Below are 288358 nucleotides of genomic sequence, written 5' to 3'. Positions count from 1 at the left end.
CACCCACTCACTCCCCCCGCCCCGGGAGGGGCTGGGGCTGCGGGGGTGGCGGGGGGGCGAGGGGGGTGTGGGTCCAAGAATTGGGACGCGGGGCGGGGGCTAAAGGACCTCTTCTGGTAGGCAAAAAAGCCTCCAGCACCCGGAATTCCCAGGTGGTCTCCCATCCAAGATACTGAACAGGCCCGACCCTGCTTAGCTTCCGAGATCAGACGAGATCGGGCGCCTTCAGGCCGGTAGGGCCGGAGACGGACGCGGCCGCCGCGGGGCGCCCAAAGAGCCTTGCGCTTCGCCTCCCTTTCGCTCTGACCTGCAGGTCGGGCCAACGGGCCGCCCCTCTCCTCGGGGGGCCGTGCTGTACTTGAGCCGCACGACCCGCGACCGCACTCCAGCCTGCTGACGCCGGCCCGGCCCCCGAACACCGCCAACACCAGACCAGCAACCGCCTGGCCGGGCCCGGGGGCCCGATGGGCTTCCAGGACCCCCCAGTGACCGGGAGGGCGTGCGTGCGTGCGCGCGGGGCCTGGGGGGTGGGCTGAGGGGTGCGGAGGTCTCGGCGCCCTCCCACCCCCGGCCACTCCAGACCCGGCCGCGCTGGCTGAGCGGGGCCTCCCCCCCCATCCCCTTCGCTGCTCAGGGCCGCGCGACCCCGGAGGTGTCGGTCTTCGGGGCCCGCCGCCTCCCGATCCCCGCGGCCCGGGGGCCTCTGAACCTCCTGCGGGCCTAGGCGCAGCGAATCTTGAGCGCCCAACTTGCCCGGCACCTGCCCGCTGCCCAAACCCACCGGGAGCCACGGAGGCGCGGTCGACCGGAGCGCCTCAGCCCCGCCCCTTTGCCCTACCGAGGCGCCCCCCTTGTCCCCACGCCGCCCGCCAAGCACCCGACCTTCCTGAGAGAGCAGACGAACCACAGGCAGGCACACAGACAGACACACACACTCGCACGCACCCACGCCATGGGAGACAGCTGGCCTGCGCGAGCTCCTCAGCCAGAGCCATAGCACCTGGGAGAGGCCTGGGCCAGATCAAAGGCCCGGCGGATGGCTGTCGGGAGAGACAGAGGAAGAAATCCATGAAGCTTCCGAGACAGACTCCAAGACGGCGAGAGGGAGATAAACACACACACACACACACACACACACACGAGTGTGGTCTTTGGAAATTCTTCTGTTCGTAGTTGCTGGGTTGAGCCCAACTTTTATAGGCCCCATGGAGTGCGGCCCATCAGGCTCCTCTGTCCGTGGCATTTCCCAGGCGAGAATACTGGAGTGGGTTGCCATTTCTTTCTCCAGGGGATCTTCCCGACCCAGGGATCAAACCCGAGTCTCCTGCGGGCGGATGCCTTGCCATCTGAACCAGCACATTGCGAATTCCCTAGGCAAAATACAAAGAAAAGAGCTCGTGTGCTACTAAGTGGAAAGATGATTGAAGAAACAGAAGGTGTCCTTTGTTGGTATCTTTGAATCTTTCTTTAGTTTTCGTTGATTTTTACTCTTAAGGCTACTTGAACAAGGCAAGAGAGAAACCCCAGAATTGAAAAGCAATTGACTTTTTTGAAAGAAACCTGTGCAGGTTAAGCACTCTTCGTTTTTGAGAGATGGTGAAATGCAAAATCTTGATTCAACACATATGACTTTGGTGAACTTTATTTCAAATCTCCATGATGAACCCCTAAGGCGTCCAGGAAGAAAGGAGTAGAGCGGGAGACAAAAAGAGCAACCTTTCCCCTTGGCGCCATCCCAACCAGCTGCTTAGTTCCTTCATCTCATGGACTACCATCTGGGCTTATCTGGTTTGTCTGATTCTTGTTTCGGGGCCGTTTCTAGTCACAAGGCTGTCAAGAGTGGGGGGTGGGGTGGGGTGGGGGGGAAGCCCTTCTTTCCATTCCACATGAGACCCAGTGGACAATCCAGGCCCTGGCCACTGCATAGAGCGTGCAGCAACAATATCAACGGTGATGCTGGTTAACAACGCATATTCCTGGAATCCACTCCGTTGGCTACTGAGTGTGTGCGGTGGTGGTCTGGAACCTATACCTGGAAGCTTTCTTGATGATTGCAAATGACACCAAAGTCCGAGGACGATGGAAGATCTTCACGTTTCTGCAAGAGCCACACACCTCCAGAAGGAACCGCAAGACTTGCCTGACATGGTCAAGGTCTAAGTATTGGACTACACGTCGGAAGGTCTCCACCTTTGCTATGGAAGTCAAACGATCTTTCTTGGAAATGAAAATGGATCACACTGAACGTTCACATTCTTCTAGAGCATTTGAAAAGCCCTAAACTGTAGAAATCTGCTGTACGAGTTCCTTGAAAGCAAGAACCCATACTGATGGATATGTCTTAATGCCTTAGATTGTGCCTTGAATATAGCGTACACATGAACCCAGGAAAGGAAAGAATGGAATCGCCAAATATACAAAGAGATCAAAAGTGCCGAGCCAAGTGACACCTTGACGCTTCCAAGAACTTTTCTGTCTTTCACACACTGAGTAAATCCTGAGCACCTACGATGAGCTGGGAGGCATGTAATAAGTTTCTGGAACTAGAAGGCGGAGAGAAGCAGACACAGAGTTCCTGCTTTCACTGAGACGAATCTAATGATACATCACAGGCAGATCCTTTGAGAACTTGTCGAGGGGCCTCTACCCTCACCAAAACCTGGGTGTCAGGGAAGGCTTTTCAGAGTAACCATTGCGTTGAGGTCCATAGGTTGAACCTACGTAAACCAGGGTTGAGATGCAGGAAGAATTTCAGGCAGGGAAAACAGCATCCTGGAAGTCTAGGTGACCAGGGAAACTTAGGACGTTCAAGAAATGAAAATGCCCTATGGGATGGAAGCCAAAGAGTGCAGAGGGCATTCCAGGGAAAAGACATCCGAGAAGAACGTGAGGAGCAGGCATGAAGGGAATTGGTCGTATCTTCAATATGATGGGAAAATACAAGAGCCGTTGGAGCAGGATGGTGACAGAATTGGATCTGCATTTCCAAACGGTCATCTTGCTCCACGTCACTAATGATTGGAGAGACTCAACTCCAAACGCCAAGGAGGGACCACTTCGCCCGAGTCCGACTGGGCCTCATTGCAATGTCTGTCCATAGCAGATGCTGGAGAAGCTGTGGAGCAAAGGGAACTCTCCTCCACGCTGAGTAGGAATGGGAGTTGGTACAGCCGGGATGGAAAAGAGTATGGAGGTTCGCGAAGGAACTAAAAGTAGAAGTAGCCTATGGTTCAGCAGTCCCACTCCCAGGCATAGATCCACCCCCAGTCCAAGCCAACAAGCCAGATGCCCCGTTTGGGCACATCGATCTGTGCGCGCGCTCGCATGCGCATGCGCGATCGCCTGCGAGGCTGGGGGTGGGGCGGGGGCTGGGGCTCTGGCTGGAGTCGGTGCAAGCCCCGGGATTGCCTGAGGCAAGCCAAAGGAGCCCCAGAGGGAGACGGGACGGCCGGTCGTCTGGTTTCCTGAAAGCCGAATGCGAATGCGGAGGGGCTCGCGGGCCGCGGGGAGGCAACCCAGGTCTGCAGCGGGAGTCGGGGCCCCGGCCACCCACTCACTCCCCCCGCCCCGGGAGGGGCTGGGGCTGCGGGGGTGGCGGGGGGGCGAGGGGGGTGTGGGTCCAAGAATTGGGACGCGGGGCGGGGGCTAAAGGACCTCTTCTGGTAGGCAAAAAAGCCTCCAGCACCCGGAATTCCCAGGTGGTCTCCCATCCAAGATACTAAACAGGCCCGACCCTGCTTAGCTTCCGAGATCAGACGAGATCGGGCGCCTTCAGGCCGGTAGGGCCGGAGACGGACGCGGCCGCCGCGGGGCGCCCAAAGAGCCTTGCGCTTCGCCTCCCTTTCGCTCTGACCTGCAGGTCGGGCCAACGGGCCGCCCCTCTCCTCGGGGGGCCGTGCTGTACTTGAGCCGCACGACCCGCGACCGCACTCCAGCCTGCTGACGCCGGCCCGGCCCCCGAACACCGCCAACACCAGACCAGCAACCGCCTGGCCGGGCCCGGGGGCCCGATGGGCTTCCAGGACCCCCCAGTGACCGGGAGGGCGTGCGTGCGTGCGCGCGGGGCCTGGGGGGTGGGCTGAGGGGTGCGGAGGTCTCGGCGCCCTCCCACCCCCGGCCACTCCAGACCCGGCCGCGCTGGCTGAGCGGGGCCTCCCCCCCCATCCCCTTCGCTGCTCAGGGCCGCGCGACCCCGGAGGTGTCGGTCTTCGGGGCCCGCCGCCTCCCGATCCCCGCGGCCCGGGGGCCTCTGAACCTCCTGCGGGCCTAGGCGCAGCGAATCTTGAGCGCCCAACTTGCCCGGCACCTGCCCGCTGCCCAAACCCACCGGGAGCCACGGAGGCGCGGTCGACCGGAGCGCCTCAGCCCCGCCCCTTTGCCCTACCGAGGCGCCCCCCTTGTCCCCACGCCGCCCGCCAAGCACCCGACCTTCCTGAGAGAGCAGACGAACCACAGGCAGGCACACAGACAGACACACACACTCGCACGCACCCACGCCATGGGAGACAGCTGGCCTGCGCGAGCTCCTCAGCCAGAGCCATAGCACCTGGGAGAGGCCGGGGCCAGACCAAAGGCCAGGCGGACGGCTGTCGGGAGAGACAGAGGCAGAAATCCATGAAGCTTCCGAGACAGACTCCAAGAGGGCGAGAGGGAGATACACACACACACACACACACACACACACACACGAGTGTGGTCTTTGGAAATTCTTCTGTTCGTAGTTGCTGGGTTGAGCCCAACTTTTATAGGCCCCATGGAGTGCGGCCCATCAGGCTCCTCTGTCCGTGGCATTTCCCAGGCGAGAATACTGGAGTGGGTTGCCATTACCTTCTCCAGGGGATCTTCCCGACCCAGGGATCAAACCCGAGTCTCCTGCGGGCGGATGCCTTGCCATCTGAACCAGCACATTGCGAATTCCCTAGGCAAAATACAAAGAAAAGAGCTCGTGTGCTACTAAGTGGAAAGATGATTGAAGAAACAGAAGGTGTCCTTTGTTGGTATCTTTGAATCTTTCTTTAGTTTTCGTTGATTTTTACTCTTAAGGCTACTTGAACAAGGCAAGAGAGAAACCCCAGAACTGAAAAGCAATTGACTTTTTTGAAAGAAACCTGTGCAGGTTAAGCACTCTTCGTTTTTGAGAGATGGTGAAACGCAAAATCTTGATTCAACACATATGACTTTGGTGAACTTTATTTCAAATCTCCATGATGAACCCCTAAGGCGTCCAGGAAGAAAGGAGTAGAGCGGGAGACAAAAAGAGCAACCTTTCCCCTTGGCGCCATCCCAACCAGCTGCTTAGTTCCTTCATCTCATGGACTACCATCTTGGCTTATCTGGTTTGTCTGATTCTTGTTTCGGGGCCCGTTTCTAGTCACAAGGCTGTCAAGAGTGGGGTGGATGTTTGGGAGGGGGGGGAAGCCCTTCTTTCCATTCCACATGAGACCCAGTGGACAATCCAGGCCCTTGCTACTGCATTGAGTGTGCACCAGAAATATCAACGGTGATGCTGGTTAACAACGCATATTCCTGGAATCCACTCCTTTGGCTACTGACTGTGTGTGGTGTTGGTCTGGAACCTATATCTGGAAGCTTTCTTGATGATTGCAAATGACACCAAAGTCTGAGGACGATGGAAGATCTTCACATTTCTGCAAGAGCCACACACCTCCAGAAGGAACCACAAGACTTGCTTGAAATGGTCAAGGTATAAGTATTGGACTAAAGGTTGCAAGGTCTCCACCTTTTCTATGGAAATCAAAATATCTTTCTTTGAAGTGAAAATGGATCATACTCAACGTTCACGTTCTTGTAGAGCTTTTGAGAAGCCCTAAATTGTAGAAATCTGCTGTACGAGTTCCTTGAAAGCAAGAACCTAAATTGTAGAAATCTGCTGTACGAGTTCCTTGAAAGCAAGAACCTATATTTATGGATATGTCTTAGTGTCTTAGATTGTGCCTTGATTATAGTGTACACGTCAACCCAGGAAATAAAGAATTGAATCGCCAAATATACAAAGAGATCAAAAGTGCCGAGCCAAGTGACACCTTGACGCTTCCAAGAACTTTTCTGTCTTTCACACACTAAGTAAATCCTGAGCACCTACGATGAGCTGGGAGGCATGTAATAAGTTTCTGGAACTAGAAGGCGGAGAGAAGCAGACACAGAGTTCCTGCTTTCACTGAGACGAATCTAATGATACATCACAGGCAGATCCTTTGAGAACTTATCGAGGGGCCTCTTGTCTCACCAAAACCTGGGTGTCAGGGAAGGCTTTTCAGAGTAACAATTGAGTTGAGGTCCATAGGTTGAACCTACGTAAACCAGGGTTAAGATGCAGGAAGAATTTCAGGCAGGGAAAATAGCATCTTGGAAGGCTATGCGACCAGGGAAACTTAGAACATTCAAGAAATGAAAAATGCCCTATGGGATGGAAGCCAAAGAGTGCAGAGGGCATTCCAGTTAAAAGACATCAGAGACTAACGTGGGGAACAAGCATGAAGGGATGTGATCATATATTCAATATGATGGAAAAATACAAGAGCAGTTGGGGCAGGGAGATGATAGAATTTCTCTGCATTTCCAAAATGTCATCTTGTCGTCTTGCTCCATAACACTAATGTTTGGAGCGACTCAACTCCAAGTTACAAGGAGGGACCACTTCCACGCGTTCGAATAGTCCTCATTGCAAAGTCTGTCAATAACGAATGCTAGAGAAGATGTGGACCAAAGGGAACTCCACTCCACATGCAGATTGTGTGGGTGAATTCTCTAAGAAATTAAGGGAAAGAGTGCTACATCTTGTTTATTGTATTGTGTTTAGGGGGAACTATTTTGGAATTAGAGGAGCCCATTCCTCAGTATATGATTTCCAAACTAGGCAAGTATAATTACAGTCTGATAAGATGTAACTCAAATAACTTCTGAATGTTAATTGATTTTGAAAGAGGAAATAATCTTGCAAGAGAAATATAGACAAACAGGAAAAGCATAGTTGTCAATATATTAACCTAGAGATGCTACAAATATTGTTTAAGAAATATGAAAGTTTCATGGAGTATTTCTCATGAAGGAATTATTTCCTCTTAAAAGTCAAAAGGGCTTCCCTGGTGGCTCAGAGGTTAAAGCATCTGCCTGCAATGCAGAAGACCTGGGTTTGATCCCTGAGTCAGAAAGATCCCCTGGAGAAGGAAATGGCAACCCACTCCAGTATTCTTGCCTGGAGAATCCCATGGATGGAGGAGCCTGGTGGGCTACAGTCCACTGGGTCGCGAAGAGTCAGATACTACTGAGCAACTTAACTAACTTAACAGTCAAAAAGGATCATGAGTCCACTCATAAAAATGATTTGTTCTTCAGTTTTATCATGAATTACCTGACTAAAGGATGATTATGTATTGTATTATTCCTTCAAAATTATAGCACATTGTTCACTTTCCAGATTTTTATTTAATTGATATTTATTTAACATTGACTCTGTGCCAGCACTGCAAAACCCACCCACACACCCTACACCAATTTTGTGACTTCATTAGAAACCACTTAATCAAGCAAATTCTATAGTTGCCTCTATTTTACATCCTAAATCGGCACATTATATGTCGCCCTACTTAACACTATTAAGATTATCTCTTTTTTAAAAACTCTTGATAAATATAATTCCTGGCTTCCTCACAAAATAATTTAAATTATATAAAAACTGGAACTTTGTCTAATTTATCACTGTATTCTTAGCTCTTCGAGGAATATTAGTACTAGATATTCAAAAGACTCGTATTAAATGAAAATGATTTCAGTGGGTCTCAAAATAACTTGTCTTTAAAAGGCATTGGTGTGGGGAGCTGCCCGTCAGAACGGGGTCCTTTGTCCGAAGGACACAGCTCTGGGAGCTGCCTCAGTCCTTGAGGGTTTGCTTGCAAACATAGCTCTCTGTCCCGCCACCCCAGAGATTAGGCGCTTATTTACTGCAGGCACCTGGAGTTCTGTGCAAACTTCTCACGCACAGAGAAATATTATCTGGTGTAAGAAATAATAACAGGGTGCCATTCCCATGCTCTCAAGATTTCTTGTGACTGTTTGTAAGATGTGTAGGTCAAACAAAGAAAATGTTAACTGTCTTGTCTTTCTCACGCTCTTCTGTATAAATGTGAGATGCTGAATAAAGTTGGTGTCAGACTGCGTCCCTTCGTGGAGACGTGTCTGAACCTCTCGACCCCATCTTTGTTGGAGATTTCTCTTGCTTTCGTTTCTTTTCTCAGCCCCGCCGTGCACGTTCTCGGGACATGATCGACTTTGCCGTCTAGCACCGGCACATTGGTGCCATTTAAAGTAGATATTAGGTTTCCATTTTCTCATCAATGATTCGTTTCATTGGTTTTGTCATTTCAGATAACTTTCTTGAACATCAGATCATGGAAGATAGAAATAATGTTACTGAATTTATCCTCTTAGAACTTTCTATGGACAAGAAAGTCCAGATCCTCTGCTTTTTATTTTTCTTATTCTGTTACCTGGCTATTTGGTTGGGGAATTTGATCATTGTGATTTCTATTACATGCAGTCAGCTAATCACCCAGCCCATGTACTTCTTCCTTAACTGCCTTGCACTCTCAGATCTCTTCTACACCTCCACTGTGACACCCAAACTCATGACTGACTTACTGATGGAAAAAAGGCCATTTCCTATAAAAACTGCATGACACAGCTTTTCACCACCTACTTCTTTGGGGAGGGGGGAATGAGGTCTTCACCCTCACAGGGATGGCCTGTGACTGCTATGTGGTCATCAGCAAACCTCTCCACGACGCCATCACCATGAACAGGCAAAAACGTCACTCAATTCTCATAGCGTCGTGTGCAGGGGGACTTCTTCATTCTCTTGGTCTCTTTCTTCTTGCGATTGTTTTACCTTTCTGTGGCCCCAGTGAAATAGACCACTATTTCTGTGATGCATATCTTTTGTTGAAACTAGCCTGCACTGATACACACAAAATTGGCTTTTTTGTCATTGCCAATTCTGGCTTGATGGGACTGGTGCTCTTTGTGGTTTTGATGGCCTCCTACATTTTGATTCTGTATAATGTGTGCACATATTCTGCAGAAAGCCGCCATAAAGCACTTTCCACCTGTAGTTCCCACATCACAGTCCGTGATCCTCTTTTTCACACCTGTCATCTTTGTTTACATTAGACCTGCCACAACATTACCAGAGGATAAAGTGTTTACGCTCTTCTACACAATTATTGTCCCCATGCTCAACCCGCTTATCTACACACTTAGAAACATGGAGATGAAAAATTCCATAAGAAGAGTTTGGTGCAATAAAAGGTTCTGGGAAAGGAGCTTAATGATCTGAAGGTCATTCATCTCTGACGCCAGTGACTGTCTTCTCATCACTCCCTCTGTTGCTGAGTCTCTCCTGCTAATGGGAACATCAGGCAGAATGTGTAAAAGCCAAGCCTCCAACAACAGCTTGCCTTCAGTGTTTCCTTCTTTATTTTCCTCTCAATGCGTTTTCCTTGATTTCACTTTTCACTAATAATCCCCTTTGTTTAAAAAAAAAGAAAAGGAAACTTTTTACAGAGTAAAAACACACTGAAAAATCTGGAGGGAGAGTGATCCTGCCTGTATTGAAGGCTAAACCTGGGGGAGACTTCGCTCTCAAAATACTTGGCCTCAAGGTATAAAAGGTAATAATATGTTACAAGGTAAAAGACAGTTAAAGAATCCACCTGCTAATGCAGGAGACACATGTTCAATCCTTGGGCCAGGAAGATCCTCTGGAGAAGGAAATGGCTACCCACTCCAGTGTTTTTGCCTGGGAAATCCCATGGAGAGAGGAATCTGGTGGGCTACAGCCCATGGGGATGCAAAACAGCTGGACATGATTCAGCGACTAAACAAAAACAAAAAGGCAGTTATAGGAAAATAAGAACAATCACATACTGCAAACTCCTTTCAGAACTATATACCTAGCCTCGTATCCTACAACTCTAGATTTCTTTTAATCAAGTACCTAGAGATTTTTTTGTGTGTATTTGTGAACTGCTATTATTTTACTTAAGTGAAAAGAATATATAGATCTAAATACAACATAGTGTAAAGTCCAGCCTTATAGTCGACATGGCAAGTCTTACAGTCTGAAAAGCAAGTCACTGTGTGATCTGTTTGTGAAGTAACATTGTAAGTATTGGGGGAAATATATGTGTATGTGTGTGTATATATATATATATATATATATATATATATATATATATACAAACTCATGCTATTTGAACTGGGTTTGACATTAAGTATACATGATCAAGGAATAAATAAACTACAACTGACTTTGCTACAAAAAAGAAGAAAATATAAATCCTTTAGTTCCTCAAAACAGATGATTTATCTCAAAGTAAAAGACTTTCACTTACTATCTAAATTCAAGTGTAGAATAATCCTAAAATAATATTTGACAAAATATAGATCAGACTCAGTGATGGGAATATATAAATATATATATATATTCTGCTACTGTGCTTAGGTGTTTCTGACTCTGTGGCCACATGGACTGTAGCCCACCAGGCTTCTCTGTCCATGGGGATTCTCCAGGCACAAATATCGGAGTGGGTTGCCATGTTCTCCTCCAGGGGATCTTCCCAAGCCAGGGACTGAACCCAGGTCTCCCACATTGCAGGCAGACTCGTTACCAACTGAGCCATCAGGGAAGCCCAAGTATACTGGAGTGGGTAGCCTATCTCTTCCCCAGGGGATTTTCCCGACCCAGGAATCAACCAGGGGTCTCCTGCATTGCAGGTGGATTCTTTACCAGTTGAGCTACCAGGGAAGTCTAATGTGTATACATCCATACCTATAGGATTTTCATGATTTTCTAGGGCAAAGTATACATTTTGTTTGAAATACATTTTTAAGATTGCTGCATTTTCTTATGAAAATGTGCATAGTTTTGGATATAAAATGTAACTATTAATAGTATAGATTTGTATTCTATATAATGAGTTAAACTATATTTAATACTATAGATTTATTTTAGGTAATAGGGTATTTTCTAATGTTTCTCTCTCAAATAATGTAATATTTTTTAGAATTAATAGGACAGATGATGGATTTTAAAGAATCATATTATTACTATGTCATAAAAATGTTGTTAACTGTTCTCCACACAAAGATAGGCCATATTAATATTTGGCTATATTATGTGTGTGTCTCCTTCAGAATTTTCCACAGTTTATTGTGACCCACACAGTCAAAGGCTATGGCATAGTCAATAAAGCAGAAATAGACGTTTTTCTGGAACTCTCTTGCTTTTTCAATGATCCAGCAGGTGTTGGCAATTTGATCTCTGGTTCCTCTGCCTTTTCTAAAACCAGCTTGAACATCTGGAAGTTCATGGCGCACGTATTGCTGAAGCCTGGCTTGGAGAATTTTGAGCATTACTTTACGAGCAACAAAGATCTGTCTAGTCAAAGCTATAGTTTTTCCAGCAGTCATGTATGGATGTGAGAGTTGGACTATAAAGAAAGCTGAGGGCCGAAGGATTGATGCTTTTGAACTGTGGTGTTGGAGAAGACTCTTGAGAGTCCCTTGGACTGCAAGGAGATCCAACCAGTCCATCCTAAAGGAGATCAGTCCTGGGTGTTCATTGGAAGGACTGATGTTGAAGCTAAAACTCCAACACTTTGGCCACCTGATGAGAAGAGCTGACGCATTTGAAAAGACCCTGATGCTTGGAAAGGTTGAGGGGAGGAGGAGAAGGGGACAACAGAGGATGAGATGGCTGGATGGCATCACTGACTCAATGGACATGGGTTTGGGTGGACTCCGGGAGTTGGTGACGGGACGGGGAGGCCTGGTGTGCTGCAGTACATGGGGTCTCAAAGAGTCAGACACGACTGAGGGCCTGAACTGAACTGAATATGTATGTGTCTTATTTTTGTACTTGCAAGATACTTTGCAAATATTATTTTGCATATTTTGCTGAATATTTAAATGTCAAAAAAGAATGGTGTTTCAGAATTGTAAATAATAATCTTAAGGAGGCAGAAGTTATCAAAGTAACTGAATGAATATGTTGTAAATAATGTAAATCAACCAAATCTTACTTAATTTCCCAATTGAATTATCTCCTCAAGTGGATCAGTTGTTTGGAGTTACATTTTCATAAAGATCATCCATTCGTCTTCCCAGATAGTTGCGAATATCTGGTAATAACTGATATTTTTCAATATCCCCATCTCTGTGTTTGCTTATAGTGTTTAACAGCCTTCCATAGAGACCTCAGCTCTGCCTTCATGTGTAAATTAAGCAGAAACCATAATCCATGACCTTCAGCCATGAACTACGGAGTTTAATACCAGATATTTTGGGTGAGGAATTTTTAAAAAAGATGCTTACAATATATGCCATTCTTATCTCTCCTGTTAATAAATACAAGTACTAGGAAATAAAGAGGCCAGAATATATTGCTTCATTTCACAGAGACATCATTCATACAAATCTCTCTCTCTCGGAATGAGGCTTAAAATAAGACATTATTCTGCCTGCCTCATTCAGTCTGGATTCATGAGCAGTTCAGGTTGTGGGGTGGTGGTTGCTTTTCGCTAGTAAATCACACTGTATGAGAAAACTCATATATTGAGTTTAATTCCTATTATGTGGGGATTTCTTATGTTATGTCAGTTCAGTTCAGTTCAGTCGCTCAGTCGTGTCCGACTCTTCGTGACCCCATGAATCGCAGCACGCCAGGCCTCCCTCTCCATCACCAACTCCTGGACTTCACTCAGACTCACGTCCATCGAGTCAGTGATGCCATCCAGCCATCTCATCCTCTGTCGTCCCCTTCTCCTCTTGCCCCCAATCCCTCCCAGCATCAGGGTCTTTTCCAAAGAGTCAACTCTTTGCATGAGGTGGCCAAAGTACTGGAGTTTCAGCTTCAGCATCATTCCTTCCAAAGAAATCCCAGGGCTGATCTCCTTCAGAATGGACTGGTTGCATCTCCTTGCAGTCCAAGGGACTCTCAGGAGTCTTCTCCAACACCACAGTTCAAAAGCATCAGTTCTTCGGTGCTCAGCCTTCTTCATGGTCCAACTCTCACATCCATACATGACTACAGGAAAAACCATAGCCTTGACTAGACGGACCTTTGTTGGCAAAGTAATGTCTCTGCTTTTGAATATGCTATCTAGGTTGTTCATAACTTTTCTTCCAAGGAGTAAGCGTCTTTTAATTTCATGGCCGCAGTCACCATCTGCAGTGATTTTGGAGCCCCCCAAAATAAAGTCTGATACTGTTTCCACTATTTCCCCATCTAGTTCCCATGAAGCGATGGGACCAGATGCCGTGATCTTCGTTTTCTGCGTGTCGAGCTTTAAGCCAAGTTTTTCACTCTCCACTTTCACTTTCATCAAGAGGCTTTTGAGTTCCTCTTCACTTTCTGCCATAAGGGTGGTGTCATCTGCATATCTGAGGTTATTGATATTATCCCGGCAATCTTGATTCCAGCTTGTGTTTCTTCCAGTCCAGCGTTTCTCATGATGTATTCTGCATAGAAATTAAATAAGCAGGGTGACAATATACAGCCTTGACGAACTCCTTTTCTTATTTGGACCCAGTCTGTTTTCCCATGTCCAGTTCTAACTGTTGCTTCCTGACCTGCATACAGATTTCTCAAGAGGCAGGTCAGGTGTTCTGGTATTCCCATCTCTTTCAGAATTTTATACAGTTTATTGTGATCCATGCAGTCAAAGGCTTTGGCATCGTCAATAAAGCAGAAATAGATGTTTTTCTGGAACTCTCTTGCTTTTTCCATGATCCAGCAGATGTTGGCAATTTGATCTCTGGTTCCTCTGCCTTTTCTAAAACCAGCTTGAACATCTGGAAGTTCACGGTTCGTGTATCGCTGAAGCCTGGCTTGGAGAATTTTGAGCATTACTTTACTAGCATGTGAGATGAGTGCAATTGTGCGGTAGTCTGAGCATTCTTTGGCATTGCTTTCTTTGGGATTGGAATGAAAACTGACCTTTTCCAGTCCTGTGGCCACTGCTGAGTTTTCCAAATTTGCTGGCATATTGAGTGCAGCACTTTCACAGCATCATCTTTCAGGATTTGAAACAGCTCCTCTGGAATTCCATCACCTCCACTAGCTTTGTTCGTAGTGATGCTTTCTAAGGCCCACTTGACTTCACATTCCAGCATGTCTGGCTCTAGGTCAGTGATCACACCGTCGTGATTATCTGGGTCGTGAAGATCTTTTCTGCACAGTTCTTCTGTGTATTCTTGCCCCCTCTTCTTAATATCTGCTGCTTCTGTTAGGTCCATACCATTTCTGTCCTTTATCGAGCCCATCTTTGCATGAAATGTCCCCTTGGTATCTCTAATTTTCTTGAAGAGATCTCTAGTCTTTCCCATTCTGTTGTTTTCCTCTATTTCTTTGCATTGATCGCTGAGGAAGGCTTGCTTATGAGAGGGTAACAGGCAGGAAGGCCAGGGGTCTCCAAATGGAGGAAATAGCCTGCAAGTGTCAGACATTTTTATCTCTCTTAAGCGGCAGGAAGAAACAAACTAACAATATTTTTTTCCTTCTCTATACAAATTTAAAGAGAGGTTTCTCTTAAAATACTGTGTTGCCATAATGACACCTGGTTTCACCTGAAGTTAGCTATTCTTGAGCCTAGAGATAACCAATGCCTTTTTCTTATGGAAATGTTTGTCTTAAGCTATGCTAATGTACTACGCCTTTACCCCAAACTCTGTCTCCAAGTCGGTTCCGCCTCTTGGCCCAAAACCTACTTGACAAACCAGTATGTTATACTCAGATATTGTTCCCCTAATCTATGTAAATGAAACTATTTGTATGGTGGTCTGTCCTTCTTTAAGATTCAAGTTAATTATTTTATGGCCCAAGATAAACCATTTGGTGCCATTCTAAATTTTAAGACATTCCTTTCTTTCATTAACAGACTGCTAGTGACTATATAACATCCAGCTGAAGACTAGCAGGGGGGTGCTCTTTCTGCCCCCTTCTGATGCCTATGTCAGAAGCTTTCTCTATCTCCTTTATACTTTAATAAAAAACTTTATTACACAAAAGCTCTGAGCAATCAAGCCTTGTCTCTGGCCCCGGATTGAATTCTTCTCCTCCGGGAGCCAAGAATCCTGGTGTATTCGCGTGATTCAACAACAACCTTTCATCTTGGGGGCTTGTCCGGGATCCTTCAGGACAAGGTAAGGATGCTTAGAGCTTTAGTTCTTTGTTCTCTTAGCGAACACGTTTTCTGCTGTGCTTTACTAACTCTACCGTGTGCTTGTGTGAATGAATGACAGGCCCTGCGTGAAGCAAGTAAGGGGCCCTGCTCTGCGGTTCCACAGTGATCTCATAGGGCTTATGGGAAAAACCTGTTGGGGCGTTATACCGACCTGCCAATGCCAAGAGGCACTCAATGTCTCCTTCGGGAACCGACCAGAAATGGGCAAAGCGTGTGGACCGAACTCTCCTTTCTCGGTCAAACTTTTCGGTCTCTTTGACCATTTCATAACTCTTTGAGAATTAGAAGTACTAACCTAATCTATCGGATCATAGACTTTCGAGAGACTTGTGATCTATATTGTTACTGTATACTGTGGCTTAGGTCCCAAACTTAGATTGGTAATTCAAGAAAGCGCCTAGCCTCGCTAGAAATCGAAAGTTCGGAAGCTAGATGGAGCTCTAGCCCCCAGAACATCTCTGAGGTTAAAGGTTACGCAGATTGGGACTGCGATGGGTAACGCCGGCTCTTAGTGGATCAGAGGAGGCTGTTATACTGGTGTGGTGATGCTTGAAAAGAACATCTCAGTTTTATGTTCGCGTCGGTCTTATTGTAGTCAGGAAATGCTCAGGGTCGTGCACAGGCACTCAGGTGACAAATGTTTCCCACAGCGGTCTTAGCTTGGGAGGCATTCCAGAAGGTTACTCTGATTCACCCCGGGTGACATCAGAGACAAGCAAGGTTAAGGGTGAAGAGCTGGACGTCAAATAGGGATGCTATCAAGTCTACCCCTGGTACATCCCCACCCCATCTCGGTGGTAGAACCGGGAGGGACGAGTACGGCGCCTGCGTCGGTAAGGGACAGACTAAGTCCGACCAGGAAGGAAAAGCTTTTGGTGTAACGTCTGTCTACACCCCCATCTAGAGCAGGGAGGGACGCCTCCGGTAGAAAAAATGGCGCTGGTCGCTTTTTTTCTCTCTTACAGATGGGAGCTAACAATTCCAGCCTCACTCCTTTGAACTGTATCCTGAAAAACTGGGATAGATTTGATCCCCAGGGCTTAAAGAAGACACACCTGGTCTTCCTATGTGATACTGCATGGCCACGGTATCCATTGGAGGACGGCGAACGGTGGCCGGTTGGAGGGTCTCTTAAGTATAATACTGTTCTACAATTAGACCGGTTCTGTAAGGAACAAGGGAAATGGGTAGAAGTAGCATATGTGTTGCCCTTTTACTCTCTGCGAAATATGCCAGACTTATGTCCTAAGGGTATAGATTTGGGCGTGAAACCTTCAGCTCCCTCCTGTCCTCTTACTTTGCCCCCGTGCTGGGGACTCCAAACTGGGATTCAAACTGCCCACATGGAGGTCCAAACATCTCCTGTCTCAGTACGACCTCAGACTACTCTGGTTTCAGTAGAAACTCAGACCATCGAAGTAAGAGATGAGATGGAGGACAGGAGACAAAGAGAAGAGGAAAAACAGGTTTCTCCAATCTATCCCTGGGATCATATGCGCAGAACAGCCAGAGAGACTGAGGAACAGCCACAAAAGCTGTTGCCTCTTTATAAAACACCCACCGGGAAAAATAATCAGTCTGTGAGAGTTAATAAGCCTTTCTCTTATCAAGAAATACAAAGAATCAAGGAAGATCTGGGAGACTATTTAGATGACCCAGAAAAATATATTAGAGCTTTCAAAGGTGTTACTCTGCTTTATGACCTCACCTGGAAGGATGTGATGTATATCTTGGGACAAACGCTGACTCCCGAGTCAAAGACTCGAGTTTTGGGAAAAGCGGTTGCTTATGGAGATGAATGGCTTGGTAATGAATCAGTAGAGAAGAGGGAGAACGAGATAGCGGCCCTCCCCACTGAGAATCAGGCGGTCCCAACTATAGAACCAGACTGGGACTACAACACAGCTAAAGGAAGATGGGATCAGAATCATTTTGTTAGATGTATTCCTGAAGGACTTAGACAGGCACGTTCTAAGCCTTTAAACTATGGCAAATTGGCAGATATAGAACAGGAGGAAAAAGAAGCTCCTGGTAAATTCCTAGATAGACTGAGAGAAGGCCTTCGCAGATTCACTGAGATTGATCCCGAAAGTGAAGAGAAAAAAGTGATCTTAAAAGATAGATTTCTCACTCAGTCGGCTCCAGATATCCGCCGTAAGCTATTAAAACAGGCGTATGGACCAAATCAGTCTTTAGATACTCTGTTACAACTGGCTCAGACAGTCTATTACGGTAGAGAATATGAGGAAAAGAAAAAAAGACAAAAAAAGACAAAGGAAAAGGCGGAAGCCTTCGCCATGGCTATGAAAAACGTTCTTAAACAGCCTGAGAAAAGTGCCCAGAGGGGCCCAGGTGAAAACAGATGGGCTTGCTACTACTGTGGAAAGGGGGGACACCTCAAGCGGGATTGCCCTCAGGCATCTAAGCTGCCCCCGGCTCCATGTCCGGTCTGCAAAGGACCACACTGGAAGAGAGACTGCCCCCAGAGGCGTAGGTCTCCCGGGTCGGACTCTCAAGACAATCAGGACTGAAGGTGCCCGGGGGTCGCCACACAAGCTCCCGTCCTAATTACACCTGAGGAACCCTGGGTATTAATAGTTGTGGGGGGCCAATCCGTCGATTTCCTTTTAGATACTGGGGCAACCTATCCTGTGCTCACGGAAGCCCCTGGCCCACTTTCTTCCCGATCCGCTTCCGTAATGGGACTGTCTGGACGAGCCAAAAGGTATTATTTCAGTTATTCTTTATCTTGCAACTGGGATTCTGTGCTGTTTTCACACGAGTTTCTGATTGTGCCAGAATCTCCCTCACCCCTCTTGGGAAGGGATATACTGAGCAAGGTCCATGCCTCTGTTTTCATGAATATGGAGCCCTCCCTTTCTCTCCCTTTAGTTGAACAAAATGTAAATCCTAGAGTATGGGCGGATGGAAAATCTGTGGGTCGAGCTCAAAATGCTATTCCTGTAGTTGTTAAGCTCAAAGACCCGCACGTATTTCCACATAAGAAGCAGTATCCACTGAAACCTGAAGTTAAGGAAGGGTTAAAACCCATCATTGAAAATTTAAAGGAACAGGGACTATTAATTTCCTGTAACAGTCCTTGCAACACTCCTATTTTGGGTATAAAGAAATCGAATGGTAAATGGAGACTAGTTCAAGATTTACGAATAATAAATGAGGCTGTAGTTCCTTTACACCCCGTAGTGCCTAATCCTTATACTCTATTGTCTGAAATTCCTGAACGGGCCAAATATTTCTCAGTAATTGATTTAAAAGATGCCTTCTATTCAGTGCCTTTGGCGGAAGAAAGTCAATTCCTATTTGCCTTTGAAGACCCTACGCAGCCAGCTTCTCAATTAACCTGGACAGTTTTGCCCCAGGGATTTCGTGACAGTCCTCACTTATTCGGACAAAGTTTGTCACGAGATCTACAAAACTTTAATAGCTCTGAAACAGTGGTGTTACAATATGTAGATGATATTTTGCTCTGTGCTGAGACAGAGGAAGCTTGTTCGCGAGCCTCTGAAGATTTCTTAAACTTTCTGGCGGACTGTGGTTACAAGGCATCAAGAGAAAAGGCTCAGCTTTGTCAACAATCGGTTAGATATCTGGGCCTAATCATATCAGAAGGGACTAGGGCCATAGGCCCTGAGAAAATTAAACCTATACTAAATCACCCCCTACCTATGACTTTAAGACAATTGAGAGGATTTTTGGGAATCACAGGTTACTGTCGCATTTGGATTCCAGGTTACGGGGAACTTGCCCGGCCTTTATATAAACTTATAGCTGAAACTCAGCAGGCCCAAACCGACAAACCGGTTTGGTCTCCAGAAACTCAAAAGGCTTTTAAGGTTCTTCAGACTGCTCTCCTGCAAGCTCCAGCTCTGAGCTTGCCCACAGGGTCAGAATTTAATTTGTTTGTCACTGAAAGAAAAGGTGTGGCATTGGGAGTTTTGACACAACCCCGAGGGCCTCACCAGCAACCTGTAGCTTATCTAAGCAGAGAATTAGATGTAGTTTCACGTGGGTGGCCCCACTGCCTAAGAGTAATTGGGGCAGCGGCTTTATTAGCACCTGAAGCTTTAAAAATAATTAATGGACGAAACCTTACTGTCCTGACTTCTCATGATGTGAGTGGAATCTTAAATTCTAAGGTTAATATTTGGATGACAGACAGTAGGCTTCTTAAGTATCAGTCATTGTTGTTAGAAGGACCAGTAACTAAGCTTAAAGTTTGTGAAAATTTAAATCCTGCCACTTTCCTTCCTGAGAAGGAAAATGAAACACCTGATCACGATTGTTCTCAATTCCTAACTTTAAACTATGCAGCTCGAGAGGATCTAAAGGATACCCCATTAGACAATCCTGACATGGAAATATTTACAGATGGCAGTTCTTTTGTTCAGGATGGAAAGCGTAAAGCAGGTTACGCCGTGGTGACTGCTGAACAGGTTTTGGAAGCAAAATCTCTCCCCCAGGGAACCAGTGCTCAGTTAGCGGAGCTTGTGGCCCTGACCCGAGCTCTAGAGTTAAGCAAAGGGCAGCGGGTAAATATCTACACAGATTCTAAGTATGCCTATTTGACTTTACATGCTCATGCTGCAATATGGAAAGAGAGACACTTTAAAACAGCAACAGGAGAACCTATTAAACATTTCAGAGAGATCGAGAGACTTTTAACTGCTATATATTGTCCTAAAGAAGTAGCTGTTATGCACTGCAAAGGGCACAGCAGGGATGGGAGTAAAATAGCCGAAGGTAATCATCTGGCTGACTGCCAAGCCAGAAAAGCGGCACTTTACGAAACCCCTTCACTACAGACGCCTTTGATCTGGACAGGTCCTGTGGAACAGAAAAGACCACAATATACTGAAGAAGAATTAAAAAGATATGAAAAACGAGGAACAAAGATTACTGATAAAAGATGGTTACAGTCTGAGGATGGACAATTAATAATTCCTGAAAATGCTCAGTGAAAAATTCTTAAGGGTTTACATCAGAGTTTTCATTTGGGTGCCGAGAGTACTTACCAAATGGTTTCTCGTTTGTTTGAAGGTAAAAATGTAATGAAAACTTTAAAGAATATTATCAAAAGGTGTGAGATTTGTCAAAAAAATAACCCAAAGACTGAAAAGCTAACAAAATCTGGATTACAACGAAGTGGGAAGTATCCTGGAGAAGATTGGAAAATTGATTTTACTCACATGCCAAAAGCTAATGGATATTCTTGCTTACAAGTTTGGGTAGATACCTTTACTGGATGGATTGAGGCTTTTCCCAGTCGTAGTGAACAGGCTAAGGAGGTTATAAAGATTTTAATCCATGAAATTATCCCCAGGTTTGGGCTGCCACGGAGCCTTCAGAGTGACAATGGCTCCGCCTTTAAAGCTGCTGTAACTCAGGGGGTGTCTAAAGCTCTAGGAATAGAATATCACTTACACTGTTCCTGGAGACCCCAATCCTCCGGAAAAGTTGAAAAAACAAATGACATTATCAAAAGACATCTGCGCAAATTAACTCAAGAGACGCAGGACAAATGGATTAAAGTCCTACCCATAGCTTTAATGAGGGCTCGAACTACACCCCAAAAGAAGGGACTGTCCCCCTTTAAATGTATTTATGGAAGGCCTTTCTTACGCACAGACATTGTTATAGACCCTGAAGCCTTGAAATTAACTAATTATGTAACTCAGCTCTCAGCTTTTCAACAGGCATTAACAGAACTCCGGGAGACAACTCCTGACCCAGCCTCCGAGACAAACAAGCCTCTATTTGAGCCAGGAACCGAGGTCCTCATAAAAACATTGGGATCTGGGGGCCCATCCCTCGAGCCTCTCTGGGAAGGTCCTTACCAGGTTATTCTTTCTTCTCCCACAGCTGTCAAAGTGCCAGAAATTGATTCGTGGGTACATCATACTCGAGTTAAGAGGTGGCACCCTGACCAAAATTAAGTGACTTCATTTTATGTCTTTACTTTCTATGCTCTGACTTTGTACCTTTTAGATGTACCTGATAACCTATGCGAGCTTACTTCTGCTGACTCCAAATATCCTGAGTCTGCCGTTGGATCCTCAAGACAATGTCTTCCTGTCCTGGGCTCACTCCTATGCTGCATTCCACAATCGGTCTAACTGCTGGGTCTGTGGAGCACTCCCCTCTTCGTCAATGGAAGGCTTCCCGTGGTGGACGTCCCCACTTCAAGGAAAAGACTTTCTCCAAGTTTGTGAATACCTTCGACAACAATCACATGCGATGCCTCTTCTTCATCTGATGACATCTACCAACCCTAAAATGGACTGGTGCAACACTTTGCACTTTAACTATGGACATAATGTGACTTTTAATAATTCTGGTTGTTTTGTTCTTGCTGTTTGCTCCCTGCATCTGTAATTGTACAACTGGATTTGTTTCTAGCCGCATGAAAGCTTTTAAGTTACAAATGGTTGCTCAAACTCCTGCTACTGCTGTAGCTTCCTCCGACTACTATTTGGGGCCCCTGGATCAGATATCCTCAATATGAGGATTAGGAGAATATGTTGCCTCACCAATTTAGGGACAACGCCCCTTGTCAACTCGGAAGTAGTTATGGAATGAGAACGACGCCCCTTTTCCCTAGACAACATAATTCTCCTAAAAGAAAAGGGGGGAATGAGAGGGTAACAGGCAGGAAGGCCAGGGGTCTCCAAATGGAGGAAATAGCCTGCAAGTGTCAGACATTTTTATCTCTCTTAAGCGGCAGGAAGAAACAAACTAACAATATTTTTTTCCTTCTCTATACAAATTTAAAGAGAGGTTTCTCTTAAAATACTGTGTTGCCATAATGACACCTGGTTTCACCTGAAGTTAGCTATTCTTGAGCCTAGAGATAACCAATGCCTTTTTCTTATGGAAATGTTTGTCTTAAGCTATGCTAATGTACTACGCCTTTACCCCAAACTCTGTCTCCAAGTCGGTTCCGCCTCTTGGCCCAAAACCTACTTGACAAACCAGTATGTTATACTCAGATATTGTTCCCCTAATCTATGTAAATGAAACTATTTGTATGGTGGTCTGTCCTTCTTTAAGATTCAAGTTAATTATTTTATGGCCCAAGATAAACCATTTGGTGCCATTCTAAATTTTAAGACATTCCTTTCTTTCATTAACAGACTGCTAGTGACTATATAACATCCAGCTGAAGACTAGCAGGGGGGTGCTCTTTCTGCCCCCTTCTGATGCCTATGTCAGAAGCTTTCTCTATCTCCTTTATACTTTAATAAAAAAACTTTATTACACAAAAGCTCTGAGCAATCAAGCCTTGTCTCTGGCCCCGGATTGAATTCTTCTCCTCCGGGAGCCAAGAATCCTGGTGTATTCGCGTGATTCAACAACAACCTTTCACTTATCTCTCCTTGCTGTTCTTTGGAACTCTGCATTCAGATGCTTATATCTTTCCTTATCTCCTTTGCTTTTCACTTCTCTTCTTTTTCCAGCTAAGTCATACAGTGACTCACTTAGTGGCTCAGTCACACACTTGATAATGTAAGGAACAACACTTCTTGAAACAGGCAATATAGAAAACAATAGCAGTAATAGTAGAATCATAAGTAAGAAGTTAGGTCAAGAACTTCTAGTAGGTGTAGCCCAGTGACATCTCCATGTCATCTGACTTAGTTTGCTAAATGACTATAGCTTGCTGTTGATATCCTGGTTGTAGATCCTGAGCATCTGATCTTGATTCAAAGACTGGTTATTGAGATAAGCTTTAGAAACAAACTCAGAATGTCCTTTTTAACAACTTAATTAAACCTCTTAGCAATGTAACATAACCACAAGGAACTATCTAAGGAGTGCGTCTTAGTAAATACAGACCTTAACTTAAAAAACTGGAACTTAATATTCAGTGAAACGTAATAGATGCCATAGGCCTGACATCAGTTAGGTGGATTTTTCTTTTAGAGCTCCCCAGTATACGTTGAGATTTCTGTATATGTCGGGAGACAGTCTTTTTATTTACCTGAGAAGGCTGTTCAGAACCCAAGTGTCTCCAGCTTCTGGAGGGATGAGGCAGAGAGAAAAAAGGTATAATTTTACCCGTAGGAGTAAATCACTAGATTGTTTTAAATGACCAGTAACTCGAGGAGAAGTGCTTCTTTATATCTGAAAACACAGAGTAAAAATCAACAATATGTCAGACAAAAAGTCGTGAAAATTGCGGTCATATTTAGCAGTCTACTCCATCCCATGCAATTGATCCCTTTGTTCTGCTGTCCTTGCCCAATGGCCAAGGACATCAGTGAAAGCAGTAGTCGCGAAGAAACTCATGAAGCTTTTGTGAATGTCTGTATGACCTGTCCAGCAAAGTGGGTGCCCTGATCACTGGAGATTGTGGAAAGCACCTTTTAACCATTTTTTTCTATTCTGAGATATTAATTCTGAAGCCAGGAAAGGCATTATCAAATAAAAATGAGGTTTGTCAGGGAGCCAGGAAAAGCCAAGTGGCCACGTTGGACCTCTCATAGCCCCAACTCTTTGGTTTATGGCCATTTTTAATCCATTTTAAATTCCCTGAAGAGGCGTTAACTTTTGTAGAAGCAGAATGAGCTTTGTTCATATGTGCTGTAGTCTGTTATCAAAAGCCACATTCCAAGAAAACTTTGTTCTTTTAATCAGTGAGAGAAAACCAAATTCCAGTTTGGTAACAGCTTATATTCACTGTGAAACAATAGTTATTCACTTAGTCATAGTCACAATAAGACTTCAAAGGCAGTTTAATGTCTTAACAAACTTGTAGCATGCACAAAACTCTTCTTTCACTTGCAACACACCTTTTTGCACTTTCTGTATTCGTCACTTCATTTGTCCACTTAGAGGACAGCCACCTGTACGTTTAGACTTACTTTGCTTTTCCTTAATAGAATGTAATTCCATTCCTTATTACTTTTTATTAAAAACACACATCTTACTTTTCTTCAGAAACCATGACTTGTACTTTACATCATCATTCTGTCGATTGGTAAGGATAAATCACCCAAAGTTATATCATTTATAAAAGTATCTGCACAATGTCTCTGTTAATTAGATCAATAAACAAACATCAGTATCACGTATCAATACAATAATGATTATTTCCCAGTTCACACAAGCCTCAAATTCATTTACTTTAATTTCCTTGAATTTAGAATTGTTTGATTTGTAAGCACTTACTTCTCTTTAGGCCAATTAATTAGAGCTCATTGAACCACATAGCCTTTAGCAATTTTTTCCAAGGATGGAGACATACACCGAGACACACACAAATCTGGACAGACAGAAACCTCACAGTTTTCCACCTGAAATTTAAATTGTCTCTTTGTCCCTTTTATTTTCTTGGCTTGAGTTCCAGCTCATGGCTGGAGTCCCGGATCGAGTGGGCTGTGTATCTCAAGGACATGATAAGAGTTAACTCAGGTTTTTCCCCAGGCATGTTTCTGTTTCTCAGGCAGGATCAGAGCTCCCCAAAAGAGTATTTTCACAAGTCAAACTTTTAGTAATTACATGTGCAAAAGGAACCAGTTTTGCAATTTCAAAAAGATTCCATTTTACCTAGTTTTCTCCAGAGTCTAAAGAATACACATGGCCATTCAGGGTTCAAAATGTCATTTCTCCTTCATGTAGTCATAGCTTCATAGCTAAAATTTAAACCAGAGAGTGCTCAAATTGGCTCTGATGACAGGGGTAGACTGATCGAGAAGATGTCCCAGCAGGGATTATCTCTCTGGGCAGGTGAGGTCGTCTCTTAAAGCAAAGAAACCCCATATATAAGGGATTTTTAGGCCTTGAGGATCAAAATTATCCCAGTTTTTCAAGATATGATTCAAGGGGGGGAGTGGTTCTGGACTGTTAAGCCCCATCTGTAAGAGAGAAAAAAGCAGTGCCCAGTGCCATGGCTTTTTTCTACCAGAGGTGTCTGCCCCTGCTCTAGACGGGGTTGGAGACTGATTTTCCACCTAAGCTTCCTTCCCTGGCCAGAGCTAACCTGTCTCTTACAGGTGAAGGTGTCCTACTCCCACCCCCCCTCATTCTACCACCCAGGCATGGTGGAGATGCACCAGGGTTAGACCTGATGGCATCCCAGATTGATGTCCAGGTCCTCACCATTAAAACCTTGGTTTGATTTCCCTTTTATTCCGGCACCACCTGGGGTGGAACAGAGTAGTTTTCCGGATGCTCGCCGAGCCAAGACCACTAGGGGAAGCACCCAACTTCTGTGTACCTGCGCACATTCCTCATAACAGTATAGGTGGCAAGTCATAAAGGGATGAACAGAAAACCCAAGACATCCTCCTGAGAGTGGCCACACGAGTCTATTTAATAACAAAGGAGGCGATGGAGGGCCCGCCTGCGAGGAAAAACTAATCCTTCATATGCATGGAGTGCCAACATCATCCTTTTGATTCCTGTCCCTCAGACTGTACAAAAAGAATACCTAAGGAGTTGAGACAAGAGCCACTGGAGGGCTTCGTCTGCTCTGCTAAGAGCTAGCGCTACTAAGGGAAGAAGCCCAATGCGCTTTCAATCTGCCCAAATCTGGGGTGTCCCAATCTGTGTCCTCAGGAATCTCATGCTCACCAGCAATGCCTCAATCCATATAGTCCAGAGGCATAGCCACGACAAGAACTTGCCTGTGTGTCTGTGGGGTCAGGATGGTGATTTCCAGTCTGAGAGATGTCCCTGGAGCTAGAGCTCCAGCTCGCTCCCTAAAGTGCTCCTGTCTGCAGTGTCCTGTAAAACTTGGAATGGGGGCCTTGCTAGAAAAGCACAATAACTGCATGGATTGCAAGTCCCTTGAAAGTCTACAATCCGGCACACGAGGTTAATAACTTTAATTCCCCAAGCAGATATGAAATGGTCAGAGGGACCAGGAAAAGCTGACTGGGGAAAAGAAGTTCAGTCCACATGCTTCTGATTTAGTAAAGTAGCTGCTGCTGCTGCTGCTGCTGCTAAGTTGCTTCAGTCGTGTCCGACTCTGTGAGACCCCAGAGTTGGCAGCCCACCAGGCTCCCCCGCCCCTGGGATTCTCCAGGCAAGAGTACTGTAGTGGATTGCCCTTTCCTTCTCCAATGCAGGAAAGTGAAAAGGGAAAGTGAAGTCACTCAGTCGTGTCCAACTCTTAGCGACCCCATGGACTGCAGCCTACCAGGCTCCTCCGCCCATGGGATTTTCCAGGCAAGAGTACTGGAGTGGGGTGCCATTGCCTTCTCCGTAGTAAAGTAGAGACCACAGTAAACGAGCAAAAGAATCTCAACTCTGAGTGTTCTTACCTTGTCTTGAAGATCTTGGACAAGCCCCCAAGATGATAACCTAGCAGTCAACGGTGACCGATGCCACTGGATTCATGGTGTCTGAAGAAGAAGATATTACTCTGGGGCCAAAGACAGTCTCAGTCACTCAGAGCTTTGTGTATATTTTATTTAAAGTGAAGGTGACAGAAAAAGCTTCTGACACAGACATCAGAAGGGGCTCACTAATTTAAGTGGGGCCATATATACGTCTCAACTAGCCTCTGAGAATAGACAAAAAACATCTCAAGGATGTGAGCGTTTTGCCCAGACCCTTTCCTATAGCATACATCCAAAGCTCAAAAAGAGGAATGTCCTTGAACCTGAGATACTGCTCCCTACAATGCCTACTTGTCTTAGGCCAAAGAATGTGAAAAAGCAAGCAAGCTTGCCTCCTCCTTAAAGGGGCTTTAGGCTTGGACTCTTTATCAACCTGCTGGGACAGGTAAGTATACAGTTAAAATCAGAAAACTCTAATGCTGTAATGGTGGTGAGTAAAGCATTTGTATAACATACCACTGATAACTCATATAAGTATATCACTTATAAATTCAGTATGAAGGTCAAAAGATAAAATATCAAAGTAATGATAACTACAAAATGAAATAATGGAACCATGTTTGAAGAATTAGATGACAGTATGATACTAAGTCAACAAACAGAGAGACCCAATGAAGAGCTACAAATTATTTTTTTTTAAGGAAACTAACATAAATTCTGGATTTGAAAACTAAAATAATTGAAATGAAAAATTGATAGGTTCAATAGCACATATGAGATGCTGGCAGAAATAATCCATAAACTTGAAGATGAATTCATAGAAATCAATGTAAAAACAAAGAGAAAAAAATGTTGAGGGAAAATGATCTAAGTCATCCATTCATTACACCATCGAGTATGGAAGGAGAGAGACTCTCAGAAAGCAGGGAGAGAAAGGGGAGGGAGTAAAATTACTTGTAGACGGAATGGCTGACCGGCAGGTCAGAGCGAAAGGGAGGCACAGCGCAGGGCTCTTAGGGCGCCCCGCGGCAGTCGCGTCCCTCTCCGGCCGTATGGGCCTGAAGGCGCCCGATCTCGTCTGATCTGGGAAGCTAAGCAGGGTCGGGCCTGGTTCTTACTTGGATGGGAGACCGCCTGGGAATACCGGGTGCTGTAGGCTCTTTGCCTTCCCTCTCCTTTAGCCCCCGCCCCCACGTCCCAATTCTTGGGCTCCCGCACCCCAACCCCTCCTGGGGGTGGGTGGCCAGGGCACCGACTCCCGCTGCAGACCTGGGGTGCCTCCGCGCGGCCCGCGAGCCCCTCCGCATTTGGCTTCCAGGAAACCAGACGACCGTCCCGCGGGTCTCCGTCTGGGGCTCCCTTGGCGTGCCTCAGGCAATCCCCGGGAGGCTGCACCAGCTCCAGCCCCAGCCCCAGCCGCAGCCCTACCCCCAGCCCCACCCCCACCCCCCATCCTCGCAGGCGAACGCCCGAGCTCACGCGCATCTGCGTGCACACACAGATATATGTGCACAGACGGTGCATGTATCTTGTTCAGTTATACTTTTGGTGGATATGTGCCTGGGAGTGGGACTGCTGAATCATATGGTACTTCTAGGTTTAGTTCCTTCAGGAACCTCCATACTCTTTTCCATAGTGGCTCTACCAACTCACATTCCTACTAACGGTGGAGCCGAGTTCCCTTTTCTCCACATCTCCAGCATTTGTTATCTACAGACTTTTCCATGAGGATCATTCTGACTAATGTGAAGTGGTACCTCGTTGTAGTTTGGAGTTGAGTCTGTCCAATCATGACTGATGTGGAGCAAGATGACCTTTTTAAAATGCAGATGCAGTTCTATCACCTCCCTGCTCCAACTGCTCTTGTATTTTCCCATCATAGTGAAGATATGACCAAATCCCTTCATTGCTTGGTCCCCACTTTCTTCTCTGATTTCTTTTCACTGGAATGCCCTCTGCACTCTTTTGGTTCCATCCCATAGGGCATTTTTCATTTCTTGAATGTACTAAGGTTCCCTTGTCACGTAGCCTTCCAAGATGCTATTTTACCTGCCTGAAATTCTTCCTGCATCTCAACCCTGGTTTACGTTGGTTCAACCTATGGATCTCAACTCAATTATTAGTCTGAAAAGCCTTCTCTGACACCCAGTTTTTGGTGAGGGAAGAGGCTCCTATAGAAGTTCTCAAAGGATCTGCCTGTTATTTATCATTAGATTAGTCGCAGGGAAAGAAGGAACTGTGTTTCTTCTTCTCTCCGCTTTCTATTTCCAGAAACATATTGCATGCCTACTAGCTCATAGTAGGTGCTCAATATTTATTCAGTGTGTGAAAGACGGAAAAGTTCTGTGAAGCCTCAACTTTTCACTTGGCTCAGCACTTTTGATCTCTTTGTATCTTTGTCGATTCAGTTCTTTTCTTTCTTCTGTTGATGTGCACACTATATTCAAGGCACGATCTAAGGCATGAAGACATATCAATAAATATAGGTTCTTGCTTTCCAGGAACTCGTACATCATATTTCTATAATTCAGGGTTTTTTTTAATGCTCTAGAACAATGTGAACTTTTAGTATTATCCATTTTCATTTCAAAGAAAGATCATTTTACTTACATAGCAAAGGTGGAGACCTTCCAACTTTCAGCCCAATACTTATACCTTTACCATTTCAGGCAAGTCTTGTGGTTCCTTCTGGAGGTGTGTGGCTCTTCCAGAAATGTGAAGATCTTCCATAGTCCTCAGACTTTGGTGTCATTTGGAATCATTAAGAAAGCTTCCAGGTATAGGTTCCAGACCACCACCTCAAAGAGTCAGTATAGAATGGAGTGGATTCCAGGAACATGCATTGTTAACCAACATCACTGGTGATTCTGTTGCTACAGACTCAATGCAGTGGGCAGGGCCTGGACTGCCCACTGGGTCTGATGTGGAATGGAAAGAAGGGCTTACCCCCTCCACTGTTTCTAGCCCTGTGACTAGAAACGGTCCCCAAACAAAAATCAGACAAACAAGATTATCCCAGATCATAGTCCATGAGATGAAGGAACTAAGCAGCTGGTTGAGATGGAGCCAAGGGGAAAGGTTGCTCTTTTTTTCTCCACCTCTACTCCTTTCTTCCTTGATGCCTTAGTGATTCATCGTGGAGATTTGAAATAAAGTTCACAAGAGTCATATTTGTCGAATAAAGATTTTGCATTGAACCAACTCTAAAAAATGAAGAAAGTTTCACCTGCCACATGTTTCTTTTAAAAAGTCAATTGCTTTTCAACTCTGGGGTTTCTCCATTGCCTTGTTCAAGTAGCCTTTTTTTTTTTTTTCGGTGAATTCAAGTAGCCTTAATCGTAAAAATAAAATAAAACTAAATGAAGATTCAAATATACCAACAAAGGAAAGCTTCCGTTTCTTAAATCATCTTTCCACTTAGTAGAACACTAGCTCTTTTCTTTGTATTTTGAGTAGGCAATTAGTTGTGGCTCAGATGGGAAGGCATCCACCTGCAGGAGACTCAGGTTTGATCCCTGGGTCGGGAAGATCCCCTGGAGAAAGAAATGGCAACCCACTCCAGTATTCTTGACTGGGAAATGCCACGGACAGAGGAGCCTGACGGGCCACAGTCCATGGGTAGCATAAAAGTTGGGCACAACTGAGCAACTAAGAGCAGAAGTATTTCCAAGGACCACATTCAAGAGATTTGGAACTCTTGCTTGACTCCCTCATGTTGACCATGTTGACTAGGCAGCAGATAGCAGCTGATTCATCTGTACAATTAAAAAAGAATGTGTCATTCTGTTCTATACTTTTCTGTACTGTAGGCAGAGACTGTACAGAGCAGATGTCTGGACTTGTACAGGACTTTCGGTCCTTTAGAGGATTACAGTGGCACCATCAATGCTTGCCAGAGGTGGCAGGAAGGCGGCCCTGGAAGTTTGAGTCCAGACATGTCCAGTGTTTTAGACTCATATATCAGATGAGTCAGAGTGCATTTACCCTTCACTATGTCTCCATAGAAAGTTGCTTTGGGTTTGGAGGTACACACACACACACACACACACACACCCTGCCGCCGAGACAGGTCAAGAGCTAGAAACCACAGGTAAGGGAGATGGAGAAAGAGGGAGAGAGAGACAGCAAGAGGACACGCAAGCTTCCCAACCCCCGGCCTCCACACCCTCCCCCTCCACTCTGGGTATCCACCCGGTCCCAAGTCGACCCGACCCCACCCTCACCCACCGACACACTCACACACACTCTCACACACTCACCCTCTGGCCTGGGGGTGGGGGCTGGGTCTCGCCTTAGGTAGCCAGGCCGAAGGGGACCTTTGAGACCTCGGCTTCGAGGAAGTCTTGGGGTCCCCACGGGTGACCGCCAGCCCCAGGGCACCGCGTCCAGCCGGGGCCCGGCCCAAGGCTGACGCCCCCTCCCTTGGGGAAGCTGCTTCTTCCGCGTGGCCTTCCTCTGAGGTGCGTCACGGGCTGTGCCAGTGTGTCTGTCTCAGATCTGATGCCATCCTCTCTCCCCTGTCTGTCTCCTGTTTGCTGTCTCTCTGTCACTCGCTCTGTGTCTCCATCTGTCTCTGCCTCCCTGTGTGTGTGTGTGTGTGTGTGTGTGTGTGTGTGTGTGCACGCGCGTGCGCATGCGTCTGTCTGTCTGTCTGTCTGTATCTCCCTCTCGCAGTCTTGGAGTCTGTCTCTGAACTTTCATCTCTTTCTGCCTCTGTCTCTCCTGACACCCGGCGGCCCGTCCGTTCCTCTGGCCCCAGCCTCTCACAGGTGCTATGGCTCTGGCTGACGAGCTTGCGACGGCGGGCTGTCGACTGTCTGTGTGTCTGTCCGTGTGACTGCCTGTCGCTCGTTTGCTCTCTCAGGAAGGTTGTGTGCTTGTCCCGCGGCGTGGGGGAAAGGGGGGGGGGGGGGCTCGGTAGGGCGAAGGGGCGGGACTGAGGCGCTCAGGAGGACTGCGCCTCCGTGGCTCCCGGTGGGTTTGGGCACCGGGCAGGTGTCCGGCAGGATGGGCGCTCAGGGCCCTGGCTGGGCTGCGCCTAGGCCCACAGGAGGCTCAGAGGCCCGCGGGCCGCGGGGGAGCGGGTGGCGGCGGGTCCGAAAGCCAGACACCTCTGGGCCGCACGGCCCTGAGCAGCGAACGGGATCCGGGGAGGCCCGGTTCGCCGAGCGCAGCCGGGCCTGGAGAGGCCCGGGGTGGGAGGGCACCGAGACCTCCGCGCCCCTCAGCCCACCCCCCAGGCCCCGCACGCACGCACGCACGCCCGGCATGCCGCTGGGGGTCCTGGAAGCCCTCCGGGCTGCCGAACCTGGCCAGGCGTTTGCTGGCCACGGGGCGGCGGTGTTCGGGGGCGTGGCGGCATTGGCCGGCCGGAGTCTGGTCGCGGGTCCTTCGGCTCAGGTACAGCGCGCGCCCCCGTGGAGAGGTGCGGCCGGCTGGCCCGACCGGCAGGTCAGAGCGAAAGGGAGGCGCAGCGCAGGGCTCTTAGGGCGCCCGGCGGCAGCCGCCTCCGTCTACGGCCATACCATCCTGAACGCGCCTGATCTCGTCTGATCTCGAGGGCTCCCATTTGATGGTGGGCTTGTCATCTCGTACCTCTTTCTCGTAAAGCTGGCAGCTGAGGGAATGAGGGAAGTGTAAAATTGAATAACAATAGACTATGTGGAATCTGTGAATCTGGAGCTCTGTGAATCCGTAGGTCTAAGGAGAGACTGGCAGCTGCCGATGTGGAGTATCTGTCCCCATGACCACGTTTACGTTATCAAATGTGCCATTGACCGCCCTCCCCCCACCCCGGGGGGCAGGGACCCCCACGTGGCAGCCTCCAGGCTCGCTCTCTCCAGCTCATCCACCCTCTACAAGTTTCCCCAGACCCTCAGTAGGAGTGGGCACTGCTGCGGGTGTGCGTTGTGTGTCCTCGTGCCCCATGTGACGTTGCACGACTAACCGCACTCTGTGTTTGCACCCTTCCTCCCGCGCTCATGGGACCAGGCAGCGTGGCGGGAACGCAGGGGCTGGATTCTGCTACAGTCAGGACTTGCTCCTGATGTGCTTCGGGGTGAGTACAGGCCGGCCTGGTCCTGCGGGGGCACGGAGCCCACGCCCCAGGGAGTGGAGGGTCAGCGGGTCTCCGGAGGTTAGCCTGGGAGAACCCTCACAGCAGAGAACGTGACCTTGGCGCCCCACTGCCGCCGGAGTGGTCAGAGCATGGCCAAGGCCCCTCGCATAGGGACGCGTGGGTATCCCTCCCACAGTGGCAGTGCTGCCGGCCACGCCCTGCGTGCACGTTCTCGGAGGGAACAGGGCCCAGACCGTCAGGGTTCACGAGGCTGCCCTGCCCTGGACCTCTCCGTGCAGAGGCCAGCATTTCACACGGAGGTGCACCGGCATCTGGGGCTCGGCGGCCACTAAGGGGCCACCCTCCCTTGCAGGTGCTGCTCTGGGTGGTCCTCTGGTGGGTCCGGCCCTGGGGCCCAGCCCTGCTCGAGCAACTCTGAGGGCAGGAGGCTGTCTGCTCTGTCCTGTTCACATCTCAGCTAGAAAGCTGGATTGGGCTTTTGAGGGTTTTTTTTTACCAGCAGCTTTTAGCTGTATGTCAGAATCAAGTCAGCCACAGAGTTCTCTCCTTGATCTGCTTGGTCCTCCATGTTTCTCTGAATTCTCAAAGCAGCTGAAGCCCCAAATGGGGTAGGGGGTGGGGGTGTCAGGAGGGGCAGGGGCTGGGGCACCAGCTGCCAACCCAGGACTGACTTTTCTGTGTGTTTGTTTCCAGTTTACCTGCACGAATTCTCCAGATGTTTATACAGCATCCAGTATACAACAAAGACTACATTTTGAACTCGATGTCATCTTTACTCTGTTAATACTTGTTACATGGATCCGAAGATATTACAGGGTTTTTAATTAGTGAAAAATTCATGAAGACCATAGAGAAAAAATATTTTAGAATTTAATGTTTCTGATATTTATGTAAACTTATGACTTCATTTATAGAATTACTTCCTTTTTCTTGTATATTCAGGCTATGAATATCCTTTCAGATCCATTCATGTTCTGATACCTGATTTCAGTCTTTCAAATGAATGTACTGTAGTGCTTGTCTGTATAAATCCTATGAACAAACACAGGGCTTTTGTAAATGATGCATTTATTGTATATTATTCTTGTTTTTCAATGTTAAACCATGAGAGAAGGGGTTTTCCTGAGATTGTAAAATCATCATGACACGGTGTGCATTATTATCCTTCCAGAATGTAACCAAGCTCTCCAACAATCACTCTGAAATAAGCAAACTTAATTTCAACCAATTGTTGGTGGATGTTAACGACTGGCCTAAACTGTACTTTTTCTAGCAAGAAATGGTTTTTGTCCACAGCGTGAAGTGATTTAAAAGTACTGGGTGTTAAATGTGAGCTTCTAATGAAATTTGGGCTGAGAGGATGCCTAGAAGACGACTATGAAGATCTCTCCTGTAACCTAGTCTCTGTGGACCCGGATCCCTCCTCTCCCGTGAGACTCTTTGGGGACCAATCGCGATGCCCTGCACCTGCTGCAGAGCCATCGAGCTGGACAGTGAAGGTGCCACTTCCCAGACAGACAGGGTAGTGCAGCTCTGACAAAGGCCTTATTTTTATGTAAATCATCTTTTTACATGTTTGTAAACGTGTAAAGAATGGACCTAGGCGTACATTTTTAGATTGTGATGACATAGCCATTCTGGATTGTATAAATAGCAAATGTAATCTTTACTTTTTCAGCAGCACATTAAAAAAGCCAGCAAGAGATGCGTTCAGGTCACAGTGTGATATTTATTATGCAGCTGGTATCTTGGTAGACAGAGACAGCATGTCTCTTTACATGTGGGTTCCGCCTTTAATTTACTTGTACAATTCATTGTTATCATTCTATTTTCCTATTAATCTTTTGTGAACTTCCCGAATATGTGACAAAGTATGTACAGTCTACTTTTGAACTATTTTTATCACAGTATTATTTATTGCTTTCTTTCAATCAAGTACTGAAGCAAAATTTCCCAGGGCCAATAAAGAGTGCCGAGGGTAAGCTGTACTCTCACTGAGAACAGACCAGAGCTGGTAAAGGGAGCCCGTGTCATCACACGGACATTCTCTTAAGAGAAACGGACGGATGCAATGGAAAGGCCAGAAGGCGGAAGCATAGGTGTCCCTAGAGGGCGCCCGACGGTGTGTTCATTCCCTTGGCTCCGGAGACAAGAGGCTCCATCACTTCAGCATCTGCGGGGACAGGGCCCCTCTGCTGCTGAGGCGTGGGCAGCGGGCTGAGGGTGGGAACAAAGTGCAGGTGTCGAGGCTCGCCATCGGTCACAGGGCGGGGTGTCCGAGGGCAACCTTGACGGGGACCCGAATGATGCACCCTAGTCCAGCATCAGGTCCTCCCTCAGCATCAGACCCTAGGTCCAGCATCAGACCCCAGTCGAGCATCAGATCCCAGTCCAGCATCAGGCCCTCCCCCACCCTCAGACCCTCCCCCCACCTCCGACCCTTCCCCAGTATCAGGCCCCCCACCTCCAGTATGAGGTGTGGCAGCCCTAACTTGTCTGGTACTCCTGAGCACACTCAGGCAGCCCCAGAGCAGCAGGACAATAGCTCTGGCAGGAGGTGCATCTTTAGGAATCACCTGCAGAGCAGCAGCAGCTGGCGTTTGTTTCAGGTCAAGGAGAGACAAAGAAAAGGCACTTGTGCAGGAGGCAGTGGACGTTGTGTGCACGTTCCCCAGCTCTGCTTCCTCCCCGTAGGGGCTTTGCTCTCCTGCTCTCTCACAGGCCCCAGGGTGGTGTCCTTCCAGATTCACGGTCTCCTTGATATCTCAAGCCCAAGTCCTGAGTTGCGTCCCAGTCCGGTGTGGCAGAGGGCTGGGAACACCCAAGCTCAAGGGCTGAAAGGATCCCAGGGGGACAGCCGGGCCCCAGCAAGTGGCAGGGCAGGGCATGAGGGTGGCCGCCAACAGAGGGCCCCGGAACAGCACTGGAAGGAGAGCGGTGATGCCTGAGCTCACTCGGGGACGCTGCCCGGCCTGGCACTCAGAGATGTTACTGCCAGCAGCTCTGGGGATGCAGGAAGCCCGGTGAGTGACACCACGCCACCCAGGCCGTGTGGTGGGCACTGCTGACCATGGCCTTGGTTTTCATTCTGGTTCCAGCTGTCCCTCCAAGGGCTGACGGGCTCCTCTTCCGAATGGCACAGATATTTCGCTGTTGTCGCTCATCGTGTGTTTTCCTCTTTACAACCTGTGCTTGCTGCTCTTCCAGTTTAACTTAGGAGCGGCCCTTATGTTCTGCGTTTCTAGTTGTCAGCATTCACTGGGGATTTCCAGGTGGCGCTAGGGGTAAAGATCCTGCCTGCCAATGCAATAGATAACGAGAGATGTGGGTTCGATCCCTGGGTTGAGAAGATGCCCTGGAAGAGAGCATGGCAACCCACTCCAGTCTTCTTGCCTGGAGAATCCCATGGACAGAGGAGCTAGCGGGCTACAGTCCCTGGGGTCGCAGAGTCAGACACGACTGAAGCGGGTTAGCACACACTCAGGTTTTAGTTCAGTCGCTCAGTTGTGTCCGACTCTTGTCACTCCTTGGATTGCAGCACTCCAGGCTTTCCTGTCCTTCACTATCTCCTGGAGTTTGCTCCAACTCATGTCCATTGAACCATCATGCCATAGACCCATCTCATTCCTGTTTCATCCACGAGAGAGGTGGCTGGGGCTCGGCAAAGTGCCTGGTCCCACTGGGTGGGTGTGAACCTGCCCTCACCGCTCCCTAACCACGTGACTGTCACTGTGTCCTCCTCTGTGAATCGGGAGGGGGCAGCACCTGCTTGCTAAGAGGCACACACAGCATCTGGTACATAATCAATGCACCATCCATCTCAGCATTGTATTTACTAATAATAGGGATAGCATTTAATAATCTGCTCCTTTTTCTCTCTTGTCACTTAGCTGTGCTCCAGACCACATCTGCTTTACTTACCCCTGTACATCCCACACCCAGCACAAACAAGACTCAACAAATTTGTGGCTGAAGAGGCAGGAACATACGCTGTCTGTCCTCAAGGAGAGGAAGCTGAGTGATATGGGGGCCTGATGATAACCCTGTGTGATGAGGGGACCCCAGGAGGACCTGTGTAGCTGTGGGGTGGGGTGGGGGCATGGGCAGAACCCCTGATGAGCTCCTGGGGATGGGGAAGGTGGCAGGAAGGAGGGCGGGCTGTTCCTTGTGGGGTGTCCACAGATTGTACCTCACCCCTCACTGAGGACCACTTAGGCCGTTTCCAAACACATGTCACTGCTAGGATGAAACAATCATTGCCCAGCTCCTACTCAATCAATTGCGTAGAATATGTTTCTAGCACTGGAGTACAATCATCTGCTTTATTCATTCCATGCTCTATTCATCCACCCATCCAGCCAGCCATCTGTTCATCCATCCACCCCTCACTAATCCATCCATCCATCCATCCACCCAACCATCCACTCATTAACTCAGCCGATCATCTCAGACCCATTGAGAAGACAGACGCCTCCTCCACTCCTGCTCCCAGGAGGACTCCCAGCGTGATTGACAGGAGCCTCGTGGGGACGACGGGGGAGACACAGAAGGGAGATGCCTGCAGGCCCTCCTCCCTCTGAACGGTGAAGCACCCACCTGGTCCTAACGCCTCCTTGCTGGGGTGTTCAGGCCGGTCCTTTTCCTTCTTGCGAAACAAGCGGCTGATGGAGGACTTGATGCCCTTCTTCTTTGGGGCTTTGTGCAGCGAGCCCTGGCTGCTGGTGCTGTTGCTGGGGTTGTTCCCGGGGCTGTCCTGAGAGCCTGTGGAGCTTTGGGGAGAGAAAACGACCTTTAACTGGCACCCTTGTGCAAACACACACCCCTCCACAAGAGCTACTGATAGAAACGGGCACCCAGCAACACCCGCGCCTCAACCTCGCAGCTGACAGTTGGAGTCTCCTTCACCAACCACACTCCACACAAGCAATGCAGGCTCCCGGCGTCAGACAACCACACTGGGAAGCTGAGATTCTCTGCCTCGAGCTCTCCCGCGAGGAGGGCTTGACTCCAGGCCAGCTGGTGCAGAGGGCGCTCTGACCCTCCCTTAGGGTCGCTGCTCGGCAGGTGACGACGCTCCAGGAGAAGACGAGCTCCCCTGCTCTGGGTAGATCCCCCCGCCTCCCACAGGGTAACCATTCCCGGCCGTGGCAGGAGAGCGACGGTCACCGTGCAGGGCCGCTGGTCAGGTGACCACATGTGCCCTCCATCGAGTGCTGCCTGGCTCAGGACGGGAGCTCAGCAAGTGGTGGTCTGAATGAGGACAGTGTCAGTCACAGGAGGGGACAGGGTCTCCTGAGAGGAGACCCCTGCAGGAAAGGGAGGGACCCTCAAGAGCGAACCCGAGAGGCACGGGGCCGTCACCGTCAGGAACGTGCCCCAGGCCGGGCAGACCTCTACCAAGAGCAGGAAGAAAGCTCCCACAGGAGTCAATCTGTAGAGATGGACGTTTTCTAAAATCACTGAGGTCACTGAGCTCTTCTTCCCCAGCACCTGAAGTTCACCACTAAACACAGGCACCGAACTCAGTGGTATTCCTTTAAAATCATCCTTGCAACTCTTTCAAGACAAGAGGCGCAGGGCTCCTGAAACTGACGACGCACACACAGGCCGCTTACTTGTGGGCGTCCCTGAGGTCCTCGTGGGTGGCTGTGCGCAGCGCCCCCGTGTGCAGCCGGCCCAGCCGAAGGGACCGCGGCCAGGCGAGGGTCGAGGGTTCACATCTGATGGCGGTCTTGTCATCTTCTACCTCTTCCCGTAAAGCTGGCAGCTGAGGGAGTGAGCTAAGTGTCAAATTGGCTAACAATAGACTGTTCTGAAAAAGGCAATCACACAGGCTTTACATTATAACCAGAAACTTATTTGAAAATCTATTAGCTATGCTTTCCCCCAAGTACAAAAAAACCCTTGTTATAGCTTAATGCCATCTTAAAGGACTGTCTTGTTCAAAAAAAGTGGGGCTATGGGGCAGCGAGAGCATCTGACTGAGTGCAGAGACCCCGGACGGGAGCCTCCCTGCAGCCGGCCTCGGCCCTCTCTGGAATCCAGCGACCAGATGGCCCTGCGGGGCAGGACAGCAGAGCGATGCTGGCACCGTGGATCCTGTACGGCATGAACTGCCCTGATGACAGGACTGTGCTCATCGCCAGATGCTGCTCAGAAGCACCACAGCTAGAGTACGAAACCTCTCAGCAAAGCCGTCCAGACCTTTCTGTTTGAAGGAGAAAAAGACACAGCTTGTGTCACCATCCAAGATCATTTGTAGTGATGATGCAGGTTACTGGAACCCATGACAACAAGGGAAACACAGAAAAGGTACCTAACCCCTCCACGCGAACACCATGTGCCTGGATCGTATTTCTCGGTAACATACAGACTGGGGACTACCCACTGAAGTACTTACACGCCGTTCAAGTGTCATTTGCTCACAGTGGTTTCCATAAGGCACCCCCAGGTCTTCACTAACAGATGATCTTGTATCACCCTAGAGCGGTGGGAGGTTCAAAAGGGAGGAGATATATGGATACCTATGGCTGATTCATGTTGAGGTTTGACAGAAAAGAAAATTCTGTAAAGCAATTATCTTTCAATTAAAAAATAAACTAATTAAAGAAAAAAAAAAGAAGAAGATGATCTCTCTTGGACTCCCAGCGTTTCCGCTGGTCCTGGGTGTGAGGAAAGGAAAGACAGTGTGGGAACAGATTAACCCTGCAGGGTCCAAACAGGTCTCACTGATACATTTTGGTGTGTGGCTAAACCTGGGGAGGTTTTAGGAAACATGCATGGCATGTATTGTTATAAACAATGAGTGCGTTGTTTTAACCAACTAACCTGTGCCTTTTTGGTGGGATTCTGTAAAGAATACTGATGCCATGCAGCCCCAGAGGAGCTTGGTGACAACAAAGTAACAGTGCAAAATACAGCTGAACTCATTTAACAGCAGCTGGATAAACTGGGCTCCCTCCCCTGAGCTCTGACAAGAACCCTCAGACAACAGAAGGCTACAAAGGCTAGAAATTTTCCACATGGAACTGAACAGGGATCAATCTCAAATTCAAGTTAAAATAAGCATTTATAAAAATCAGAAAACAACAACCAACAGAGCAGGGAAGTGACACACCTGGGTTGACTATGGACTCAGTGGAGACAAACACCTGCCTCGGAGTCAGGGCCCAGGCCAGCCCCTTCCCCCGGGCCTCCTCCTGAGGAAGGCCTCTGGGTCTGCAGCCTGGCTGCCCTCCCCCAGGATGGGAGCTGCCCCACTGGTGCCACATGTGGCTAGGAAGGGCAGTGCTGTGTCCTCCCTGAACAGGAGGGCAAAGCAGGCCACAGAGCGGGCGAGCGGCACGCCCAGGTCACCAACCCCAGGGGGACAGCGCTGCTCTGCTGTGCCCAGCAGAAGGGCTCCTGGGCACTGAGCCGCCTGAACTGGAGCACGGCCACCCCAGTCCTGCGGGAAGGCCCAGGAGTGGTCGGCCAGCGGGCTGGGAGCAGGAGAGGGACAAGGAAGGCCAGCCCTTGGGGCACTGGACTCCAACAACAGGGGCTCATCCAAGTGACCCGAGGGGAGAGGCAGAGAGCTCCCTCCTGATGCTCCCTCCATCAGGGATGCCGTGATGGACACGAGAGCCTCTGGAGGAAAGCGGGCTGGACAGCACCACGGTTAAGTGTCCAGGCTCTGATCAGACCAGTCCACACCACGCTGCTGGGTGTGAGAGCCTGGGCAGGGTGCCCGGCCTCCCTAAGCCTCAGTGTCTATGTCTGCTGAATGGGGATAGCAGTAGACTGGACCTCACCTGGGGATGAGATGACAGACTCGGAAAGCACGTGCCTGGCACACAGAGTCTCCTGCACACTGCTACCCACCATCATTAAATTGGCTTCCCGCAAATCTAACATCTATGGCTCTGATTCAGTCATTTCTTATATGAAAACACTAAGCGGAAATTCCATGGTGGTCCAAAGGTTAAGACTTGGCACTTTCACTGCCGGGACACTGGTCTGATCCCTGGTTGGGGAACTAAGATCCCATAAGCTGTGCAGCACGGCCAAAAACATAAGTACAGAAATTTTTAAAAATAATAAATAATACTATGTCTATTATAAACAAGCATGAGATGATCAGAAGGCCAACAAGTGGGAGAAAGGCACACTGTTACAATTGTCCCAACGAATGACCAATTTCCAACAGAACCATCAGCACATTTTAAGTGGTGGGTGAGTTTCATCACTTCCATTAAACCGTCAATTATTCACCAGGACATAACCACACAGTGTTCATTCACGTTAAACGATAAGGACTCTTCAATACTTCACAGAGAAACAAAGGCCTGCTAAATTACTCAATAGTTTACCTTTCGACGCTGCTTCCTTAAATCACTAGGCTGATAGATGCATGCAAAGAAATGAAGAGAAACCAGATTCATTGCGACTTGGAAGCTAAAATTTCAAGAATCCGTAGAGGCAAATACAGTAAAGCAAAAATGATGGCAAACATGTAAGTGACATGAAGATTTAGAGAAATGTGACTGGAAGCAGAACATTTTTTTGACCACAGAAGTTAAATAAGCTATTCAAGATTTACTAGAGAAACACTATAAATTATTACTCAGGAAGATACCATTCTATTACAACATCATGATTTATTAAAGCACAGCATTCTGTACAACAAAGGGCCTTAACAGGTGTCTATTCTCAGCCAAATCTCTCTATAAGTTAGCTTCTCTTAATCAAAAACGTTACACTTTAAATTAGTAATTTAACTGATGAGGAAGTTACCATAATACCTAGTTTAACATTGAACAAATCTAACCACCTCTTGGACATTCATGTAAAATCCTGACATAGAATTTGATTTAAAACTTCTCAAAATAAATTCATTAAAGCAAGTTCCCTGTGAAAATATGTAAGAATGAAAGCTAGCACAATAGCAGGTGCAGTCTTTACATTTTATTAACCATAGAAGATACTTTTTTAACGAGTCTAATAGAGACATTAACTGTGCAAAAGCTGATGAGATTTACAGTCTTAAATACAAGCACCAACACAGAAAGGATACTGTGTCAGTTCAGTTCAGTTCAGTCGCTCAGTCGTGTCCGACTCTTTGTGACCCCATGAATCGCAGCATGCCAGGACCCCCTGTCCATCACCAACTCTTGGCGTTCACCCAAACTCATGTCCATTGAGTTGGTGATGCCATCCAGCCATCTCATCCTCTGTCGTCCCCTTCTCCTCCTGCCCCCAATTCCTCCCAGCATCAGAGTCTTTTCCAATAAGTCAACTCTTCACTTGAGGGGGCCAAAGTGCTGGAGTTTCAGCTTTAGCATCGGTCCTTCCAATCAACACCCAGGACTGATCTCCTTTAGAATGGACTGGTTGCATCTCCTTGCAGTCCAAGGGACTCACTCTCAAGAGTCTTCTCCAACACCACAGCTCAAAAGCATCAATTCTTTGATGCTCAGCTTTCTTCACAGTCCAACTTTCATATCCATACATGACAACTGGAAGAACCATAGCCTTGACTAGATGGACCTTTGTTGGCAAAGTAATGTCTCTGCTTTTGAATACGCTATCTACGTTGGTCATAACTTTGCTTCCAAGGAGTAAGCGCCTTTTAATTTCATGGCTGCAGTCACCATCTGCAGTGATTTTGGAGCCCCCCAAAATAAAGTCTGACACTGTTTCCCCATCTATTTCCTATGAAGTGATGGGACCAGATACCATGATCTTAGTTTTCTGAATGGTGAGCTTTCAGCCAACTTTTTCACTCTCCTCTTTCACTTTCATCAAGAGGCTTTCTAGTTCCTCTCCCTTTCTGCCTTAAGGGTGATGTTATCTGCATATCTAAAACTCTACTAAGTCTACACTTAAGAGGGTCATTTCTTTATGTAAGCACAATCTCATTTATGAATTATACATGATATGTAGTTTAGGATCCATCTACATACATTATGCTTATAACTGCATGCTGCTGCTGCTAAGTCGCTTCAGTCGTGTCCGACTCTGTGCGACCCCATGGACTGCAGCCTACCAGGTTCCTCCGTCCATGGGATTTTCCAGGCAAGAGTACTGGAGTGGGTTGCCATTGCCTTCTCCTGTAACTGCATAGTGATACACCAATTCAACTTACTGCTATGGGGGAAAAACACCATTTAATGAGACATGAAGACAAAGCACAAACCTGACTAAGGGGACACACGCTGTGGACCACAGCACGGCTATGACCAGAGCAAGTGAGGGGACGGGGGAGGGGAGATGGATGGGTAAACTACAGCCTCGGGGGCTGGGGGGGGATCTGGATTCATGACGACTAAGCAGACAACAGGATGAGAGAGGGAATCAAAACCAATGATGAAAGCAGACACACTGTCAGAGAACTCCAACAGCAAGGAAAACATGCAGAACTGTTCTTTTCCAAATATTCGGAAAGAAATCAAGCATGAAACCACAGAGAAATCATCAAAGAATTTTAAATATCAACTAATTAGCCAATGATGCAAATTATAAAAACAGTGTGTCAAAAGACCACAAAATGGACTAGTTACCACTTCACAGGCCGCTAAAGTGATTCACGGTTAATTTAATTATAAGCTGACTAACAATGCAGCTAACATGCAATGGGTGGTAACAGAAAAAAGAGACAATACAAGTCCAGTTACAAAGCAGGATGTTGTACACGTGATTTCATGGGGTGAACAGCAATGCACTCACAACACCTAAGCTAAACACGCAAGAAAGCTGGAACATGTGCTTTAGAGCCACACACTCTGTCACCAAAAGCCCTAGGTCATCATCCCAGTTTTAGACTCGGAAAAGTGAGGCAGCCCGACGTCTTCCCTGGGGCCCTGGGGCCCTGGGCTTTTAACCTGGTTTCACACGCAGAGCTGGCCTGAGCGCGTGGCCAGGTCCATCAGTAAGCAGACCAATGTAGATTCTTGGTTTTGTTCCCACCGCATGCCCTGCACCCTGTAGCCAGGCATCCCCAGTGGAAAATGTGCTGTACGGCTTTCCCATGTCATGAGAGCTGCCTATGGTTACTTTCACGAAGCTGTCTGCTCCCTGAGAACAGAAACTTCCCTGCAGCTGCTGTGCCCTGCACAAGGCCAGGCCCAACGTTACAGAGGCAGGCTCTGGCTGAGTTCATGATGACGTGCTAAGTGGTGGTCCAAATATCAAGACTAATTTGTCGCTGTGCCATTGTGGAATGATTAAAGACGAGGCAGTTTAAAAACTTTTAGACCTCTGAGCGTAGCAAATGTACCTGATTTTCTTCTGGGTATAAAGAGAAAAAACAAAAAACAAACAAAAAACAGCATGCTGGGGGAGGGATGCGGCAGGGAGGAGGCAGTCACATACCAGAGTCATGATGCCCAGCTGGTCTCCCTCCTGCGCCAGGCTCTGCTGCCTCCTTCTGGCCTTGGGCAGGGGCGGGCAGGAGCCAGCATGCGAGGAGGTGGGAAGCAGGTTGAGGGAGCTCACTGATTTAAAACGACGGAGGCTGCCTAAGCTCCCCCTGCCCTCCCTGCTCTCAGTCTCCTCGGCCCGCTGCTCCGTGTTCTCCTTCTCTTCTTCGATCAACCTAAAATAGAATAAAATGCGTCACCTGCCTTTGTCAGCAGAGGAACCTGTCTGGACAATAAATTTGGGCTGGCATTCTGTGTCATGATTAGCAAATTCCAGAAACAGTTGCTCAATTAACATCTCAGACAAAAGGTTCTACCTTTCCTCTTTGGAATATTCTCAAACTTAGAATAACTTAGCCTTGAGTCTTACAAACTGGCCCTGACCATCCACGCTTGATTTCACTTATTTACTCTAACATTCTGAAGGGGCCCCGGTGGCAACTCTCTTTCCTGTGAAGAGATACCTCAAGTTGACAACCCTTACCTCCCCTGCTCTCAGGGCAGAGATGCACGTCAGTGCCTCAAGTCTTTTCCACTGGGGATCAGGAACTCTGTATAATCAAAACAGCAATTCACAAACAAGCTGCAGTTTCTAAACACAAGTCTCCAGACCAGATGAAGTGCTGAGTTGATCATTTTTTTTTTTTTTTAAGGTTGAATACATACAAACGCATCACTTGATGAAGTTCTCCACCAGCTTTGTGTGAGTTTCTGGATTCATGTCAATGTGCTGCATTAACCTAGAATTCACAGTTTCTGCTCTTCTCCCCTAATGTGTGGTGGATGTTTTTATATAGCAGTTTAAATATACGATTATGCAAATACAATGATTTTCAAATTAAAATACAAGATTCTTACAGGAAGTAAACTCCAGCTTCACTTCAACTCATACATCTGGAAAGTTTTTCACTGTTGATAACAAGTTGATGGACAGAATTGACCGTTTACATCAAGTCAACTTGTCGCATAAGGAAAAATCACTTTTACCTGAAAACTTGCTGTAAAAATAAAAATATTAATCTATAACCGTTCCATATTTCCTGCAGGGATGCAGAAAGACCATCTTTCTGAGCTCGTCTGTGCTCAAACACGGCCCACAAAGCTGTCTGTCTTGGCGTGAAATGGGCAGGTGACACCACCTGCGTTTGCTGGTTGTCCCGTTCACCCCCTGCCTCTCCCCCGGAGCCCCGCGCTCGGCCGACAGGAACGGGCACCTCGGCCTGGGCTGACGTGATGAGACCAGTCTGAGCAGCAGCTCTGCCTGGTCCTGTGCAGGGTCACCGGCCTGCGGCCACTCTGAACGTGGACTCGGGACACGGGCATAGCTGGGCAGGTGTGGCACCAGGCAGGCCTCGGGGCCCCCAGCCACCTGGCTGCACCCAGACCCAAGGCCCCCTGCTCACCACGAGGCAGGCCTTTGGATTCTATCCTGTTTTGAAAATTGTTATAACTGCCAAGATGGTGTCTAAAGAAAACATCTTAAATATACTGAGGAGATGAGAAAAACTCAAACACACGTCCTTGGACCACTGTCTTACAACAAGCCAATCTTCATACTACATTAAGTTAAAAAGGAAAAGGCAGATCTGAGTGGGAATTTGCCAACCCCAAAACCCCAGCTTTCACCAGGTGGCTTTTCACCAAAACGTGGGGGGCTCTGAGGGACACAGGAGGGTCCACGGGCCGCAGGGGACACCGCCTCGGCACCTCACCCACCTTGGGGCTCAGAGCTGAGGGGGGACACCCCACAACGCCGCCCCCACAGAGCGCTGACACCACACCGTGGACAGAACGCCCCGGCTGCCCGAGCTCTGTAATCAAGGGCCATCTCAAAACTGAAAATTCTTGAAGCAGACCTGAGGTCAGGTTTCTTACTATGGAACACTCAGACGTCCCTAGGAGAAGACAGCTCCTCAGAGAAACCGAGTTTCTGGGGAGCTGAGTTCAGGATCACCCACCGGATCTCTTCGTTGATGGCGTCCAGCTGCTCCTGCATCATCACGGTCAGAGTCTTGGCATTGGCCTGCCTGCTGGGCGACAGCTGAGTGGCCGAGCTGAAGAGGGTGACCCTGTCGCCCTCGTCGTCAGACACGCCCTCGTCACTCTCAAACGCCTGGGCCACATCGGCCAGCATGCTGGCTTGCTGCGTGCGCTCCCAGTCCTGCTCCTTCGGGGTCTGCACCTGGGCATGAGAGGACCACGTCACGTCAGCGACATTCAGGGCAGCTCAAGTCTATCAGGAACTGAACCCAATTTTACATGGAAGCCCTGACTGTGGATGAATGGGCCATGCTCATGAGACACTGCCATCTCTTAAGCGAACAGGACTCAAGAAACAGGCAGGGGGAGAATCCAGTTCCTAGATGGCCTGGTGACACCCAGGTCTCAGCGTGGACGGCAGGCAATCCTATGAGGTTATTCACAAGGGTGGGCTGATGGAGTCAGAGACAGAAACCGAAAATTACAAAAATACATCCATGCCTCCATCAGCCAGGCTGGAAGAAAATAAGAAAAAAGAACCCTTCAGCTCGGCAGCCGCTGGGTCCCTATCAGCGGTCATCACTGGTACCAGTTCACCAGAGTGTGCCGTCCTCGCAGGCTCCCAGTCCTCCGTTTCCCAGGCTGGTCTGAACACCCACAGAGAGGCGCGAGCAGGGGCAGCCAGGAGATGGGAGGGCCAGCCCCTCCGCGGCTCTCCTCTCGGGACACAGGCCCTCGGGCTGTTCTGGAGGATGGCTCCTCGCACCGCAAGGCTGGCTCTGTCATCAGAGACACATGGGATTGTGCCTGCGGTGCCCTGTGCCACCCTCCCGCTCTCACACCTCACACCCTTGTCTCTGCAAACGTCCCCCCTGCCACACTGTCACCCAGGTCCTGCCTTCTTTCCCAGACATGACCTCAAAGGAACTGAGGGGCAGCCTCGAGGTGCTGGCTTGCTGGCTCCCTGTCCCCTGTGGCCAGTGCCCTCGCCTCCTGTCTTCGTCACGACCCCGCCCCAGGGCTGGGCTACCCCATTCGCTGGCTCCAGGACCACCTGCCATCATTCCTGCTCTGCTCCAGCGAACCAGCTGCCTATGGGTTCACCCCCATCAGCCCGGTCGGCATGTCCTCTCCCTTCTCTCGCCTTCCAATCGCACAAGGGGAACCAGCAGATTCCTCCTCCAGGGCTCCCTGCAGCGCCCACTGCGGGTCTCTGAAAGCTCCTTGGGAGTGGCCTCTACGGTCCCCCTCCCCGCCCGGTCTCCACTTCTCTGCCAGCAGGCGGTGAGCCCCGCCCTGCAGGGCAACTCCCCGGGGGCTTGAGGAACCCATGTTACCAAGCCCCCTCCCTTCCTTGCCCTCCCCCACGACACCCCCCCCCCAGCATGTCTCTCCCTGGGCTCCAGGCCCTGCCCTCCCTGCGGTTATTCCTCAGTCCCTTGCGCCCCTTCTCAACCTTGGAATGCAGGATGCCCCACAGCTCTACCCTTGCACCCCATCTCTCTCCACGGGCACCTGCCTGGTGACTTTACCATGCTCGTGCCTTTAAATGCCACCTGTATGCCCACGACCCCAAGTCCACCCTGAGCTGAATGAGTCCTCTCCCGGATGCAGGCCGGAACACTCAGCTGTTCTCCTGACACGTCCCTGGGACACCCCATGGGCTTGTCCACCTCAACAGGGCTGAGGCCCGGCTCTTAGCTCCCAGCCCCGGCAGCCCTCCTCACCTCAGGAAACAGGCTCTGGCCTCGAGCTGCTCAGGCCTGAGCCCAGGCTCCTCCCTGATGCGGCCCGCTCTCTCCCTTGTCCCCGCTGGTTGACATGACCCTTTTTCTATCTCCGAGTGGCTACTTCTCTTCCTGCCTCCAGGTCTCTGGTTCAAGGTCACCCTCCTGGTGTCACCTCACTGGCCACCCTGTTTACACACGATCGTCCCCTCCTCCTTGGACAACTCAGGCACTCTGGTCTCCTTTCCCTGCTCATTACTGTTCAACAGGCTGCACGGGTTTAAAAAGGGGTCCACAAATTCTTCCATCCTCCTCCCTTCAAGAGGCAGAAGGGGCAACTCCTGCTCAGCCCCTGAGCGAGGCAGGACTTAGCAGCTCACTCTCGCAAACATAAGTGAAGGTGTGCGGCCTCCAGACCAGGGCGTGAAGGGCCCCGGGCTAAACCCCGCACTCTTGCTCTCAGAGGGTGTTCCGCGGAAAGCCAGGCCATGGGAAAGCCACACGGCAGGGACCTCGGCCTGTCCCCAGCAGCCAGGTGAGTCTGAAAGCCTGCCATCCAGCCCTGGGGTGCCTTCCCGCGTCTGTGCCCTCAGGAGGCCCTGAACCAGGCCCGCTTGCTACAATGCACAGGCACTGAGGACTGTGAGCTGCTCCCTGGGAAGTCACGAAGCTCTGCAATGATTCGTTACGTAGCAGTGGATAAAGAACACACACGGTTTTTAATTCACTGCTGGAGTCCTACTTCTGACCATGTCTGGCCCAAACTAACTGCTCACTGAATGTGGAAGCTCAAAACACAGACATGTATGAACAAATACATGGCATGAATGAGGTGAAAACATAAAGGCACTTAAACTTCCAATGAGAATTCCTCTCACTATAAGCTGATGGGATATGTGTATCCATTTACTCGTAGGACGATTTCAAAACTGTGCTAATTAGTACCATGCTGGGCCTCACAATAGGCCACAAATTATTAAAATTGGTTAAGGAAAAAAAGCATGCCTTAAAAGTAAACTCTTAGCCAGAAAAAGGAAAATGGGAAGACGTAAAGCGACCTATCAGCGCTTTGTTCCAAACCCACCTCAGGACCACAGTGTGAGGGGGCAGGTGCCTCACAAGGTGCCCACCAGGGATGGGAAGGGGGCGGCGGGGTCCTTGCCTCGGATGGCTCATCGTGCAACGCTGCCAGCCGGCCTTTCTGGGGGCACCACAGCACCGCCCCGTTGCCCAAGGAGTCTGCCGGCCGGTCCGCCACAGGGAACCTGAGGTCCGGGGCGCTGCCCAAGTGGGGTCGGCTGAAACACACGGCAAAGAGCAGCACTGTTAGAAGAAAAGAGAGCTCACTCTGTCAGATGGGCCAAAGCCTGTCCATTTGGAAGATCGGCAATTTCACAGCAAAAGGGCCCCCGGGAGGGCACTGCCCTCCTGGCTCCAATAGCAACAGGCCGCCCGCTGCTCCGCAGACACTCAGGGCTCATCCCCAGCAGCTGGAAAACTCCTGTATGTGGGGAAGGCAGTGCTGACGCGAGGGTGTGGAGCTGACCAGGACAGGATCGGCTGTCTGGGGTTGGGGCGTCCAGGGTCCCCCTGGAGCCCGCTCTCAGGTCCCAGGGCAGGGCCTGCACCTGCTCTGCTTTCCCCCTGGCACCCCACCTCCCCTTCGGCCCACGCCTGCTCTGACCTCCCTCTCCCATGGGAAGTCCGTGGATCACAATCACCGGTCTGCCTGGAACACTGTCTGCACGGCTCTCAGTGTTTTTAAAGGCGCCTCAGACAACCCGCAGCAGAAAAGCCTCAGACCCACAGCTCGGAGCTGAGCACCATTGGTGTCTCCCATTAAAGCAGAGGTGAGCGTGTCACCGGACTCTGGGCTGAACAAGGCCCAGTACAGATGCTCAGGCCCTGAGCACTAAGGCCTGGGCCTGCAGGTGCCAGGAGCTCACTCAGCAGGGGCCTGCTGGGAGGCAGGGCGGCCCCACCTTGACTGTGAGCCGCCTGCACTGCAGGACCGCCCGGGCTCTGCTCAGTCTTGTCTCTGGGAAGAGGGGGGTGCCTTCACGTGCAGGAGTCCCTAAACCCAGGAGACAGGGCCTTCCTCCGAGGACAGGACACCCCATACGCTGCAGAGTGGCCAGGGCCGACCACCAGCTCAGCCTGCTCGGGGTCACACGCTGCTCTGCTCGACGGTTTTGCAAGGAACACTGTGCTGCACAGGAGATGGAAGTCTGGAATCTCCCGGAGCCACACCTGTCTTCCCTCCCGTCTCCCCTCCCTCCTGACAGAACTGTTCCCTTCTCTGCTCCACTTCCACCCAAGGGCCTGGGGCTAGAGCACACTTGGGAACTGGGTGGGGGGTACGACACAGTCCCGCTGTGGACTGCGGGCCCTCGAGGGTCCTCTGAGGGCCACAGAGGCCTCCGGGTTGGGTCACCCCCCAACCATCGCCTCCCAGTCCCCTCGCGGGGTGCAGCCTTCATCTCTCTCCCCCTCCTCACCCGAAGCTCTTTCCTCCGGGAGAAGGTCTCAGAGACAAGGTGACCAATTCCTCTGGGAGGTCCCACCAAATACGCCGTGCCTGCCCTGCCTGGGAGCCAGTTTTCAGTCCCCACTCCCTCCCTCCTGAGGCAGCACAGTGCCCCCCACCCAGCCCACACGCCCCACTCCGAGGCCCCACCTGTGCTGCTAAGTCACTGCTGTGACCCCTCCAGAGCTGCCTCCTGGAGACACCCCTCCCTCGCACCAGCCGCTGTGGCCCACTGTCTTCAGAGCACAGCGGCTCCTCCTGCCCCGCGGCTGCTTCCTCTTCTCGTCTCTCACTCTCACTGACACACACGGGACTGGTGACCAGGCCCCAGGCTTCCCCATCTGAAGCCCCCAATTGTGTCAGGCCTCGGGTCCTGGCACCAGGTCCCTCCTCGTTACCCAAAAACCCCCAAGAGGAGGAGGCCGTGTCCACCTCCTCTTCCTCCACTGTCTACGCAGTCCTCCTCACACTCACCTCGTCCACCCTGGGAGCAGGGGTTCCCCACCTCTGACAGCCCCAGCCCCTCACCCTGGAGGAGCTCTGCCACCAAGTCCGGCCACGTCCCCTCCTGTTCTACAGGGCACGTGCTCTGCTTGAACTCCACCCGCCGTGGTTTCAGACACAGGACCAGTTTCTGGCTCTGCCTTTGTCTCAAATGACATCTCCTTTTCTCTAGAAGAAGGCTGGGTGGGGGCTCTGGACTGCGAGGATCCCCTAAGCACACAAACACAGAAATATGCGTGTGGGCTCCAAACTGTCTCCTAAGTCAGGCTGCAAGCAGTAGTCGATTTCCTACAGATGAATGAATGTCACCAGTAAGCACTTAATCACCTTTGCTAGAGTTTCTCTCTCACTTGTGACCGTTTTCCGTGAAGAAGCCAAAGAAACATTTAAATACTCAATAAGAATTACCGCCCCTCTAACAACGAGGAAGAAAAAAGCAGGATGCTCAGTAATCTGCTCGCCTCATTCACAAGCCAGGTGATTCCTCCCACCGCAGTCAAAAGACTACAGGTCATTAACCTTCTGCGACTCTTCAGAAACATCGGTGTCACAGTCTGTCAGGCCCCTCAAATGAATACGCCCAAATATCAACTGGTCGGCCCCCTACTTCCAAACCTCTGCCTGTGGTTTTGAGTGTTGTCAATCCTGTGACTACCACTCCGTGGTACCAAGTTTGACCCTAAGGAACGATGCTTGTCTCTTCCCTCTCGCTGGCCACGAAGCTACAGGCTCCTTGAGGTGTGACCATGAGCAACACCCAGTCATACTGTCCACACACCAGACAGGCCCTTGTCACACTCGACAGCGCTGAGGGGAGCTGCCTGGGGGAGCAGCCTACCTGTGGTGGAAAGGAGCCCCTCGCAGTCTCGTCTGGTCCACTTCGGCTCTCAGGGGTTCCAGGTTTAGAATCAGCTGGTCCTACGAAACAGCAAATGACACAGCCTGCACCGCTTGCTTTCTGGATGTCAAGTGACTTGCACCAAAATGTGCAGAACAGGTTACGTGAGTAGGTATCAACTCCCAACATTTTAATTCTGAGAACATGTTCTCTAAGAGTCCCTAGCAAATAGAAACACTCAGAACAATATTAACCCTTATAAACCATAATGAGGAGGAAGTTCCATCTCAGGTGTAGAAAAGGTTTCTCTGGAGGAAACATGGCAAGCCATTAACAACGATGAAGTCTGTAGAGAGAAGCTGGACTTCAGGCGGGGGGTTCGGGTCAGGGGGACACGACTCACTCTATTGCCCTCCCTCCTCTCACTGCTTTCAATTGTCTCCATGGAGCTCACCTGCATTCCTCACATTCATTCCTCTACAGCCCACTTCACTTGCTCATGGGGTAAAACAAGTCAAACGGGCCAAGTCTGTGAGTCACTCAACTCAACCTGGAAGCTCTGTGCTGTCGGCCATGGCAGTCACTCGCCTCGTGCAGCCCCTGAGCACGTGAGACAGGCTGCTGCAAAGCCCGATGTGGAAATCACACAGAGGATTTCAAGACTCGTGGTGAAAGAAGGACGTCGAGTAGCCCGTTGGTTTTTAGGAAATTTTAGATTGTGTAGGTGGCTCGTATTATCTTTCTGACGCACAGCACAGCCCACGTGAATGGCTCACGCTTTGTCTCAGCTCTTGGGTGAATCCAGAAAGGACTACTCAGAATTCTGAACCACACACAACAGCCACACACTCTAAATCCATCTATAATGCAAACACATTCAGTGTTCAAAACCAGAAGTGCTATACGTGTTACAGCAGTGGATTCGCCATGAGGAGAATGTAACTCGACTTCTGCTAAGCATCTGCTCAAACTCATGTCCACTGAGTTGGTGATGCCGTCCAACCGTCTCATCCTCTGTCATCCACTCTCTTCCTGACTTCAATCTTTCCCAGCATCAGGGTCTTTTCCAATATGAAAATTCATATTAAAAAACTGGAAATAATTACCTCAAACAATTTTTAAATGCAATAACAAAGTTGCCAAGTCTGTGTTTTATAAAATGAGCATCAATTTCAAGGTTTAAAAAGCTGTTTCAGAACCTACTGTATTAAAAAAAAATGGAGAGAAGACAAAAGAATGATCTATTTGAGATTGGCTCTGTATGAGAAATTGCTGAGACGAACTGACGGGACGGGTCATGGGTATTTATTATACTACTCCATCCACTTTTGTGCATGTTTGCAATTTTCCATCGTAATACATTTTAAAAGTTTATTTTCTGTTAAAGCAGAGTCTTCTCCAGCAACACAATTCGAAAGCATCAATTCTTCAGTGCTCAGCCTTCTTTATGGTCCAACTCACACCCATACGTTACTACCGGAAAAACCATAGTTTTGAGTATATGGTTTGTCGGCAAAGTGATGTCCCTACTTTTCAATATGCTGTCTATGTTGGTCATAGCTTTCCAAGGAGCAAGCATTTTTTATTCTCATGGCTGCAGTCACCGTCTGCAGTGATTTTTGAGCCCAAGGAAACAAAACCTGTCACAGCTTCCACAAAAAGGCATCGGCATTCAAAGATTTTTAAAGCAAAACAAAAGTTGACTTTGAATTGGCTTAGTCTAGTCATAAACAGCATCCCGATCTCAACAGCCTCTGAGCAGCAGTTATGAAAGTAAGAAGTGCACCCCTGATCGGGAGATATTGAGCTCTCTGCCAAAGCAGGGAGGGCGCCTCACCGCGGGTCGCATGATGGGAGTCAGAACCACTGCCCCCTGGAAGCCCGCCTGTGAGGCTCTGCAGTCCAAGCCCAAGAACACAGGTATGGTGGGGACAGTACTGACACGTGAGGCTGGACCCGGGATCCCCACTCCATTTCCTGGATGGTCTGTATTGCCGTGTGGCCAACCTTTCCGGGAAACCTCTCTCAGGACTCGGTGACGCGAGCCTCCACCATCACCCTTTCCTGTCGTGATGCACCTTCTGTCGCAGCACAACTGCGGTTCTCCTGTCTAGAGGCAGCCATCCTACACACACACCGTGTCTGGACCAGCAGTTTGGCATGTGGGACTCCAGCGCCACGTCCGAGGCAAGCAGGCTCCACACCTGGGCGCCATGCCTTCAGTTTCATGGGCCTCGGGCTGGCACCCCAGGTTTGTCTGAGGGGCAGTCGTGAGGTCCACCTGTATCCCAAGCAGCTCCCCGGACTGGCTGGTCAGAGCAACAAGCAGCCTCTTTGAATGTGGGGAGGCCCTGGCTCCTGCCCACTGCCTATGGGCGACCACCTCTGGCCCTGCTCCCGAGGAGGTGGGTGCCCGGATCAGCAGATGGGGCCACACAGGCACACACTCGATGCCAGAGACGGGAGTGGTGGAGAAAGGCAGTGCTGGCCCCCGCCCAAGCCACGTCTCCTGCCCAGACGCCGCCTCCCCGTCAGCACAGGCACCCGCTGCAGCTCCTTGTTCTTTTCCTCCAGTTGGGCCTCCATCTGGCGCAGCCTATCCTCCATGCTGCTGTGTCTCTCTCTCCTGCCTGTCGGCCAAGAACAGCGTCAGCTCCGCTCACAACAACCCTGTCCTGACGGCACGCGGGCTGTGATCGCAGGGGCGGCAAGCGGGCCATGCTCTGTGCGAACCACGGGCCCTGGGTTCGCGGGGGGCACGCCCGCATGCCTGCTCACACAGCCTGCGCGGCTTCGTGTGTGACACATGGCTCACGGAGGGGGCTGGTGACCAGCTCATGAGAGGAGACGTGCTCCCCGTGCCCCGGGCCCCACACCCACGGCCGCTGCGCTCCCTCCTCGGACTGCCTGTGGCGAGCCCGGGCGGGCAGCAGACAGCGGCAAATGCGAGGCACACGTTCTACCTTCCTAAGCCGGGAAGGAAGTTCGAACCGTTTAGCCTCCTGAGTGGTAGAGCTTCCGGAAGACAAAAGGTCGGACTACAAGGCCGACTGGGGATGGACAGCAGAGATGCCAGGGGAGAGGAGAAACCAAGCCTGGAGAGGAAGATCACAGCAGAAGGGTGCCCCCTGGCGGCTGTTAGTGACCCTGCTCTGGGAGGGTCGGCGAGCACGGGACACCGGCTGCCTCCCGCGAAGTGATGGCCCCTCGGGCGCTCACTGAGCTCCTGGCAAGGCTTCCGACAGCCGCGTCAGCACAGACCCGGCCCGACTCTCTATGTTCAGCCAGTGCCCACCGGCAGCGCAGGGCAACACCTTTCCCGCCACAAGGACAGGGTGGCTGGCTGGCTGCCAATGGGGTCGATGCCCCCAGCAGCGCCACATCCCACCGACATGGCCTCTCACCCGCGGGCTCCTGGGGACGGCGAGTGGGGAGTGGGGCCTCGGGTCTGCACGTGCCCTGCTGGGACTTCTTTAACAAGTGTATGGATAATGACTTAAAACTGTGTTCATTACAGAGCTATTTTGGCCATCTCTTAAACGAGAATGGGATTTTTCTAGGTCTCTATCCTGCTAGGCTTTGAGTGGCTGACTGAACTCTGAGCAGCAGTGACTTGGAGCTGAAGCGTCCTAGGGACACACACAACTCGGGACAAAACCGGAGGGAAATTAACGTAGGGATGACGCAGAAGTGGGGCCTGCCTGACACTCAGGGAGCGCTCCCATCTCAGACGGGCAGCACGACCCCCGCGTCTGCGCTCCTGTGTGGACTGAGCAGCACGGGCAGGGGCGCGGTGGGAGAGCAGGGGAACAGGCCCTCCCTGCGCCCGCCCCCCAGGGACCCAGAACAGCACCTTGGAGAGCGAGGCCACCCTCTGCGCCTGCTCCGCCTCCACCTCGGGCAGCGTCTCTGCCCTCCGCAGTCTCGGCTGCAGCTTCTCTACCAGCTCCAGGCGCTCCTGCAACTGGCGGTTCTTATCCTCTGTCTACAAAGGGAGAGCACAGGATCAAAACAGGCCGAGAGGTGTAGCCACTGTCGCTTTAAGCAAGCTGAGACAAAACCTAAATGCACGTGTCTAGTGGATTCATTCTGTTTCGGAAGCTCCGTCAGGGTAAATTTTCTCTCAGTGTTCCTGGGCTTGGGCTCAGTGAGCAGAACACCTCCTGCCAGAGTATTTGCTTTTCCTAAACGTTCCCCAAGGACGTCTTAAAAAAAAAAAACAAATTCTTATATATTAAAGAAGATCTGTAGAAGCTTATTCATTCTTATTGACAAGTTAAGGGAAGAAGGGTTCACTACGGACCCTTCTTAAAACATCACCAGAATCATCACTTAGAGGGAACCCTACCGACCGCAGATGGCTACGGGCGTGTAAGCCAAAATATGGCTTTCATCTCCTCTGAAATACAGACCTGATAAGAGCGTGCCTGGTGAAATGCCAGTCAACTAGTATTTGTAAATGCATGATTATTCTTTTAACAGATCTTCTTACTCTGAAAAACTTTCAATGTAGAACAGACAGATTCTTTTTTAAAAAAGAAAAAAATTAAAGTATCTATAAGCTCAGGTTCCTGAGAGGTTAGCATTTGTTTCTAAGCAGCTTTCTTACTTTTTCTGTGTGCGTATTCCTCTATGTACGTACACAAACAATATGCTGTGCTTTAAAACCCTCAGAAAACAATAGCATATGGTACATAGTATTTTCTGATCTGCCTTTTACAGCCATTATTTTGTATATCGTAATGCTTTTAGTTAGCATTCCCCATCATACATTTCAATGGCTTTCTAGTATTTAATTTTTGTGGTGGGGACAATGATACACTTTGGCACACACCAGACTGACTCCCTTTGTTTTGGAGAAGCCAGATTTGGTTTTCCTGGTTAAATCCTGATTATCTGAGACCACTCGGGAACAGGAGCGAGTAAGGCTCACCAAACCACAGGAAGTAGAATCCCTAATCAGACCGGAGCTCTAACCCTGCCTTCTGTCACAGTGACCCCAGTTCCCAACACGCAGCCAGCTGCCGTGAAGTTCCCTGCTGCTCTCGACTCTTTCGGTAAAAACTCTAACAAGCCAACAGATTCACGTTCAAGTAAAACAAAAGAGTCAGGAATGGAATTCCACAAAATGGTTAAACCAAGTCCCAAATAATGCAAACCTGTAAGTTGCAGTCACCCGCAATTTTTTAAAAATGTATTTCCTTCCAGTACAGCTGATTTACCATGATGTACATCCACACTTTTGAACACAGTATTTTAGGGTCATAAGAACTTTACACTGGGACTTGATTTCCAATGTGGGAGTCACATGAAAAGATCTTTACCTTCCTTCCTCAGGAATTCACTACTATAAAAGTCAGACACAGTTCAGAAAGGCCATTACCTGTCGATGCCTAGAATCCTTATTTGCAATTTCATTTTCAAGTTTATCATTGATGTCGTCCTAAGTTTCAAATCAAACATAAAGTTAACGTCCTCAAAATAAAAGTCCTAGACACGGCAGTTTTCTCGGACGTGAGCAAAAATGCGCCTATCCCAAAGGTCACATTTGCCACGATTGGCACCCATCTGTCTTAACGTTCTGTCCAGGCACTTGGTTGACCAAGCTTCTTTTCTACGTAACAAACCCAAACAGCAAACGAAAAGTATACTAAACTACCCTGTTATTGCAAGAATTCCAGGAGGGAAGGTATCTGGCATGAAGTCAGGACCTCTGTCTGCTACACCATACAGGCGGGCTTGACCCAGAACAGGGAGGGACCTTCAACAGATCCAACGGGGAGCTCTGAGGCTCGTTTCCTCGAGTAAAAGTTGGAAAAGTCTCATGCAATTTCCTCAGAATTAAAGTAGCATATTAACGAGTGGAAACAGAAGTCAAATTGTACACAACTGGGAGCAGCCTTCTCAAGCCTAGTTCTTCAAAAGCAGACTTACACCACATGGATGAAACGCTCAAACCAGGACCAGAACTTGCTGCTGGTGCAACTCCTGTCCGCCACCTCAAAATCCACTTCAGGTCCCTCCCTGGTCACTAAGTAGCCAATGTGGGCAAAGTCCTAACTTGAAAAGTGAAAGGTCTTGAAAACGCTTTTTCTAGAATTCTATACGTATTCAACTCGGACACCTAATCTCCTGTTGCCAAAGAGTAGTGTGAATAGCTTATACAAACCTGTGCAAATATTTCTGTTTTGAGTTCTCACACAGAATTACTCACACCAAGCTACTGAACAAGTACACCTGCTGTACCACATGTTGGAGGGGTTCTCTCTGAGACGGTCTCACGGGGGAGGGGTGGGCAGGGTGGGTGCTGTCTGTCTGTGCACAGAGGAGAGGCGAGGCTCACAGGAAGAGGCCTGAGTCCCCAGCACTCTTCTGTTTTCACAGTGACCGCTAGGGAGTTTCTCATAAATCATGACACCTGCAGACACGACCGCCAGAGACATCACGATTCCACATGGTTACACAGCTCGGGCCTGAGGATCTGAGCGTGAGCAAACACCACTCGACTTGTCTGACCGCCGGTATCACTGTCACACATCCCTTCAAGGAGCGGAACCTCAGAAAACTCGAGAAGATGGCCAGGCAAGCTGCCTCAGCAGAGCCCACACAGCATGCTCCCATCTCTCCGAGAGAACAGGCTCCACAGGTGTCACCAGACTCGCCTGAGTGAATCAGAAGCAAATTTCAGCATCATCAGGAACACATTCGACAGGCAGTTGCGGGGGGGCGGGGATGAACCGGGAGACTCGGGTTGACATATATACAGCACTGATACTACACAGGAAGTCAACGAGTGAGGACCTAGTGTACAGCACAGGGAAGTCTACTCAGTGCTCTGTGGTGAAGTAAATGGGCAGGAAATCTAAAAGAGAGACAGATACATAAATAGATAGATAGATAGATGACTGATTCACTTTGCTGTACAGCAGAAATTGACACAGCAGTGTAAAGCAACTATACGCCAATAAATGAATGAATGGATGAATGAATTTTTAGAAAAGGAACACAGTGGGCCCCCTAGAACTTGTGCAAAGGAGGAGTCCACACCCAGGGTGCAGCACAGCGTCAGGGCTGCCCTCGTGTTGCTCCACTGCCAACGGACTGCCTGGACCAGGCCTCTTCTACCCCAGAGACCTCGACGCAGAGGCAGGGAGGCAGCCAGTTGCGGTCTCTCCAGTGCTCTGCTCTTACTCACGCAGCCATCCCAAGGCTGAGATCCCCGGGAGAACAAGAAACCCACATTCCACCTCAGGACAACAGACACAGCTGCAGTCACTCACTTCGCGGACGTCCCGCTCAAGTTTTCTGTTCCTGTCCTTGGACTGGAGGAGGTCCTTCCTGGCCGTGTCCAGGTCCTCCTCCAGATGTTTCACGTGGGCAGAGAGGGCTGCCAGGCGCTCCTCCATCTGCCTCTGCTCCCGCAACTGCCTCTGTATGATTTCCTGGAGCTCTGTCTCCTTCGCCAAGCCGTCCGAGGGTCTCTAAGGGGGAAAGGAAGCCTTACACAGCCTGGTTTTGGGAGGGAGGGAACACAGTACTTCCGGGCAATCTGTGAGGTCAAAACTGCCTTCTGCGCTCTGGGAGCTCACAGGACCCTCACGGCCACTCAGACCTACATGGTGCATTGGTGAGAGGTCCCAACAGCCCCACACAGACTGGATGGTAAGACGAGAACCAGACAGAGAGCGAGACCAAGGACTTGCCTTTCCATTGGCGCTTGGCATGTTTTCTTGCTCATGATGTACATCAAGCACCCTGTCCGTTAGTATCTTTTCCTGGTTATTCTCCTCTGAAAGAATCATCTGCTAAAACCAAAACATTGAATCAGAGTAAAGAAATTAAGTAAAGACAGCAAAACTCCACCTGGAAAACTCAACTCTAAACTGAAAACACAACATAAAAAGAAAATACATGGTGATGCTATCCATCCCGAATACCACCAGGTGATTAGAGTCAGAATTTGTCTTCTGCTGGACAAAGGGGGTACTTAAGAGATCCTGCAGCTCTGAGCCACAAGTCTAGTTTACTAGTCATTAAAGTAACCCTGGTGGGCGGGTCCTCAATCAGAAAGATAAATAACATCTGATGCCCACCACTACAGCCTTCATTCTTTTTTAAAATGAAAGGATTCAAATGACAAACCGTTCACGGAAATTACACAAAGACTGATCAAACTTACCTCTTTATGTGTGGCACCTAATTCTTCTTCGAACAAACTACAGCTCTGGAGTGCTACTCGTAATCACCTCTCAACTCAAATAAAAGGGGCCGAGTCACTGTGTGTTGATGTGTGTATATATGTTAGTACACTTCTTAGTGTATACTCACCCTAATACATGGGTACTGTCACAGAATACCTTTAATGTCTCTCATTGCTTAACGTCAAGAGAATCTGCTTGTTAACAGCTTTAAATTCTAAGTTTGAGAGAACAAAATGTTATCCTAAATTAATTATTACCCAGTTTTTAACTGCAAATTGATATACAGAATATAATAAATCTTGAGACATTCATGCCAACGAATACTTTTTAACTGGGGGCTTCCCAGGTGGCTCAGTGGTAAAGAATCCGCCTGCCAATGCAAGAGGGCAGGTTAGATCCCTGGGTCAGGAAGATTCCCCGGAGTAGAAGATGGCCACGCACTCCAGTATGCATGACTGGGAAGCCCCATGAAGAGAGGAGCGTGGTGGGCTACAGTTCACAGGGTTGCAAAGATTCGGACATGACTGAGCATGTACGCAGGCAACGCTTTTTAACCATATAAAACTCTGACTTCTTACAGAAAAAAATGTATATACAAGAATTCAAGACGCTCAAAACTCAACTAGTTACATAAATATGTGCATCATCCACCTAACAAGGCAGCAAGTGTACAAATTCAGGACGGCCGGATGGCTGGTACCTTCTCGTCCAGGGCCTTGTGGTGTTCAAAGAGCAATTTCAGCGCCCTGAGCACCTCCACCTCACTCGTCATGCCCGCTGGGGACTGCGCCTGCCGCTTGCGCGCTGTCATCCCGACGGGTGGCCTATATCGGGAAACCAGGCGCTCCAGGAGCTCCAGCAGCAGCTGCAGGGCAGGGCCAAAGGAACACCTTCAACCTCATGCTCAAATTCCGGGCGGATAACTCCTCTCAGCCTCACGCTATAGCCGGAAACACGCTAAGGCACGTCGGAATCCCGCCAGTGCAGTCGAAAGTTAGAGTGGACTTCCCCAGGGGTCCAGTAGTTAAGACTCCACACTTTTTCAAGGATCATGGGTTTTAACCCCTGGTCAGGGAACTAAGATCCCACACAAAGTGTAGCGTGGACAAAAATGTAAGTTAAGAGAACTCCCCCCCTCATATGTACTAAAATTACATTAGCTCTCATCAGAAATTTGAAGCAAGGCTATGAGAACCCCGAACTGATCCACCCTGGTCTGCTCAGTGGGAAGATGTGAAAAATGACTTGAAAATCAGACAAAGTTTAAAGACAGCACACGGAGGCCAGCGGTGACCCCCACGGGGCAAATGTCAACACGTGAGAATCCCCCTACTGACCCTGGTGTTGTTTCTTTCAGCTTTTAGCTGAGCGATCTCCTCTTGTCTTTCACGCAGCTGCTGCCTCCATGTGTGTAGTTCTTCAGGAGTTGGAAACGCCTAGAAAACAGTTCAATGAGAAACTAAATGCAAACATAAATTAAAAAGAGAGCGAGACAGTGAAGACTGACCCTGTCAAGTCTCTCCAGGCTCCACACAAAGGATCTCCATGCCCCTCCAGAGAAGAGGGGTCCACTGACCCCAAGACAACACAGGCCACCACAACTCAGACCGGCCTTCGGCCTCCACCTCGACCTGGCAGGCACGTGGCAGGAGAGAACCTGGAATCCAAGCCTGCCTTCTCAAGACCCAGGGACATTTGAGAAACTTTCCAAAACGTAAACCTAACAACAAAGTGGATAAAGAGATTCTTAAACGACACACAGACCAGTGACCTAGAGCCACTGGGGAGAGTGAAGAAAAAAAGGAAGGTCTACAAGGCCACGAGGCTTTGGAGTGTTCCTCTGGGAAAAAGGCGGATGGCACCTCAAAGCCATCTGTTAGCCTGACTCCACAGAAGCCACCCAGTCATTCAATCAACCGGTTAAAATGTTAAATTTATGTTATATGTACTTTACCACAATTTGCGTGCATGCGGGGCCGTCCACGTGGTGAACTTGCTCAAACTGAACCACACGGAGTCTTTCATTCTTCTCTTTTTCTTTGCAGAAATTAGAAAATCCTGGGCTACGTATCCCCTACTACATACTGAGTGTTCAGCACCCAGAACAGTGCCCAGCACTTGTAAGAGGCATGTAGTAGACATGTGTAGCTATGAGGGTGTATGTCATACACGTAAACAGTAGGTACCTGTCATTAAAATACTGGACACACTGGTCTGTGCTTTGTAAGATGGGAGACATTAACGGGCTTAGCCTTTCTGCTTCAAGGACTGACTCTCTAGCTCGATCCTCATGCCCCAGAGATTCCTCCAGCCCGTATATCCTTTCTTTGCAAGAAGGGAGACATTAAGGGGCTTAGCCTTTCTGCTTCAAGGACTGACTCTATAGCTCAGTCCACGTGCCCCAGTGACTTCTCCAGCCAGTGTTTCCCTTCTTGTGGGGCCCCCGCCCATCCTCCACGCAGCAACTGCACAATCTCTTACAAGGTAAACCTGCTGGGGTCGATCCTGCCCGCTACGGCCACAACGCCCTGGCCGGCAGGGCCCACAACCATGCTAACAAAATGAAACACAATCCCAATGCTTCGCCGGGTGAGGGCCAATCTGACGGGCCCAGGCCCCGGCTGCTCTCACCTCAGGCCGCTCTGCTTCCAGGACGTGGGCTGAGGCCAAGTCCTTCCTAGTCTTCGCCTTTGCCTTGGGGTTGCAGCGCTGGAATAACGCCCACAGGCGGGCCCTTCTGCGACCCATCCTCGCGGATGGGGACAGCCCCCCACTCGGGGGCAACTGCTGTTTCACGGTAGGATACCTCGGCTACCGAGCTATCACCACCAATCTCGCACTACGACCACCGCTCTCACACACACACTGCTCTCACACACCACTCTCACACACACTGTTCTCACACTATGACCACTGCTCTCACACTATGTCCACCAAATGGCATGAAGGCTCTGCCTCCAGCACATCTCCCAGGAGCCCAGAACTGGAACCCACTCAGTCACAAGGGGCTCCGTGGCAACAGGGGGGCTGGGCTCAGGCCCACTGTCAAGGGTGCAGAGAGGGGGGAGGGGCAGCCAAAAAGACAACAATTGAGTGTGGAGTGCAGGAGAAGGCAGGCTGTGCCCACGGCTCAGGCCCCCTGTCAAACATGACCCTGCAAGGTACTGGGTCACAGTCGAACCAACCAGTATAAACTCCTTCAGAAACCACCACCCCTGGGAATGAGCACGTCTTCTAAGTGGGCTTCTGCCCCCTCTACCCCCTAAACAAGCCTCCAGTGAGGCTACTGAAAGGGCAGCCCTGAACTCAAGGGCGTCCCCAGAACCCACCCGGCTGAGGAGGACTCACCACGCTAGCTGCCCCTCACCCCCACCCTGAGCTCGGTCCTCCCTGTCGGACTCCCTCACTCGAGCTCAGCAAGGGCTTGACCCACCTCGCTCCAGGCACTTAAAATGAACCCACAGTGCGTGCAGGGGTTCATTCAACCTGCTGCGAACTTGCCCTCTTAACTTCGACCCTTGGCTTCCAGACGACTCTGCCCCGTGGGGGCTGCATGGTGGAGGTTCAGGGGTGTCCCTGCCTCGAGCTGCGACAGCCAGCGCCTCCCACACCCCGCCTGAGTCTCCCACCCCTCTCCTGGCTCCACTCCCACCCTCGCGGCTCTCCACTCGCCAGGGCACAGGCCACTTGCTCCTGGCTCAGCCCGGACCCCTGCTGTCATTTGAGGACCTCGGTCCCCAGGGTGCTTGGGGTCCTATATCCACCCATCTCAGCAATTACACACTCTGGGAGAGACAAGAGTACGGTTTGGGGTCCCGCCCTCAGTTCACCCTGAACACATTCTCTTTTTTTAGCTTTATCTACTGGAGTTCTCTGAGATGTGTTCTTAAAACATCAAGTGTTGCTTTCAAAAAGACTGTAAAGTCACTGTGCTCAACTTTACGAATAAAATCTTCATTTTCCACCTTAAAGTGAAACTGGAGGGAAGACTAAAAGCAGTCATTTTTTCAAACTGAAAAAGAAAACCCACATGTGACCATGTCACAGAATACAGGTCACGTAACCCCTCCCTCCTCAGCCTTGGCCTCCACCACCAGCAGCCTGTCATCGCAAGGCCTGCCCTGGGCCGCCAGGGGCAAGGGCAGAGGGGAGACCGGCTCCTCTGTCTCCAGGCCGCGTGGGCCGCCTGCTCCACCTCCTTCCCAAGTTCACGTGGCACTGAAACAGCCCGGGCAAGCTGGGGATTCTGACCAGAAACACAACCGTGGGTACCAAGCAAGGACCCCTGGTTCTTGTTTTCCCTGGTATCAAATAAACTTGATCAAGACAATTACTGTGGCTGTTACATGTGGCTTCAGATGACAGAAGACCCCCCAGGGTGTCTCCACTTCCAGTGACTGACGCAAGCATCTTGTAGGTCAGCCTACCAAGAGCAAGAAAAGCTTTAGCTTTTAGCTTTTAAGGTTGAAAAGAGGTCCTTAGGCAGCCACAATCCAACATTTCAAACAAAAGCGAAGCCCAGTGAGGGAGCTGGAGACTGAGAGGGCCGCTCCTTCCCTCGGGGCATCTGAGCAAAGCTGACTCTGTGAAGAAAAGGAAGGGAAAAAGTCAAGCAGAGGGGGCTGGCTAACACAGCTCTGGAGGGTTCCTTGGGCTGTGGAGACAAAAAGTCGAGCGCAGGCCTGACGAGTCAGTCCGGATGTCAGAAAACGTACCCAACACTCTGCCCAAACCGGCTGAGGGCTGACTATCAGTCACCTCATGGTGCTCAGGAGAGACGGTGGGCTTCAGGACCTGCCGAGAAGGGGGGGGCCCTGGGAGCCACCCCAGGCTTCCAGACACTGGAGACGCTGGAAAGCTCCTCCCTGGGGTCGGGGGGGGAGGTGGGTGAAGGCTGCTGAGACTGAGCTTAAAAGGACCCCCAAGCCTCAAGTCTCTCAGGCCCTGAGTGAACAGACAGCTCTGTCCCCACTGGAGGTCTGCGTCAGAGGAAACTCTGGAGAAGGCGGCATCACTCAGAACCTCTAGGGTTTTCCAAACATAATGTCCAACATGCAACCAAAAAAGCAAAAGACGGTGTAACAACAAACAGGACCAAGAGGAAAAGAACTGAACCAGATCCAGAGGTATGAGATATGTATCAGGATATCAGAGGTATGCTAGAGGTATCAGATGCAAATGTCACCTGTTCAAAAATATACTTGACAAAAGGGAAAATTTCTGAGAATCAAAACCAATCTAGAACTTTACAATAACAGTGACTGAATTTAAGAACTCAGTCTCTGGGCTTAACATCAGACTGGACGTAGCTGAAGAGAGGATCAGTGAACTGAAGGACGGATCGGTTACAATATATATATACGAGGGAAAAAGGATAGAATGTATTGAAGGAGTCTGCTGTTAAACTATGTTGTTAAAAACTATAAATGGGGGCCCTCATGGTGGAGAAAAGACAGAAAGGGGAATAAGAAATGCCTCCAGGGGTTGAAACTAAAGAGCCTCTTAATGAAAGTGAAAGGCGAGAGTGAAAAAGCTGGCATAAAACTCAACATTCAAAAAATGAAGATCATAGCATCCGGCCCCATCACTTCATGGCAAATAAATGGGGAAACAGTGCAAACAGTGGCACACTTTATTTTCTTGGGCTCCGAAATTACTGCAGATGGTGAAATTAAAAGATGCTTGCTCCTCGCAAGGAAACCTATGACAAACCTAGACAGCATATTAAAAAGCAGAGACATTACTCTGCCAACAAAGGTTCATTTAGTCAAAGCTATGGTTTTTCCAGTAGTCATGTATGGATGTGAGAGTTGGCCCATGAAGAAGGCTGAACGCCAAAGAATCGATGCTTCTGAACTGGGGAGTTGGAGAAGACTCTTGAGAGCCCCGTGGACTGCCAGGAGATCCAACAAGTCACTCCTAAAGCAAATCAGACCTGAATATTCACTGCAAAGACTGATGCCGAAGCTCCAATACTTTGGCCACCTGATGCAAAGAACTGACTCATTGGAAAAGAACCTGATGATGGGGAAGACTGAAGGCAGGAGGAGAAGGGGACGACAGAGGGTGAGCTGGTTGGATGGCATCACTGACTCGATGGACATGAGCTTGAGCAAGCTCCAGGAGTTGGTGATGGACAGGGAAGCCTGGCGTGCTGCAGTCCATGGGGTTGCAACGGGTCAGACGTGGAGCGACTGAACTGACTGACAGGGACAGTGGCAAGAGCTGGTTCAAGAATCAGACCATTGAGTCAAAAATGAAAACCACACATTGGTTTCAGCAGCTCTGTGGGTGCCTAAGGCTAGAAGAAAATGTTCAAGCGCTCAGAGGAAAAAGGGTGTGGCTTTTAACGGCACAACAACACTGAGAGCTGACTTTCCAAGAATAAGGAAGTTAGAAGATAATGGACTGGCATCTGTAAAATGCTGAAAAACAAATAACCACCAACCTGGAATTCTATTTCCAACAAAAACTCTCTTCGAAAGTGAAAGCAAAATAGAGACTTCTAGGGCAAATGGAAATGAGACAACTCATCACCCACACACAGGAACTAAAAAAAAATATTCAGGCAGTGCTTTGGGAAAAAGAAAAGTAGTCTCTGACGGAAATATAAAAAACAAGTAAAGACCAACAATGAGGTAACTGTGAGGGTAAATATTAACTCTACAAAACAATGATGTTAACGCCAAAAATATATCTAACAGTTTAAAGTGTGACAGTGACAAGGAGGAAACAGTCGTGTCAGGGAGGCAGTAAGAGTACTAAGCTAGACTTGAATGTAAAACACACGCTGTGTCTGCGAATGTGCACCCAACAACCTGGCAGAGGAGCACAGAACTAGAGAAACACTTCATACTTCTAAAAGAAGGCAAGAGCAAAGAACACAGACTAGGTGGGACAAACAGAAAACACGCAGCAACATGGTGTCTACACACTGAAATATCAACATTATAAACAGAGCCAATACTCAAACTGATTCCAGTGAAAACTATACACTATTCAGAGGTATGTGTTAAGATGGAAGGTCTTTTAGACAGGTGAAAGTAAAAGATACCCAGGCTAACACGGACAGAACACTGACGTGGCAATATCACTGTCAAATAGTGTCTAAAGAAAGAAGCATTACTAGCAATAAAAAAGAACATCTCATACTGATACAAGTTCAGTCTAGCAAGAAGATGAGGATTCTAAACTTGAATGTACCTAATAACATAACCTCAAAATATCAATACATAAAAACTGACAGAAATAGAAAAGGAGAAACAGCCGAGTTCATAATCCCAGTGGGAGACGTTAAAGACACATCTCTCGTGGAACTGGGCCCCCTGGTATGTAGTCACCTGCAGCCATGAAGTACCTGAAATGCGGCTGGCTCTACAATGAGATGTGCTGCAAGCCTGAAACACACACTGGATTTTAAAGACTCAGCCATTAAAAAGAATACATTTGAATCAGTTCTAATGAGGTGGATGAAACTGGAGCCTATTATACAGAGTGAAGTAAGCCAGAAAGAAAAACACCAATACAGTATACTAATGCATATATATGGAATTTAGAAAGATGGTAACAATAACCCTGTGTACGAGACAGCAAAAGAGACACTGATGTATAGAACAGTCTTAAGGACTCTGTGAGAGAGGGAGAGGGTGGGAAGATTTGGGAGAATGGCATTGAAACATGTAAAATATCATGTATGAAACGAGTTGCCAGTCCAGGTTCGATGCACGATACTGGATGCTTGGGGCTGGTGCACTGGGACGACCCAGAGGGATGGAATGGGGAGGGAGGAGGGAGGAGGGTTCAGGATGGGGAACACATGTATACCTGTGGCGGATTCATTTTGATATTTGGCAAAACTAATACAATTATGTAAAGTTTAAAAATAAAAAAAAAAAAAAAAAAAGACTTAGCATGAAAAAAAGAACGTGAACTACTTCATTAGGTTTTATCATGTTGATTACACACTGAAATGATAATATTTGGGGTGTGTTAAAATAAAATATATTACAGGTAATTTCACCTACTTCTGCTTTTATTCAAGGTGGCTACTGGAATCTCAATTACATGAGTGACAAACCTGATGTAACTGATACACACGGAACACTGCATTCCCACTGATACATATTATTTTCAAGAGCCCAACGAACATAAAACAAAAAGAACATGTACTGGGCTATTAGGAAAGCTCGAATTATTTCAAAAGACGGAAGTAATGCAGAGTATACTTAGGGACTGCAATGGGCTGACAGTTTATGGGCCCTCAAACTTCACCCCGCATGTGGTGATGATCCTAGGAGGCAGGCACTCTGGGAGGGGTCAGGCCAGGAAGGAATGGGCTCCCGTGCTGCGAGGACGGGGAGAAGCAGCAGGCAGTCTAGGAACCAGGAAACATGACTCACCAGACGTGGCACCTGCTGATGATCTTGGGACTCCCCAGCCTCCAGGACTACAAGAAACAACTTTCTGTTGTTTATCAGCTAGTCTACGGGATTTACAACAGTAGCCCAAAAAGACGAAGACAGGGCTCTTTGATGGTGAAGGACAGGGAAGCCTGGCGTGCTGCAGTTCATGGGTCACAAAGAGTCGGACACGACTTAACGAATGACCACCACCACCACCACCACCGGTTGATCTGAGTTAAGACTAAAACGGAACTCATGGCTTAGGCTATTTAGTCTGTTTCACACAGGCCAAAATGACTCGTATATTTTAAAGTATTTATCCAAAAGTGCCCCTTGATAGCATTTTACAGCCTGTACATAAGAGGATGAATACTTTTAAAATACATTTAATAGTCTATACTTTTATAAATATAATATTTCAAAATATTTTCCTATAAGAGACTTTGAATATTTTTTCAGTAACTCTCCCTCTTTCCCTCTATTACAGGCACTGAACAATTTTGAGGAAAAATCAGTTTGGTGCTAGGAAGTCACAGGCAGGATACTTCCCAACTTTAAAGATTAGTAGCAGGAAAAAAAAAAAAAAGATTAGTAGTATATACTATCTATTTATAGAGAATTACTTGCTGTCATTAATGTTGCAAGAGCAAAACATACCCATTTCCTTATGGTCCTTTCATAAACAATGCTTCTCTAGTTTGTCTTTTAAACACATAAACAGTGTTTCTCTAGTTCTGTGCTCCTCTGTCAGGTCCTTCTGTTATTGTCTGGTGAAGGGGAAACACTGTTATCAGAAGATGAAACTAAAATTATGAGTTAGATATGATGTTATTGTTCTATTTTTGTATGTTTCTGAATCAAGATTAGATAAACAACAGATGGGCTGCCTTCTGTGGCTGAAAATAGAAATAATGGGTTGTTTGTTTTCTACACAAATAATTTTTTTTTTTAATTCTACAAATGGCTCTAAGGTGAACTTGACAGTCTTGGCTAAGCTGCTTCTATTACGGTAACACATTTCTATTATTGAAACACAGGTTCTAGTATCAAAATTCCTTGGGACATAGATAATTGGATTAGATGGATGAAAGAGGAAAAAATGAAGGGGGAAACTTTAGGAAAGGAAACATGTTCTTTTGAAAATCAATGTTTAAAAGACAAAATGATGATTCTAATACAGAATATAAGAACAATTCTTTTTTAAACCTCAGGAATTATGTACTTGCCACAACAGAATAATGAAATGTTTCTTTGTGTATGGCATTCTAGTAAGAGGCTTAACTTGATTTTCTCATTTAATCTTCACAGCCACCTATGAGGTAGATATTACTGTATTTAACATACTATTCCCTATATTTACATGAGGAAACTGAGACTCAAAGTGTTACAGATGGGACTGTAAACCCCATGTTTTTAATGAATATGTTACATGTGAATGGCTTTCTAGAAATATCAACAAACTTTGAAATGTGTAACTCTTTCATGAAATGCTTTGAGCCTCTTAGAAGCCCCTAAATAAATAGGAAGATGTGGGAAAACAGAAATGAATATTCTCTGTAAAAACAAAAAAGAATGCCTTAAGAGACATATAAAATACAAAATAATTATGTGTAATAATAAAATGATAAAGACAGGGGTCAGAGGAACACTAATGGAGGAGTGATCATAGTTATTATTTGTATTAGAATACTGTAAGTCAAGAGTACATATCATAATTTCTGGGGTAAGCAATAAAAGAATGCACAACTAACTAGGTAATCAGAGAGAGAAATACAATAATACAAAAGAAGTCAAGACAGGAGAGAGAAAAAGAAAAACAGTTTGGAAAAACTGAAATCGAAGAATAAGATAGCAGATATTAACCCAAGTACATCACCAATCACATTATATATAAATGAACTATCGACGACATAAGAGAGTAAGATTGCTGGACTAGGTACAAAAAAAAATTTGCTGATAGGAATGTAAAATGAGGCAACCACTATGGAGAACAGTCTGGTGACTATTCAAGCAGTTAAACATAAAACTGCCACATGATCCAGAATTCCACTCCTAGGAATATACCCCAAATAATTTTAAATCATGTCTAAGCAAAAATAATCCTGCTTATTTAACTTCTATGCAGAGTACATCATGTGAAATGCCAGACTGGACAAAACACAAGCCGGAATCAAGATTGCTGGGAGAAATATCAATAACTTCAGACGTGCAGATGACACGACCCTTATGGCAGAAAGCAAAGAAGGACCAAAGAGCCTCTGGATGAAAAGTGAAAGAGGAGAGTGAAAAAGTTGGCTTACAACTCAACATTCAGAAAACTAAGATCACCGCATCCAGTCCCATCACTTCATGGCAAATAGACAGGAAAACAATGGAAACAGTGACAGACTATTTTGGGGGCCTCCAAAATCACTGCAGATGCTGACTGCAACCATGATATTAAAAGACACTTGCTCCTTGGAAGAAAAGTTATGATCATCTTAGACGGCTTATTAAAAAGCAGAGACATTACTTACCAACAAAGGTCCGTCTCATCAAAGCTGTAGTTTTTCCAGTAGTCATGTATGGATGTGAGAATTGAACTATAAAGAAAGCTGAGTGCCAAAGAATTGAGGCTTTTGAACTGTGGTGTTGAAGAAGACTCTGGAGAGTCCCTTGGACAGCAAGGAGATCAAACCACTCTATCATAAAGGAAATCAGTCCTGAATATTCATTGGAAGGACTGATGCTGAAGCTGAAACTCCAATACTGTGGCCACCTGATGGGAAGAACTGACTCACTGGGAAAGACCTTGATGCTGGGAAAGAATGAAGACGGGAGGAGAAGGGGACGCCAGAGGATGAGATGGTTGGATGGCATCACCGACTAAATGGACAGAAGTTTCAGCAAGCTCTGGCAGTTGGTGATGGACAGGGAGGCCTGGCATGCTACAGTCCATGGGGTCGCAGAGAGTTGGACACGGCTGAGCGACTGACCTGAACTGAAGCAAAAATGTGCATATGACTGTTCATAACAGAGCAGTGTTATTCATAATAACCATAAAGAGCAAAATAAAGCAAAAGCAAGCAAAGGAAAGGAAATAATAAAGAAGAGAACTCAATGACACTGAAATCAGAAAATCAATTTTTTAAAAAAAATCACACAACCCCAGAGCGGGTTCTTTGAAAACTTTAGTACAATTGATAAGGTTCTAGTACAAATCATTTAAAACGACAGAGAAACACAACTTAACCAATATCAAGAATGAAAAAGAGGGTATCACTAGAGACTGTACCGACATTAATAATATAATAAGGAAGGACTTCCCTAGTGGCCCTGTGGTTAAGAATCTGCCTGCCAATGCAGGGGACATGGGTTCGATCCCTGGTCCAGGAAATTCCCTCATGCTTCAGAGTGACATGCCCATGTGCCACAACTACTGAAGCCCACACACTCTGCAGCCCAGGCTCTGCAACAAGAGAAGCCACCACAATGAAAAGCCTAAAACCAAGAGTAGCCCCCACACTCTGCAACTAGGGAAAGACTGCACGCAGCAATGGAAACCCAGCACAACCAAAACTAACTTTCACTTTCCAATAAAAATGTTAAAAATACCTAAGTAATATTACAAACAACTCTATACATATAAACCAGACAATTTAGATGAAGTAGACCAATTCCTCAGAAGTCAGACTGCCCAAACTCACCCAAGATGAAACTGATAATATGAACAGTCCTGTAACTATTCAACAAATTGAATTTGTAGTTTAAAATCTCCTGAACAAAGATGTTCAGGCCCGATGCTTTCATTGGTAAAATCTAACAATTTTAAAGGAATACCAATTCTACACAATCTCTTCCAGAAAACAGCAGAGAACTAATCCGAACAAATTCTATGAAGTCCAGATTACTTAATATTCAGTTCAATTTAGTTGCTCAGTCGTGTCCAACTCTTTGAGACCCCGTGGATTGCAGCAAGCCACGTATCCCTGTCCATCAGCAACTCCCAGAGTTTACTCAAACTCATGTCCATTGAGTTGCTGATGCCATCCAACCGTCTCATCCTCTGTGGTCCCCATCTCCTGCTGCCCCCCCATCCCTCCCAGCCTCAGAGTCTTTTCCAATGAGTCAACTCTTCACATGAGGTGGCCAAAGTATTGGAGTTACAGCTTTAGCATCATTCCTTCCAAAGAACACCCAGGACTGATCTCCTTTAGAATGGACTGGTTGCATCTCCTTGCAGTCCAAGGGACTCTCAAGAGTCTTCTCCAACAGCACAGTTCAAAAGCATCAATTCTTTGGCGCTCCAAAAATCAAGACACTGTGGTATTGGTGGTGAAAGAGGCACAAAGATCAACAAGACAGAATAGAGAACCCAAATATAAATCTATACAAGGACAGATAACTGATTTCTGAGGAAGAAGCAAAAGCAGTTCAATGGTGGAAGGATAGATAGCCTTTCCAACAAATGGTGCTTAAGCTAGTGGATATTCACAGGCAAAAAAACGAAACTCACTTGATACAAATCAACTCAAAATTGATCATAGATTTAAATGTGAGACATAAAGCTATAAAACTTCAGAGAATTTGCAGACCCACTGAAGAATTCTTAGAAACGACACCAAAAATGCAGTCCCTAAAAGGAAAAAAACTTGGTAAACTGGACAGTGTTAAAATTTAAGACTTCTAGTCTCCTAGACTTTCTTAAAAGGCTGAAAAAGCAAGCTATAGACTAGAATAAACTATTTATAAACTGTATTTCCAACAAAGGATTTGTATCTAGAATCTATAAAGAACTCTCAAAGCTCAAAAGTAAAAAGCAATTCAACTGAAAGTGAACAATAGACATGAACAGACATTTTATCAAAGAAGATACATGAATGGCACATGAAGATGTTCAATACTATTAGTCGTAAGGGAAATGCAAATTGAAATCATGTAAGGTATCAATCACATCATCTGAGAAAAGCTGAATAAAACATAGTGAAAATACCAAACGGCGGTAAGAATGCTGAGAACATACGTCTCTTGTACACTGCTGTTGGAATGTAAAATGGTAGAACTTCTATGGAAAATAGCTGAGTAGTTTCTTAAAAATTCAAATACATGCTTATCCTGCAACCCAGCAATCACACTCCTGGGCATTTATTTACATGAAAGGAAAATTTATGTCTGCACAGAAACCTGTACATGAATGTTCAGAGCAGCTTTATTTGCAATAGCAAAAAGCTGGAAACAACTCAGTATCCTTCAGTGGATGATTAAACAAACTGCAAACCATCTCTGTAACGGAATACTACTCAGCAATTAAAAACAGTCACTACTGGTACATGAAGCAACTTGGATGGGTCTCAAGGTATTATGCTAAACGAAAAAAGTCAATCTCAAAAGATTATACACTGTATGAATCTATTTATACAACATTCTTGACAAAATTAGAGGGACAGAGAACAAATTAGTGGTTGCCTGGGAACAGGAAAGAGTGGTAGGGAGAAAGGAAGCACAAGAAAGATGTGGTGATAAAAACAGTTCTGTATCGTTTTGGTGTTTTGTTTTCTTTTTGCCACGCTGGGCGTCTTGTGGGATCTCAGTTCCCCAACCAGGGATCTGAACTCGTGCCCCCTGCAGTGGAAGCACAGAATCCTAACCACTGGACTGCCAGGGAACTTCCACAGTATCTTAACCAAAGTGATGGCTACATGAACTTATACATGTGATACAAATGCAAAGACAATAAAAATACATGGACATGTGCATATACAGACACAAAAATGAGTACATGTAAAAACGGGTGAAATATGATAAAGGGCTAAAGCGTATACCTATGATAACTTTCCTTTTTTTTTTTTTTAAGATCACCTGTGCCTTTAAAACTTTTTATTTATTTATTTGGCTGTGCTGGGTCTTCACTGCTGAGTGCAGGCTTTCTCCAGCTGCAGTGAGTGGGGGCTACTCTCTAGTTGCGGTGTGCGGGCTTCTCATTGCAGCGGCTTCTCTTGTGGCAGAACACAGACTCTAGGGAATAGAGGCTTCAGTAGTTATGGTACCTGGGCTTAGCTGTCCCGAAGCATGTGGGATCTTCCTGGATCAGGGATCAAACTGGTGCCCCCAGTATCAAACTGGCAGGAGGATTCTTAACCACTTGACCACTAGGGAAGTCCAAGGTCCCAGTTTTGATACTAATGGCTACATAAGAGAGCAAGACACAGTTCCCCAGCCCCCCGCCCCCAGTGAAACTAGCTACAGTATATAGAATTTCTACCCGCCTTTCATTTCCTGAGCTGCTGCTGTTGCTAAGTTGCTTCAGTCGTGTCCGACCCTGTGCGACCCCCATAGATGGCAGCTCACCAGACTCCCCTGTCCCTGGGATTCTCCAGGCAAGAACACTGGAGTGGGTTGCCATTTCCTTCTCCAATGCATGAAAGTGAAAAGTGAAAGTGAAGTCGCTCAGTCGTGTCTGACTCTTAGCCAGCCCATGGCCTGCAGCCTACCAGGCTCCTCCATCCATGGGATTTTCCAGGCAAGAGTACTGGAGTGGGTTGCCATTGCCTTCTCCCTGTGAGTCTATAACTATTTTAAAGTTTAGGGAGTCCCTGGTGGTCCAGTGGTTAAGAATCCACCTTGTAATGCAAGGGACACCAGTTCAATCCCTGGTCTGGGAAGATCCCACATGCCACAGGGCAACTGAGCCAGTGGGCCACAACTAGTGAGCCCGAGCTCTGGAGCCTGCAAGTTGCAACTATTAAGCCCACGCTCCATGACTACTGAAGCCATGGCACTTTCGAGCCTGTGCCCTGGAACAAGAGCAGCCCCTGCAACGGAGAAGCTCTTAAACCACAACTAGAGAAAGACTGTGCACAGCAACAAAGACCCAGTGCCACCAAAAAAAAAAAAAAAAATCAAAGCTTAAAAATGCATTATATTCACATGCTGATGTATGTATAGACTTCACACATACAAGCATATGTATGCCCTAAGTAAGTCTCAAACTTGCTTAGTCCTCAACTACACAATACCAACTATTCTGATATTGATATGTTACCATGTTAGTAAAACCTGCATTTGTGAGCCCCATCATGAATTATAAAACTGACTTGAATCACCATTTTGTGCTGTTTGCACTGAGTATAAGGCTTTAAGTGTACGCTTCTGTCACTCACTAGCTGTAAGTCTCTTGTGCTGTGGCTCAGCTAGCATTGATGGACACTCACTACAGGCTGGGCAGCGCTGTAAGTGCTTCACACACCTAACTTAATCTTCTCAACAATCCCATAAGGCAGGTACTATCATTAGTCATACCATTTGAAAATAAATGTGAAGAAAAGAAGACACAGAAAGCTAAGTAGCTCGCCGAAGATCACATAGCTACAAAGACAGTCCCAAGAGTTAAACCTTGGCATTCTTGTCCAGAGCCCTTGAGCTTATTAACCAGTTTGTTCTCTGTAACCTCTCTCAATTTCAGCTTTTCCTCTATAAAATGGTGTTAATATATATAGAAGTATTAAGGAGATCAAACCAGTCCAGTCAATCCTAAAGGGAATCAACCCTGCATATTCACTGCAAGGACTGATGCTGAAGCTCCAATACTTTGGCCACCTGATGTGAAGAGCCGACTCACTAGAAAAGACCCTGATGCTGGGAAAGACTGAGGGCAGGAGGAGAAGGAGATGACAGAGGATGAGATGACTGGATGGCATCACAGACTCAATGGAGATGAGTTTGAGCAAATTCCAGGAGATGGTGAAGGACAGGGAAGCCTGGCATGCTGCAGTCCATGGGGTTGCAAAGAGTCGGACACAACTTAACGACCGAACAACAACATATACAAAGAAGAATATATAAAATAGGATACAGCTCCTAGTAAATGACAGCTTAAAAACAGATTAGGAACGAGTTACAAATTAATAAAGCTGCAGAAGGCCTATTTGATGGGCACCAGGAACCCTGCTCAATTCCCTGTGCTCAACTACCAAGTGAAAAAGTCAATTGTCAACTGGAATGGTGTTTTTAAAAAGCAAAATAAAACATGCATTAAAATCTAAATCACAATTCTGGGTGAAAGGAACCAGACATAAAAAAGTAGATGCTATATGTACATTCATATAAAACTCTAGAAAATGAACACACTCATCCACAGTGACAGAAAGCAGATCAGTGGTTGCTTCCGCGGGGAGTCAACTCAGAGGGGTGGACTACAACGGGCACAGGGAAGCTTTTGCAGCGTAGTAGTGTTAGTTGCCTGGAGAATCCCAGGGACGGGGAAGCCTGGTGGGCTGCCGCCCATGGGGTCGCAGAGTCGGACATGACTGAAGCGACCTAGCAGCAGCAGTGTTAGTCGCTCAGTTCTGTTGGACTATGTGTGACCCCACGGACTGTGGCCCACCAGGCTCCTCTGTCCGTGGGATTCTCCACGCAACAATACTGGAGTGGATTGCCATTCCCTTCTCCAGAGGATCTTCCCAATCCAGGAATCGAACCTGGGTCTCCTGCATTGCAGGCAGATTCTTTAGTGTCTGAGCCACAGGGAAGATCCCTAGGAAGCTTTGGAGGTGATGGAAATGTATGATATCTTGATAGTGATGATGGTGTCACAGATACATACTTCTGTCAAAACTCAAGCTGAACGCTGTTCAATGGGTACAGTTAACTGTATACAAATCATACCTCAACAGAATTATGTCAAAACAAAAAACATTAATATTTTTCAAATAAGCAAACTGCCCTCATTATAACTCTTAACAAATTTTAACTTCATCAAAGTAAAAATTAAATGTTAGCCAGCATACTGCCAAGTTGAGAATATATATAAGGAACACAGACTATCAAAGCTCTATAAAGGAGGAAAAAAGAATCTTCAGCTGATAAAGTTTTTAGAAGAGTCTTACTGAGTACTCCCCTAAGCAGCAGCACTTTTCTTCACTAAATTGAGACCAGGGTATATGAAGTTTACAAACTGAAAAATAACTTTCTAATATTAAATTTCTGGTTTCTTCAACAAAGGTGCAAGACAGGGAACCTTCTATTTTTTGTTCAAGTTCAAATCAACCAAGCCTTTGTGCTCCTATTCTCTTTCTTCTTTGAAATTTCCATTCCAAGCTTAGCAAGGAGTGTGAAAGGGGAACAGAGTCAAAGGCCAAAATTTGACTCGTGAGATTCAGAATTCCAATCTCTGTCACTCTACAAAGGGTCTGAGAACCACAGAAACTGTATCCTACTGGGTTTGGGAATATTATGACTAAATTTACTAAATGCGAAACCAAATGTGGAATGGCCTTGAAAATTCAAAAATGGTATTCATTCTATTTTAGATCCAAATTAGAGTAAGAAATTATTTTAAACAATTTTTTAGAATAATTTTAAGTGACGTAAAATAAGACCTTTGAAAACGTTTTTGTAAGAAAAAAATTCTAAAGAGATGAGGTCTAAAACTTTAAGAATTACTTTATATAGACTATATAAAAAATTCTACGTTTGTAAAATACCTCTAGTCCCATAGATTTGCTTTTATTTTACAAATGTATTTTGTTAATGTCTTATGACAGCATATTAAATACTTTCCAATATTAGTTCAGTGAGCTAGTTTGCAGAAACATGACTTTATCACAGGAGTATATTTATCTTAAGTCAAAGGGGAGCTCCTGCAGCAGCCCATAAAATCTGACTTTGCTTCAGGAAGTACTTTTAACATTTCAAGTATCATGAATGGTTGTGAATTATAGTCTGACTCAAAAGATAAAACTTTACAAACCAAATTCATCACAATTAATACTTTAAAATAAGCATTTTAAGGCATTCTTTTAAAGTGATCTAAAATGCAAGATAATCAATTAAAATTTTAAAAGCTTATTTCTTCTTAAAGTCAGAAATCACTAAATGCAATTAATTCTCCACTACTTGTGTATTTTCCACACTTTTCGATTTAGAAGTTTCCTAATTCCTGGCTGGTTTCCCTATCACACAATAGGCTCTTCAATCCACTTCACCAGGCTGTTGTTTGCTTAGGGAAAACCATCGTAATAATACTAACCCAAATAGAAGATAATAAGTCAGTCTGCTGGGTCATGCACGTATCCTAAAAATATAAGCCATGAGCTTAAAGAATAAATACAATCAAACAAATTTCATTTCCTCAAATGCCTATCCACAAAATGTTAATCACGGGTACAAAGGGGTATTAAATTCCAGTATCCTCTTAAAAACAAAACAACAGAAAACTCTGTCTTTCAAGGTCAATTCAAACATCATCTGCAACTGATCCTTTCCACACATGATCCTTTTCTCTTTGAATCCTCGCAGCACTATATGCCTATTTATGGCATTTACCAAGTTCTTCCTTAAGTTTCAGTCATTCAGATAAAAACATATTTCATAAAAGTTACTAAGTCTTAGACACTGCAACTGGGAGCTAGACAAAAAAGGACAGCTGGGATTTTTAAAAATAAAGTTTCTGTACTAATATTACTATTTTAAAAATACAATGTGTTTCTTACAAAAAAACCAGAAAACACAAACAGTAAATGAAAACCACAGAAAACACAATAAACTGTGCTAATTCAAGAACACTCACTGTTGGTCTTGACAAAAATCTTTCCAGATCACTTACACTACATGAACATGAATACACTTCTTTTCTTCAACAAAAACAGGATGATACCATATATAGTATTTTATGATCTCTTCCTATTTATTTCCTATTAATTAATGTATCAGATTTGGCTTCCCTGGTGGCTCAGTAGTAAAGAATCCACCTGCCAAGCAGGAGACTCTGGTTCAATCCCTGGGTCACAGAGAGTCCCTGTAGGAGGAAATGGCAAAGCCACTCCCATGTTCTTGCCTGGGAAATCCCACTGACAGAGAAGCCTGGAGGGATCCATCAAGTATAACCATTAGAATTTGACAGGCAAAGATGGAGATAAGATGATTATTTAGGCAGAAAGAGAATGAGAGGTCTAGAGATAACAAAGCGGGTATGTTTTAGTCCTTTACTTTACTATACTACTTACAGGTGTAAACACATACTGTCGAAAGCTTCAAGTCACTTTGACCTCTCCCCGCTCCAAAAAAAAAAAAAAAAAGGGGGGGGGTGCCCAAGTAAAACACTGGTGTTCACAGAAAAGTGGTATCTCTGGTACTCCTGTCAGGACTACCATTACTAACCCCAACAAACCCACAGCTACTTACAATTCCAGGAGATCATGTGCTTGGGTACAGCTCTACAACCTCTACACGACTACCACCACCTCTTCTGGAATTCACAGTTTATGAAGTTCATTAACTCACTCAAACATTTACTTAGCAGTTACCTACGACTGGTTCCAAATACGAAAAGGAGTACGTCAAGGCTGTATATTGTCACCCCGTTTAGTTAACTTATATGCAGAGTACATCATGAGAAACGCTGGACTGGAAACACAAGCTGGAATCAAGATTGCCGGGAGAAATATCAATAACCTCAGATATGCAGATGACACCACCCTTATGGCAGAAAGTGAAGAGGAACTCAAAAGCCTCTTGATGAGAGTGAAAGAGGAGAGTGAAAAAGTTGGCTTAAAGCTCAACATTCAGAAAACGAAGATCATGGCATCCGGTCCCAACACTTCATGGAAATAGATGGGGAAACAGTGTCAGACTTTATTTTTCTGGGCTCCAAAATCACTGCAGATGATGACTGCAGCCATGAAATTAAAAGACACTTACTCCTTAGAAGGAAAGTTATGACCAACCTAGATAGCATATTCAAAAGCAGAGACATTACTTTACCAACAAAGGTTCATCCAGTCAAGGCTATGGTTTTTCCTGTGGTCATGTATGGATGTGAGAGCTGGACTGTGAAGAAAGCTGAGTGCTGAAGAATTGATGCTTTTGAACTGTGGTGTTGGAGAAGATTCTTCAGAGTCCCTTGGACTACAAGGAGATCCAACCAGTCCATTCTAAAGGAGATCAGCCCTGGGATTTCATTTTTTTTTTGTTTTTTAGCACAGAAAGAGTTTTTTGTTTTTTTTTAATTCCAAAAATCATTTACTTTGTTGCAAGTATAGGAGTCAATGCACATTTTGCCATTTAAGAGGAAAGAATGTGTGGATATCTGAGGGAACATATTTGTGGCTTGTTTCCATGATAGTTCAGAGCTCCCTATCCTGCCTGCCTAAAAGAGATCAGCCCTGGGATTTCTTTGGAAGGAATGATGCTAAAGCTGAAACTCCAGTACTTTGGCCACCTCATGCGAAGAGCTGACTCATTGGAAAAGACTCTGATGCTGGGAGGGATTGGGGGCAGGAGGAGAAGGGGATGACAGAGGATGAGATGGCTGGATGGCATCACTGATTCGATGGACATGAGTCTGAGTGAACTCCGGGAGTTGGTGATGGACAGGGAGGCCTGGTGTGCTGCGATTCATGGGGTCGCAAAAAGTCGCACACGACTGAGCGACTGATCTGATCTGATCTGATCTGATGTGTTAGGTACTATGTTACCTGCTGGCCCTACAAAGATGAATAAGGACCTCAATAGCAAGTTCTGCTTTCAAAAGCAAATGTCCTGCAGTAGGACCTGAACTAAAAAATGAGGACGAGTTCGTACCCAATACAATGGCTATTATTCCAAAACAAAAACCCAGAAAATAACTAGTGTTGGTGAGGATACAGAGATACTGGAACCCTTGTGCATCGCTAGCAAAAATGTAGAATGGAGCAGCTGCTATACAAAACAGTTCGGAGGGTCCTCACAAAATTAAACAGAATTATCATGCTATCCTAAAATTTCACTTCTGAGAATAACCAAAAAAAATTTAAAGCAACGTGTGGAACAAATATTTATACATCTGTATTCACAGCAGCTATATTCGTAATAGCCAAAAAGTGGAAGGAACTCAAGTGTCTGATGCATGAATGATTAAACTAAACGTTGGGCATAAATATGCAATGAAATATTATTCAGTCTTAAAAAGGAAGGAAATTCTGACACTTGTTACGATGTACATGAATCTTGAGGACACTGGACAAAGTGAAATAAGCCAATCACAAAAGGACAAATATTTTATGATTTCACTTAGATGAGGTACTGGAGTAGTCACATTCAGAGAGAAAGAAAAAAAGTAGAATGGTGGTTGCCAAAGGTTGAGGGGAGGGGAGAACAGGGAATTAGTGTTTAATAGGTACAGTGTTTCAGTTTCAGAAGCTGAAAAAGTAAAGGATAGTGGTAATGACATACCAAGGTGACTGTACTTAATGCCACTGAACTGCACACTTAAAAATGACTGGAATGGGGGAATTCCTTGGTGGTTTCATGGTTAGGACTCTGAACTTTCACTGCCGGGGACTGGGTTGAATCCCTGGCTGAGGAATTAAGATCCCACAAACTGTATGGCATGCCAAAAAACACACAAGAAAAGATTCAAATGGTAAATTTTATGTTATATATATTTTGTGTACATGCATGCTAAGTCACTTCAGTCATGTCCAACTCTTTGCAACACTATGGATTGTAGCCTGTCACACTCCACTGTCCATTGGATTCTCCAGGCAAGAATACTGGATTGGGAAGCCATGCCCTCCCTCGAGGGGATCTCCCCGACCCTAGGCTCGAACCCACATCTCCTGCATTGGCAGGCAGTTGCTTTACCACTAGTGCAACATGTATATTTTGCCACAATTAAAAAAAAATTCTGAGGAATATTATCTATAAGTGCTACTATGAAATAGCCAGGATATATTGTTAAGTAAAAAAAAAACAAGGTAGAGAAAACAAACAGTATGACACTATACCAAAAGAGCGTGGAAGAATATATAGCTATACACAGATACTATATAGACATTTTCTACAATTACTATAACTTTTAATGGAAGGATAAACAAAAAGCTTTAAAAAAAACCAACTACCCCCAAGGGAAGGAAAGAATAAGGTTAGGATTCAGATGGTAAAGAATCCAGCTGCAGACTCCGGTTCAATTCCTGGGTCGGGAAGATCCCTTGGAGAAAGGATAGGCTATCCACTCCAGTATTCATGGCCTTCCCTGGTGGCTCAGATGGTAAATAATTTGCCTGAAATTCAGGAGACCTGAGTTCAATCCCTGGGTTGGGAAGATCCCCTGAAGGAGGGCATGACTGCCCACTCCAGTATTCTTGCCTGCAGAATCCCCACGGACACAGGAGCCTAACAGGCTCCAGTCCAGTGGGTCTCAAAGAGTCAGACACAAATGAGTGACTAGGCACAAACACAGTCCAGAAACTAGACTCCTCTCAATGTACCTTGTCATAGATCTCAAGTTTTTAAACATGATTATAAAATAAATTTAAACAAAAAAAATTTTTAAGTCGTTCCTCAAAATCAAAATGAAAAACAAACCTACACTGTATATTGAGTTAAACCAAACAGAGGAGTGCTTAACTCTGAAACACAGCAATCTGACTGCACATCCTTGGTGAAATGCATCCTAAGGACATAAGAAATACAAAGAAACCTTACAGTGCTTTCAGTAATGATACTGATATTATGCTGAAATTATGTCATGTCTGTATATCATAAGGTTTTGGTATGAGAAGAAATAAAAATTCTAAAATTTTAAATAAAAACTCTCCAATAATATTTCATTACAAGTTATCAGTATAAACTCATGCTGAACTTTCTTTTTTTAAAAAAGTATTTCCTAGCTCCATCTTTGAAGAGACCTATAAATTACTAACCTAGGATCAATAAGCATAGCACCCAGAGAGCAGTCTGTAAACGTCCGTGACAATTCCTTCCAACTCAAAGGAACCAGCGCTCACAAAAGAAACTGATAATTCAAGTTCTGAGGCAGAATTTTATGAAATGAGGTTGGATCATACCAGAAAGCAAGGAAGCAATCAGAAACCACTAGGGTAGTATCAAAAACACTTAGGAGCTATCTTGAAGAGGTGCTCACTGCCAAAAGCAGAACAGACTGAGCCACAACAAAATAATAACGGCAATGGACTGAAACCCATAAAATATGATAAAAATCCATGACTTCATAATGATACTTGAAAGGAGAATGATGATATTTGAAAGGAGAAAGATCTCATTAGTCACTTTTGAAAGATTCTTATGAATCAATTTATTATCCTAAAAACTAACAAAGGAGAACAGCTGCATATTTACTGTCTTTTTTATATAAACCGAACACAAGAGTAACTCAACAGTCCAATAATCAAAATGAGGAAGTTTCTGTTTATAAAGTATTCTAGCTGAGAAACGAAGAATGACAGAGTATCACCATTTTACAAACCCCTAATAAAATTCTAGACCTAGGGAAAGATTGACGGCTGCTAAAATTATACAGAGTAACAAGCAGATATTACAGGGCCTTGGAACTATTCTTTCAAAACAAAAACAGACAGAGGAACATGGTCAAAAGCATCACAGGGATGCAAACAGCAAAATGAAGTCTGAGACAATCTGCAGGGCAAGTGTGTTACGAGAAAAAAGGAAGATGGGAAACGGAAGGAGAAACTATAAATTAAGAGGCATATCAGTTCAGTTCAGTAGCTCAGTCATGTCCAACTCTTCGTGATCCCATGCACCGCAGCCCGCCAGGCCTCGCTGCCCATCACCAACTCCCAGAGTCTACCCAAATCCATGTCGATCGAGTCAATGATGTCATCCAACCATCTCATCCTTTGCCGTCCCCTTCTCCTCCTGCCCTCAATCTGTCCCAGCACCAGGGTCTTTTCCAATGAGTCAGCTCTTCGCATCAGGTGGCCAAAGTATTGGAGTTTCAACTTCAACATCAGTCCGTCCAATCAACACCTAGGATTGATCTCAGTTAGAATGGACTGGTTGCATCTCCTTGCAGTCCAAGGGACTCTCAAGAGTCTTCTCCAACACCACAGTTCAAAAGCATCAATTCTTCAGCACTCAGCTTTCTTTAGAGGCCAACTCTCACATCTATACATGACCACTGGAAAAACCATAGCCTTCACTAGACGGACCTTTGTTAGCAAAGTAATGTCTCTGCTTTTTAATATGCTATCTAGGTTGGTCATAACTTTCCTTCCAAGGAGTAAGCATCTTTTAATTTCATGGCAGCAATCACTATCTGTAGTGATTCTGGAGCCCCCAAAAATAAAGTCAGCCACTGTTTCCACTCTGTCCCCATCTCTCTGCCATGAAGTGATGGGACCGGATGCCATGATCTTCGTTTTCTACATGTTGACCTTTAAGCCAACTTTTGCACTCTCCTCTTTCACGTTCATCAAGAGGCTCTTTAATTCTTCTTCACGTTCTGCCATAAGGGTGGTGTCATCTGCATATCTGAGGTTATTGATATTTCTCCCGGCAATCTTGATTGCAGCTTGTGCTTCTTCCAGCCCAGCGTTTCTCATGATGTACTCGGCATAGAAGTTAAATAAGCAGGGTAACAATATACAGCCTTGACATACTCCTTTTCCTATGTGGAACCAGTCTGTTGTTCCATGTCCAGTTCTTCCTGACCTGCATACAGGTTTCTCAAGCGGCAGGTGAGGTGGTCTGGTATTCCCATCCCTTTCAGAATTTTCCACAGTTTATTGTGATCCACACAGCCAAAGGCTTTAACATAGTCAATAAAGCAGAAATAGATGTTTTGCTGGAACTCTCTTGCATTTTCCATGATCCAGCGGATGTTGGCCATTTGATCTCTGGTTCTTCTGCCTTGTCTAAAACCAGCTTGAACATCTGGAAGTTCTCTTTCCACGTATTGCTGAAGCCTGGCTTGGAGAATTTTAAGCATTACTTAATTGCCAACATCCGCTGGATCATGGAAAAAGCAAGACAGTTCCAGAAAAACATCTATTTCTGCTTTATTGACGATGCCAAAGCCTTTGACTGTGTCGACCACAATAAACTGTGGAAAATTCTCAAAGAGATGGGAATACCAGACCACCTGACCTGCTTCTTGAGAAATCTGTATGCAGGTCAGGAAGCAACAGTTAGAACTGGACATGGAACAACAGACTGGTTCCAAATAGGAAAAGGAGTACGTCAAGGCTGTATATTGTCACCCTGCTTATTTAACTTCTATGCAGAGTACATCATGAGAATCGTTGGGCTGGAAGAAGTACAAGCTGCAATCAAGATTGCCAGGAGAAATATCAATAACCTCAGATATGCAGATGACACCACCCTTATGGCAGAAAAGTGAAGAAGAACTAAAAAGCCTCTTGATGAAAGTAAAAGAGGAGAGTGCAAAAGTTGGCTTAAAGGTCAACATGTAGAAAACGAAGATCATGGCATCCGGTCCCATCACTTCATGGCAGAGAGATGGGGACATGGTGGAAACAGTGTCAGACTTTATTTTTCTGGGCTCCAAAATCACTGCAGATGGTGACTGCAGCCATGAAATTAAAAAACACTTACTCCGTGGAAGGAAAGTTATGACTAACCTAGATAGCATATTCAAAAGCAGAAATATTACTTTGCCAACAAAGGTCCGTCTATTCAAGGCTATGGTTTTCCCAGTGGTCATGTATGGATGTGAGAGTTGGACTGTGAAGAAAGCTGAGCGCTGAAGAATTGAAGCTTTTGAACTGTGGTGTTGGAGAAGACTCTTGAGAGTCCCTTGGATTGCAAGGAGATGCACCCAGCCCATCCTAAAGGAGATCAGTCCCGGGTGTTCAATGGAGGGACTGATGCTGAAGCTGAAACTCCAATATTTTGGCCACCTCATGCGAAGAGTTGACTCATTGGAAAAGACTCTGATGCTGGGAGGGATTGGGGGCTGGAGGGGAAGGGGACGACAGAGGATGAGATGGCTGGATGGCATCACCGACTCGATGAACCTGAGTTTGAGTGAACTCCGGGAGTTGGTGATGGACAGAGAGGCCTGGCGTGCTGCGATTCATGGGGTTGCAGAGTCGGATGCGACTGAGTGACTGAACTGAACTGAAGTGAACTGGAGTGTGAGATGAGTGCAATTGTGCGGTAGTTTGAGCATTCTTTGCCTTTGTCTTTCTTTGGGATTGGAATGAAAACTGACCTTTTCTGGTCCTGTGGCCACTGCTGAGTGTTCCATATTTGCTGGCATATCGAGTGCTGCACTTTCACAGCGTCATCTTTTAGGATTTGAAATAGCTCAACTGGAATTCCATCACCTCCACTAGCTTTGTTCGTAGTGATGCTTCCGAAGGCCCACTTGACTTGACATTCCAGGATGCCTGGCTCTAGGTGAGTGATCACACCATCGTGATTACCTGGGTCGTGAAGATCTTTTTTGGACAGTTCTGTGTATTCTTGCCACCTCTTAGTATCCTCTGCTTCTGTTAGGTCCCTACTATTTCTGTCCTTTATTGAGCCCATCTTTGCATGAAATGTTCCCTTGGTATCTCTAATTTTCTTGAAGAGATCGCTCGTCTTTCCCATTCTATTGTTTTCCTCTCTCTTTGCACTGATCGCTGAGGAAGGCTTTCTGATCTCTCTTTGCTATTGTTTGGAACTCTGCATTCAAATGAGGATATCTGTCCTTTACTCCTTTGCTTTTCCTTCCCATCTTTACAGCTATTTGTAAGGCCTCCTCAGACAGCCATTTTGCTTTTTTGCATTTCTTTTTCTTGGGGATGGTCTTGATTCCTGTCTCCTGTACAACGTCAATTGTACGTTGGAGACAACTGTACTGTACCGTGTACTTGGCAATTGAGACAGTTCAAAATGGTGTGCCAAACTCAGGAATGAGCAATCTTGTTTCTATCAAAAGCCACAATACTCGGGGAAAAGACAGACATCAAGTTAAGAACTTCAGAAAAATTTAATGTGTGTGTTTGTGTATAAATGCACGTTTTGTAAAGAGAAATAAACATACTAACATACTAACAAGGATCTTTTCTCCAATTTAATAAATGGACATTCACCCCATTTATTTGAACATGTTCCAATTTCAATCGAAGTACTGAGGAGGAATTCTCTATACCCAATGAAAGAACACCCAACTTGTTGATTGTGAACAATAATAAGCAAATTTGAAATAACCCAAATTCTGCAATTTCTCTCCTGGCATCCTTAGCTCAATACCATGTATTATTTCATTCGAAGCACTCATTTTGATTTCACCAAACATCAGTACAGGAATGAACCCAAGGCAGGCTTGAAGCCTGGGTCTGCTGAAAGATGCTTTACCTAGGAAATGTCTTTCGACTCATCCAGTCCCACAAAGAACACTCAAGAATGTGCTAGGGTTACCTGCTCCAATTATTTGCTCCCACTAAAAGCTGGCAAGCTGATCCAAAGTTCCTGGATCAGAGACAGGACGGTGTCATCAGCAGACAAGTCCTTGTAAGGATCTAAGAATCCTTACTTCTATTTGCAAGCGTGCTGTGTTGATTGCTGAATTTCCATATCCTTTGCTATTACAGAAACTTTACACTCTCAGACTGTCAGGAGACTCTGTCAGTGGCATCACTGGCCTGATATGACAACCAAGCCAACTATCCCCGACATCACTTCATATCACCAGAGCTTTCTCTTACACATCTAGGTGCTCTCCCTAGAATGAGTGAAATTCAAAAAGATGCAGTCTCACTGCCAGCAAAATGTCTAGCCTATATGGGCATGTTTGAAGAGAGGACAGAGACAGCTCACCATGCCACCACCATTATGAAAGCCCCAGGAGCCCACAATGAGAGATGCAAATTCATATGAAACAAATACATCGTCTTTCTAGTACTTTCTCTCTAGGGTCACTTAGAAATGAAATCTGGAATAGAATGAACACTTCTGGACCATCTATTCTGCATCATGCATTGTGCTAGCTACTTAAATCTCTCACTTAATCCTAATAGCCATTCAAAGTATTTTTATTATTAGTGCCTTTTCACAAATGATTTTCACAAAGATGTTGAAGTGAAGTGAAGTGACTCAGTCGTGTCTGACTCTTTGCGACCCCATGGACTGTTGCCTACCAGGCTCCTCCGTCCATGGGCTTTTCCAGGCAAGAGGACTGGAGTGGGTTTCCTTCTCCAGATCACAGAGATGTTAGGTGACTTAATTTCAAAGCCAGAGGGATGGTATGGGGAGGGAGGAGGGTTCAGGATGGGGAACACATGTATACCTGTGGCGGATTCATTTTGATATTTGGCAAAACTAATACAATTATGTACAGTTTAAAAATAAAATAAAATTTAAAAAAAAATAAAAAATAAACTAAAAAAAAAAAGTTCAAAGTCTGAAAGCTACTACGTGAAAGAGGCAAAAGTTAAACCCAAATCAGTATATAAATCTTTATGACTTCTTTCTTACAACTCTATTTGCTTTCCAAAGGGATTATACTGACTTAAAATGATACCAGAACCAAAGATAGTCCTCCTGCATTTTTTTGGTGAGAGAACTGGGTAGTTTTAACACCCAACAGGGACTACCATGCAAGGAACCAAATTCCTATATTAAACCAATACCCACAGTCTATACCAAATCTCTCCTTACCAGTTAGACTGTGTGTGGTCAGTGGAAGAGCAGAAATATTTTATTCAACCTCTACAATATTTTCAAGTATTTGGACTATACAAGTTGCCCTCTACGTTTCAAAATCTATCAATAATCATCTTTCTACAAAATTTCCCAGATTTATGCTAGTTTACTTGGAAGTATTAAATCTTTGAATTTTACAATAAAATGAAGATTCCAAAACAAGTAGTATTCGATTTGCTGAAAGCACTGTAACAAAGGATTAAAGACTAAAATTAAGACAACAACAACAACAACTTTAAATTCTAGGTACTATGTAGCTACATTAATATTAGAATATGAGAAAACGGTAAAAGCTATCACTTTCACAGAACTTACTCCAAAAGTACTGTGCCAAATACTTTATAAATGCTTCATTTTGTATAAACGCTTCATTTTGTATCTTCCAAAGTGTTAACTCTATTTTACAAGCAAAGTGACAATGGTAAGAAAGCCCAAGTAACTTGACCAAAGTAATACAGATAGAAAGTGGTAGCTGCTGCTGCAGTTTATACACTTCCAAAGCTTTTACCTCTTGTCGTCACAGTTTACTGCCCCCTAATTCCTATCTGGTAAACATACCTTTGTCCACAATTCTAAAACCACTGTTGAAACACATACACAATTATTTAAACCTATTATTAACTGTATCCATTAATTTGTCATAGCTTCTAAAGTAAGATAATTAAAAAGTGCCTAAAGATGGTAACAACAACCCTGTATGCGAGACAGCAAAAGAGACACAGATGTATAGAACAGTTTTTTGGACTCTGTGGGAGAGGGAGGCGGGGATGATTTGGGAAAATGGCATGAAAACATGCATAATATCATATAAGAAATGAATCGCCAGTCCGGGTTCAATGCGGGATACAGGAAGCTTGGGGCTGGTGCACTGGGATGACCCAGAGGGATGGTATGGGAAGGGAGGTGGGAGGGGGGTTCAGGATGGGGAACACGTGTATACCCGTGATGGATGCATGTTGATGTATGGCAAAACCAATACAATATTGTAAAGTAACAAAAAATAATAATAATAATAATAAATAAATAAATAAAAGTGCCTAAAGAATTATCATTAGAAAAATTCAAGTAAGGCAACCGATTTTCAGGACGTATCGAGAGGTCAAGAACAGATAATTCACACAACAAAACCTCTATCACTGCTTGGGAGTTACTGTTCTTAAATTGATGTAAAGATAGTAAGACCAGGATACCATCTTAAGTATTTAAGACAATGTAAATACTGTAAACCCCAGCCTAAAGGCTGAACCAAAGCACCCATTTTCAAAATCATGTTACCTTCAATATTTACTAAGTGAATTATGAAGAATATTATTATAGTCTGCTCTTTAAAGTCTTATTATCAAATAACAGAAAAGATGTAACCATAACTTGGACAATTTAAACTTCTGAAAAGCTATTACTTCCCCAGTTCCAATGTTTCAAAGTTCTTCATAAAAGAATAATATCTGAAAACTAAGATAAGTAACATCCCCCAAACATGAAATCGTCAATCTATCAGAGTCTGAGCATAAATACATAACTTTTTAATGTACAAGATGCAGTTAAAAATAACATGTTAGTTGTTCCTGTTGTTTATCAAACACATTCATTAGACTGATTAAAAGGGCAATACAAGAATAATTTTCTACAATATGCCAAATAATAGATGAAGTCTTACCTCCATTGCTGAAACTACCATCTGTTGGTCATAGTGATTCAGAAGATTGGGCATGAAGGCAGTGTTATAAGGCAAATCCTGGCACACCCTCAAGGTAATAGGCTCAAAGAAAATAAACTGTGCCTACCTGTATGGCCCACAAACATAGTCAAGGGCCACAGTTAAAAGATGATCCAACTCATAGCCACGCTTTCTCGATTGAATGGGATTCAGATGATCAGGCCTACTCAAGATGTATTTTAGATCTTTGTACACCTACAGGTCTCAGCTTGAAAGTACTTCTTCTATCTTACTGTTAAGTTCTTCAAACAGAATTACTCTGCACCGTCAGAGGTTTGTTAGCTTGGTCTCACAAAAGGCATTTGTTTTTGGTTTCACAATATGGGAAAATGACATCATCTTGCCTCTTCTTTTCATTTTCTTACATCGGGTACCATGTGGCCAACGTGTCAAGTTGATCAACCACATTCCCAAACAACAGATTCCATCTTAGGAGAAGAGCTATTTCTTCCTTTGACTGAAATATCTGAAAAATAATTGAAAAAAAATGGGTGAAATTAGCAATTTCCTCTTAAAATATTACAAGCTTGATATTAAAACTTTGATTAGCTCAGTAAAGTTGCAGGATACAAAATCAGTATACAAAAATCAGTTGCGTTTCTACACACTAACAATCAGCTACTAGAAAGAGAAATTTTAAAATACTGCCTTTGGGACTTTCTGGTGGTCCAGTGATTAAAACTGCACACATCCACTGATGAGCTCCAGTGCACTCCCTGGTGGAGAACTAAAATTCCAAGTGCCAGGCGTGTGGCTAACAACAACAACAACGATCACAAACTTTGACTGCCTTACAGATAAAATACATGGATATTTCAGAAAAGATACGACAGTTTCTCTACCTTCTCATTCTTGCTATAGATATACAAGAGAATCCATAAACAGCATTTAAAGGAAAGCACTATTTCCTCCCTCAGTTGTTTATATAACATATAGTTTAATTTCCCATCTACAGTGGTAGTTTTTCATTTGTCACAAGACATAATTGATCCATTTTGAAAACCTTGCATGCTGCTGTCCTAAATTTTATTTAAATATCTGCCACACTTAATAACAAGTTATTTAAATGTTATTATATACGTTTTAATCATTACATGATTCAGCAGATGGTATCTGTGAAAGGTGTAAACTCTAAAGAAATCAAAAGATATGGATTGAAGCCTCTTTCCAACTATGTGAATCACTTAACTTCTCTGAGCTCAGAATTTTCCTTTCTAAAAACTGCACCTCCCTGTCAAAGATGTATGAGTGAATTATAAAATAATGCCCTCTATAAAAGGTAAAGCAACATCAAACTTTAGGTCGTTTTATTACTGAATGACAGCAGATACAAAGACTTACTTCTATCAACCAATACTGAACTGGCAAACAGAAGATTCTAAAAGTAGCATCAGGACATTTTCCCAACAATGCTTCATCCTTTTAGATAGTACAAAAATTCAGTACATAGATGGAGAAAACGTTTGATCAACAAATGCCTCATTATACACAGTCAGGCTGCAGAGAAGAGTCAACTCTAGAGAGTTACAGCATGGAATAGGAATGATTTCCAGTTAAGAGTTTCTACCAAGTTTCAGAGTTGGATTTGACACTGCCTTTCCTGGGGGCTTCCCTGGTGGCTCAGACGGTAAAGAATCCGCCTGCAATGCTAGAGACATGGGTTCGATCCCTGGGTTGGGAACATTCCCTGGAGGAGGAAATGGCAACCCACTCCAGTATTCTTGCCTGGAGAATGCCATGGACAGAGGAGCCCGGCAGGCTACAGTCCGTGGGGTCGCGGAGAGTTGGATGCAACTTTCACATTCACTTTTTTTCTAGGGACAAAAATATGCATCTCTTTTGGGGCTGGAAGGGTAGGTAGAGCGGAAGGCAGGATTGGTAGGAAAAAAGCATATTCTAAAACTATCATACTTCCATTTGGTTTTGTAATGATGTTAAGTCTGCTTTTACTTTATTTTTGCTTCACAGATGTCAAATATTTCTGTTTGAAGTACACAACCTCAGCTGGGAAAACATGAGAAAGTCAGGTTCAGAAATTCTCAGAGACCCAGGTTAACAGGACAACTCAAATAGATATTAGGGCCTGTGACAGAGAACTTGAACCGTCTTGGCTAAAGCAGAGAAAGAAACTGTCCTTTGCGCACTACCAATGACAGGGACCTCTGCCTCCCAGGCTTTCATTACTGGGCAGAAAAAACTATTTGGAGAAAGTAAAGCCATGGCTGAATCTTGCCAATTTCTCCCCCAAGCATATGGTCTTGAGTAGAAGAAGAGAAAAGTAAAGTCTACAACCTTAGGAATTAGAGACACCGAAGTCACAAGCAACCTCTGCCCCAAACGTTTCATCTCTCTAATACGGAAATCTCTAAATCAGAAATATTTGTTAAAGCTTCTTGGCCTGCCATTTTCTTTCCTCCTTCAAGCTGGGCCCAGAAATGTGATGTCTGGCTATGGAAAAGAGATATTAAACACAGTCATGTATATTTAAGCTTAATTATCATGCAGCACGGTACCAATTATGCATATCATTACATGTGTCAAATAAGCCCTGAAAGCTTTATTTGGCTACAGTATCAAACATCCATAGAAGTTCCATTTTTGTAGTTTGCTCCTTATGCAGCATGTTCATCTGCTTGCAACTTAAAAAAAATTAAAGGGGACATTGCTCCCTACTGAATATGTGTATAACAATGAGAATTTCAAATTTTTCATTTAGACTATTATTCAAGCTGTATGGGTTCTAAATTTACGGTTCAAAGAAGATGACCACACAAAACTTGAGGCAGAAACAAGGTAATATTGAGTTTTTTAAACCAGATGAGAAACCCCCTTATACTTCTGTCTACTCTATTTTACTTGTTTTTCCCTCAGTTATTCCTTTTGCCTCATTTACAAACAATGCTTCTCACAGACTTACAAAAGTGCTTTCCTTTATGCACTTTAACATTCAAATTTCCATATATCCAAACATTTTTGTAAAATTATTGTTAGCCTGGGATAGGATAAAACCTTAATACATTAAGACTGTAGTTTACGATTATTAAGATAAATAAGAAAAAACAGTAGAATGCCATGAGACAAGAAGAAAAACAGGAACAGTAAAAATATTAAGGAATTCATATTTCTTCCAAATTAGAGGTTCCCTCATTTTAATGTGCAGTAGATTCATAGCAACCCCACGGGTCTAAGAAATCCAAACCTCTGGAAAATGAATGATATACATGCATTCTAATGATTATCTCTGTACTGTTACAAGTGATCTATAAGTTATATTTTGAGAAATGCTATCCTAAAATAGAATAACTCAAAACAGTACAGGATATTTGCACATAATTATGTGCTTAGCAAAAGTAATATATAAAATGAATTTTTTTTAAAGCAGATAAAGAATACTACCTTAATAGAAAAATCGAAAAAGGACATAAATTTACAAATGGCCAACAAACATATGAAAAGATACTCAACTTTACTAATAAAAACATACAAACATGATATTTAACATTTTTGCCAATCAGATGAGCAAAGTAAGAATAAGAGAACACAGTATAGGAGAGGGTGCAGAAAAAGGAATATATTCAACATTCCAACACATGGAAGTACTTTTTTTTTTGGCTGTCCCACACGGCTTGCAGAATCTTAGTTCCCCAAACAAGGACTGAACCCGGGCTAGAGTAGTGGAGTGTCTAACCACTAGACCGCCAGGAAATTCTCCATTTTCAAATACTACTGGAGGAAAAGCAAAGTAGTTGGTATTTCAAAAAAATAGCTATGGACATCAAAAGCCCTTAAAATGTATATAATTTGATTCAGCAGACCTATTCTACAATTTATGCTAAGAAAGTAAACACAAGTACACATGATGTATAACTGAAATGTTAGTACAAAAACCCAGAGACAATCTGAAAGTCTGCCAATATGGAATTGGTTAAACTAAGGTACAACCAACCCATAACACACTCACTAAAAATGATGAGCAGGATCTGTATATACTGACTTCAAACGACAGTAACACTACAAAAACTGAAAAATAAAATTTTAAATGGTTTACAAAACAGCATATAGTCTCCCACTTCTGTCAAAAATATACATACACGGAACAGAATAAAACTACCTGAACTGTTTAAAAATACAATATTATAGGGACTTCCCTGGCAATCCAGTGATTAGGACTCCACACTTCTATGTCAGGGAGCTCGAATTTCATCACTGGTCAGGGAATTAAGGGCCCACAAGCTGCACAGCGTGGTCAAAAAACAAAAACAAAACAAAAATTAGTAAAGTATTATAAATGCTGCAATGTTATTTTAAAGTCTGTCGCATGTTATTTATGTATGGGAACATTAAGTGCTAAATCTATGAATGTGTGCTGACAATACTACTACTTGAATCAATGATTTACTGGCTGTTGATTAAATAACAAGCCAAGGGACACAAAAATACCCTCCTACAGGCAGCAAGAAAAGCGCCTTCTCAAGAGGGTCTTAGCAGCCCGGGCAGAAAAGTGAATTCAGAGGGCCTCTGTGCTCCAAAGAAATAGCCTGATAGAGAGAGAAAAAGAAAGACATGGGGATCAGAGCTCTGATGGAGCAAAGGTGTTTTAATTAACATGGTGTGGGCATATAGACTGTCTTACAAGGTAGTTTTTCTCAGCAAAGATAAAGATTAAAATTCCAGACTTACAAAACATAGGTGATCCATATTAAAGAGAGAGAGAGTTGTAAACAATCACTTTTACCGTATGGTTCACAAGAAGGAAGAGGGTACTTAACCTTCATATAGAAAATCTAGTGAAGGAAATGCCTGGATTTCTCAGCCCCCGGGAGACACTTGAGTATTTAGGAATTAGTAAGGAACAGAGAATTTCTGACAGATCCAAAAGAGCACACAGGAAGCCTCCTGTTAAATGCTTCCTGAAAACTAATTACCTTATTTTCCTGACATTTCAAAGCATTTGGGGGGAGGGGGGTAGAGGAGGAATCTCTTATTTCACTAAATAAAAGGCAACACTGTAAGAAGAACTGCATCTTAATTATCTTTTATTTTTAGTGACATCCTTGCAAGCCTGCCCACTTAAACTTTTACATCACTTTCCTATCTTATTACCTCTATGTTGTGGTTTGGTACTTCAAACAAACACTTTTTTTTCCCCTTCTTCTTATGGAGTAAAAAGATGGTATTGATTTGCTTAAAAGCACCGATGAGGGGGAAAAAAAGGATGGAGGGAAATCATTATCTTGAGGAGTAAATGGTTCTTAATAACAGAACTACGGATTTATCCATCCCTTTGACTGTTAGCATGCCACTAAAGGCTAAAAGAAGGCTCAAGAGGGAGGTTAACATCCCCCTCGTCAAGTGTTTGTTTCCTTGCTCCTGCGGTATTGGCTTTGCCAAGTAACCCAATTCCCGTACATAAACGTTACAGGTCTCTCCAAACTACTTCTATAAAATAAGATATTGTTTGACCAATCTTATCGAGCAGTCATTTATTTCTATAGCTGCTGGTCTGCTCTGCTGCTCTGTCTGCCTACATTCAGAAGGGAACAAAAATTCAAAATTTCATTTATTCTGGGCCCAGAACCAGACCTTTTGTCCTTCCTAGATATTTTGCAACTTCGAGTTGACTCCTCTGCCTAAATTAGTGGCATATGCTTTTGTTCTTTTAAGAAAGAAAGAAAGAAAAAACCACCCCTTATTCTCTTATTGAGGAAGGCAACTAATTCTGAAAAAGGCCTCTAGGAAGATGTTAAAATGTCTTGAAATGTTTAACAGAACCTTATTTCAGAGGCTATGGATGAACCTCCCCGAGGTACCCCAGGGCAAACACACGGAGCGTCCAAGGGGGCAGAGGGGAAAGCCTCGAGGAGGAATATGCAGACTTTGCAAAACTGATGGGAGGGAGGAGAGGGGACAACTTTCAGGACTAGAAACAGGAAGCAGTCCAGATGCTGCGATGCCGCCCGCACCCCCGCACCCAGCCCTCCGTGCATCGTCCCCCCGGCAAGCAGCCGCGTGCTCCACCCACAGCCCCCAGTGGCCCGGGAGCGCCACACGCCCCTGCGGCGCCGACCAAGCCCCAGGGCTGGGCCGAGGGCGCGTGCAGGGAGCGCGGGCCACACTCGAACCGGTTGCTCGGCGCAGATTCGGGACCGAGAGGGTTAATCCAGTCCGCGCGCACAGCCCGCCCAGCGCCAAACTCGGGCTCCCCCGCCGGCCCGCCACCCACCCCGAGAAAGCCCGGAGACACCCCTCCACAGCACAGCGCCCAAGGCTTTTGTTTTGTCGGAGACGAGAATAACGATCCTTGAGGAGGAGGTGCCACAGCTGCTCGTGGCTCTTCGGCACAGGCTTAGACCGAGGAGCGGGCAGCCGCCGCGGCACCTCCTCAGTCCCCACTCCCAAGTCCTTTTCCCGCTGAGCAGGACAGGAAGTGGCCTGCACGACCCGGGGCTCACCTCACACATCGGGGCCGGGCTCCCGGGGGGCTGCGGCGCCGGCCGGGGGCAGCCGCAGTTCCCTCAGGTAAACAGAGCCAGCGAGGACCACCAGCGTGCGCCTCCCAGCGACCGAGAGCTTTCGCGATGGCCGCGGCACATGCGCACGCACGTACAGCGCAGGCGCGCTGCGCACACTCGGCCGAGCGCTCCTAGTTTGAGACCGGCTTCTGGATACCCGTCTGCAGGTTTCGTTGCTCTTGACCTCGCGCCGAGGCTGATGCCCGGCCCTGTCCTGCTCCGGCGGAGTCGTTCCGTGCTCTGGAAGCTTTTCTTAAATGCCCTCAGTCCCCTTTGCAAAGCTCTCCCTCCCTTCCCTGCTGAGACAGTGCAGCGACTCGCATCACTCAAGCCTGGAACGCTATTATTGAGAGACCACCAAAACCTGTTTGAGAACCAGCGTGCCCCCTGGGAACCCGGGGATTGGAATTGATTAAGAGGCGGGTGCTGAGAGTGGTACTGGGTGCAGATAGAGGTAGTCAGCTTTCATATTGCAGAGCTCCAGGCTGAAGCAGCAGAGCAGATACCCTCTTTACCAACACCCACTTTAGTGAGCAGGTGGGGCTTGAGGTTATTGGTGACATGCCCCATCTTCTGTTCTTTGAGAAATGTTTCTTCTCTCTTTTTCTTCGTAAGTGATTTTATTTTTTTCTACCTAAGCTATTTCAGAACTTAAAGATTCCTTAGAAATCATCTAAACCTAACCTCTCATTATTCAGACGTGGAAAAGAATGGTCCAGAAAGGTTAAAAAGACTTAGCCAAAGCCAGGCAGCGTTTTAAGGGCTGAGTCTGGATTCACTCATTCCAAGCCAAAGCTGTTACCTTGGCCTCTATCATTTTACCTACCTTCCTTTCTCTTCCTTTCCCTCCCTTTTCAACCTAGACTTCACAGGCATCATTTTGTTCTATGGTAGCACACAGGACTTAAAGAAATACTTTGATCTTGTAGCATAGTATGACTGTACTTAAGGTTCTTCAACTGTACACTTGGTTAAAATGGTGTATTTTAGTATGATCTTCTGTCTGAATCTTTGCCACCCCATGTTAGGAGACTGACCAAAAACAGCTATATAATCTGTGGTTTGTCCAAACCCTTGGGACACATCTCTGTGGCCTCTTTAATTATAGGCAACTATTTTATACAAAGAAAAGTGGAAGTGTTAGTCCCTCAGTCGTGTCCGACTCTTTGTGAGTGATCCAATGGACTGTAGCCCACCAGGTTCCTCTGTCCATGGACTTCTCCAGGCAAGAATACTGAAGTGGGTTGCCATTCCCTTCTCCAGGGGATCTTCCCGACCCAGGGATGGAACCCAGGTCTCCTGCATTGCAGCCAGATTCTTTACTGTTTGAGCCACCAGTGAAACAATCTGTTTTGAAGATGCTCCCTAAATGACAATAAATACTGAGCTTAGACAGTCATAAATATCGTTTAATGTCAGATGAGCTATGCGAATTGCACCATAAAGGGGATCTGAAATGACATTTTCAATTTCGTTAATAAATACTAATGCAGTAATACTTTCTAAAAAAAAAATAACATTGATCCATAGGCTGATTCTTATCAAGTCATTGTGTGTTGTGGAGCCAACACTGCCTCTACTGAAGGTGAGTGAAGCAGCTAAGAGCATTTATGAAAAGCAGTATAGACCTGCTTCGGGTACTTCTAGATCCCTTGTACCTTCAGATCCTCTAGAGATGTGCTGCTCTCGCATTTTTATGCAGTTTACACATGGTCTTGTGAAAACTGTCAGGCATAGAACATATCTTGGCTCCTAGTGGGAGGTGGGAATGATGTAGAAATTATCGTTGAATGTATCAACATGATCACATCTCAGAAATAGACCACTGAGTGAAAGAAGCGAACTACAAAGTATGTAAATTATGATAGCTCTTTAAAACAGTCACACTGTTTACAAGGCCAAACATGTATATATAATAAGCAAAAAAAGTGGACAAGTAGGCAGCACACTAAATTTTATGACAGTGGATGCTTCTAGGCAGGCAGGGTGGGAAATGAGATCTGGGCAGCATGTAAAACAGGCTTCAACTCTTAATCACACACATGAAGCAAAATGTTAACATTTTTAAAAAATCTCTGCAGGGAGAAAAGGGTGTTTCTTAGGCAAGTCTGTAAACTTTTCTTTATGGTTGAAATGTTTCCTTTAAAAATAATGTTGAGGGGCTTCCCTGGTGGTCCAGTAACTAAGATTCCACCCTCCCAATGCAGAGGACCTAGGTTTAATCCCTGGTCTGGGAACTAGTGAAAGACAGGGAAGCCTGGAGTGCTGCAGTTGATGGGGTTTCAGAGTCACACACGACTTAGCGACTGAAGAACAACTGGGAACTAGATTCCACAAACTGCAACTAAAGATCCAAGATCTTGTGTGCTGCAACTAAGATCCAGTGCAGCCAAATAAATATTTTTAAAAGGAATTAAAAAAAAATTAAATGAAAGTAATGTTAAATTTTCAAGGACATTGAGCCAATGTGCTCACCGTGAACACAATGTGAATGGTGGTGTTCACTGGGGGATCAGCAGTCACACTGATGAAGGGCTGAACAAGGAGAGGTCCAGAGAATGCTAGTTAAGAGGATCAATGAAAGGGACCTTATTTTCAGGGATAAAAATATTCAGATCTAACAGGGATAAAGTGTCGGGCTCTCTTTAATCCCATCTTTCTTTCATTCAATGTTATAACCACCAATAGAAAGTCTTTAGGGCTTCCCTGGTAGCTCAGGAACTTCACCGAGACCCAACACTCTCCCAGGGAGTTGTTAAAACTGGTCTCTTTCTGGATGAACCCATTTTGAAACCATCCATGTTAACCGGTAATACATGGTAATTCAGTAATGCATCTACTTACCTCCCCCAGGCCTCCACCCCTGCAAAAGTCTTTGTTTATTCATTTTACGTACAACCTGATCATAAAACATACAACCATACTTAAAACCACTGGGATGGAATTCAGACACCATAAGTTTCAGTTTGGCCACTTACTGAGCCTTTGTCAACTCTAAAGAAGGCAGCAACCTCTATGAGCTTTACTTTTCATTTTTTTTTAAACGGGAGATATACGAATGCTGCCTATTTCAAAACAATGAAACAATATAAACATAGGGTTTACATTTATTTACCTTGGAAGAGAGTACATATTTATGTATTTTAGAGAACGTGAGATAATGAGAAAAGTCTTCTTTTTTGAATTTGGTTAGCTGCTGCCCGTAAGAACTGTTTTACACTTCCCAGATGTCCCTTCTGAAATGTTGTTTTTCTCCAGCATTAGTTTATAGTTCTATACCAGTAGTTATTTCTACATTGTACTTTCAAATCCTCCTCATTAGATTTCTTTTTTTTTATTCTTGCATTCTCACTCTGCCTCTCATTACATGGTAGATGCTTCATAAATTTCATTAATGAAATTAGACCAGATTGAAAAATTCCCCAAATTTGGAGTTATCCTTATTCAGGCATGCCATCTGCTGGTTCCCTGGTGTATCTGTTAGTCGGCCTGAATTCCTTAATCCAATCAAGTACAATTCATGTGGAAGCATTGCTGAGTTTGTGTGTTGGGCAATTTTCCCACGTTCTTTCACTTCCTGTGTGCAGGTGCTATTCTTTCATTGAACCTCTCCATAATTGTTTTTCCTGCAACCTTCTTTTACCTGTTGGCCACTCTAAAAACCCGGAGAAACGGAGTTTACGTTTCAGAACCCCAGTGTGACCAGAACGATATAACTGGGCATGCTCAGTAGGTTGGCCTGATTTGGAACATACTTACAGCTTGAAAGGGGGCATTTAATGCTGTTTGTTTCAGGATTGGCTGCATATTCGTCCTGGCACTCTATTGAGAGATGGCAGCCTTTCCCACCCTCTGGGCCCTCCCACTTTTCCATTTTGTCCCCGTGCCCAAATTTGGAGCCAGCCCTCCAGGATCTCCCAGCCAATCAAGAGACCACACATTGTTGCCTAAGAGACCCCGGATGCCAGCGAAAAGATTTATAGGTAGTGATTGGCCTACTGGAAGGGGTGGGGGCTAGACGGAGTCACAGAAACAGGAGCTATGGCAACACCAGCGCTAGAGGCTTGAGGAGAAAGACTTGAAGAGAAAGCCTTAAAGAGGTGAGAGCAGTGATCGCTGCATGAAAAAGATGGAGACTCTTTTGAGAGCTCTTCTCTCAGGTCCTCCTGGGCTTCTCACGAGGCTTGGCAGTGACCCCGGGAATTACATTTTGCTGTGTATTAGCAGTTAAATGACCAGGTGCATCGTATATATGAAATTAACAACCAACAAATAATTACTTCTGTGCTTATCAAAGCACTAGGTCTTTGCATTGTCTTATAGTTTCTCTTTGTTTCCACCTAGTTGAATATAAGATGAATTCATATTTAAATCTAGATCAGATCAGATCAGATCAGTCGCTCAGTCATGTGCGACTCTTTGCGACCCCATGAATCGCAGCACGCCAGGCCTCCCTGTCCATCTCCAACTCCCGGAGTTCACTGAGACTCACGTCCATCGAGTCAGTGATGCCATCCAGCCATCTCATCCTCTGTCGTCCCCTTCTCCTCTTGCCCCCAATCCCTCCCAGCATCAGAGTCTTTTCCAATGAGTCAACTCTTCGCATGAGGTGGCCAAAGTACTGGAGTTTCAACTTTAGCATCATTCCTTCCAAAGAAATCCCAGGGCTGATCTCCTTCAGAATGGACTGGTTGGATCTCCTTGCAGTCCAAGGGACTCTCAAGAGTCTTCTCCAACACCACAGTTCAAAAGCATCCATTCTTCGGTGCTCAGCCTTCTTCACAGTCCAACTCTCACATCCGTACCCTATTTCCTGATCATTTCCTGGCAATCTCTATTTCCTTCTCTGATGATACTGCAGCTTACAATGGGTGAGCTGTGTGTTAGTGGAGAAACTCAACCGTGTTCTGCTCTGTAAACGCCAAATAAAAACCCGATTATCCTGAGTCTAACCCCAATGTTCGGTTCCTAATGTTGAGTTGTACCTTCTTTGCCACTAGCTTTAATCCTTAAACCACCTCACCTCCACTATTGTGTTCATTCATTCCGCTGATTGAGACAAGGTTTTATTGAGCACCTACTGTGTACTACTGAGTTTAGGATTCAGGTGAGCACATTCAGAAAACCACATTAGCAGAGAAGCACCAGTTTTGTACCACATTCTCTGATCTGAAGTTCAGTGTGTCTGTACAGATAGTGCATGAAGGGAGAGGAAGGAGGATGAACCAAAAAGGTAAATTCATGGTGCACCTAGATCAGCATGCTAAGGATTCTGTAGCCATTACTGAGTCTCTGAAGGTTTTTGAGCTGACAAATGACAAACAGACCTTTAAAAAAATACTTCCCTGAATAGAGTAGTGGTTAGCCAAAGTTGGGGAGGAGGGAAGTGTGGAGATATTGATCAAAGGGTACAAACCTTCAGTTATAAAAGGAATAAGTTCTAGAGACCTTATGTACAGCATGGTGACTATGTGGTGATGGTGGTGGTAGTTTAGTCGCTAAGTTGTGTCCCACTCTTGCAACCCCATGGACTGTAGCCCACCAGGTTCCTCTGTCCATGGGATTCTCCAGGCAAGAACACTGGAGTGGGTTGCCATTAACTTCTTCAGGGGATCTTCCTGCCCAGGGATCATGGTGACTATAGTTAATAATAATATATTATATACTTGAAATGTACTAGAAGAGTAGATCTCAAGGGTAATCACACACACAGAAGCACACACATGCACACACACGCACACATGCACACACACACAGTAACTATGGGAGGTGATGGATATGTTACATAGTTTGATTGTGGTAAGCATCCCACAATGTGTACATATACTAAAACATCACCTTAAATATATACATTTTTTTTGTTAATAAAACCCTCTTGTAGTAGACTGTAATCTCCATTACAGGCAAGACTTGTCTTTATACCTGTAATACAGACCTAAGAAGTCTTTAGTGAAGTTGTGCAATGGTGACAGTGTGAAGAATGGCTTTGAAGATGGGATTGGAGGTGTGTTACCACTGGAACTTGACCAGAGGACCTAGCCTTGCCTTTAAGCATGACACTAGAAGCACACACTGGGGGTAAGGGCCAGAAGCCCTTTTTCTTCCCCTTCATCCAAAGAAAAATTAAAGGGGAACATGCAAGGACAGCCATTAAGGGGGAAAGAGGTCATGAAAAAACAACAGCCAGGTTTGTATGTAGAAGGAGGGAAGGCAACTTGCTTTGTCTTGTAATTTTTTGGTATGTTGTATGAAAGCGTCTGAGTGGTCTATACTGTGAACCAGTGTGGACATGCAGATATGCACACTGCCCATCTTCTAGAGTGGACAGAGGAAAAAAACTGTAAAAGGATAATGACAAAAACCAGGGCAGGATACCTCCATATGCCTGCTTCAGGAAGACTATTACCAAGAGGGCTCTTTTGCTCAGCCAGGCCCATCTCCTGAAAACCAAACTTTACTCAAATTGACTTGAAAAAAAAAAGCCTAATTCAAATGATTTCTAGCTCTGAAGAACCAGGAAGGAAAAAAAAAAAAAAAAACAAAAAAAAAAACAAAAAAAAACCAGCAAAACCTTAGGGAGGACCTGGAAAAACTACTTTGTCTTAATCAGAAATCGTGCTTAGAATCAGTCAGATTGTTTTCTACTCAAACTGGGAAAAGAGAGTTTCTGAGCTTACAACAGAAGGTTTTAACCTGGTATAAGCAAAATGTAATGTTAATATGCGGAGAAGGCAATGGCACCCCACTCCAGTACTTTGCCTGGAAAATCCCATGGATGGAGGAGCTTGGTAGGCTTCAGTCCATGGGGTCACTAAGAGTCGGACATGACTGAGTGACTTCCCTTTCACTTTTCACTTTCATGCATTGGAGAAGGAAATGGCAGCCCACTCCAGTGTTCTTGCCTGGAGAATCCCAGGGACGGGGGAGCCTGCTGGCTGCCGTCTGTAGGATCACACAGAGTTGGACACGACTGAAGTGACTTAGCAGCAGCAGCAGCAATGTTAATATGAATTTTTCTAGGGAGAAGATTCATAGTTTTCATCATATCCTCAAAGAGTTTTATAGGCCTGAAAAAAATAAAATAAAAGATGGAAAACAATTGGTTTAAGGAATTCCCTGGCAGTCCAGAGGTTAGGACTCTGTATGTTCATTGCCGAGGACCAGGGTCAATCCCTGGTTGGGGACTAAGATTTTGCAAGCCGAGTGGCTTAGCCTAAACAGATAAATAAAAATTGTTGTGTACACACAACTTCAATCAATTTAAATAGAAGAAACATCAACCATGAATAAATAGCAATAAAAAAGGAAATATGTGATTTTTAACTGAGCAGATCTAGACTCAGTGACCATGCTTTATATATTTGCCTGTTCATGTGTATTTTTATAGCAGCCAATTAATAATACTGTAATGAAATCATTTCTTACATCTTTGCAACTTAGCTGTTAGGAGCTAAGAATGTGAGGGCTCATCTGAACCTCCTTTATTTCCCCTTATTCCAGTGGAGTGGTATCAGCAGGCAACTGCAGGAAGACATTATCTATGGTTTAAAACCCTGAGGTTTTAAAACTATTGGCTTTCTCTTCAGCTCTAATTTAAACCTGAGAGGGAATATTACATGTCAAGTGAGAGTCACAAAATTTCAGATCTAGCATTTGGGGGAATCCTCTGTAAGTCCAAAACTAACGGTTAATTTAAAAAATATATATTTGTTTTTATTTATTTGGCTGTGCCAGGTCTTCGTTGTGGCATGTGGATCAAAATATTGTCTGGGTGAATTCCCTGGTGGTCCAGGGGACCTGGGTTCTATCCCTGGTCAGGGAACTACATCCCACATGCCCTAACAAAGAGCTGGCTCAGCCAGATAAATAAATAAAAAGAAATCTTTTTTTAAATTGTCTTATATTTGTTGCTATACTTTTTGGAGCCCTGGGTCAGGTAGGCAAATCCTGTGCAGGCTCCAACTCAGCACCACTGCTTTGGATCTGAAACATACCTTCAGAGAGGAAGAAGGCACAAACAAACAGAAACACTGAAGCTATATACTGAAAAATGCCATCCATCTGCTTTAAATATTTTTACCTTAAAATATTTTGTTGTGCCCCCTTCAAGGAGAGGCTTTGAAGAACTCTGGAAATAACAGGAAGTTCTAAGAAAGTCTGTGGTGATGCTATTTTATTTTTTTTTAACTTTTTATTTTGTGTTGGAGTATAACCAATTAACAGTGTTGTGGTAGTTTCACATGAACAATGAAGGGTCTCACCCATACATATACATGTATCCATTCTCCCCCAGCCAGGCTGCCATTGAGCACAGTTCCTTGTGCTATATCATGGGTCCCTGTTGGTTATCCATTTTAAGTATAGCAGTGTGTACCTGCCCAAGTCAATCCTAAAGGAGATCAGTTCTGAATATTCATTGGAAGGACTGATGCTGAAGCTGAAGCTCCAATTCTTTGGCCACTTGATGCGAAGAGCCCACGCATTAGAAAAGACCCTGATGCTGGGAAAGATTGAAGGCAGGAGGAGAAGGGGATGCCAGGGGACGAGATGGTTGGATGGCATAACTGACTCAATGGACATGAGTTTGAGTAACCTCCGGGAGATGGGAAAGGACAGGGAAGCCTGGCATGCTGCAGTCCATGGAGTTAGTCAGACATAACTGAGTGACTACTTGCAAAAAGTTTCAAAGCTAGTAAGTTTTAGAGCCAGGATCCAAACTGTGTAATGTAAAAAGTTTTGGTTGCAAACAACAGAAATAGATTCTAGCTAATGTGTGTGTGCTGTGTGCTTAGTCGCTCAGTTGTTTCCAACTCTTTGTCACCCGCCAGGCTCCTCCGTCCATGGGGATTCTCCAGCCAAGAATGCTGGAGTGGGTTGCCATGCCCTCCTCCAAGGACTCTTCCCAACCCAGGGATCGAATTCAGGTCTCCCGCACTGCAGGCAGATTCCTTACCATCTGAGCCACCAGGGATGCCCCTACAAGAAGGGTCTTCTAGCTAATGTAGGTGAAATTTATTGAAGGCTATCAGGTGGCCCACAAAATGGATAGAAAAGGACATGCATGCATGCTAAGTTGCTTCAGTCGTGTCTGATTCTTTGTGACCCTGTGGACCATAACCCACCAGGGTCCTCTGCCCCAGGGATTCTCCAGGCAAGAATACTGGAGTGGGCTGCCATGGCCTCCTCCAGGGGATCTTCCTGGCCCAGGGATCAAACCTGCATCTCTTCTGTCTCCAGAATTGGCAGGCAGATTCTTTACCACTAGCACCACCAAGGAAGCCCCTCCAAGAAGAGTCTAAGAACAGCTTAACAGTCTACTCAGAGCATCTATGGTACTTTGAATGATCACCTTGGCTGTAAAGCAAGGATAAGCCAGCATCAGTTACCTGGCCTAGCTTAGTCTTATGACTGGGCAAGGGGAGGCCACCTCGATTAACCAACCCAGCAGACCCTAAACACTGAGGGAAAAGTAATCCCTCGTGGAAATTAGAGTGCTTTAATCCAATGAAGACATACATAGGGACTTCCCTGGCTGTCCAATGGTTAGAATTGGATCATAAAGAAGGTTGAGCATTGAAGAATCGATGCCTTTTAATTGTGGTACTGGAGAAGACCTTTGAGACTCCCTTGGACAGCAAGGAGATCAAATGAGTCCATCCTAAAGGAAATCAACCCTGAATATTCATTGGGAGGACTGATGCTGCAGCTGAAGCTCCAGAACTTTGGCCACCTGATGCAAAGAGCCGACTCCTTGGAAAAGACCCCGATGCTGGCAAAGATTGAAGGCAGGAGGAGAAGGGAGGCAAAAGAGGATGAGATGGTTGGATGGCATCACGAACTCAATGGACATGAGTCTGAGCAAACTTGGAGATAGTGAAGGACAGGGAAGCCTGGTGTACTTCAGTCCATGGAGTTGCAAAGAGCTGGGCACAACTTAGTGACTGAACAACAGCAGTCATGGTTAAGACTCAACATTTCCAATACAAGGGATGTGAGTTCATCTCCGGTGGGAGATCCCACATGCCGTGAGGCCACAAAAATGAAGGCAGACATATACAGTACTGGGTGTACTGTATATTTTCCCCAGTGTATTTTTCTCAATAAACCCAAATCTGTCCATATATAAATTCTTGGCCTTGTCCATTGTACTATTCTACTTCTTAAACATGGTAGCAAGCTAGAGCCCTTGTTAGCTAGATGTCAGAAAGTTAACAGAGGAAGAAGGAGGTCACAAGGGACAAAATGGAGTAGATCAGATTGCACAGTGATTTTATAAATACTTCTTTCTGACCAATATGGTATGTTCTTAGCTAAGAGTGATTCTGATTTTTCCCGCTTGGTCCAGTGAAAATCAAACAGAGTTAAACAGACCTGGGTCTGATTCTCTGTTTCACCACCTACTGTCTGTATAACTCTGGGCAAAGCAAAGGGAGCCTCATTTTCTTCATCTGTAAAATAAGCTAAAACCCACCACCTTACCATATTGTTATGGGTTTAACTGAACAAACCTGTTAAGTGCCTGACATATAAAATACTCCCAGTAAATGTCACTCTCCCGCTAGTCCCTGTCCCAGTGTACTGAAAAAGATTATATGGTATTAGTATTTTTAGTATTCTGAAGATTGTATGATTCATTTCTTCTGAAGACATAGTTTTTCTTACAGAAGAATATTCAGTTATTTCATGATGGCATTTCCACCTCCAAAAAACACAAATGGTCCCAAAATGCAGACAAAGATGAGTACCTGGACACCCCTAAACCATCAGCTTTTGAATGACCGGGTGAGTAATAAGAACTATTGTATTAGTTGAAATCATACTTTGAAGGGAAAAAAAGCATTAAAATTTTGGTAATCAAAACATGAACAGGAATTGCTTAGGATTGTATAGTGGATAAAAAAAAAAAACAAAAAAAAAAAACAAAAAAAAAACCCAAAAAACAAAATGAAGGATTTCTTCAAAAATTTTAATTGAAAAAAACTGAAATACATTTAGAACAAAAATAAAGAAAACTTTAATTGAGCCCCAGTTACCTGGCCAGAGTTAGCAAGAGATACAAAGTTCCTGCTTAGAAAGAAAGATCTTAGGGACTTCCCTGGTGGTCCAGTGGCTAAGACTCTTTGCTCCCAGGGCTGGGGCCCAGGTTCTATCACTGGCCAGGAAATTCAATCCCACATACTGCAACTAAAGACCTTGTGTGCTGCAACTAAGACCCAGCACAGTCAAATAAATTAATAAACATTTTTTAAAGATTTAGGAGATGAGAAGGAAGAGTGTCTACCAGCTCCCCTTCACCTCCATATCCAACTGGTTTTCAGGTTCTGTGAGTCTTCCTCCGAGGTCTCTTCATCCAGACCCCTTTTCTCCTTTGACTTGTGCACATCCAGCTCCACGTTCTCAGTTCACACACTCACCCCCCTTTGCCTGGCACATTGCAGTAACCCCTCAGCTGGTTTCACTGTCTCTAATCCATCCTCTATTCTGGTCCCAGAATGATCTTTCTAAAGTACCAAACTAATCCTATGAAGCAAGAGATAACAGACTGTTCCAAAGAATAAATTCCACCCTACCCACCATGCATAGCACTGAGGACCCCTTCATGTGTGTTAGTCACCGAGTCATGTCCGACTCTTGGAGACCCCATGGACTATAGCTGGCCAGGCTCCTCTGTCTGTGGGATTCTCCAGGCAAGAATACTGGAGTAGGTTGCCATGACCTCCTCCAAGGGATCTTCATGACCCACGGATCGAACCCAGTGTCCTTTATATCACCTGCATTAGCAAGTGAGTTTTCTTTTTTTAATTTATTTGGTTGCAATTTTGTTGAAGCATGTGAACCCTTAGTTGAAGCATGTGGGATCTAGTTCCCTGACCAGAAATCAAACCCAGGCCCCCTGCATTGGGAGCATGGAGTCTTAGCCCCTGGACCACCAGGGAAGTCCCAGCAGGTGAGTTCTTTAACACTGGCTCCACCTGGGAAGCCTGAAAAGCTTTTGTCAAATTTTATGAGAATTTCTAGGGAATTCCCTGGTGGCCCAGTGGCTCAGTCTGTGTTCCCAATGCAGGGGGCTGGGTTCCATCTGCGTTCAGGAAACTAGATCCCACATGCCGCAAGAGTTTGCATGCTGCAGCTAAAGAACTCACATGGCACAACTAAGACCCAGTGCAGTCAAATAAATAAAAATGTTTAAAAATTTCATGATTATTTCTAGATGAGCAATGATAAGAGAAATAACAATTTCTATTAGAAATGATATTTATTTTGTTGTTCAGAACTCCCATTTTATCACCCTCCCCCGCCATTTTTAGTTTGGTTTAGTTAGGTTCTAGTTTGGAGTAAAACTATTTTCAAAAATCTTAGCCTGCCATATGTAAAATAGATAGGCAATGGGAATTTGCTGCATGGCTCAGGAAACTCACACAGGGGCACTGTATCAACCTAGAGGGGTGGGGTGGGGAGAGAGAGGGGCTGCCAAGTCACTTCAGTCGTGTCCGACTCTGTGCGACCCCATAGACGGCAGCCCAACAGGCTCCCCGGTCCCTGGGATTCTCCAGGCAAGAACACTGGAGTGGGTTGCCATTTCCTTCTCCAATGCATGCAAGTGAAAAGTGAAAGTGAAGTCGCTCAGTCGTGTTCGACTCTTCGCGACCCCATGGACTGCAGCCTACCAGGCTCCTCCGTCCATGGGATTCTCCAGGCAAGAGTACTGGAGTGGGGTGCCATCGCCTTCTCCAAGAGAGAGGGGAGGGAGGTTCCAAAGGGAGGGGATATATGCATACCTATGGCTGATTCATGTTGAGGTTTGATAGAAAACAACAAAATTCTGTCAAGCAAAATCCTTCAATAAAAAAATAATTAAAATTAAAAAACTGTCAAATCACTATGTTGTACACCTGAAACTAACATTATATTGTATGTCAATTATAATTCAATAAAAATTAAATATAATACAAATTTAAAAAATCTTGGACCGTGTATATACCCATATGTATGTGAATGAATGTATCAGTACTTAAGACACACACATGGAAATTGCATATGTATACAGCAAACTGATAATAGTGAGTGCACAAGTACCCAGTCTTGTCTGACTCTTTGCAACTCCACAGACTGTAGGCCTCCAGGCTCCTCTGTCCGTGGAATTTTCCAGGCAAGAATATTAGAGTGGGTCGCCATGCCCTCCTCCAGGGAATCTTCCCATCCCAGGGATTAAACCCACGTCTCTTTATGTCTCCTGCATCAGCAGGTGGGTTCTTTACCGGTTGAGCCACCAGAGAAGCCCAACTATCAATAGTGGTTTCCCCTAAAATGTTGGACAACATGGAAGAGTGGGAGGGAAGTCTGTTGGAAGAGAGAGTTTTTTTCTTTTTTTTTTACCCTATACACTGCAATATTTAAGCATTTAAAAAACAAATATAAGTAAAAGCGAGCAAAGAACAGTAATGCTGAGAATTAAAAAACACGGATTCCAGATCAGCTATACTAAATAATCTCCAGGGAAAAGACATCCGAGAAGAACGTGAGGAGCAAGCATGAAGGGAATTGGTCGTATCTTCAATATGGTGGGAAAATAGAAGAGCCGTTGGAGCAGGATGGTGACAGAATTGCATCTGCATTTCCAAACGGTCATCTTGCTCCACGTCACTAATGATTGGAGAGACTCAACTCCGAACGCCAAGGAGGGACCACTTCGCCCGAGTCCGACTGGGCCTCATTGCAATGTCTGTCCATAGCAGATGCTGGAGAAGCTGTGGAGCAAAGGGAACTCTCCTCCACGCTGAGTAGGAATGGGAGTTGGTACAGCCGGGATGGAAAAGAGTATGGAGGTTCGCGAAGGAACTAAAAGTAGAAGTAGCCTATGGTTCAGCAGTCCCACTCCCAGGCATAGATCCACCCCCAGTCCAAGCCAACAAGCCAGATGCCCCGTTTGGGCACATCGATCTGTGCGCGCGCTCGCATGCGCATGCGCGATCGCCTGCGAGGCTGGGGGTGGGGCGGGGGCTGGGGCTCTGGCTGGAGTCGGTGCAAGCCCCGGGATTGCCTGAGGCAAGCCAAAGGAGCCCCAGAGGGAGACGGGACGGCCGGTCGTCTGGTTTCCTGAAAGCCGAATGCGAATGCGGAGGGGCTCGCGGGCCGCGGGGAGGCAACCCAGGTCTGCAGCGGGAGTCGGGGCCCCGGCCACCCACTCACTCCCCCCGCCCCGGGAGGGGCTGGGGCTGCGGGGGTGGCGGGGGGGCGAGGGGGGTGTGGGTCCAAGAATTGGGACGCGGGGCGGGGGCTAAAGGACCTCTTCTGGTAGGCAAAAAAGCCTCCAGCACCCGGAATTCCCAGGTGGTCTCCCATCCAAGATACTAAACAGGCCCGACCCTGCTTAGCTTCCGAGATCAGACGAGATCGGGCGCCTTCAGGCCGGTAGGGCCGGAGACGGACGCGGCCGCCGCGGGGCGCCCTAAGAGCCTTGCGCTTCGCCTCCCTTTCGCTCTGACCTGCAGGTCGGGCCAACGGGCCGCCCCTCTCCTCGGGGGGCCGTGCTGTACTTGAGCCGCACGACCCGCGACCGCACTCCAGCCTGCTGACGCCGGCCCGGCCCCCGAACACCGCCAACACCAGACCAGCAACCGCCTGGCCGGGCCCGGGGGCCCGATGGGCTTCCAGGACCCCCCAGTGACCGGGAGGGCGTGCGTGCGCGCGCGCGGGGCCTGGGGGGTGGGCTGAGGGGTGCGGAGGTCTCGGCGCCCTCCCACCCCCGGCCACTCCAGACCCGGCCGCGCTGGCTGAGCGGGGCCTCCCCCCCCATCCCCTTCGCTGCTCAGGGCCGCGCGACCCCGGAGGTGTCGGTCTTCGGGGCCCGCCGCCTCCCGATCCCCGCGGCCCGGGGGCCTCTGAACCTCCTGCGGGCCTAGGCGCAGCGAATCTTGAGCGCCCAACTTGCCCGGCACCTGCCCGCTGCCCAAACCCACCGGGAGCCACGGAGGCGCGGTCGACCGGAGCGCCTCAGCCCCGCCCCTTTGCCCTACCGAGGCGCCCCCCTTGTCCCCACGCCGCCCGCCAAGCACCCGACCTTCCTGAGAGAGCAGACGAACCACAGGCAGGCACACAGACAGACACACACACACACACACACACACACACAAACACACGAGTGTGGTCTTTGGAAATACTTCTGTTCGTAGTTGCTGGGTTGAGCCCAACTCTTATACGACCCATGGAGTGCGGCCCATCAGGCTCCTCTGTCCGTGGCATTTCCCAGGCGAGAATACTGGAGTGGGTTGCCATTACCTTCTCCAGGGGATCTTCCCGACCCAGGGGTCAAACCCGAGTCTCCTGCGGGCGGATGCCTTGCCCTCTGAACCAGCACATTGCGAATTCCCTAGGCAAAATACAAAGAAAAGAGCTCGTGTGCTACTAAGTGGAAAGATGATTGAAGAAACAGAAGGTGTCCTTTGTTGGTATCTTGGAATCTTTCTTTAGTTTTCGTTGATTTTTACTCTTAAGGCTACTTGAACAAGGCAAGAGAGAAACCCCAGAACTGAAAAGCAATTGACTTTTTTGAAAGAAACCTGTGCAGGTTAAGCACTCTTCGTTTTTGAGAGATGGTGAAACGCAAAATCTTGATTCAACACATATGACTTTGGTGAACTTTATTTCAAATCTCCATGATGAACCCCTAAGGCGTCCAGGAAGAAAGGAGTAGAGCGGGAGACAAAAAGAGCAACCTTTCCCCTTGGCGCCATCCCAACCAGCTGCTTAGTTCCTTCATCTCATGGACTACCATCTGGGCTTATCTGGTTTGTCTGATTCTTGTTTCGGGGCCCGTTTCTAGTCACAAGGCTGTCAAGAGTGGGGGGTGGGGTGGGGGGTGGGGGAAGCCCTTCTTTCCATTCCACATGAGACCCAGTGGACAATCCAGGCCCTGGCCACTGCATAGAGCGTGCAGCAACAATATCAACGGTGATGCTGGTTAACAACGCATATTCCTGGAATCCACTCCGTTGGCTACTGAGTGTGTGCGGTGGTGGTCTGGAACCTATACCTGGAAGCTTTCTTGATGATTGCAAATGACACCAAAGTCCGAGGACGATGGAAGATCTTCACGTTTCTGCAAGAGCCACACACCTCCAGAAGGAACCGCAAGACTTGCCTGACATGGTCAAGGTCTAAGTATTGGACTACACGTCGGAAGGTCTCCACCTTTGCTATGGAAGTCAAACGATCTTTCTTGGAAATGAAAATGGATCACACTGAACGTTCACATTCTTCTAGAGCATTTGAAAAGCCCTAAACTGTAGAAATCTGCTGTACGAGTTCCTTGAAAGCAAGAACCCATACTGATGGATATGTCTTAATGCCTTAGATTGTGCCTTGAATATAGCGTACACATGAACCCAGGAAAGGAAAGAATGGAATCGCCAAATATACAAAGAGATCAAAAGTGCCGAGCCAAGTGACACCTGGAGGCTTCCAAGAACTTTTCTGTCTTTCACACGCTAAGTAAATCCTGAGCACCTACGATGAGCTGGGAGGCATGTAATAAGTTTCTGGAACTAGAAGGCGGAGAGAAGCAGACACCGAGTTCCTGCTTTCACTGAGACGAATCTAATGATACATCACAGGCAGATCCTTTGAGAACTTGTCGAGGGGCCTCTACCCTCACCAAAACCTGGGTGTCAGGGAAGGCTTTTCAGAGTAACCATTGCGTTGAGGTCCATAGGTGGAACCTACGTAAACCAGGGTTGAGATGCAGGAAGAATTTCAGGCAGGGAAAACAGCATCCTGGAAGTCTAGGTGACCAGGGAAACTTAGGACGTTCAAGAAATGAAAATGCCCTATGGGATGGAAGCCAAAGAGTGCAGAGGGCATTCCAGGGAAAAGACATCCGAGAAGAACGTGAGGAGCAGGCATGAAGGGAATTGGTCGTATCTTCAATATGATGGGAAAATACAAGAGCCGTTGGAGCAGGATGGTGACAGAATTGCATCTGCATTTCCAAACGGTCATCTTGCTCCACGTCACTAATGATTGGAGAGACTCAACTCCGAACGCCAAGGAGGGACCACTTCGCCCGAGTCCGACTGGGCCTCATTGCAATGTCTGTCCATAGCAGATGCTGGAGAAGCTGTGGAGCAAAGGGAACTCTCCTCCACGCTGAGTAGGAATGGGAGTTGGTACAGCCGGGATGGAAAAGAGTATGGAGGTTCGCGAAGGAACTAAAAGTAGAAGTAGCCTATGGTTCAGCAGTCCCACTCCCAGGCATAGATCCACCCCCAGTCCAAGCCAACAAGCCAGATGCCCCGTTTGGGCACATCGATCTGTGCGCGCGCTCGCATGCGCATGCGCGATCGCCTGCGAGGCTGGGGGTGGGGCGGGGGCTGGGGCTCTGGCTGGAGTCGGTGCAAGCCCCGGGATTGCCTGAGGCAAGCCAAAGGAGCCCCAGAGGGAGACGGGACGGCCGGTCGTCTGGTTTCCTGAAAGCCGAATGCGAAGGCGGAGGGGCTCGCGGGCCGCGGGGAGGCAACCCAGGTCTGCAGCGGGAGTCGGGGCCCCGGCCACCCACTCACTCCCCCCGCCCCGGGAGGGGCTGGGGCTGCGGGGGTGGCGGGGGGGCGAGGGGGGTGTGGGTCCAAGAATTGGGACGCGGGGCGGGGGCTAAAGGACCTCTTCTGGTAGGCAAAAAAGCCTCCAGCACCCGGAATTCCCAGGTGGTCTCCCATCCAAGATACTAAACAGGCCCGACCCTGCTTAGCTTCCGAGATCAGACGAGATCGGGCGCCTTCAGGCCGGTAGGGCCGGAGACGGACGCGGCCGCCGCGGGGCGCCCTAAGAGCCTTGCGCTTCGCCTCCCTTTCGCTCTGACCTGCAGGTCGGGCCAACGGGCCGCCCCTCTCCTCGGGGGGCCGTGCTGTACTTGAGCCGCACGACCCGCGACCGCACTCCAGCCTGCTGACGCCGGCCCGGCCCCCGAACACCGCCAACACCAGACCAGCAACCGCCTGGCCGGGCCCGGGGGCCCGATGGGCTTCCAGGACCCCCCAGTGACCGGGAGGGCGTGCGTGCGCGCGCGCGGGGCCTGGGGGGTGGGCTGAGGGGTGCGGAGGTCTCGGCGCCCTCCCACCCCCGGCCACTCCAGACCCGGCCGCGCTGGCTGAGCGGGGCCTCCCCCCCCATCCCGTTCGCTGCTCAGGGCCGCGCGACCCCGGAGGTGTCGGTCTTCGGGGCCCGCCGCCTCCCGATCCCCGCGGCCCGGGGGCCTCTGAACCTCCTGCGGGCCTAGGCGCAGCGAATCTTGAGCGCCCAACTTGCCCGGCACCTGCCCGCTGCCCAAACCCACCGGGAGCCACGGAGGCGCGGTCGACCGGAGCGCCTCAGCCCCGCCCCTTTGCCCTACCGAGGCGCCCCCCTTGTCCCCACGCCGCCCGCCAAGCACCCGACCTTCCTGAGAGAGCAGACGAACCACAGGCAGGCACACAGACAGACACACACACACACACACACACACACACAAACACACGAGTGTGGTCTTTGGAAATACTTCTGTTCGTAGTTGCTGGGTTGAGCCCAACTCTTATACGACCCATGGAGTGCGGCCCATCAGGCTCCTCTGTCCGTGGCATTTCCCAGGCGAGAATACTGGAGTGGGTTGCCATTACCTTCTCCAGGGGATCTTCCCGACCCAGGGGTCAAACCCGAGTCTCCTGCGGGCGGATGCCTTGCCCTCTGAACCAGCACATTGCGAATTCCCTAGGCAAAATACAAAGAAAAGAGCTCGTGTGCTACTAAGTGGAAAGATGATTGAAGAAACAGAAGGTGTCCTTTGTTGGTATCTTGGAATCTTTCTTTAGTTTTCGTTGATTTTTACTCTTAAGGCTACTTGAACAAGGCAAGAGAGAAACCCCAGAACTGAAAAGCAATTGACTTTTTTGAAAGAAACCTGTGCAGGTTAAGCACTCTTCGTTTTTGAGAGATGGTGAAACGCAAAATCTTGATTCAACACATATGACTTTGGTGAACTTTATTTCAAATCTCCATGATGAACCCCTAAGGCGTCCAGGAAGAAAGGAGTAGAGCGGGAGACAAAAAGAGCAACCTTTCCCCTTGGCGCCATCCCAACCAGCTGCTTAGTTCCTTCATCTCATGGACTACCATCTGGGCTTATCTGGTTTGTCTGATTCTTGTTTCGGGGCCCGTTTCTAGTCACAAGGCTGTCAAGAGTGGGGGGTGGGGTGGGGGGTGGGGGAAGCCCTTCTTTCCATTCCACATGAGACCCAGTGGACAATCCAGGCCCTGGCCACTGCATAGAGCGTGCAGCAACAATATCAACGGTGATGCTGGTTAACAACGCATATTCCTGGAATCCACTCCGTTGGCTACTGAGTGTGTGCGGTGGTGGTCTGGAACCTATACCTGGAAGCTTTCTTGATGATTGCAAATGACACCAAAGTCCGAGGACGATGGAAGATCTTCACGTTTCTGCAAGAGCCACACACCTCCAGAAGGAACCGCAAGACTTGCCTGACATGGTCAAGGTCTAAGTATTGGACTACACGTCGGAAGGTCTCCACCTTTGCTATGGAAGTCAAACGATCTTTCTTGGAAATGAAAATGGATCACACTGAACGTTCACATTCTTCTAGAGCATTTGAAAAGCCCTAAACTGTAGAAATCTGCTGTACGAGTTCCTTGAAAGCAAGAACCCATACTGATGGATATGTCTTAATGCCTTAGATTGTGCCTTGAATATAGCGTACACATGAACCCAGGAAAGGAAAGAATGGAATCGCCAAATATACAAAGAGATCAAAAGTGCCGAGCCAAGTGACACCTGGAGGCTTCCAAGAACTTTTCTGTCTTTCACACGCTAAGTAAATCCTGAGCACCTACGATGAGCTGGGAGGCATGTAATAAGTTTCTGGAACTAGAAGGCGGAGAGAAGCAGACACCGAGTTCCTGCTTTCACTGAGACGAATCTAATGATACATCACAGGCAGATCCTTTGAGAACTTGTCGAGGGGCCTCTACCCTCACCAAAACCTGGGTGTCAGGGAAGGCTTTTCAGAGTAACCATTGCGTTGAGGTCCATAGGTGGAACCTACGTAAACCAGGGTTGAGATGCAGGAAGAATTTCAGGCAGGGAAAACAGCATCCTGGAAGTCTACGTGACCAGGGAAACTTAGGACGTTCAAGAAATGAAAATGCCCTATGGGATGGAAGCCAAAGAGTGCAGAGGGCATTCCAGGGAAAAGACATCCGAGAAGAACGTGAGGAGCAGGCATGAAGGGAATTGGTCGTATCTTCAATATGATGGGAAAATACAAGAGCCGTTGGAGCAGGATGGTGACAGAATTGCATCTGCATTTCCAAACGGTCATCTTGCTCCACGTCACTAATGATTGGAGAGACTCAACTCCGAACGCCAAGGAGGGACCACTTCGCCCGAGTCCGACTGGGCCTCATTGCAATGTCTGTCCATAGCAGATGCTGGAGAAGCTGTGGAGCAAAGGGAACTCTCCTCCACGCTGAGTAGGAATGGGAGTTGGTACAGCCGGGATGGAAAAGAGTATGGAGGTTCGCGAAGGAACTAAAAGTAGAAGTAGCCTATGGTTCAGCAGTCCCACTCCCAGGCATAGATCCACCCCCAGTCCAAGCCAACAAGCCAGATGCCCCGTTTGGGCACATCGATCTGTGCGCGCGCTCGCATGCGCATGCGCGATCGCCTGCGAGGCTGGGGGTGGGGCGGGGGCTGGGGCTCTGGCTGGAGTCGGTGCAAGCCCCGGGATTGCCTGAGGCAAGCCAAAGGAGCCCCAGAGGGAGACGGGACGGCCGGTCGTCTGGTTTCCTGAAAGCCGAATGCGAAGGCGGAGGGGCTCGCGGGCCGCGGGGAGGCAACCCAGGTCTGCAGCGGGAGTCGGGGCCCCGGCCACCCACTCACTCCCCCCGCCCCGGGAGGGGCTGGGGCTGCGGGGGTGGCGGGGGGGCGAGGGGGGTGTGGGTCCAAGAATTGGGACGCGGGGCGGGGGCTAAAGGACCTCTTCTGGTAGGCAAAAAAGCCTCCAGCACCCGGAATTCCCAGGTGGTCTCCCATCCAAGATACTAAACAGGCCCGACCCTGCTTAGCTTCCGAGATCAGACGAGATCGGGCGCCTTCAGGCCGGTAGGGCCGGAGACGGACGCGGCCGCCGCGGGGCGCCCTAAGAGCCTTGCGCTTCGCCTCCCTTTCGCTCTGACCTGCAGGTCGGGCCAACGGGCCGCCCCTCTCCTCGGGGGGCCGTGCTGTACTTGAGCCGCACGACCCGCGACCGCACTCCAGCCTGCTGACGCCGGCCCGGCCCCCGAACACCGCCAACACCAGACCAGCAACCGCCTGGCCGGGCCCGGGGGCCCGATGGGCTTCCAGGACCCCCCAGTGACCGGGAGGGCGTGCGTGCGCGCGCGCGGGGCCTGGGGGGTGGGCTGAGGGGTGCGGAGGTCTCGGCGCCCTCCCACCCCCGGCCACTCCAGACCCGGCCGCGCTGGCTGAGCGGGGCCTCCCCCCCCATCCCGTTCGCTGCTCAGGGCCGCGCGACCCCGGAGGTGTCGGTCTTCGGGGCCCGCCGCCTCCCGATCCCCGCGGCCCGGGGGCCTCTGAACCTCCTGCGGGCCTAGGCGCAGCGAATCTTGAGCGCCCAACTTGCCCGGCACCTGCCCGCTGCCCAAACCCACCGGGAGCCACGGAGGCGCGGTCGACCGGAGCGCCTCAGCCCCGCCCCTTTGCCCTACCGAGGCGCCCCCCTTGTCCCCACGCCGCCCGCCAAGCACCCGACCTTCCTGAGAGAGCAGACGAACCACAGGCAGGCACACAGACAGACACACACACACACACACACACACACACACAAACACACGAGTGTGGTCTTTGGAAATACTTCTGTTCGTAGTTGCTGGGTTGAGCCCAACTCTTATACGACCCATGGAGTGCGGCCCATCAGGCTCCTCTGTCCGTGGCATTTCCCAGGCGAGAATACTGGAGTGGGTTGCCATTACCTTCTCCAGGGGATCTTCCCGACCCAGGGGTCAAACCCGAGTCTCCTGCGGGCGGATGCCTTGCCCTCTGAACCAGCACATTGCGAATTCCCTAGGCAAAATACAAAGAAAAGAGCTCGTGTGCTACTAAGTGGAAAGATGATTGAAGAAACAGAAGGTGTCCTTTGTTGGTATCTTGGAATCTTTCTTTAGTTTTCGTTGATTTTTACTCTTAAGGCTACTTGAACAAGGCAAGAGAGAAACCCCAGAACTGAAAAGCAATTGACTTTTTTGAAAGAAACCTGTGCAGGTTAAGCACTCTTCGTTTTTGAGAGATGGTGAAACGCAAAATCTTGATTCAACACATATGACTTTGGTGAACTTTATTTCAAATCTCCATGATGAACCCCTAAGGCGTCCAGGAAGAAAGGAGTAGAGCGGGAGACAAAAAGAGCAACCTTTCCCCTTGGCGCCATCCCAACCAGCTGCTTAGTTCCTTCATCTCATGGACTACCATCTGGGCTTATCTGGTTTGTCTGATTCTTGTTTCGGGGCCCGTTTCTAGTCACAAGGCTGTCAAGAGTGGGGGGTGGGGTGGGGGGTGGGGGAAGCCCTTCTTTCCATTCCACATGAGACCCAGTGGACAATCCAGGCCCTGGCCACTGCATAGAGCGTGCAGCAACAATATCAACGGTGATGCTGGTTAACAACGCATATTCCTGGAATCCACTCCGTTGGCTACTGAGTGTGTGCGGTGGTGGTCTGGAACCTATACCTGGAAGCTTTCTTGATGATTGCAAATGACACCAAAGTCCGAGGACGATGGAAGATCTTCACGTTTCTGCAAGAGCCACACACCTCCAGAAGGAACCGCAAGACTTGCCTGACATGGTCAAGGTCTAAGTATTGGACTACACGTCGGAAGGTCTCCACCTTTGCTATGGAAGTCAAACGATCTTTCTTGGAAATGAAAATGGATCACACTGAACGTTCACATTCTTCTAGAGCATTTGAAAAGCCCTAAACTGTAGAAATCTGCTGTACGAGTTCCTTGAAAGCAAGAACCCATACTGATGGATATGTCTTAATGCCTTAGATTGTGCCTTGAATATAGCGTACACATGAACCCAGGAAAGGAAAGAATGGAATCGCCAAATATACAAAGAGATCAAAAGTGCCGAGCCAAGTGACACCTGGAGGCTTCCAAGAACTTTTCTGTCTTTCACACGCTAAGTAAATCCTGAGCACCTACGATGAGCTGGGAGGCATGTAATAAGTTTCTGGAACTAGAAGGCGGAGAGAAGCAGACACCGAGTTCCTGCTTTCACTGAGACGAATCTAATGATACATCACAGGCAGATCCTTTGAGAACTTGTCGAGGGGCCTCTACCCTCACCAAAACCTGGGTGTCAGGGAAGGCTTTTCAGAGTAACCATTGCGTTGAGGTCCATAGGTGGAACCTACGTAAACCAGGGTTGAGATGCAGGAAGAATTTCAGGCAGGGAAAACAGCATCCTGGAAGTCTAGGTGACCAGGGAAACTTAGGACGTTCAAGAAATGAAAATGCCCTATGGGATGGAAGCCAAAGAGTGCAGAGGGCATTCCAGGGAAAAGACATCCGAGAAGAACGTGAGGAGCAGGCATGAAGGGAATTGGTCGTATCTTCAATATGATGGGAAAATACAAGAGCCGTTGGAGCAGGATGGTGACAGAATTGCATCTGCATTTCCAAACGGTCATCTTGCTCCACGTCACTAATGATTGGAGAGACTCAACTCCGAACGCCAAGGAGGGACCACTTCGCCCGAGTCCGACTGGGCCTCATTGCAATGTCTGTCCATAGCAGATGCTGGAGAAGCTGTGGAGCAAAGGGAACTCTCCTCCACGCTGAGTAGGAATGGGAGTTGGTACAGCCGGGATGGAAAAGAGTATGGAGGTTCGCGAAGGAACTAAAAGTAGAAGTAGCCTATGGTTCAGCAGTCCCACTCCCAGGCATAGATCCACCCCCAGTCCAAGCCAACAAGCCAGATGCCCCGTTTGGGCACATCGATCTGTGCGCGCGCTCGCATGCGCATGCGCGATCGCCTGCGAGGCTGGGGGTGGGGCGGGGGCTGGGGCTCTGGCTGGAGTCGGTGCAAGCCCCGGGATTGCCTGAGGCAAGCCAAAGGAGCCCCAGAGGGAGACGGGACGGCCGGTCGTCTGGTTTCCTGAAAGCCGAATGCGAAGGCGGAGGGGCTCGCGGGCCGCGGGGAGGCAACCCAGGTCTGCAGCGGGAGTCGGGGCCCCGGCCACCCACTCACTCCCCCCGCCCCGGGAGGGGCTGGGGCTGCGGGGGTGGCGGGGGGGCGAGGGGGGTGTGGGTCCAAGAATTGGGACGCGGGGCGGGGGCTAAAGGACCTCTTCTGGTAGGCAAAAAAGCCTCCAGCACCCGGAATTCCCAGGTGGTCTCCCATCCAAGATACTAAACAGGCCCGACCCTGCTTAGCTTCCGAGATCAGACGAGATCGGGCGCCTTCAGGCCGGTAGGGCCGGAGACGGACGCGGCCGCCGCGGGGCGCCCTAAGAGCCTTGCGCTTCGCCTCCCTTTCGCTCTGACCTGCAGGTCGGGCCAACGGGCCGCCCCTCTCCTCGGGGGGCCGTGCTGTACTTGAGCCGCACGACCCGCGACCGCACTCCAGCCTGCTGACGCCGGCCCGGCCCCCGAACACCGCCAACACCAGACCAGCAACCGCCTGGCCGGGCCCGGGGGCCCGATGGGCTTCCAGGACCCCCCAGTGACCGGGAGGGCGTGCGTGCGCGCGCGCGGGGCCTGGGGGGTGGGCTGAGGGGTGCGGAGGTCTCGGCGCCCTCCCACCCCCGGCCACTCCAGACCCGGCCGCGCTGGCTGAGCGGGGCCTCCCCCCCATCCCGTTCGCTGCTCAGGGCCGCGCGACCCCGGAGGTGTCGGTCTTCGGGGCCCGCCGCCTCCCGATCCCCGCGGCCCGGGGGCCTCTGAACCTCCTGCGGGCCTAGGCGCAGCGAATCTTGAGCGCCCAACTTGCCCGGCACCTGCCCGCTGCCCAAACCCACCGGGAGCCACGGAGGCGCGGTCGACCGGAGCGCCTCAGCCCCGCCCCTTTGCCCTACCGAGGCGCCCCCCTTGTCCCCACGCCGCCCGCCAAGCACCCGACCTTCCTGAGAGAGCAGACGAACCACAGGCAGGCACACAGACAGACAGACACACACACACACACACACACACAAACACACGAGTGTGGTCTTTGGAAATACTTCTGTTCGTAGTTGCTGGGTTGAGCCCAACTCTTATACGACCCATGGAGTGCGGCCCATCAGGCTCCTCTGTCCGTGGCATTTCCCAGGCGAGAATACTGGAGTGGGTTGCCATTACCTTCTCCAGGGGATCTTCCCGACCCAGGGGTCAAACCCGAGTCTCCTGCGGGCGGATGCCTTGCCCTCTGAACCAGCACATTGCGAATTCCCTAGGCAAAATACAAAGAAAAGAGCTCGTGTGCTACTAAGTGGAAAGATGATTGAAGAAACAGAAGGTGTCCTTTGTTGGTATCTTGGAATCTTTCTTTAGTTTTCGTTGATTTTTACTCTTAAGGCTACTTGAACAAGGCAAGAGAGAAACCCCAGAACTGAAAAGCAATTGACTTTTTTGAAAGAAACCTGTGCAGGTTAAGCACTCTTCGTTTTTGAGAGATGGTGAAACGCAAAATCTTGATTCAACACATATGACTTTGGTGAACTTTATTTCAAATCTCCATGATGAACCCCTAAGGCGTCCAGGAAGAAAGGAGTAGAGCGGGAGACAAAAAGAGCAACCTTTCCCCTTGGCGCCATCCCAACCAGCTGCTTAGTTCCTTCATCTCATGGACTACCATCTGGGCTTATCTGGTTTGTCTGATTCTTGTTTCGGGGCCCGTTTCTAGTCACAAGGCTGTCAAGAGTGGGGGGTGGGGTGGGGGGTGGGGGAAGCCCTTCTTTCCATTCCACATGAGACCCAGTGGACAATCCAGGCCCTGGCCACTGCATAGAGCGTGCAGCAACAATATCAACGGTGATGCTGGTTAACAACGCATATTCCTGGAATCCACTCCGTTGGCTACTGAGTGTGTGCGGTGGTGGTCTGGAACCTATACCTGGAAGCTTTCTTGATGATTGCAAATGACACCAAAGTCCGAGGACGATGGAAGATCTTCACGTTTCTGCAAGAGCCACACACCTCCAGAAGGAACCGCAAGACTTGCCTGACATGGTCAAGGTCTAAGTATTGGACTACACGTCGGAAGGTCTCCACCTTTGCTATGGAAGTCAAACGATCTTTCTTGGAAATGAAAATGGATCACACTGAACGTTCACATTCTTCTAGAGCATTTGAAAAGCCCTAAACTGTAGAAATCTGCTGTACGAGTTCCTTGAAAGCAAGAACCCATACTGATGGATATGTCTTAATGCCTTAGATTGTGCCTTGAATATAGCGTACACATGAACCCAGGAAAGGAAAGAATGGAATCGCCAAATATACAAAGAGATCAAAAGTGCCGAGCCAAGTGACACCTGGAGGCTTCCAAGAACTTTTCTGTCTTTCACACGCTAAGTAAATCCTGAGCACCTACGATGAGCTGGGAGGCATGTAATAAGTTTCTGGAACTAGAAGGCGGAGAGAAGCAGACACCGAGTTCCTGCTTTCACTGAGACGAATCTAATGATACATCACAGGCAGATCCTTTGAGAACTTGTCGAGGGGCCTCTACCCTCACCAAAACCTGGGTGTCAGGGAAGGCTTTTCAGAGTAACCATTGCGTTGAGGTCCATAGGTGGAACCTACGTAAACCAGGGTTGAGATGCAGGAAGAATTTCAGGCAGGGAAAACAGCATCCTGGAAGTCTAGGTGACCAGGGAAACTTAGGACGTTCAAGAAATGAAAATGCCCTATGGGATGGAAGCCAAAGAGTGCAGAGGGCATTCCAGGGAAAAGACATCCGAGAAGAACGTGAGGAGCAGGCATGAAGGGAATTGGTCCTATCTTCAATATGATGGGAAAATACAAGAGCCGTTGGAGCAGGATGGTGACAGAATTGCATCTGCATTTCCAAACGGTCATCTTGCTCCACGTCACTAATGATTGGAGAGACTCAACTCCGAACGCCAAGGAGGGACCACTTCGCCCGAGTCCGACTGGGCCTCATTGCAATGTCTGTCCATAGCAGATGCTGGAGAAGCTGTGGAGCAAAGGGAACTCTCCTCCACGCTGAGTAGGAATGGGAGTTGGTACAGCCGGGATGGAAAAGAGTATGGAGGTTCGCGAAGGAACTAAAAGTAGAAGTAGCCTATGGTTCAGCAGTCCCACTCCCAGGCATAGATCCACCCCCAGTCCAAGCCAACAAGCCAGATGCCCCGTTTGGGCACATCGATCTGTGCGCGCGCTCGCATGCGCATGCGCGATCGCCTGCGAGGCTGGGGGTGGGGCGGGGGCTGGGGCTCTGGCTGGAGTCGGTGCAAGCCCCGGGATTGCCTGAGGCAAGCCAAAGGAGCCCCAGAGGGAGACGGGACGGCCGGTCGTCTGGTTTCCTGAAAGCCGAATGCGAAGGCGGAGGGGCTCGCGGGCCGCGGGGAGGCAACCCAGGTCTGCAGCGGGAGTCGGGGCCCCGGCCACCCACTCACTCCCCCCGCCCCGGGAGGGGCTGGGGCTGCGGGGGTGGCGGGGGGGCGAGGGGGGTGTGGGTCCAAGAATTGGGACGCGGGGCGGGGGCTAAAGGACCTCTTCTGGTAGGCAAAAAAGCCTCCAGCACCCGGAATTCCCAGGTGGTCTCCCATCCAAGATACTAAACAGGCCCGACCCTGCTTAGCTTCCGAGATCAGACGAGATCGGGCGCCTTCAGGCCGGTAGGGCCGGAGACGGACGCGGCCGCCGCGGGGCGCCCTAAGAGCCTTGCGCTTCGCCTCCCTTTCGCTCTGACCTGCAGGTCGGGCCAACGGGCCGCCCCTCTCCTCGGGGGGCCGTGCTGTACTTGAGCCGCACGACCCGCGACCGCACTCCAGCCTGCTGACGCCGGCCCGGCCCCCGAACACCGCCAACACCAGACCAGCAACCGCCTGGCCGGGCCCGGGGGCCCGATGGGCTTCCAGGACCCCCCAGTGACCGGGAGGGCGTGCGTGCGCGCGCGCGGGGCCTGGGGGGTGGGCTGAGGGGTGCGGAGGTCTCGGCGCCCTCCCACCCCCGGCCACTCCAGACCCGGCCGCGCTGGCTGAGCGGGGCCTCCCCCCCCATCCCGTTCGCTGCTCAGGGCCGCGCGACCCCGGAGGTGTCGGTCTTCGGGGCCCGCCGCCTCCCGATCCCCGCGGCCCGGGGGCCTCTGAACCTCCTGCGGGCCTAGGCGCAGCGAATCTTGAGCGCCCAACTTGCCCGGCACCTGCCCGCTGCCCAAACCCACCGGGAGCCACGGAGGCGCGGTCGACCGGAGCGCCTCAGCCCCGCCCCTTTGCCCTACCGAGGCGCCCCCCTTGTCCCCACGCCGCCCGCCAAGCACCCGACCTTCCTGAGAGAGCAGACGAACCACAGGCAGGCACACAGACAGACAGACACACACACACACACACACACACAAACACACGAGTGTGGTCTTTGGAAATACTTCTGTTCGTAGTTGCTGGGTTGAGCCCAACTCTTATACGACCCATGGAGTGCGGCCCATCAGGCTCCTCTGTCCGTGGCATTTCCCAGGCGAGAATACTGGAGTGGGTTGCCATTACCTTCTCCAGGGGATCTTCCCGACCCAGGGGTCAAACCCGAGTCTCCTGCGGGCGGATGCCTTGCCCTCTGAACCAGCACATTGCGAATTCCCTAGGCAAAATACAAAGAAAAGAGCTCGTGTGCTACTAAGTGGAAAGATGATTGAAGAAACAGAAGGTGTCCTTTGTTGGTATCTTGGAATCTTTCTTTAGTTTTCGTTGATTTTTACTCTTAAGGCTACTTGAACAAGGCAAGAGAGAAACCCCAGAACTGAAAAGCAATTGACTTTTTTGAAAGAAACCTGTGCAGGTTAAGCACTCTTCGTTTTTGAGAGATGGTGAAACGCAAAATCTTGATTCAACACATATGACTTTGGTGAACTTTATTTCAAATCTCCATGATGAACCCCTAAGGCGTCCAGGAAGAAAGGAGTAGAGCGGGAGACAAAAAGAGCAACCTTTCCCCTTGGCGCCATCCCAACCAGCTGCTTAGTTCCTTCATCTCATGGACTACCATCTGGGCTTATCTGGTTTGTCTGATTCTTGTTTCGGGGCCCGTTTCTAGTCACAAGGCTGTCAAGAGTGGGGGGTGGGGTGGGGGGTGGGGGAAGCCCTTCTTTCCATTCCACATGAGACCCAGTGGACAATCCAGGCCCTGGCCACTGCATAGAGCGTGCAGCAACAATATCAACGGTGATGCTGGTTAACAACGCATATTCCTGGAATCCACTCCGTTGGCTACTGAGTGTGTGCGGTGGTGGTCTGGAACCTATACCTGGAAGCTTTCTTGATGATTGCAAATGACACCAAAGTCCGAGGACGATGGAAGATCTTCACGTTTCTGCAAGAGCCACACACCTCCAGAAGGAACCGCAAGACTTGCCTGACATGGTCAAGGTCTAAGTATTGGACTACACGTCGGAAGGTCTCCACCTTTGCTATGGAAGTCAAACGATCTTTCTTGGAAATGAAAATGGATCACACTGAACGTTCACATTCTTCTAGAGCATTTGAAAAGCCCTAAACTGTAGAAATCTGCTGTACGAGTTCCTTGAAAGCAAGAACCCATACTGATGGATATGTCTTAATGCCTTAGATTGTGCCTTGAATATAGCGTACACATGAACCCAGGAAAGGAAAGAATGGAATCGCCAAATATACAAAGAGATCAAAAGTGCCGAGCCAAGTGACACCTGGAGGCTTCCAAGAACTTTTCTGTCTTTCACACGCTAAGTAAATCCTGAGCACCTACGATGAGCTGGGAGGCATGTAATAAGTTTCTGGAACTAGAAGGCGGAGAGAAGCAGACACCGAGTTCCTGCTTTCACTGAGACGAATCTAATGATACATCACAGGCAGATCCTTTGAGAACTTGTCGAGGGGCCTCTACCCTCACCAAAACCTGGGTGTCAGGGAAGGCTTTTCAGAGTAACCATTGCGTTGAGGTCCATAGGTGGAACCTACGTAAACCAGGGTTGAGATGCAGGAAGAATTTCAGGCAGGGAAAACAGCATCCTGGAAGTCTAGGTGACCAGGGAAACTTAGGACGTTCAAGAAATGAAAATGCCCTATGGGATGGAAGCCAAAGAGTGCAGAGGGCATTCCAGGGAAAAGACATCCGAGAAGAACGTGAGGAGCAGGCATGAAGGGAATTGGTCCTATCTTCAATATGATGGGAAAATACAAGAGCCGTTGGAGCAGGATGGTGACAGAATTGCATCTGCATTTCCAAACGGTCATCTTGCTCCACGTCACTAATGATTGGAGAGACTCAACTCCGAACGCCAAGGAGGGACCACTTCGCCCGAGTCCGACTGGGCCTCATTGCAATGTCTGTCCATAGCAGATGCTGGAGAAGCTGTGGAGCAAAGGGAACTCTCCTCCACGCTGAGTAGGAATGGGAGTTGGTACAGCCGGGATGGAAAAGAGTATGGAGGTTCGCGAAGGAACTAAAAGTAGAAGTAGCCTATGGTTCAGCAGTCCCACTCCCAGGCATAGATCCACCCCCAGTCCAAGCCAACAAGCCAGATGCCCCGTTTGGGCACATCGATCTGTGCGCGCGCTCGCATGCGCATGCGCGATCGCCTGCGAGGCTGGGGGTGGGGCGGGGGCTGGGGCTCTGGCTGGAGTCGGTGCAAGCCCCGGGATTGCCTGAGGCAAGCCAAAGGAGCCCCAGAGGGAGACGGGAGACGGGACGGCCGGTCGTCTGTTTCCTGAAAGCCGAATGCGAAGGCGGAGGGGCTCGGCGGGCCGCGGGGAGGCAACCCAGGTCTGCAGCGGGAGTCGGGGCCCCGGCCACCCACTCACTCCCCCCGCCCCGGGAGGGGCTGGGGCTGCGGGGGTGGGGCGGGGGGGGCGAGGGGGGTGTGGGTCCAAGAATTGGGACGCGGGGCGGGGCTAAAGGACCTCTTCTGGTAGGCAAAAAAGCCTCCAGCACCCGAATTCCCAGGTGTCTCCATCCAAGATACTAAACAGGCCCGACCCTGCTTAGCTTCCGAGATCAGACGAGATCGGGCGCCTTCAGGCCGGTAGGGCCGGAGACGGACGCGGCCGCCCGCGGGGCGCCCTTAAGAGCCTTGCGCTTCGCCTCCTTTCGCTCTGACCTGCAGGTCGGGCCAACGGGCCGCCCCTCTCCTCGGGGGGCCGTGCTGTACTTGAGCCGCACGACCCGCGACCGCACTCCAGCCTGCTGACGCCGGCCCGGCCCCCGAACACCGCCAACACCAGACCAGCAACCGCCTGGCCGGGCCCGGGGGCCCGATGGGCTTCCAGGACCCCCCAGTGACCGGGAGGGCGTGCGTGCGCGCGCGCGGGGCCTGGGGGGTGGGCTGAGGGTGCGGAGGTCTCGGCGCCCTCCCACCCCCGGCCACTCCAGACCCGGCCGCGCTGGCTGAGCGGGGCCTCCCCCCCATCCCGTTCGCTGCTCAGGGCCGCGCGACCCGGAGGTGTCGGTCTTCGGGGCCCGCCGCCTCCCGATCCCCGCGGCCCGGGGGCCTCTGAACCTCCTGCGGGCCTAGGCGCAGCGAATCTTGAGCGCCCAACTTGCCCGGCACCTGCCCGCTGCCCAAACCCACCCGGAGCCACGGAGGCGCGGTCGACCGGAGCGCCTCAGCCCCGCCCCTTTGCCCTACCGAGGCGCCCCCCTTGTCCCCACGCCGCCCGCCAAGCACCCGACCTTCCTGAGAGAGCAGACGAACCACAGGCAGGCACACAGACAGACAGACACACACACACACACACACACACAAACACACGAGTGTGGTCTTTGGAAATACTTCTGTTCGTAGTTGCTGGGTTGAGGCCCAACTCTTATACGACCCATGGAGTGCGGCCCATCAGGCTCCTCTGTCCGTGGCATTTCCCAGGCGAGAATACTGGAGTGGGTTGCCATTACCTTCTCCAGGGGATCTTCCCGACCCAGGGGTCAAACCCGAGTCTCCTGCGGGCGGATGCCTTGCCCTCTGAACCAGCACATTGCGAATTCCCTAGGCAAAATACAAAGAAAGAGCTCGTGTGCTACTAAGTGGAAAGATGATTGAAGAAACAGAAGGTGTCCTTTGTTGGTATCTTGGAATCTTTCTTTAGTTTTCGTTGATTTTTACTCTTAAGGCTACTTGAACAAGGCAAGAGAGAAACCCCAGAACTGAAAAGCAATTGACTTTTTTGAAAGAAACCTGTGCAGGTTAAGCACTCTTCGTTTTTGAGAGATGGTGAAACGCAAAATCTTGATTCAACACATATGACTTTGGTGAACTTTATTTCAAATCTCATGATGAACCCCTAAGGCGTCAGGAAGAAAGGAGTAGAGCGGGAGACAAAAAGAGCAACCTTTCCCCTTGGCGCCATCCCAACCAGCTGCTTAGTTCCTTCATCTCATGGACTACCATCTGGGCTTATCTGGTTTGTCTGATTCTTGTTTCGGGGCCCGTTTCTAGTCACAAGGCTGTCAAGAGTGGGGGGTGGGTGGGGGGTGGGGGAAGCCCTTCTTTCCATTCCACATGAGACCCAGTGGACAATCCAGGCCCTGGCCACTGCATAGAGCGTGCAGCAACAATATCAACGGTGATGCTGGTTAACAACGCATATTCCTGGAATCCACTCCGTTGGCTACTGAGTGTGTGCGGTGGTGGTCTGGAACCTATACCTGGAAGCTTTCTTGATGATTGCAAATGACACCAAAGTCCGAGGACGAGGAAGATCTTCACGTTTCTGCAAGAGCCACACACCTCCAGAAGGAACCGCAAGACTTGCCTGACATGGTCAAGGTCTAAGTATTGGACTACACGTCGGAAGGTCTCCACCTTTGCTATGGAAGTCAAACGATCTTTCTTGGAAATGAAAATGGATCACACTGAACGTTCACATTCTTCTAGAGCATTTGAAAAGCCCTAAACTGTAGAAATCTGCTGTACGAGTTCCTTGAAAGCAAGAACCCATACTGATGGATATGTCTTAATGCCTTAGATTGTGCCTTGAATATAGCGTACACATGAACCCAGGAAAGGAAAGAATGGAATCGCCAAATATACAAAGAGATCAAAAGTGCCGAGCCAAGTGACACCTGGAGGCTTCCAAGAACTTTTCTGTCTTTCACACGCTAAGTAAATCCTGAGCACCTACGATGAGCTGGGAGGCATGTAATAAGTTTCTGGAACTAGAAGGCGGAGAGAAGCAGACACCGAGTTCCTGCTTTCACTGAGACGAATCTAATGATACATCACAGGCAGATCCTTTGAGAACTTGTCGAGGGGCCTCTACCCTCACCAAAACCTGGGTGTCAGGGAAGGCTTTTCAGAGTAACCATTGCGTTGAGGTCCATAGGTGGAACCTACGTAAACCAGGGTTGAGATGCAGGAAGAATTTCAGGCAGGGAAAACAGCATCCTGGAAGTCTAGGTGACCAGGGAAACTTAGGACGTTCAAGAAATGAAAATGCCCTATGGGATGGAAGCCAAAGAGTGCAGAGGGCATTCCAGGGAAAAGACATCCGAGAAGAACGTGAGGAGCAGGCATGAAGGGAATTGGTCCTATCTTCAATATGATGGGAAAATACAAGAGCCGTTGGAGCAGGATGGTGACAGAATTGCATCTGCATTTCCAAACGGTCATCTTGCTCCACGTCACTAATGATTGGAGAGACTCAACTCCGAACGCCAAGGAGGGACCACTTCGCCCGAGTCCGACTGGGCCTCATTGCAATGTCTGTCCATAGCAGATGCTGGAGAAGCTGTGGAGCAAAGGGAACTCTCCTCCACGCTGAGTAGGAATGGGAGTTGGTACAGCCGGGATGGAAAAGAGTATGGAGGTTCGCGAAGGAACTAAAAGTAGAAGTAGCCTATGGTTCAGCAGTCCCACTCCCAGGCATAGATCCACCCCAGTCCAAGCCAACAAGCCAGATGCCCCGTTTGGGCACATCGATCTGTGCGCGCGCTCGCATGCGCATGCGCGATCGCCTGCGAGGCTGGGGGTGGGGCGGGGGCTGGGGCTCTGGCTGGAGTCGGTGCAAGCCCCGGGATTGCCTGAGGCAAGCCAAAGGAGCCCCAGAGGGAGACGGGACGGCCGGTCGTCTGGTTTCCTGAAAGCCGAATGCGAAGGCGGAGGGGCTCGCGGGCCGCGGGGAGGCAACCCAGGTCTGCAGCGGGAGTCGGGGCCCCGGCCACCCACTCACTCCCCCCGCCCCGGGAGGGGCTGGGGCTGCGGGGGTGGCGGGGGGGCGAGGGGGGTGTGGGTCCAAGAATTGGGACGTGGGGCGGGGGCTAAAGGACCTCTTCTGGTAGGCAAAAAAGCCTCCAGCACCCGGAATTCCCAGGTGGTCTCCCATCCAAGATACTAAACAGGCCCGACCCTGCTTAGCTTCCGAGATCAGACGAGATCGGGCGCCTTCAGGCCGGTAGGGCCGGAGACGGACGCGGCCGCCGCGGGGCGCCCTAAGAGCCTTGCGCTTCGCCTCCCTTTCGCTCTGACCTGCAGGTCGGGCCAACGGGCCGCCCCTCTCCTCGGGGGGCCGTGCTGTACTTGAGCCGCACGACCCGCGACCGCACTCCAGCCTGCTGACGCCGGCCCGGCCCCCGAACACCGCCAACACCAGACCAGCAACCGCCTGGCCGGGCCCGGGGGCCCGATGGGCTTCCAGGACCCCCCAGTGACCGGGAGGGCGTGCGTGCGCGCGCGCGGGGCCTGGGGGGTGGGCTGAGGGGTGCGGAGGTCTCGGCGCCCTCCCACCCCCGGCCACTCCAGACCCGGCCGCGCTGGCTGAGCGGGGCCTCCCCCCCCATCCCGTTCGCTGCTCAGGGCCGCGCGACCCCGGAGGTGTCGGTCTTCGGGGCCCGCCGCCTCCCGATCCCCGCGGCCCGGGGGCCTCTGAACCTCCTGCGGGCCTAGGCGCAGCGAATCTTGAGCGCCCAACTTGCCCGGCACCTGCCCGCTGCCCAAACCCACCGGGAGCCACGGAGGCGCGGTCGACCGGAGCGCCTCAGCCCCGCCCCTTTGCCCTACCGAGGCGCCCCCCTTGTCCCCACGCCGCCCGCCAAGCACCCGACCTTCCTGAGAGAGCAGACGAACCACAGGCAGGCACACAGACAGACAGACACACACACACACACACACACACAAACACACGAGTGTGGTCTTTGGAAATACTTCTGTTCGTAGTTGCTGGGTTGAGCCCAACTCTTATACGACCCATGGAGTGCGGCCCATCAGGCTCCTCTGTCCGTGGCATTTCCCAGGCGAGAATACTGGAGTGGGTTGCCATTACCTTCTCCAGGGGATCTTCCCGACCCAGGGGTCAAACCCGAGTCTCCTGCGGGCGGATGCCTTGCCCTCTGAACCAGCACATTGCGAATTCCCTAGGCAAAATACAAAGAAAAGAGCTCGTGTGCTACTAAGTGGAAAGATGATTGAAGAAACAGAAGGTGTCCTTTGTTGGTATCTTGGAATCTTTCTTTAGTTTTCGTTGATTTTTACTCTTAAGGCTACTTGAACAAGGCAAGAGAGAAACCCCAGAACTGAAAAGCAATTGACTTTTTTGAAAGAAACCTGTGCAGGTTAAGCACTCTTCCGTTTTTGAGAGATGGTGAAACGCAAAATCTTGATTCAACACATATGACTTTGGTGAACTTTATTTCAAATCTCCATGATGAACCCTAAGGCGTCCAGGAAGAAAGGAGTAGAGCGGGAGACAAAAAGAGCAACCTTTCCCCTTGGCGCCATCCCAACCAGCTGCTTAGTTCCTTCATCTCATGGACTACCATCTGGGCTTATCTGGTTTGTCTGATTCTTGTTTCGGGGCCCGTTTCTAGTCACAAGGCTGTCAAGAGTGGGGGGTGGGGTGGGGGGTGGGGGAAGCCCTTCTTTCCATTCCACATGAGACCCAGTGGACAATCCAGGCCCTGGCCACTGCATAGAGCGTGCAGCAACAATATCAACGGTGATGCTGGTTAACAACGCATATTCCTGGAATCCACTCCGTTGGCTACTGAGTGTGTGCGGTGGTGGTCTGGAACCTATACCTGGAAGCTTTCTTGATGATTGCAAATGACACCAAAGTCCGAGGACGATGGAAGATCTTCACGTTTCTGCAAGAGCCACACACCTCCAGAAGGAACCGCAAGACTTGCCTGACATGGTCAAGGTCTAAGTATTGGACTACACGTCGGAAGGTCTCCACCTTTGCTATGGAAGTCAAACGATCTTTCTTGGAAATGAAAATGGATCACACTGAACGTTCACATTCTTCTAGAGCATTTGAAAAGCCCTAAACTGTAGAAATCTGCTGTACGAGTTCCTTGAAAGCAAGAACCCATACTGATGGATATGTCTTAATGCCTTAGATTGTGCCTTGAATATAGCGTACACATGAACCCAGGAAAGGAAAGAATGGAATCGCCAAATATACAAAGAGATCAAAAGTGCCGAGCCAAGTGACACCTGGAGGCTTCCAAGAACTTTTCTGTCTTTCACACGCTAAGTAAATCCTGAGCACCTACGATGAGCTGGGAGGCATGTAATAAGTTTCTGGAACTAGAAGGCGGAGAGAAGCAGACACCGAGTTCCTGCTTTCACTGAGACGAATCTAATGATACATCACAGGCAGATCCTTTGAGAACTTGTCGAGGGGCCTCTACCCTCACCAAAACCTGGGTGTCAGGGAAGGCTTTTCAGAGTAACCATTGCGTTGAGGTCCATAGGTGGAACCTACGTAAACCAGGGTTGAGATGCAGGAAGAATTTCAGGCAGGGAAAACAGCATCCTGGAAGTCTAGGTGACCAGGGAAACTTAGGACGTTCAAGAAATGAAAATGCCCTATGGGATGGAAGCCAAAGAGTGCAGAGGGCATTCCAGGGAAAAGACATCCGAGAAGAACGTGAGGAGCAGGCATGAAGGGAATTGGTCCTATCTTCAATATGATGGGAAAATACAAGAGCCGTTGGAGCAGGATGGTGACAGAATTGCATCTGCATTTCCAAACGGTCATCTTGCTCCACGTCACTAATGATTGGAGAGACTCAACTCCGAACGCCAAGGAGGGACCACTTCGCCCGAGTCCGACTGGGCCTCATTGCAATGTCTGTCCATAGCAGATGCTGGAGAAGCTGTGGAGCAAAGGGAACTCTCCTCCACGCTGAGTAGGAATGGGAGTTGGTACAGCCGGGATGGAAAAGAGTATGGAGGTTCGCGAAGGAACTAAAAGTAGAAGTAGCCTATGGTTCAGCAGTCCCACTCCCAGGCATAGATCCACCCCCAGTCCAAGCCAACAAGCCAGATGCCCCGTTTGGGCACATCGATCTGTGCGCGCGCTCGCATGCGCATGCGCGATCGCCTGCGAGGCTGGGGGTGGGGCGGGGGCTGGGGCTCTGGCTGGAGTCGGTGCAAGCCCCGGGATTGCCTGAGGCAAGCCAAAGGAGCCCCAGAGGGAGACGGGACGGCCGGTCGTCTGGTTTCCTGAAAGCCGAATGCGAAGGCGGAGGGGCTCGCGGGCCGCGGGGAGGCAACCCAGGTCTGCAGCGGGAGTCGGGGCCCCGGCCACCCACTCACTCCCCCCGCCCCGGGAGGGGCTGGGGCTGCGGGGGTGGCGGGGGGGCGAGGGGGGTGTGGGTCCAAGAATTGGGACGCGGGGCGGGGGCTAAAGGACCTCTTCTGGTAGGCAAAAAAGCCTCCAGCACCCGGAATTCCCAGGTGGTCTCCCATCCAAGATACTAAACAGGCCCGACCCTGCTTAGCTTCCGAGATCAGACGAGATCGGGCGCCTTCAGGCCGGTAGGGCCGGAGACGGACGCGGCCGCCGCGGGGCGCCCTAAGAGCCTTGCGCTTCGCCTCCCTTTCGCTCTGACCTGCAGGTCGGGCCAACGGGCCGCCCCTCTCCTCGGGGGGCCGTGCTGTACTTGAGCCGCACGACCCGCGACCGCACTCCAGCCTGCTGACGCCGGCCCGGCCCCCGAACACCGCCAACACCAGACCAGCAACCGCCTGGCCGGGCCCGGGGGCCCGATGGGCTTCCAGGACCCCCCAGTGACCGGGAGGGCGTGCGTGCGCGCGCGCGGGGCCTGGGGGGTGGGCTGAGGGGTGCGGAGGTCTCGGCGCCCTCCCACCCCCGGCCACTCCAGACCCGGCCGCGCTGGCTGAGCGGGGCCTCCCCCCCCATCCCGTTCGCTGCTCAGGGCCGCGCGACCCCGGAGGTGTCGGTCTTCGGGGCCCGCCGCCTCCCGATCCCCGCGGCCCGGGGGCCTCTGAACCTCCTGCGGGCCTAGGCGCAGCGAATCTTGAGCGCCCAACTTGCCCGGCACCTGCCCGCTGCCCAAACCCACCGGGAGCCACGGAGGCGCGGTCGACCGGAGCGCCTCAGCCCCGCCCCTTTGCCCTACCGAGGCGCCCCCCTTGTCCCCACGCCGCCCGCCAAGCACCCGACCTTCCTGAGAGAGCAGACGAACCACAGGCAGGCACACAGACAGACAGACACACACACACACACACACACACAAACACACGAGTGTGGTCTTTGGAAATACTTCTGTTCGTAGTTGCTGGGTTGAGCCCAACTCTTATACGACCCATGGAGTGCGGCCCATCAGGCTCCTCTGTCCGTGGCATTTCCCAGGCGAGAATACTGGAGTGGGTTGCCATTACCTTCTCCAGGGGATCTTCCCGACCCAGGGGTCAAACCCGAGTCTCCTGCGGGCGGATGCCTTGCCCTCTGAACCAGCACATTGCGAATTCCCTAGGCAAAATACAAAGAAAAGAGCTCGTGTGCTACTAAGTGGAAAGATGATTGAAGAAACAGAAGGTGTCCTTTGTTGGTATCTTGGAATCTTTCTTTAGTTTTCGTTGATTTTTACTCTTAAGGCTACTTGAACAAGGCAAGAGAGAAACCCCAGAACTGAAAAGCAATTGACTTTTTTGAAAGAAACCTGTGCAGGTTAAGCACTCTTCGTTTTTGAGAGATGGTGAAACGCAAAATCTTGATTCAACACATATGACTTTGGTGAACTTTATTTCAAATCTCCATGATGAACCCCTAAGGCGTCCAGGAAGAAAGGAGTAGAGCGGGAGACAAAAAGAGCAACCTTTCCCCTTGGCGCCATCCCAACCAGCTGCTTAGTTCCTTCATCTCATGGACTACCATCTGGGCTTATCTGGTTTGTCTGATTCTTGTTTCGGGGCCCGTTTCTAGTCACAAGGCTGTCAAGAGTGGGGGGTGGGGTGGGGGGTGGGGGAAGCCCTTCTTTCCATTCCACATGAGACCCAGTGGACAATCCAGGCCCTGGCCACTGCATAGAGCGTGCAGCAACAATATCAACGGTGATGCTGGTTAACAACGCATATTCCTGGAATCCACTCCGTTGGCTACTGAGTGTGTGCGGTGGTGGTCTGGAACCTATACCTGGAAGCTTTCTTGATGATTGCAAATGACACCAAAGTCCGAGGACGATGGAAGATCTTCACGTTTCTGCAAGAGCCACACACCTCCAGAAGGAACCGCAAGACTTGCCTGACATGGTCAAGGTCTAAGTATTGGACTACACGTCGGAAGGTCTCCACCTTTGCTATGGAAGTCAAACGATCTTTCTTGGAAATGAAAATGGATCACACTGAACGTTCACATTCTTCTAGAGCATTTGAAAAGCCCTAAACTGTAGAAATCTGCTGTACGAGTTCCTTGAAAGCAAGAACCCATACTGATGGATATGTCTTAATGCCTTAGATTGTGCCTTGAATATAGCGTACACATGAACCCAGGAAAGGAAAGAATGGAATCGCCAAATATACAAAGAGATCAAAAGTGCCGAGCCAAGTGACACCTGGAGGCTTCCAAGAACTTTTCTGTCTTTCACACGCTAAGTAAATCCTGAGCACCTACGATGAGCTGGGAGGCATGTAATAAGTTTCTGGAACTAGAAGGCGGAGAGAAGCAGACACCGAGTTCCTGCTTTCACTGAGACGAATCTAATGATACATCACAGGCAGATCCTTTGAGAACTTGTCGAGGGGCCTCTACCCTCACCAAAACCTGGGTGTCAGGGAAGGCTTTTCAGAGTAACCATTGCGTTGAGGTCCATAGGTGGAACCTACGTAAACCAGGGTTGAGATGCAGGAAGAATTTCAGGCAGGGAAAACAGCATCCTGGAAGTCTAGGTGACCAGGGAAACTTAGGACGTTCAAGAAATGAAAATGCCCTATGGGATGGAAGCCAAAGAGTGCAGAGGGCATTCCAGGGAAAAGACATCCGAGAAGAACGTGAGGAGCAGGCATGAAGGGAATTGGTCCTATCTTCAATATGATGGGAAAATACAAGAGCCGTTGGAGCAGGATGGTGACAGAATTGCATCTGCATTTCCAAACGGTCATCTTGCTCCACGTCACTAATGATTGGAGAGACTCAACTCCGAACGCCAAGGAGGGACCACTTCGCCCGAGTCCGACTGGGCCTCATTGCAATGTCTGTCCATAGCAGATGCTGGAGAAGCTGTGGAGCAAAGGGAACTCTCCTCCACGCTGAGTAGGAATGGGAGTTGGTACAGCCGGGATGGAAAAGAGTATGGAGGTTCGCGAAGGAACTAAAAGTAGAAGTAGCCTATGGTTCAGCAGTCCCACTCCCAGGCATAGATCCACCCCCAGTCCAAGCCAACAAGCCAGATGCCCCGTTTGGGCACATCGATCTGTGCGCGCGCTCGCATGCGCATGCGCGATCGCCTGCGAGGCTGGGGGTGGGGCGGGGGCTGGGGCTCTGGCTGGAGTCGGTGCAAGCCCCGGGATTGCCTGAGGCAAGCCAAAGGAGCCCCAGAGGGAGACGGGACGGCCGGTCGTCTGGTTTCCTGAAAGCCGAATGCGAAGGCGGAGGGGCTCGCGGGCCGCGGGGAGGCAACCCAGGTCTGCAGCGGGAGTCGGGGCCCCGGCCACCCACTCACTCCCCCCGCCCCGGGAGGGGCTGGGGCTGCGGGGGTGGCGGGGGGGCGAGGGGGGTGTGGGTCCAAGAATTGGGACGCGGGGCGGGGGCTAAAGGACCTCTTCTGGTAGGCAAAAAAGCCTCCAGCACCCGGAATTCCCAGGTGGTCTCCCATCCAAGATACTAAACAGGCCCGACCCTGCTTAGCTTCCGAGATCAGACGAGATCGGGCGCCTTCAGGCCGGTAGGGCCGGAGACGGACGCGGCCGCCGCGGGGCGCCCTAAGAGCCTTGCGCTTCGCCTCCCTTTCGCTCTGACCTGCAGGTCGGGCCAACGGGCCGCCCCTCTCCTCGGGGGGCCGTGCTGTACTTGAGCCGCACGACCCGCGACCGCACTCCAGCCTGCTGACGCCGGCCCGGCCCCCGAACACCGCCAACACCAGACCAGCAACCGCCTGGCCGGGCCCGGGGGCCCGATGGGCTTCCAGGACCCCCCAGTGACCGGGAGGGCGTGCGTGCGCGCGCGCGGGGCCTGGGGGGTGGGCTGAGGGGTGCGGAGGTCTCGGCGCCCTCCCACCCCCGGCCACTCCAGACCCGGCCGCGCTGGCTGAGCGGGGCCTCCCCCCCCATCCCGTTCGCTGCTCAGGGCCGCGCGACCCCGGAGGTGTCGGTCTTCGGGGCCCGCCGCCTCCCGATCCCCGCGGCCCGGGGGCCTCTGAACCTCCTGCGGGCCTAGGCGCAGCGAATCTTGAGCGCCCAACTTGCCCGGCACCTGCCCGCTGCCCAAACCCACCGGGAGCCACGGAGGCGCGGTCGACCGGAGCGCCTCAGCCCCGCCCCTTTGCCCTACCGAGGCGCCCCCCTTGTCCCCACGCCGCCCGCCAAGCACCCGACCTTCCTGAGAGAGCAGACGAACCACAGGCAGGCACACAGACAGACACACACACACACACACACACACACACAAACACACGAGTGTGGTCTTTGGAAATACTTCTGTTCGTAGTTGCTGGGTTGAGCCCAACTCTTATACGACCCATGGAGTGCGGCCCATCAGGCTCCTCTGTCCGTGGCATTTCCCAGGCGAGAATACTGGAGTGGGTTGCCATTACCTTCTCCAGGGGATCTTCCCGACCCAGGGGTCAAACCCGAGTCTCCTGCGGGCGGATGCCTTGCCCTCTGAACCAGCACATTGCGAATTCCCTAGGCAAAATACAAAGAAAAGAGCTCGTGTGCTACTAAGTGGAAAGATGATTGAAGAAACAGAAGGTGTCCTTTGTTGGTATCTTGGAATCTTTCTTTAGTTTTCGTTGATTTTTACTCTTAAGGCTACTTGAACAAGGCAAGAGAGAAACCCCAGAACTGAAAAGCAATTGACTTTTTTGAAAGAAACCTGTGCAGGTTAAGCACTCTTCGTTTTTGAGAGATGGTGAAACGCAAAATCTTGATTCAACACATATGACTTTGGTGAACTTTATTTCAAATCTCCATGATGAACCCCTAAGGCGTCCAGGAAGAAAGGAGTAGAGCGGGAGACAAAAAGAGCAACCTTTCCCCTTGGCGCCATCCCAACCAGCTGCTTAGTTCCTTCATCTCATGGACTACCATCTGGGCTTATCTGGTTTGTCTGATTCTTGTTTCGGGGCCCGTTTCTAGTCACAAGGCTGTCAAGAGTGGGGGGTGGGGTGGGGGGTGGGGGAAGCCCTTCTTTCCATTCCACATGAGACCCAGTGGACAATCCAGGCCCTGGCCACTGCATAGAGCGTGCAGCAACAATATCAACGGTGATGCTGGTTAACAACGCATATTCCTGGAATCCACTCCGTTGGCTACTGAGTGTGTGCGGTGGTGGTCTGGAACCTATACCTGGAAGCTTTCTTGATGATTGCAAATGACACCAAAGTCCGAGGACGATGGAAGATCTTCACGTTTCTGCAAGAGCCACACACCTCCAGAAGGAACCGCAAGACTTGCCTGACATGGTCAAGGTCTAAGTATTGGACTACACGTCGGAAGGTCTCCACCTTTGCTATGGAAGTCAAACGATCTTTCTTGGAAATGAAAATGGATCACACTGAACGTTCACATTCTTCTAGAGCATTTGAAAAGCCCTAAACTGTAGAAATCTGCTGTACGAGTTCCTTGAAAGCAAGAACCCATACTGATGGATATGTCTTAATGCCTTAGATTGTGCCTTGAATATAGCGTACACATGAACCCAGGAAAGGAAAGAATGGAATCGCCAAATATACAAAGAGATCAAAAGTGCCGAGCCAAGTGACACCTGGAGGCTTCCAAGAACTTTTCTGTCTTTCACACGCTAAGTAAATCCTGAGCACCTACGATGAGCTGGGAGGCATGTAATAAGTTTCTGGAACTAGAAGGCGGAGAGAAGCAGACACCGAGTTCCTGCTTTCACTGAGACGAATCTAATGATACATCACAGGCAGATCCTTTGAGAACTTGTCGAGGGGCCTCTACCCTCACCAAAACCTGGGTGTCAGGGAAGGCTTTTCAGAGTAACCATTGCGTTGAGGTCCATAGGTGGAACCTACGTAAACCAGGGTTGAGATGCAGGAAGAATTTCAGGCAGGGAAAACAGCATCCTGGAAGTCTAGGTGACCAGGGAAACTTAGGACGTTCAAGAAATGAAAATGCCCTATGGGATGGAAGCCAAAGAGTGCAGAGGGCATTCCAGGGAAAAGACATCCGAGAAGAACGTGAGGAGCAGGCATGAAGGGAATTGGTCCTATCTTCAATATGATGGGAAAATACAAGAGCCGTTGGAGCAGGATGGTGACAGAATTGCATCTGCATTTCCAAACGGTCATCTTGCTCCACGTCACTAATGATTGGAGAGACTCAACTCCGAACGCCAAGGAGGGACCACTTCGCCCGAGTCCGACTGGGCCTCATTGCAATGTCTGTCCATAGCAGATGCTGGAGAAGCTGTGGAGCAAAGGGAACTCTCCTCCACGCTGAGTAGGAATGGGAGTTGGTACAGCCGGGATGGAAAAGAGTATGGAGGTTCGCGAAGGAACTAAAAGTAGAAGTAGCCTATGGTTCAGCAGTCCCACTCCCAGGCATAGATCCACCCCCAGTCCAAGCCAACAAGCCAGATGCCCCGTTTGGGCACATCGATCTGTGCGCGCGCTCGCATGCGCATGCGCGATCGCCTGCGAGGCTGGGGGTGGGGCGGGGGCTGGGGCTCTGGCTGGAGTCGGTGCAAGCCCCGGGATTGCCTGAGGCAAGCCAAAGGAGCCCCAGAGGGAGACGGGACGGCCGGTCGTCTGGTTTCCTGAAAGCCGAATGCGAAGGCGGAGGGGCTCGCGGGCCGCGGGGAGGCAACCCAGGTCTGCAGCGGGAGTCGGGGCCCCGGCCACCCACTCACTCCCCCCGCCCCGGGAGGGGCTGGGGCTGCGGGGGTGGCGGGGGGGCGAGGGGGGTGTGGGTCCAAGAATTGGGACGCGGGGCGGGGGCTAAAGGACCTCTTCTGGTAGGCAAAAAAGCCTCCAGCACCCGGAATTCCCAGGTGGTCTCCCATCCAAGATACTAAACAGGCCCGACCCTGCTTAGCTTCCGAGATCAGACGAGATCGGGCGCCTTCAGGCCGGTAGGGCCGGAGACGGACGCGGCCGCCGCGGGGCGCCCTAAGAGCCTTGCGCTTCGCCTCCCTTTCGCTCTGACCTGCAGGTCGGGCCAACGGGCCGCCCCTCTCCTCGGGGGGCCGTGCTGTACTTGAGCCGCACGACCCGCGACCGCACTCCAGCCTGCTGACGCCGGCCCGGCCCCCGAACACCGCCAACACCAGACCAGCAACCGCCTGGCCGGGCCCGGGGGCCCGATGGGCTTCCAGGACCCCCCAGTGACCGGGAGGGCGTGCGTGCGCGCGCGCGGGGCCTGGGGGGTGGGCTGAGGGGTGCGGAGGTCTCGGCGCCCTCCCACCCCCGGCCACTCCAGACCCGGCCGCGCTGGCTGAGCGGGGCCTCCCCCCCCATCCCCTTCGCTGCTCAGGGCCGCGCGACCCCGGAGGTGTCGGTCTTCGGGGCCCGCCGCCTCCCGATCCCCGCGGCCCGGGGGCCTCTGAACCTCCTGCGGGCCTAGGCGCAGCGAATCTTGAGCGCCCAACTTGCCCGGCACCTGCCCGCTGCCCAAACCCACCGGGAGCCACGGAGGCGCGGTCGACCGGAGCGCCTCAGCCCCGCCCCTTTGCCCTACCGAGGCGCCCCCCTTGTCCCCACGCCGCCCGCCAAGCACCCGACCTTCCTGAGAGAGCAGACGAACCACAGGCAGGCACACAGACAGACAGACACACACACACACACACACACACAAACACACGAGTGTGGTCTTTGGAAATACTTCTGTTCGTAGTTGCTGGGTTGAGCCCAACTCTTATACGACCCATGGAGTGCGGCCCATCAGGCTCCTCTGTCCGTGGCATTTCCCAGGCGAGAATACTGGAGTGGGTTGCCATTACCTTCTCCAGGGGATCTTCCCGACCCAGGGGTCAAACCCGAGTCTCCTGCGGGCGGATGCCTTGCCCTCTGAACCAGCACATTGCGAATTCCCTAGGCAAAATACAAAGAAAAGAGCTCGTGTGCTACTAAGTGGAAAGATGATTGAAGAAACAGAAGGTGTCCTTTGTTGGTATCTTGGAATCTTTCTTTAGTTTTCGTTGATTTTTACTCTTAAGGCTACTTGAACAAGGCAAGAGAGAAACCCCAGAACTGAAAAGCAATTGACTTTTTTGAAAGAAACCTGTGCAGGTTAAGCACTCTTCGTTTTTGAGAGATGGTGAAACGCAAAATCTTGATTCAACACATATGACTTTGGTGAACTTTATTTCAAATCTCCATGATGAACCCCTAAGGCGTCCAGGAAGAAAGGAGTAGAGCGGGAGACAAAAAGAGCAACCTTTCCCCTTGGCGCCATCCCAACCAGCTGCTTAGTTCCTTCATCTCATGGACTACCATCTGGGCTTATCTGGTTTGTCTGATTCTTGTTTCGGGGCCCGTTTCTAGTCACAAGGCTGTCAAGAGTGGGGGGTGGGGTGGGGGGTGGGGGAAGCCCTTCTTTCCATTCCACATGAGACCCAGTGGACAATCCAGGCCCTGGCCACTGCATAGAGCGTGCAGCAACAATATCAACGGTGATGCTGGTTAACAACGCATATTCCTGGAATCCACTCCGTTGGCTACTGAGTGTGTGCGGTGGTGGTCTGGAACCTATACCTGGAAGCTTTCTTGATGATTGCAAATGACACCAAAGTCCGAGGACGATGGAAGATCTTCACGTTTCTGCAAGAGCCACACACCTCCAGAAGGAACCGCAAGACTTGCCTGACATGGTCAAGGTCTAAGTATTGGACTACACGTCGGAAGGTCTCCACCTTTGCTATGGAAGTCAAACGATCTTTCTTGGAAATGAAAATGGATCACACTGAACGTTCACATTCTTCTAGAGCATTTGAAAAGCCCTAAACTGTAGAAATCTGCTGTACGAGTTCCTTGAAAGCAAGAACCCATACTGATGGATATGTCTTAATGCCTTAGATTGTGCCTTGAATATAGCGTACACATGAACCCAGGAAAGGAAAGAATGGAATCGCCAAATATACAAAGAGATCAAAAGTGCCGAGCCAAGTGACACCTGGAGGCTTCCAAGAACTTTTCTGTCTTTCACACGCTAAGTAAATCCTGAGCACCTACGATGAGCTGGGAGGCATGTAATAAGTTTCTGGAACTAGAAGGCGGAGAGAAGCAGACACCGAGTTCCTGCTTTCACTGAGACGAATCTAATGATACATCACAGGCAGATCCTTTGAGAACTTGTCGAGGGGCCTCTACCCTCACCAAAACCTGGGTGTCAGGGAAGGCTTTTCAGAGTAACCATTGCGTTGAGGTCCATAGGTGGAACCTACGTAAACCAGGGTTGAGATGCAGGAAGAATTTCAGGCAGGGAAAACAGCATCCTGGAAGTCTAGGTGACCAGGGAAACTTAGGACGTTCAAGAAATGAAAATGCCCTATGGGATGGAAGCCAAAGAGTGCAGAGGGCATTCCAGGGAAAAGACATCCGAGAAGAACGTGAGGAGCAGGCATGAAGGGAATTGGTCCTATCTTCAATATGATGGGAAAATACAAGAGCCGTTGGAGCAGGATGGTGACAGAATTGCATCTGCATTTCCAAACGGTCATCTTGCTCCACGTCACTAATGATTGGAGAGACTCAACTCCGAACGCCAAGGAGGGACCACTTCGCCCGAGTCCGACTGGGCCTCATTGCAATGTCTGTCCATAGCAGATGCTGGAGAAGCTGTGGAGCAAAGGGAACTCTCCTCCACGCTGAGTAGGAATGGGAGTTGGTACAGCCGGGATGGAAAAGAGTATGGAGGTTCGCGAAGGAACTAAAAGTAGAAGTAGCCTATGGTTCAGCAGTCCCACTCCCAGGCATAGATCCACCCCCAGTCCAAGCCAACAAGCCAGATGCCCCGTTTGGGCACATCGATCTGTGCGCGCGCTCGCATGCGCATGCGCGATCGCCTGCGAGGCTGGGGGTGGGGCGGGGGCTGGGGCTCTGGCTGGAGTCGGTGCAAGCCCCGGGATTGCCTGAGGCAAGCCAAAGGAGCCCCAGAGGGAGACGGGACGGCCGGTCGTCTGGTTTCCTGAAAGCCGAATGCGAAGGCGGAGGGGCTCGCGGGCCGCGGGGAGGCAACCCAGGTCTGCAGCGGGAGTCGGGGCCCCGGCCACCCACTCACTCCCCCCGCCCCGGGAGGGGCTGGGGCTGCGGGGGTGGCGGGGGGGCGAGGGGGGTGTGGGTCCAAGAATTGGGACGCGGGGCGGGGGCTAAAGGACCTCTTCTGGTAGGCAAAAAAGCCTCCAGCACCCGGAATTCCCAGGTGGTCTCCCATCCAAGATACTAAACAGGCCCGACCCTGCTTAGCTTCCGAGATCAGACGAGATCGGGCGCCTTCAGGCCGGTAGGGCCGGAGACGGACGCGGCCGCCGCGGGGCGCCCTAAGAGCCTTGCGCTTCGCCTCCCTTTCGCTCTGACCTGCAGGTCGGGCCAACGGGCCGCCCCTCTCCTCGGGGGGCCGTGCTGTACTTGAGCCGCACGACCCGCGACCGCACTCCAGCCTGCTGACGCCGGCCCGGCCCCCGAACACCGCCAACACCAGACCAGCAACCGCCTGGCCGGGCCCGGGGGCCCGATGGGCTTCCAGGACCCCCCAGTGACCGGGAGGGCGTGCGTGCGCGCGCGCGGGGCCTGGGGGGTGGGCTGAGGGGTGCGGAGGTCTCGGCACCCTCCCACCCCCGGCCACTCCAGACCCGGCCGCGCTGGCTGAGCGGGGCCTCCCCCCCCATCCCGTTCGCTGCTCAGGGCCGCGCGACCCCGGAGGTGTCGGTCTTCGGGGCCCGCCGCCTCCCGATCCCCGCGGCCCGGGGGCCTCTGAACCTCCTGCGGGCCTAGGCGCAGCGAATCTTGAGCGCCCAACTTGCCCGGCACCTGCCCGCTGCCCAAACCCACCGGGAGCCACGGAGGCGCGGTCGACCGGAGCGCCTCAGCCCCGCCCCTTTGCCCTACCGAGGCGCCCCCCTTGTCCCCACGCCGCCCGCCAAGCACCCGACCTTCCTGAGAGAGCAGACGAACCACAGGCAGGCACACAGACAGACACACACACACACACACACACACACACACAAACACACGAGTGTGGTCTTTGGAAATACTTCTGTTCGTAGTTGCTGGGTTGAGCCCAACTCTTATACGACCCATGGAGTGCGGCCCATCAGGCTCCTCTGTCCGTGGCATTTCCCAGGCGAGAATACTGGAGTGGGTTGCCATTACCTTCTCCAGGGGATCTTCCCGACCCAGGGGTCAAACCCGAGTCTCCTGCGGGCGGATGCCTTGCCCTCTGAACCAGCACATTGCGAATTCCCTAGGCAAAATACAAAGAAAAGAGCTCGTGTGCTACTAAGTGGAAAGATGATTGAAGAAACAGAAGGTGTCCTTTGTTGGTATCTTGGAATCTTTCTTTAGTTTTCGTTGATTTTTACTCTTAAGGCTACTTGAACAAGGCAAGAGAGAAACCCCAGAACTGAAAAGCAATTGACTTTTTTGAAAGAAACCTGTGCAGGTTAAGCACTCTTCGTTTTTGAGAGATGGTGAAACGCAAAATCTTGATTCAACACATATGACTTTGGTGAACTTTATTTCAAATCTCCATGATGAACCCCTAAGGCGTCCAGGAAGAAAGGAGTAGAGCGGGAGACAAAAAGAGCAACCTTTCCCCTTGGCGCCATCCCAACCAGCTGCTTAGTTCCTTCATCTCATGGACTACCATCTGGGCTTATCTGGTTTGTCTGATTCTTGTTTCGGGGCCCGTTTCTAGTCACAAGGCTGTCAAGAGTGGGGGGTGGGGTGGGGGGTGGGGGAAGCCCTTCTTTCCATTCCACATGAGACCCAGTGGACAATCCAGGCCCTGGCCACTGCATAGAGCGTGCAGCAACAATATCAACGGTGATGCTGGTTAACAACGCATATTCCTGGAATCCACTCCGTTGGCTACTGAGTGTGTGCGGTGGTGGTCTGGAACCTATACCTGGAAGCTTTCTTGATGATTGCAAATGACACCAAAGTCCGAGGACGATGGAAGATCTTCACGTTTCTGCAAGAGCCACACACCTCCAGAAGGAACCGCAAGACTTGCCTGACATGGTCAAGGTCTAAGTATTGGACTACACGTCGGAAGGTCTCCACCTTTGCTATGGAAGTCAAACGATCTTTCTTGGAAATGAAAATGGATCACACTGAACGTTCACATTCTTCTAGAGCATTTGAAAAGCCCTAAACTGTAGAAATCTGCTGTACGAGTTCCTTGAAAGCAAGAACCCATACTGATGGATATGTCTTAATGCCTTAGATTGTGCCTTGAATATAGCGTACACATGAACCCAGGAAAGGAAAGAATGGAATCGCCAAATATACAAAGAGATCAAAAGTGCCGAGCCAAGTGACACCTGGAGGCTTCCAAGAACTTTTCTGTCTTTCACACGCTAAGTAAATCCTGAGCACCTACGATGAGCTGGGAGGCATGTAATAAGTTTCTGGAACTAGAAGGCGGAGAGAAGCAGACACCGAGTTCCTGCTTTCACTGAGACGAATCTAATGATACATCACAGGCAGATCCTTTGAGAACTTGTCGAGGGGCCTCTACCCTCACCAAAACCTGGGTGTCAGGGAAGGCTTTTCAGAGTAACCATTGCGTTGAGGTCCATAGGTGGAACCTACGTAAACCAGGGTTGAGATGCAGGAAGAATTTCAGGCAGGGAAAACAGCATCCTGGAAGTCTAGGTGACCAGGGAAACTTAGGACGTTCAAGAAATGAAAATGCCCTATGGGATGGAAGCCAAAGAGTGCAGAGGGCATTCCAGGGAAAAGACATCCGAGAAGAACGTGAGGAGCAGGCATGAAGGGAATTGGTCGTATCTTCAATATGATGGGAAAATACAAGAGCCGTTGGAGCAGGATGGTGACAGAATTGCATCTGCATTTCCAAACGGTCATCTTGCTCCACGTCACTAATGATTGGAGAGACTCAACTCCGAACGCCAAGGAGGGACCACTTCGCCCGAGTCCGACTGGGCCTCATTGCAATGTCTGTCCATAGCAGATGCTGGAGAAGCTGTGGAGCAAAGGGAACTCTCCTCCACGCTGAGTAGGAATGGGAGTTGGTACAGCCGGGATGGAAAAGAGTATGGAGGTTCGCGAAGGAACTAAAAGTAGAAGTAGCCTATGGTTCAGCAGTCCCACTCCCAGGCATAGATCCACCCCCAGTCCAAGCCAACAAGCCAGATGCCCCGTTTGGGCACATCGATCTGTGCGCGCGCTCGCATGCGCATGCGCGATCGCCTGCGAGGCTGGGGGTGGGGCGGGGGCTGGGGCTCTGGCTGGAGTCGGTGCAAGCCCCGGGATTGCCTGAGGCAAGCCAAAGGAGCCCCAGAGGGAGACGGGACGGCCGGTCGTCTGGTTTCCTGAAAGCCGAATGCGAAGGCGGAGGGGCTCGCGGGCCGCGGGGAGGCAACCCAGGTCTGCAGCGGGAGTCGGGGCCCCGGCCACCCACTCACTCCCCCCGCCCCGGGAGGGGCTGGGGCTGCGGGGGTGGCGGGGGGGCGAGGGGGGTGTGGGTCCAAGAATTGGGACGCGGGGCGGGGGCTAAAGGACCTCTTCTGGTAGGCAAAAAAGCCTCCAGCACCCGGAATTCCCAGGTGGTCTCCCATCCAAGATACTAAACAGGCCCGACCCTGCTTAGCTTCCGAGATCAGACGAGATCGGGCGCCTTCAGGCCGGTAGGGCCGGAGACGGACGCGGCCGCCGCGGGGCGCCCTAAGAGCCTTGCGCTTCGCCTCCCTTTCGCTCTGACCTGCAGGTCGGGCCAACGGGCCGCCCCTCTCCTCGGGGGGCCGTGCTGTACTTGAGCCGCACGACCCGCGACCGCACTCCAGCCTGCTGACGCCGGCCCGGCCCCCGAACACCGCCAACACCAGACCAGCAACCGCCTGGCCGGGCCCGGGGGCCCGATGGGCTTCCAGGACCCCCCAGTGACCGGGAGGGCGTGCGTGCGCGCGCGCGGGGCCTGGGGGGTGGGCTGAGGGGTGCGGAGGTCTCGGCGCCCTCCCACCCCCGGCCACTCCAGACCCGGCCGCGCTGGCTGAGCGGGGCCTCCCCCCCCATCCCCTTCGCTGCTCAGGGCCGCGCGACCCCGGAGGTGTCGGTCTTCGGGGCCCGCCGCCTCCCGATCCCCGCGGCCCGGGGGCCTCTGAACCTCCTGCGGGCCTAGGCGCAGCGAATCTTGAGCGCCCAACTTGCCCGGCACCTGCCCGCTGCCCAAACCCACCGGGAGCCACGGAGGCGCGGTCGACCGGAGCGCCTCAGCCCCGCCCCTTTGCCCTACCGAGGCGCCCCCCTTGTCCCCACGCCGCCCGCCAAGCACCCGACCTTCCTGAGAGAGCAGACGAACCACAGGCAGGCACACAGACAGACACACACACACACACACACACACACACAAACACACGAGTGTGGTCTTTGGAAATACTTCTGTTCGTAGTTGCTGGGTTGAGCCCAACTCTTATACGACCCATGGAGTGCGGCCCATCAGGCTCCTCTGTCCGTGGCATTTCCCAGGCGAGAATACTGGAGTGGGTTGCCATTACCTTCTCCAGGGGATCTTCCCGACCCAGGGGTCAAACCCGAGTCTCCTGCGGGCGGATGCCTTGCCCTCTGAACCAGCACATTGCGAATTCCCTAGGCAAAATACAAAGAAAAGAGCTCGTGTGCTACTAAGTGGAAAGATGATTGAAGAAACAGAAGGTGTCCTTTGTTGGTATCTTGGAATCTTTCTTTAGTTTTCGTTGATTTTTACTCTTAAGGCTACTTGAACAAGGCAAGAGAGAAACCCCAGAACTGAAAAGCAATTGACTTTTTTGAAAGAAACCTGTGCAGGTTAAGCACTCTTCGTTTTTGAGAGATGGTGAAACGCAAAATCTTGATTCAACACATATGACTTTGGTGAACTTTATTTCAAATCTCCATGATGAACCCCTAAGGCGTCCAGGAAGAAAGGAGTAGAGCGGGAGACAAAAAGAGCAACCTTTCCCCTTGGCGCCATCCCAACCAGCTGCTTAGTTCCTTCATCTCATGGACTACCATCTGGGCTTATCTGGTTTGTCTGATTCTTGTTTCGGGGCCCGTTTCTAGTCACAAGGCTGTCAAGAGTGGGGGGTGGGGTGGGGGGTGGGGGAAGCCCTTCTTTCCATTCCACATGAGACCCAGTGGACAATCCAGGCCCTGGCCACTGCATAGAGCGTGCAGCAACAATATCAACGGTGATGCTGGTTAACAACGCATATTCCTGGAATCCACTCCGTTGGCTACTGAGTGTGTGCGGTGGTGGTCTGGAACCTATACCTGGAAGCTTTCTTGATGATTGCAAATGACACCAAAGTCCGAGGACGATGGAAGATCTTCACGTTTCTGCAAGAGCCACACACCTCCAGAAGGAACCGCAAGACTTGCCTGACATGGTCAAGGTCTAAGTATTGGACTACACGTCGGAAGGTCTCCACCTTTGCTATGGAAGTCAAACGATCTTTCTTGGAAATGAAAATGGATCACACTGAACGTTCACATTCTTCTAGAGCATTTGAAAAGCCCTAAACTGTAGAAATCTGCTGTACGAGTTCCTTGAAAGCAAGAACCTATACTGATGGATATGTCTTAATGCCTTAGATTGTGCCTTGAATATAGCGTACACATGAACCCAGGAAAGGAAAGAATGGAATCGCCAAATATACAAAGAGATCAAAAGTGCCGAGCCAAGTGACACCTGGAGGCTTCCAAGAACTTTTCTGTCTTTCACACGCTAAGTAAATCCTGAGCACCTACGATGAGCTGGGAGGCATGTAATAAGTTTCTGGAACTAGAAGGCGGAGAGAAGCAGACACCGAGTTCCTGCTTTCACTGAGACGAATCTAATGATACATCACAGGCAGATCCTTGGAGAACTTGTCGAGGGGCCTCTACCCTCACCAAAACCTGGGTGTCAGGGAAGGCTTTTCAGAGTAACCATTGCGTTGAGGTCCATAGGTTGAACCTACGTAAACCAGGGTTGAGATGCAGGAAGAATTTCAGGCAGGGAAAACAGCATCCTGGAAGTCTAGGTGACCAGGGAAACTTAGGACGTTCAAGAAATGAAAATGCCCTATGGGATGGAAGCCAAAGAGTGCAGAGGGCATTCCAGGGAAAAGACATCCGAGAAGAACGTGAGGAGCAGGCATGAAGGGAATTGGTCGTATCTTCAATATGATGGGAAAATACAAGAGCCGTTGGAGCAGGATGGTGACAGAATTGCATCTGCATTTCCAAACGGTCATCTTGCTCCACGTCACTAATGATTGGAGAGACTCAACTCCGAACGCCAAGGAGGGACCACTTCGCCCGAGTCCGACTGGGCCTCATTGCAATGTCTGTCCATAGCAGATGCTGGAGAAGCTGTGGAGCAAAGGGAACTCTCCTCCACGCTGAGTAGGAATGGGAGTTGGTACAGCCGGGATGGAAAAGAGTATGGAGGTTCGCGAAGGAACTAAAAGTAGAAGTAGCCTATGGTTCAGCAGTCCCACTCCCAGGCATAGATCCACCCCCAGTCCAAGCCAACAAGCCAGATGCCCCGTTTGGGCACATCGATCTGTGCGCGCGCTCGCATGCGCATGCGCGATCGCCTGCGAGGCTGGGGGTGGGGCGGGGGCTGGGGCTCTGGCTGGAGTCGGTGCAAGCCCCGGGATTGCCTGAGGCAAGCCAAAGGAGCCCCAGAGGGAGACGGGACGGCCGGTCGTCTGGTTTCCTGAAAGCCGAATGCGAAGGCGGAGGGGCTCGCGGGCCGCGGGGAGGCAACCCAGGTCTGCAGCGGGAGTCGGGGCCCCGGCCACCCACTCACTCCCCCCGCCCCGGGAGGGGCTGGGGCTGCGGGGGTGGCGGGGGGGCGAGGGGGGTGTGGGTCCAAGAATTGGGACGCGGGGCGGGGGCTAAAGGACCTCTTCTGGTAGGCAAAAAAGCCTCCAGCACCCGGAATTCCCAGGTGGTCTCCCATCCAAGATACTGAACAGGCCCGACCCTGCTTAGCTTCCGAGATCAGACGAGATCGGGCGCCTTCAGGCCGGTAGGGCCGGAGACGGACGCGGCCGCCGCGGGGCGCCCTAAGAGCCTTGCGCTTCGCCTCCCTTTCGCTCTGACCTGCAGGTCGGGCCAACGGGCCGCCCCTCTCCTCGGGGGGCCGTGCTGTACTTGAGCCGCACGACCCGCGACCGCACTCCAGCCTGCTGACGCCGGCCCGGCCCCCGAACACCGCCAACACCAGACCAGCAACCGCCTGGCCGGGCCCGGGGGCCCGATGGGCTTCCAGGACCCCCCAGTGACCGGGAGGGCGTGCGTGCGCGCGCGCGGGGCCTGGGGGGTGGGCTGAGGGGTGCGGAGGTCTCGGCGCCCTCCCACCCCCGGCCACTCCAGACCCGGCCGCGCTGGCTGAGCGGGGCCTCCCCCCCCATCCCCTTCGCTGCTCAGGGCCGCGCGACCCCGGAGGTGTCGGTCTTCGGGGCCCGCCGCCTCCCGATCCCCGCGGCCCGGGGGCCTCTGAACCTCCTGCGGGCCTAGGCGCAGCGAATCTTGAGCGCCCAACTTGCCCGGCACCTGCCCGCTGCCCAAACCCACCGGGAGCCACGGAGGCGCGGTCGACCGGAGCGCCTCAGCCCCGCCCCTTTGCCCTACCGAGGCGCCCCCCTTGTCCCCACGCCGCCCGCCAAGCACCCGACCTTCCTGAGAGAGCAGACGAACCACAGGCAGGCACACAGACAGACACACACACTCGCACGCACCCACGCCATGGGAGACAGCTGGCCTGCGCGAGCTCCTCAGCCAGAGCCATAGCACCTGGGAGAGGCCGGGGCCAGACCAAAGGCCCGGCGGACGGCTGTCGGGAGAGACAGAGGCAGAAATCCATGAAGCTTCCGAGACAGACTCCAAGACGGCGAGAGGGAGATACACACACACACACACACACACACACACACACGAGTGTGGTCTTTGGAAATTCTTCTGTTCGTAGTTGCTGGGTTGAGCCCAACTCTTATACGACCCATGGAGTGCGGCCCATCAGGCTCCTCTGTCCGTGGCATTTCCCAGGCGAGAATACTGGAGTGGGTTGCCATTTCCTCCTCCAGGGGATCTTCCCGACCCAGGGATCAAACCCGAGTCTCCTGCGGGCGGATGCCTTGCCATCTCAACCAGCACATTGCGAATTCCCTAGGCAAAATACAAAGAAAAGAGCTCGTGTGCTACTAAGTGGAAAGATGATTGAAGAAACAGAAGGTGTCCTTTGTTGGTATCTTGGAATCTTTCTTTAGTTTTCGTTGATTTTTACTCTTAAGGCTACTTGAACAAGGCAAGAGAGAAACCCCAGAACTGAAAAGCAATTGACTTTTTTGAAAGAAACCTGTGCAGGTTAAGCACTCTTCGTTTTTGAGAGATGGTGAAATGCAAAATCTTGATTCAACACATATGACTTTGGTGAACTTTATTTCAAATCTCCATGATGAACCCCTAAGGCGTCCAGGAAGAAAGGAGTAGAGCGGGAGACAAAAAGAGCAACCTTTCCCCTTGGCGCCATCCCAACCAGCTGCTTAGTTCCTTCATCTCATGGACTACCATCTGGGCTTATCTGGTTTGTCTGATTCTTGTTTCGGGGCCCGTTTCTAGTCACAAGGCTGTCAACAGTGGGGGGTGGGGTGGGGTGGGGGGGAAGCCCTTCTTTCCATTCCACATGAGACCCAGTGGACAATCCAGGCCCTGGCCACTGCATAGAGCGTGCAGCAACAATATCAACGGTGATGCTGGTTAACAACGCATATTCCTGGAATCCACTCCGTTGGCTACTGAGTGTGTGCGGTGGTGGTCTGGAACCTATACCTGGAAGCTTTCTTGATGATTGCAAATGACACCAAAGTCCGAGGACGATGGAAGATCTTCACGTTTCTGCAAGAGCCACACACCTCCAGAAGGAACCGCAAGACTTGCCTGACATGGTCAAGGTCTAAGTATTGGACTACACGTCGGAAGGTCTCCACCTTTGCTATGGAAGTCAAACGATCTTTCTTGGAAATGAAAATGGATCACACTGAACGTTCACATTCTTCTAGAGCATTTGAAAAGCCCTAAACTGTAGAAATCTGCTGTACGAGTTCCTTGAAAGCAAGAACCTATACTGATGGATATGTCTTAATGCCTTAGATTGTGCCTTGAATATAGCGTACACATGAACCCAGGAAAGGAAAGAATGGAATCGCCAAATATACAAAGAGATCAAAAGTGCCGAGCCAAGTGACACCTGGAGGCTTCCAAGAACTTTTCTGTCTTTCACACGCTAAGTAAATCCTGAGCACCTACGATGAGCTGGGAGGCATGTAATAAGTTTCTGGAACTAGAAGGCGGAGAGAAGCAGACACCGAGTTCCTGCTTTCACTGAGACGAATCTAATGATACATCACAGGCAGATCCTTGGAGAACTTGTCGAGGGGCCTCTACCCTCACCAAAACCTGGGTGTCAGGGAAGGCTTTTCAGAGTAACCATTGCGTTGAGGTCCATAGGTTGAACCTACGTAAACCAGGGTTGAGATGCAGGAAGAATTTCAGGCAGGGAAAACAGCATCCTGGAAGTCTACGTGACCAGGGAAACTTAGGACGTTCAAGAAATGAAAATGCCCTATGGGATGGAAGCCAAAGAGTGCAGAGGGCATTCCAGGGAAAAGACATCCGAGAAGAACGTGAGGAGCAGGCATGAAGGGAATTGGTCGTATCTTCAATATGATGGGAAAATACAAGAGCCGTTGGAGCAGGATGGTGACAGAATTGCATCTGCATTTCCAAACGGTCATCTTGCTCCACGTCACTAATGATTGGAGAGACTCAACTCCGAACGCCAAGGAGGGACCACTTCGCCCGAGTCCGACTGGGCCTCATTGCAATGTCTGTCCATAGCAGATGCTGGAGAAGCTGTGGAGCAAAGGGAACTCTCCTCCACGCTGAGTAGGAATGGGAGTTGGTACAGCCGGGATGGAAAAGAGTATGGAGGTTCGCGAAGGAACTAAAAGTAGAAGTAGCCTATGGTTCAGCAGTCCCACTCCCAGGCATAGATCCACCCCCAGTCCAAGCCAACAAGCCAGATGCCCCGTTTGGGCACATCGATCTGTGCGCGCGCTCGCATGCGCATGCGCGATCGCCTGCGAGGCTGGGGGTGGGGCGGGGGCTGGGGCTCTGGCTGGAGTCGGTGCAAGCCCCGGGATTGCCTGAGGCAAGCCAAAGGAGCCCCAGAGGGAGACGGGACGGCCGGTCGTCTGGTTTCCTGAAAGCCGAATGCGAAGGCGGAGGGGCTCGCGGGCCGCGGGGAGGCAACCCAGGTCTGCAGCGGGAGTCGGGGCCCCGGCCACCCACTCACTCCCCCCGCCCCGGGAGGGGCTGGGGCTGCGGGGGTGGCGGGGGGGCGAGGGGGGTGTGGGTCCAAGAATTGGGACGCGGGGCGGGGGCTAAAGGACCTCTTCTGGTAGGCAAAAAAGCCTCCAGCACCCGGAATTCCCAGGTGGTCTCCCATCCAAGATACTGAACAGGCCCGACCCTGCTTAGCTTCCGAGATCAGACGAGATCGGGCGCCTTCAGGCCGGTAGGGCCGGAGACGGACGCGGCCGCCGCGGGGCGCCCTAAGAGCCTTGCGCTTCGCCTCCCTTTCGCTCTGACCTGCAGGTCGGGCCAACGGGCCGCCCCTCTCCTCGGGGGGCCGTGCTGTACTTGAGCCGCACGACCCGCGACCGCACTCCAGCCTGCTGACGCCGGCCCGGCCCCCGAACACCGCCAACACCAGACCAGCAACCGCCTGGCCGGGCCCGGGGGCCCGATGGGCTTCCAGGACCCCCCAGTGACCGGGAGGGCGTGCGTGCGCGCGCGCGGGGCCTGGGGGGTGGGCTGAGGGGTGCGGAGGTCTCGGCGCCCTCCCACCCCCGGCCACTCCAGACCCGGCCGCGCTGGCTGAGCGGGGCCTCCCCCCCCATCCCCTTCGCTGCTCAGGGCCGCGCGACCCCGGAGGTGTCGGTCTTCGGGGCCCGCCGCCTCCCGATCCCCGCGGCCCGGGGGCCTCTGAACCTCCTGCGGGCCTAGGCGCAGCGAATCTTGAGCGCCCAACTTGCCCGGCACCTGCCCGCTGCCCAAACCCACCGGGAGCCACGGAGGCGCGGTCGACCGGAGCGCCTCAGCCCCGCCCCTTTGCCCTACCGAGGCGCCCCCCTTGTCCCCACGCCGCCCGCCAAGCACCCGACCTTCCTGAGAGAGCAGACGAACCACAGGCAGGCACACAGACAGACAGACACACACACACACACACACACACAAACACACGAGTGTGGTCTTTGGAAATACTTCTGTTCGTAGTTGCTGGGTTGAGCCCAACTCTTATACGACCCATGGAGTGCGGCCCATCAGGCTCCTCTGTCCGTGGCATTTCCCAGGCGAGAATACTGGAGTGGGTTGCCATTACCTTCTCCAGGGGATCTTCCCGACCCAGGGGTCAAACCCGAGTCTCCTGCGGGCGGATGCCTTGCCCTCTGAACCAGCACATTGCGAATTCCCTAGGCAAAATACAAAGAAAAGAGCTCGTGTGCTACTAAGTGGAAAGATGATTGAAGAAACAGAAGGTGTCCTTTGTTGGTATCTTGGAATCTTTCTTTAGTTTTCGTTGATTTTTACTCTTAAGGCTACTTGAACAAGGCAAGAGAGAAACCCCAGAACTGAAAAGCAATTGACTTTTTTGAAAGAAACCTGTGCAGGTTAAGCACTCTTCGTTTTTGAGAGATGGTGAAACGCAAAATCTTGATTCAACACATATGACTTTGGTGAACTTTATTTCAAATCTCCATGATGAACCCCTAAGGCGTCCAGGAAGAAAGGAGTAGAGCGGGAGACAAAAAGAGCAACCTTTCCCCTTGGCGCCATCCCAACCAGCTGCTTAGTTCCTTCATCTCATGGACTACCATCTGGGCTTATCTGGTTTGTCTGATTCTTGTTTCGGGGCCCGTTTCTAGTCACAAGGCTGTCAAGAGTGGGGGGTGGGGTGGGGGGTGGGGGAAGCCCTTCTTTCCATTCCACATGAGACCCAGTGGACAATCCAGGCCCTGGCCACTGCATAGAGCGTGCAGCAACAATATCAACGGTGATGCTGGTTAACAACGCATATTCCTGGAATCCACTCCGTTGGCTACTGAGTGTGTGCGGTGGTGGTCTGGAACCTATACCTGGAAGCTTTCTTGATGATTGCAAATGACACCAAAGTCCGAGGACGATGGAAGATCTTCACGTTTCTGCAAGAGCCACACACCTCCAGAAGGAACCGCAAGACTTGCCTGACATGGTCAAGGTCTAAGTATTGGACTACACGTCGGAAGGTCTCCACCTTTGCTATGGAAGTCAAACGATCTTTCTTGGAAATGAAAATGGATCACACTGAACGTTCACATTCTTCTAGAGCATTTGAAAAGCCCTAAACTGTAGAAATCTGCTGTACGAGTTCCTTGAAAGCAAGAACCCATACTGATGGATATGTCTTAATGCCTTAGATTGTGCCTTGAATATAGCGTACACATGAACCCAGGAAAGGAAAGAATGGAATCGCCAAATATACAAAGAGATCAAAAGTGCCGAGCCAAGTGACACCTGGAGGCTTCCAAGAACTTTTCTGTCTTTCACACGCTAAGTAAATCCTGAGCACCTACGATGAGCTGGGAGGCATGTAATAAGTTTCTGGAACTAGAAGGCGGAGAGAAGCAGACACCGAGTTCCTGCTTTCACTGAGACGAATCTAATGATACATCACAGGCAGATCCTTTGAGAACTTGTCGAGGGGCCTCTACCCTCACCAAAACCTGGGTGTCAGGGAAGGCTTTTCAGAGTAACCATTGCGTTGAGGTCCATAGGTGGAACCTACGTAAACCAGGGTTGAGATGCAGGAAGAATTTCAGGCAGGGAAAACAGCATCCTGGAAGTCTAGGTGACCAGGGAAACTTAGGACGTTCAAGAAATGAAAATGCCCTATGGGATGGAAGCCAAAGAGTGCAGAGGGCATTCCAGGGAAAAGACATCCGAGAAGAACGTGAGGAGCAGGCATGAAGGGAATTGGTCCTATCTTCAATATGATGGGAAAATACAAGAGCCGTTGGAGCAGGATGGTGACAGAATTGCATCTGCATTTCCAAACGGTCATCTTGCTCCACGTCACTAATGATTGGAGAGACTCAACTCCGAACGCCAAGGAGGGACCACTTCGCCCGAGTCCGACTGGGCCTCATTGCAATGTCTGTCCATAGCAGATGCTGGAGAAGCTGTGGAGCAAAGGGAACTCTCCTCCACGCTGAGTAGGAATGGGAGTTGGTACAGCCGGGATGGAAAAGAGTATGGAGGTTCGCGAAGGAACTAAAAGTAGAAGTAGCCTATGGTTCAGCAGTCCCACTCCCAGGCATAGATCCACCCCCAGTCCAAGCCAACAAGCCAGATGCCCCGTTTGGGCACATCGATCTGTGCGCGCGCTCGCATGCGCATGCGCGATCGCCTGCGAGGCTGGGGGTGGGGCGGGGGCTGGGGCTCTGGCTGGAGTCGGTGCAAGCCCCGGGATTGCCTGAGGCAAGCCAAAGGAGCCCCAGAGGGAGACGGGACGGCCGGTCGTCTGGTTTCCTGAAAGCCGAATGCGAAGGCGGAGGGGCTCGCGGGCCGCGGGGAGGCAACCCAGGTCTGCAGCGGGAGTCGGGGCCCCGGCCACCCACTCACTCCCCCCGCCCCGGGAGGGGCTGGGGCTGCGGGGGTGGCGGGGGGGCGAGGGGGGTGTGGGTCCAAGAATTGGGACGCGGGGCGGGGGCTAAAGGACCTCTTCTGGTAGGCAAAAAAGCCTCCAGCACCCGGAATTCCCAGGTGGTCTCCCATCCAAGATACTGAACAGGCCCGACCCTGCTTAGCTTCCGAGATCAGACGAGATCGGGCGCCTTCAGGCCGGTAGGGCCGGAGACGGACGCGGCCGCCGCGGGGCGCCCTAAGAGCCTTGCGCTTCGCCTCCCTTTCGCTCTGACCTGCAGGTCGGGCCAACGGGCCGCCCCTCTCCTCGGGGGGCCGTGCTGTACTTGAGCCGCACGACCCGCGACCGCACTCCAGCCTGCTGACGCCGGCCCGGCCCCCGAACACCGCCAACACCAGACCAGCAACCGCCTGGCCGGGCCCGGGGGCCCGATGGGCTTCCAGGACCCCCCAGTGACCGGGAGGGCGTGCGTGCGCGCGCGCGGGGCCTGGGGGGTGGGCTGAGGGGTGCGGAGGTCTCGGCGCCCTCCCACCCCCGGCCACTCCAGACCCGGCCGCGCTGGCTGAGCGGGGCCTCCCCCCCCATCCCCTTCGCTGCTCAGGGCCGCGCGACCCCGGAGGTGTCGGTCTTCGGGGCCCGCCGCCTCCCGATCCCCGCGGCCCGGGGGCCTCTGAACCTCCTGCGGGCCTAGGCGCAGCGAATCTTGAGCGCCCAACTTGCCCGGCACCTGCCCGCTGCCCAAACCCACCGGGAGCCACGGAGGCGCGGTCGACCGGAGCGCCTCAGCCCCGCCCCTTTGCCCTACCGAGGCGCCCCCCTTGTCCCCACGCCGCCCGCCAAGCACCCGACCTTCCTGAGAGAGCAGACGAACCACAGGCAGGCACACAGACAGACACACACACTCGCACGCACCCACGCCATGGGAGACAGCTGGCCTGCGCGAGCTCCTCAGCCAGAGCCATAGCACCTGGGAGAGGCCGGGGCCAGACCAAAGGCCCGGCGGACGGCTGTCGGGAGAGACAGAGGCAGAAATCCATGAAGCTTCCGAGACAGACTCCAAGACGGCGAGAGGGAGATACACACACACACACACACACACACACACACACACGAGTGTGGTCTTTGGAAATACTTCTGTTCGTAGTTGCTGGGTTGAGCCCAACTCTTATACGACCCATGGAGTGCGGCCCATCAGGCTCCTCTGTCCGTGGCATTTCCCAGGCGAGAATACTGGAGTGGGTTGCCATTTCCTCCTCCAGGGGATCTTCCCGACCCAGGGATCAAACCCGAGTCTCCTGCGGGCGGATGCCTTGCCATCTCAACCAGCACATTGCGAATTCCCTAGGCAAAATACAAAGAAAAGAGCTCGTGTGCTACTAAGTGGAAAGATGATTGAAGAAACAGAAGGTGTCCTTTGTTGGTATCTTGGAATCTTTCTTTAGTTTTCGTTGATTTTTACTCTTAAGGCTACTTGAACAAGGCAAGAGAGAAACCCCAGAACTGAAAAGCAATTGACTTTTTTGAAAGAAACCTGTGCAGGTTAAGCACTCTTCGTTTTTGAGAGATGGTGAAATGCAAAATCTTGATTCAACACATATGACTTTGGTGAACTTTATTTCAAATCTCCATGATGAACCCCTAAGGCGTCCAGGAAGAAAGGAGTAGAGCGGGAGACAAAAAGAGCAACCTTTCCCCTTGGCGCCATCCCAACCAGCTGCTTAGTTCCTTCATCTCATGGACTACCATCTGGGCTTATCTGGTTTGTCTGATTCTTGTTTCGGGGCCCGTTTCTAGTCACAAGGCTGTCAACAGTGGGGGGTGGGGTGGGGTGGGGGGGAAGCCCTTCTTTCCATTCCACATGAGACCCAGTGGACAATCCAGGCCCTGGCCACTGCATAGAGCGTGCAGCAACAATATCAACGGTGATGCTGGTTAACAACGCATATTCCTGGAATCCACTCCGTTGGCTACTGAGTGTGTGCGGTGGTGGTCTGGAACCTATACCTGGAAGCTTTCTTGATGATTGCAAATGACACCAAAGTCCGAGGACGATGGAAGATCTTCACGTTTCTGCAAGAGCCACACACCTCCAGAAGGAACCGCAAGACTTGCCTGACATGGTCAAGGTCTAAGTATTGGACTACACGTCGGAAGGTCTCCACCTTTGCTATGGAAGTCAAACGATCTTTCTTGGAAATGAAAATGGATCACACTGAACGTTCACATTCTTCTAGAGCATTTGAAAAGCCCTAAACTGTAGAAATCTGCTGTACGAGTTCCTTGAAAGCAAGAACCCATACTGATGGATATGTCTTAATGCCTTAGATTGTGCCTTGAATATAGCGTACACATGAACCCAGGAAAGGAAAGAATGGAATCGCCAAATATACAAAGAGATCAAAAGTGCCGAGCCAAGTGACACCTGGAGGCTTCCAAGAACTTTTCTGTCTTTCACACGCTAAGTAAATCCTGAGCACCTACGATGAGCTGGGAGGCATGTAATAAGTTTCTGGAACTAGAAGGCGGAGAGAAGCAGACACCGAGTTCCTGCTTTCACTGAGACGAATCTAATGATACATCACAGGCAGATCCTTTGAGAACTTGTCGAGGGGCCTCTACCCTCACCAAAACCTGGGTGTCAGGGAAGGCTTTTCAGAGTAACCATTGCGTTGAGGTCCATAGGTTGAACCTACGTAAACCAGGGTTGAGATGCAGGAAGAATTTCAGGCAGGGAAAACAGCATCCTGGAAGTCTAGGTGACCAGGGAAACTTAGGACGTTCAAGAAATGAAAATGCCCTATGGGATGGAAGCCAAAGAGTGCAGAGGGCATTCCAGGGAAAAGACATCCGAGAAGAACGTGAGGAGCAGGCATGAAGGGAATTGGTCGTATCTTCAATATGATGGGAAAATACAAGAGCCGTTGGAGCAGGATGGTGACAGAATTGCATCTGCATTTCCAAACGGTCATCTTGCTCCACGTCACTAATGATTGGAGAGACTCAACTCCGAACGCCAAGGAGGGACCACTTCGCCCGAGTCCGACTGGGCCTCATTGCAATGTCTGTCCATAGCAGATGCTGGAGAAGCTGTGGAGCAAAGGGAACTCTCCTCCACGCTGAGTAGGAATGGGAGTTGGTACAGCCGGGATGGAAAAGAGTATGGAGGTTCGCGAAGGAACTAAAAGTAGAAGTAGCCTATGGTTCAGCAGTCCCACTCCCAGGCATAGATCCACCCCCAGTCCAAGCCAACAAGCCAGATGCCCCGTTTGGGCACATCGATCTGTGCGCGCGCTCGCATGCGCATGCGCGATCGCCTGCGAGGCTGGGGGTGGGGCGGGGGCTGGGGCTCTGGCTGGAGTCGGTGCAAGCCCCGGGATTGCCTGAGGCAAGCCAAAGGAGCCCCAGAGGGAGACGGGACGGCCGGTCGTCTGGTTTCCTGAAAGCCGAATGCGAAGGCGGAGGGGCTCGCGGGCCGCGGGGAGGCAACCCAGGTCTGCAGCGGGAGTCGGGGCCCCGGCCACCCACTCACTCCCCCCGCCCCGGGAGGGGCTGGGGCTGCGGGGGTGGCGGGGGGGGCGAGGGGGGTGTGGGTCCAAGAATTGGGACGCGGGGCGGGGGCTAAAGGACCTCTTCTGGTAGGCAAAAAAGCCTCCAGCACCCGGAATTCCCAGGTGGTCTCCCATCCAAGATACTAAACAGGCCCGACCCTGCTTAGCTTCCGAGATCAGACGAGATCGGGCGCCTTCAGGCCGGTAGGGCCGGAGACGGACGCGGCCGCCGCGGGGCGCCCTAAGAGCCTTGCGCTTCGCCTCCCTTTCGCTCTGACCTGCAGGTCGGGCCAACGGGCCGCCCCTCTCCTCGGGGGGCCGTGCTGTACTTGAGCCGCACGACCCGCGACCGCACTCCAGCCTGCTGACGCCGGCCCGGCCCCCGAACACCGCCAACACCAGACCAGCAACCGCCTGGCCGGGCCCGGGGGCCCGATGGGCTTCCAGGACCCCCCAGTGACCGGGAGGGCGTGCGTGCGCGCGCGCGGGGCCTGGGGGGTGGGCTGAGGGGTGCGGAGGTCTCGGCGCCCTCCCACCCCCGGCCACTCCAGACCCGGCCGCGCTGGCTGAGCGGGGCCTCCCCCCCCATCCCCTTCGCTGCTCAGGGCCGCGCGACCCCGGAGGTGTCGGTCTTCGGGGCCCGCCGCCTCCCGATCCCCGCGGCCCGGGGGCCTCTGAACCTCCTGCGGGCCTAGGCGCAGCGAATCTTGAGCGCCCAACTTGCCCGGCACCTGCCCGCTGCCCAAACCCACCGGGAGCCACGGAGGCGCGGTCGACCGGAGCGCCTCAGCCCCGCCCCTTTGCCCTACCGAGGCGCCCCCCTTGTCCCCACGCCGCCCGCCAAGCACCCGACCTTCCTGAGAGAGCAGACGAACCACAGGCAGGCACACAGACAGACACACACACACACACACACACACAAACACACGAGTGTGGTCTTTGGAAATACTTCTGTTCGTAGTTGCTGGGTTGAGCCCAACTCTTATACGACCCATGGAGTGCGGCCCATCAGGCTCCTCTGTCCGTGGCATTTCCCAGGCGAGAATACTGGAGTGGGTTGCCATTACCTTCTCCAGGGGATCTTCCCGACCCAGGGGTCAAACCCGAGTCTCCTGTGGGCGGATGCCTTGCCATCTGAACCAGCACATTGCGAATTCCCTAGGCAAAATACAAAGAAAAGAGCTCGTGTGCTACTAAGTGGAAAGATGATTGAAGAAACAGAAGGTGTCCTTTGTTGGTATCTTTGAATCTTTCTTTAGTTTTCGTTGATTTTTACTCTTAAGGCTACTTGAACAAGGCAAGAGAGAAACCCCAGAACTGAAAAGCAATTGACTTTTTTGAAAGAAACCTGTGCAGGTTAAGCACTCTTCGTTTTTGAGAGATGGTGAAACGCAAAATCTTGATTCAACACATATGACTTTGGTGAACTTTATTTCAAATCTCCATGATGAACCCCTAAGGCGTCCAGGAAGAAAGGAGTAGAGCGGGAGACAAAAAGAGCAACCTTTCCCCTTGGCGCCATCCCAACCAGCTGCTTAGTTCCTTCATCTCATGGACTACCATCTGGGCTTATCTGGTTTGTCTGATTCTTGTTTCGGGGCCCGTTTCTAGTCACAAGGCTGTCAAGAGTGGGGGGTGGGGTGGGGGGTGGGGGAAGCCCTTCTTTCCATTCCACATGAGACCCAGTGGACAATCCAGGCCCTGGCCACTGCATAGAGCGTGCAGCAACAATATCAACGGTGATGCTGGTTAACAACGCATATTCCTGGAATCCACTCCGTTGGCTACTGAGTGTGTGCGGTGGTGGTCTGGAACCTATACCTGGAAGCTTTCTTGATGATTGCAAATGACACCAAAGTCCGAGGACGATGGAAGATCTTCACGTTTCTGCAAGAGCCACACACCTCCAGAAGGAACCGCAAGACTTGCCTGACATGGTCAAGGTCTAAGTATTGGACTACACGTCGGAAGGTCTCCACCTTTGCTATGGAAGTCAAACGATCTTTCTTGGAAATGAAAATGGATCACACTGAACGTTCACATTCTTCTAGAGCATTTGAAAAGCCCTAAACTGTAGAAATCTGCTGTACGAGTTCCTTGAAAGCAAGAACCCATACTGATGGATATGTCTTAATGCCTTAGATTGTGCCTTGAATATAGCGTACACATGAACCCAGGAAAGGAAAGAATGGAATCGCCAAATATACAAAGAGATCAAAAGTGCCGAGCCAAGTGACACCTGGAGGCTTCCAAGAACTTTTCTGTCTTTCACACGCTAAGTAAATCCTGAGCACCTACGATGAGCTGGGAGGCATGTAATAAGTTTCTGGAACTAGAAGGCGGAGAGAAGCAGACACCGAGTTCCTGCTTTCACTGAGACGAATCTAATGATACATCACAGGCAGATCCTTGGAGAACTTGTCGAGGGGCCTCTACCCTCACCAAAACCTGGGTGTCAGGGAAGGCTTTTCAGAGTAACCATTGCGTTGAGGTCCATAGGTTGAACCTACGTAAACCAGGGTTGAGATGCAGGAAGAATTTCAGGCAGGGAAAACAGCATCCTGGAAGTCTAGGTGACCAGGGAAACTTAGGACGTTCAAGAAATGAAAATGCCCTATGGGATGGAAGCCAAAGAGTGCAGAGGGCATTCCAGGGAAAAGACATCCGAGAAGAACGTGAGGAGCAGGCATGAAGGGAATTGGTCGTATCTTCAATATGATGGGAAAATACAAGAGCCGTTGGAGCAGGATGGTGACAGAATTGCATCTGCATTTCCAAACGGTCATCTTGCTCCACGTCACTAATGATTGGAGAGACTCAACTCCGAACGCCAAGGAGGGACCACTTCGCCCGAGTCCGACTGGGCCTCATTGCAATGTCTGTCCATAGCAGATGCTGGAGAAGCTGTGGAGCAAAGGGAACTCTCCTCCACGCTGAGTAGGAATGGGAGTTGGTACAGCCGGGATGGAAAAGAGTATGGAGGTTCGCGAAGGAACTAAAAGTAGAAGTAGCCTATGGTTCAGCAGTCCCACTCCCAGGCATAGATCCACCCCCAGTCCAAGCCAACAAGCCAGATGCCCCGTTTGGGCACATCGATCTGTGCGCGCGCTCGCATGCGCATGCGCGATCGCCTGCGAGGCTGGGGGTGGGGCGGGGGCTGGGGCTCTGGCTGGAGTCGGTGCAAGCCCCGGGATTGCCTGAGGCAAGCCAAAGGAGCCCCAGAGGGAGACGGGACGGCCGGTCGTCTGGTTTCCTGAAAGCCGAATGCGAAGGCGGAGGGGCTCGCGGGCCGCGGGGAGGCAACCCAGGTCTGCAGCGGGAGTCGGGGCCCCGGCCACCCACTCACTCCCCCCGCCCCGGGAGGGGCTGGGGCTGCGGGGGTGGCGGGGGGGGCGAGGGGGGTGTGGGTCCAAGAATTGGGACGCGGGGCGGGGGCTAAAGGACCTCTTCTGGTAGGCAAAAAAGCCTCCAGCACCCGGAATTCCCAGGTGGTCTCCCATCCAAGATACTAAACAGGCCCGACCCTGCTTAGCTTCCGAGATCAGACGAGATCGGGCGCCTTCAGGCCGGTAGGGCCGGAGACGGACGCGGCCGCCGCGGGGCGCCCTAAGAGCCTTGCGCTTCGCCTCCCTTTCGCTCTGACCTGCAGGTCGGGCCAACGGGCCGCCCCTCTCCTCGGGGGGCCGTGCTGTACTTGAGCCGCACGACCCGCGACCGCACTCCAGCCTGCTGACGCCGGCCCGGCCCCCGAACACCGCCAACACCAGACCAGCAACCGCCTGGCCGGGCCCGGGGGCCCGATGGGCTTCCAGGACCCCCCAGTGACCGGGAGGGCGTGCGTGCGCGCGCGCGGGGCCTGGGGGGTGGGCTGAGGGGTGCGGAGGTCTCGGCGCCCTCCCACCCCCGGCCACTCCAGACCCGGCCGCGCTGGCTGAGCGGGGCCTCCCCCCCCATCCCCTTCGCTGCTCAGGGCCGCGCGACCCCGGAGGTGTCGGTCTTCGGGGCCCGCCGCCTCCCGATCCCCGCGGCCCGGGGGCCTCTGAACCTCCTGCGGGCCTAGGCGCAGCGAATCTTGAGCGCCCAACTTGCCCGGCACCTGCCCGCTGCCCAAACCCACCGGGAGCCACGGAGGCGCGGTCGACCGGAGCGCCTCAGCCCCGCCCCTTTGCCCTACCGAGGCGCCCCCCTTGTCCCCACGCCGCCCGCCAAGCACCCGACCTTCCTGAGAGAGCAGACGAACCACAGGCAGGCACACAGACAGACACACACACACACACACACACACAAACACACGAGTGTGGTCTTTGGAAATACTTCTGTTCGTAGTTGCTGGGTTGAGCCCAACTCTTATACGACCCATGGAGTGCGGCCCATCAGGCTCCTCTGTCCGTGGCATTTCCCAGGCGAGAATACTGGAGTGGGTTGCCATTACCTTCTCCAGGGGATCTTCCCGACCCAGGGGTCAAACCCGAGTCTCCTGTGGGCGGATGCCTTGCCATCTGAACCAGCACATTGCGAATTCCCTAGGCAAAATACAAAGAAAAGAGCTCGTGTGCTACTAAGTGGAAAGATGATTGAAGAAACAGAAGGTGTCCTTTGTTGGTATCTTTGAATCTTTCTTTAGTTTTCGTTGATTTTTACTCTTAAGGCTACTTGAACAAGGCAAGAGAGAAACCCCAGAACTGAAAAGCAATTGACTTTTTTGAAAGAAACCTGTGCAGGTTAAGCACTCTTCGTTTTTGAGAGATGGTGAAACGCAAAATCTTGATTCAACACATATGACTTTGGTGAACTTTATTTCAAATCTCCATGATGAACCCCTAAGGCGTCCAGGAAGAAAGGAGTAGAGCGGGAGACAAAAAGAGCAACCTTTCCCCTTGGCGCCATCCCAACCAGCTGCTTAGTTCCTTCATCTCATGGACTACCATCTGGGCTTATCTGGTTTGTCTGATTCTTGTTTCGGGGCCCGTTTCTAGTCACAAGGCTGTCAAGAGTGGGGGGTGGGGTGGGGGGTGGGGGAAGCCCTTCTTTCCATTCCACATGAGACCCAGTGGACAATCCAGGCCCTGGCCACTGCATAGAGCGTGCAGCAACAATATCAACGGTGATGCTGGTTAACAACGCATATTCCTGGAATCCACTCCGTTGGCTACTGAGTGTGTGCGGTGGTGGTCTGGAACCTATACCTGGAAGCTTTCTTGATGATTGCAAATGACACCAAAGTCCGAGGACGATGGAAGATCTTCACGTTTCTGCAAGAGCCACACACCTCCAGAAGGAACCGCAAGACTTGCCTGACATGGTCAAGGTCTAAGTATTGGACTACACGTCGGAAGGTCTCCACCTTTGCTATGGAAGTCAAACGATCTTTCTTGGAAATGAAAATGGATCACACTGAACGTTCACATTCTTCTAGAGCATTTGAAAAGCCCTAAACTGTAGAAATCTGCTGTACGAGTTCCTTGAAAGCAAGAACCCATACTGATGGATATGTCTTAATGCCTTAGATTGTGCCTTGAATATAGCGTACACATGAACCCAGGAAAGGAAAGAATGGAATCGCCAAATATACAAAGAGATCAAAAGTGCCGAGCCAAGTGACACCTGGAGGCTTCCAAGAACTTTTCTGTCTTTCACACGCTAAGTAAATCCTGAGCACCTACGATGAGCTGGGAGGCATGTAATAAGTTTCTGGAACTAGAAGGCGGAGAGAAGCAGACACCGAGTTCCTGCTTTCACTGAGACGAATCTAATGATACATCACAGGCAGATCCTTGGAGAACTTGTCGAGGGGCCTCTACCCTCACCAAAACCTGGGTGTCAGGGAAGGCTTTTCAGAGTAACCATTGCGTTGAGGTCCATAGGTTGAACCTACGTAAACCAGGGTTGAGATGCAGGAAGAATTTCAGGCAGGGAAAACAGCATCCTGGAAGTCTAGGTGACCAGGGAAACTTAGGACGTTCAAGAAATGAAAATGCCCTATGGGATGGAAGCCAAAGAGTGCAGAGGGCATTCCAGGGAAAAGACATCCGAGAAGAACGTGAGGAGCAGGCATGAAGGGAATTGGTCGTATCTTCAATATGATGGGAAAATACAAGAGCCGTTGGAGCAGGATGGTGACAGAATTGCATCTGCATTTCCAAACGGTCATCTTGCTCCACGTCACTAATGATTGGAGAGACTCAACTCCGAACGCCAAGGAGGGACCACTTCGCCCGAGTCCGACTGGGCCTCATTGCAATGTCTGTCCATAGCAGATGCTGGAGAAGCTGTGGAGCAAAGGGAACTCTCCTCCACGCTGAGTAGGAATGGGAGTTGGTACAGCCGGGATGGAAAAGAGTATGGAGGTTCGCGAAGGAACTAAAAGTAGAAGTAGCCTATGGTTCAGCAGTCCCACTCCCAGGCATAGATCCACCCCCAGTCCAAGCCAACAAGCCAGATGCCCCGTTTGGGCACATCGATCTGTGCGCGCGCTCGCATGCGCATGCGCGATCGCCTGCGAGGCTGGGGGTGGGGCGGGGGCTGGGGCTCTGGCTGGAGTCGGTGCAAGCCCCGGGATTGCCTGAGGCAAGCCAAAGGAGCCCCAGAGGGAGACGGGACGGCCGGTCGTCTGGTTTCCTGAAAGCCGAATGCGAAGGCGGAGGGGCTCGCGGGCCGCGGGGAGGCAACCCAGGTCTGCAGCGGGAGTCGGGGCCCCGGCCACCCACTCACTCCCCCCGCCCCGGGAGGGGCTGGGGCTGCGGGGGTGGCGGGGGGGGCGAGGGGGGTGTGGGTCCAAGAATTGGGACGCGGGGCGGGGGCTAAAGGACCTCTTCTGGTAGGCAAAAAAGCCTCCAGCACCCGGAATTCCCAGGTGGTCTCCCATCCAAGATACTAAACAGGCCCGACCCTGCTTAGCTTCCGAGATCAGACGAGATCGGGCGCCTTCAGGCCGGTAGGGCCGGAGACGGACGCGGCCGCCGCGGGGCGCCCTAAGAGCCTTGCGCTTCGCCTCCCTTTCGCTCTGACCTGCAGGTCGGGCCAACGGGCCGCCCCTCTCCTCGGGGGGCCGTGCTGTACTTGAGCCGCACGACCCGCGACCGCACTCCAGCCTGCTGACGCCGGCCCGGCCCCCGAACACCGCCAACACCAGACCAGCAACCGCCTGGCCGGGCCCGGGGGCCCGATGGGCTTCCAGGACCCCCCAGTGACCGGGAGGGCGTGCGTGCGCGCGCGCGGGGCCTGGGGGGTGGGCTGAGGGGTGCGGAGGTCTCGGCGCCCTCCCACCCCCGGCCACTCCAGACCCGGCCGCGCTGGCTGAGCGGGGCCTCCCCCCCCATCCCCTTCGCTGCTCAGGGCCGCGCGACCCCGGAGGTGTCGGTCTTCGGGGCCCGCCGCCTCCCGATCCCCGCGGCCCGGGGGCCTCTGAACCTCCTGCGGGCCTAGGCGCAGCGAATCTTGAGCGCCCAACTTGCCCGGCACCTGCCCGCTGCCCAAACCCACCGGGAGCCACGGAGGCGCGGTCGACCGGAGCGCCTCAGCCCCGCCCCTTTGCCCTACCGAGGCGCCCCCCTTGTCCCCACGCCGCCCGCCAAGCACCCGACCTTCCTGAGAGAGCAGACGAACCACAGGCAGGCACACAGACAGACACACACACACACACACACACACAAACACACGAGTGTGGTCTTTGGAAATACTTCTGTTCGTAGTTGCTGGGTTGAGCCCAACTCTTATACGACCCATGGAGTGCGGCCCATCAGGCTCCTCTGTCCGTGGCATTTCCCAGGCGAGAATACTGGAGTGGGTTGCCATTACCTTCTCCAGGGGATCTTCCCGACCCAGGGGTCAAACCCGAGTCTCCTGCGGGCGGATGCCTTGCCATCTGAACCAGCACATTGCGAATTCCCTAGGCAAAATACAAAGAAAAGAGCTCGTGTGCTACTAAGTGGAAAGATGATTGAAGAAACAGAAGGTGTCCTTTGTTGGTATCTTTGAATCTTTCTTTAGTTTTCGTTGATTTTTACTCTTAAGGCTACTTGAACAAGGCAAGAGAGAAACCCCAGAACTGAAAAGCAATTGACTTTTTTGAAAGAAACCTGTGCAGGTTAAGCACTCTTCGTTTTTGAGAGATGGTGAAACGCAAAATCTTGATTCAACACATATGACTTTGGTGAACTTTATTTCAAATCTCCATGATGAACCCCTAAGGCGTCCAGGAAGAAAGGAGTAGAGCGGGAGACAAAAAGAGCAACCTTTCCCCTTGGCGCCATCCCAACCAGCTGCTTAGTTCCTTCATCTCATGGACTACCATCTGGGCTTATCTGGTTTGTCTGATTCTTGTTTCGGGGCCCGTTTCTAGTCACAAGGCTGTCAAGAGTGGGGGGTGGGGTGGGGGGTGGGGGAAGCCCTTCTTTCCATTCCACATGAGACCCAGTGGACAATCCAGGCCCTGGCCACTGCATAGAGCGTGCAGCAACAATATCAACGGTGATGCTGGTTAACAACGCATATTCCTGGAATCCACTCCGTTGGCTACTGAGTGTGTGCGGTGGTGGTCTGGAACCTATACCTGGAAGCTTTCTTGATGATTGCAAATGACACCAAAGTCCGAGGACGATGGAAGATCTTCACGTTTCTGCAAGAGCCACACACCTCCAGAAGGAACCGCAAGACTTGCCTGACATGGTCAAGGTCTAAGTATTGGACTACACGTCGGAAGGTCTCCACCTTTGCTATGGAAGTCAAACGATCTTTCTTGGAAATGAAAATGGATCACACTGAACGTTCACATTCTTCTAGAGCATTTGAAAAGCCCTAAACTGTAGAAATCTGCTGTACGAGTTCCTTGAAAGCAAGAACCCATACTGATGGATATGTCTTAATGCCTTAGATTGTGCCTTGAATATAGCGTACACATGAACCCAGGAAAGGAAAGAATGGAATCGCCAAATATACAAAGAGATCAAAAGTGCCGAGCCAAGTGACACCTGGAGGCTTCCAAGAACTTTTCTGTCTTTCACACGCTAAGTAAATCCTGAGCACCTACGATGAGCTGGGAGGCATGTAATAAGTTTCTGGAACTAGAAGGCGGAGAGAAGCAGACACCGAGTTCCTGCTTTCACTGAGACGAATCTAATGATACATCACAGGCAGATCCTTTGAGAACTTGTCGAGGGGCCTCTACCCTCACCAAAACCTGGGTGTCAGGGAAGGCTTTTCAGAGTAACCATTGCGTTGAGGTCCATAGGTTGAACCTACGTAAACCAGGGTTGAGATGCAGGAAGAATTTCAGGCAGGGAAAACAGCATCCTGGAAGTCTAGGTGACCAGGGAAACTTAGGACGTTCAAGAAATGAAAATGCCCTATGGGATGGAAGCCAAAGAGTGCAGAGGGCATTCCAGGGAAAAGACATCCGAGAAGAACGTGAGGAGCAGGCATGAAGGGAATTGGTCGTATCTTCAATATGATGGGAAAATACAAGAGCCGTTGGAGCAGGATGGTGACAGAATTGCATCTGCATTTCCAAACGGTCATCTTGCTCCACGTCACTAATGATTGGAGAGACTCAACTCCGAACGCCAAGGAGGGACCACTTCGCCCGAGTCCGACTGGGCCTCATTGCAATGTCTGTCCATAGCAGATGCTGGAGAAGCTGTGGAGCAAAGGGAACTCTCCTCCACGCTGAGTAGGAATGGGAGTTGGTACAGCCGGGATGGAAAAGAGTATGGAGGTTCGCGAAGGAACTAAAAGTAGAAGTAGCCTATGGTTCAGCAGTCCCACTCCCAGGCATAGATCCACCCCCAGTCCAAGCCAACAAGCCAGATGCCCCGTTTGGGCACATCGATCTGTGCGCGCGCTCGCATGCGCATGCGCGATCGCCTGCGAGGCTGGGGGTGGGGCGGGGGCTGGGGCTCTGGCTGGAGTCGGTGCAAGCCCCGGGATTGCCTGAGGCAAGCCAAAGGAGCCCCAGAGGGAGACGGGACGGCCGGTCGTCTGGTTTCCTGAAAGCCGAATGCGAAGGCGGAGGGGCTCGCGGGCCGCGGGGAGGCAACCCAGGTCTGCAGCGGGAGTCGGGGCCCCGGCCACCCACTCACTCCCCCCGCCCCGGGAGGGGCTGGGGCTGCGGGGGTGGCGGGGGGGGCGAGGGGGGTGTGGGTCCAAGAATTGGGACGCGGGGCGGGGGCTAAAGGACCTCTTCTGGTAGGCAAAAAAGCCTCCAGCACCCGGAATTCCCAGGTGGTCTCCCATCCAAGATACTAAACAGGCCCGACCCTGCTTAGCTTCCGAGATCAGACGAGATCGGGCGCCTTCAGGCCGGTAGGGCCGGAGACGGACGCGGCCGCCGCGGGGCGCCCTAAGAGCCTTGCGCTTCGCCTCCCTTTCGCTCTGACCTGCAGGTCGGGCCAACGGGCCGCCCCTCTCCTCGGGGGGCCGTGCTGTACTTGAGCCGCACGACCCGCGACCGCACTCCAGCCTGCTGACGCCGGCCCGGCCCCCGAACACCGCCAACACCAGACCAGCAACCGCCTGGCCGGGCCCGGGGGCCCGATGGGCTTCCAGGACCCCCCAGTGACCGGGAGGGCGTGCGTGCGCGCGCGCGGGGCCTGGGGGGTGGGCTGAGGGGTGCGGAGGTCTCGGCGCCCTCCCACCCCCGGCCACTCCAGACCCGGCCGCGCTGGCTGAGCGGGGCCTCCCCCCCCATCCCCTTCGCTGCTCAGGGCCGCGCGACCCCGGAGGTGTCGGTCTTCGGGGCCCGCCGCCTCCCGATCCCCGCGGCCCGGGGGCCTCTGAACCTCCTGCGGGCCTAGGCGCAGCGAATCTTGAGCGCCCAACTTGCCCGGCACCTGCCCGCTGCCCAAACCCACCGGGAGCCACGGAGGCGCGGTCGACCGGAGCGCCTCAGCCCCGCCCCTTTGCCCTACCGAGGCGCCCCCCTTGTCCCCACGCCGCCCGCCAAGCACCCGACCTTCCTGAGAGAGCAGACGAACCACAGGCAGGCACACAGACAGACACACACACACACACACACACACAAACACACGAGTGTGGTCTTTGGAAATACTTCTGTTCGTAGTTGCTGGGTTGAGCCCAACTCTTATACGACCCATGGAGTGCGGCCCATCAGGCTCCTCTGTCCGTGGCATTTCCCAGGCGAGAATACTGGAGTGGGTTGCCATTACCTTCTCCAGGGGATCTTCCCGACCCAGGGGTCAAACCCGAGTCTCCTGCGGGCGGATGCCTTGCCATCTGAACCAGCACATTGCGAATTCCCTAGGCAAAATACAAAGAAAAGAGCTCGTGTGCTACTAAGTGGAAAGATGATTGAAGAAACAGAAGGTGTCCTTTGTTGGTATCTTTGAATCTTTCTTTAGTTTTCGTTGATTTTTACTCTTAAGGCTACTTGAACAAGGCAAGAGAGAAACCCCAGAACTGAAAAGCAATTGACTTTTTTGAAAGAAACCTGTGCAGGTTAAGCACTCTTCGTTTTTGAGAGATGGTGAAACGCAAAATCTTGATTCAACACATATGACTTTGGTGAACTTTATTTCAAATCTCCATGATGAACCCCTAAGGCGTCCAGGAAGAAAGGAGTAGAGCGGGAGACAAAAAGAGCAACCTTTCCCCTTGGCGCCATCCCAACCAGCTGCTTAGTTCCTTCATCTCATGGACTACCATCTGGGCTTATCTGGTTTGTCTGATTCTTGTTTCGGGGCCCGTTTCTAGTCACAAGGCTGTCAAGAGTGGGGGGTGGGGTGGGGGGTGGGGGAAGCCCTTCTTTCCATTCCACATGAGACCCAGTGGACAATCCAGGCCCTGGCCACTGCATAGAGCGTGCAGCAACAATATCAACGGTGATGCTGGTTAACAACGCATATTCCTGGAATCCACTCCGTTGGCTACTGAGTGTGTGCGGTGGTGGTCTGGAACCTATACCTGGAAGCTTTCTTGATGATTGCAAATGACACCAAAGTCCGAGGACGATGGAAGATCTTCACGTTTCTGCAAGAGCCACACACCTCCAGAAGGAACCGCAAGACTTGCCTGACATGGTCAAGGTCTAAGTATTGGACTACACGTCGGAAGGTCTCCACCTTTGCTATGGAAGTCAAACGATCTTTCTTGGAAATGAAAATGGATCACACTGAACGTTCACATTCTTCTAGAGCATTTGAAAAGCCCTAAACTGTAGAAATCTGCTGTACGAGTTCCTTGAAAGCAAGAACCCATACTGATGGATATGTCTTAATGCCTTAGATTGTGCCTTGAATATAGCGTACACATGAACCCAGGAAAGGAAAGAATGGAATCGCCAAATATACAAAGAGATCAAAAGTGCCGAGCCAAGTGACACCTGGAGGCTTCCAAGAACTTTTCTGTCTTTCACACGCTAAGTAAATCCTGAGCACCTACGATGAGCTGGGAGGCATGTAATAAGTTTCTGGAACTAGAAGGCGGAGAGAAGCAGACACCGAGTTCCTGCTTTCACTGAGACGAATCTAATGATACATCACAGGCAGATCCTTTGAGAACTTGTCGAGGGGCCTCTACCCTCACCAAAACCTGGGTGTCAGGGAAGGCTTTTCAGAGTAACCATTGCGTTGAGGTCCATAGGTTGAACCTACGTAAACCAGGGTTGAGATGCAGGAAGAATTTCAGGCAGGGAAAACAGCATCCTGGAAGTCTAGGTGACCAGGGAAACTTAGGACGTTCAAGAAATGAAAATGCCCTATGGGATGGAAGCCAAAGAGTGCAGAGGGCATTCCAGGGAAAAGACATCCGAGAAGAACGTGAGGAGCAGGCATGAAGGGAATTGGTCGTATCTTCAATATGATGGGAAAATACAAGAGCCGTTGGAGCAGGATGGTGACAGAATTGCATCTGCATTTCCAAACGGTCATCTTGCTCCACGTCACTAATGATTGGAGAGACTCAACTCCGAACGCCAAGGAGGGACCACTTCGCCCGAGTCCGACTGGGCCTCATTGCAATGTCTGTCCATAGCAGATGCTGGAGAAGCTGTGGAGCAAAGGGAACTCTCCTCCACGCTGAGTAGGAATGGGAGTTGGTACAGCCGGGATGGAAAAGAGTATGGAGGTTCGCGAAGGAACTAAAAGTAGAAGTAGCCTATGGTTCAGCAGTCCCACTCCCAGGCATAGATCCACCCCCAGTCCAAGCCAACAAGCCAGATGCCCCGTTTGGGCACATCGATCTGTGCGCGCGCTCGCATGCGCATGCGCGATCGCCTGCGAGGCTGGGGGTGGGGCGGGGGCTGGGGCTCTGGCTGGAGTCGGTGCAAGCCCCGGGATTGCCTGAGGCAAGCCAAAGGAGCCCCAGAGGGAGACGGGACGGCCGGTCGTCTGGTTTCCTGAAAGCCGAATGCGAAGGCGGAGGGGCTCGCGGGCCGCGGGGAGGCAACCCAGGTCTGCAGCGGGAGTCGGGGCCCCGGCCACCCACTCACTCCCCCCGCCCCGGGAGGGGCTGGGGCTGCGGGGGTGGCGGGGGGGGCGAGGGGGGTGTGGGTCCAAGAATTGGGACGCGGGGCGGGGGCTAAAGGACCTCTTCTGGTAGGCAAAAAAGCCTCCAGCACCCGGAATTCCCAGGTGGTCTCCCATCCAAGATACTAAACAGGCCCGACCCTGCTTAGCTTCCGAGATCAGACGAGATCGGGCGCCTTCAGGCCGGTAGGGCCGGAGACGGACGCGGCCGCCGCGGGGCGCCCTAAGAGCCTTGCGCTTCGCCTCCCTTTCGCTCTGACCTGCAGGTCGGGCCAACGGGCCGCCCCTCTCCTCGGGGGGCCGTGCTGTACTTGAGCCGCACGACCCGCGACCGCACTCCAGCCTGCTGACGCCGGCCCGGCCCCCGAACACCGCCAACACCAGACCAGCAACCGCCTGGCCGGGCCCGGGGGCCCGATGGGCTTCCAGGACCCCCCAGTGACCGGGAGGGCGTGCGTGCGCGCGCGCGGGGCCTGGGGGGTGGGCTGAGGGGTGCGGAGGTCTCGGCGCCCTCCCACCCCCGGCCACTCCAGACCCGGCCGCGCTGGCTGAGCGGGGCCTCCCCCCCCATCCCCTTCGCTGCTCAGGGCCGCGCGACCCCGGAGGTGTCGGTCTTCGGGGCCCGCCGCCTCCCGATCCCCGCGGCCCGGGGGCCTCTGAACCTCCTGCGGGCCTAGGCGCAGCGAATCTTGAGCGCCCAACTTGCCCGGCACCTGCCCGCTGCCCAAACCCACCGGGAGCCACGGAGGCGCGGTCGACCGGAGCGCCTCAGCCCCGCCCCTTTGCCCTACCGAGGCGCCCCCCTTGTCCCCACGCCGCCCGCCAAGCACCCGACCTTCCTGAGAGAGCAGACGAACCACAGGCAGGCACACAGACAGACACACACACACACACACACACACAAACACACGAGTGTGGTCTTTGGAAATACTTCTGTTCGTAGTTGCTGGGTTGAGCCCAACTCTTATACGACCCATGGAGTGCGGCCCATCAGGCTCCTCTGTCCGTGGCATTTCCCAGGCGAGAATACTGGAGTGGGTTGCCATTACCTTCTCCAGGGGATCTTCCCGACCCAGGGGTCAAACCCGAGTCTCCTGCGGGCGGATGCCTTGCCATCTCAACCAGCACATTGCGAATTCCCTAGGCAAAATACAAAGAAAAGAGCTCGTGTGCTACTAAGTGGAAAGATGATTGAAGAAACAGAAGGTGTCCTTTGTTGGTATCTTTGAATCTTTCTTTAGTTTTCGTTGATTTTTACTCTTAAGGCTACTTGAACAAGGCAAGAGAGAAACCCCAGAACTGAAAAGCAATTGACTTTTTTGAAAGAAACCTGTGCAGGTTAAGCACTCTTCGTTTTTGAGAGATGGTGAAACGCAAAATCTTGATTCAACACATATGACTTTGGTGAACTTTATTTCAAATCTCCATGATGAACCCCTAAGGCGTCCAGGAAGAAAGGAGTAGAGCGGGAGACAAAAAGAGCAACCTTTCCCCTTGGCGCCATCCCAACCAGCTGCTTAGTTCCTTCATCTCATGGACTACCATCTGGGCTTATCTGGTTTGTCTGATTCTTGTTTCGGGGCCCGTTTCTAGTCACAAGGCTGTCAAGAGTGGGGGGTGGGGTGGGGGGTGGGGGAAGCCCTTCTTTCCATTCCACATGAGACCCAGTGGACAATCCAGGCCCTGGCCACTGCATAGAGCGTGCAGCAACAATATCAACGGTGATGCTGGTTAACAACGCATATTCCTGGAATCCACTCCGTTGGCTACTGAGTGTGTGCGGTGGTGGTCTGGAACCTATACCTGGAAGCTTTCTTGATGATTGCAAATGACACCAAAGTCCGAGGACGATGGAAGATCTTCACGTTTCTGCAAGAGCCACACACCTCCAGAAGGAACCGCAAGACTTGCCTGACATGGTCAAGGTCTAAGTATTGGACTACACGTCGGAAGGTCTCCACCTTTGCTATGGAAGTCAAACGATCTTTCTTGGAAATGAAAATGGATCACACTGAACGTTCACATTCTTCTAGAGCATTTGAAAAGCCCTAAACTGTAGAAATCTGCTGTACGAGTTCCTTGAAAGCAAGAACCCATACTGATGGATATGTCTTAATGCCTTAGATTGTGCCTTGAATATAGCGTACACATGAACCCAGGAAAGGAAAGAATGGAATCGCCAAATATACAAAGAGATCAAAAGTGCCGAGCCAAGTGACACCTGGAGGCTTCCAAGAACTTTTCTGTCTTTCACACGCTAAGTAAATCCTGAGCACCTACGATGAGCTGGGAGGCATGTAATAAGTTTCTGGAACTAGAAGGCGGAGAGAAGCAGACACCGAGTTCCTGCTTTCACTGAGACGAATCTAATGATACATCACAGGCAGATCCTTTGAGAACTTGTCGAGGGGCCTCTACCCTCACCAAAACCTGGGTGTCAGGGAAGGCTTTTCAGAGTAACCATTGCGTTGAGGTCCATAGGTTGAACCTACGTAAACCAGGGTTGAGATGCAGGAAGAATTTCAGGCAGGGAAAACAGCATCCTGGAAGTCTAGGTGACCAGGGAAACTTAGGACGTTCAAGAAATGAAAATGCCCTATGGGATGGAAGCCAAAGAGTGCAGAGGGCATTCCAGGGAAAAGACATCCGAGAAGAACGTGAGGAGCAGGCATGAAGGGAATTGGTCGTATCTTCAATATGATGGGAAAATACAAGAGCCGTTGGAGCAGGATGGTGACAGAATTGCATCTGCATTTCCAAACGGTCATCTTGCTCCACGTCACTAATGATTGGAGAGACTCAACTCCGAACGCCAAGGAGGGACCACTTCGCCCGAGTCCGACTGGGCCTCATTGCAATGTCTGTCCATAGCAGATGCTGGAGAAGCTGTGGAGCAAAGGGAACTCTCCTCCACGCTGAGTAGGAATGGGAGTTGGTACAGCCGGGATGGAAAAGAGTATGGAGGTTCGCGAAGGAACTAAAAGTAGAAGTAGCCTATGGTTCAGCAGTCCCACTCCCAGGCATAGATCCACCCCCAGTCCAAGCCAACAAGCCAGATGCCCCGTTTGGGCACATCGATCTGTGCGCGCGCTCGCATGCGCATGCGCGATCGCCTGCGAGGCTGGGGGTGGGGCGGGGGCTGGGGCTCTGGCTGGAGTCGGTGCAAGCCCCGGGATTGCCTGAGGCAAGCCAAAGGAGCCCCAGAGGGAGACGGGACGGCCGGTCGTCTGGTTTCCTGAAAGCCGAATGCGAAGGCGGAGGGGCTCGCGGGCCGCGGGGAGGCAACCCAGGTCTGCAGCGGGAGTCGGGGCCCCGGCCACCCACTCACTCCCCCCGCCCCGGGAGGGGCTGGGGCTGCGGGGGTGGCGGGGGGGGCGAGGGGGGTGTGGGTCCAAGAATTGGGACGCGGGGCGGGGGCTAAAGGACCTCTTCTGGTAGGCAAAAAAGCCTCCAGCACCCGGAATTCCCAGGTGGTCTCCCATCCAAGATACTAAACAGGCCCGACCCTGCTTAGCTTCCGAGATCAGACGAGATCGGGCGCCTTCAGGCCGGTAGGGCCGGAGACGGACGCGGCCGCCGCGGGGCGCCCTAAGAGCCTTGCGCTTCGCCTCCCTTTCGCTCTGACCTGCAGGTCGGGCCAACGGGCCGCCCCTCTCCTCGGGGGGCCGTGCTGTACTTGAGCCGCACGACCCGCGACCGCACTCCAGCCTGCTGACGCCGGCCCGGCCCCCGAACACCGCCAACACCAGACCAGCAACCGCCTGGCCGGGCCCGGGGGCCCGATGGGCTTCCAGGACCCCCCAGTGACCGGGAGGGCGTGCGTGCGCGCGCGCGGGGCCTGGGGGGTGGGCTGAGGGGTGCGGAGGTCTCGGCGCCCTCCCACCCCCGGCCACTCCAGACCCGGCCGCGCTGGCTGAGCGGGGCCTCCCCCCCCATCCCCTTCGCTGCTCAGGGCCGCGCGACCCCGGAGGTGTCGGTCTTCGGGGCCCGCCGCCTCCCGATCCCCGCGGCCCGGGGGCCTCTGAACCTCCTGCGGGCCTAGGCGCAGCGAATCTTGAGCGCCCAACTTGCCCGGCACCTGCCCGCTGCCCAAACCCACCGGGAGCCACGGAGGCGCGGTCGACCGGAGCGCCTCAGCCCCGCCCCTTTGCCCTACCGAGGCGCCCCCCTTGTCCCCACGCCGCCCGCCAAGCACCCGACCTTCCTGAGAGAGCAGACGAACCACAGGCAGGCACACAGACAGACACACACACACACACACACACACAAACACACGAGTGTGGTCTTTGGAAATACTTCTGTTCGTAGTTGCTGGGTTGAGCCCAACTCTTATACGACCCATGGAGTGCGGCCCATCAGGCTCCTCTGTCCGTGGCATTTCCCAGGCGAGAATACTGGAGTGGGTTGCCATTACCTTCTCCAGGGGATCTTCCCGACCCAGGGGTCAAACCCGAGTCTCCTGCGGGCGGATGCCTTGCCATCTGAACCAGCACATTGCGAATTCCCTAGGCAAAATACAAAGAAAAGAGCTCGTGTGCTACTAAGTGGAAAGATGATTGAAGAAACAGAAGGTGTCCTTTGTTGGTATCTTTGAATCTTTCTTTAGTTTTCGTTGATTTTTACTCTTAAGGCTACTTGAACAAGGCAAGAGAGAAACCCCAGAACTGAAAAGCAATTGACTTTTTTGAAAGAAACCTGTGCAGGTTAAGCACTCTTCGTTTTTGAGAGATGGTGAAACGCAAAATCTTGATTCAACACATATGACTTTGGTGAACTTTATTTCAAATCTCCATGATGAACCCCTAAGGCGTCCAGGAAGAAAGGAGTAGAGCGGGAGACAAAAAGAGCAACCTTTCCCCTTGGCGCCATCCCAACCAGCTGCTTAGTTCCTTCATCTCATGGACTACCATCTGGGCTTATCTGGTTTGTCTGATTCTTGTTTCGGGGCCCGTTTCTAGTCACAAGGCTGTCAAGAGTGGGGGGTGGGGTGGGGGGTGGGGGAAGCCCTTCTTTCCATTCCACATGAGACCCAGTGGACAATCCAGGCCCTGGCCACTGCATAGAGCGTGCAGCAACAATATCAACGGTGATGCTGGTTAACAACGCATATTCCTGGAATCCACTCCGTTGGCTACTGAGTGTGTGCGGTGGTGGTCTGGAACCTATACCTGGAAGCTTTCTTGATGATTGCAAATGACACCAAAGTCCGAGGACGATGGAAGATCTTCACGTTTCTGCAAGAGCCACACACCTCCAGAAGGAACCGCAAGACTTGCCTGACATGGTCAAGGTCTAAGTATTGGACTACACGTCGGAAGGTCTCCACCTTTGCTATGGAAGTCAAACGATCTTTCTTGGAAATGAAAATGGATCACACTGAACGTTCACATTCTTCTAGAGCATTTGAAAAGCCCTAAACTGTAGAAATCTGCTGTACGAGTTCCTTGAAAGCAAGAACCCATACTGATGGATATGTCTTAATGCCTTAGATTGTGCCTTGAATATAGCGTACACATGAACCCAGGAAAGGAAAGAATGGAATCGCCAAATATACAAAGAGATCAAAAGTGCCGAGCCAAGTGACACCTGGAGGCTTCCAAGAACTTTTCTGTCTTTCACACGCTAAGTAAATCCTGAGCACCTACGATGAGCTGGGAGGCATGTAATAAGTTTCTGGAACTAGAAGGCGGAGAGAAGCAGACACCGAGTTCCTGCTTTCACTGAGACGAATCTAATGATACATCACAGGCAGATCCTTTGAGAACTTGTCGAGGGGCCTCTACCCTCACCAAAACCTGGGTGTCAGGGAAGGCTTTTCAGAGTAACCATTGCGTTGAGGTCCATAGGTTGAACCTACGTAAACCAGGGTTGAGATGCAGGAAGAATTTCAGGCAGGGAAAACAGCATCCTGGAAGTCTAGGTGACCAGGGAAACTTAGGACGTTCAAGAAATGAAAATGCCCTATGGGATGGAAGCCAAAGAGTGCAGAGGGCATTCCAGGGAAAAGACATCCGAGAAGAACGTGAGGAGCAGGCATGAAGGGAATTGGTCGTATCTTCAATATGATGGGAAAATACAAGAGCCGTTGGAGCAGGATGGTGACAGAATTGCATCTGCATTTCCAAACGGTCATCTTGCTCCACGTCACTAATGATTGGAGAGACTCAACTCCGAACGCCAAGGAGGGACCACTTCGCCCGAGTCCGACTGGGCCTCATTGCAATGTCTGTCCATAGCAGATGCTGGAGAAGCTGTGGAGCAAAGGGAACTCTCCTCCACGCTGAGTAGGAATGGGAGTTGGTACAGCCGGGATGGAAAAGAGTATGGAGGTTCGCGAAGGAACTAAAAGTAGAAGTAGCCTATGGTTCAGCAGTCCCACTCCCAGGCATAGATCCACCCCCAGTCCAAGCCAACAAGCCAGATGCCCCGTTTGGGCACATCGATCTGTGCGCGCGCTCGCATGCGCATGCGCGATCGCCTGCGAGGCTGGGGGTGGGGCGGGGGCTGGGGCTCTGGCTGGAGTCGGTGCAAGCCCCGGGATTGCCTGAGGCAAGCCAAAGGAGCCCCAGAGGGAGACGGGACGGCCGGTCGTCTGGTTTCCTGAAAGCCGAATGCGAAGGCGGAGGGGCTCGCGGGCCGCGGGGAGGCAACCCAGGTCTGCAGCGGGAGTCGGGGCCCCGGCCACCCACTCACTCCCCCCGCCCCGGGAGGGGCTGGGGCTGCGGGGGTGGCGGGGGGGGCGAGGGGGGTGTGGGTCCAAGAATTGGGACGCGGGGCGGGGGCTAAAGGACCTCTTCTGGTAGGCAAAAAAGCCTCCAGCACCCGGAATTCCCAGGTGGTCTCCCATCCAAGATACTAAACAGGCCCGACCCTGCTTAGCTTCCGAGATCAGACGAGATCGGGCGCCTTCAGGCCGGTAGGGCCGGAGACGGACGCGGCCGCCGCGGGGCGCCCTAAGAGCCTTGCGCTTCGCCTCCCTTTCGCTCTGACCTGCAGGTCGGGCCAACGGGCCGCCCCTCTCCTCGGGGGGCCGTGCTGTACTTGAGCCGCACGACCCGCGACCGCACTCCAGCCTGCTGACGCCGGCCCGGCCCCCGAACACCGCCAACACCAGACCAGCAACCGCCTGGCCGGGCCCGGGGGCCCGATGGGCTTCCAGGACCCCCCAGTGACCGGGAGGGCGTGCGTGCGCGCGCGCGGGGCCTGGGGGGTGGGCTGAGGGGTGCGGAGGTCTCGGCGCCCTCCCACCCCCGGCCACTCCAGACCCGGCCGCGCTGGCTGAGCGGGGCCTCCCCCCCCATCCCCTTCGCTGCTCAGGGCCGCGCGACCCCGGAGGTGTCGGTCTTCGGGGCCCGCCGCCTCCCGATCCCCGCGGCCCGGGGGCCTCTGAACCTCCTGCGGGCCTAGGCGCAGCGAATCTTGAGCGCCCAACTTGCCCGGCACCTGCCCGCTGCCCAAACCCACCGGGAGCCACGGAGGCGCGGTCGACCGGAGCGCCTCAGCCCCGCCCCTTTGCCCTACCGAGGCGCCCCCCTTGTCCCCACGCCGCCCGCCAAGCACCCGACCTTCCTGAGAGAGCAGACGAACCACAGGCAGGCACACAGACAGACACACACACACACACACACACACAAACACACGAGTGTGGTCTTTGGAAATACTTCTGTTCGTAGTTGCTGGGTTGAGCCCAACTCTTATACGACCCATGGAGTGCGGCCCATCAGGCTCCTCTGTCCGTGGCATTTCCCAGGCGAGAATACTGGAGTGGGTTGCCATTACCTTCTCCAGGGGATCTTCCCGACCCAGGGGTCAAACCCGAGTCTCCTGCGGGCGGATGCCTTGCCATCTGAACCAGCACATTGCGAATTCCCTAGGCAAAATACAAAGAAAAGAGCTCGTGTGCTACTAAGTGGAAAGATGATTGAAGAAACAGAAGGTGTCCTTTGTTGGTATCTTTGAATCTTTCTTTAGTTTTCGTTGATTTTTACTCTTAAGGCTACTTGAACAAGGCAAGAGAGAAACCCCAGAACTGAAAAGCAATTGACTTTTTTGAAAGAAACCTGTGCAGGTTAAGCACTCTTCGTTTTTGAGAGATGGTGAAACGCAAAATCTTGATTCAACACATATGACTTTGGTGAACTTTATTTCAAATCTCCATGATGAACCCCTAAGGCGTCCAGGAAGAAAGGAGTAGAGCGGGAGACAAAAAGAGCAACCTTTCCCCTTGGCGCCATCCCAACCAGCTGCTTAGTTCCTTCATCTCATGGACTACCATCTGGGCTTATCTGGTTTGTCTGATTCTTGTTTCGGGGCCCGTTTCTAGTCACAAGGCTGTCAAGAGTGGGGGGTGGGGTGGGGGGTGGGGGAAGCCCTTCTTTCCATTCCACATGAGACCCAGTGGACAATCCAGGCCCTGGCCACTGCATAGAGCGTGCAGCAACAATATCAACGGTGATGCTGGTTAACAACGCATATTCCTGGAATCCACTCCGTTGGCTACTGAGTGTGTGCGGTGGTGGTCTGGAACCTATACCTGGAAGCTTTCTTGATGATTGCAAATGACACCAAAGTCCGAGGACGATGGAAGATCTTCACGTTTCTGCAAGAGCCACACACCTCCAGAAGGAACCGCAAGACTTGCCTGACATGGTCAAGGTCTAAGTATTGGACTACACGTCGGAAGGTCTCCACCTTTGCTATGGAAGTCAAACGATCTTTCTTGGAAATGAAAATGGATCACACTGAACGTTCACATTCTTCTAGAGCATTTGAAAAGCCCTAAACTGTAGAAATCTGCTGTACGAGTTCCTTGAAAGCAAGAACCCATACTGATGGATATGTCTTAATGCCTTAGATTGTGCCTTGAATATAGCGTACACATGAACCCAGGAAAGGAAAGAATGGAATCGCCAAATATACAAAGAGATCAAAAGTGCCGAGCCAAGTGACACCTGGAGGCTTCCAAGAACTTTTCTGTCTTTCACACGCTAAGTAAATCCTGAGCACCTACGATGAGCTGGGAGGCATGTAATAAGTTTCTGGAACTAGAAGGCGGAGAGAAGCAGACACCGAGTTCCTGCTTTCACTGAGACGAATCTAATGATACATCACAGGCAGATCCTTTGAGAACTTGTCGAGGGGCCTCTACCCTCACCAAAACCTGGGTGTCAGGGAAGGCTTTTCAGAGTAACCATTGCGTTGAGGTCCATAGGTTGAACCTACGTAAACCAGGGTTGAGATGCAGGAAGAATTTCAGGCAGGGAAAACAGCATCCTGGAAGTCTAGGTGACCAGGGAAACTTAGGACGTTCAAGAAATGAAAATGCCCTATGGGATGGAAGCCAAAGAGTGCAGAGGGCATTCCAGGGAAAAGACATCCGAGAAGAACGTGAGGAGCAGGCATGAAGGGAATTGGTCGTATCTTCAATATGATGGGAAAATACAAGAGCCGTTGGAGCAGGATGGTGACAGAATTGCATCTGCATTTCCAAACGGTCATCTTGCTCCACGTCACTAATGATTGGAGAGACTCAACTCCGAACGCCAAGGAGGGACCACTTCGCCCGAGTCCGACTGGGCCTCATTGCAATGTCTGTCCATAGCAGATGCTGGAGAAGCTGTGGAGCAAAGGGAACTCTCCTCCACGCTGAGTAGGAATGGGAGTTGGTACAGCCGGGATGGAAAAGAGTATGGAGGTTCGCGAAGGAACTAAAAGTAGAAGTAGCCTATGGTTCAGCAGTCCCACTCCCAGGCATAGATCCACCCCCAGTCCAAGCCAACAAGCCAGATGCCCCGTTTGGGCACATCGATCTGTGCGCGCGCTCGCATGCGCATGCGCGATCGCCTGCGAGGCTGGGGGTGGGGCGGGGGCTGGGGCTCTGGCTGGAGTCGGTGCAAGCCCCGGGATTGCCTGAGGCAAGCCAAAGGAGCCCCAGAGGGAGACGGGACGGCCGGTCGTCTGGTTTCCTGAAAGCCGAATGCGAAGGCGGAGGGGCTCGCGGGCCGCGGGGAGGCAACCCAGGTCTGCAGCGGGAGTCGGGGCCCCGGCCACCCACTCACTCCCCCCGCCCCGGGAGGGGCTGGGGCTGCGGGGGTGGCGGGGGGGGCGAGGGGGGTGTGGGTCCAAGAATTGGGACGCGGGGCGGGGGCTAAAGGACCTCTTCTGGTAGGCAAAAAAGCCTCCAGCACCCGGAATTCCCAGGTGGTCTCCCATCCAAGATACTAAACAGGCCCGACCCTGCTTAGCTTCCGAGATCAGACGAGATCGGGCGCCTTCAGGCCGGTAGGGCCGGAGACGGACGCGGCCGCCGCGGGGCGCCCTAAGAGCCTTGCGCTTCGCCTCCCTTTCGCTCTGACCTGCAGGTCGGGCCAACGGGCCGCCCCTCTCCTCGGGGGGCCGTGCTGTACTTGAGCCGCACGACCCGCGACCGCACTCCAGCCTGCTGACGCCGGCCCGGCCCCCGAACACCGCCAACACCAGACCAGCAACCGCCTGGCCGGGCCCGGGGGCCCGATGGGCTTCCAGGACCCCCCAGTGACCGGGAGGGCGTGCGTGCGCGCGCGCGGGGCCTGGGGGGTGGGCTGAGGGGTGCGGAGGTCTCGGCGCCCTCCCACCCCCGGCCACTCCAGACCCGGCCGCGCTGGCTGAGCGGGGCCTCCCCCCCCATCCCCTTCGCTGCTCAGGGCCGCGCGACCCCGGAGGTGTCGGTCTTCGGGGCCCGCCGCCTCCCGATCCCCGCGGCCCGGGGGCCTCTGAACCTCCTGCGGGCCTAGGCGCAGCGAATCTTGAGCGCCCAACTTGCCCGGCACCTGCCCGCTGCCCAAACCCACCGGGAGCCACGGAGGCGCGGTCGACCGGAGCGCCTCAGCCCCGCCCCTTTGCCCTACCGAGGCGCCCCCCTTGTCCCCACGCCGCCCGCCAAGCACCCGACCTTCCTGAGAGAGCAGACGAACCACAGGCAGGCACACAGACAGACACACACACACACACACAAACACACGAGTGTGGTCTTTGGAAATACTTCTGTTCGTAGTTGCTGGGTTGAGCCCAACTCTTATACGACCCATGGAGTGCGGCCCATCAGGCTCCTCTGTCCGTGGCATTTCCCAGGCGAGAATACTGGAGTGGGTTGCCATTACCTTCTCCAGGGGATCTTCCCGACCCAGGGGTCAAACCCGAGTCTCCTGCGGGCGGATGCCTTGCCATCTGAACCAGCACATTGCGAATTCCCTAGGCAAAATACAAAGAAAAGAGCTCGTGTGCTACTAAGTGGAAAGATGATTGAAGAAACAGAAGGTGTCCTTTGTTGGTATCTTTGAATCTTTCTTTAGTTTTCGTTGATTTTTACTCTTAAGGCTACTTGAACAAGGCAAGAGAGAAACCCCAGAACTGAAAAGCAATTGACTTTTTTGAAAGAAACCTGTGCAGGTTAAGCACTCTTCGTTTTTGAGAGATGGTGAAACGCAAAATCTTGATTCAACACATATGACTTTGGTGAACTTTATTTCAAATCTCCATGATGAACCCCTAAGGCGTCCAGGAAGAAAGGAGTAGAGCGGGAGACAAAAAGAGCAACCTTTCCCCTTGGCGCCATCCCAACCAGCTGCTTAGTTCCTTCATCTCATGGACTACCATCTGGGCTTATCTGGTTTGTCTGATTCTTGTTTCGGGGCCCGTTTCTAGTCACAAGGCTGTCAAGAGTGGGGGGTGGGGTGGGGGGTGGGGGAAGCCCTTCTTTCCATTCCACATGAGACCCAGTGGACAATCCAGGCCCTGGCCACTGCATAGAGCGTGCAGCAACAATATCAACGGTGATGCTGGTTAACAACGCATATTCCTGGAATCCACTCCGTTGGCTACTGAGTGTGTGCGGTGGTGGTCTGGAACCTATACCTGGAAGCTTTCTTGATGATTGCAAATGACACCAAAGTCCGAGGACGATGGAAGATCTTCACGTTTCTGCAAGAGCCACACACCTCCAGAAGGAACCGCAAGACTTGCCTGACATGGTCAAGGTCTAAGTATTGGACTACACGTCGGAAGGTCTCCACCTTTGCTATGGAAGTCAAACGATCTTTCTTGGAAATGAAAATGGATCACACTGAACGTTCACATTCTTCTAGAGCATTTGAAAAGCCCTAAACTGTAGAAATCTGCTGTACGAGTTCCTTGAAAGCAAGAACCTAAATTGTAGAAATCTGCTGTACGAGTTCCTTGAAAGCAATAACCTATATTTATGGATATGTCTTAGTGCCTTAGATTGTGCCTTGATTATAGTGTACACGTCAACCCAGGAAATAAAGAATTGAATCGCCAAATATACAAAGAGATCAAAAGTGCCGAGCCAAGTGACACCTTGACGCTTCCAAGAACTTTTCTGTCTTTCACACGCTAAGTAAATCCTGAGCACCTACGATGAGCTGGGAGGCATGTAATAAGTTTCTGGAACTAGAAGGCGGAGAGAAGAAGACACAGAGTTCCTGCTTTCACTGAGACGAATCTAATGATACATCACAGGCAGATCCTTTGAGAACTTATCGAGGGGCCTCTTGTCTCACCAAAACCTGGGTGTCAGGGAAGGCTTTTCAGAGTAACAATTGAGTTGAGGTCCATAGGTTGAACCTACGTAAACCAGGGTTAAGATGCAGGAAGAATTTCAGGCAGGGAAAATAGCATCTTGGAAGGCTATGCGACCAGGGAAACTTAGGACGTTCAAGAAATGAAAATGCCCTATGGGATGGAAGCCAAAGAGTGCAGAGGGCATTCCAGTTAAAAGACATCAGAGACAAACGTGGGGAACAAGCATGAAGGGATGTGATCATATATTCAATATGATGGGAAAATACAAGAGCAGTTGGGGCAGGGAGATGATAGAATTTCTCTGCATTTCCAAAATGTCATCTTGCTCCATAACACTAATGTTTGGAGCGACTCAACTCCAAGTTACAAGGAGGGACCACTTCCACGAGTTCGAATAATCCTCATTGCAAAGTCTGTCAATAACGAATGCTAGAGAAGATGTGGACCAAAGGGAACTCCACTCCACAAGCAGATTGTGTGGGTGAATTCTCTAAGAAATTAAGGGAAGGAGTGCTACATCTTGTTTATTGTATTGTGTTTGGGGGGAACTATTTTGGAATTAGAGGAGCCCATTTCTCAGTATATGATTTCCAAACTAGGCAAGTATAATTACAGTCTGATAAGATGTAACTCAAATAACTTCTGAATGTTAATTGATTTTGAAAGAGGAAATAATCTTGCAAGAGAAATATAGACAAACAGGAAAAGCATAGTTGTCAATATATTAACCTAGAGATGCTACAAATATTGTTTAAGAAATATGAAAGTTTCATGGAGTATTTCACATGAAGGAATTATTTCCTCTTAAAAGTCAAAAGGGCTTCCCTGGTGGCTCAGAGGTTAAAGCATCTGCCTGCAATGCAGAAGACCTGGGTTTGATCCCTGAGTCAGAAAGATCCCCTGGAGAAGGAAATGGCAACCCACTCCAGTATTCTTGCCTGGAGAATCCCATGGATGGAGGAGCCTGGTGGGCTACAGTCCACTGGGTCGCGAAGAGTCAGATACTACTGAGCAACTTAACTAACTTAAAAGTCAAAAAGGATCATGAGTCCACTCATAAAAATGATTTGTTCTTCAGTTTTATCATGAATTACCTGACTAAAGGATGATTCTGTATTGTATTATTCCTTCAAAATTATAGCACATTGTTCACTTTCCAGATTTTTATTTAATTGATATTTATTTAACACTGACTCTGTGCCAGCACTGCAAAACCCACCCACTCACCCTACACCAATTTTGTGACTTCATTAGAAACCACTTAATCAAGCAAATTCTATAGTTACCTCTATTTTACATCCTAAATTGGCACATTATATGTCGCCCTACTTAACACTATTAAGATTATCTCTTTTTTAAAAATTCTTGATAAATATAATTCCTGGCTTCCTCACAAAATAATTTAAATTATATAAAAACTGGAACTTTGTCTAATTTATCACTGTATTCTTAGCTCTTCGAGGAATATTAGTACTAGATATTCAAAAGACTCGTATTAAATGAAAATGATTTCAGTGGGTCTCAAAAGAACTTGTCTTTAAAAGGCATTGGTGCGGGGAGCTGCCCGTCAGAACGGGGTCCTTTGTCCGAAGGACACAGCTCTGGGAGCTGCCTCAGTCCTTGAGGGTTTGCTTGCAAACATAGCTCTCTGTCCCGCCACCCCAGAGATTAGGCGCTTATTTACTGCAGGCACCTGGAGTTCTGTGCAAACTTCTCACTCACAGAGAAATATTATCTGGTGTAAGAAATAATAACAGGGTGCCATTCCCATGCTCTCAAGATTTCTTGTGACTGTTTGTAAGATGTGTAGGTCAAACAAAGAAAATGTTAACTGTCTTGTCTTTCTCACGCTCTTCTGTATAAATGTGAGATGCTGAATAAAGTTGGTGTCAGACTGCGTCCCTTCGTGGAGACGTGTCTGAACCTCTCGACCCCATCTTTGTTGGAGATTTCTCTTGCTTTTGTTTCTTTTCTCAGCCCCGCTGTGCACGTTCTCGGGACCTGATCGACTTTGCCGTCTAGCACCGGCACATTGGTGCCATTTAAAGTAGATATTAGGTTTCCATTTTCTCATCAATGATTCATTTCATTGGTTTTGTCATTTCAGATAACTTTCTTGAACATCAGATCATGGAAGATAGAAATAATGTTACTGAATTTATCCTCTTAGAACTTTCTATGGACAAGAAAGTCCAGATCCTCTGCTTTTTATTTTTCTTATTCTGTTACCTGGCTATTTGGTTGGGGAATTTGATCATTGTGACTTCTATTACATGCAGTCAGCTAATCACCCAGCCCATGTACTTCTTCCTTAACTGCCTTGCACTCTCAGATCTCTTCTACACCTCCACTGTGACACCCAAACTCATGACTGACTTACTGATGGAAAAAAGGCCATTTCCTATAAAAACTGCATGACACAGCTTTTCACCACCTACTTCTTTGGGGAGGGGGGAATGAGGTCTTCACCCTCACAGGGATGGCCTGTGACTGCTATGTGGTCATCAGCAAACCTCTCCACGACGCCATCACCATGAACAGGCAAAAACGTCACTCAATTCTCATAGCGTCGTGTGCAGGGGGACTTCTTCATTCTCTTGGTCTCTTTCTTCTTGCGATTGTTTCACCTTTCTGTGGCCCCAGTGAAATAGACCACTATTTCTGTGATGCATATCTTTTGTTGAAACTAGCCTGCACTGATACACACAAAATTGGCTTTTTTGTCATTGCCAATTCTGGCTTGATGGGACTGGTGCTCTTTGTGGTTTTGATGGCCTCCTACATTTTGATTCTGTATAATGTGTGCACATATTCTGCAGAAAGCCACCATAAAGCACTTTCCACCTGTAGTTCCTACATCACAGTCCGTGATCCTCTTTTTCACACCTGTCATCTTTGTTTACATTAGACCTGCCACAACATTACCAGAGGATAAAGTGTTTATGCTCTTCTACACAATTATTGTCCCCATGCTCAACCCGCTTATCTACACACTTAGAAACATGGAGATGAAAAATTCCATAAGAAGAGTTTGGTGCAATAAAAGGTTCTGGGAAAGGAGCTTAATGATCTGAAGGTCATTCATCTCTGACGCCAGTGACTGTCTTCTCATCACTCCCTCTGTTGCTGAGTCTCTCCTGCTAATGGGAAAATCAGTCAGAATGTGTAAAAGCCAAGCCTCCAACAACAGCTTGCCTTCAGTGTTTCCTTCTTTATTTTCCTCTCAATGCGTTTTCCTTGATTTCACTTTTCACTAATAATCCCCTTTGTTTAAAAAAAAAGAAAAGGAAACTTTTTACAGAGTAAAAACACACTGAAAAATCTGGAGGGAGAGTGATCCTGCCTGTATTGAAGGCTAAACCTGGGGGAGACTTCGCTCTCAAAATACTTGGCCTCAAGGTATAAAAGGTAATAATATGTTACAAGGTAAAAGACAGTTAAAGAATCCACCTGCTAATGCAGGAGACACATGTTCAATCCTTGGGCCAGGAAGATCCTCTGGAGAAGGAAATGGCTACCCACTCCAGTGTTTTTGCCTGGGAAATCCCATGGAGAGAGGAATCTGGTGGGCTACAGCCCATGGGGATGCAAAACAGCTGGACATGATTCAGCGACTAAACAAAAACAAAAAGGCAGTTATAGGAAAATAAGAACAATCACATACTGCAAACTCCTTTCAGAACTATATACCTAGCCTCGTATCCTACAACTCTAGATTTCTTTTAATCAAGTACCTAGAGATTTTTTTGTGTGTATTTGTGAACTGCTATTATTTTACTTAAGTGAAAAGAATATATAGATCTAAATACAACATAGTGTAAAGTCCAGCCTTATAGTCGACATGGCAAGTCTTACAGTCTGAAAAGCAAGTCACTGTGTGATCTGTTTGTGAAGTAACATTGTAAGTATTGGGGGAAATGTATGTGTATGTGTGTGTATATATATATATATATATATATATATATATATATATATACAAACTCATGCTATTTGAACTGGGTTTGACATTAAGTATACATGATCAAGGAATAAATAAACTACAACTGACTTTGCTACAAAAAAGAAGAAAATATAAATCCTTTAGTTCCTCAAAAAAGATGATTAATCTCAAAGTAAAAGACTTTCACTTACTATCTAAATTCAAGTGTAGAATAATCCTAAAATAATATTTGACAAAATATAGATCAGACTCAGTGATGGGAATATATATATATATATATATATATATATATATATATATATATATTCTGCTGCTGTGCTTAGGTGTTTCTGACTCTGTGGCCACATGGACTGTAGCCCACCAGGCTTCTCTGTCCATGGGGATTCTCCAGACACAAATATCGGAGTGGGTTGCCATGTTCTCCTCCAGGGGATCTTCCCAAGCCAGGGACTGAACCCAGGTCTCCCACATTGCAGGCAGACTCTTTACCAACTGAGCCATCAGGGAAGCCCAAGTATACTGGAGTGGGTAGCCTATCTCTTCCCCAGGGGATTTTCCCGACCCAGGAATCAACCAGGGGTCTCCTGCATTGCAGGTGGATTCTTTATCAGTTGAGCTACCAGGGAAGTCTAATGTGTATACATCCATACCTATAGGATTTTCATGATTTTCTAGGGCAAAGTATACATTTTGTTTGAAATACATTTTTAAGATTGCTGCATTTTCTTATGAAAATGTGCATAGTTTTGGATATAAAATGTAACTATTAATAGTATAGATTTGTATTCTATATAATGAGTTAAACTATATTTAATACTATAGATTTATTTTAGGTAATAGGATATTTTCTAATGTTTCTCTCTCAAATAATGTAATATTTTGTAGAATTAATAGGACAGATGATGGATTTTAAAGAATCATATTATTACTATGTCATAAAAATGTTGCTAACTGTTCTCCACACAAAGATAGGCCATATTAATATTTGGCTATATTATGTGTGTGTCTCCTTCAGAATTTTCCACAGTTTATTGTGACTCACACAGTCAAAGGCTATGGCATAGTCAATAAAGCAGAAATAGACGTTTTTCTGGAACTCTCTTGCTTTTTCGATGATCCAGCAGGTGTTGGCAATTTGACCTCTGGTTCCTCTGTCTTTTCTAAAACCAGCTTGAACATCTGGAAGTTCTTGGTGCACGTATTGCTGAAGCCTGGCTTGGAGAATTTTGAGCATTACTTTACGAGCAACAAAGATCTGTCTAGTCAAAGCTATAGTTTTTCCAGCAGTCATGTATGGATGTGAGAGTTGGACTATAAAGAAAGCTGAGGGCCGAAGGATTGATGCTTTTGAACTGTGGTGTTGGAGAAGACTCTTGAGAGTCCCTTGGACTGCAAGGAGATCCAACCAGTCCATCCTAAAGGAGATCAGTCCTGGGTGTCCATTGGAAGGACTGATGTTGAAGCTAAAACTCCAACACTTTGGCCACATGATGAGAAGAGCTGACGCATTTGAAAAGACCCTGATGCTTGGAAAGGTTGAGGGGAGGAGGAGAAGGGGACAACAGAGGATGAGATGGCTGGATGGCATCACGGACTCAATGGACATGGGTTTGGGTGGACTCCGGGAGTTGGTGACGGGACGGGGAGGCCTGGTGTGCTGCAGTACATGGGGTCTCAAAGAGTCAGACACGACTGAGGGCCTGAACTGAACTGAATATGTATGTGTCTTATTTTTGTACTTGCAAGATACTTTGCAAATATTATTTTGCATATTTTGCTGAATATTTAAATGTCAAAAAAGAATGGTGTTTCAGAATTGTAAATAATAATCTTAAGGAGGCAGAAGTTATCAAAGTAACTGAATGAATATGTTGTAAATAATGTAAATCAACCAAATCTTACTTAATTTCCCAATTGAATTATCTCCTCAAGTGGATCAGTTGTTTGGAGTTACATTTTCATAAAGATCATCCATTCGTCTTCCCAGATAGTTGCGAATATCTGGTAATAACTGATATTTTTCAATATCCCCATCTCTGTGTTTGCTTATAGTGTTTAACAGCCTTCCATAGAGACCTCAGCTCTGCCTTCATGTGTAAATTAAGCAGAAACCATAATCCATGACCTTCAGCCATGAACTACAGAGTTTAATACCAGATATTTTGGGTGAGGAATTTTTAAAAAAGATGCTTACAATATATGCCATTCTTATCTCTCCTGTTAATAAATACAAGTACTAGGAAATAAAGAGGCCAGAATATATTGCTTCATTTCACAGAGACATCATTCATACAAATCTCTCTCTCTCGGAATGAGGCTTAAAATAAGACATTATTCTGCCTGCCTCATTCAGTCTGGATTCATGAGCAGTTCAGGTTGTGGGGTGGTGGTTGCTTTTCGCTAGTAAATCACACTGTATGAGAAAACTCATATATTGAGTTTAATTCCTATTATGTGGGGATTTCTTATGTTATGTCAGTTCAGTTCAGTTCAGTCGCTCAGTCGTGTCCGACTCTTCGTGACCCCATGAATCGCAGCACGCCAGGCCTCCCTCTCCATCACCAACTCCTGGACTTCACTCAGACTCACGTCCATCGAGTCAGTGATGCCATCCAGCCATCTCATCCTCTGTCGTCCCCTTCTCCTCTTGCCCCCAATCCCTCCCAGCATCAGGGTCTTTTCCAAAGAGTCAACTCTTTGCATGAGGTGGCCAAAGTACTGGAGTTTCAGCTTCAGCATCATTCCTTCCAAAGAAATCCCAGGGCTGATCTCCTTCAGAATGGACTGGTTGCATCTCCTTGCAGTCCAAGGGACTCTCAGGAGTCTTCTCCAACACCACAGTTCAAAAGCATCAGTTCTTCGGTGCTCAGCCTTCTTCATGGTCCAACTCTCACATCCATACATGACTACAGGAAAAACCATAGCCTTGACTAGACGGACCTTTGTTGGCAAAGTAATGTCTCTGCTTTTGAATATGCTATCTAGGTTGTTCATAACTTTTCTTCCAAGGAGTAAGCGTCTTTTAATTTCATGGCCGCAGTCACCATCTGCAGTGATTTTGGAGCCCCCCAAAATAAAGTCTGATACTGTTTCCACTATTTCCCCATCTAGTTCCCATGAAGCGATGGGACCAGATGCCGTGATCTTCGTTTTCTGCGTGTCGAGCTTTAAGCCGTTTTTCACTCTCCACTTTCACTTTCATCAAGAGGCTTTTGAGTTCCTCTTCACTTTCTGCCATAAGGGTGGTGTCATCTGCATATCTGAGGTTATTGATATTATCCCGGCAATCTTGATTCCAGCTTGTGTTTCTTCCAGTCCAGCGTTTCTCATGATGTATTCTGCATAGAAATTAAATAAGCAGGGTGACAATATACAGCCTTGACGTACTCCTTTTCCTATTTGGACCCAGTCTGTTTTCCCATGTCCAGTTCTAACTGTTGCTTCCTGACCTGCATACAGATTTCTTAAGAGGCAGGTCAGGTGTTCTGGTATTCCCATCTCTTTCAGAATTTTATACAGTTTATTGTGATCCATGCAGTCAAAGGCTTTGGCATCGTCAATAAAGCAGAAATAGATGTTTTTCTGGAACTCTCTTGCTTTTTCCATGATCCAGCAGATGTTGGCAATTTGATCTCTGGTTCCTCTGCCTTTTCTAAAACCAGCTTGAACATCTGGAAGTTCACGGTTCGTGTATTGCTGAAGCCTGGCTTGGAGAATTTTGAGCATTACTTTACTAGCATGTGAGATGAGTGCAATTGTGCGGTAGTCTGAGCATTCTTTCGCATTGCTTTCTTTGGGATTGGAATGAAAACTGACCTTTTCCAGTCCTGTGGCCACTGCTGAGTTTTCCAAATTTGCTGGCATATTGAGTGCAGCACTTTCACAGCATCATCTTTCAGGATTTGAAACAGCTCCTCTGGAATTCCATCACCTCCACTAGCTTTGTTCGTAGTGATGCTTTCTAAGGCCCACTTGACTTCACATTCCAGCATGTCTGGCTCTAGGTCAGTGATCACACCGTCGTGATTATCTGGGTCGTGAAGATCTTTTCTGCACAGTTCTTCTGTGTATTCTTGCCACCTCTTCTTAATATCTGCTGCTTCTGTTAGGTCCATACCATTTCTGTCCTTTACGAGCCCATCTTTGCATGAAATGTCCCCTTGGTATCTCTAATTTTCTTGAAGAGATCTCTAGTCTTTCCCATTCTGTTGTTTTCCTCTATTTCTTTGCATTGATCGCTGAGGAAGGCTTGCTTATCTCTCCTTGCTGTTCTTTGGAACTCTGCATTCAGAGGCTTATATCTTTCCTTATCTCCTTTGCTTTTCACTTCTCTTCTTTTTCCAGCTAAGTCATACAGTGACTCACTTAGTGGCTCAGTCACACACTTGATAATGTAAGGAACAACACTTCTTGAAACAGGCAATATAGAAAACAATAGCAGTAATAGTAGAATCATAAGTAAGAAGTTAAGTCAAGAACTTCTAGTAGGTGTAGCCCAGTGACATCTCCATGTCATCTGACTTAGTTTGCTAAATGACTATAGCTTGCTGTTGATATCCTGGTTGTAGATCCTGAGCATCTGATCTTGATTCAAAGACTGGTTATTGAGATAAGCTTTAGAAACAAACTCAGAATGTCCTTTTTAACAACTTAATTAAACCTCTTAGCAATGTAACATAACCACAAGGAACTATCTAAGGAGTGCGTCTTAGTAAATACAGACCTTAACTTAAAAAACTGGAACTTAATATTCAGTGAAACATAATAGATGCCATAGGCCTGACATCAGTTAGGTGGATTTTTCTTTTAGAGCTCCCCAGTATACGTTGAGATTTCTGTATATGTCGGGAGACAGTCTTTTTATTTACCTGATAAGGCTGTTCAGAACCCAAGTGTCTCCAGCTTCTGGAGGGATGAGGCAGAGAGAAAAAAGGTATAATTTCACCCGTAGGAGTAAATCACTAGATTGTTTTAAATGACCAGTAACTCGAGGAGAAGTGCTTCTTTATATCTGAAAACACAGAGTAAAAATCAACAATATGTCAGACAAAAAGTCGTGAAAATTGCGGTCATATTTAGCAGTCTACTCCATCCCATGCAATTGATCCCTTTGTTCTGCTGTCCTTGCCCAATGGCCAAGGACATCAGTGAAAGCAGTAGTCGCGAAGAAACTCATGAAGCTTTTGTGAATGTCTGTATGACCTGTCCAGCAAAGTGGGTGCCCTGATCACTGGAGATTGTGGAAAGCACCTTTTAACCATTTTTTCTATTCTGAGATATTAATTCTGAAGCCAGGAAAGGCATTATCAAATAAAAATGAGGTTTGTCAGGGAGCCAGGAAAAGCCAAGTGGCCACGTTGGACCTCTCATAGCCCCAACCCTTTGGTTTATGGCCATTTTTAATCCATTTTAAATTCCCTGAAGAGGCGTTAACTTTTGTAGAAGCAGAATGAGCTGTGTTCATATGTGCTGTAGTCTGTTATCAAAAGCCACATTCCAAGAAAACTTTGTTCTTTTAATCAGTGAGAGAAAACCAAATTCCAGTTTGGTAACAGCTTATATTCACTGTGAAACAATAGTTATTCACTTAGTCATAGTCACAATAAGACTTCAAAGGCAGTTTAATGTCTTAACAAACTTGTAGCATGCACAAAACTCTTCTTTCACTTGCAACACACCTTTTTGCACTTTCTGTATTCGTCACTTCATTTGTCCACTTAGAGGACAGCCACCTGTACGTTTAGACTTACTTTGCTTTTCCTTAATAGAATGTAATTCCATTCCTTATTACTTTTTATTAAAAACACACATCTTACTTTTCTTCAGAAACCATAACTTGTACTTTATATCATCATTCTGTCGATTGGTAAGGATAAATCACCCAAAGTTATATCATTTATAAAAGTATCTGCACAATGTCTCTGTTAATTAGATCAATAAACAAACATCAGTATCATGTATCAATACAATAATGATTATTTCCCAGTTCACACAAGCCTCAAATTCATTTACTTTAATTTCCTTGAATTTAGAATTGTTTGATTTGTAAGCACTTACTTCTCTTTAGGCCAATTAATTAGAGCTCATTGAACCACATAGCCTTTAGCAATTTTTTCCAAGGATGGAGACATACACCGAGACACACACAAATCTGGACAGACAGAAACCTCACAGTTTTCCACCTGAAATTTAAATTGTCTCTTTGTCCCTTTTATTTTCTTGGCTTGAGTTCCAGCTCATGGCTGGAGTCCCGGATCGAGTGGGCTGTGTATCTCAAGGACATGATAAGAGTTAACTCAGGTTTTTCCCCAGGCATGTTTCTGTTTCTCAGGCAGGATCAGAGCTCCCCAAAAGAGTATTTTCACAAGTCAAACTTTTAGTAATTACATGTGCAAAAGGAACCAGTTTTGCAATTTCAAAAAGATTCCATTTTACCTAGTTTTCTCCGGAGTCTAAAGAATACACATGGCCATTCAGGGTTCAAAATGTCATTTCTCCTTCATGTAGTCATAGCTTCATAGCTAAAATTTAAACCAGAGAGTGCTCAAATTGGCTCTGATGACAGGGGTAGACTGATCGAGAAGATGTCCCAGCAGGGATTATCTCTCTGGGCAGGTGAGGTCGTCTCTTAAAGCAAAGAAACCCCATATATAAGGGATTTTTAGGCCTTGAGGATCAAAATTATCCCAGTTTTTCAAGATATTATTCAAGGGGGGGTGGTGGTTCTGGACTGTTAGGCCCCATCTGTAAGAGAGAAAAAAGCAGTGCCCAGTGCCATGGCTTTTTTCTACCAGAGGTGTCTGCCCCTGCTCTAGACGGGGTTGGAGACTGATTTTCCACCTAAGCTTCCTTCCCTGGCCAGAGCTAACCTATCTCTTACAGGTGAAGGTGTCCTACTCCCACCCCCCCTCATTCTACCACCCAGGCATGGTGGAGATGCACCAGGGTTAGACCTGATGGCATCCCAGATTGATGTCCAGGTCCTCACCATTAAAACCTTGGTTTGATTTCCCTTTTATTCCGGCACCACCTGGGGTGGAACAGAGTAGTTTTCCGGATGCTCGCCGAGCCAAGACCACTAGGGGAAGCACCCAACTTCTGTGTACCTGCGCACATTCCTCATAACAGTATAAGTGGCAAGTCATAAAGGGATGAACAGAAAACCCAAGACATCCTCCTGAGAGTGGCCACACGAGTCTATTTAATAACAAAGGAGGCGATGGAGGGCCCGCCTGCGAGGAAAAACTAATCCTTCATATGCATGGAGTGCCAACATCATCCTTTTGATTCCTGTCCCTCAGACTGTACAAAAAGAATACCTAAGGAGTTGAGACAAGAGCCACTGGAGGGCTTCGTCTGCTCTGCTAAGAGCTAGCGCTACTAAGGGAAGAAGCCCAATGCACTTTCAATCTGCCCAAATCTGGGGTGTCCCAATCTGTGTCCTCAGGAATCTCATGCTCACCAGCAATGCCTCAATCCATATAGTCCAGAGGCATAGCCACGACAAGAACTTGCCTGTGTGTCTGTGGGGTCAGGATGGTGATTTCCAGTCTGAGAGATGTCCCTGGAGCTAGAGCTCCAGCTAGCTCCCTAAAGTGCTCCTGTCTGCAGTGTCCTGTAAAACTTGGAATGGGGGCCTTGCTAGAAAAGCACAATAACAGCATGGATTGCAAGTCCCTTGAAAGTCTACAATCCGGCACACGAGGTTAATAACTTTAATTCCCCAAGCAGATATGAAATGGTCAGAGGGACCAGGAAAAGCTGACTGGGGAAAAGAAGTTCAGTCCACATGCTTCTGATTTAGTAAAGTAGCTGCTGCTGCTGCTGCTGCTGCTGCTGCTAAGTTGCTTCAGTCGTGTCCGACTCTGTGAGACCCCAGAGTTGGCAGCCCACCAGGCTCCCCCGCCCCTGGGATTCTCCAGGCAAGAGTACTGTAGTGGATTGCCCTTTCCTTCTCCAATGCAGGAAAGTAAAAAGGGAAAGTGAAGTCACTCAGTCGTGTCCAACTCTTAGCGACCCCATGGACTGCAGCCTACCAGGCTCCTCCGCCCATGGGATTTTCCAGGCAAGAGTACTGGAGTGGGGTGCCATTGCCTTCTCCGTAGTAAAGTAGAGACCACAGTAAACGAGCAAAAGAATCTCAACTCCGAGTGTTCTTACCTTGTCTTGAAGATCTTGGACAAGCCCCCAAGATGATAACCTAGCAGTCAACGGTGACCGATGCCACTGGATTCATGGTGTCTGAAGAAGAAGATATTACTCTGGGGCCAAAGACAGTCTCAGTCACTCAGAGCTTTGTGTATATTTTATTTAAAGTGAAGGTGACAGAAAAAGCTTCTGACACAGACATCAGAAGGGGCTCACTAATTTAAGTGGGGCCATATATACGTCTCAACTAGCCTCTGAGAATAGACAAAAAACATCTCAAGGATGTGAGCGTTTTGCCCAGACCCTTTCCTATAGCATACATCCAAAGCTCAAAAAGAGGAATGTCCTTGAACCTGAGATACTGCTCCCTACAATGCCTACTTGTCTTAGGCCAAAGAATGTGAAAAAGCAAGCAAGCTTGCCTCCTCCTTAAAGGGGCTTTAGGCTTGGACTCTTTATCAACCTGCTGGGACAGGTAAGTATACAGTTAAAATCAGAAAACTCTAATGTTGTAATGGTGGTGAGTAAAGCATTTGTATAACATACCACTGATAACTCATATAAGTATATCACTTATAAATTCAGTATGAAGGTCAAAAGATAAAATATCAAAGTAATGATAACTACAAAATGAAATAATGGAACCATGTTTGAAGAATTAGATGACAGTATGATACTAAGTCAACAAACAGAGAGACCCAATGAAGAGCTACAAATTATTTTTTTTTAAGGAAACTAACATAAATTCTGGATTTGAAAACGAAAATAATTGAAATGAAAAATTGATAGGTTCAATAGCACATATGAGATGCTGGCAGAAATAATCCATAAACTTGAAGATGAATTCATAGAAATCAATGTAAAAATAAAGAGAAAAAAATGTTGAGGGAAAATGATCTAAGGCATCCATTCATTACACCATCGAGTATGGAAGGAGAGAGACTCTCAGAAAGCAGGGAGAGAAAGGGGAGGGAGTAAAATTACTTGTAGACGGAATGGCTGACCGGCAGGTCAGAGCGAAAGGGAGGCGCAGTGCAGGGCTCTTAGGGCGCCCCGCGGCAGCCGCGTCCCTCTCCGGCCTTATGGGCCTGAAGGCGCCCGATCTCGTCCGATCTGGGAAGCTAAGCAGGGTCGGGCCTGGTTCTTACTTGGATGGGAGACTGCCTGGGAATACCGGGTGCTGTAGGCTCTTTGCCTTCCCTCTCCTTTAGCCCCCGCCCCCACGTCCCAACTCTTGGGCTCCCGCACCCCAACCCCTCCTGGGGGTGGGTGGCCAGGGCACCGACTCCCGCTGCAGACCTGGGGTGCCTCCGCGCGGCCCGCGAGCCCCTCCACATTTGGCTTCCAGGAAACCAGACGACCGTCCCGCGGGTCTCCGTCTGGGGCTCCCTTGGCGTGCCTCAGGCAATCCCCGGGAGGCTGCACCAGCTCCAGCCCCAGCCCCAGCCCCAGCCCCAGCCCCAGCCCTACCCCCAGCCCCACCCCCACCCCCCATCCTCGCAGGCGAACGCCCGAGCTCGCGCGCATCTGCGTGCACACACAGATATATGTGCACAGACGGTGCATGTATCTTGTTCAGTTATACTTTTGGTGGATATGTGCCTGGGAGTGGGACTGCTGAATCATATGGTACTTCTAGGTTTAGTTCCTTCAGGAACCTCCATACTCTTTTCCATAGTGGCTCTACCAACTCACATTCCTACTAACGGTGGAGGCGAGTTCCCTTTTCTCCACATCCTCTCCAGCATTTGTTATCTACAGACTTTTCCATGAGGATCATTCTGACTAATGTGAAGTGGTACCTCGTTGTAGTTTGGAGTTGAGTCTGTCCAATCATGACTGATGTGGAGCAAGATGACCTTTTTAAAATGCAGATGCAGTTCTATCACCTCCCTGCTCCAACTGCTCTTGTATTTTCCCATCATAGTGAAGATATGACCAAATCCCTTCATTGCTTGGTCCCCACTTTCTTCTCTGATTTCTTTTCACTGGAATGCCCTCTGCACTCTTTTGGTTCCATCCCATAGGGCATTTTTCATTTCTTGAATGTACTAAGGTTCCCTTGTCACGTAGCCTTCCAAGATGCTATTTTACCTGCCTGAAATTCTTCCTGCATCTCAACCCTGGTTTACGTTGGTTCAACCTATGGATCTCAACTGAATTATTAGTCTGAAAAGCCTTCTCTGACATCCAGTTTTTGGTGAGGGAAGAGGCTCCTATAGAAGTTCTCAAAGGATCTGCCTGTTATTTATCATTAGATTAGTCGCAGGGAAAGAAGGAACTGTGTTTCTTCTTCTCTCCGCATTCTATTTCCAGAAACATATTGCATGCCTACTAGCTCATAGTAGGTGCTCAATATTTATTCAGTGTGTGAAAGACGGAAAAGTTCTGTGAAGCCTCAACTTTTCACTTGGCTCAGCGCTTTTGATCTCTTTGTATCTTTGTCGATTCAGTTCTTTTCTTTCTTCTGTTGATGTGCACACTATATTCAAGGCACGATCTAAGGCATGAAGACATATCAATAAATATAGGTTCTTGCTTTCCAGGAACTCGTACATCATATTTCTATAATTCAGGGTTTTTTTTAATGCTCTAGAACAATGTGAACTTTTAGTATTATCCATTTTCATTTCAAAGAAAGATCATTTTACTTACATAGCAAAGGTGGAGACCTTCCAACTTTCAGCCCAATACTTATACCTTTACCATTTCAGGCAAGTCTTGTGGTTCCTTCTGGAGGTGTGTGGCTCTTCCAGAAATGTGAAGATCTTCCATAGTCCTCAGACTTTGGTGTCATTTGGAATCATTAAGAAAGTTTCCAGGTATAGGTTCCAGACCACCACCTCAAAGAGTCAGTAGCGAATGGAGTGGATTCCAGGAACATGCATTGTTAACCAACATCACTGGTGATTCTGTTGCTACAGACTCAATGCAGTGGGCAGGGCCTGGACTGCCCACTGGGTCTGATGTGGAATGGAAAGAAGGGCTTACCCCCTCCACTGTTTCTAGCCCTGTGACTAGAAACGGTCCCCAAACAAAAATCAGACAAACAAGATTATCCCAGATCATAGTCCATGAGATGAAGGAACTAAGCAGCTGGTTGAGATGGAGCCAAGGGGAAAGGTTGCTCTTTTTTTCTCCACCTCTACTCCTTTCTTCCTTGATGCCTTAGTGATTCATCGTGGAGATTTGAAATAAAGTTCACAAGAGTCATATTTGTCGAATAAAGATTTTGCATTGAACCAACTCTAAAAAATGAAGAAAGTTTCACCTGCCACATGTTTCTTTTAAAAAGTCAATTGCCTTTCAACTCTGGGGTTTCTCCATTGCCTTGTTAAAGTAGCCTTTTTTTTTTTTTCGGTGAATTCAAGTAGCCTTAATCGTAAAAATAAAATAAAACTAAATGAAGATTCAAATATACCAACAAAGGAAAGCTTTCGTTTCTTAAATCATCTTTCCACTTAGTAGAACACTAGCTCTTTTCTTTGTATTTTGAGTAGGCAATTAGTTGTGGCTCAGATGGGAAGGCATCCACCTGCAGGAGACTCAGGTTTGATCCCTGGGTCGGGAAGATCCCCTGGAGAAAGAAATGGCAACCCACTCCAGTATTCTTGACTGGGAAATGCCACGGACAGAGGAGCCTGACGGGCCACAGTCCATGGGTAGCATAAAAGTTGGGCACAACTGAGCAACTAAGAGCAGAAGTATTTCCAAGGACCACATTCAAGAGATTTGGAACTCTTGCTTGACTCCCTCATGTTGACCATGTTGACTAGGCAGCAGATAGCAGCTGATTCATCTGTACAATTAAAAAAGAATGTGTCATTCTGTTCTATACTTTTCTGTACTGTAGGCAGAGACTGTACAGAGCAGATGTCTGGACTTGTACAGGACTTTCGGTCCTTTAGAGGATTACAGTGGCACCATCAATGCTTGCCAGAGGTGGCAGGAAGGCGGCCCTGGAAGTTTGAGTCCAGACATGTCCAGTGTTTTAGACTCATATATCAGATGAGTCAGAGTGCATTTACCCTTCACTATGTCTCCATAGAAAGTTGCTTTGGGTTTGGAGGTACACACACACACACACACACACCCTGCCGCCGAGACAGGTCAAGAGCTAGAAACCACAGGTAAGGGAGATGGAGAAAGAGGGAGAGAGAGACAGCAAGAGGACACGCAAGCTTCCCAACCCCCGGCCTCCACACCCTCCCCCTCCACTCTGGGTATCCACCCGGCCCCAAGTCGACCCGACCCCACCCTCACCCACCGACACACTCACACACACTCTCACACACTCACCCTCTGGCCTGGGGGTGGGGGCTGGGTCTCGCCTTAGGTAGCCAGGCCGAAGGGGACCTTTGAGACCTCGGCTTCGAGGAAGTCTTGGGGTCCCCACGGGTGACCGCCAGCCCCAGGGCACCGCGTCCAGCCGGGGCCCGGCCCAAGGCTGACGCCCCCTCCCTTGGGGAAGCTGCTTCTTCCGCGTGGCCTTCCTCTGAGGTGCGTCATGGGCTGTGCCAGTGTGTCTGTCTCAGATCCGATGCCATCCTCTCTCCCCTGTCTCCTGTTTGCTGTCTCTCTGTCACTCGCTCTGTGTCTCCATCTGTCTCTGCCTCCCTGTGTGTGTGTGTGTGTGTGTGTGTGTGTGCACGCGCGTGCGCATGCGTCTGTCTGTCTGTCTGTCTGTATCTCCCTCTCGCAGTCTTGGAGTCTGTCTCTGAACTTTCATCTCTTTCTGCCTCTGTCTCTCCTGACACCCGGCGGCCCGTCCGTTCCTCTGGCCCCAGCCTCTCACAGGTGCTATGGCTCTGGCTGACGAGCTTGCGACGGCGGGCTGTCGACTGTCTGTGTGTCTGTCCGTGTGACTGCCTGTCGCTCGTTTGCTCTCTCAGGAAGGTTGTGTGCTTGTCCCGCGGCGTGGGGGAAAGGGGGGGGGGCTCGGTAGGGCGAAGGGGCGGGACTGAGGCGCTCGGGAGGACTGCGCCTCCGTGGCTCCCGGTGGGTTTGGGCACCCGGCAGGTGTCCAGCAGGATGGGCGCTCAGGGCCCTGGCTGGGCTGCGCCTAGGCCCACAGGAGGCTCAGAGGCCCGCGGGCCGCGGGAGAGCGGGTGGCGGCGGGTCCGAAAGCCAGACACCTCTGGGCCGCACGGCCCTGAGCAGCGAACGGGATCCGGGGAGGCCCGGTTCGCCGAGCGCAGCCGGGCCTGGAGAGGCCCGGGGTGGGAGGGCACCGAGACCTCCGCGCCCCTCAGCCCACCCCCCAGGCCCCGCACGCACGCACGCACGCCCGGCATGCCGCTGGGGGTCCTGGAAGCCCTCCGGGCTGCCGAACCTGGCCAGGCGTTTGCTGGCCACGGGGCGGCGGTGTTCGGGGGCGTGGCGGCATTGGCCGGCCGGAGTCTGGTCGCGGGTCCTTCGGCTCAGGTACAGCGCGCGCCCCCGTGGAGAGGTGCGGCCGGCTGGCCCGACCGGCAGGTCAGAGCGAAAGGGAGGCGCAGCGCAGGGCTCTTAGGGCGCCCGGCGGCAGCCGCCTCCGTCTACGGCCATACCACCCTGAACGCGCCTGATCTCGTCTGATCTCGAGGGCTCCCATTTGATGGTGGGCTTGTCATCTCGTACCTCTTTCTCGTAAAGCTGGCAGCTGAGGGAATGAGGGAAGTGTAAAATTGAATAACAATAGACTATGTGGAATCTGTGAATCTGGAGCTCTGTGAATCCCTAGGTCTAAGGAGAGACTGGCAGCTGCCGATGTGGAGTATCTGTCCCCATGACCACGTTTACGTTATCAAATGTGCCATTGACCGCCCTCCCCCCACCCCGGGGGGCAGGGACCCCCACGTGGCAGCCTCCAGGCTCGCTCTCTCCAGCTCATCCACCCTCTACAAGTTTCCCCAGACCCTCAGTAGGAGTGGGCACTGCTGCGGGTGTGCATTGTGTGTCCTCGTGCCCCATGTGACATTGCACGACTCACCGCACTCTGTGTTTGCACCCTTCCTCCCACGCTCATGGGACCAGGCAGCGTGGTGGGAACGCAGGGGCTGGATTCTGCTACAGTCAGGACTTGCTCCTGATGTGCTTCGGGGTGAGTACAGGCCAGCCTGGTCCTGCGGGGGCACGGAGCCCACGCCCCAGGGAGTGGAGGGTCAGCGGGTCTCCGGAGGTTAGCCTGGGAGAACCCTCACAGCAGAGAACGTGACCTTGGTGCCCCACTGCCGCCGGAGTGGTCAGAGCATGGCCAAGGCCCCTCGCATAGGGACGCGTGGGTATCCCTCCCACAGTGGCAGTGCTGCCGGCCACACCCTGCGTGCACGTTCTCGGAGGGAACAGGGCCCAGACCGTCAGGGTTCACGAGGCTGCCCTGCCCTGGACCTCTCCGTGCAGAGGCCAGCATTTCACACGGAGGTGCACCGGCATCTGGGGCTCGGCGGCCACTAAGGGGCCACCTTCCCTTGCAGGTGCTGCTCTGGGTGGTCCTCTGGTGGGTCCGGCCCTGGGGCCCAGCCCTGCTCGAGCAACTCTGAGGGCAGGAGGCTGTCTGCTCTGTCCTGTTCACATCTCAGCTAGAAAGCTGGATTGGGCTTTTGAGGGGTTTTTTTTTACCAGCAGCTTTTAGCTATATGTCAGAATCAAGTCAGCCACAGAGTTCTCTCCTTGATCTGCTTGGTCCTCCATGTTTCTCTGAATTCTCAAAGCAGCTGAAGCCCCAAATGGGGTAGGGGGTGGGGGTGTCAGGAGGGGCAGGGGCTGGGGCACCAGCTGCCAACCCAGGACTGACTTTTCTGTGTGTTTGTTTCCAGTTTACCTGCACGAATTCTCCAGATGTTTATACAGCATCCAGTATACAACAAAGACTACATTTTGAACTCGATGTCATCTTTACTCTGTTAATACTTGTTACATGGATCCGAAGATATTACAGGGTTTTTAATTAGTGAAAAATTCATGAAGACCATAGAGAAAAAATATTTTAGAATTTAATGTTTCTGATATTTATGTAAACTTATGACTTCATTTATAGAATTACTTCCTTTTTCTTGTATATTCAGGCTATGAATATCCTTTCAGATCCATTCATGTTCTGATACCTGATTTCAGTCTTTCAAATGAATGTACTGTAGTGCTTGTCTGTATAAATCCTATGAACAAACACAGGGCTTTTGTAAATGATGCATTTATTGTCATTATTCTTGTTTTTCAATGTTAAACCATGAGAGAAGGGGTTTTCCTGCGATGATAAAATCATCATGACACGGTGTGCATTATTATCCTTCCAGAATGTAACCAAGCTCTCCAACAATCACTCTGAAATAAGCAAACTTAATTTCAACCAATTGTTGTTGGATGTTAACGACTGGCCTAAACTGTACTTTTTCTAGCAAGAAATGGTTTTTGTCCACAGCGTGAAGTGATTTAAAAGTACTGGGTGTTAAATGTGAGCTTCTAATGAAATTTGGGCTGAAAGGATGCCTAGAAGACGACTATGAAGATCTCTCCTGTAACCTAGTCTCTGTGGACCTGGATCCCTCCTCTCCCGTGAGACTCTTTGGGGACCAATCGTGATGCCCTGCACCTGCTGCAGAGCCATCGAGCTGGACAGTGAAGGTGCCACTTCCCAGACAGACAGGGTAGTGCAGCTCTGACAAAGGCCTTATTTTTATGTAAATCATCTTTTTACATGTTTGTAAACATGTGTAAAGAATGGACCTAGGCGTACATTTTTAGATTGTGATGACATAGCCATTCTGGATTGTATAAATAGCAAATGTAATCTTTACTTTTTCAGCAGCACATTAAAAAAGCCAGCAAGAGATGCGTTCAGGTCACAGTGTGATATTTATTATGCAGCTGGTATCTTGGTAGACAGAGACAGCATGTCTCTTTACATGTGGGTTCCGCCTTTAATTTACTTGTACAATTCATTGTTATCATTCTATTTTCCTATTAATCTTTTGTGAACTTCCCGAATATGTGACAAAGTATGTACAGTCTACTTTTGAACTATTTTTATCACAGTATTATTTATTGCTTTCTTTCAATCAAGTACTGAAGCAAAATTTCCCAGGGCCAATAAAGAGTGCCGAGGGTAAGCTGTACTCTCACTGAGAACAGACCAGAGCTGGTAACGGGAGCCCGTGTCATCCCACGGACATTCTCTTAAGAGAAACGGACGGATGCAATGGAAAGGCCAGAAGGCGGAAGCACAGGTGTCCCTAGAGGGCGCCCGACGGTGTGTTCATTCCCTTGGCTCCGGAGACAAGAGGCTCCATCACTTCAGCATCTGCGGGGACAGGGCCCCTCTGCTGCTGAGGCGTGGGCAGCGGGCTGAGGGTGGGAACAAAGTGCAGGTGTCGAGGCTCGCCATCGGTCACAGGGCGGGGTGTCCGAGGGCAACCTTGACGGGGACCCGAATGATGCACCCTAGTCCAGCATCAGGTCCTCCCACAGCATCAGACCCTAGTCCAGCATCAGACCCCAGTCCAGCATCAGATCCCAGTCCAGCATCAGGCCCTCCCCCACCCTCAGACCCTCCCCCCACCTCCGACCCTTCCCCAGTATCAGGCCCCCCACCTCCAGTATGAGGTGTGGCAGCCCTAACTTGTCTGGTACCCCTGAGCACACTCAGGCAGCCCCAGAGCAGCAGGACAATAGCTCTGGCAGGAGGTGCATCTTTAGGAATCACCTGCAGAGCAGCAGCAGCTGGCGTTTGTTTCAGGTCAAGGAGAGACAAAGAAAAGGCACTTGTGCAGGAGGCAGTGGAGGTTGTGTGCACGTTCCCCAGCTCTGCTTCCTCCCCGTAGGGGCTTTGCTCTCCTGCTCTCTCACAGGCCCCAGGGTGGTGTCCTTCCAGATTCACGGTCTCCTTGATATCTCAAGCCCAAGTCCTGAGTTGCGTCCCAGTCCGGTGTGGCAGAGGGCTGGGAACACCCAAGCTCAAGGGCTGAAAGGATCCCAGGGGGACAGCCGGGCCCCAGCAAGTGGCAGGGCAGGGCATGAGGGTGGCCGCCCACAGAGGGCCCCGGAGCAGCACTGGAAGGAGAGCGGTGATGCCTGAGCTCACTCGGGGATGCTGCCCGGCCTGGCACTCAGAGATGTTACTGCCAGCAGCTCTGGGGATGCAGGAAGCCCGGTGAGTGACACCACGCCACCCAGGCCGTGTGGTGGGCACTGCTGACCATGGCCTCGGTTTTCATTCTGGTTCCAGCTGTCCCTCCAAGGGCTGACGGGCTCCTCTTCCGAATGGCACAGATATTTCGCTGTTGTCGCTCATCGTGTGTTTTCCTCTTTACAACCTGTGCTTGCTGCTCTTCCAGTTTAACTTAGGAGCGGCCCTTATGTTCTGCGTTTCTAGTTGTCAGCACTCACTGGGGCTTTCCAGGTGGCGCTAGGGGTAAAGATCCTGCCTGCCAATGCAATAGATAACGAGAGATGTGGGTTCGATCCCTGGGTTGAGAAGATGCCCTGGAAGAGAGCATGGCAACCCACTCCAGTCTTCTTGCCTGGAGAATCCCATGGACAGAGGAGCTAGCGGGCTACAGTCCCTGGGGTCGCAGAGTCAGACACGACTGAAGCGGGTTAGCACACACTCAGGTTTTAGTTCAGTCGCTCAGTTGTGTCCGACTCTTGTCACTCCTTGGATTGCAGCACTCCAGGCTTTCCTGTCCTTCACTATCTCCTGGAGTTTGCTCCAACTCATGTCCATTGAACCATCATGCCATAGACCCATCTCATTCCTGTTTCATCCACGAGAGAGGTGGCTGGGGCTCGGCAAAGTGCCTGGTCCCACTGGGTGGGTGTGAACCTGCCCTCACCGCTCCCTAACCACGTGACTGTCACTGTGTCCTCCTCTGTGAATCGGGAGGGGGCAGCACCTGCTTGCTAAGAGGCACACACAGCATCTGGTACATAATCAATGCACCATCCATCTCAGCATTGTATTTACTAATAATAGGGATAGCATTTAATAATCTGCTCCTTTTTCTCTCTTGTCACTTAGCTGTGCTCCAGACCACATCTGCTTTACTTACCCCTGTACATCCCACACCCAGCACAAACAAGACTCAACAAATTTGTGGCTGAAGAGGCAGGAACATATGCTGTCTGTCCTCAAGGAGAGGAAGCTGAGTGATATGGGGGCCTGATGATAACCCTGTGTGATGAGGGGACCCCAGGAGGACCTGTGTGGCTGTGGGGTGGGGTGGGGGCATGGGCAGAACCCCTGATGAGCTCCTGGGGATGGGGAAGGTGGCAGGAAGGAGGGCGGGCTGTTCCTGGTGGGGTGTCCACAGATTGTACCTCACCCCTCACTGAGGACCACTTAGGCCGTTTCCAAACACATGTCACTGTTAGGATGAAACAATCATTGCCCAGCGCCTACTCAATCAATTGCGTAGAATATGTTTCTAGCACTGGAGTACAATCATCTGCTTTATTCATTCCATGCTCCATTCATCCACCCATCCAGCCAGCCATCTGTTCATCCATCCACCCCTCACTAATCCATCCATCCATCCACCCAACCATCCACTCATTAACTCAGCCGATCATCTCAGACCCATTGAGAACACAGATGCCTCCTCTACTCCTGCTCCCAGGAGGACCCCCAGCGTGATTGACAGGAGCCTCGTGGGGACGACGGGGGAGACACAGAAGGGAGATGCCTGCAGGCCCTCCTCCCTCTGAACGGTGAAGCACCCACCTGGTCCTAACGCCTCCTTGCTGGGGTGTTCAGGCCGGCCCTTTTCCTTCTTGCGAAACAAGCGGCTGATGGAGGACTTGATGCCCTTCTTCTCTGGGGCTTTGTGCAGCGAGCCCTGGCTGCTGGTGCTGCTGCTGGGGTTGTTCCCGGGGCTGTTCTGAGAGCCTGTGGAGCTTCGGGGAGAGAAAACGACCTTTAACTGGCACCCTTGTGCAAACACACACCCCTCCACAAGAGCTACTGATAGAAACGGGCACCCAGCAACACCCGTGCCTCAACCTCGCAGCTGACAGTTGGAGTCTCCTTCACCAACCACACTCCACACAAGCAATGCAGGCTCCCGGCGTCAGACAACCACACTGGGAAGCTGAGATTCTCTGCCTCGAGCTCTCCCGCGAGGAGGGCTTGACTCCAGGCCAGCTGGTGCAGAGGGCGCTCTGACCCTCCCTTAGGGTCGCTGCTCGGCAGGTGACGACGCTCCAGGAGAAGACGAGCTCCCCTGCTCTGGGTAGATCCCCCCGCCTCCCACAGGGTAACCATCCCCGGCCGTGGCAGGAGAGCGACGGTCACCGTGCAGGGCCGCTGGTCAGGTGACCACATGTGCCCTCCATCGAGTGCTGCCTGGCTCAGGACGGGAGCTCAGCAAGTGGTGGTCTGAATGAGGACAGTGTCAGTCACAGGAGGGGACAGGGTCTCCTGAGAGGAGACCCCTGCAGGAAAGGGAGGGACCCTCAAGAGCAAACCCGAGAGGCACGGGGCCGTCACCGTCAGGAACGTGCCCCAGGCCGGGCAGACCTCTACCAAGAGCAGGAAGAAAGCTCCCACAGGAGTCAATCTGTAGAGATGGACGTTTTCTAAAATCACTGAGGTCACTGAGCTCTTCTTCCCCAGCACCTGAAGTTCACCACTAAACACAGGCACCGAACTCAGTGGTATTCCTTTAAAATCATCCTTGCAACTCTTTCAAGACAAGAGGCGCAGGGCTCCTGAAACTGACGACGCACACACAGGCCGCTTACTTGTGGGCGTCCCTGAGGTCCTCGTGGGTGGCTGTGCGCAGCGCCCCCGTGTGCAGCCGGCCCAGCCGAAGGGACCGCGGCCAGGCGAGGGTCGAGGGTTCACATCTGATGGCGGTCTTGTCATCTTCTACCTCTTCCCGTAAAGCTGGCAGCTGAGGGAGTGAGCTAAGTGTCAAATTGGCTAACAATAGACTGTTCTGAAAAAGGCAATCACACAGGCTTTACATTATAACCAGAAACTTATTTGAAAATCTATTAGCTATGCTTTCCCCCAAGTACAAAAAAACCCTTGTTATAGCTTAATGCCATCTTAAAGGACTGTCTTGTTCAAAAAAAGTGGGGCTATGGGGCAGCGAGAGCATCTGACTGAGTGCAGAGACCCCGGACGGGAGCCTCCCTGCAGCCGGCCTCGGCCCTCCCTGGAATCCAGCGACCAGATGGCCCTGTAGGGCAGGACAGCAGAGCGATGCTGGCACCGTGGATCCTGTACGGCATGAACTGCCCTGATGACAGGACTGTGCTCATCGCCAGATGCTGCTCAGAAGCACCACAGCTAGAGTACAAAACCTCTCAGCAAAGCCGTCCAGACCTTTCTGTTTGAAGGAGAAAAAGACACAGCTTGTGCCACCATCCAAGATCATTTGTAGTGATGATGCAGGTTACTGGAACCCATGACAACAAGGGAAACACAGAAAAGGTACCTAACCCCTCCACGCGAACACCATGTGCCTGGATCGTATTTCTCGGTAACATACAGACTGGGGACTACCCACTGAAGTACTTACACGCAGTTCGAGTGTCATTCGCTCACAGTGGTTTCCATAAGGCACCCCCAGGTCTTCACTAACAGATGATCTTGTATCACCCTAGAGCGGTGGGAGGTTCAAAAGGGAGGAGATATATGGATACCTATGGCTGATTCATGTTGAGGTTTGACAGAAAAGAAAATTCTGTAAAGCAATTATCTTTCAATTAAAAAATAAACTAATTAAAAAAAAAAAAAAAAGAAGATGATTTCTCTTGGACTCCCAGCGTTTCCGCTGGTCCTGGGTGTGAGGAAAGGAAAGACAGTGTGGGAACAGATTAACCCTGCAGGGTCCAAACAGGTCTCACTGATACATTTTGGTGTGTGGCTAAACCTGGGGAGGTTTTAGGAAACATGCATGGCATGTATTGTTATAAACAATGAGTGCGTTGTTTTAACCAACTAACCTGTGCCTTTTTGGTGGGATTCTGTAAAGAATACTGATCCCGTGCAGCCCCAGAGAAGCTTGGTGACAACAAAGTAACTTAGTGCAAAATACAGCTGAACACATTTAACAGCAGCTGGATAAACTGGGCTCCCTCCCCTGAGCTCTGACAAGAACCCTCAGACAACAGAAGGCTACAAAGGCTAGAAATTTTCCACATGGAACTGAACAGGGATCAATCTCAAATTCAAGTTAAAATAAGCATTTATAAAAATCAGAAAACAACAACCAACAGAGCAGGGAAGTGACACACCTGGGTTGACTATGGACTCAGTGGAGACAAACACCTGCCTCGGAGTCAGGGCCCAGGCCAGCCCCTTCCCCTGGGCCTCCTCCTGAGGAAGGCCTCTGGGTCTGCAGCCTGGCTGCCCTCCCCCAGGATGGGAGCTGCCCCACTGGTGCCACATGTGGCTAGGAAGGGCAGTGCCGTGTCCTCGCTGAACAGGAGGGCAAAGCAGGCCACAGAGCGGGCGAGCGGCACGCCCAGGTCACCAACCCCAGGGGGACGGCGCTGCTCTGCTGTGCCCAGCAGAAGGGCTCCTGGGCACTGAGCCGCCTGAACTGGAGCACGGCCACCCCAGTCCTGCGGGAAGGCCCAGGAGTGCTCGGCCAGCGGGCTGGGAGCAGGAGAGGGACAAGGAAGGCCAGCCCTTGGGGCACTGGACTCCAACAACAGGGGCTCATCCAAGTGACCCGAGGGGAGAGGCAGAGAGCTCCCTCCTGATGCTCCCTCCATCAGGGATGCCGTGATGGACACGAGAGCCTCTGGAGGAAAGCGGGCTGGACAGCACCACGGTTAAGTGTCCAGGCTCTGATCAGACCAGTCCACACCACGCTGCTGGGTGTGAGAGCCTGGGCAGGGTGCCCGGCCTCCCTAAGCCTCAGTGTCTATGTCTGCTGAATGGGGATAGCAGTAGACTGGACCTCACCTGGGGATGAGATGACAGACTCAGAAAGCACGTGCCCGGCACACAGAGTCTCCTGCACACTGCTACCCACCATCATTAAATTGGCTTCCCGCAAATCTAACATCTATGGCTCTGATTCAGTCATTTCTTATATGAAAACACTAAGCGGAAATTCCATGGTGGTCCAAAGGTTAAGACTTGGCACTTTCACTGCCGGGGCATTGGTCTGATCCCTGGTTGGGGAACTAAGATCCCATAAGCTGTGCAGCATGGCCAAAAACATAAGTACAGAAATTTTTAAAAATAATAAATAATACTATGTCTATTATAAACAAGCATGAGATGAACAGAAGGCCAACAAGTGGGAGAAAGGCACACTGTTACAATTGTCCCAACGAATGACCAATTTCCAACAGAACCATCAGCACATTTTAAGTGGTGGGTGAGTTTCATCACTTCCATTAAACTGTCAATTATTCACCAGGACATAACCACACACTGTTCATTCACGTTAAACGATAAGGACTCTTCAATACTTCACAGAGAAACAAAGGCCTGCTAAATTACTCAATAGTTTACCTTTCGACGCTGCTTCCTTAAATCACTAGGCTGATAGGTGCATGCAAAGAAATGAAGAGAAACCAGATTCATTGCGACTTTGAAGCTAAAATTTCAAGAATCCGTAGAGGCAAATACAGTAAAGCAAAAATGATGGCAAACATGTAAGTGACATGAAGATTTAGAGAAATGTGACTGGAAACAGAACATTTTTTTGACCACAGAAGTTAAATAAGCTATTCAAGATTTACTAGAGAAACACTATAAATTATTACTCAGGAAGATACCACTCTATTACAACATCATGATTTATTAAAGCACAGCATTCTGTACAACAAAGGGCCTTAACAGGTGTCTATTCTCAGCCAAATCTCTCTATAAGTTAGTTTCTCTTAATCAAAAACATGTTACACTTTAAATTAGTAATTTAACTGATGAGGAAGTTACCATAATACCTAGTTTAACATTGAACAAATCTAACCACCTCTTGGACATTCATGTAAAATCCTGACATAGAATTTGATTTAAAACTTCTCAAAATAAATTCATTAAAGCAAGTTCCCTGTGAAAATATGTAAGAATGAAAGCTAGCACAATAGCAGGTGCAGTCTTTACATTTTATTAACCATAGAAGATACTTTTTTAACGAGTCTAATAGAGACATTAACTGTGCAAAAGCTGATGAGATTTACAGTCTTAAATACAAGCACCAACACAGAAAGGATACTGTGTCAGTTCAGTTCAGTTCAGTCGCTCAGTCGTGTCCGACTCTTTGTGACCCCATGAATCGCAGCATGCCAGGACCCCCTGTCCATCACCAACTCTTGGCGTTCACCCAAACTCATGTCCATTGAGTTGGTGATGCCATCCAGCCATCTCATCCTCTGTCGTCCCCTTCTCCTCCTGCCCCTAATTCCTCCCAGCATCAGAGTCTTTTCCAATAAGTCAACTCTTCACTTGAGGTGGCCAAAGTGCTGGAGTTTCAGCTTTAGCATCGGTCCTTCCAATCAACACCCAGGACTGATCTCCTTTAGAATGGACTGGTTGCATCTCCTTGCAGTCCAAGGGACTCACTCTCAAGAGTCTTCTCCAACACCACAGCTCAAAAGCATCAATTCTTTGATGCTCAGCTTTCTTCACAGTCCAACTTTCATATCCATACATGACAACTGGAAGAACCATAGCCTTGACTAGATGGACCTTTGTTGGCAAAGTAATGTCTCTGTTTTTGAATACGCTATCTATGTTGGTCATAACTTTGCTTCCAAGGAGTAAGCGCCTTTTAATTTCATGGCTGCAGTCACCATCTGCAGTGATTTTGGAGCCCCCCAAAATAGAGTCTGACACTGTTTCCCCATCTATTTCCTATGAAGTGATGGGACCAGATACCATGATCTTAGTTTTCTGAATGGTGAGCTTTCAGCCAACTTTTTCACTCTCCTCTTTCACTTTCATCAAGAGGCTTTCTAGTTCCTCTCCCTTTCTGCCTTAAGGGTGATGTTATCTGCATATCTAAAACTCTACTAAGTCTACACTTAAGAGGGTCATTTCTTTATGTAAGCACAATCTCATTTATGAATTATACATGATATGTAGTTTAGGATCCATCTACATACATTATGCTTATAACTGCATGCTGCTGCTGCTAAGTCGCTTCAGTCGTGTCCGACTCTGTGCAAACCAATGGACTGCAGCCTACCAGGTTCCTCCGTCCATGGGATTTTCCAGGCAAGAGTACTGGAGTGGGTTGCCATTGCCTTCTCCTGTAACTGCATAGTGATACACCAATTCAACTTACTGCTATGGGGGAAAAACACCATTTAATGAGACATGAAGACAAAGCACAAACCTGACTAAGGGGACACACGCTGTGGACCACAGCACGGCTATGACCAGAGCAAGTGAGGGGACGGGGGAGGGGAGATGGATGGGTAAACTACAGCCTCGAGGGCTGGGGGGGGATCTGGATTCATGACGACTAAGCAGACAACAGGATGAGAGAGGGAATCAAAACCAATGATGAAAGCAGACACACTGTCAGAGAACTCCAACAGCAAGGAAAACATGCAGAACTGTTCTTTTCCAAATATTCGGAAAGAAATCAAGCATGAAACCACAGAGAAATCGTCAAAGAATTTTAAATATCAACTAATTAGCCAATGATGCAAATTATAAAAACAGTGTGTCAAAAGACCACAAAATGGACTAGTTACCACTTCACAGGCCGCTAAAATGATTCGCGGTTAATTTAATTATAAGCTGACTAACAATGCAGCTAACATGCAATGGGTGGTAACAGAAAACAGAGACAATACAAGTCCAGTTACAAAGCAGGATGTTGTACACGTGATTTCATGGGGTGAACAGCAATGCACTCACAACACCTAAGCTAAACACGCAAGAAAGCTGGAACATGTGCTTTAGAGCCACACACTCTGTCACCAAAAGCCCTAGGTCGTCATCCCAGTTTTAGACTCGGAAAAGTGAGGCAGCCCGACGTCTTCCCTGGGGCCCTGGGCCCTGGGCTTTTAACCTGGTTTCACACGCAGAGCTGGCCTGAGCGCGTGGCCAGGTCCATCAGTAAGCAGACCAATGTAGATTCTTGGTTTTGTTCCCACCGCATGCCCTGCACCCTGTAGCCAGGCATCCCCAGTGGAAAATCTGCTGCACGGCTTTCCCATGCCATGAGAGCTGCCTATGGTTACTTTCACGAAGCTGTCTGCTCCCTGAGAACAGAAACTTCCCTGCAGCTGCTGTGCCCTGCACAAGGCCAGGCCCAACGTTACAGAGGCAGGCTCTGGCTGAGTTCATGATGACGTGCTAAGTGGTGGTCCAAATATCAAGACTAATTTGTCGCTGTGCCATTGTGGAATGATTAAAGACGAGGCAGTTTAAAAACTTTTAGACCTCTGAGCGTAGCAAATGTACCTGATTTTCTTCTGGGTATAAAGAGAAAAAACAAAAAACAAACAAAAAACAGCATGCTGGGGGAGGGATGCGGCAGGGAGGAGGCAGTCACATACCAGAGTCATGATGCCCAGCTGGTCTCCCTCCTGCGCCAGGCTCTGCTGCCTCCTTCTGGCCTTGGGCAGGGGCGGGCAGGAGCCAGCATGCGAGGAGGTGGGAAGCAGGTTGAGGGAGCTCACTGATTTAAAACGACGGAGGCTGCCTAAGCTCCCCCTGCCCTCCCTGCTCTCAGTCTCCTCGGCCCGCTGCTCCGTGTTCTCCTTCTCTTCTTCGATCAACCTAAAATAGAATAAAAGGCGTCACCTGCCTTTGTCAGCAGAGGAACCTGTCTGGACAATAAATTTGGGCTGGCATTCTGTGTCATGATTAGCAAATTCCAGAAACAGTTGCTCAATTAACATCTCAGACAAAAGGTTCTACCTTTCCTCTTTGGAATATTCTCAAACTTAGAATAACTTAGCCTTGAGTCTTACAAACTGGCCCTGACCATCCACGCTTGATTTCACTTATTTACTCTAACATTCTGAAGGGGCCCTGGTGGCAACTCTCTTTCCTGTGAAGAGATACCTCAAGTTGACAACCCTTGCCTCCCCTGCTCTCAGGACAGAGATGCACGTCAAGTGCCTCAAGTCTTTTCCGCTGGGAATCAGGAACTCTGTATAATCAAAACAGCAATTCACAAACAAGCTGCAGTTTCTAAACACAAGTCTCCAGACCAGATGAAGTGCTGAGTTGATCTTTTTTTTTTTTTTTAAGGTTGTATACATACAAACGCATCACTTGATGAAGTTCTCCACCAGCTTTGTGTGAGTTTCTGGATTCATGTCAATGTGCTGCATTAACCTAGAATTCACAGTTTCTGCTCTTCTCCCCTAATGTGTGGTGGATGTTTTTATACAGCAGTTTAAATATACGATTATGCAAATACAATGATTTTCAAATTAAAATACAAGATTCTTACAGGAAGTAAACTCCAGCTTCACTTCAACTCATACATCTGCAAAGTTTTTCACTGTTGATAACAAGTTGATGGACAGAATTGACCGTTTACATCAAGTCAACTTGTCGCATAAGGAAAAATGACTTTTACCTGAAAACTTGCTGTAAAAATAAAAATATTAATCTATAACCGTTCCATATTTCCTGCAGGGATGCAGAAAGACCATCTTTCTGAGCTCGTCTGTGCTCAAACACGGCCCACAAAGCTGTCTGTCTTGGCGTGAAATGGGCAGGTGACACCACCTGCGTTTGCTGGTTGTCCCGTTCACCCCCTGCCTCTCCCCCGGAGCCCCGCGCTCGGCCGACAGGAACGGGCACCTCGGCCTGGGCTGACGTGATGAGACCAGTCTGAGCAGCAGCTCTGCCTGGTCCTGTGCAGGGTCACCGGCCTGCGGCCACTCTGAACGTGGACTCGGGACACGGGCATAGCTGGGCAGGTGTGGCACCAGGCAGGCCTCGGGGCCCCCAGCCACCTGGCTGCACCCAGACCCAAGGCCCCCTGCTCACCACGAGGCAGGCCTTTGGATTCTATCCTGTTTTGAAAATTGTTATACCTGCCAAGATGGTGTCTAAAGAAAACATCTTAAATATACTGAGGAGATGAGAAAAACTCAAACACATGTCCTTGGACCACTGTCTTACAACAAGCCAATCTTCATACTACATTAAGTTAAAAAGGAAAAGGCAGATCTGAGTGGGAATTTGCCAACCCCAAAACCCCAGCTTTCACCAGGTGGCTTTTCACCAGAACGTGGGGGGCTCTGAGGGACACAGGAGGGTCCACGGGCCGCAGGGGACACCGCCTCGGCACCTCACCCACCTTGGGGCTCAGAGCTGAGGGGGGACACCCCACAACGCCGCCCCCCCCGCCCCCACAGAGCGCTGACACCACACCGTGGACAGAACGCCCCGGCTGCCCGAGCTCTGTAATCAAGGGCCATCTCAAAACTGAAAATTCTTGAAGCAGACCTGAGGTCAGGTTTCTTACTATGGAACACTCAGACGTCCCTAGGAGAAGACAGCTCCTCAGAGAAACCGAGTTTCTGGGGAGCTGAGTTCAGGATCACCCACCGGATCTCTTCGTTGATGGCGTCCAGCTGCTCCTGCATCATCACGGTCAGAGTCTTGGCATTGGCCTGCCTGCTGGGCGACAGCTGAGTGGCCGAGCTGAAGAGGGTGACCCTGTCGCCCTCGTCGTCAGACATGCCCTCGTCACTCTCAAACACCTGGGCCACATCGGCCAGCATGCTGGCTTGCTGCGTGCGCTCCCAGTCCTGCTCCTTCGGGGTCTGTACCTGGGCACGAGAGGACCACGTCTCGTCAGCGACATTCAGGGCAGCTCAAGTCTATCAGGAACTGAACCCAATTTTACATGGAAGCCCTGACTGTGGATAAATGGGCCATGCTCATGAGACACTGCCATCTCTTAAGCGAACAGGACTCAAGAAACAGGCAGGGGGAGAATCCAGTTCCTAGATGGCCTGGTGACACCCAGGTCTCAGCGTGGACGGCAGGCAATCCTATGAGGTTATTCACAAGGGTGGGCTGATGGAGTCAGAGACAGAAACCGAAAATTACAAAAATATATCCATGCCTCCATCAGCCAGGCTGGAAGAAAATAAGAAAAAAGAACCCTTCAGCTCGGCAGCCACTGGGTCCCTATCAGCGGTCATCACTGGTACCAGTTCACCAGAGTGTGCCGTCCTCGCAGGCTCCCAGTCCTCCGTTTCCCAGGCTGGTCTGAACACCCACAGAGAGGCGCAAGCAGGGGCAGCCAGGAGACGGGAGGGCCAGCCCCTCCGCGGCTCTCCTCTCGGGACACAGGCCCTTGGGCTGTTCTGGGGGATGGCTCCTCGCACCGCAAGGCTGGCTCTGTCATCAGAGACACATGGGATTGTGCCTGCGGTGCCCCGTGCCACCCTCCCGCTCTCACACCTCACACCCTTGTCTCTGCAAACGTCCCCCCTGCCACACTGTCACCCAGGTCCTGCCTTCTTTCCCAGACATGACCTCAAAGGAACTGAGGGGCAGCCTCGAGGTGCTGGCTTGCTGGCTCCCTGTCCCCTGTGGCCAGTGCCCTCGCCTCCTGTCTTCGTCACGACCCCGCCCCAGGGCTGGGCTACCCCATTCGCTGGCTCCAGGACCACCTGCCATCATTTCTGCTCTGCTCCAGCGAACCAGCTGCCTATGGGTTCACCCCCATCAAGCCCGGTCGGCATGTCCTCTCCCTTCTCTCGCCTTCCAATCGCACAAGGGGAACCAGCAGATTCCTCCTCCAGGGCTCCCTGCAGCGCCCACTGCGGGTCTCTGAAAGCTCCTTGGGAGTGGCCTCTACGGTCCCCCTCCCCGCCCGGTCTCCACTTCTCTGCCAGCAGGCGGTGAGCCCCGCCCTGCAGGGCAACTCCCCGGGGGCTCGAGGAACCCATGTTACCAAGCCCCCTCCCTTCCTTGCCCTCCCCCACGCCACCCCCCCACCCCCAGCATGTCTCTCCCTGGGCTCCAGGCCCTGCCCTCCCTGTGGTTATTCCTCAGTCCCTTGCGCCCCTTCTCAACCTTGGAATGCAGGATGCCCCACAGCTCTACCCTTGCACCCCATCTCTCTCCACCGGCACCTGCCTGGTGACTTTACCATGCTCGTGCCTTTAAATGCCATCTGTACGCCCATGACCCCAAGTCCACCCTGAGCTGAATGAGTCCTCTCCCGGATGCAGGCCGGAACACTCAGCTGTTCTCCTGACACGTCCCCGGGACACCCCATGGGCTCGTCCACCTCAACAGGGCTGAGGCCCGGCTCTTAGCTCCCCGCCCCGGCAGCCCTCCTCACCTCAGGAAACAGGCTCTGGCCTCGAGCTGCTCAGGCCTGAGCCCAGGCTCCTCCCTGATGCGGCCCGCTCTCTCCCTTGTCCCCGCTGGTTGACATGACCCTTTTTCTATCTCCGAGTGGCTACTTCTCTTCCTGCCTCCGGGTCTCTGGTTCAAGGTCACCCTCCTGGTGTCACCTCACTGGCCACCCTGTTTACACACGATCGTCCCCTCCTCCTTGGACAACTCAGGCACTCTGGTCTCCTTTCCCTGCTCATTACTGTTCAACAGGCTGCGCGGGTTTAAAAAGGGGTCCACAAATTCTTCCATCCTCCTCCCTTCAAGAGGCAGAAGGGGCAACTCCTGCTCAGCCCCTGAGCGAGGCAGGACTTAGCAGCTCACTCTCGCAAACATAAGTGAAGGTGTGCGGCCTCCAGACCAGGGCGTGAAGGGCCCCGGGCTAAACCCCGCACTCTCGCTCTCAGAGGGTGTTCCGAGGAAAGCCAGGCCATGGGAAAGCCACACGGCAGGGACCTCGGCCTGTCCCCAGCAGCCAGGTGAGTCTGAAAGCCTGCCATCCAGCCCTGGGGTGCCTTCCCGCGTCTGTGCCCTCAGGAGGCCCTGAACCAGGCCCGCTTGCTACAATGCACAGGCACTGAGGACTGTGAGCTGCTCCCTGGGAAGTCACTAAGCTTTGCAATGATTCGTTACGTAGCAGTGGATAAAGAACACACACGGTTTTTAATTCACTGCTGGAGTCCTACTTCTGACCATGTCTGGCCCAAACTAACTGCTCACTGAATGTGGAAGCTCAAAACACAGACATGTATGAACAAATACATGGCATGAATGAGGTGAAAACATAAAGGCACTTAAACTTCCAATGAGAATTCCTCTCACTATAAGCTGATGGATATGTGTATCCATTTACTCGTAGGACGATTTCAAAACTGTGCTAATTAGTACCATGCTGGGCCTCACAATAGGCCACAAATTATTAAAATTGGTTAAGGAAAAAAAGCATGCCTTAAAAGTAAACTCTTAGCCAGAAAAAGGAAAATGGGAAGACGTAAAGCGACCTATCAGCGCTTTGTTCCAAACCCACCTCAGGACCACAGTGTGAGGGGACAGGTGCCTCACAAGGTGCCCACCAGGGATGGGAAGGGGGCGGTGGGGTCCTTGCCTCGGATGGCTCATCGTGCAACGCTGCCAGCCGGCCTTTCTGGGGACACCACAGCACCGCCCCGTTGCCCAAGGAGTCTGCCGGCCGGTCCGCCACAGGGAACCTGAGGTCCGGGGAGCTGCCCAAGTGGGGTCGGCTGAAACACACGGCAAAGAGCAGCACTGTTAGAAGAAAAGAGAGCTCACTCTGTCAGACGGGCCAAAGCCTGTCCATTTGGAAGATCGGCAATTTCACAGCAAAAGGGCCCCCGGGAGGGCACTGCCCTCCTGGCTCCAATAGCAACAGGCCGCCCGCTGCTCCGCAGACACTCAGGGCTCATCCCCAGCAGCTGGAAAACTCCTGTATGTGGGGAAGGCAGTGCTGACGCGAGGGTGTGGAGCTGACTAGGACAGGATCGGCTGTCTGGGGTTGGGGCGTCCAGGGTCCCCCTGGAGCCCGCTCTCAGGTCCCAGGGCAGGGCCTGCACCTGTTCTGCTTTCCCCTTGGCACCCCACCTCCCCTTCGGCCCACGCCTGCTCTGACCTCCCTCTCCCACGGGAAGTCCGTGGATCACAATCACCGGTCTGCCTGGAACACTGTCTGCACAGCTCTCAGTGTTTTTAAAGGCGCCTCAGACAACCCGCAGCAGAAAAGCCTCAGACCCACAGCTCGGAGCTGAGCACCATTGGTGTCTCCCATTAAAGCAGAGGTGAGCGTGTCACCGGACTCTGGGCTGAACAAGGCCCAGCACAGATGCTCAGGCCCTGAGCACTAAGGCCTGGGCCTGCAGGTGCCAGGAGCTCACTCAGCAGGGGCCTGCTGGCAGGCAGGGCGGCCCCGCCTTGACTGTGAGCCGCCTGCACTGCAGGACCGCCCGGGCTCTGCTCAGTCTTCTCTCTGGGAAGAGGGGGGTGCCTTCACGTGCAGGAGTCCCTAAACCCAGGAGACAGGGCCTTCCTCCGAGGACAGGACACCCCATACGCTGCAGAGTGGCCAGGGCCGACCACCAGCTCAGCCTGCTCGGGGTCACACGCTGCTCTGCTCGACGGTTTTGCAAGGAACACTGTGCTGCACAGGAGATGGAAGTCTGGAATCTCCCGGAGCCACACCTGTCCTCCCTCCCGTCTCCCCTCCCTCCTGACAGAACTGTTCCCTTCTCTGCTCCACTTCCACCCAAGGGCCTGGGGCTAGAGCACACTTGGGAACTGGGTGGGGGGTACGACACAGTCCCGCTGTGGACTGCGGGCCCTCGAGGGTCCTCTGAGGGCCACAGAGGCCTCCGGGTTGGGTCGCCCCCCAACCATCGCCTCCCAGTCCCCTCGCGGGGTGCAGCCTTCATCTCTCTCCCCCTCCTCACCCGAAGCTCTTTCCTCCGGGAGAAGGTCTCAGAGACAAGGTGACCAATTCCTCTGGGAGGTCCCACCAAATACGCCGTGCCTGCCCTGCCTGGGAGCCAGTTTTCAGTCCCCACTCCCTCCCTCCTGAGGCAGCACAGTGCCCCCCACCCAGCCCACACTGCCCACAAGCCCCACTCCGAGGCCCCACCTGTGCTGCTAAGTCACTGCTGTGACCCCTCCAGAGCTGCCTCCTGGAGACACCCCTCCCTCGCACCAGCCGCTGTGGCCCACTGTCTTCAGAGCACAGCGGCTCCTCCTGCCCCGCGGCTGCTTCCTCTTCTCGTCTCTCACTCTCACTGACACACACGGGACTGGTGACCAGGCCCCAGGCTTCTCCATCTGAAGCCCCCAATTGTGTCAGGCCTCGGGTCCTGGCACCAGGTCCCTCCTCGTTACCCAAAAACCCCCAAGAGGAGGAGGCCGTGTCCACCTCCTCTTCCTCCACTGTCTACGCAGTCCTCCTCACACTCACCTCGTCCACCCTGGGAGCAGGGGTTCCCCACCTCTGACAGCCCCAGCCCCTCACCCTGGAGGAGCTCTGCCACCAAGTCCGGCCACGTCCCCTCCTGTTCTACAGGGCACGTGCTCTGCTTGAACTCCACCCGCCGTGGTTTCAGACACAGGACCAGTTTCTGGCTCTGCCTTTGTCTCAAATGACATCTCCTTTTCTCTAGAAGAAGGCTGGGTGGGGGCTCTGGACTGCGAGGATCCCCTAAGCACACAAACACAGAAATATGCGTATGGGCTCCAAACTGTCTCCTAAGTCAGGCTGCAAGCAGTAGTCGATTTCCTACAGATGAATGAATGTCACCAGTAAGCACTTAATCACCTTTGCTAGAGTTTCTCTCTCACTTGTGACCGTTTTCCGTGAAGAAGCCAAAGAAACATTTAAATACTCAATAAGAATTACCGCCCCTCTAACAACGAGGAAGAAAAAAGCAGGATGCTCAGTAATCTGCTCTCCTCATTCACAAGCCAGGTGATTCCTCCCACCGCAGTCAAAAGACTACAGGTCATTAACCTTCTGCGACTCTTCAGAAACATCGGTGTCACAGTCTGTCAGGCCCCTCAAATGAATACGCCCAAATATCAACTGGTCGGCCCCCTACTTCCAAACCTCTGCCTGTGGTTTTGAGTGTTGTCAATCCTGTGACTACCACTCCGTGGTACCAAGTTTGACCCTAAGGAACGATGCTTGTCTCTTCCCTCTCGCTGGCCACGAAGCTACAGGCTCCTTGAGGTGCGACCATGAGCAACACCCAGTCATACTGTCCACACACCAGACAGGCCCTTGTCACACTCGACAGCGCTGAGGGGAGCTGCCCGGGGGAGCAGCCTACCTGTGGTGGAAGGGAGCCCCTCGCAGTCTCGTCTGGTCCACTTCGGCTCTCAGGGGTTCCAGGTTTAGAATCAGCTGGTCCTACGAAACAGCAAATGACACAGCCTGCACCGCTTGCTTTCTGGATGTCAAGTGACTTGCACCAAAATGTGCAGAACAGGTTACGTGAGTAGGTATCAACTCCCAACATTTTAATTCTGAGAAAATGTTCTCTAAGAGTCCCTAGCAAATGGAAACACTCAGAACAATATTAACCCTTATAAACCATAATGAGGAGGAAGTTCCATCTCAGGTGTAGAAAAGGTTTCTCTGGAGGAAACATGGCAAGCCATTAACAACGATGAAGTCTGTAGAGAGAAGCTGGACTTCAGGCGGGGGGTTCGGGTCAGGGGGACACGACTCACTCTATTGCCCTCCCTTCTCTCACTGCTTTCAATTGTCTCCATGGAGCTCACCTGCATTCCTCACATTCATTCCTCTACAGCCCACTTCACTTGCTCATGGGGTAAAACAAGTCAAACGGGCCAAGTCTGTGAGTCACTCAACTCAACCTGGAAGCTCTGTGCTGTCGGCCATGGCAGTCACTCGCCTCGTGCAGCCCCTGAGCACGTGAGACAGGCTGCTGCAAAGCCCGATGTGGAAATCACACAGAGGATTTCAAGACTCGTGGTGAAAGAAGGACATCGAGTAGCCCGCTGGTTTTTAGGAAATTTTAGATTGTGTAGGTGGCTCGTATTATCTTTCTGACGCACAGCACAGCCCACGTGAATGGCTCACGCTTTGTCTCAGCTCTTGGGTGAATCCAGAAAGGACTACTCAGAATTCTGAACCACACACAACAGCCACACACTCTAAATCCATCTATAATGCAAACACATTCAGTGTTCAAAACCAGAAGTGCTATACGTGTTACAGCAGTGGATTCGCCATAAGGAGAATGTAACTCGACGTCTGCTAAGCATCTGCTCAAACTCATGTCCACTGAGTTGGTGATGCCGTCCAACCGTCTCATCCTCTGTCATCCACTCTCTCCCTGACTTCAATCTTTCCCAGCATCAGGGTCTTTTCCAATATGAAAATTCATATTAAAAAACTGGAAATAATTACCTCAAACAATTTTTAAATGCAATAACAAAGTTGCCAAGTCTGTGTTTTATAAAATGAGCATCAATTTCAAGGTTTATAAAGCTGTTTCAGAACCTACTGTATTAAAAAAAAAAATGGAGAGAAGACAAAAGAATGATCTATTTGAGATTGGCTCTGTATGAGAAATTGCTGAGACGAACTGACGGGACGGGTCATGGGTATTTATTATACTACTCCATCCACTTTTGTGCATGTTTGCAATTTTCCATCGTAATACATTTTAAAAGTTTATTTTCTGTTAAAGCAGAGTCTTCTCCAGCAACACAATTCGAAAGCATCAATTCTTCAGTGCTCAGCCTTCTTTATGGTCCAACTCTCACACCCATACGTTACTACCGGAAAAACCACAGTTTTGAGTATATGGTTTGAGTATATGGTTTGTCGGCAAAGTGATGTCCCTACTTTTCAATATGCTGTCTATGTTTGTCATAGCTTTCCAAGGAGCAAGCATTTTTTAATCTCATGGCTGCAGTCACCGTCTGCAGTGATTTTTGAGCCCAAGGAAACAAAACCTGTCACAGCTTCCACAATAAGGCATCGGCCTTCAAAGATTTTTAAAGCAAAACAAAAGTTGACTTTGAATTGGCTTAGTCTAGTCATAAACAGCATCCCGATCTCAACAGCCTCTGAGCAGCAGTGATGAAAGTAAGAAGTGCACCCCTGATCGGGAGATATTGAGCTCTCCGCCTAAGCGGGGAGGGCGCCTCACCGCGGGTCGCATGATGGGAGTCAGAACCACTGCCCCCTGGAAGCCCGCCTGTGAGGCTCTGCAGTCCAAGCCCAAGAACACAGGTATGGTGGGGACAGTACTGACACGTGAGGCTGGACCCGGGATCCCCACTCCATTTCCTGGATGGTCTGTATTGCCGTGTGGCCAACCTTTCCGGGAAACCTCTCTCAGGACTCGGTGACGCGAGCCTCCACCATCACCCTTTCCTGTCGTGATGCGCCTTCTGTCGCAGCACAACTGCGCTTCTCCTGTCTAGAGGCAGCCATCCTACACACACACCGTGTCTGGACCAGCGGTTTGGCATGTGGGACTCCAGCGCCACGTCCGAGGCAAGCAGGCTCCACACCTGGGCGCCATGCCTTCAGTTTCATGGGCCCTGGGCTGGCACCCCAGGTTTGTCTGAGGGGCAGTCGTGAGGTCCACCTGTATCCCAAGCAGCTCCCCGGACTGGCTGGTCAGAGCAACAAGCAGCCTCTTTGAATGTGGGGAGGCCCTGGCTCCTGCCCACTGCCTATGGGCGACCACCTCTGGCCCTGCTCCCGAGGAGGTGGGTGCCCGGATCAGCAGATGGGGCCACACAGGCACACACTCGATGCCAGAGACGGGAGTGGTAGAGAAAGGCAGTGCTGGCCCCCGCCCAAGCCACGTCTCCTGCCCAGACGCCGCCTCCCCGTCAGCACAGGCACCCGCTGCAGCTCCTTGTTCTTTTCCTCCAGTTGGGCCTCCATCTGGCGCAGCCTATCCTCCATGCTGCTGTGTCTCTCTCTCCTGCCTGTCGGCCAAGAACAGCGTCAGCTCCGCTCACAACAACCCTGTCCTGACGGCACGCGGGCTGTGATCGCAGGGGCGGCAAGCGGGCCATGCTCTGTGCGAACCACGGGCCCTGGGTTCGCGGGGGGCACGCCCGCATGCCTGCTCACACAGCCTGCGCGGCTTCGTGTGTGACACATGGCTCACGGAGGGGGCTGGTGACCAGCTCGTGAGAGGAGACGTGCTCCCCGTGCCCCGGGCCCCACACCCACGGCCGCTGCGCTCCCTCCTCGGACTGCCTGTGGCGAGCCCACGCGGGCAGCAGACAGCGGCAAACGCGAGGCACACGTTCTACCTTCCTAAGCCGGGAAGGAAGTTCGAACCGTTTAGCCTCCTGAGTGGTAGAGCTTCCGGAAGACAAAAGGTCGGACTACAAGGCCGACTGGGGATGGACAGCAGAGATGCCAGGGGAGAGGAGAAACCAAGCCTGGAGAGGAGGATCACAGCAGAAGGGTGCCCCCTGGCGGCTGTTAGTGACCCTGCTCTGGGAGGGTCGGCGAGCACGGGACACCGGCAGCCTCCCGCGACGTGATGGCCCCTCGGGCGCTCACTGAGCTCCTGGCAAGGCTTCCGACAGCCGCGTCAGCACAGACCCGGCCCGACTCTCTATGTTCAGCCAGTGCCCACCGGCAGCGCAGGGCAACACCTTTCCCGCCACAAGGACAGGGTGGCTGGCTGGCTGCCAATGGGGTCGATGCCCCCAGCAGCGCCACATCCCACGGACATGGCCTCTCACCCGCGGGCTCCTGGGGACGGCGAGTGGGGAGTGGGGCCTCGGGTCTGCACGTGCCCTGCTGGGACTTCTTTAACAAGTGTATGGATAATGACTTAAAACTGTGTTCATTACAGAGCTATTTTGGCCATCTCTTAAACGAGAATGGGATTTTTCTAGGTCCCTATCCTGCTAGGCTTTGAGTGGCTGACTGAACTCTGAGCAGCAGTGACTCGGAGCTGAAGCGTCCTAGGGACACACACAACTCGGGACAAAACTGGAGGGAAATTAACGTAGGGATGACGCAGAAGTGGGGCCTGCCTGACACTCAGGGAGCACTCCCATCTCAGACGGGCAGCACGACCCCCGCGTCTGCGCTCCTGTGTGGACTGAGCAGCACCGGCAGGGGCGCGGTGGGAGAGCAGGGGAACAGGCCCTCCCTGCGCCCGCCCCCCAGGGACCCAGAGCAGCACCTTGGAGAGCGAGGCCACCCTCTGCGCCTGCTCCGCCTCCACCTCGGGCAGCGTCTCTGCCCTCCGCAGTCTCGGCTGCAGCTTCTCTACCAGCTCCAGGCGCTCCTGCAACTGGCGGTTCTTATCCTCTGTCTACAAAGGGAGAGCACAGGATCAAAACAGGCCGAGAGGTGTAGCCACTGTCGCTTTAAGCAAGCTGAGACAAAACCTAAATGCACGTGTCTAGTGGATTCATTCTGTTTCGGAAGCTCCGTCAGGGTAAATTTTCTCTCAGTGTTCCTGGGCTTGGGCTCAGTGAGCAGAACACCTCCTGCCAGAGTATTTGCTTTTCCTAAACGTTCCCCAAGGACGTCTTAAAAAAAAACAACAAATTCTTATATATTAAAGAAGATCTGTAGAAGCTTATTCATTCTTATTGACAAGTTAAGGGAAGAAGGGTTCACTACGGACCCTTCTTAAAACATCACCAGAATCATCACTTAGAGGGAACCCTACCGACCGCAGATGGCTACGGGCGTGTAAGCCAAAATATGGCTTTCATCTCCTCTGAAATACAGACCTGATAAGAGCGTGCCTGGTGAAATGCCAGTCAACTAGTATTTGTAAATGCACGATTATTCTTTTAACAGATCTTCTTACTCTGAAAAACTTTCAATGTAGAACAGACAGATTCTTTTTTAAAAAAGAAAAAAATTAAAGTATCTATAAGCTCAGGTTCCTGAGAGGTTAGCATTTGTTTCTAAGCAGCTTTCTTACTTTTTCTGTGTGCGTATTCCTCTATGTACATACACAAACAATATGCTGTGCTTTAAAACCCTCAGAAAACAATAGCATATGGTACATAGTATTTTCTGATCTGCCTTTTACAGCCATTATTTTGTATATCGTAATGCTTTTAGTTAGCATTCCCCATCATACATTTCAATGGCTTTCTAGTATTTAATTTTTGTGGTGGGGACAATGATACACTTTGGCACACACCAGACTGACTCACTTTGTTTTGGAGAAGCCAGATTTGGTTTTCCTGGTTAAATCCTGATTATCTGAGACCACTCGGGAACAGGAGCGAGTAAGGCTCACCAAACCACAGGAAGTAGAATCCCTAATCAGACCGGAGCTCTAACCCTGCCTTCTGTCACAGTGACCCCAGTTCCCAACACGCAGCCAGCTGCCGTGAAGTTCCCTGCTGCTCTCGACTCTTTCGGTAAAAACTCTAACAAGCCAACAGATTCACGTTCAAGTAAAACAAAAGAGTCAGGAATGGAATTCCACAAAATGGTTAAACCAAGTCCCAAATAATGCAAACCTGTAAGTTGCAGTCACCCGCAATTTTTTAAAAATGTATTTCCTTCCAGTACAGCTGATTTACCATGATGTACATCCACACTTTTGAACACAGTATTTTAGGGTCATAAGAACTTTACACTGGGACTTGATTTCCAATGTGGGAGTCACATGAAAAGATCTTTACCTTCCTTCCTCAGGAATTCACTACTATATAAGTCAGACACAGTTCAGAAAGGCCATTACCTGTCGATGCCTAGAATCCTTATTTGCAATTTCATTTTCAAGTTTATCATTGATGTCGTCCTAAGTTTCAAATCAAACATAAAGTTAACGTCCTCAAAATAAAAGTCCTAGACACGGCAGTTTTCTCGGACGTGAGCAAAAATGCGCCTATCCCAAAGGTCACATTTGCCACGATTGGCACCCATCTGTCTTAACGTTCTGTCCAGCCACTTGGTTGACCAAGCTTCTTTTCTACATAACAAACCCAAACAGCAAACGAAAAGTATACTAAACTACCCTGTTATTGCAAGAATTCCAGGAGGGAAGGTATCTGGCATGAAGTCAGGACCTCTGTCTGCTACACCATACAGGCGGGCTTGACCCAGAACAGGGAGGGACCTTCAACAGATCCAACGGGGAGCTCTGAGGCTCGTTTCCTCGAGTAAAAGTTGGAAAAGTCTCATGCAATTTCCTCAGAATTAAAGTAGCATATTAACGAGTGGAAACAGAAGTCAAATTGTACACAACTGGGAGCAGCCTTCTCAAGCCTAGTTCTTCAAAAGCAGACTTACACCACATGGATGAAACGCTCAAACCAGGACCAGAACTTGCTGCTGGTGCAACTCCTGTCCGCCACCTCAAAATCCACTTCAGGTCCCTCCCTGGTCACTAAGTAGCCAATGTGGGCAAAGTCCTAACTTTAAAAGTGTAAGGTCTTGTAAACGCTTTTTCTAGAGATCTATACGTATTAAACTCTGACACCTAATCTCCTGTTGTCAAAGAGTAGTGTGAATAGCTTATACAAACCTGTGCAAATATTTCTGTTTTGAGTTCTCACACAGAATTACTCACACCAAGCTACTAAACAAGTACACCTGCTATACCACATGTTGGAGGGGTTCTCTCTGAGACAGTCTCACAGGGGAGGGTGTAGGCAGGGTGGGTGCTGTCTGTCTGTGCACAGAGGAGAGGCGAGGCTCACAGGAAGAGAGGCCTGAGTCCCCAGCACTCTTCTGTTTTCACAGTGACCGCTAGGGAGCTTCTCATAAATCATGACACCCGCAGACACGACCGCCAGAGACATCACGATTCCACATGGTTACACAGCTCGGGCCTGAGGATCTGAGCGTGAGCAAACACCACTCGACTTGTCTGACCGCCGGTATCACTGTCACACATCCCTTCACGGAGCGGAACCTCAGAAAACTCGAGAAGATGGCCAGGCAAGCTTCTTCAGCAGAGCCCACACAGCATGCTCCCATCTCTCCGAGAGAACGGGCTCCACAGGTGTCACCAGACTCGCCTGAGTGAATCAGAAGCAAATTTCAGCATCATCAGGAACATATTCGACAGGCAGTTGCCGGGGGGGGGGGGGGAGATGAACCGGGAGACTCGGGTTGACATATATACAGCACTGATACTACACAGGAAGTCAACGAGTGAGGACCTAGTGTACAGCACAGGGAAGTCTACTCAGTGCTCTGTGGTGATGTAAATGGGCAGGAAATCTAAAAGAGAGACAGATACATAAATAGATAGATAGATAGATGACTGATTCACTTTGCTGTACAGCAGAAATTGACACAGCAGTGTAAAGCAACTATACGCCAATAAATGAATGAATGGATGAATGAATTTTTAGAAAAGGAACACAGTGGGCCCCGTAGAACTTGTGGAAAGGAGGAGTCCACACCCAGGGTGCAGCACAGCGTCAGGGCTGCCCTCGTGTTGCTCCACTGCCAACAGACTGCCTGGACCAGGCCTCTTCTCCCCCAGAGACCTCGACGCAGAGGCAGGGAGGCAGCCAGTTGCGGTCTCTCCAGTGCTCTGCTCTTACTCACGCAGCCATCCCAAGGCTGAGATCCCCGGGAGAACAAGAAACCCACATTCCACCTCAGGACAACAGACACAGCTGCAGTCACTCACTTCGCGGACGTCCCGCTCAAGTTTTCTCTTCCTGTCCTTGGACTGGAGGAGGTCCTTCCTGGCCGTGTCCAGGTCCTCCTCCAGATGTTTCATGTGGGCAGAGAGGGCTGCCAGGCGCTCCTCCATCTGCCTCTGCTCCCGCAACTGCCTCTGTATGATTTCCTGGAGCTCTGTCTCCTTCGCCAAGCCGTCCGAGGGTCTCTAAGGGGGAAAGGAAGCCTTACACAGCCTGGTTTTGGGAGGGAGGGAACACAGTACTTCCGGGCAATCTGTGAGGTCAAAACTGCCTTCTGCGCTCTGGGAGCTCACAGGACCCTCACGGCCACTCAGACCTACATGGTGCATCGGTGAGAGGTCCCAACAGCCCCGCACAGACTGGATGGTAAGACGAGAACCAGACAGAGAGCGAGACCAAGGACTTGCCTTTCCATTGGCGCTTGGCATGTTTTCTTGCTCATGATGTACATCAAGCACCCTGTCCGTTAGTATCTTTTCCTGGTTATTCTCCTCTGAAAGAATCATCTGCTAAAACCAAAACATTGAATCAGAGTAAAGAAATTAAGTAAAGACAGCAAAACTCCACCTGGAAAACTCAACTCTAAACTGAAAACACAACATAAAAAGAAAATACATGGTGATGCTATCCATCCCGAATACCACCAGGTGATTCGAGTCAGAATTTGTCTTCTACTGGACAAAGGGGTACTTAAGAGATCCTGCAACTCTGAGCCACAAATCTAGTTTACTAGTCATTAAAGTAACCCTGGTGGGCGGGTCCTCAATCAGAAAGATAAATAACATCTGATGCCCACCACTACAGCCTTCATTCTTTTTTAAAATGAAAGGATTCAAATGACAAACCCTTCACGGAAATTACACAAAGACCGATCAAACTTACCTCTTTATGTGTGGCACCTAATTCTTCTTCGAACAAACTACAGCTTTCGAGTGCTACTCGTAATCACACTCTCAACTCAAATAAAAGGGGCCGAGTCACTGTGTGTTGATGTGTGTATATATGTTAGTATACTTCTTAGTGTATACTCACCCTAATACATGGGTACTGTCACAGAATACCTTTAATGTCTCTCATTGATCTTAACGTCAAGAGAATCTGCTTGTTAACAGCTTTAAATTCTAAGTTTGAGAGAACAAAATGTTATCCTAAATTATTACCCAGTTTTTAACTGCAAGTTGATATACAGAATATAATAAATCTTGAGACATTCATGCCAACGAATACTTTTTAACTGGGGGCTTCCCAGGTGGCTCAGTGGTAAAGAATCCGCCTGCCAATGCAAGAGGGCAGGTTCGATCCCTGGGTCAGGAAGATTCCCTGGAGTAGAAGATGGCCACCCACTCCAGTATTCATGACTGGGAAGCCCCATGGAGAGAGGAGCGTGGTGGGCTACAGCCCACAGGGTTGCAAAGATTCGGACATGACTGAGCATGTACGCAGGCAACGCTTTTTAACCATGACTCTGACTTCTTACAGAAAAAAAATGTATATACAAGAATTCAAGACGCTCAAAACTCAACTAGTTACATAAATATGTGCATCATCCACCTAACAAGGCAGCAAGTGTACAAATCCAGGACGGCCGGATGGCTGGTACCTTCTCGTCCAGGGCCTTGTGGTGTTCAAAGAGCAATTTCAGCGCCCTGAGCACCTCCACCTCACTCGTCATGCCGGCTGGGGACTGCGCCTGCCGCTTGCGCGCTGTCATCCCGACGGGTGGCCTACATCGGGAAACCAGGCGCTCCAGGAGCTCCAGCAGCAGCTGCAGGGCAGGGCCAAAGGAACACCTTCAACCTCATGCTCGAATTCCGGGCCGATAACTCCTCTCAGCCTCACGCTATACCCGGAAACATGCTAAGGCACGTCGGAATCCCGCCAGTGCAGTCGAAAGTTAGAGTGGACTTCCCCAGGGGTCCAGTAGTTAAGACTCCACACTTCTTCAAGGATCATGGGTTTTAACCCCTGGTCGGGGAACTAAGATCCCACACAAAGTGTAGCGTGGACAAAAATGTAAGTTAAGAGAACTCCCCCCTCATATGTACTAAAATTACATTAGCTCTCATCAGAAATTTGAAGCAAGGTTATGAGAACCCCGAACTGATCCACCCTGGTCTGCTCAGTGGGAAGAGGTGAAAAATGACTTGAAAATCAGACAGAGTTTAAAGACAGCACACGGAGGCCAGCGGTGACCCCCACGGGGCAAATGTCAACACGTGAGAATCCCCCTACTGACCCTGGTGTTGTTTCTTTCAGCTTTTAGCTGAGCGATCTCCTCTTGTCTTTCACGCAGCTGCTGCCTCCATGTGTGTAGTTCTTCAGGAGCTGGAAACTCCTAGAAAACAGTTCAATGAGAAACTAAATGCAAACATAAATTAAAAAGAGAGCGAGACTGTGAAGACTGACCCTGTCGAGTCTCTCCAGGCTCCACACAAAGGATCTCCATGCCCCTCCAGAGAAGAGGGGTCCACTGACCCCAAGACAACACAGGCCACCACAACTCAGACCGGCCTTCGGCCTCCACCTCGACCTGGCAGGCACGTGGCAGGAGAGAACCTGGAATCCAAGCCTGCCTTCTCAAGACCCAGGGACATTTGAGAAACTTTCCAAAACGTAAACCTAACAACAAAGTGGATAAAGAGATTCTTAAACGACACACAGACCAGTGACCTAGAGCCACTGGGGAGAGTGAAGAAAAAAAGGAAGGTCTACAAGGCCACGAGGCTTTGGAGTGTTCCTCTGGGAAAAAGGCGGATGGCACCTCAAAGCCATCTGTTAGCCTGACTCCACGGAAGCCACCCAGTCATTCACTCAACCGGTTAACATGTTAAATTTATGTTAGATGTACTTTACCACAATTTGCGTGCATGCGGGGCCATCCACGTGGTGAACTTGCTCAAACTGAACCACACGGAGTCTTTCATTCTTCTCTTTTTCTTTGCAGAAATTAAAAAATCCTGGGCTACTATCCCCTACTACATACTGAGTGTTCAGCACCCAGAACAGTGCCCAGCACTTGTAAGAGGCATGTAGTAGACATGTGTAGCTATGAGGGTGTATGTCATACACGTAAGCAGCAGGTACCTGTCATTAAAATACTGGACACACTGGTCTGTGCTTTGTAAGATGGGAGACATTAACGGGCTTAGCCTTTCTGCTTCATGGACTGACTCTCTAGCTCGATCCTCATGCCCCAGAGATTCCTCCAGCCCGTATATCCTTTCTTTGCAAGAAGGGAGACATTAAGGGGCTTAGCCTTTCTGCTTCAAGGACTGACTCTATAGCTCAGTCCACGTGCCCCAGTGACTTCTCCAGCCAGTGTTTCCCTTCTTGTGGGGCCCCCGCCCATCCTCCACACAGCAACTGCACAACCTCTTACAAGGTAAACCTGCTGGGGTCGATCCTGCCCACTAAGGCCAGAACGCCCTGGCCGGCAGGGCCCACAACCATGCTAACAAAATGAAACACAACCCCAATGCTTCGCCGGGTGAGGGCCAATCTGATGGGCCCAGCCCCTGGCTGCTCTCACCTCAGGCCGCTCTGCTTCCAGGACGTGGGCTGAGGCCAAGTCCTTCCTAGTCTTCGCCTTTGCCTTGGGGTTGCAGCGCTGGAATAACGCCCACAGGCGGGCCCTTCTGCGACCCATCCTCACGGATGGGGGAAGCCCCCCACTCGGGGGCAACCGCTGTTTCACAGTAGGATACCTCGGCTACCACCACCAATCTCACACTACAACCACCGCTCTCACACACACACTGCTCTCACACACCACTCTCACACACACCGTTCTCACACTATGACCACTGCTCTCACACTATGACCACCAAATGGCATGAAGGCTCTGCCTCCGGCACGTCTCCCAGGAGCCCAGAACTGGAACCCACTCAGTCACAAGGGGCTCCGTGGCAACAGGGGGGCTGGGCTCAGGCCCACTGTCAAGGGTGCAGAGAGGGGGGAGGGGCTGCCAAAAAGACAACACTTGAGCGTGGAGTGCAGGAGAAGGCAGGCTGTGCCCACGGCTCAGGCCCCCTGTCAAACATGACCCTGCAAGGTACTGGGTCACAGTCGAACCGACCAGTATATACTCCTTCAGAAACCACCACCCCTGGGAATGAGCATGTCTTCTAAGTGGGCTTCTGCCCCCCTTTAAGCCCCAAACAAGCCTCCAGTGGGGCTACTGAAAGGGCAGCCCTGAACTCAAGGGTGTCCCCAGAACCCACCCGGCTGAGGAGGACTCACCATGCTAGCTGCCCCTCACTCCCACCCTGAGCTCGGTCCTCCCTGACTGACTCCCTCACTCGAGCTCAGCAAGGGCTTGACCCACCTCGCTCCAGGCACTTAAAATGAACCCACAGTGGGTACAGGGGTTCATTCAACCTGCTGCGAACTTGCCCTCTTAACTTCGACCCTTGGCTGCCAGACGACTCTGCCCTGTGGGGGCTGCATAGTGGAGGTTCAGGGGTGTCCCTGCCTTGAGCGGCGACAGCCAGCGCCTCCCAGACCCCGCCTGAGTCTCCCACCCCTCTCCTGGCTCCACTCCCACCCTCGCGGCTCTCCACTCGCCAGGGCACAGGCCACTTGCTCCTGGCTCAGCCCGGACCTCTGCTGTCATTTGAGGACCTCGGTCCCCAGGGTGCTTGGGGTCCTACATCCACCCATCTCAGCAATTACACACTCTGGGAGAGACAGAGTACAGTTTGGGGTCCCGCCCGCAGTTCACCCTGAACACGTTCTCTTTTTTTTAGCTTTATCTACTGGAGTTCTCTGAGATGTGTTCTTAAAGCATCAACTGTTGCTTTCAAAAAGACTGTAAGGTCACTGTGCTCAACTTTATGAATAAAGTCTTCATTTTCCACCTTAAAGTGAAACTGGAGGGAAGACTAAAAGCAGTCATTTTTTCAAACTGAAAAAGAAAACCCACATGTGACCATGTCACAGAATACAGGTCACGTAATCCCTCCCTCCTCAGCCTTGGCCTCCACCACCAGCAGCCCGTCATCGCAAGGCCTGCCCTGGGCCGCCAGGGGCAAGGGCAGAGGGGAGACCGGCTCCTCTGTCTCCAGGCCGCGTGGGCTGCCTGCTCCACCTCCTTCCCAAGTTCACATGGCACTGAAACAGCCCGGGCAAGCTGGGGATTCTGACCAGAAACACAACCGTGGGTACCAAGCAAGGACCCCTGGTTCTTGTTTTCCCTGGTATCAAATAAACTTGATCAAGACAATTACTGTGACTGTTGCATGTGGCTTCAGATGACAGAAGACCCCCCAGGGTGTCTCCACTTCCAGTGACAGACGCAAGCATCTTGTAGGTCAGCCTACCAAGAGCAAGAAAAGCTTTAGCTTTTAGCTTTTAAGGTTTAAAAGAGGTCCTTAGGCAGCCACAATCCAAGATTTCAAACAAAAGCGAAGCCCAGTGAGGGAGCTGGAGACTGAGAGGGCCGCTCCTTCCCTCGGGGCATCTGAGCAAAGCCGACTCTGCGAAGAAAAGGAAGGGAAAAAGTCAAGCAGAGGGGGCTGGCTAACACAGCTCTGGAGGGTTCCTTGGGCTGTGGAGACAAAAAGTCGAGCGCAGGCCTGACGAGTCAGTCCGGATGTCAGAAAACGTACCCAACACTCTGCCCAAACCGGCTGAGGGCTGACTATCAGTCACCTCATGGTGCTCAGGAGAGACGGTGGGCTTCAGGACCTGCCGAGAAGGGGGGGCCCTGGGAGCCACCCCAGGCTTCCAGACACTGGAGACGCTGGAAAGCTCCTCCCTGGGGTCGGGGGAGGGGGGGGAGGTGGGTGAAGGCTGCTGAGACTGAGCTTACAAGGACCCCCAAGCCTCAAGTCCCTCAGGCCCTGAGTGAACAGACAGCTCTGTCCCCACTGGAGGTCTGCGTCAGAGGAAACTCTGGAGAAGGCAGCATCACTCAGAACCTCTAGGGTTTTCCAAACATAATGTCCAACATGCAACCAAAAAAGCAAAAGACGGTGTAACAACAAACAGGACCAAGAGGAAAAGAACTGAACCAGATCCAGAGGTATGAGATATGTATCAGCATATCAGAGGCATGCTAGAGGTATCAGATGCAAATGTCACCTGTTCAAAAATATACTTGACAAAAGGGGAAATTTCTGAGAATCAAAACCAATCTAGAACTTTACAATAACAGTGACTGAATTTAAGAACTCAGTCTCTGGGCTTAACATCAGATTGGACGTAGCTGAAGAGAGGATCAGTGAACTGAAGGACGGATCGGTTACAATATATATATATAAGAGGGAAAAAGGATAGAATGTATTGAAGGAGTCTGCTGTTAAACTATGTTGTTAAAAACTATAAATGGGGACCCTCATGGTGGAGAAAAGACAGAAAGGGGAATAAGACATGCCTCCAGGGGTTGAAACTAAAGAGCCTCTTAATGAAAGTGAAAGGGGAGAGTGAAAAAGCTGGCATAAAACTCAACATTCAAAAACTGAAGATCATAGCATCCGGCCCCATCACTTCATGGCAAATAAATGAGGAAACAGTGGAAACAGTGACACACACTTTATCTTCTTGGGCTCCGAAATTACTGCAGATGGTGAAATTAAAAGATGCTTGCTCCTCGGAAGGAAACCTATGACAAACCTAGACAGCATATTAAAAAGCAGAGACATTACTCTGCCAACAAAGGTTCATTTAGTCAAAGCTATGGTTTTTCCAGTAGTCATGTATGGATGTGAGAGTTGGCCCATGAAGAAGGCTGAACGCCAAAGAATCAATGCTTCTGAACTGGGGAGTTGGAGAAGACTCTTGAGAGCCCCATGGGCTACTAGGAGATCCAATCAGTCAGTCAATCCTAATGCAAATCAATCCTGAATATTCATTGGAAAGACTGATGCTGAAGCTCCAATACTTTGGCCACCTGATGCAAAGAACTGACTCATTGGAAAAGAACCTGATGATGGGGAAGACTGAAGGCAGGAGGAGAAGGGGACGACAGAGGGTGAGCTGGTTGGATGGCATCACTGACTCGATGGACATGAGCTTGAGCAAGCTCCAGGAGTTGGTGATGGACAGGGAAGCCTGGCGTGCTGCAGTCCGTGGGGTTGCAACGGGTCAGACGTGGAGCGACTGAACTGACTGACAGGGACAGTGGCAAGAGCTGGTTCAAGAATCAGACCATTGAGTCAAAAATGAAAACCACACATTGGTTTCAGCAGCTCTGCGGGTGCCTAAGGCAAGAAGAAAATGTTCAAGCGCTCAGAGGAAAAAGGGTGTGGCTTTTAACGGCACAACAACACTGAGAGCTGACTTTCCAAGAGCAAGGGAGTCAGAAGATAATGGACTGGCATCTGTAAAATGCTGAAAAACAAATAACCACCAACCTGGAATTCTATATCCAACAAAAACTCTCTTCGAAAGTGAAAGCAAAATAGAGACTTTTAGGGCAAATGGAAATGAGACAACTCATCACCCACACACAGGAACTAAAAAAAAAATATTCAGGCAGTGCTTTGGGAAAAAGAAAAGTAGTCTCTGACGGAAATATAAAAAACAAGTAAAGACCAACAATGAGGTAACTGTGAGGGTAAATACTAACTCTACAAAACAATGATGTTAACGCCAAAAATATATCTAACAGTTTAAAGTGTGACAGTGACAAGGAGGAAACAGTCGTGTCAGGGAGGCAGTAAGAGTACTAAGTTAGACTTGAATGTAAAACACACGCTGTGTCTGCGAATGTACACCCAACAACCTGACAGAGGAGCACAGAACTACAGAAAACACTTCATACTTCTAAAAGAAGGCAAGAGCAAAGAACACAGACTAGGTGGGACAAACAGAAAACACACAGCAACATGGTGTCTACACACTGAATATCAACATTATAAACAGAGCCAATACTCAAACTGATGCCAGTGAAAACTATACACTATTCAGAGGTACATGTTAAGATGGAGGGTCTTTTAGACAGGTGAAAGTAAAAGATACCCAGGCTAACACGGATAGAAAACTGACGTGGCAATATCACTGTCAAATAGTGTCTAAAGAAAGAAGCATTACTAGCGATAAAAAAGAACATCTCATACTGATACAAGTTCAGTCTAGCAAGAAGATGAGGATTCTAAACTTGAATGTACCTAATAACATAACCTCAAAATATCAATACATAAAAACTGACAGAAATAGAAAAGGAGAAACAGTCGAGTTCATAATCCCAGTGGGAGATGTTAAAGACACATCTCTCGTGGAACTGGGCTCCCTGGTACGTAGTCACCTGCAGCCATGAAGTACCTGAAATGTGGCTGCTCTACAGTGAGATGCGCTGCAAGCCTGAAACACACACTGGATTTTAAAGACTTAGCATGAAAAAAAGAATGTGAAATATTTCATTAGGTTTTATCATGTTGATTACACACTGAAATGATAATATTTGGGGTGTGTTAAAATAAAATATATTACAGGTAATTTCACCTACTTCTGCTTTTATTCAAGGTGGCTACTGGAATCTGAATTACATGAGTGACAAACCTGATGTAACTGATACACACGGAACACTGCATTCCCACTGATACATATTATTTTCAAGAGCCCAACGAACATAAAACACAAAGAACATGTATTGGGCTATTAGGAAAGCTCGAATTATTTCAAAAGACGGAAGTAATGCAGAGTATACTTAGGGACTGCAATGGGCTGACAGTTTATGGGCCCTCAAACTTCACCCCGCACGTGGTGATGATCCTAGGAGGCAGGCACTCTGGGAGGGGTCAGGCCAGGAAGGAATGGGCTCCCGTGCTGCGAGGACAGGGAGAAGCAGCAGGCATCTAGGAACCAGGAAACATGACTCACCAGACGTGGCACCTGCTGGTGATCTTGGGACTCCCCAGCCTCCAGGACTACAAGAAACAACTTTCTGTTGTTTATCAGCTAGTCTACGGGATTTACAACAGTAGCCCCAAAAGACGAAGACAGGGCTCTTTGATGGTGAAGGACAGGGAAGCCTGGCGTGCTGCAGTTCATGGGTCACAAAGAGTTGGACACGACTTAACGAATGACCACCACCACCACCACCACCACCACCGGTTGATCTGAATTAAGACTAAAACGGAACTCATGGCTTAGGCTATTTAGTCTGTTTCACACAGGCCAAAATGACTCGTATATTTTAAAGTATTTATCCAAAAGTGCCCCTTGATAGCATTTTACAGCCTGTACATAAGAGGATGAATACTTTTAAAATACATTTAATAGTCTATACTTCTAAAATATATTTCAAAATATTTTCCTATAAGAGACTTTGAATATTTTTTCAGTAACTCTCCCTCTTTCCCTCTATTACAGGCACTGAACAATTTTGAGGAAAAATCAGTTTGGTGCTAGGAAGTCACAGGCAGGATACTTCCCAACTTTAAAGATTAGTAGCAGGAAAAAAAAAGATTAGTAGTATATACTATCTATTTATAGAGAATTACTTGCTGTCATTAATGTTGCAAGAGCAAAACATACCCATTTCCTTATGGTCCTTTCATAAACAATGCTTCTCTAGTTTGTCTTTTAAACACATAAACAGTGTTTCTCTAGTTCTGTGCTCCTCTGTCAGGTCCTTCTGTTATTGTCTGGTGAAGGGGAAACACTGTTATCAGAAAATGAAACTAAAATTATGAGTTAGATATGATGTTATTGTTCTATTTTTGTATGTTTCTGAATCAAGATTAGATAAACAACAGATGGGCTGCCTTCTGTGGCTGAAAATAGAAATAATGGGTTGTTTGTTTTCTACACAAATAATTTTTTTTTTAATTCTACAAATGGCTCTAAGGTGAACTGACAGTCTTGGCTAAGCTGCTTCTATTACGGTAACACATTTCTATTATTGAAACACAGGTTCTAGTATCAAAATTCCTTGGGACATAGATAACTGGATTAGATGGATGAAAGAGAAAAAAATGAAGGGGGAAACTTTAGGAAAGGAAACATGTTCTTTTGAAAATCAATGTTTAAAAGACAAAATGATGATTCTAATACAGAATATAAGAACAATTCTTTTTTAAACCTCAGGAATTATGTACTTGCCACAACAGAATAATGAAATGTTTCTTTGTGTATGGCATTCAAGTAAGAGGCTTAACTTGATTTTCTCATTTAATCTTCACAGCCACCTATGAGGTAGATATTACTGTATTGAACATATTATTCCCTATATTTACATGAGGAAACTGAGACTCAAAGTGTTACAGATGGGACTGTAAACCCCATGTTTTTAATGAATATGTTACATGTGAATGGCTTTCTAGAAATATCAACAAACTTTGAAATGTGTAACTCTTTCATAAAATGCTTTGAGCCTCTTAGAAGCCCCTAAATAAATAGGAAGATGTGGGAAAACAGAAATGAATATTCTCTGTAAAAACAAAAAAGAATGCCTTAAGAGACATATAAAATACAAAATAATTACGTGTAATAATAAAATGATAAAGACAGGGGTCAGAGGAACACTAATGGGGGAGTGATCATAGTTATTATTTGTATTAGAATACTGTAAGTCAAGAGTACATATCATAATTTCTGGGGTAAGCAATAAAAGAATGCACAACTAACTAGGTAATCAGAGAGAGAAATACAATAATACAAAAGAAGTCAAGACAGGAGAGAGAAAAAGAAAAACAGTTTGGAAAAACTGAAATCGAAGAATAAGATGGCAGATATTAACCCAAGTACATCACCAATCGCATTATATATAAATGAACTATCGACGACATAAGAGAGTAAGATTGCTGGACTAGGTACAAAAAAAAATTTGCTGATAGGAATGTAAAATGAGGCAACCACTATGGTGACTATTCAAGCAGTTAAACATAAAACTGCCACATGATCCAGAATTCCACTCCTAGGAATATACCCCAAATAATTTTAAATCATGTCTAAGCAAAAATAATCCTGCTTATTTAACTTCTATGCAGAGTACATCATGTGAAATGCCAGACTGGACAAAACACAAGCCGGAATCAAGATTGCTGGGAGAAATATCAATAACCTCAGACGTGCAGATGACACGACCCTTATGGCAGAAAGCAAAGCAGGACCGAAGAGCCTCTGGATGAAAAGTGAAAGAGGAGAGTGAAAAAGTTGGCTTACAACTCAACATTCAGAAAACTAAGATCACCGCATCCAGTCCCACCACTTCATGGCAAATAGACAGGAAAACAATGGAAACAGTGACAGACTATTTTGGGGGCCTCCAAAATCACTGCAGATGCTGACTGCAACCATGATATTAAAAGACACTTGCTCCTTGGAAGAAAAGTTATGATCATCTTAGACGGCTTATTAAAAAGCAGAGACATTACTTACCAACAAAGGTCCGTCTCATCAAAGCTGTAGTTTTTCCAGTAGTCATGTATGGATGTGAGAATTGAACTATAAAGAAAGCTGAGTGCCAAAGAATTGAGGCTTTTGAACTGTGGTGTTGAAGAAGACTCTGGAGAGTCCCTTGGACAGCAAGGAGATCAAACCACTCCATCATAAAGGAAATCAGTCCTGAATATTCATTGGAAGGACTGATGCTGAAGCTGAAACTCCAATACTGTGGCCACCTGATGGGAAGAACTGACTCACTGGGAAAGACCTTGATGCTGGGAAAGAATGAAGACGGGAGGAGAAGGGGACGCCAGAGGATGAGATGGTTGGATGGCATCACCGACTAAATGGACAGAAGTTTCAGCAAGCTCTGGCAGTTGGTGATGGACAGGGAGGCCTGGCATGCTACAGTCCATGGGGTCGCAGAGAGTCGGACACGGCTGAGCGACTGACCTGAACTGAAGCAAAAATGTGCATATGACTGTTCATAACAGAGCAGTGTTATTCATAATAACCATAAAGAGCAAAATAAAGCAAAAGCAAGCAAAGGAAAGGAAATAATAAAGAAGAGAAGTCAATGACACTGAAATCAGAAAATCAATTTTTTAAAAAAATCACACAACCCCAGAGCGGGTTCTTTGAAAACTTTAGTACAATTGATAAGGTTCTAGTACAAATCATTTAAAACGACAGAGAAACACAACTTAACCAATATCAAGAATGAAAAAGAGGGTATCACTAGAGACTGTACCGACATTAAAAATATAATAAGGAAGGACTTCCCTAGTGGCCCTGTGGTTAAGAATCTGCCTGCCAATGCAGGGGACATGGGTTCGATCCCTGGTCCAGGAAATTCCCTCATGCTTCAGAGTGACATGCCCATGTGCCACAACTACTGAAGCCCACACACTCTGCAGCCCAGGCTCTGCAACAAGAGAAGCCACCACAATGAAAAGCCTAAAACCAAGAGTAGCCCCCACACTCTGCAACTAGGGAAAGACTGCACGCAGCAATGGAAACCCAGCAGAACCAAAACTAACTTTCACTTTCCAATAAAAATGTTAAAAATACCTAAGTACTATTACAAACAACTCTATGCATATAAACCAGACAATTTAGATGAAGTAGACCAATTCCTCAGAAGTCAGACTGCCCAAACTCACCCAAGATGAAACTGATAATATGAACAGTCCTGTAACTATTCAACAAATTGAATTTGTAGTTTAAAATCTCCTGAACAAAGATGTTCAGGCCCGATGCTTTCATTGGTAAAATCTAACAATTTTAAAGGAATACCAATTCTACACAATCTCTTCCAGAAAACAGCAGAGAACTAATCCGAACAAATTCTACGAAGTCCAGATTACTTAATATTCAGTTCAGTTTAGCTGCTCAGTCATGTCCAACTCTTTGAGACCCCGTGGACTGCAGCAAGCCAGGTATCCCTTCCATCAGCAACTCCCAGAGTTTACTCAAACTCATGTCCATTGAGTTGCTGATGCCATCCAACCGTCTCATCCTCTGTGGTCCCCATCTCCTCCTGCCCCCCAATCCCTCCCAGCCTCAGAGTCTTTTCCAATGAGTCAACTCTTCGCATGAGGTGGCCAAAGTATTGGAGTTACAGCTTTAGCATCATTCCTTCCAAAGAACACCCAGGACTGATCTCCTTTAGAATGGACTGGTTGCATCTCCTTGCAGTCCAAGGGACTCTCAAGAGTCTTCTCCAACAGCACAGTTCAAAAGCATCAATTCTTTGGCGCCCCAAAAATCAAGACACTGTGGTAGTGGTGGTGAAAGAGGCACAAAGATCAACAAGACAGAATAGAGAACCCAAATATAAATCTATACAAGGACAGATAACTGATTTCTGAGGAAGAAGCAAAAGCAGTTCAATGGTGGAAGGATAGATAGCCTTTCCAACAAATGGTGCTTAAGCTAGTGGATATTCACAGGCAAAAAAACGAAACTCACTTGATACAAATCAACTCAAAATTGATCATAGATTTAAATGTGAGACATAAAGCTATAAAACTTCAGAGAATTTGCAGACCCACTGAAGAATTCTTAGAAACGACACCAAAAATGCAGTCCCTAAAAGGAAAAACACTTGGTAAACTGGACAGTGTTAAAATTTAAGACTTCTAGTCTCCTAGACTTTCTTAAAAGGCTGAAAAAGCAAGCTATAGACTGGAATAAACTATTTACAAACTATATTTCCAACAAAGGATTTGTATCTAGAATCTATAAAGAACTCTCAAAGCTCAAAAGTAAAAAGCAATTCAACTGAAAGTGAACAATAGACATGAACAGACATTTTATCAAAGAAGATACATGAATGGCACATGAAGATGTTCAATACTATTAGTCGTAAGGGAAATGCAAATTGAAATCATGTAAGGTATCAATCACATCATCTGAGAAAAGCTGAATAAAACATAGTGAAAATACCAAACGGCGGTAAGAATGCTGAGAACATACGTCTCTCATACACTGCTGGTAGAATGTAAAATGGTAGAACTTCTATGGAAAATAGCTGAGTAGTTTCTTAAAAATTCAAATACATGCTTATCCTGCAACCCAGCAATCACACTCCTGGGCATTTATTTACATGAAAGGAAAATTTATGTCTGCACAGAAACCTGTACATGAATGTTCAGAGCAGCTTTATTTGCAATAGCAAAAAGCTGGAAACAACTCAGTATCCTTCAGTGGATGATTAAACAAACTGCAAACCATCTCTGTAACGGAATACTACTCAGCAATTAAAAACAGTCACTACTGGTACATGAAGCAACTTGGATGGGTCTCAAGGTATTATGCTAAACGAAAAAAGTCAATCTCAAAAGATTATACACTGTATGAATCTATTTATACAACATTCTTGACAAAATTAGAGGGACAGAGAACAAATTAGTGGTTGCCTGGGAACAGGAAAGAGTGGTAGGGAGAAAGGAAGCACAAGAAAGATGTGGTGATAAAAACAGTTCTGTATCGTTTTGGTGTTTTGTTTTCTTTTTGCCACGCTGGGCGTCTTGTGGGATCTCAGTTCCCCAACCAGGGATCTGAACTCGTGCCCCCTGCAGTGGAAGCACAGAATCCTAACCACTGGACTGCCAGGGAACTTCCACAGTATCTTAACCAAAGTGATGGCTACATGAACTTATACATGTGATACAAATGCAAAGACAATAAAAATACATGGACATGTGCATATACAGACACAAAAATGAGTACATGTAAAAACGGGTGAAATATGATAAAGGGCTAAAGCGTATACCTATGATAACTTTCCTTTTTTTTTTTTTTTTTTAAGATCACCTGTGCCTTTAAAACTTTTTATTTATTTATTTGGCTGTGCTGGGTCTTCACTGCTGAGTGCAGGCTTTCTCCAGCTGCAGTGAGTGGGGGCTACTCTCTAGTTGCGGTGTGCGGGCTTCTCATTGCAGCGGCTTCTCTTGTGGCAGAACACAGACTCTAGGGAATAGAGGCTTCAGTAGTTATGGTACCTGGGCTTAGCTGTCCCGAAGCATGTGGGATCTTCCTGGATCAGGGATCAAACTGGTGCCCCCAGTATCAAACTGGCAGGAGGATTCTTAACCACTTGACCACTAGGGAAGTCCAAGGTCCCAGTTTTGATACTAATGGCTACATAAGAGAGCAAGACACAGTTCCCCAGCCCCCCGCCCCCAGTGAAACTAGCTACAGTATATAGAATTTCTACCCGCCTTTCATTTCCTGAGCTGCTGCTGTTGCTAAGTTGCTTCAGTCGTGTCCGACCCTGTGCGACCCCCATAGATGGCAGCTCACCAGACTCCCCTGTCCCTGGGATTCTCCAGGCAAGAACACTGGAGTGGGTTGCCATTTCCTTCTCCAATGCATGAAAGTGAAAAGTGAAAGTGAAGTCGCTCAGTCGTGTCTGACTCTTAGCCAGCCCATGGCCTGCAGCCTACCAGGCTCCTCCATCCATGGGATTTTCCAGGCAAGAGTACTGGAGTGGGTTGCCATTGCCTTCTCCCTGTGAGTCTATAACTATTTTAAAGTTTAGGGAGTCCCTGGTGGTCCAGTGGTTAAGAATCCACCTTGTAATGCAAGGGACACCAGTTCAATCCCTGGTCTGGGAAGATCCCACATGCCACAGGGCAACTGAGCCAGTGGGCCACAACTAGTGAGCCCGAGCTCTGGAGCCTGCAAGTTGCAACTATTAAGCCCACGCTCCATGACTACTGAAGCCATGGCACTTTCGAGCCTGTGCCCTGGAACAAGAGCAGCCCCTGCAACGGAGAAGCTCTTAAACCACAACTAGAGAAAGACTGTGCACAGCAACAAAGACCCAGTGCCCCAAAAAAAAAAAAAAAAAATCAAAGCTTAAAAATGCATTATATTCACATGCTGATGTATGTATAGACTTCACACATACAAGCATATGTATGCCCTAAGTAAGTCTCAAACTTGCTTAGTCCTCAACTACACAATACCAACTATTCTGATATTGATATGTTACCATGTTAGTAAAACCTGCATTTGTGAGCCCCATCATGAATTATAAAACTGACTTGAATCACCATTTTGTGCTGTTTGCACTGAGTATAAGGCTTTAAGTGTACGCTTCTGTCACTCACTAGCTGTAAGTCTCTTGTGCTGTGGCTCAGCTAGCATTGATGGACACTCACTACAGGCTGGGCAGCGCTGTAAGTGCTTCACACACCTAACTTAATCTTCTCAACAATCCCATAAGGCAGGTACTATCATTAGTCATACCATTTGAAAATAAATGTGAAGAAAAGAAGACACAGAAAGCTAAGTAGCTCGCCGAAGATCACATAGCTACAAAGACAGTCCCAAGAGTTAAACCTTGGCATTCTTGTCCAGAGCCCTTGAGCTTATTAACCAGTTTGTTCTCTGTAACCTCTCTCAATTTCAGCTTTTCCTCTATAAAATGGTGTTAATATATATAGAAGTATTAAGGAGATCAAACCAGTCCAGTCAATCCTAAAGGGAATCAACCCTGAATATTCACTGCAAGGACTGATGCTGAAGCTCCAATACTTTGGCCACCTGATGTGAAGAGCCGACTCACTAGAAAAGACCCTGATGCTGGGAAAGACTGAGGGCAGGAGGAGAAGGAGATGACAGAGGATGAGATGACTGGATGGCATCACAGACTCAATGGAGATGAGTTTGAGCAAATTCCGGGAGATGGTGAAGGACAGGGAAGCCTGGCATGCTGCAGTCCATGGGGTTGCAAAGAGTCGGACACAACTTAGCGACCAAACAACAACAACATATACAAAGAAGAATATATAAAATAGGATACAGCTCCTAGTAAATGACAGCTTAAAAACAGATTAGGAACGAGTTACAAATTAATAAAGCTGCAGAAGGCCTATTTGATGGGCACCAGGAACCCTGCTCAATTCCCTGTGCTCAACTACCGAGTGAAAAAGTCAATTGTCAACTGGAATGGTGTTTTTAAAAAGCAAAATAAAACATGCATTAAAATCTAAATCACAATTCTGGGTGAAAGAAACCAGACATAAAAAAGTAGATGCTATATGTACATTCATATAAAACTCTAGAAAATGAACACACTCATCCACAGTGACAGAAAGCAGATCAGTGGTTGCTTCCACAGGGAGTCAACTCAGAGGGGTGGACTACAACGGGCACAGGGAAGCTTTTGCAGCGTAGTAGTGTTAGTTGCCTGGAGAATCCCAGGGACGGGGAAGCCTGGTGGGCTGCCGCCCATGGGGTCGCAGAGTCGGACATGACTGAAGCGACCTAGCAGCAGCAGCAGTGTTAGTCGCTCAGCTGTGTTTGACTCTGTGTGACCCCACGGACTGTGGCCCACCAGGCTCCTCTGTCCGTGGGATTCTCCACGCAACAATACTGGAGTGGATTGCCATTCCCTTCTCCAGAGGATCTTCCCAATCCAGGAATCGAACCTGGGTCTCCTGCATTGCAGGCAGATTCTTTAGTGTCTGAGCCACAGGGAAGATCCCTAGGAAGCTTTGGAGGTGATGGAAATGTATGATATCTTGATAGTGATGATGGTGTCACAGATACATACTTCTGTCAAAACTCAAGCTGAACGCTGTTCAATGGGTACAGTTAACTGTATACAAATCATACCTCAACAGAATCATGTCAAAACAAAAAACATTAATATTTTTCAAATAAGCAAACTGCCCTGATTATAACTCTTAACAATTTTTAACTTCATCAAAGTAAAAATTAAATGTTAGCCAGCATACTGCCAAGTTGAGAATATATATAAGGAACACAGACTATCAAAGCTCTATAAAGGAGGAAAAAAGAATCTTCAGCTGATAAAGTTTTTAGAAGAGTCTTACTGAGTACTCCCCTAAGCAGCAGCACTTTTCTTCACTAAATTGAGACCAGGGTATATGAAGTTTACAAACTGAAAAATAACTTTCTAATATTAAATTTCTGGTTTCTTCAACAAAGGTGCAAGACAGGGAACCTTCTATTTTTTGTTCAAGTTCAAATCAACCAAGCCTTTGTGCTCCTATTCTCTTTCTTCTTTGAAATTTCCATTCCAAGCTTAGCAAGGAGTGTGAAAGGGGAACAGAGTCAAAGGCCAAAATTTGACTCGTGAGATTCAGAATTCCAATCTCTGTCACTCTACAAAGGGTCTGAGAACCACAGAAACTGTATCCTACTGGGTTTGGGAATATTATGACTAAATTTACTAAATGCGAAACCAAATGTGGAATGGCCTTGAAAATTCAAAAATGGTATTCATTCTATTTTAGATCCAAATTAGAGTAAGAAATTATTTTAAACAATTTTTTAGAATAATTTTAAGTGACGTAAAATAAGACCTTTGAAAACGTTTTTGTAAGAAAAAAATTCTAAAGAGATGAGGTCTAAAACTTTAAGAATTACTTTATATAGACTATATAAAAAATTCTACGTTTGTAAAATACCTCTAGTCCCATAGATTTGCTTTTCTTTTACAAATGTATTTTGTTAATGTCTTATGACAGCATATTAAATACTTTCCAATATTAGTTCAGTGAGCTAGTTTGCAGAAACATGACTTTATCACAGGAGTATATTTATCTTAAGTCAAAGGGGAGCTCCTGCAGCAGCCCATAAAATCTGACTTTGCTTCAGGAAGTACTTTTAACATGTCAAGTATCATGAATGGTTGTGAATTATAGTCTGACTCAAAAGATAAAACTTTACAAACCAAATTCATCACAATTAATACTTTAAAATAAGCATTTTAAGGCATTCTTTTAAAGTGATCTAAAATGCAAGATAATCAATTAAAATTTTAAAAGCTTATTTCTTCTTAAAGTCAGAAATCACTAAATGCAATTAATTCTCCACTACTTGTGTATTTTCCACACTTTTCGATTTAGAAGTTTCCTAATTCCTGGCTGGTTTCCCTATCACACAATAGGCTCTTCAATCCATTTCACCAGGCTGTTGTTTGCTTAGGGAAAACCACCGTAATAATACTAACCCAAATAGAAGATAATAAGTCAGTCTGCTGGGTCATGCACGTATCCTAAAAATATAAGCCATGAGCTTAAAGAATAAATACAATCAAACAAATTTCATTTCCTCAAATGCCTATCCACAAAATGTTAATCATGGGTACAAAGGGGTATTAAATTACAGTATCCTCTTAAAAACAAAACAACAGAAAACTCTGTCTTTCAAGGTCAAGTCAAACATCATCTGCAACTGATCCTTTCCACACATGATCCTTTTCTCTTTGAATCCTCGCAGCACTATATGCCTATTTATGGCATTTACCAAGTTCTTCCTTAAGTTTCAGTCATTCAGATAAAAACATATTTAATAAAAGTTACTAAGTCTTAGACACTGCAACTGGGAGCTAGACAAAAAAGGACAGCTGGGATTTTTAAAAATAAAGTTTCTGTACTAATTTTACTATTTTAAAAATACAATGTGTTTCTTACAAAAAAACCAGAAAACACAAACAGTAAATGAAAACCACAGAAAACACAATAAACTGTGCTAATGCAAGAACAATCACTGTTGGTCTTGACAAAAATCTTTCCAGATCACTTACACTACATGAACATGAATACACTTCTTTTCTTCAACAAAAACAGGATGATACCATATATAGTATTTTATGATCTCTTCCTATTTATTTCCTATTAATTAATGTATCAGATTTGGCTTCCCTGGTGGCTCAGTAGTAAAGAATCCACCAGGAGACTCTGGTTCAATCCCTGGGTCACAGAGAGTCCCTGGAGGAGGAAATGGCAAAGCCACTCCCGTGTTCTTGCCTGGGAAATCCCACTGACAGAGAAGCCTGGAGGGATCCATCAAGTATAACCATTAGAATTTGACAGGCAAAGATGGAGATGAGATGATTATTTAGGCAGAAAGAGAATGAGAGGTCTAGAGATAAGAAAGCAGGTTTGTTTTAGTCCTTTACTTTACTATACTACTTACAAGTGTAAACACATACTGTCGAAAGCTTCAAGTCACTTTGACCTCTCCCCGCTCCAAAAAAAAAAAGGGGGGGGGGCCCAAGTAAAACACTGGTGTTCACAGAAAAGTGGTATCTCTGGTACTCCTGTCAGGGCTACCATTACTAACCCCAACAAACCCACAGCTACTTACAATTCCAGGAGATCATGTGCTTGGGTACAGCTCTACAACCTCTACACAACTACCACCACCTCTTCTGGAATTCACAGTTTATGAAGTTCATTAACTCACTCAAACATTTACTTAGCAGTTACCTATGACTGGTTCCAAATACGAAAAGGAGTATGTCAAGGCTGTATATTGTCACCCTGTTTAGTTAACTTATATGCAGAGTACATCATGAGAAACACTGGACTGGAAACACAAGCTGGAATCAAGATTGCCGGGAGAAATATCAATAACCTCAGATATGCAGATGACACCACCCTTATGGCAGAAAGTGAAGAGGAACTCAAAAGCCTCTTGATGAGAGTGAAAGAGGAGAGTGAAAAAGTTGGCTTAAAGCTCAACATTCAGAAAACGAAGGTCATGGCATCCGGTCCCAACACTTCATGGGAAATAGATGGGGAAACAGTGTCAGACTTCATTTTTCTGGGCTCCAAAATCACTGCAGATGATGACTGCAGCCATGAAATTAAAAGACACTTACTCCTTGGAAGGAAAGTTATGACCAACCTAGATAGCATATTCAAAAGCAGAGACATTACTTTACCAACAAAGGTTCATCCAGTCAAGGCTATGGTTTTTCCTGTGGTCATGTATGGATGTGAGAGTCGGACTGCGAAGAAAGCTGAGCACTGAAGAATTGATGCTTTTGAACTGTGGTGTTGGAGAAGATTCTTCAGAGTCCCTTGGACTACAAGGAGATCCAACCAGTCCATTCTAAAGGAGATCAGCCCTGGGATTTCATTTTTTTTTTTTTTTTTTTTTTAAGCACAGGAAGAGTTTTTTTTTTTTAATTCCAAAAATCATTTACTTTGTTGCAAGTATAGGAGTCAATGCACATTTTGCCATTTAAGAGGAAAGAATGTGTGGATATCTGAGGGAACATATTTGTGGCTTGTTTCCATGATAGTTCAGAGCTCCCTATCCTGCCTGCCTAAAAGAGATCAGCCCTGGGATTTCTTTGGAAGGAATGATGCTAAAGCTGAAACTCCAGTACTTTGGCCACCTCATGCGAAGAGTTGACTCATTGGAAAAGACTCTGATGCTGGGAGGGATTGGGGGCAGGAGGAGAAGGGGATGACAGAGGATGAGATGGCTGGATGGCATCACTGATTCGATGGACATGAGTCTGAGTGAACTCCGGGAGTTGGTGATGGACAGGGAGGCCTGGTGTGCTGCGATTCATGGGGTCGCAAAAAGTCGCACACGACTGAGCGACTGATCTGATCTGATGTGTTAGGTACTATGTTACCTGCTGGCCCTACAAAGATGAATAAGGACCTCAATAGCAAGTTCTGCTTTCAAAAGCAAATGTCCTGCAGTAGGACCTGAACTAAAAAATGAGGACGAGTTCGTACCCAATACAATGGCTATTATTCCAAAACAAAAACCCAGAAAATAACTAGTGTTGGTGAGGATACAGAGATACTGGAACCCTTGTGCATCGCTAGCAAAAATGTAGAATGGAGCAGCTGCTATACAAAACAGTTCGGAGGGTCCTCACAAAATTAAACAGAATTATCATGCTATCCTAAAATTTCACTTCTGAGAATAACCAAAAAAAATTTAAAGCAATGTCTGGAACAAATATTTATACATCTGTGTTCACAGCAGCTATATTCGTAATAGCCAAAAAGTGGAAGGAACTCAAGTGTCTGATGCATGAATGATTAAACTAAACGTTGGGCATAAATATGCAATGAAATATTATTCAGTCTTAAAAAGGAAGGAAATTCTGACACTTGTTACGACGTGCATGAATCTTGAAGACACTGGACAAAGTGAAATAAGCCAATCACAAAAGGACAAATATTTTATGATTTCACTTAGATGAGGTACTGGAGTAGTCAAATTCAGAGAGAAAGAAAAAAAGTAGAATGGTGGTTGCCAAAGGTTGAGGGGAGGGGAGAACAGGGAATTAGTGTTTAATAGGTACAGTGTTTCAGTTTCAGAAGCTGAAAAAGTAAAGGATAGTGGTAATGACATACCAAGGTGACTGTACTTAATGCCACTGAACTGCACACTTAAAGATGACTGGAATGGGGGAATTCCTTGGTGGTTTCACGGTTAGGACTCTGAACTTTCACTGCTGGGGACTGGGTTGAATCCCTGGCTGAGGAATTAAGATCCCACAAACTGTATGGCATGCCAAAAAACAAACAAGAAAAGATTCAAATGGTAAATTTTATGTTATATATATTTTGTGTACATGCATGCTAAGTCACTTCAGTCATGTCCAACTCTTTGCAACACTATGGATTGTGGCCTGTCACACTCCACTGTCCATTGGATTCTCCAGGCAAGAATACTGGATTGGGAAGCCATGCCCTCCCTCGAGGGGATCTCCCCGACCCTAGGCTCGAACCCACATCTCCTGCATTGGCAGGCAGTTGCTTTACCACTAGTGCAACATGTATATTTTGCCACAATTAAAAAAAAATTCTGAGGAATATTATCTATAAGTGCTACTATGAAATAGCCAGGATATATTGTTAAGTAAAAAAAAAAGGTAGAGAAAACAAACAGTATGACACTATACCAAAAGAGCGTGGAAGAATATATAGCTATACACAGATATTATATAGACATTTTCTACAATTACTATAACTTTTAATGGAAGGATAAACAAAAAGCTTTAAAAAAAACCAACTACCCCCAAGGGAAGGAAAGAATAAGGTTAGGATTCAGCTGGTAAAGAATCCAGCTGCAGACTCGGGTTCAATTCCTGGGTCGGGAAGATCCCTTGGAGAAAGGATAGGCTATCCACTCCAGTATTCATGGCCTTCCCTGGTGGCTCAGATGGTAAATAATTTGCCTGAAATTCGGGAGACCTGAGTTCAATCCCTGGGTTGGGAAGATCCCCTGAAGGAGGGCATGACTACCCACTCCAGTATTCTTGCCTGCAGAATCCCCACGGACACAGGAGCCTAACAGGCTCCAGTCCAGTGGGTCTCAAAGAGTCAGACACAAATGAGTGACTAAGCACAAACACAGTCCAGAAACTAGACTCCTCTCAATGTACCTTGTCATAGATCTCAAGTTTTTAAACATGATTATAAAATAAATTTAAACAAAAAAAATTTTTAAGTCGTTCCTCAAAATCAAAATGAAAAACAAACCTACACTGTATATTGAGTTAAACCAAACAGAGGAGTGCTTAACTCTGAAACACAGCAATCTGACTGCACATCCTTGGTGAAATGCATCCTAAGGACATAAGAAATACAAAGAAACCTTACAGTGCTTTCAGTAATGATACTGATATTATGCTGAAATTATGTCATGTCTGTATATCATAAGGTTTTGGTATGAGAAGAAACAAAAATTCTAAAATTTTAAATAAAAACTCTCCAATAATATTTCATTACAAGTTATCAGTATAAACTCATGCTGAACTTTCTTTTTTTAAAAAAGTATTTCCTAGCTCCATCTTTGAAGAGACCTATAAATTACTAACCTAGGATCAATAAGCATAGCACCCAGAGAGCAGTCTGTAAACGTCCGTGACAATTCCTTCCAACTCAAAGGAACCAGCGCTCACAAAAGAAACTGATAATTCAAGTTCTGAGGCAGAATTTTATGAAATGAGGTTGGATCATACCACTGGAAAAACCACAGCCTTCACTAGACGGACCTTTGTTAGCAAAGTAATGTCTCTGCTTTTTAATATGCTGTCTAGGTTGGTCATAACTTTCCTTCCAAGGAGTAAGCATCTTTTAATTTCATGGCAGCAATCACTATCTGTAGTGATTCTGGAGCCCCCAAAAATAAAGTCAGCCACTGTTTCCACTCTGTCCCCATCTCTCTGCCATGAAGTGATGGGACCGGATGCCATGATCTTCATTTTCTACATGTTGACCTTTAAGCCAACTTTTGCACTCTCCTCTTTCACGTTCATCAAGAGGCTCTTTAATTCTTCTTCACGTTCTGCCATAAGGGTGGTGTCATCTGCATATCTGAGGTTATTGATATTTCTCCCGGCAATCTTGATTGCAGCTTGTGCTTCTTCCAGCCCAGCGTTTCTCATGATGTACTCGGCATAGAAGTTAAATAAGCAGGGTAACAATATACAGCCTTGACATACTCCTTTTCCTATTTGGAACCAGTCTGTTGTTCCATGTCCAGTTCTTCCTGACCTGCATACAGGTTTCTCAAGCGGCAGGTGAGGTGGTCTGGTATTCCCATCCCTTTCAGAATTTTCCACAGTTTATTGTGATCCACATAGCCAAAGGCTTTAGCATAGTCAATAAAGCAGAAATAGATGTTTTGCTGGAACTCTCTTGCATTTTCCATGATCCAGCGGATGTTGGCCATTTGATCTCTGGTTCTTCTGCCTTGTCTAAAACCAGCTTGAACATCTGGAAGTTCTCTTTCCACGTATTGCTGAAGCCTGGCTTGGAGAATTTTAAGCATTACTTAATTGCCAACATCCGCTGGATCATGGAAAAAGCAAGACAGTTCCAGAAAAACATCTATTTCTGCTTTATTGACGATGCCAAAGCCTTTGACTGTGTCGACCACAATAAACTGTGGAAAATTCTCAAAGAGATGGGAATACCAGACCACCTGACCTGCCTCTTGAGAAATCTGTATGCAGGTCAGGAAGCAACAGTTAGAACTGGACATGGAACAACAGACTGGTTCCAAATAGGAAAAGGAGTACGTCAAGGCTGTATATTGTCACCCTGCTTATTTAACTTCTATGCAGAGTACATCATGAGAATCGTTGGGCTGGAAGAAGTACAAGCTGCAATCAAGATTGCCGGGAGAAACAGCAATAACCTCAGATATGCAGATGACACCACCCTTATGGCAGAAAAGTGAAGAAGAACTAAAAAGCCTCTTGATGAAAGTAAAAGAGGAGAGTGAAAAAGTTGGCTTAAAGCTCAACATTCGGAAAACGAAGATCATGGCATCCGGTCCCATCACTTCATGGCAGAGAGATGGGGACATGGTGGAAACAGTGTCAGACTTTATTTTTCTGGGCTCCAAAATCACTGCAGATGGTGACTGCAGCCATGAAATTAAAAAACGCTTACTCCGTGGAAGGAAAGTTATGACTAACCTAGATAGCATATTCAAAAGCAGAAATATTACTTTGCCAACAAAGGTCCGTCTATTCAAGGCTATGGTTTTCCCAGTGGTCATGTATGGATGTGAGAGTTGGACTGTGAAGAAAGCTGAGCGCTGAAGAATTGAAGCTTTTGAACTGTGGTGTTGGAGAAGACTCTTGAGAGTCCCTTGGACTGCAAGGAGATGCACCCAGCCCATCCTAAAGGAGATCAGTCCCGGGTGTTCAATGGAGGGACTGATGCTGAAGCTGAAACTCCAATATTTTGGCCACCTCATGCGAAGAGTTGACTCATTGGAAAAGACTCTGATGCTGGGAGGGATTGGGGGCTGGAGGGGAAGGGGACGACAGAGGATGAGATGGCTGGATGGCATCACCGACTCGATGAACATGAGTTTGAGTGAACTCCGGGAGTTGGTGATGGACAGAGAGGCCTGGCGTGCTGCGATTCATGGGGTTGCAGAGTCGGATGCGACTGAGTGACTGAACTGAACTGAACTGAACTGGAGTGTGAGATGAGTGCAATTGTGCGGTAGTCTGAGCATTCTTTGCCTTTGTCTTTCTTTGGGATTGGAATGAAAACTGACCTTTTCTGGTCCTGTGGCCACTGCTGAGTGTTCCATATTTGCTGGCATATCGAGTGCTGCACTTTCACAGTGTCATCTTTTAGGATTTGAAATAGCTCAACTGCAATTCCATCACCTTCACTAGCTTTGTTCGTGGTGATGCTTCCTAAGGCCCACTTGACTTGACATTCCAGGATGCCTGGCTCTAGGTGAGTGATCACACCATCGTGATTACCTGGGTCGTGAAGATCTTTTTTGGACAGTTCTGTGTATTCTTGCCACCTCTTAGTATCCTCTGCTTCTGTTAGGTCCCTACTATTTCTGTCCTTTATTGAGCCCATCTTTGCATGAAATGTTCCCTTGGTATCTCTAATTTTCTTGAAGAGATCGCTCGTCTTTCCCATTCTATTGTTTTCCTCTATCTCTTTGCACTGATCGCTGAGGAAGGCTTTCTGATCTCTCTTTGCTATTGTTTGGAACTCTGCATTCAAATGAGGATATCTGTCCTTTACTCCTTTGCTTTTCCTTCCCATCTTTTCACAGCTATTTGTAAGGCCTCCTCAGACAGCCATTTTGCTTTTTTGCATTTCTTTTTCTTGGGGATGGTCTTGATTCCTGTCTCCTGTACAACGTCAATTGTACGTTGGAGACAACTGTACTGTACCGTGTACTTGGCAATTGAGACAGTTCAAAATGGTGTGCCAAACTCAGGAATGAGCAATCTTGTTTCTATCAAAAGCCACAATACTCGGGGAAAAGACAGACATCAAGTTAAGAACTTCAGAAAAATTTAATGCGTGTGTTTGTGTATAAATGCACGTTTTGTAAAGAGAAATAAACATACTAACATACTAACAAGGATCTTTTCTCCAATTTAATAAATGGACATTCACCCCATTTATTTGAACATGTTCCAATTTCAATCGAAGTATTGAGGAGGAATTCTCTATACCCAATGAAAGAACACCCAACTTGTTGATTGTGAACAATAATAAGCAAATTTGAAATAACCCAAATTCTGCAATTTCTCTCCTGGCATCCTTAGCTCAATACCATGTATTATTTCATTCGAAGCACTCATTTTGATTTCACCAAACATCAGTACAGGAATGAACCCAAGGCAGGCTTGAAGCCTGGGTCTGCTGAAAGATGCTTTACCTAGGAAATGTCTTTCGACTCATCCAGTCCCACAAAGAACACTCAAGAATGTGCTGGGGTTACCTGCTCCAATTATTTGCTCCCACTAAAAGCTGGCAAGCTGATCCAAAGTTCCTGGATCAGAGACAGGACGGTGTCATCAGCAGACAAGTCCTTGTAAGGACCTAAGAATCCTTACTTCTATTTGCAAGTGTGCTGTGTTGATTGCTGAATTTCCATATCCTTTGCTATTACGGAAACTTTACACTCTCAGACTGTCAGGAGACTCGGTCAGTGGCATCACTGGCCTGATATGACAACCAAGCCAACTATCCCCGACATCACTTCATATCACCAGAGCTTTCTCTTACACATCTAGGTGCTCTCCCTAGAATGAGTGAAATTCAAAAAGATGCAGTCTCACTGCCAGCAAAATGTCTAGCCTATATGGGCATGTTTGAAGAGAGGACAGAGACAGCTCACCATGCCACCACCATTATGAAAGCCCCAGGAGCCCACAATGAGAGATGCAAATTCATATGAAACAAATACATCGTCTTTCTAGTACTTTCTCTCTAGGGTCACTTAGAAATGAAATCTGGAATAGAATGAACACTTCTGGACCATCTATTCTGCATCATGCATTGTGCTAGCTGCTTAAATCTCTCACTTAATCCTAATAGCCATTCAAAGTATTTTTGTTATTAGTGCCTTTTCACAAATGATTTTCACAAAGATGTTGAAGTGAAGTGAAGTGACTCAGTCGTGTCTGACTCTTTGCGACCCCATGGACTGTAGCCTACCAGGCTCCTCCGTCCATGGGCTTTTCCAGGCAAGAGGACTGGAGTGGGTTTCCTTCTCCAGATCACAGAGATGTTAGGTGACTTAATTTCAAAGCCAGAGGGATGGTATGGGGAGGGAGGAGGGTTCAGGATGGGGAACACATGTATACCTGTGGCGGATTCATTTTGATATTTGGCAAAACTAATACAATTATGTACAGTTTAAAAATAAAATAAAATTTAAAAAAAATAAAAAATAAACTAAAAAAAAAAAGTTCAAAGTCTGAAAGCTACTACGTGAAAGAGGCAAAAGTTAAACCCAAATCAGTATATAAATCTTTATGACTTCTTTCTTACAACTCTATTTGCTTTCCAAAGGGATTATACTGACTTAAAATGATACCAGAACCAAAGATAGTCCTCCTTCATTTTTTTGGTGAGAGAACTGGGTAGTTTTAACACCCAACAGGGACTACCATGCAAGGAACCAAATTCCTATATTAAACCAATACCCACAGTCTATACCAAATCTCTCCTTACCAGTTAGACTGTGTGTAGTCAGTGGAAGAGCAGAAATATTTTATTCAACCTCTACAATATTTTCAAGTATTTGGACTATACAAGTTGCCCTCTACGTTTCAAAATCTATCAATAATCATCTTTCTACAAAATTTCCCAGATTTATGCTAGTTTACTTGGAAGTATTAAATCTTTGAATTTTACAATAAAATGAAGATTCCAAAACAAGTAGTATTCGATTTGCTGAAAGCACTGTAACAAAGGATTAAAGACTAAAATTAAAACAACAACAACAACAACTTTAAATTCTAGGTTCTATGTAGCTACATTAATATTAGAATATGAGAAAACGGTAAAAGCTATCACTTTCACAGAACTTACTCCAAAAGCACTGTGCCAAATACTTTATAAATGCTTCATTTTGTATAAACGCTTCATTTTGTATCTTCCAAAGTGTTAACTCTATTTTACAAGCAAAGTGACAATGGTAAGAAAGCCCAAGTAACTTGACCAAAGTAATACAGATAGAAAGTGGTAGCTGCTGCTGCAGTTTATACACTTCCAAAGCTTTTACCTCTTGTCGTCACAGTTTACTGCCCCCTAATTCCTATCTGGTAAACATACCTTTGTCCACAATTCTAAAACCACTGTTGAAACACATACAAAATTATTTAAACCTATTATTAACTGTATCCACTAATTTGTCATAGCTTCTAAAGTAAGATAATTAAAAAGTGCCTAAAGATGGTAACAACAACCCTGTATGCGAGACAGCAAAAGAGACACAGATGTATAGAACAGTTTTTTGGACTCTGTGGGAGAGGGAGGGGGGGATGATTTGGGAAAATGGCATGAAAACATGCATAATATCATATAAGAAACGAATCGCCAGTCCGGGTTCGATGCGGGATACAGGAAGCTTGGGGCTGGTGCACTGGGAAGACCCAGAGGGATGGTATGGGGAGGGAGGTGGGAGGGGGTTCAGGATGGGGAACACGTGTATACCCGTGATGGATGCATGTTGATGTATGGCAAAACCAATACAATATTGTAAAGTAAAAAAAATAATAATAATAAAAATAAATAAATAAATAAAAGTGCCTAAAGATTTATCATTAGAAAAATTCAAGTCAGGCAACCGATTTTCAGGACGTATTGAGAGGTCAAGAACAGATAATTCACACAACAAAACCTCTATCACTGCTTGGGAGTTACTGTTCTTAAATTGATGTAAAGATAGTAAGACCAGGATACCATCTTAAGTATTTAAGACAATGTAAATACTGTAAACCCACCAGCCTAAAGGCTGAACCAAAGCACCCATTTTCAAAATCATGTTACCTTCAATATTTACTAAGTGAATTATGAAGAGTATTATTATAGTCTGCTCTTTAAAGTCTTATTATCAAATAACAGAAAAGATGTAACCATAACTTGGACAATTTAAACTTCTGAAAAGCTATTACTTCCCCAGTTCCAATGTTTCAAAGTTCTTCATAAAAGAATAATATCTGAAAACTAAGATAAGTAACATCCCCCAAACATGAAATCGTCAATCTATCAGAGTCTGAGCGTAAATACATAACTTTTTAATGTACAAGATGCAGTTAAAAATAACATGTTAGTTGTTCCTGTTGTTTATCAAACACATTCATTAGACTGATTAAAAGGGCAATACAAGAATAATTTTCTACAATATGCCAAATAATAGATGAAGTCTTACCTCCATTGCTAAAACTACCATCTGTTGGTCATAGTGATTCAGAAGATTGGGCATGAAGGCAGTGTTATAAGGCAAATCCTGGCACACCCTCAAGGTAATAGGCTCAAAGAAAATAAACTGTGCCTACCTGTATGGCCCACAAACATAGTCAAGGGCCACAGTTAAAAGATGATCCAACTCATAGCCACGCTTTCTCGATTGAATGGGATTCGGATGATCAGGCCTACTCAAGATGTATTTTAGATCTTTGTACACCTACAGGTCTCAGCTTGAAAGTACTTCTTCTATCTTACTGTTAAGTTCTTCAAACAGAATTACTCTGCACCGTCAGAGGTTTGTTAGCTTGGTCTCACAAAAGGCATTTGGTTTTGGTTTCACAATATGGGAAAATGACATCATCTTGCCTCTTCTTTTCATTTTCTTACATCGGGTACCATGTGGCCAACGTGTCAAGTTGATCAACCACATTCCCAAACAACAGATTCCATCTTAGGAGAAGAGCTATTTCTTCCTTTGACTGAAATATCTGAAAAATAATTGAAAAAAAATGGGTGAAATTAGCAATTTCCTCTTAAAATATTACAAGCTTGATATTAAAACTTTGATTAGCTCAGTAAAGTTGCAGGATACAAAATCAGTATACAAAAATCAGTTGCGTTTCTACACACTAACAATCAGCTACTAGAAAGAGAAATTTTAAAATACTGCCTTTGGGACTTTCTGGTGGTCCAGTGATTAAAACTGCACACATCCACTGATGAGCTCCAGTGCACTCCCTGGTGGAGAACTAAAATTCCAAGTGCCAGGCGTGTGGCTAACAACAACAACAACGATCACAAACTTTGACTGCCTTACAGATAAAATACATGGATATTTCAGAAAAGATACGACAGTTTCTCTACCTTCTCATTCTTGCTATAGATATACAAGAGAATCCATAAACAGCATTTAAAGGAAAGCACTATTTCCTCCCTCAGTTGTTTATATAACATATAGTTTAATTTCCCATCTACAGTGGTAGTTTTTCATTTGTCACAAGACATAATTGATCCATTTTGAAAACCTTGCATGCTGCTGTCCTAAATTTTATTTAAATATCTGCCACACTTAATAACAAGTTATTTAAATGTTATTATATACGTTTTAATCATTACATGATTCAGCAGATGGTATCTGTGAAAGGTGTAAACTCTAAAGAAATCAAAAGATATGGATTGAAGCCTCTTTCCAACTATGTGAATCACTTAACTTCTCTGAGCTCAGAATTTTCCTTTCTAAAAACTGCACCTCCCTGTCAAAGATGTATGAGTGAATTATAAAATAATGCCCTCTATAAAAGGTAAAGCAACATCAAACTTTAGGTCGTTTTATTACTGAATGACAGCAGATACAAAGACTTACTTCTATCAACCAATACTGAACTGGCAAACAGAAGATTCTAAAAGTAGCATCAGGACATTTTCCCAACAATGCTTCATCCTTTTAGATAGTACAAAAATTCAGTACATAGATGGAGAAAACGTTTGATCAACAAATGCCTCATTATACACAGTCAGGCTGCAGAGAAGAGTCAACTCTAGAGAGTTACAGCATGGAATAGGAATGATTTCCAGTTAAGAGTTTCTACCAAGTTTCAGAGTTGGATTTGACACTGCCTTTCCTGGGGGCTTCCCTGGTGGCTCAGACGGTAAAGAATCCGCCTGCAATGCTAGAGACATGGGTTCGATCCCTGGGTTGGGAACATTCCCTGGAGGAGGAAATGGCAACCCACTCCAGTATTCTTGCCTGGAGAATGCCATGGACAGAGGAGCCCGGCAGGCTACAGTCCGTGGGGTCGCGGAGAGTTGGATGCAACTTTCACATTCACTTTTTTTCTAGGGACAAAAATATGCATCTCTTTTGGGGCTGGAAGGGTAGGTAGAGCGGAAGGCAGGATTGGTAGGAAAAAAGCATATTCTAAAACTATCATACTTCCATTTGGTTTTGTAATGATGTTAAGTCTGCTTTTACTTTATTTTTGCTTCACAGATGTCAAATATTTCTGTTTGAAGTACACAACCTCAGCTGGGAAAACATGAGAAAGTCAGGTTCAGAAATTCTCAGAGACCCAGGTTAACAGGACAACTCAAATAGATATTAGGGCCTGTGACAGAGAACTTGAACCGTCTTGGCTAAAGCAGAGAAAGAAACTGTCCTTTGCACACTACCAATGACAGGGACCTCTGCCTCCCAGGCTTTCATTACTGGGCAGAAAAAACTATTTGGAGAAAGTAAAGCCATGGCTGAATCTTGCCAATTTCTCCCCCAAGCATATGGTCTTGAGTAGAAGAAGAGAAAAGTAAAGTCTACAACCTTAGGAATTAGAGACACCGAAGTCACAAGCAACCTCTGCCCCAAACGTTTCATCTCTCTAATACGGAAATCTCTAAATCAGAAATATTTGTTAAAGCTTCTTGGCCTGCCATTTTCTTTCCTCCTTCAAGCTGGGCCCAGAAATGTGATGTCTGGCTATGGAAAAGAGATATTAAACACAGTCATGTATATTTAAGCTTAATTATCATGCAGCACGGTACCAATTATGCATATCATTACATGTGTCAAATAAGCCCTGAAAGCTTTATTTGGCTACAGTATCAAACATCCATAGAAGTTCCATTTTTGTAGTTTGCTCCTTATGCAGCATGTTCATCTGCTTGCAACTTAAAAAAAATTAAAGGGGACATTGCTCCCTACTGAATATGTGTATAACAATGAGAATTTCAAATTTTTCATTTAGACTATTATTCAAGCTGTATGGGTTCTAAATTTACGGTTCAAAGAAGATGACCACACAAAACTTGAGGCAGAAACAAGGTAATATTGAGTTTTTTAAACCAGATGAGAAACCCCCTTATACTTCTGTCTACTCTATTTTACTTGTCTTTCCCTCAGTTATTCCTTTTGCCTCATTTACAAACAATGCTTCTCACAGACTTACAAAAGTGCTTTCCTTTATGCACTTTAACATTCAAATTTCCATATATCCAAACATTTTTGTAAAATTATTGTTAGCCTGGGATAGGATAAAACCTTAATACATTAAGACTGTAGTTTACGATTATTAAGATAAATAAGAAAAAACAGTAGAATGCCATGAGACAAAAAGAAAAACAGGAACAGTAAAAATATTAAGGAATTCATATTTCTTCCAAATTAGAGGTTCCCTAATTTTAATGTGCAGTAGATTCATAGAAACCCCACGGGTCTAAGAAATCCAAACCTCTGGAAAATGAATGATATACATGCATTCTAATGATTATCTCTGTACTGTTACAAGTGATCTATAAGTTATATTTTGAGAAATGCTATCCTAAAATAGAATAACTTAAAACAGTACAGGATATTTGCACATAATTATGTGCTTAGCAAAAGTAATATATAAAATGAATTTTTTTAAAGCAGATAAAGAATACTACCTTAATAGAAAAATCGAAAAAGGACATAAATTTACAAATGGCCAACAAACATATGAAAAGATACTCAACTTTACTAATAAAAACAGACAAACATGATATTTAACATTTTTGCCAATCAGATGAGCAAAGTAAGAATAACAGAACACAGTATAGGAGAGGGTGCAGAAAAAGGAATATATTCAACATTCCAACACATGGAAGTACTTTTTTTTTTTTTTGGCTGTCCCACACGGCTTGCAGAATCTTAGTTCCCCAAACAAGGACTGAACCCGGGCCAGAGTAGTGGAGTGTTTAACCACTAGACCGCCAGGAAATTCTCCATTTTCAAATACTACTGGAGGAAAAGCAAAGTAGTTGGTATTTCAAAAAAGTAGCTATGGACATCAAAAGCCCTTAAAATGTATATAATTTGATTCAGCAGACCCATTCTACAATTTATGCTAAGAAAGTAAACACAAGTACACATGATGTATAACTGAAATTTTAGTACAAAAACCCAGAGAGAATCTGAAAGTCTGCCAATATGGAATTGGTTAAACTAAGGTACAACCAACCTATAACACACTCACTAAAAATGATGAGCAGGATCTGTATATACTGACTTCAAAAGACAGTAACACTACAAAAACTGAAAAATAAAATTTTAAATGGTTTACAAAACAGCATATAGTCTCCCACTTCTGTCAAAAATATACATACACGGTACAGAATAAAACTACCTGAACTGTTTAAAAATACAATATTATAGGGACTTCCCTGGCAATCCAGTGATTAGGACTCCACACTTCTATGTCAGGGAGCTCGAATTTCATCACTGGTCAGGGAATTAAGGTCCCACAAGCTGCACAGCGTGGTCAAAAAACAAAAACAAAACAAAAAAGTAGTAAAGTATTATAAATGCTGCAATGTTATTTTAAAGTCCGTCGCATGTTATTTATGTATGGGAACATTAAGTGCTAAATCTATGAATGTGTGCTGACAATACTACTACTTGAATCAACGATTTACTGGCTGTTGATTAAATAACAAGCCAAGGGACACAAAAATACCCTCCTACAGGCAGCAAGAAAAGCGCCTTCTCAAGAGGGTCTTAGAAGCCCAGGCAGAAAAGTGAATTCAGAGGGCCTCTGTGCTCCAAAGAAATAGCCTGATAGAGAGAGAAAAAGAAAGACACGGGGATCAGAGCTCTGATGGAGCAAAGGTGTTTTAATTAACATGGTGTGGGCATATAGACTGTCTTACAAGGTAGTTTTTCTCAGCAAAGATAAAGATTAAAATTCCAGACTTACTAAACATAGGCGATCCATATTAAAGAGAGAGAGTTGTAAACAATCACTTTTACCGTATGGTTCACAAGAAGGAAGAGGGTACTTACCTCCGTATAGAAAATCTAGTGAAGGAAATGCCTGGATTTCTCAGCCCCCGGGAGACACTTGAGTCTTTAGGAATTAGTAAGGAACAGAGAATTTCTGACAGATCCAAAACAGCACACAGGAAGCCTCCTGTTAAATGCTTCCTGAAAACTAATTACCTTATTTTCCTGACATTTCAAAGCATTTGGGGGGAGGGGGGTAGAGGAGGAACCTCTTATTTCACTAAATAAAAGGCAACACTGTAAGAAGAACTGCATCTTAATTATCTTTTATTTTCAGCGACATCCTTGCAAGCCTGCCCACTTAAACTTTTACATCACTTTCCTATCTTATTACCTCTATGCTGTGGTTTGGTACTTCAAACAAACACTTTTTTTCCCCCTTCTTCTTATGGAGTAAAAAGATGGTATTGATTTGCTTAAAAGTACCGATGAGGGGGAAAAAAAGGATGGAGGGAAATCATTATCTTGAGGAGTAAATGGTTCTTAATAACAGAACTATGGATTTATCCATCCCTTTGACTGTTAGCATGCCACTAAAGGCTAAAAGAAGGCTCAAGAGGGAGGTTAACATCCCCCTCGTCAAGTGTTTGTTTCCTTGCTCCTGCGGTATTGGCTTTGCCAAGTAACCCAATTCCCGTACATAAACGTTACAGGTCTCTCCAAACTACTTCTATAAAATAAGATATTGTTTGACCAATCTTATCGAGCAGTCATTTATTTCTATAGCTGCTGGTCTGCTCTGCTGCTCTGTCTGCCTACATTCAGAAGGGAACAAAAATTCAAAATTTCATTTATTCTGGGCCCAGAACCAGACCTTTTGTCCTTCCTAGATATTTTGCAACTTCGAGTTGACTCCTCTGCCTAAATTAGTGGCATATGTATGCTTTTGTTCTTTTAAGAAAGAAAGAAAGAAAAAACCACCCCTTATTCTCTTATTGAGGAAGGCAACTAATTCTGAAAAAAGCCTCTAGAAAGATGTTAAAATGTCTTGAAATGTTTAACAGAACCTTATTTCAGAGGCTATGGATGAACCTCCCCGAGGTACCCCAGGGCAAACACACGGAGCGTCCAAGGGGGCAGAGGGGAAAGCCTCAAGGAGGCATATGCAGACTTCGCAAAACTGACGGGAGGGAGGAGAGGGGACAACTTTCAGGACTAGAAACAGGAAGCAGTCCAGATGCTGCGATGCCGCCCGCACCCCCGCACCCAGCCCTCCGTGCATCGTCCCCCCGGCAAGCAGCCGCGTGCTCCACCCACAGCCCCCAGTGTCCCGGGAGCACCACACGCCCCTGCGGCGCCGACCGAGCCCCAGGGCTGGGCCGAGGGCGGCGTGCAGGGAGCGCGGGCCACACTCGAACAGGTTGCTCGGCGCAGATTCGGGACCGAGAGGGTTAATCCAGTCTGCGCGCACAGTCCGCCCAGCCCCAAACTCGGGCTCCCCCGCCGGCCCGCCATCCACCCCGAGAAAGCCCGGAGACACCCCTCCACAGCACAGCGCCCAAGGCTTTTGTTTTGTCGGAGACGAGAATAACGATCCTTGAGGAGGAGGTGCCACAGCTGCTCGTGGCTCTTCGGCACAGGCTTAGACCGAGGAGCGGGCAGCCGCCGCGGCACCTCCTCATTCCCCACTCCCAAGTCCTTTTCCCGCTGAGCAGGACGGGAAGGGGCCTGCACGACCCGGGGCTCACCTCACACCTCGGGGCCGGGCTCCCGGGGGCCTTCAGCGCCGGCCGGGGGCGGCCGCAGTTCCCTCAGGTAAACAGAGCCAGCGAAGACCACCAGCGTGTGCCTCCGAGCGACCGAGAGCTTTCGCGATGGCCGCGGCACATGCGCACGCACGTACGGCGCAGGCGCGCTGCGCACGCTCGGCCTAGCGCTCCTATTTTGAGCCCAGCTTCTGGATACCATCTGCAGGTTTCGTTGCTCTTGACCTCGCGCCGAGGCTGATGCCCGGCCTTGTCCTGCTCCGGCGGAGTCGTTCCGCGCTCTGGAAGCTTTTCTTAAATGCCCTCAGTCCCCTTTGCAAAGCTCTCCCTCCCTTCCCTGCTGAGACAGTGCAGCGACTCTCATCACTCAAGCCTGGAACGCTATTATTGAGAGACCACCAAAACCTGTTTGAGAACCAGCGTGCCCCCTGGGAACCCGGGGATTGGAATTGATTAAGAGGCGGGTGCTGAGAGTGGTACTGGGTGCAGATAGAGGTAGTCAGCTTTCATATTGCAGAGCTCCAGGCTGAAGCAGCAGAGCAGATACCCTCTTTACCAACACCCACTTTAGTGAGCAGGTGGGGCTTGAGGTTATTGGTGACATGCCCCATCTTCTGTTCTTTGAGAAATGTTTCTTCTCTCTTTTTCTTCGTAAGTGATTTTATTTTTTTCTACCTAAGCTATTTCAGAACTTAAAGATTCCTTAGAAATCATCTAAACCTAACCTCTCATTATTCAGACGTGGAAAAGAATGGTCCAGAAAGGTTAAAAAGACTTAGCCAAAGCCAGGCAGCGTTTTAAGGGCTGAGTCTGGATTCACTCATTCCAAGCCAAAGCTGTTACCTTTGCCTCTATCATTTTACCTACCTTCCTTTCTCTTCCTTTCCCTCCCTTTTCAACCTAGACTTCACAGGCATCATTTTGTTCTATGGTAGCACACAGGACTTAAAGAAATACTTTGATCTTGTAGCATAGTATGACTGTACTTAAGGTTCTTCAACTGTACACTTGCTTAAAATGGTGTATTTTAGTATAATCTTCTGTCTGAATCTTTGCCACCCCATGTTAGGAGACTGACCAAAAACAGCTATATAATCTGTGGTTTGTCCAAACCCTTGGGACACATCTCTGTGGCCTCTTTAATTATAGGCAACTATTTTATACAAAGAAAAGTGGAAGTGTTAGTCCCTCAGTCGTGTCCGACTCTTTGTGAGTGATCCAATGGACTGTAGCCCACCAGGTTCCTCTGTCCATGGACTTCTCCAGGCAAGAATACTGAAGTGGGTTGCCATTCCCTTCTCCAGGGGATCTTCCCGACCCAGGGATGGAACCCAGGTCTCCTGCATTGCAGCCAGATTCTTTACTGTTTGAGCCACCAGTGAAACAATCTGTTTTGAAGATGCTCCCTAAATGACAATAAATACTGAGCTTAGACAGTCATAAATATCGTTTAATGTCAGAAGATGAGCTATGCGAATTGCACCATAAAGGGGATCTGAAATGACATTTTCAATTTCGTTAATAAATACTAATGCAGTAATACTTTCTTAAAAAAAAAAATACCATTGATCCATAGGCTGATTCTTATCAAGTCATTGTGTCTTGTGGAGCCAACACTGCCTCTACTGAAGGTGAGTGAAGCAGCTAAGAGCATTTATGAAAAGCAGTATAGACCTGCTTCGGGTACTTCTAGATCCCTTGTACCTTCAGATCCTCTAGAGATGTGCTGCTCTCGCATTTTTATGCAGTTTACACATGGTCTTGTGAAAACTGTCAGGCATAGAACATATCTTGGCTCCTAGTGGGAGGTGGGAATGATGTAGAAATTATCGTTGAATGTATCAACATGATCACATCTCAGAAATAGACCACTGAGTGAAAGAAGCGAACTACAAAGTATGTAAATTATGATAGCTCTTTAAAACAGTCACACTGTTTACAAGGCCAAACATGTATATATAATAAGCAAAAAAAGTGGACAAGTAGGCAGCACACTAAATTTTATGACAGTGGATGCCTCTAGGCAGGCAGGGTGGGAAATGAGATCTGGGCAGCATGTAAAACAGGCTTCAACTCTTAATCACACACATGAAGCAAAATGTTAACATTTTTAAAAAACTCTGCAGGGAGAAAAGGGTGTTTCTTAGGCAAGTCTGTAAACTTTTCTTTATGGTTGAAATGTTTCCTTTAAAAATAATGTTGAGGGGCTTCCCTGGTGGTCCAGTAACTAAGATTCCACCCTCCCAATGCAGAGGACCTAGGTTTAATCCCTGGTCTGGGAACTAGTGAAAGACAGGGAAGCCTGGAGTGCTGCAGTTGATGGGGTTTCAGAGTCACACACGACTTAGCGACTGAAGAACAACTGGGAACTAGATTCCACAAACTGCAACTAAAGATCCAAGATCTTGTGTGCTGCAACTAAGATCCAGTGCAGCCAAATAAATATTTTTAAAAGGAATTAAAAAAAAATTAAATGAAAGTAATGTTAAATTTTCAAGGACATTGAGCCAATGTGCTCACCGTGAACACAATGTGAATGGTGGTGTTCACTGGGGGATCAGCAGTCACACTGATGAAGGGCTGAACAAGGAGAGGTCCAGAGGATGCTAGTTGAGAGGATCAATGAAAGGGACCTTATTTTCAGGGATAAAAATATTCAGATCTAACAGGGATAAAGTGTCGGGCTCTCTTTAATCCCATCTTTCTTTCATTCAATGTTATAACCACCAATAGAAAGTCTTTAGGGCTTCCCTGGTAGCTCAGGAACTTCACCGAGACCCAACACTCTCCCAGGGAGTTGTTAAAACTGGTCTCTTTCTGGATGAACCCATTTTGAAACCATCCATGTTAACCGGTAATACATGGTAATTCAGTAATGCATCTACTTACCTCCCCCAGGCCTCCACCCCTGCAAAAGTCTTTGTTTATTCATTTTACGTACAACCTGATCATAAAACTTACAACCATACTTAAAACCACTGGGATGGAATTCAGACAACATAAGTTTCAATTTGGCCACTTACTGATCCTTTGTCAACTCTAAAGAAAGCAGCAACCTCTATGAGCTTTACTTTTCATTTTCTTTTTAAACGGGAGATATACGAATGCTGCCTATTTCAAAACAATGAAACAATATAAACATAGGGTTTACATTTATTTACCTTGGAAGAGAGTACATTTTTATGTATTTTAGAGAACGTGAGATAATGAGAAAAGTCTTCTTTTTTGAATTTGGTTAGCTGCTGCCCATAAGAACTGTTTTACACTAACCAGATGTCCCTTCTGAAATGTTGTTTTTCTCCAGCATTAGTTTATAGTTCTATACCAGTAGTTATTTCTACATTGTACTTTCAAATCCTCCTCATTAGATTTCTTTTTTTTATTCTTGCATTCTCACTCTGCCTCTCATTACATGGTAGATGCTTCATAAATTTCATTAATGAAATTAGACCAGATTGAAAAATTCCCCAAATTTGGAGTTATCCTTATTCAGGCATGCCATCTGCTGGTTCCCTGGTGTATCTGTTAGTCGGCCTAAATTCCTTAATCCAATCAAGTACAATTCATGTGGAAGCATTGCTGAGTTTGTGTGTTGGGCAATTTTCCCATGTTCTTTCACTTCCTGTGTGCAGGTGCTATTCTTTCATTGAACCTCTCCATAATTGTTTTTCCTGCAACCTTCTTTTACCTGTTGGCCACTCTAAAAACCCGGAGAAACGGAGTTTACGTTTCAGAACCCCGGAGTGACCAGAACGATATAACTGGGCATGCTCAGTAGGTTGGCCTGATTTGGAACATACTTACAGCTTGAAAGGGGGCATTTAATGATGTTTGTTTCAGGATTGGCTGCATATTCGTCCTGGCACTCTATTGAGAGATGGCAGCCTTTCCCACCCTCTGGGCCCTCCCACTTTTCCATTTTGTCCCCGTGCCCAAATTTGGAGCCAGCCCTCCAGGATCTCCCAGCCAATCAAGAGACCACACATTGTTGCCTAAGAGACCCCGGATGCCAGCGAAAAGATGTATAGGTAGTGATTGGCCTACTGGAAGGGGTGGGGGCTAGACGGAGTCACAGAAACAGGAGCTATGGCAACACCAGCGCTAGAGGCTTGAGGAGAAAGACTTGAAGAGAAAGCCTTAAAGAGGTGAGAGCAGTGATCGCTGCATGAAAAAGATGGAGACTCGTTTGAGAGCTCTTCTCTCAGGTCCTCCTGGGCTTCTCACGAGGCTTGGCAGTGACCCCGGGAATTACATTTTGCTGTGTATTAGCAGTTAAATGACCAGGTGCATCGTATATATGAAATTAACAACCAACAAATAATTACTTCTGTGCTTATCAAAGCACTAGGTCTTTGCATTGTCTTATAGTTTCTCTTTGTTTCCACCTAGTTGAATATAAGATGAATTCATATTTAAATCTAGATCAGATCAGATCAGATCAGTCACGCAGTCGTGTGCGACTCTTTGCGACCCCATGAATCGCAGCACGCCAGGCCTCCCTGTCCATCACCAACTCCCGGAGTTCACTGAGACTCACGTCCATCGAGTCAGTGATGCCATCCAGCCATCTCATCCTCTGTCGTCCCCTTCTCCTCTTGCCCCCAATCCCTCCCAGCATCCGAGTCTTTTCCAATGAGTCAACTCTTCGCATGAGGTGGCCAAAGTACTGGAGTTTCAACTTGAGCATCATTCCTTCCAAAGAAATCCCAGGGCTGATCTCCTTCAGAATGGACTGGTTGGATCTCCTTGCAGTCCAAGGGACTCTCAAGAGTCTTCTCCAACACCACAGTTCAAAAGCATCCATTCTTCGGTGCTCAGCCTTCTTCACAGTCCAACTCTCACATCCGTACCCTATTTCCTGATCATTTCCTGGCAGTCTCTATTTCCTTCTCTGATGATACTGCAGCGTACAATGGGTGAGCTGTGTGTTAGTGGAGAAACTCAACCGTGTTCTTCTCTGTAAACGCCAAATAGAAAACCCGATTATCCTGAGTCTAACCCCAATGTTCGGTTCCTAATGTTGAGTTGTACCTTCTTTGCCACTAGCTTTCATCCTTAAAGCACCTCACCTCCACTATTGTGTTCATTCATTCCGCTGATTGAGACAAGGTTTTATTGAGCACCTACTGTGTACTACTGAGTTTAGGATTCAGGTGAGCACATTCAGAAAACCACATTAGCAGAGAAGCACCAGTTTTGTACCACATTCTCTGATCTGAAGTTCAGTGTGTCTGTACAGATAGTGCATGAAGGGAGAGGAAGGAGGATGAACCAAAAAGGTAAATTCATGGTGCACCTAGATCAGCATGCTAAGGATTCTGTAGCCCTTACTGAGTCTCTGAAGGTTTTTGAGCTGACAAATGACAAACAGACCTTTAAAAAAATACTTCCCTGAATAGAGTAGTGGTTAGCCAAAGTTGGGGAGGAGGGAAGTGTGGAGATATTGATCAAAGGGTACAAACCTTCAGTTATAAAAGGAATAAGTTCTAGAGACCTTATGTACAGCAAGGTGACTATGTGGTGATGGTGGTGGTAGTTTAGTCGCTAAGTTGTGTCCCACTCTTGCAACCCCATGGACTGTAGCCCACCAGGTTCCTCTGTCCATGGGATTCTCCAGGCAAGAACACTGGAGTGGGTTGCCATTAACTTCTTCAGGGGATCTTCCTGCCCAGGGATCTTGGTGACTATAGTTAATAATAATATATTATATACTTGAAATTTACTAGAAGAGTAGATCTCAAGGGTAATCACACACACAGAAGCACACACATGCACACACACGCACACATGCACACACACACAGTAACTATGGGAGGTGATGGATATGTTACATAGTTTGGTTGTGGTAAGCATCCCACAATGTGTACATATACTAAAATATCACCTTAAATATATACATTTTTAATATATGTATATTAATTATATACACACATTATGTACACATGTATACATGTATGTATACATGTACATGTATACATGTACATGTGTATACATGTATACATACATGTATACATTTTAATATATGTATATTAATTATATACACACATTATGTACACATGTATACATGCGTGTATACATGTACACGTATACATGTACATATGTATACATGTATACATACATGTATACATTTTAATATATGTATATTAATTATATACATATATTATGTACACATGTATACATGTATGTATACATGTATGTATACATGTACATATATATACATGTACACATATAATATGTACACATAATGTGTACATATTAATATATGTACTAAATATATACATTAAAAAAAACCCTCTTGTAGTAGACTGTAATCTCCATTATAGGCAAGACTTGTCTTTATACCTGTAATACAGACCTAAGAAGTCTTTAGTGAAGTTGTGCAATGGTGACAGTGTGAAGAATGGCTTTGAAGATGGGATTGGAGGTGTGTTACCACTGGAACTTGACCAGAGGACCTAGCCTTGCCTTTAAGCATGACACTAGAAGCACACACTGGGGGTAAGGGCCAGAAGCCCTTTTTCTTCCCCTTTATCCAAAGAAAAATTAAAGGGGAACATGCAAGGACAGCCATTAAGGGGGAAAGAGGTCATGAAAAAACAACAGCCAGGTTTGTATGTAGAAGGAGGGAAGGCAACTTGCTTTGTCTTGTAATTTTTTGGTATGTTGTATGAAAGCGTCTGAGTGGTCTATACTGTGAACCAGTGTGGACATGCAGATATGCACACTGCCCATCTTCTAGAGTGGACAGAGGAAAAAAACTGTAAAAGGATAATGACAAAAACCAGGGCAGGATACCTCCATATGCCTGCTTCAGGAAGACTATTACCAAGAGGGCTCTTTTGCTCAGCCAGGCCCATCTCCTGAAAACCAAACTTTACTCAAATTGATTTGAAAAAAAAGCCTAATTCAAATGATTTCTAGCTCTGAAGAACCAGGAATGAAAAAACAAAAACAGAAAAAAAAAAAAACAGCAAAACCTTAGGGAGGACCTGGAAAAACTACTTTGTTTTAATCAGAAATCGTGCTTAGAATCAGTCAGATTGTTTTCTACTCAAACTGGGAAAAGAGAGTTTCTGAGCTTACAACAGAAGGTTTTAACCTGGTATAAGCAAAATGTAATGTTAATATGCGGAGAAGGCAATGGCACCCCACTCCAGTACTTTGCCTGGAAAATCCCATGGATGGAGGAGCTTGGTAGGCTTCAGTCCATGGGGCCACTAAGAGTCGGACACGACTGAGTGACTTCCCTTTCACTTTTCACTTTCATGCATTGGAGAAGGAAATGGCAGCCCACTCCAGTGTTCTTGCCTGGAGAATCCCAGGGACGGGGGAGCCTGGTGGCTGCCGTCTGTAGGATCACACAGAGTTGGACACGACTGAAGTGACTTAGCAGCAGCAGCAGCAATGTTAATATGAATTTTTCTAGGGAGAAGATTCATAGTTTTCATCGTATCCTCAAAGAGTTTTATAGCCCTGAAAAAAATAAAATAAAAGATGGAAAACAATTGGTTTAAGGAATTCCCTGGCAGTCCAGAGGTTAGGACTCTGTATGTTCATTGCCGAGGACCAGGGTCAATCCCTGGTTGGGGACTAAGATTTTGCAAGCCGAGTGGCTTAGCCTAAACAGATAAATAAAAATTGTTGTGTACACACAACTTCAATCAATTTAAATAGAAGAAACATCAACCATGAATAAATAGCAATAAAGAAGGAAATATGTGATTTTTAACTGAGCAGATCTAGACTCAGTGACCATGCTTTATATATTTGCCTGCTCATGTGTATTTTTATAGCAGCCAATTAATAATACTGTAATGAAATCATTTCTTACATCTTTGCAACTTAGCTGTTAGGAGCTAAGAATGTGAGGGCTCATCTGAACCTCCTTTATTTCCCCTTATTCCAGTGGAGTGGTATCAGCAGGCAACTGCAGGAAGACATTATCTATGGTTTAAAACCCTGAGGTTTTAAAACTATTGGCTTTCTCTTCAGCTCTAATTTAAACCTGAGAGGGAATATTACATGTCAAGTGAGAGTCACAAAATTTCAGATCTAGCATTTGGGGGAATCCTCTGTAAGTCCAAAACTAACGGTTAATTTAAAAAATATATATTTGTTTTTATTTATTTGGCTGTGCCAGGTCTTCGTTGTGGCATGTGGATCAAAATATTGTCTGGGTGAATTCCCTGGTGGTCCAGGGGACCTGGGTTCTATCCCTGGTCAGGGAACTACATCCCACATGCCCTAACAAAGACCTGGCTCAGCCAGATAAATAAATAAAAAGAAATCTTTTTTTAAATTGTCTTATATTTGTTGCTATACTTTTTGGAGCCCTGGGTCAGGCAGGCAAATCCTGTGCAGGCTCCAACTCAGCACCACTGCTTTGGATCTGAAACATACCTTCAGAGAGGAAGAAGGCACAAACAAACAGAAACACTGAAGCTATATACTGAAAAATGCCATCCATCTGCTTTAAATATTTTTTACCTTAAAATATTTTGTTGTGCCCCCTTCAAGGAGAGGCTTTGAAGAACTCTGGAAATAACAGGAAGTTCTAAGAAAGTCTGTGGTGATGCTATTTTTTTTTTTAACTTTTTATTTTGTGTTGGAGTATAACCAATTAACAGTGTTGTGGTAGTTTCACATGAACCATGAAGGGTCTCACCCATACATATACATGTATCCATTCTCCCCCAGCCAGGCTGCCATTGAGCACAGTTCCTTGTGCTATATCATGGGTCCCTGTTGGTTATCCATTTTAAGTATAGCAGTGTGTACCTGCCCAAGTCAATCCTAAAGGAGATCAGTTATGAGTATTCATTGGAAGGACTGATGCTGAAGCTGAAGGTCCAATTCTTTGGCCACTTGATGCGAAGAGCCCACGCATTAGAAAAGACCCTGATGCTGGGAAAGATTGAAGGCAGGAGGAGAAGGGGATGCCAGAGGACGAGATGGTTGGATGGCATAACTGACTCAATGGACACGAGTTTGAGTAACCTCCGGGAGATGGGAAAGGACAGGGAAGCCTGGCATGCTGCAGTCCATGGAGTTAGTCGGACATGACTGAGGGACTACTTGCAAAAAGTTTCAAAGCTAGTAAGTTTTAGAGCCAGGATCCAAACTGTGTAATGTAAAAAGTTTTGGTTGCAAACAACAGAAATAGATTCTAGCTAATGTGTGTGTGCTGTGTGCTTAGTCGCTCAGTTGTTTCCAACTCTTTGTCACCCGCCAGGCTCCTCCGTCCATGGGGATTCTCCAGCCAAGAATGCTGGAGTGGGTTGCCATGCCCTCCTCCAAGGACTCTTCCCAACCCAGGGATCGAATTCAGGTCTCCCGCACTGCAGGCAGATTCCTTACCATCTGAGCCACCAGGGATGCCCCTACAAGAAGGGTCTTCTAGCTAATGTAGGTGAAATTTATTGAAGGCTATCAGGTGGCTCACAAAATGGATAAGAAAGGACATGCATGCACGCTAAGTTGCTTCAGTCGTGTCTGATTCTTTGTGACCCTGTGGACCATAGCCCACCAGGGTCCTCTGCCCCAGGGATTCTCCAGGCAAGAATACTGGAGTGGGCTGCCATGGCCTCCTCCAGGGGATCTTCCTGGCCCAGGGATCAAACCTGCATCTCTTCTGTCTCCAGAATTGGCAGGCAGATTCTTTACCACTAGCACCACCAAGGAAGCCCCTCCAAGAAGAGTCTAAGAACAGCTTAACAGTCTACTCAGAGCATCTATGGTACTTTGAATGATCACCTTGGCTGTAAAGCAAGGATAAGCCAGCATCAGTTACCTGGCCTAGCTTAGTCTTATGACTGGGCAAGGGGAGGCCGCCTCGATTAACCAACCCAGCAGACCCTAAACACTGAGGGAAAAGTAATCCCTCGTGGAAATTAGAGTGCTTTAATCCAATGAAGACATACATAGGGACTTCCCTGGCTGTCCAATGGTTAGAATTGGATCATAAAGAAGGTTGAGCATTGAAGAATCGATGCCTTTTAATTGTGGTACTGGAGAAGACCTTTGAGACTCCCTTGGACAGCAAGGAGATCAAATGAGTCCATCCTAAAGGAAATCAACCCTGAATATTCATTGGGAGGACTGATGCTGCAGCTGAAGCTCCAGAACTTTGGCCACCTGATGCAAAGAGCCGACTCCTTGGAAAAGACCCCGATGCTGGCAAAGATTGAAGGCAGGAGGAGAAGGGAGGCAAAAGAGGATGAGATGGTTGGATGGCATCACGAACTCAATGGACATGAGTCTGAGCAAACTTGGAGATAGTGAAGGACAGGGAAGCCTGGTGTACTTCAGTCCATGGAGTTGCAAAGAGCTGGGCACAACTTAGTGACTGAACAACAGCAGTCATGGTTAAGACTCAACATTTCCGATACAAGGGATGTGAGTTCATCTCCGGTGGGAGAACTGAGGTCCCACATGCCGTGAGGCCACAAAAATGAAGGCAGACATATACAGTACTGGGTGTACTGTATATTTTCCCCAGTGTATTTTTCTCAATAAACCCAAATCTGTCCATATATAAATTCTTGGCCTTGTCCATTGTACTATTCTACTTCTTAAACATGGTAGCAAGCTAGAGCCCTTGTTAGCTAGATGTCAGAAAGTTAACAGAGGAAGAAGGAGGTCACAAGGGACAAAATGGAGTAGATCAGATTGCACAGTGATTTTATAAATACTTCTTTCTGACCAATATGGTGTGTTCTTAGCTAAGAGTGATTCTGATTTTTCCCGCTTGGTCCAATGAAAATCAAACAGAGTTAAACAGACCTGGGTCTGATTCTCTGTTTCACCACCTACTGTCTGTATAACTCTGGGCAAAGCAAAGTGAGCCTCATTTTCTTCATCTGTAAAATAAGCTAAAACCCACCACCTTACCATATTGTTATGGGTTTAATTGAGCAAACCTGTTAAGTGCCTGACATATAAAATACTCCCAGTAAATGTCACTCTCCCCCTAGTCCCTGTCCCAGTGTATTGAAAAAGATTATATGGTATTAGTATTTTTAGTATTCTGAAGATTGTATGATTCATTTCTTCTGAAGACATAGTTTTTCTTACAGAAGAATATCCAGTTATTTCATGATGGCATTTGCACCTCCAAAAAACACAAATGGTCCCAAAATGCAGACAAAGATGAGTACCTGGACACCCCTAAACCATCAGCTTTTGAATGACCGGGTGAGTAATAAGAACTATTGTATTAGTTGAAATCATACTTTGAAGGGAGAAAATGCATTAAAATTTTGGTAATCAAAACATGAACAGGAATTGCTTAGGATTGTATAGTGGATAAAAAAAAAACAAAAACAAAAAACAAAATGAAGGATTTCTTCAAAAATTTTAATTGAAAAAAACTGAAATACATTTAGAACAAAAATAAAGAAAACTTTAATTGAGCCCCAGTTACCTGGCCAGAGTTGGCAAGAGATACAAAGTTCCTGCTTAGAAAGAAAGATCTTAGGGACTTCCCTGGTGGTCCAGTGGCTAAGACTCTTTGCTCCCAGGGCTGGGGCCCAGGTTCTATCATGGGCCAGGAAATTCAGTCCCACATACTGCAACTAAAGACCTTGTGTGCTGCAACTAAGACCCAGCACAGCCAAATAAATTAATAAACATTTTTTAAAGATTTAGGAGATGAGAAGGAAGAGTGTCTACCAGCTCCCCTTCACCTCCATATCCAACTGGTTTTCAGGTTCTGTGAGTCTTCCTCCGAGGTCTCTTCATCCAGACCCCTTTTCTCCTTTGACTTGTGCACATCCAGCTCCACGTTCTCAGTTCACACACTCACCCCCCTTTGCCTGGCACATTGCAGTAACCCCTCAGCTGGTTTCACTGTCTCTAATCCATCCTCTATTCTGGTCCCAGAATGATCTTTCTAAAGTACCAAACTAATCCTATGAAGCAAGAGATAACAGACTGTTCCAAAGAATAAATTCCACCCTACCCACCATGCATAGCACTGAGGACCCCTTCATGTGTGTTAGTCACCGAGTCATGTCCGACTCTTGGAGACCCCATGGACTATAGCTGGCCAGGCCCCTCTGTCTGTGGGATTCTCCAGGCAAGAATACTGGAGTAGGTTGCCATGACCTCCTCCAAGGGATCTTCATGACCCACGGATCGAACCCAGTGTCCTTTATATCACCTGCATTAGCAAGTGAGTTTTCTTTTCTTAATTTATTTGGTTGCAATTTTGTTGAAGCATGTGAACCCTTAGTTGAAGCATGTGGGATCTAGTTCCCTGACCAGAAATCAAACCCAGGCCCCCTGCATTGGGAGCATGGAGTCTTAGCCCCTGGACCACCAGGGAAGTCCCAGCAGGTGAGTTCTTTAACACTGGCTCCACCTGGGAAGCCTGAAGAGCTTTTGTCAAATTTTATGAGAATTTCTAGGGAATTCCCTGGTGGCCCAGTGGCTCAGTCTGTGCTCCCAATGCAGGGGGCTGGGTTCCATCTGCGTTCAGGAAACTAGATCCCACATGCCGCAAGAGTTTGCATGCTGCAGCTAAAGAACCCACATGGCACAACTAAGACCCAGTGCAGTCAAATAAATAAAAATGTTTAAAAATTACATGATTATTTCTAGATGAGCAATGATAAGAGAAATAACAATTTCTATTAGAAATGATATTTATTTTGTTGTTCAGAACTCCCATTTTATCACCCCCCCCCCCATTTTTAGTTTGGTTTAGTTAGGTTCTAGTTTGGAGTAAAACTATTTTCAAAAATCTTAGCCTGCCATATGTAAAATAGATAGGCAATGGGAATTTGCTGCATGGCTCAGGAAACTCACACAGGGGCACTGTATCAACCTAGAGGGGTGGGGTGGGGAGAGAGAGGGGCTGCCAAGTCACTTCAGTCGTGTCCGACTCTGTGCGACCCCATAGACGGCAGCCCAACAGGCTCCCCGGTCCCTGGGATTCTCCAGGCAAGAACACTGGAGTGGGTTGCCATTTCCTTCTCCAATGCATGCAAGTGAAAAGTGAAAGTGAAGTCGCTCAGTCGTGTTCGACTCTTCGCGACCCCATGGACTGCAGCCTACCAGGCTCCTCCGTCCATGGGATTCTCCAGGCAAGAGTACTGGAGTGGGGTGCCATCGCCTTCTCCAAGAGAGAGGGGAGGGAGGTTCCAAAGGGAGGGGATATATGCATACCTATGGCTGATTCATGTTGAGGTTTGATAGAAAACAACAAAATTCTGTCAAGCAAAATCCTTCAATAAAAAAATAATTAAAATTAAAAAATTGTCAAATTACTATGTTGTACACCTGAAACTAACATTATATTGTATGTCAATTATAATTCAATAAAAATTAAATATAATACAAATAAAAAAAATCTTGCACCGTGTATATACCCATATGTATGTGAATGAATGTATCAGTACTTAGACACACACATGGAATTTGCATATGTATACAGCAAACTGATAATAGTGAGTGCACAAGTGCTCAGTCTTGTCTGACTCTTTGCAACTCCACAGACTGTAGGCCTCCAGGCTCCTCTGTCCGTGGAATTTTCCAGGCAAGAATATTAGAGTGGGTCGCCATGCCCTCCTCCAGGGAATCTTCCCATCCCAGGGATTAAACCCACGTCTCTTTATGTCTCCGGCATCGGCAGGTGGGTTCTTTACCGGTTGAGCCACCAGAGAAGCCCAACTATCAATAGTGGTTTCCCCTAAAAAGTTGGACAACATGGAAGAGTGGGAGGAAAGTCTGTTAGAAGAGAGAGTTTTTGTTTTTTTTTTTTATCCTATTCAGTGCAATATTTAACTATTTAAAAAACAAATATAAGTAAAAGCGAGCAAAGAACAGTAATGCTGAGAATTAAAAAACACGGGTTCCAGATCAGCTATACTAAATAATCTCCAGGGAAAAGAAAACCGAGAAGAACGTGAGGAGCAAGCATGAAGGGAATTGGTCGTATCTTCAATATGATGGGAAAATACAAGAGCCGTTGGAGCAGGATGGTGACAGAATTGCATCTGCATTTCCAAACGGTCATCTTGCTCCACATCACTAATGACTGGAGAGACTCAACTCCAAACGCCAATGGGGACCACTTCGCCTGAGTCCGACTGGGCCTCATTGCAATGTCTGTCCATAGCAGATGCTGGAGAAGCTGTGGAGCAAAGGGAACTCTCCTCCACGGTGAGTAGGAATGGGAGTTGGTACAGCCGGGATGGAAAAGAGTATGGAGGTTCGCGAAGGAACTAAAAGTAGAAGTAGCCTATGGTTCAGCAGTCCCACTCCCAGGCATAGATCCACCCCCAGTACAAGCCAACAAGCTAGATGCCCCTTTTGGGCACATTGATCTGTGCGCGCGCTCGCATGCGCATGCGCGATCGCCTGCGAGGCTGGGGGTGGGGCGGGGGCTGGGGCTCTGGCTGGAGTCGGTGCAAGCCCCGGGATTGCCTGAGGCAAGCCAAAGGAGCCCCAGATGGAGACGGGATGGCCGGTCGTCTGGTTTCCTGAAAGCCGAATGCGAATGCGGAGGGGCTCGCGGGCCGCGGGGAGGCAACCCAGGTCTGCAGCGGGAGTCGGGGCCCCGGCCACCCACTCACTATCCCCCGCCCCGGGAGGGGCTGGAGCTGCGGGGGTGGGGGGGGGGCGAGGGGGGTGTGGGTCCAAGAATTGGGACCCGGGGCGGGGGCTAAAGGACCTCTTCTGGTAGGCAAAAAAGCCTCCAGCTCCCGGAATTCCCAGGTGGTCTCCCATCCAAGATACTAAACAGACCCGACCCTGCTTAGCTTCCGAGATCAGACGAGATCGGGCGCCTTCAGGCCGATAGGGCCGGAGACGGGCGCGGCCGCCGCGGGGCGCCCTAAGAGCCTTGCGCTTCGCCTCCCTTTCGCTCTGACCTGCAGGTCGGGCCAACGGGCCGCACCTCTCCTCGGGGGCCGTGCTGTACTTGAGCCGCACGACCCGCGACCGCACTCCAGCCTGCTGACGCCGGCCCGGCCCCCGAACACCGCCAACACCAGACCAGCAACCGCCTGGCCGGGCCCGGGGGCCCGATGGGCTTCCAGGACCCCCCAGTGACCGGGAGGGCGTGCGTGCGTGCGTGCGCGCGGGGCCTGGGCGGTGGGCTGAGGGGTGCGGAGGTCTCGGCGCCCTCCCACCCCCGGCCACTCCAGACCCGGCCGCGCTGGCTGAGCGGGGCCTCCCCCCCCCCCATCCCGTTCGCTGCTCGGGGCCGCGCGACCCCGGAGGTGTCGGTCTTCGGGGCCCGCCGCCTCCCGATCCCCGCGGCCCGGGGGCCTCTGAACCTCCTGCGGGCCTAGGCTCAGCGAATCTTGAGCGCCCAACTTGCCCGGCACCTGCCCGCTGCCCAAACCCACCGGGAGCCACGGAGGCGCGGTCGACCGGAGCGCCTCAGCCCCGCCCCTTTGCCCTACCGAGGCGCCCCCCTTGTCCCCACGCCGCCCGCCAAGCACCCTACCTTCCTGAGAGAGCAGATGAAACACAGGCAGGCACACAGACAGACACACACTCGCACGCACCCACGCCATGGGAGACAGCTGGCCTGCGCGAGCTCCTCAGCCAGAGCCATAGCACCTGGGAGAGGCCGGGGCAAGACCAAAGGCCCGGCGGACGGCTGTCGGGAGAGACAGAGGCAGAAATCCATGAAGCTTCCGAGACAGACTCCAAGACGGCGAGAGGGAGATACAGACACACACACACACACACACTTGAGTGTGGTCTTTGGAAATACTTCTGTTCGTAGTTGCTGGGTTGAGCCCAACTTTTATAGGACCCATGGAGTGCGGCCCATCAGGCTGCTCTGTCCGTGGCATTTCCCAGGCGAGAATACTGGAGTGGGTTGCCATTTCCTTCTCCAGGGGATCTTCCCGACCCAGGGATCAAACCCGAGTCTCCTGCGGGCGGATGCCTTGCCATCTGAACCAGCACATTGCGAATTCCCTAGGCAAAGCAAAATACAAAGAAAAGAGCTCGTGTGCTACTAAGTGGAAAGATGATTGAAGAAACAGAAGGTGTCCTTTGTTGGTATCTTGGAATCTTTCTTTAGTTTTCGTTGATTTTTACTCTTAAGGCTACTTGAACAAGGCAAGAGAGAAACCCCAGAACTGAAAAGCAATTGACTTTTTTGAAAGAAACCTGTGCAGGTTAAGCACTCTTCGTTTTTGAGAGATGGTGAAATGCAAAATCTTGATTCAACACATATGACTTTGGTGAACTTTATTTCAAATCTCCATGATGAACCCCTAAGGCGTCCAGGAAGAAAGGAGTAGAGCGGGAGACAAAAAGAGCAACCTTTCCCCTTGGCGCCATCCCAACCAGCTGCTTAGTTCCTTCATCTCATGGACTACCATCTGGGCTTATCTGGTTTGTCTGATTCTTGTTTCGGGGCCCGTTTCTAGTCACAAGGCTGTCAACAGTGGGGGGTGGGGTGGGGGGTGGGGGAAGCCCTTCTTTCCATTCCACATGAGACCCAGTGGACAATCCAGGCCCTGGCCACTGCATAGAGCGTGCAGCAACAATATCAACGGTGATGCTGGTTAACAACGCATATTCCTGGAATCCACTCCGTTGCCTACTGAGTGTGTGCGGTGGTGGTCTGGAACCTATACCTGGAAGCTTTCTTGATGATTGCAAATGACACCAAAGTCCGAGGACGATGGAAGATCTTCACGTTTCTGCAAGAGCCACACACCTCCAGAAGGAACCGCAAGACTTGCCTGACATGGTCAAGGTCTAAGTATTGGACTACACGTCGGAAGGTCTCCACCTTTGCTATGGAAGTCAAACGATCTTTCTTGGAAATGAAAATGGATCACACTGAACGTTCACATTCTTCTAGAGCATTTGAAAAGCCCTAAACTGTAGAAATCTGCTGTACGAGTTCCTTGAAAGCAAGAACCCATACTGATGGATATGTCTTAATGCCTTAGATTGTGCCTTGAATATAGCGTACACATGAACCCAGGAAAGGAAAGAATGGAATCGCCAAATACACAAAGAGATCAAAAGTGCCGAGCCAAGTGACACCTTGAGGCTTCCAAGAACTTTTCTGTCTTTCACACACTAAGTAAATCCTGAGCACCTACGATGAGCTGGGAGGCATGTAATAAGTTTCTGGAACTAGAAGGCGGAGAGAAGCAGACACAGAGTTCCTGCTTTCACTGAGACGAATCTAATGATACATCACAGGCAGATCCTTTGAGAACTTGTCGAGGGGCCTCTACCCTCACCAAAACCTGGGTGTCAGGGAAGGCTTTTCAGAGTAACCATTGCGTTGAGGTCCATAGGTTGAACCTACGTAAACCAGGGTTGAGATGCAGGAAGAATTTCAGGCAGGGAAAACAGCATCCTGGAAGTCTAGGTGACCAGGGAAACTTAGGACGTTCAAGAAATGAAAATGCCCTATGGGATGGAAGCCAAAGAGTGCAGAGGGCATTCCAGGGAAAAGACATCCGAGAAGAACGTGAGGAGCAGGCATGAAGGGAATTGGTCGTATCTTCAATATGATGCGAAAATACAAGAGCCGTTGGAGCAGGATGGTGACAGAATTGCATCTGCATTTCCAAACGGTCATCTTGCTCCACGTCACTAATGATTGGAGAGACTCAACTCCGAACGCCAAGGAGGGACCACTTCGCCCGAGTCCGATTGGGCCTCATTGCAATGTCTGTCCATAGCAGATGCTGGAGAAGCTGTGGAGCAAAGGGAACTCTCCTCCACGCTGAGTAGGAATGGGAGTTGGTACAGCCGGGATGGAAAAGAGTATGGAGGTTCGCGAAGGAACTAAAAGTAGAAGTAGCCTATGGTTCAGCAGTCCCACTCCCAGGCATAGATCCACCCCCAGTACAAGCCAGCAAGCTAGATGCCCCGTTTGGGCACATCGATCTGTGCGCGCGCTCGCATGCGCATGCGCGATCGCCTGCGAGGCTGGGGGTGGGGCGGGGGCTGGGGCTCTGGCTGGAGTCGGTGCAAGCCCCGGGATTGCCTGAGGCAAGCCAAAGGAGCCCCAGAGGGAGACGGGACGGCCGGTCTTCTGGTTTCCTGAAAGCCGAAAGCGAAGGCGGAGGGGCTCGCGGGCCGCGGGGAGGCAACCCAGGTCTGCAGCGGGAGTCGGGGCCCCGGCCACCCACTCACTCCCCCCGCCCCGGGAGGGGCTGGGGCTGCGGGGGTGGCGGGGGGGCGAGGGGGGTGTGGGTCCAAGAATTGGGACGCGGGGCGGGGGCTAAAGGACCTCTTCTGGTAGGCAAAAAAGCCTCCAGCACCCGGAATTCCCAGGTGGTCTCCCATCCAAGATACTGAACAGGCCCGACCCTGCTTAGCTTCCGAGATCAGACGAGATCGGGCGCCTTCAGGCCGATAGGGCCGGAGACGGGCGCGGCCGCCGCGGGGCGCCCTAAGAGCCTTGCGCTTCGCCTCCCTTTCGCTCTGACCTGCAGGTCGGGCCAACGGGCCGCCCCTCTCCTCGGGGGGCCGTGCTGTACTTGAGCCGCACGACCCGCGACCGCACTCCAGCCTGCTGACGCCGGCCCGGCCCCCGAACACCGCCAACACCAGACCAGCAACCGCCTGGCCGGGCCCGGGGGCCCGATGGGCTTCCAGGACCCCCCAGTGACCGGGAGGGCGTGCGTGCGTGCGCGCGGGGCCTGGGGGGTGGGCTGAGGGGTGCGGAGGTCTCGGCGCCCTCCCACCCCCGGCCACTCCAGACCCGGCCGCGCTGGCTGAGCGGGGGCCTCCCCCTCCCCCCCCATCCCGTTCGCTGCTCAGGGCCGCGCGACCCCGGAGGTGTCGGTCTTCGGGGCCCGCCGCCTCCCGATCCCCGCGGCCCGGGGGCCTCTGAACCTCCTGCGGGCCTAAGCTCAGCGAATCTTGAGCGCCCAACTTGCCCGGCACCTGCCCGCTGCCCAAACCCACCGGGAGCCACGGAGGCGCGGTCGACCGGAGCGCCTCAGCCCCGCCCCTTTGCCCTACCGAGGCGCCCCCCTTGTCCCCACGCCGCCCGCCAAGCACCCGACCTTCCTGAGAGAGCAGACGAACCACAGGCAGGCACACAGACAGACAGACAGACAGACAGACACACACACACACGAGTGTGGTCTTTGGAAATACTTCTGTTCGTAGTGGCTGGGTTGAGCCCAACTCTTATAGGACCCATGGAGTGCGGCCCATCAGGCTCCTCTGTCCGTGGCATTTCCCAGGCGAGAATACTGGAGTGGGTTGCCATTACCTTCTCCAGGGCATCTTCCCGACCCAGGGGTCAAACCCGAGTCTCCTGCGGGCGGATGCCTTGCCATCTGAACCAGCACATTGCGAATTCCCTAGGCAAAATACAAAGAAAAGAGCTCGTGTGCTACTAAGTGGAAAGATGATTGAAGAAACAGAAGGTGTCCTTTGTTGGTATCTTGGAATCTTTCTTTAGTTTTCGTTGATTTTTACTCTTAAGGCTACTTGAACAAGGCAAGAGAGAAACCCCAGAACTGAAAAGCAATTGACTTTTTTGAA

General features: G+C 48.9%; 1 protein-coding gene and 27 pseudogenes across 1 annotated transcript; all 28 read right to left on the bottom strand.

Annotated features, from left to right (window-relative positions):
- Window positions 1-127: 127 nt before the first annotated feature.
- LOC129633550 (uncharacterized) lies at window positions 128-247 on the bottom strand (annotated as a pseudogene).
- A 3426-nt stretch (window positions 248-3673) lies between these two features.
- LOC129633531 (uncharacterized) lies at window positions 3674-3793 on the bottom strand (annotated as a pseudogene).
- An 86935-nt stretch (window positions 3794-90728) lies between these two features.
- Window positions 90729-232719, bottom strand: LOC129632894 (liprin-alpha-1-like). The gene is made up of 2 exons (XM_055554635.1): window positions 232523-232719; window positions 90729-90833 (listed from the first exon to the last, which is right to left on the bottom strand). Exons 1-2 carry the CDS (start codon window positions 232646-232648, stop codon window positions 90729-90731), a joined length of 231 nt encoding a protein of 76 aa, XP_055410610.1. The 5' UTR covers window positions 232649-232719.
- LOC129633530 (uncharacterized) lies at window positions 111186-111305 on the bottom strand (annotated as a pseudogene).
- Window positions 114554-114673, bottom strand: LOC129633529 (uncharacterized; annotated as a pseudogene).
- On the bottom strand, window positions 117922-118041 carry LOC129633528 (uncharacterized; annotated as a pseudogene).
- On the bottom strand, window positions 121292-121411 carry LOC129633527 (uncharacterized; annotated as a pseudogene).
- LOC129633525 (uncharacterized) lies at window positions 124659-124778 on the bottom strand (annotated as a pseudogene).
- Window positions 128036-128152, bottom strand: LOC129633453 (uncharacterized; annotated as a pseudogene).
- On the bottom strand, window positions 131394-131513 carry LOC129633524 (uncharacterized; annotated as a pseudogene).
- On the bottom strand, window positions 134762-134881 carry LOC129633523 (uncharacterized; annotated as a pseudogene).
- Window positions 138130-138249, bottom strand: LOC129633522 (uncharacterized; annotated as a pseudogene).
- Window positions 141498-141617, bottom strand: LOC129633521 (uncharacterized; annotated as a pseudogene).
- LOC129633520 (uncharacterized) lies at window positions 144866-144985 on the bottom strand (annotated as a pseudogene).
- On the bottom strand, window positions 148236-148355 carry LOC129633519 (uncharacterized; annotated as a pseudogene).
- LOC129633548 (uncharacterized) lies at window positions 151604-151723 on the bottom strand (annotated as a pseudogene).
- On the bottom strand, window positions 155153-155272 carry LOC129633547 (uncharacterized; annotated as a pseudogene).
- On the bottom strand, window positions 158521-158640 carry LOC129633546 (uncharacterized; annotated as a pseudogene).
- Window positions 162073-162192, bottom strand: LOC129633518 (uncharacterized; annotated as a pseudogene).
- LOC129633513 (uncharacterized) lies at window positions 165438-165557 on the bottom strand (annotated as a pseudogene).
- LOC129633502 (uncharacterized) lies at window positions 168803-168922 on the bottom strand (annotated as a pseudogene).
- LOC129633490 (uncharacterized) lies at window positions 172168-172287 on the bottom strand (annotated as a pseudogene).
- On the bottom strand, window positions 175533-175652 carry LOC129633479 (uncharacterized; annotated as a pseudogene).
- On the bottom strand, window positions 178898-179017 carry LOC129633468 (uncharacterized; annotated as a pseudogene).
- LOC129633464 (uncharacterized) lies at window positions 182263-182382 on the bottom strand (annotated as a pseudogene).
- On the bottom strand, window positions 185628-185747 carry LOC129633460 (uncharacterized; annotated as a pseudogene).
- A 50838-nt stretch (window positions 232720-283557) lies between the features above and the next one.
- LOC129633459 (uncharacterized) lies at window positions 283558-283677 on the bottom strand (annotated as a pseudogene).
- A 3432-nt stretch (window positions 283678-287109) lies between these two features.
- On the bottom strand, window positions 287110-287229 carry LOC129633436 (uncharacterized; annotated as a pseudogene).
- Between the last annotated feature and the right edge of the window lie 1129 nt (window positions 287230-288358).

Source organism: Bubalus kerabau, chromosome 18 (genome assembly GCF_029407905.1).
Source record: "Bubalus kerabau isolate K-KA32 ecotype Philippines breed swamp buffalo chromosome 18, PCC_UOA_SB_1v2, whole genome shotgun sequence".
NCBI classification, from domain to species: domain Eukaryota; kingdom Metazoa; phylum Chordata; class Mammalia; order Artiodactyla; family Bovidae; genus Bubalus; species Bubalus kerabau.
This window is presented reverse-complemented; position numbering and strand designations above follow the sequence as displayed.

What these genes read in the sequence shown, in the direction of transcription:
- LOC129632894 (XM_055554635.1), bottom strand. Translation starts at nt 232,648, where the DNA reads ATGGAGGAGCGCCTGGCAGCCCTCTCTGCCCACATGAAACATCTGGAG. An exon ending in TTGAGCGGGACGTCCGCGAA is followed by an intron (nt 90,834 to 232,522) that starts GTGAGTGACTGC and finishes ATTATTTTTCAG; the next exon opens with ATATTTCAGTCAAAGGAAGA.